This window comes from Cervus elaphus, chromosome 27 (genome assembly GCF_910594005.1).
Source record: "Cervus elaphus chromosome 27, mCerEla1.1, whole genome shotgun sequence".
NCBI lineage: Eukaryota > Metazoa > Chordata > Mammalia > Artiodactyla > Cervidae > Cervus > Cervus elaphus.
The window spans coordinates 36,426,063-36,714,420 of NC_057841.1; the positions used below are offsets into that span (position 1 = coordinate 36,426,063).

General features: G+C 45.0%; 3 protein-coding genes across 15 annotated transcripts; 1 reads left to right on the forward strand and 2 right to left on the reverse strand.

Annotated features, from left to right (window-relative positions):
* Positions 1 to 206: 206 nt before the first annotated feature.
* Positions 207 to 21,083, reverse strand: RIOK3 (RIO kinase 3). Of its 2 annotated transcripts, none has more exons than XM_043889098.1 (13): positions 20,863 to 21,083; positions 14,975 to 15,090; positions 14,202 to 14,347; positions 14,002 to 14,109; positions 13,706 to 13,815; positions 12,368 to 12,511; positions 11,583 to 11,710; positions 6,583 to 6,780; positions 5,161 to 5,320; positions 3,732 to 3,812; positions 3,554 to 3,643; positions 2,572 to 2,679; positions 207 to 1,860 (listed from the first exon to the last, which is right to left on the reverse strand). In XM_043889098.1, the coding sequence occupies exons 1-13, from the start codon at positions 20,923 to 20,925 to the stop codon at positions 1,753 to 1,755; spliced, it is 1,560 nt and encodes a 519-aa protein (XP_043745033.1). In that variant the 5' UTR covers positions 20,926 to 21,083; the 3' UTR covers positions 207 to 1,752. The 2 variants fall into 2 exon arrangements, with proteins under 2 accessions (XP_043745033.1, XP_043745034.1); XM_043889099.1 differs by lacking the exon at positions 20,863 to 21,083 and adding an exon at positions 20,356 to 20,542.
* Positions 21,084 to 24,173: 3,090 nt separating this feature from the next.
* Positions 24,174 to 137,338, forward strand: TMEM241 (transmembrane protein 241). 11 transcript variants are annotated; one of them, XM_043889076.1, is made up of 16 exons: positions 24,174 to 24,339; positions 26,986 to 27,032; positions 40,044 to 40,121; positions 54,297 to 54,378; positions 67,910 to 67,987; positions 71,443 to 71,468; positions 75,808 to 75,859; positions 78,201 to 78,249; positions 78,998 to 79,043; positions 80,819 to 80,854; positions 84,475 to 84,509; positions 90,712 to 90,781; positions 95,885 to 95,978; positions 126,149 to 126,213; positions 126,404 to 126,471; positions 136,970 to 137,338. In XM_043889076.1, the coding sequence occupies exons 1-16, from the start codon at positions 24,268 to 24,270 to the stop codon at positions 137,146 to 137,148; spliced, it is 1,077 nt and encodes a 358-aa protein (XP_043745011.1). In that variant the 5' UTR covers positions 24,174 to 24,267; the 3' UTR covers positions 137,149 to 137,338. The 11 variants fall into 11 exon arrangements, with proteins under 11 accessions (XP_043745011.1, XP_043745013.1, XP_043745012.1 ...); XM_043889078.1 differs by lacking the exon at positions 136,970 to 137,338 and adding an exon at positions 132,651 to 136,947; XM_043889077.1 differs by lacking the exon at positions 136,970 to 137,338 and adding an exon at positions 134,768 to 136,942.
* A 20,918-nt stretch (positions 137,339 to 158,256) lies between these two features.
* CABLES1 (Cdk5 and Abl enzyme substrate 1) lies at positions 158,257 to 259,075 on the reverse strand. Of its 2 annotated transcripts, XM_043889199.1 has the most exons (10): positions 257,011 to 259,075; positions 212,122 to 212,193; positions 204,995 to 205,087; positions 192,123 to 192,200; positions 178,954 to 179,050; positions 176,864 to 177,020; positions 175,584 to 175,687; positions 163,585 to 163,691; positions 161,395 to 161,602; positions 158,257 to 159,366 (listed from the first exon to the last, which is right to left on the reverse strand). In XM_043889199.1, the coding sequence occupies exons 1-10, from the start codon at positions 257,865 to 257,867 to the stop codon at positions 159,226 to 159,228; spliced, it is 1,914 nt and encodes a 637-aa protein (XP_043745134.1). In that variant the 5' UTR covers positions 257,868 to 259,075; the 3' UTR covers positions 158,257 to 159,225. The 2 variants fall into 2 exon arrangements, with proteins under 2 accessions (XP_043745134.1, XP_043745135.1); XM_043889200.1 differs by lacking the exon at positions 192,123 to 192,200 and having other exon boundaries at positions 257,011 to 258,004.
* Between the last annotated feature and the right edge of the window lie 29,283 nt (positions 259,076 to 288,358).

Consider the following 288,358-nt stretch of genomic DNA (forward strand, 5'->3'; position numbering starts at 1 on the left):
AAATTTACTCTCAGCTCTGCATGAGGGGAAAAACCTATTTGTAATGTGAAATAGGTCATTTAAAAGTGAAATCTAAAGATGGGAAGTTGGGGGATGGGACTGCTTACAATAGCACTGCTGAATTTAAACAGGAGGGGTAATGTAACTTAATGCCAGGACCTATGTTAATATAAGCAACAGGAAGAATACACACAAAGAACCAATTCTAAAATGCTCTCTTCATTTTTAATTTCTTAAAAAGCGTGTTCACAGCACACTCCAAGAATGCCACACAGCAGTAATTTGCTGCTACTGTCAAACAGAGTATGTCAGAAAACAAAACAAAACAAAATTTAATGGTTAATGGTTTTTAAAATTAGTTCTTTGAAATTTCTATAAAGTCAATAATTCCCAGTCATTTAAATATTTGTTTCATAGTGGTAAACATTTCATGAAATGCAATGAGTAGCCCCAAATCACACTTCTCTGAAACACAATTAAAAGTTATACAACAGGGGAAAAAATAAAAGTTATACAACAGAAACAAAAATAAATATTTTTCTAGAGAGAACGTATTTGGCATTTTAAAATAATCTTAATGAAGAAGCTTTCAAGTGTAACTAATGTTCAGATTTTTACTTTCTACTATCAGACAGAGAGTTTAGGTCTTCAGTGATCTCAATCTGATTCTAGTAATAGGAGGAACGATTCTGTTGTTCTGAATGAGCTTCAGTCTTAAAAGAGTCAATGTATTTCGCCTGCATTAGGAAGTGGCGCCCCAACAGTACTAAAAATTATTAAAAGCGAGATCAGGCAGTTTAAATTAGTTGGTGATTTGGTACCCAACATGTTTTGTATGTACTTTTCATCCTTTGATGATATAATCTTTCTAGGTAGCCTGCTGTATTTCTTTCAAAAACAGTAAGTATACAGCTTGAGTGATGTGTAAACTGAATTTTGTTTCAATGACTTCATTAAAAATGTTAAACATGGTTGAAGATTCTATTCTGTCCTTCCAGATAATTTACATTTTTATTATAAATGCAGAGCGGCTGCACCATGAGTTATATCCTAACCATTTCACCTAAATGTAGAAAAGCTGGAAGTTAAATTTAAAAACTGTGGATAGTTGAGAAGTACTTATTTATCTCTTTCAGAAACTGATGATGTGTTTCCCTTACATATCAGTGTGGAAAAGAATTAATGATGTACCAATAAAAAGCACTTTACTTCTGTCAGCCATTCTGAAACCAAATTTCCATTTACGTCACCTACTAAAGAGAAGAAATTTTCCTTTAGAATCATGGTCACAATCTGGAAAAAGAATTAAGAAGGGCTAATTTTAGGCCGATCAAATATTTGAGGAAAGATGCAACACAAAAGAGGGAGGTGAGAAAAGCCAAGTGTGTTGTAATAAATGTCTCCTTTGTAAACACATCTGTCCCTTCCTTCCATATTTGGAAATGTTAAAAATTCTCATCAAAACATTTTATGCCACAAATCCTGTAAAATCAGGTTGATTTCAGCTACATAACCTGTAGTTGTTAAGAATTATATTACCCTATTCATATCATGAGAGGTAGTGACATTTTATTCTCTCAATGCTGAGCTAAAAATTCCACCTATCTGGTATATGGGTTACAAGGGAAAAAAACCACAGAAGCACCATTGTACACGCCTCATGTTTTGATATTTCAAGTCACCCATAACTTCATTTGCCATTGGCAGCTGACAATCACCACTGTGTCAACACGAAAGCAGTGGGCATTAGTGCTATTCATCATATGAGACTGGTGGACCTCCATCATCTTTCAAAAATGAAGCAGCTTTCCTTCCATTCTTCTGAACATGATCTTCATTCATTTTCTCCAAAGCTTCTATCTATAAAAGACATACATTGAATCCATTGGTTAAAATGCTACTTCACAGAAATCGTGCTTGAGATTGAACTGGTGTTTTTGTTCTCCTGAAATGACATTCCTAATGACACTGGACTTGAATCAGAGTTACAATGTGTGACACAGATCACAGTGTGATACATACATTATGTTTTTACTTGATTATGTTATCAGGATTGATGCTTAGCGTCTTTATCAAGCTAGCCACTGGCATCAGATAGGTCTTATGATACAATCTATACAGCTTTCAGGAACAAGAAAAAGGAAATCCCAAAGTTGATTCAGCAACAGCAACATCAAGAAACTGTCCTGAACTAAAGGCTAGATGTACCAACTTCCCGTCACTTCTCTTCTGGCCTTAGACTCCAGCATGGCTTGGCCAAACTCAAGTCACAATGGGGCTTTCTGGAACGGATTCTACAATCATTCTCTGCTTTGGTAGGTTGCTGGGAATAATTAGTTGCTATTTCACATGTCGGTTTTTGTTCAGTTTTGAGAGACCTTCCCTGCAGGAAGGTTTTTTTATGGTTCTGTAGATCCACTGTAAGGATCAAAAACATCTCAAGATAAGAAAAATCTCTAATTAATTTTGTTTCTGAGGGGATGAGAGGATAAACTCAGCTCTGGGTTTCATTACCTACTCCATCAAGGTCCCCACTATCAGCGAGGTGAAAAACAGCCTTACCACACTTACCTCAGCTAAGAAATCAGCTTCATTATCTGCCGAGATGTTTAAGCCTGAAACAGCATTGAAGAGTTCTCGCTCACCAAGGGCTTCCTTTACTCCTCCTTTCTGAAAAAACTAGTAAAGAAATATGAGAAAGTCAGCAGAGGTATTAGCAAGGTTCTCTCAGAAACAGGAAATGGTGTACTTGTAAGACACTGGTGAATTCCCTCCATAATTTTTTAGCTACAGATGTTTCCAACTCAAATATAACTGCACTCAGGTTCTACTTGCTTACTGTCCTCTCACACATTCGGGCTGTCTTCTGGATTTAGTAGTAAGTCTGTCATATTGCACCTTCTGTACTTATGAGTGGTATATATAAAATTGCTTGGCATTGCTTTAAGTAGACACAAAATAATCACTAAATTTCATGAATTAAAATTTTCCAGTAAACTCAGACATTATTTCCAAAATGAAGTTGTTCTATCATATTTAGAAAGAACATTCCTATCTGAATCTGTTGCTGACAATTCATTTCCTTTAGAAAATAGTAAACAGATGTGTCTCAACTCTGTGATGACTGAGTTTTACCTTTCCTTGTCTATTCACTCTGCCTCAGAGAAAGACAGTCTAGACTACACCACTAGGAAGACTCTTTTCTTAGTGTAGCAACAATGGCAGGAAGCATGCAGGGTAGCTACAGTTCAGCTTCCCTTAAAGCACCGTGCATGGATTACATGTCTACTTGACGGCTTACATATTTAGAACCAAAATAAAGCTTACTCTCTCAGAAATTTAATTCATTGGCCCAAATGTGAGGCATGCAATCAAATTCTTGCAAAAAATGAAATATGACAAATCAATCTTTGTCTCTCTATCGTGAAAGCAAAGAGGAACTAAACCCTTCCTTTAACTTCTAAGAACAGTGTGTTCTTATTGGTCTTAGGAGCCAGAAAAATATATCAATCTATTACAGCCCACCCATAAAAAAGATAATTTACATGCCCACCTGTGAGACATTCCTACAGTCACGAAACAAGAACTCCAGGCCATGAGGGTGGGTTGGTTCTACAGACTGACTGACATCGATCAACCAGACCTATTTAAATACAGAGCACAGTGATTTCTTTACAGTCAGTCATTTACAACAAGTCAATAAGTCTGAACATGAACAAAATGCTCCTCACCTTTCCAGCATGCCAGAGCATGTTGTACTCACTGAGGTCGGCGTGTACGAGCGTACATTCGTTATATAACTGCTGCATCAACTGTGAGGAGGCAGGACAGACACTTAGGACGTGAGGAATGATTCTAAGTTACCCACAAAACTAAAACATCTATATCAACCAATATTTTCCAGGGTAAAGAACTTATCTGTGCTAGTCAAGGCTGTGCCTTTCTTTTTTACCTCAAGGGAGGATAGGATAACAATGAAACAGTGGAAGAGATAAGTATGTGACACTCTACTTCCCTGCCCATGTGACAATAATGAGATCCAGAGACCAAAGGGCAGACCTGGATCCCCATGCTTGTGAGACAGCTGTGGTCACCTAACCAGGGGACCTAGGCTTACCCTTCATAAAAGGGCAAACGTCTCACTGAGAGTTCTAAGGGGTGCACACAACTCCAAAATAAAAAGTACTTCTTGCCAGACATGTGGAAAAGAAACAGTCTTCTAGATTAAGTGGTATTATATATTATATAATTTTATACATATTATATGACTGGTGGTGATCCCTAGCCTTAGAGAAATCAGCACTAATATTTGCTTCCCAGCTTTAACAGAATCAAATATGAAGTTTATCATTATTTCATCTCTTCCCTAGCCACCCCACAGCCAAAAGAAACCAGAAAGGTAGGCTTGATTTTCATTGAATGTTTTCCTATTAAAGGCAGAGAAAACTGGACTCTCTAGCCATATCTTAAAAAATTAATTTGTGTAACATGTTCATATTCACATCAACTGCTCCATGACATGAGAGCTCCACACAGACACTGTGCTAAAAACATGTTTCTCCGATTCAATTAAAAAAAAGAAAGATAATACAAAACAGAGGAATAACAATATCAGGAGCAGTTTCTTGAGCTAGAAGGATCCCAGACTGAATTTGGTTGCTGTCCCAAAACATAAATAGCTTCCTCAAGACTCCTGACATATGCCTTCCAACTCTAATGCCTGCACAGATGGATAAACCACACCTCACCATCTTCTGATCATCACTTTCTTATACTGAGAGCGAATCTGCTTCCTTCTAAGTTCCCAACACTAATGGTATTTCATTCACTGTTTTAAGAAGGCATACAAACTAACAAGGCACTGTATCTGCTAAATATAGTAACATCAAATTTTATTTAATGAAGTTTTATGAATAATAGCTTCTGGCTTCCATGCCACTAACACTGACCCTTCACTTGCTCCACTGGTCCATGATTTTTGTAAAACTCAAGACACACGCATATTGATAGAAAGGCCACTCTTCAATATTAACATTCCTTCACAAACTTCAGTTTGTCCCCGTTATAACATCTTAAAATAGTACTGTGAGGAATTTTTTTTAGTTTAGAAGAAGTATTTTTAAAAATTGGTATCTGAATGCTCTGTACAGCACAACTTACATGAAGAGTTTGATAGTAGGCGTCTTTCATTTCTTCACTGCTGAGCTTTACTTCTTTCAATTTAGGGGCTGGAACTTGATCATGGCCAATAAAAGACATAACTAAAATGTGTTTCTTGAGTAGTACAACTGTTGGACAAGGAATTCCAGCTCTCTGCATCCTATACAGAAAGAAAGGATCAAGAAGGTAAAGATCAGTAGGATAGAATATTTCATTTATTCAGCAAATATCTAACAAGGTCCTGCAATGAGCTGGCACTGTGCCCCACTCTGGGGAATGCTGGAATGCAAAGGCAGTATGACACAGCCCCTGCCCTCACAGAGCCCGTGGCCTGGTGTAAACAACAGATGAGTGAGGAGATGATGACAGCGCCATGTGGTACGGGCACTGGCAGAGACGTGGGTAGGCGGCATCGAGGAAGAGGCGGGCAGACAGAAACCAGCCAGGTTCAAACTATGGGGAGGTGTGGCGTGGAAGCTGCTGTGAGATGCAGAGGCATCAAGGTGCACCGTCCACGTGGGGGTGTGTGTGTGTGGGGGTGTGTGTGTGTGGGGGTGTGTGTGTGGGGGTGTAAATCAACACAGTTGGATCGTGAGTGGGAGCAAGGACAAGTGGGCCGAGCCCACACAGAACGGCTGGCTCCGCGTCACAAAACAGCTTTGAACTTTACACTAAAGACCACGGGAACTGCGGAAAAATGTTAAGGCAGTGATGAGGTCTTAGTTAATACAGGAAAGAGCTTGTAGGGCAGAAAAGCCTCTTGGGAAATTATCCTAATTAGAAGTCCGACTAAATAGAAGACTGGCAACTAATAAATATGGATAATTATGTTTGAAAGCAAATAACTTTAGGAAAAGCAAACTAAAATTAAAAGCTTTTAATAGTTCAAATACAGGAAGGTTTGTGAATAAGAAAGATTATTACTCAATTTCTTGGTTGACAAAAAAATTTCCTTCATAAATTCTGTTTAGAGTATTGGGCAACAAGTCTAAAAATTAAAGCAAAATGCAATCTGACTGGTAAAACCCTGCCCTTACCAAATTAACAAATATTAGATGGGATAAAACCATTCCTGAACAAAAAAGGAAATTATTATTTATAATATGCCTAACTGGAAGCTGGAAAAGATAGCATTTAGATATATGACAAAATATCTTTAGTAGAAAATGACTTAATTTCCCTCAAACTTTACTGAGGAAAAGAAAAAACAAAATGGATTTTTCACCATATGAGTATGAATTCAGGTTATATGCATGGAAATGCTTTCTTATAGAAGCCCTCCTTAAATACGAGAATTTCAAGGCCTTTCATGCTTTCTACAAATGAACTTAAAAGAAAGCATGGGTGTTTTTGCCAGGCTGGTAGACTTAATACAAAGAGGTGATCACCCAAGATGACTTCCAGCACAATGATTTTCTTTACCTTGTAAGATTGTGCATTTCTTTTTCTGCCCACATGCGGATGATCTTACGCGGATTTAGTTTACTGAAGCGATCTTTAAACCTGAAATCATCTTTAATATATTTGTCACGATTCTTAAACTCATTAAGGGTTGTTTTAAATACCTTGATGGCACATTCTGTAGGTATAACTTTACTATCTTCCTTTCCATCCTCCATGCTAAGTGGAAGAAACAAACATTAAGTCAGTGTAAGCTGCCAGGTAAAAAACAATTTCAAAATAAAAGATTTTATGACATGAAAGTAAATCTATCTTCTCTGAGAATGGAAGCCTTGGGGTGTTTTGCTTTTTTTTAAGCCTCCACGTTTTAGGTCTTAAGAAAACCCTAGCTTTTAGCTTTTTTAATAAGACACACTTTCAAATAAATTGTCAATGGTTTTCAACAACCCATAATATAATCCTCATTTAACGACTATGGAATTAAACTTGAACAGTGAAGACCTATACACTTGCCCAAAGTTTATTCAAATTTCCTTAATGAATTTTTTTTTCCTTTTTTTTTTCACACACTTTAAAATAGGCTGCAGTCTGCCTGGAGTCCCTCTCCCTTCCCACAGCCAACCCCACAGCACAGACTGTCCACTCTCACTTTCCAAACACACACCAGCAGTCTCATATTCTTCATCTTCATCGCCTGTTAGTCTGACTAAAGTCATCTCTCAACTATCGCCACAACTTTCTAACTGATCTGTTTCTTCTCTTGCCTGACTAGAATTCATTTCCCACACAGCAATCTGAGTAATCTTTTGAAAATGAGATTCGAATCTGAGCTTTGGTTCCCACTGCACTGAAAAAACAGACTCCTTACCCTGGCTTACAGAGCGTTGCCTGATCCACCCTTTGCTTCTCCAGCCTTCTGGCTCCTCCTCACACACTACACTCCAGGGACACTGTCTTTCTTAATCTCCCACAGATACCAAGCTTACACCTGTCTGAAGGCATTAGCACTAGCTGTTCTTCAGTCTGGAATAGTCTTCCTTCTGATATGTGATACTGAATCCAGGTGTGTCATTCTAATCCAGGCTTAAATGTCACTTAATCAGAGGTTTCCTAGTCCTACTGATAAAGCAGTCACCCAGTCACTATGACACCACCCTGTTTTATCTATTTGCATGGCACTTATTTGATAATCTTGGGAGGGGTTTGGAGGGAGGGGTGGGAAGGAAGTGGAGTCTATGAAAGCATAGACTTCCCTTTTACCAGTCATTGCTATAGCCCCAGTACACAGAAGATGCCTGGAACATGGTAGCTGCATAAATACTTGGTGAATGAACTAACCAGTTTTCAGAGAGAATAGAGATTCTCTCCAAGCAAGAAATGATAATTTAAAGATGTTATAGACATCTCTGGATTTTGAGATAAGTTCTCTGTCACTGAAATAATTTAACCATAGGTAGATGAGGCCCTATCAAAAATACCACTGAGGAGATTCCTCACTTGGAAGGTCTCCAGGACAGAATCTAATTTACATAATTTATCTTGTCATTCTCCTACTAAAAAAAACTTCCATGTTTCTCAGTAAATTACACAACCCTCTGCCAAGCTCTTACGGTCCTCCTTACCAATTTCTGGTTTGCTTACACAATTTTATATCTTATTACCTCTAAATATGTAACTTCTAATTTTCTCACTGTCTAATCTCATTGTCTAAATTTCAATCCTCCCATTTTCAGCACTCCCGCCTCCACTTTTTTTTTTAAAGAATTAAACTTTACAAATAAAGGTGAAATTTCCTTTGATTACCACCTATGGTAGTTAGTTTCATTCCCCACTTCAACTCTTGAGAGACAATCATGATCATGAATAGTACTTTTCTAATCTTTTAAAAAAGATACATACATATGTATTAAAAAAAACCAACGTATGTGTGTTACATTCTGTATAACTTTTACCAGTTCTTACTTTAATGTCCTCCTCTTGAATATACCATAAGCTCTTTGAGAGAAGAAAATATGTTATATACACTTATTTCCTGAAAAAATCTAGCACATGTTACTATTCAAATAACTGTTGATTACTTGGTCAATCTGAGCATGACAGAACCCAGAAGAGCTCGGTGGCAGGCAGGACCTAAAAGGGTCCCCAAGATCCCAGTCCCTGGTATACACGCCTGTATAAGCCCCTCCCTTGAGTAGATTACACTATAGCAAAAGTGGTAGTACAGTCATTGCCAGGATTATCTTCCATCCTCTAAGACTCAGTCTTAGTAGACCCAAGGCAGAGAGTTTCCTGATTATTCTGAAGATGCAATCTGCTCTACAAAAGGGCTTCATGACTAGGACTTACAGGGGCCTCTAGGAGCTGAGAGCAGTCCCTGGCTGGCAGGCAACCAGAAGGTGGAGACCTCTGTCCTACAGTCACAAGGAACTGAACTGCGCCTAAGGAAGAGGACCTCACACTCCAGAAAGGAACACAGCCCAGCTGACATGCAAGACTGCAGCCCTGGGAGACCCTGAGCAGAGATCCCAGCTAAGCCATGCCTGCCCGAACTTCCGATCAACAGGAACCATAAGATAATACATAGGTGTTGTTTTAAGTTGCTATATCTGTGGTAATTTGTTATGTAGCAGAAGAAACTAACTTATACTTTAAAATATATTTATTCTCAGCTACTGAAAACCAAATGCTCTCTAGCTTTACTAACTTACAAATGCCAAAGTAATACCAATTACTATTGGTATACCAATATTATACCAAATATTATACCAATATAATACCAATTCCACCATAAGGAAAGGGAGCTCACTTGTTCTGTCAAAGGATCATTAAGATGAACAGAAAACGGACAAAGAATAAACAAGGCAAATGACAAGAAACGAAACCCAAGTGGCTAATACATGTGAAAAAAAAAATACAACCTAATCATAACTGAATAAATGTATACCAAAACACTAAAAAGGTACTTTCCATCTTTTACACTGAGAAAAAAATATTAAGTTTGATAAGACTAGGCACTGATGAGGATGAGGCAAACAGGTTCATACTGCTTACTGGTGGTGGCATAAACTGGTTAACCGTCTCACTGGGCAATTTGGCAACACCTACTGACATTCAGAATTATGCAACCTGCAGATCTAACTAGCTCATAGGGAAAAGTGTATTTGCCCCACTATTAAAAAATAAACAAATTTAAGATTTCTGGCCTTTGGTGTGACACATAAGAAGAAAAAGTTTTAAAGAAATTTTAATGAATAACAGAAATCAAGAAACATTGGTTGCTATAATAGCCAGCTCAGTGGCCCAAACAGTGAGCAATATCTGGTACTCTCCCTTCAGTAAGGCCTTTCACTGTTTAACAGCAAGGGGAAAAATGCATGTAGTCTTTGCCCCAGTAATTCCAAGTGTTAGGAATTTAGCTTAAGGATTTATTTGCAAAAGCACACCAAAGCTTATGTACAAAGATATTCCTGTATATTCGTAGAGTGGAATGTTCTACTATAAAAATGGTATGATATAAACCAATAAAATAGAAAGACCTGAGATATATTAATTGAAAAAAAAGATGCTGAATGCAGCATATAAACAAAAATAAGAAATACATGCCTGAAAACTTCTAGAAGACTAGACTAAAAACTATTAATAGTGGTAACCTTTAGAGGAAAAACCTGTGGGGCCACAGCTGGTAAGATGAAGGCTACTTTAATTTTTAATCCTTTTTGTACAGTTCAATTTCTACTATGATGAACTTTTCATTTTAAAATAATTTGTACCATTAAGTTATGTTTGCCTGATCTCAGGGAACCCTCAGTTGAAATTTGGAAAGAAAGCAACAGAGCTTAGAGTTAAAAAAAAAAAAAAAGGTTTATTAAGATTAATTTTTACCAGGTATAATCAAATACAATCTCAATTTCCCCCACTAAAATCCTATGAAGGGAGGGTCAGTTTTCAAATAAGTTTAGTAGACTTCTCCAGATCACATTGCTTAAAAAATGTTGAGTCATTTAAAAAAAAAAAAAGAAAAAAATGTTGAGTCATTTTAGCCTAACATTCATTTTTATCCCTTTCATTTTGGAACTTAGTGTAATTCAATACATGATTATATGTGTATGTCTCATCCAGAAAGGGAAAAAAGTTAAGTAAGAAAACCAAAGACAAGTACTTGAGCAGTAATTGTTTGAATCCCTTTAAGTATATAATAAATACCTTCTAAAGCTAAAAATAACTAGAATAATCTGTAATCTATTTTAACATTTTTGTTTATAAACACTGCTAACATAAAGGATTAGCTGAGCTAATAAGCCTTGCTGAACTAGTAAGACTTCAAAGCTAAGTAACCAGATGACATCATATTCCTGGTTTGCACATTCTCTCAACAGGCTCCACGTTTAAAATGTTTTCTCTTCATGCCATCCTTTACTCGACTAAGCTCTCATAACAAAAGTAAAGTGGGTAAGATCTTAAAAGACAAAAAAGCTTTAAAGACATTTCTTTAAATAATGCAAGCATCATTAAAACGGGGAGGAATCAATAAGTGATCTAAGTATAACCCTCCCAACTTGGTATCAGAGTCCCATAGAGAAAAGAAAAGTTTTGAATCAAACTCAGGTTCAAATTTTGCTATGCCACTACAGCTGCCTGTATGATATAAAACAATTAACAATATATGAAAAATAATACGTTCATAGAAAAAAGACTGGAGGAGTCTACACAAAATTATTACTGGTTCTCTCTTGATGGTAGAATTGGGATGACTGTTTTTGGCCACACGGCGAGGCTTGCAGGAACTCAGTCCCCCAGATCAGGGACTGAACCTAGGCCAGTTAAAGTATCGAATCCCAACCACTAGACCACTAGTGAACTCTTGTGGAACCTAACCACTAGACCCTTGATTGTGTTTTTCTTTTTATGTCCCTACATTGCTGAGACTTCCTAAAATAACACTTTAAACTTTGATTTATGTATATTCAGAACAAGGGACTAAGCTTTGGTTTATATCACGGTATTGTTTTCTGCTCATTTACCTCCCTCCATACGCATGAAAGACAACAGATTCCTTTCCTGTACTAATACAGCCAGTGATTGTCTCCAACATTCCAGAGTTGACCATTTTATACATAAGTAAACGTGTCTTAGGATCAACTGCTTTTTCCTGCAAAAGATAAAGTGCTGTAAGTGAAAATGACTGGTAATCACAAAACATTTTCTGAGCCATTTCTAATATCTAACATTCAAAATATACACTTTTTAAAACTTTTATTGTTCATTTACTTAGATGTATATATAACAGGCTCTTAAAAGAGGACTGTTAAGATACCACCCATTCCTATAACTCTACTGTCTCTGAAAGTGAATATCTAAAAGAACTACTAAAAATCAGACTAGCTTAGTCAAAGTTTTATCTCCAAACTTTAAATAGCTCTCCTGATGTACCTACCATTAGTTTGTTTTTCTAAAAGTTTAAAAATTATTCTCAAGATACTAGACACTAACTTGATTAATATAAAACATTACAAACTATTACATTATTATAAATACGTCATGACAGAAAACAATTTCTCATACGCAATGAAAGCAATATAGTCCAAATTAATTATGACCACTGAAAGGCTAGTCTTGAGTAACTGATTAATAACCATTACATGAAATTTGAAAGTCAAATGGCAAAGCTACTTGGGTTTTATTCACATCTTTGATTTGAAAAGTCAGTCTCATGAAAAAATATCAAACATGAACTTTTGTCTTATTTTTTCCTCCAAATGTGAAGTTTTCCAATATCAATCTTTCCATTAAACGTAAGAATACTTACTGCAGTAGAATGCTCCTTTTTCTCATGGAGACGGGCACTTCGACGTTCTTCTGAGTAGGCATGTTGTTTTAAAGCATTGAAAACATGGTTTGATAGTTTTAAGTCCATTCCAATTCCATCTCCTACCTGAAACCCAGGTGCAAACTGCGAAAATGAAAAAGAAAAATCAGCATCTGAATACTTTAACATGGGACAGGGAAAAACAGTTTTACTTGGATTAGGTTATCTACTCAATAGATGATTACGATATGAAAGCAGAATCCACAGACATTATAGAGGAAAAACCAAAATAACTCACCAGTGAGTGCAACAGAAAGGGAAACAAGGCTTTTTAAAGAAATTTCATCCCAAAGGAAGGGAGGATTTATTTTATGCATAGAAAACATCCAAACACATCTAAAAACTAAGGTATTTTAGCATATGCTCTGAACTTTGCTTTTATATCAAAGGATATATTATATTTTGAAATCACACCAAGTCTTACCAAAAAAAAAAAAACCCAATTTCACAATTATTTTTGAAGAGTGGGGTAAAATAGCAAGCTATGCCCACACTATGACAATTAAGTCCAATATGGAAGCCACATGTGGATATTTAAATTATTAAAATAAAATTAAAAATTCAGTTTCTCAGTTGTACCAAATTTCAAGTACTCAGTTGTCAAATATGGCTACCATATTAGATAGCACTGGTACACACAACATGTATTATCAAAAAAAAATTCTATTGGACAGAGTTGTTCTAGAGTCAGATCTAGATTATTTCTAGAATTTAATAATATGTTTACTTAACAAGTATTTTTGTTCTGAAGTCTAAATGTCTTATATTTACCACAATATTTATGCAGGAGGAAAAAAATGCCATTTTTTTCTATTTTTCAAAAATCACATTTTGTTTCTGATTTTGCAGGGGTAGGCACAAGATAAAAAATTCAAAAATTATAACAGGGTATATAGTAGGAAGTATTTCCACCTCCCACTGTTATCCTCCAATCACAATATCCTAAGGTATTTCATGGAAAACTAAGATACTGAAAAATGTTACTTTCATAAGAACAGTTTCTTATTTTTAGAATCAATGTAAACCAAACTAGCTTTCTTAACATTGTTGGAAAATTTTTTTTTTTTTTTTTTTTGGAAAATTTTATTCTGAGGTACAATATATTCTCATCAGTGGCTGAGTTTCCATGGTGTTGCTGTACTGTCTTCTAAAGTATCTCTAGAAAGGATGAAGAATACTTTTAGAAACTTATAGTGTATTTAGAATCCTATGTTTTTAACTTATCCTAATAAAACTTTAGGATATTTATGATTCAGAGGAATCCTTTCTGTAACTTACATTTTCCATTCTGGCTGTGTTCTTTCTCCCACATACTACTTCATCATGTTTGGTGGTGATGTCTTTTCCTTTTCCAATAAAACCCTTTTTGGGAGTAGGAACTGGTTTTGCTAAAGGTGATTAAGACAAGTCAAGTATGTAAAAATAGCAGAGACTAAATTGCTGCATTCATTACTGTCTGAAAAAGATATCTGAATCTAATAGTAAATTACCAAATGAGAGCCAAAGATGAATATAGAATACTTAGTCCTCCTGTCTCCCCATTCTATGCCCCCAGAAGGTCAAAGCCCTGATACCTGGTCTGTAGGGGTCATCACGAGTGTCCTGCCAGTCAACCTCATCTTCAGAGCTATCACTGTCTTCGTAAGGATGCACTTTTCGATAATTTTCAAAGGAAATGGAAACTTAAAAGGCAAAAACAGTTGAAGATTTATTTAGGGCCCATTACAAGCATTTCCTACCACCCACTGGGATTGTCACAATAAGGTCATAGTACCTTTGCTATCTCCATTGAATTTTTTTTCTTCACGCCTAAGCTGGGCATCATATTCTCTGTCAAACTCCATCTGTAGCATCTGAGCAAGCATTAGGTCGCTGGAAGTATCAATGTTTTCTCCAGTAATAAATGGTCCTTCAGCAACACTATTCAAAATAAGGCAATATAGACTAATATAATGTGCTGGTGTAAATAGATGCTACCAATTATGGGTGAGATGTGCCTTTTCAGTGTTAACACTGTATTGAAGAAACAATGGAAGAACTTTACCAAACCCTTCACCCTCTCCTGCCCAGCTGCCCTCTGACCAACAGCAGGCACCTGTGAGAGCACCGAACAGGATTAAGGGAGCTTTAGGAAACAGAAAGCTAAAGGGCCTATCGTAAGAACAAGAAGACCCCAAATTCATTTGTTTTGTGTTCTGATCAGAGGGGAGATGACGTATATATGGAAAGATAAACTACAAACACTTAATGAAAACTGTTAATCAATCTATTTGATTATTATTTGTTAATCTATTTGATAACAGAGTTCAACTGTTGCAGTAACTAAAACCCAGAGAAACTGAGCGGTTTGTCCAAGATAATACTGAAAACTAGTCACAAAATTGGAACCAAAACCCAAGTATCAGCGAACTCCCAAAATGGCGCTCCTTCTATTGCACTGCTTTTCTGAATCTCTGACTCATTTGTTATGACAATCACTAATCAAATCCTGAGACTTGGCTATGGTCAGTTGCTAGATCAAATAGATTCTTTGTGACTTTTACTTACGCAACTTCAGGAAAAGCGGCAGCTTCTTCTTCTAACTGCAATTCTTTAGCCAACTGCTCACTCATTACATCAGACAAAGAACAAGATATTGTATTTTGAGGGGTGGCCCATGGACACTATTTAAAAAAAAAAAAAGGCAATTCAAAATAATGAAATTAAAGTGACTTCCAAACTTGGAAATAAGGTTATCTTTTGAGAATTAGATGAGTTAAATAAACTCAAAAGGAATGTTTAGTTTTTTGTAGAAATCATCTTGAAGGTAGAAATAGCTCCTAGCTCAAATCTAATCAAAGATACACCTAGACTATGACAGCCAAGAGCACCTTCCAGCCTGCTTGGTGGGAATATCCTTATAGCGGAGGGGAGCACAGGCTACGCCAGCATCACCTGACTAGCCGCTGAGTTCATATGATGCCCCTTGTTCTGATATCATGCTCACCAAGCAACTTACACTTTGCTCACCTTCCACTTATAATTTGGCTTCCTGGGTAGATTCTCTTACAGGAACAGGCTATACCAACTACCACAATTCAAAGCCCACTTAGAAATTATACTTCCTTCTAATTTAAGCAGTAAGTCTTCAACAAGTAAAAAGTGTACGGCAGCCCCTGTCAAGATATCCTGGGATACGCTAAAACAACAACAACAAAAAAAACCCAGCAGTTACAAACAATGAACCCTATACTTCTGAACTTTAGAAGTTGAGAGATGGATTCTTGAAACAATATTACTAGAGCAAAGTAGTATTCTGTGAGACTCTTCAAGAACAACTGGTGGGTCAGCCCTCCTCAATGGCATCACCATCTCAGCCCTCCTGCAATGTGTATAAACCACAGGTTTATTTCACAATTCCTAATTTTTGAGGGGAGAAGCTTCACTGAGCAGCAGCAAATGACTCCACCTGACAGTCCAGTGATTAAGACCATTAATACTAATAAGAGGTCTAAGTATCTCCTGAGCTTGCCCTCTATCCCCTTTCCGAGGAGTCATCGCTGGGTTACTCACCTTAAGAGCCTCCTAACTCTGCCTTCTGTTTGCTTCCACTCGCCACACCACAACACAATGGGTTTTCTAAAATGTAGATTTGACTGGCTCAGTTTCCTTACTAAAGTTCTTTTATTGCTTTAATGTTTCCCACTGCCTTCAAGATAAAGTCCAAACTCATTTCTTAACCACTACCACTCCTGAGAGTCTCATTTAGAATAGCATGTGATGCTAAGTGTTTTAGCCAGAGCCCGGCATAGGGCTCCAGACCTAAAGAGGCATTTACTTCTTTACTAAACAGGCGTCAAAAGGAAACCTGGGGATATGTCACGGAACTGCCACGGTGTCCCTAGGCTGGAGAGGTCTGATTTCTTTCTACACCACTCCTAGGTTAAAGTCCTCCTCTCCACCGTGCTGTCAAGCCCCTCTGCCCACCCACTTCTCAGGCTTCTAGTCTCCAGCTAGCAGTCAACCAATTCTCCTAAGATGTTAAAACATCTGTGGACAATCTCCCAAAGAGAGGTAAATGATGAAAGGCTGTCACTGTATTACTTTGGAGGCAGAGATTTACCGACTTCCAAGACAGACTGAATGGGAAAGGGAAACATGCAGAGACTGAGAGCACCAACAAGACACCAGGCCTGCTCAGTCCTGCTGACCGTGCTCCTGGGAGCCTGAGGCTCTAGAGCCGGACTTCTCTCTACCCCTGCTGGCCAGATCAGCTGGGCCACCTCACATTGAGGTGACTTCCTTGGGTGGGGTAAATACATAAAGATTTCTGAAAGTCTGCCAACTTCCATACTTTGAAATCTCATCTTCAAACCAGTAGCCCAAAATCCCTCCTTAAAACGTTTTGGGCTGTGAGGGACAGCTGCCAGGCATGGTAGCCCTCAACAAGCTCAAGTGGTCCACCATCCCGAGGAGGGCTTAGAAAAGGCCCTCGGGCCCCTCCTCCGAATGGGCACCACTGTGTGAATGGAGGGGAATCTTCTTTTGTCATATTGCAATTCTTCAGGAAGTCGCAGGCTCCCTCTGTCAAATGTTTAAGGAGATAAGAGTAAAAGGCCTTTGTTCTACCCAAGCAATCCGACATCATTTCCCACTACTGCTTTCAACAAATTATAAACTGACCAGGGCATCAAGATCTGATGGGAAACTCCAACCACTTCCAGTTAGTTATTCTGCTTTAAGTGACATATACCAAGCCCATCATTAGCTCCCTGACTCCTGTTCACTGAGGACCCCGGACCTACCCTGTTCTCCTCTCCTGGGAAACTGCAACCACTGAACGCAGCAACGTGGGGTTTTCACAGTTACCATCCTCCCACACCTGGCTGGCTGCAGATGGGAGGGAAATCATTCCCCCTTCCTTCTACTCTTCAAGATGCATCACAAGCTGCCCATCCCGCTTTTTGTTTCTTTTTAAAGATTTTACTGCACACAACTATGGGGAAAGAATCAACTTAAAAACACGAAACTAAAAAAAACAGCAAACACGAAGGAGGTACATAATAACAAAAATTCTGTCCTCAACTTGAAGTCAGTCAAGAAAACTATAACTCTCAGGAAAGTCCCTTTTCTGCTCATGCAGCTGGAAGACATAATCTAGGCAAAATATTTAAGTGGGTAATTTTACTTCTCAAAACAAGGATTTCTACAAAATGTGACCTGAGCCTATACAACAACACTACTTTTTTTTTTTTTTAACTTTCAATTTTAGAGTATTTTTAGAGTAACAACAACAAAAAAATCACAAAGACTGTAGAGTCGCCAGATTCCCTATACCCAGCATCCCCGTGTAGATACTGTACTTATGTCACAATTAATGAGCTCAATCTTTAATTAAAGCCCATACTTCATTCAGATTTCCTTAGCTTCCCCCTAATATCTCTGTTCTGTTCCAGAATACCATCCAAGATACCACATAACATTTAGTCATCATGTCACCTTAGGCTCCTCTTGGCTGTGAGTTTCTCAGACTTTCCTTGTTTTTGGTGACCTTAACAGGTCTGAGGAGTACCACTAACCCACTTGTTACAGCTCTTTCCAACAGAGCTACACACTTCCTCACTTTTGCCTACAGTATGTCCATTCTCCCTTCTTGGAACAGTCCCTAAAATTCATTGCTCATAACAGCAGCTTGGCATTTTGTAACTGAGGACCCCAAGTCCCTTTCGGGGTGTCTAAGATGGGCATGAGTTTGAGTAAACTCCGGGAGTTTGTGATGGACAGGGAGGCCTGGCATGCTGCGATTCATGGGGTGGCAAAGAGTCGGACATGACTGAGCGACTGAACTGAACTGAAGAGGTCAAAATTATTTTCATAATAGTTCTAAAAAAGTTTCACTCTCATTCTCTCAAGAGTGTAGAGTTTTCCAGAGTCTATATCAGATGTGACGGCAGCACTCTGGGGGCTACTAGAATGAGTGCCTGTGTACTGTGTTCTCCAAAAATTTCAAAGGTGGTGGGTTTAGAATATAAATGTGAATTTTAAACTACTATATATAGGATGGACAAACACAGCACAGGGGACTATAGTCAATATCCTGTGATAAACCATAATGGAAAAAAACATAAAAAAGAATGCATGTATATGTATAACTGAATCATTTTGCTGTACAACAGAAATTAAACACAACACTGTAAATCAACTATACTTCAGTAACATTTTTTTAATGTGCATTTAAAAAGATTAACTCAGTTTGTTCCCAGTGTGTCTACCGTGCTCTTATTACCCATCTGCAATTATGCCTGCTAAAATCTATGTATTTGTAAGGATGGATTTTCTTCATATACTTCAACTGATACATACTGCAATGGACTGAAGAAAAACAAGCTATGAAAATCCAGCTGTCTTCTACTAAGTTACTACATTAAAGAGATTTGCAAAAACACAAAATACTACTCCACTAATTTTTCATTTTGGAAAACAGCTTTTTTTGTAAAACATAAAAATATTATTTATATAAACATCATGATGTATATCACTTAATAAAGTTTTTCAATATCTCAGTTTCAATTTCTGATATGACAAACAGCAATAGATATAACCAATATAAACAAAAGTTCTTGGAGTTCTCAATGGTTTTTAAGAGTATAAAGAAGTCCTGATGGAAAAGTTTTGAGAATCATTAGCCTTTAACATTCTTTCCATTTTCCAAGGTTTTCCTCAAATCTCCACTTACTCCACACAGGTTTCTATAATCACTTCCATCTTCCAAGAGGTTAAAGAAGGAAATGATACTTGCAGTGTATTTCTATTGTTTCCCCCATGAAAATGCTGTCTTCTCAACAGAACATCAGTACACCCCAAGATGATCTCTTATTGCAAGATGAAAATGAAATTTTATAGTTCTGATGATGCACACTTAAATGAAAATATGACTGATGTCAAATATTTTATTACTGAATTAGTTTTGGAAGTGAAGTTTGTTCTGAGCTTAGGTATTCTGAGCAAAGTTTGTCTCATCTGACATTTTTACAAGCTTACCTGGAGAAATTTAACATGTATAGTATATATTTATTAGTGTCTTTCTAATGACTTGTTCTTTTACATCTACTGATCTTGATCTTGTAAACAAAGCTTTGACAAGAAAAAAAATAATATAACAGACAGATGTAACCACATTTGCCAATTAAATATCCTAGATTCTCCTTATGGTTGTATGAGAACTTTTATAAAAATTTCCTTTACAGTACTTAATAGCTCATATTTCCCCCACTTTCTGTTAAGACCTGGTATGAAGATCTAATAAGATTAATGAATGACCCTTTAAATGGAACAAATGTTCTGTGTCAACATGTAAAGAAGTCGGTGAAATAGGTAAAGGTGGTCAAAATATAGAAACTTCCAGTTAACAAAATAAATAAGGCATGAGCTGTACTATACAGAATGATAGAGTTAATAATGCTATATTGTATATGTGAAAGTTGCTAACAGAGTAAATCTTAAAAGTTCTCATCTCAAGAAACAAAATGTAATCCTGAATGCTATACTGCGGTGAGCATTTTGCAATATATACATGTATCAAGTCATTATACTGTACATCTTAAATTAACATGTTGTTAAATGTCCATTTTATTTTAAAAAATGAACAATTAGGAAGCTAAAAAAGTTAGATTCCTTCACAACCTTAATTTGAGGAACACAAAATCTCAATTGACCCATTTCTGCTTTCAAGAAAACCCTCCATAAAGCGGCAAAAGAATCTTTTCATCCTTCTGATGAAAGTATCATGAAAAGCAGCAGCCCGAAATAAAAAACCAAACGTTAAATGAGCATTTTAATTGGCCATTACAGGAAAAAGCATAAACGTTAAAACCCAAACATAACCATCTTACAGTTTGTAAACACTTGAGTATTAGCCTGGAGGGGAGGAAGGGTGCGCCTGGACTTACCTCCTAAACTTACTACTTCAAAAACAACAAACTGCCCAAGTAGGATGACCACACTTGACAAGTTAAGGTAACAGCTTCTTCAACCACCTTTCTGTCCGGCTTTCTGTGAGTAATTGGGCTGACTCATTTCGCTGGAGAAAAACAAGTTCGTGCTTGCCTTCCCTCAAACGTCAGCATCTCTAATCAAGTCCCACCCAAATACATGCTGCTGCTGCTGCTGCTAAGTCGCTTCAGTCGTGCTACGGGGGTTCAAAAACCAAGGTGCAGAACTAGACGGAGACTCCGAAGCGGGGTGGCCTTTGGTATCCTGTGCCTCTTCCCTGCCTCTCTCTCCCCGACACCCGCAGCCCCGCCGCCCATCCTCCCTTTCCCAGGCGGTTGGTATTCAGCCCAAAACTTCCTAAGTCGCCTGGGAAGCCGCTTCGGCGCCTGCCATCCTCTCCGGGTCCTCCAAGAGGACCAGTCAAGGAGGCTACGGCAGGTGCGTCAACCCCGACTGCCACTCACCTTGCTGGGTCCCCAGGCCGCTGCTGGCCCGGGCTCAGGGGATGCCACTCTGACCAGATCCATGTAGGGGAAAAAGTCAGCGACGAGAACAGAGCAGAGAGGGGAGCAGCTCCGCCGAGGAGGCAGGCGGCGGGGCCGGGACGGCAGGGTGCTGGTGCCGGAGCTCAGGTGACAGATGGCGGCGGCGGCAGCCGCGTCCGGAACTAGACCGCTTCTCTTCCGCCTTTTACGCCGGTACGCTCGCTTCCGATTGGCCGCCTACCGGGGCTCCGCGTTAGGTCACCTTTCTCCGCCTCAGAGGACCGCACTTCCGGTCGCTGCCCTGGCCGGAGGCTGGTGGTCACTGTCGCTTTTTCCTGGCAGGGGCAGCTGCCGGGTGTGGCTTCCTCTGGCCAGGCTCTACGCTGACCCTGAACCACCTCTTTGGCTGCGCGAGAGGGCAGCTGTATCAAGTTAAACGGAATCAGAGTGCGTGGACTGTAAATAAACAAGCAGAACAGACTCTGTTCATTCATTATTTCCCCGGCTGAATTCTAAACTGGGATGAGATGGGAGACTGAAAATGGCAGGTTTAGAGAAGGGAGATCGAAGGAAACGGTCGGGTTTTGTTTTTATTACAGCTGTCGGTAGGAGGCGGGGCGAGGAGTGTGAAATTTTGTAAACTGTGTTATATAAAATGGAGCAAAAATAGGACTGCGTAATAAACGTTTTGATTCAGCTTTTCGTAACGTGACCGGGAAAATCCGGAATAGGTAAATCTGTGAAGATAAATCAAACTGGTGGTTGCCAGGGAACAGGGTTGGGAGGAGGCAAACGAGGAGTGATTGGTTAATGGGTTTAATAAAGGGTTTTCTTTTGGGTGATGAAGCGGTTTTGGAACTTGTTGATAGTTGGACAGTATTGTGAATCTGTTCAATGCCACTGAATTTTACACTTTGAAAGGGTTACACTTTACCTCAGAGAAAGAGTGTGTGAATGAACCATTTAAGTGTTTTAGGGGTAAAGCACATACTGGCTATTCTCAGATCAAAGGAAACTACAGTGAAGCAATGGTGAGGACGAGGTCAGGAAGCTTAAGGGAGCAGAGTAAAATGCCAAGATGTTAGATGGGTGATCCACGTGGACCTTGAAATTACCCAGCAAGACTGCAGGGCTTGGGGTGGAATGGAAGAGTGTGAGTAGGTGCTGGTCTTCAGAAAATGTGCAGATTGTAACCCAGAAAGGTCGGTAGATGCTCTGCTCCGGAATCTTAGAGACAGGCAGAGATGTCAGAGGATAGCCTTATAGCAGGAGTCACATTTTGGCAGCTGCGCTGGACAAAGCAAGGCGTGCCAGCTGGCTCCCCTGCCTTGCACACCAGACAGAAATGAATAGTCTGAGAGGACACGCAGGCTTTACTTCAGACAAGGAAGAGAGAGGGCAGGCTGTGGGGACAAGGGAAGTTTCTTTATCCTGAGTTGGAATTCCAGGTTAGAACAGAGTTTGTGAGTTAACAATCCTAATGGTTGTGTCTCAACAGTTAAGGTATATACTTTATGTCATCAACTATGTGCTCCTTAAAAGGGAAGATAGAAATTTACAATATTTACAGCTTACATTTACAAATATTATTAACAGGAAAAATGTGGTTTACCAACAACAGCATGTTGTTGTATATTACTTGTTTTTTTTTGTTTAGTCCTATATTATTAAATAGTGAGTTCTTGAATGGGGTAATGGCCATTTTGCTGTGAAGTGGAATAAATACAATGTTTAAAAGATTTAGTTTCAGTTTTTACTCCTATCATCTCTGCTGATAAACTCACTGGTGCTCAGTTGCGATGATCTAGTCTAGAATTTGTACTCCCTAAGCACACGGAATCAGCAGATTCTTCAGTCTCTAAAGGGAACAGAATTAAAATTCTTTACTCTTTCTTATTGAAATTAGTTGTCAATTTTGAAAGTAACTGCTTCAAGCAATCAACAAATATTCAATAACTACTTACAACATTCCTAAAGTCCTGTGGGAGAAGAAGAAAACTATGAGATATCATTGGAGAGATAACATATTCACATAACAAAGTTGAATGACAATACAACACTTCTGTCTCAAAAGAGTGCATGATTAATTGCCACATGACAGCTATAGATAGTGAATGTTTCAGGATTCTTTGCTGGTTGGAGAAATCTGGAAAGGCTGCATGGAGGAGGTGCTACCAAATTAGACAACCAATTTGGAGAGAAGCTATAAAGCTAGTTTAGCTGGAATGAACAGCATAAAACTAGGTATATGGGTAGGAAAGTCTATAATATGTTTAGTGATGACAGAATTTTCCTAAGTTTTCTATAGTGGGGTGTTATGGATATAGGTCGGTTAGGTTCAATTGGGACACAGTGATTTTTGAACCCTATGCAACCCATTGCCATTTTCCTTCTTTCTTTCTTTTTTTGACTGCACCGTGTGACTTGTGGGATCTTAGTTCCCCCAACAGGGACTGAACCTGGGCCACTGGCATTGAAAGCCTGGAGTCCAAACCACTGGACTGCTAGGTAATTGCTGGTTGCCATTTTCTAACAACAAATATTTTGTTTTGTTCCCTTTACAATTATTTTTTAAATTGATATGAAGAGTTGGACACGGATGAACTGAACTGAATGCTCTAACTATAAAAGATAAATGAAGGGAGAATAATTTTTAATAAAATATATATTCTTGATTGCATTCAGATAAGGTATCCCAAGCAGTAGGAAGAAAATAGAATGGTGGTTCCCATTCCCAGGGGCCCCAGGGGAAGCTGTTCCCTGGGTGTAGAGTTTCAGTTTAGCAGGATGCAAAAGTTCTAGAATCTGTTGCACAACAATGTGCATGTAATTAACACTACTATACACTTAAAAATGGTTAAAATGGTTATACAGCAAATTATATGTTGATATTTTTAATGCAATAAAAATGTGAATTTTAATATGTAAATATATCTGAGTGGATTTCTTTTCATTTAGTTTACTCAGGATTCAGTGGGCTAGCTCTGAACATTTTTCTTTCAGTGTTAATAGACTGTTGTGAATTGTTCTGTCAGCTGCTTTTCTCCCCTCTTACACCATTTTCTACCTTTTTACAAGGAGTACCCGCTCTTGCTCTACAGGTGGTCACAGCCCGGCTGCTGCTGCGGCTGCGGCTAAGTCGCTTCGGCCTTAGTGAACCTTATTCCTCCCTCCACATCTTGGGGAGCTGGCCCCGCCCACCGCAAGCCTGGGAGTTCTTGAGGAGGCGCGGCCCCTTTAAGAGGCAGGCACCCGGGGCGGTCGCTGCGCCGATTGGCGGAGCTCGCAGCCACGTGGCGGTCCTGGCAGCAAGGGCTGTGGCCCGGCTCTGGTGGCGGCAGTGGGGCTTCTGGGGGGTCCCTGGGAAGGGGCGCAAGTTAGCAGATGTGCGTGAAGAAGTGTCTGGTCGGCCTCACGTTTTGTACCTGCTACCTGGCTTCTTACCTCACGAACAAGGTGAGGGGGGCGGGGGCGGGGTGGTGATGATTGCCCGTGGGGGATCTGAGTTCCCAAATCGTGTGTGGACCAAATACTGCCTCCCGATTTTTATCTGATTTGTTCCTGATGGTGATGGAGAAGAAAACAACTCTGCACGATGCTCTTTTAGAAGGAAGATTTGTTGGACAGTACTGTCCTCGTTTCTCGTGCTGTCATACATTCTTTACATCTACTGGGAAACTGGATTTTTGACTGGTGAATTCCCAGGAACTTCATTTTTGGATATGTGGACTACTTTTTTGGGAAGGGGAAAGCTGTTGGCCCCTGTTCCCTCTAGGAGGAAGAGTAGGAGAGGAAATCATGCACGTTTTGCTCTCTCTTCTAAACATACCCCTGCCCCAGAACCACCAAGGTTCCTGAAGCCTTTAAATACAAGATATCAGTCCATCTCCATCTCTGCCTCACACCACTGATTCTCAAACCTATTTTTCTTGTGACTCCATCCCAGGCATTTCGAATATATTTAAGAGTTTTTCGTGAAATTATTAAAAAATAAAACGTAAACCTAATTTTGTTTAATGTCATAAAACCCTTTTGATGAAAAGTCAGAAAAGCAGTGGTACCGTGTTTTTGTTTTGTTAGGAGGGAGCCTTGGGTTTGGCACTAGGTAGAGAATTGTTAGATCCCTGTGAGCTAGGGTGGGATATCACCCCTTGTCCTGGACTCTGGGGTAGATGCCAAGGCAAAGTGATGATAGAGGTCTTAGGACCACCTTTCCCCACCGTAGGGTCTCTACTACTCTCTTTCCACTCCCCCTTGTGGGGGGAAAAAAAGCAAACCTAAGACCCTCTTTCTCTAGAAAAGAACTACTAGCAAATAGCAATGAATGAGCATTTATTGTCTTCATGTAGGTTGTTCAGGATGATGCAAGACATGGTCCAGATGCTAACATAATCCTTCCCCTGTCTCAATGTTACAAATAAAATATCAGAGGAAAGTGCAGAGGAACATATTGACTTAATGTGAGTAAATAGGCTTCAAAGAAGAATGAAGGTCCATCTCTAGGATATATACACCAGAGCATAGGCAGGTAACTATACTTGTAATATTTAGAAATTCATACACGGGGAATTACAGGTTGATTAATCCATGGGGGAAAAAAATAGAAATGTAAGCTTGTATAACACCAGTCTATTGCGCTTTTCCGGAGAAGGAGATGGCACCCCACTCCAGTACTCTTGCCTGGAAAATCCCATGGACGAAGGAGCCTGGTGGGCTGCAGTCCATGGGGTCGCTAAGAATTGGACAGGACTGAGCGACTTCACTTTCACTTTTCACTTTCATGCATTAGAGAAGGAAACGGCAACCCACTCCAGTGTTCTTGCCTGGAGAATCCCAGGGATGGGGGAGCCTGGTGGGCTGCCATCTATGGGGTCGCTAAGAGTCAGACATGACTGAAGTAACTTAGCAGCAGCAGCAGCAGCAGCATTGCGCTTTTTAGATCATGTGAAGAATCAGTGGTGTCCTTGCTTAAAGCCATTTAATAGTCTTTAGGCTTTTAAAAAATTCTTTAAGTGTTCCATCATAGAAAAAATAGAAAAAGATACCCAGAAAGAAAGACAAAATACAGTTCTCCTGTTAATAATGTGCTGTAAATTTGGTTAAAAGACATAAGAGAAATACAAGTTGATCTTAGTTGAATTGGCTTAAAAAAAAACAAAACCCTTAAAAAACACACCCAACATGTTAGTTACCTGAGCAGAATTAGTTAGAAAAACAATCCTAAGAATGCAAAACCAAACAAAAGTGGAAAGAAAACAAAGGAAAGAAAGAATAGGATGACAAACACAGAAGGCAGTGAATTTTTAGGTAAACTGGGCAATATATCTAATTTATCAAGTGGATACTCTGAGAAAACCAGCTGTGTCCAGGGGTTTTTCCAGTTTTCTCTGGAGTTACCACAGTTATAGCATGGCACTTGCAAGGTCTGGGAATGCTGAGAGGGATCAGCTGGCCACAGTATCTGGCCCAGCTGTTGTATGTTCCACTTTGTTCCATCCCCAGCTGAGAGGTGGTCAGGCTTCTGGTGACCCTGGGGAAAGCAGCTTCCCTCACCCCCTTTTTAAAAAATTTTACTGGAATATAGTTGTTTGACAATGTTGTATTGGGTTCAATTGTACAGTGAAGTCATTGAATTATACATATGCTCATTTCTTTTTCAGCTTCTTTTTTCGTATAGGTAATCATAGAATACAGAGTAGAGTTCCCTGGGCTCTACAGTAGGTCCTTGCTGGTTGTCTATTTCATGTACATGTATATGTTAATCCCAAGCCCTGATTTATCCCTCTTCCACAGGTTTCTCTTTTCAATATCTGTAAGTCTGTTTCTGTTTTATAGGTTCATTTGTCATTAAAAAAAATACATTCCACATATGAGTGATAGCATGTAATACTTGTCTCTCTGACTTCACTTAGCCCCTCTCTTTAGTATAAATTAGAAGGTCATTGTTTTTCCCCACTGTGTGATTTCTTTGGGGAGGAATAAGAAAGGCCTTTTTGAAACTTGAGTGTATTTATGTTTCTTTAGTAGGGATTTCCTTGATTATATGGTCTATCAATTCTCTATAATTTGAAAATGTCCATTAATTTGATATTTGTTTTTCAGTATGTCCTGTCTGTCTTGAAATTTACCTACCCTACGTTATTCCAAGGGTGAGTATCTTTTATATACATTTGTAGGAAATGTCCAACTAGCATCATTAAAATATTTTTAATGACTGCATAGATTTTTCATTAGATAGACATACTGTAATTTATTTAGTTGTTCTATTCATGGCATTTAAATTGTGCCCCCTTTGGGGGGTATAAATGCAACAATATTTTCAGACTTCTTTTTGCACTTAAATCTGCCAAATTTCTATTTCTTTGGACTAAATTCCTGTATAAGAAATTTAGATTAAAGAACATGAACTTCTTTAGTCATCTGCTTGAATATTAAAAATTTCTTTTTCAGAATTGTTTTATCAATTTACATTGTAACCCAGCCTGTGTGTGAAAGTTTCTATGATATTTTGAGTTGTGCTCAGAGTATGGCTCATTTTTTTCCCCTCTCTGCTAATTTCATGAGCAAAAAGTAATAGCACATTGCTTTGCCTTACCATTTTTTAGATTATTTGTGAAGTTGGATGGTTTTCTTATGTTATCCACTTGTATCTCTTTTTTCAGAATTGTGTTTTTGTGCCTTTTATCTTTTTATTTTTATGATTTATTTATTTTAAATTGAAGGATAATTGCTTTACAATATTGCATTGGTTTCTTATCCTTTTACTACTCTTTTATTTTTACTAGTGTTTTAGTATTTTCTTATTAATTTAATGAATTCTTCATATTTTAAGGATGTTCACAACTTTTTTTGTCATATTTATTGAAATTTCTTTTTTTTCAATTTATTCTTTGGCATTTCATTTTGTTTATAATTATTTTGATTATTTGGGCTTTTTAAGTGACATTATAGACAATTCATTGTTTGAACATAGGAATGAAGCAGCAGAGAAAAACACAGATGAATCCAGAATGTGGTCTTGTAAACTAAGGAACACTGTTAGAAAGAAGACAGAAAATGGTGTAGAGTCAGGTCAGTAGAGTAGATACTGGAGCCACAGCATGGAGTACTCTGGTGCTCACATTTCCCCCTTTTACCTTAACCACCCGCCCCCCAGCTTTTTTTTTTTTTCGCCCCCCAGCTTTTTAAAAAATATTTTATTTTTATATTGATTGTTTCTTTTGTGATAGCTATCATTGCTTTTAGGGGCTTCCCGGGTGGCACTAGTGGTAAAGAACCTGCCAGCCAATGCAGGAGACATAGAGATGTGGGTTTGATCCCTGGGTCAGGAAGATTCCCCTGGAGGAGAGCATAGCAACCTACTCCAGTATTCTTGCCTGGGAAATCCCATGGACAGAGGAGCCTGGTGGGCTACAGTCCATGGGGTCATACAGTGTTGGACATGACTGAAGTGACTTAGCATGCACTATTGCTTTTATACTTATTCTTCTCATCACTATATCATATAAATATTCACCTATATGTCACTAAAACTTTTTTCAATTCTTAATTATTATTTGTTTATTTTAGTGTATGGTTCAATGTGAAGAAATCATTCCCCCCCTCATGGTTTTTATTTATGCTAGCCCCATTTATTATATTTTGTTGTATAATCCTTCATTTTGCTTTTAGGTTGTTAATATCATATGTGAGGTCATTTTCCTAGGGTCTATTTTTGAGTGCTTATTTGTCAGCTTTTACGAAAAGGGACTAGTGCTAAATTGCTTTCATTATTATAGTATTTAAATATGTGGTAGAGCACACCATCCCTCATTCTCCTCTTCCTTTTTTTTTTTTAAAGTATCACAAATGGATACAGAAAAGCAGGGATAGACATCTTAATATCAGTCAAGATTGAATTCAAGACAAAAATCATTAAGTAAACAAAGAAATATGTGTTACAATGCTAAGCAATGCAGTTCAAAATGAAAAGACACGTTGTAACACTAGAGTGTGGAGTTCAAAATGCAAATGAAATAGGGATGAATATCTGTCAGCCAAACAACAGAGCATCATCTTCTGTCAAATAAAAATGGCAAGACTATCAGGGATAAATAGAAACATACCACTAATAGGAGACAAACTTACTACTATTTTTTCCCATGACAGATCAATTCAACAAACAAAAAACTAGAAAAAAATATTTCATAAATAGTGCAATTAATAAATATTAGACTCAGTATCTTGAAAATAGAGATTATGCCCCCTTTTAAAATGCCCATAGAATATCCACCATGAATAAAGCATCAATTATTTCCAAAAGAGTCGCAATTATACAATCCCAGTGCAGTAAAACTAGATCTCTACCTCAAAAACAAAAGTCCTGCCTACAAAGGGCTCTTGAACATATAAAAAGATATTCTTCATTCATGAGAAAATATAATTTTATACTGTGTTGAGATATATTTTTACTAACAAGATTTGAAAAATAAAATTTTAAAATTTGATAATATCGTGTTGATGAGGATGTAGAAAGCAGGTAGGTGCTCTAGGGACTTCCCTGGTGGTTCAGTGGTTAAAACTTTGCCTTCCAATGCAGGAGGTGTGAGTTTGATCCCTGGTTGGGGAGATAAGATTCCACATGCCTCTTGGCCAAAAAGTCAAAACCTGAAAAAACAGGATCAATATTGTAACAAACTTAATAAAGACTTTAAAAATGGTCCACAGCAAAACAAACAATAAAAAAAAGCAGGTACTCTCATGCTGTCATGCATTGATTATAGGTGGAAAACTGTTGATGTTGATAATTGGCACAATGTCGGTGATTGGCATTTTGGTAGAATATAGCAATATGGCAATGGTTTGAATCCTTCAATCCAGCAATTCCACTTCTGGGAATCTACCTGACAGATTTACTTGCATTTATGTAAACAAAATATGTGCAGGGATATACATGTGAAACATTACAGCCCTTTGTGACAAGCATTTTTAATCAGCCTAATTTTCGTCTATATAGAATCAATTAAATAAATTATACTGTATTCCTTGTGGAATACCATTCGAACATTAAAAAGAAGTAAGGAAACTCTTGTGTATTGAAAAGGAGAGATCTTCAAGATCTCTCCAAAAGAGTGTAGTACACTACCAACTTCTAGAAATATGTGTATATTCTCCTCATTTTAAAAAAAAAGATTGGGAATTCCCTGGTGGTCCAGTGGTTAGGATTCAGTGCTTTCACTGCTGTGGCCCGGTGTTCAGTCCCTGGTCTGAAAAATAAGGTCTTAAAGCTGCTTGGTGCAGGAAAAAAAAAAAAAAAACAAAACCATTAGAGGACTTCCCAGTGGTCCAGTGGTTAAGACTGTGTCTGCCAGTGCAAGGGGTGCGGGTTTGATTCCAGGTCATGTGGCTAAGACCCCACATGCTTCCCAGCCAAAACATGAAACAGAGGCAATATTGTAACAAATTCAATAAAGACTTTAAAAATAGTCCACATCAAAAAAATCTTAAAAAGGTGAAGATCCTAGTAAGACTGGTTACCATAGGGAAAGATGGACATGGTGCATATAGCAGACAGGGAAGGGGAGAAGTTTTATCACCACTTACTGTTTTATGCTTTTGAATTTTTTGTTCTTTATAATATTATCACCAATATGTTGTTTCAGGTGAACTTTACAATCACTGTCAAGTTTCTCGCTAATAGTTCATACCAAAATTTTAAAGGATATCATCCATGATTGTGTATATTTTGGTCAATGAAGCTGGGATATTGTTTTCTCCTTTTCTGACCCTGATTGTCCTTTCACTTCTGTCCAGGTTGGGGGACTTAGGGAATTTAGGTGGGAAAGGATGTTGTGGTCACCTGAATTGCTTTTTACCCTCCTCCTCTGTAGGCTTCCCCTGAGGCTCAGTGGTAAAGAATCCACCTGCCAAGTAGGCGACGCAAGTACGAAGGTTTGATCTCTGGGTCAGGAAGATCCCCTGGAGAGGGAAAGGGCAACCCACTCCAGTATTCTTGCCTGGGAAATCCCATGGACAGAGGAGCCTGGCAGGGTACAGTCCATGGGGTGGCATAATAGTTGGACACGACTGAGCAGTTCAACAACAGCAAGAAGCTTTGCTGGAGCCACTCTCTCACCTGTGAGCCATTGTCCATTCTGGGCCTCCTGCTTCAAACAGGCATCTGCTCAGATTTATTGGCTTGGCCAAAACGTCCATTCAGGTTTTCGTACCATTGTATGGGGGAACCCGAATGAAGTTTTTGGCCAACCCAATAGTTTCTCTAGGAAAACTTACCCAGCTCCCTAGACTAGATTAATTGCTCCCTGCTAGGGTGTTTCGTGCTACCTGGTACTCTTCCCCTTAGGACTTTATCACACCTTATTGTATTTACTGGTTCATTCACTTACTTCCCACTACACTAGGGTTCCTGTGCCTCAGCACTATTGACATTTTGATCTGGTTAACTCTTGTGGGAGGCTGTCCAACATGTTACAAGGTGTTTGGCAGCGTCCTGGCTTCTACTTACCAGATGCCAGTAGCAATGCTTCCCCCACCCCCAGCGGTGACAACCATAAATGTCTCCAGATACTGCCAAGTGTCCCCTGGGGGGAAGATCCAAACGATCGAGATCCACTGCTCTAGACCAAGCTGTTGGAGGACACGACTCCATGTATTTCCACGCTGCCTGGTGGAGTCATTGAAGGCTCCACGAGGGAGACATAAAACCTGGATCTTATGGGATGGGCAGGTGTCCACCAACACAGAGGAGATGGGAAGATGTTATGGGTCAAGAGGACCACATGTGCAGACTCTAAGAAGTGTGAAATAACCTGGCACATTGCCGAGGCTGTGGCCAGTTCAGTGGAGCTGGAATGTGGCTGCCACTGGCAGATGAACAGGAGCTGACCCTGGGAGGGGCGGCTGCAGGTCCTGGGAGGCTTGTGTGTCCCATGCAAGTGACTTTGTCCTTTAGGCCAGGGGATCTCCACTGTCATGTCCCAACGCGTGGATGTGTTGTAATCACCTCTGGAGGGGAGGTGTCTCAAGTCATAACTGCAAATAAAAGGTTTTGAAATTTATGAATGACTCACCAAAAATAGAGTAAAAGCAGTTACTGCAGAACAGGATAAAGTTGTGCCTATAGTACCTGTCACTCATTTGGCACTCAGTCACGTCTGACTCTGCGATTCCATGGGCTGTAGCCAGCCAGCCTCCTCTGGCCATGGAATTCTCCAGGCAAGAATACTGGAGTGGATTGCTATTCCCTTCTCCAGGGGATCTTCCCAACCTAGGGATTGAACCTGGGTCTCCAGCATTGCAGGCAGCTTCCTTATTGTCTGAGCCACCAGAAAGAAGACCATATAATACCCATCATTCATTTGGTGTTTTGCTGTGCTGTCTGTACTGGGAGGGGAGGGGTGTTTATTTTGTCACCTGTGCCCCCCGCCTGAACTTTGCACTTGAGGAAATGTGTCTCCTGAGAACTTCATGACCCCAGGTGTGTTGGCTTGGCAAGGAGGCTGAGAGCTGCTGTCTATGGCATCAGGAGGAATCAACTGTTCTTAAAACAAGTGAGGAGCACAATTAGGTTTGCATTTTAGAACAAACCCTTTGGCTGCAGCATGGAAAATAGACAGTGCAGGGCAACCCTGGAGAGGAAAGGGGACCCATTAAGAAACTGATGCCGTGATCTAGATGTGGAATGATGGGAGGCTGAATTAGGCAGAGGGATGGAAGGGAAGGCTTCAGGTTTCAGAGCTGTTATGGGGTAAAGTCAATAGGATTTTGTAAGTAGATGAGGGAGGTGATGGCAGAGGAGGGCTAGGATGACATCTAGGTTTCTGGTTTGGCTGATTAGGAATAATAGGAGGATGACCAGGATGGGAAAGGGGAAATTCCAGGTTATGTTTTTTTTTTTTTTTCTTTTCTTTTTTTTTCCCCATTTATTTTTATTAGTTGGAGGCTAATTACTTTACAGTGTTGTGGTGGTTTTTGCCATACATTGACATGAATCAGCCATGGATTTACATGTATTCCCCATCCCGATCCCCCCTCCCACCTCCCTCTCCACCAAATCCCTCTGGGTCTTCCCAGTGCACCAGCCCTGAGCACTTGTCTCATGCATCCAACCTGGGCTGGTGATCTGTTTCACCCTTGATAATATACATGTTTCAATGCTGTTCTCTTGAAACATCCCACCCTCGCCTTCTCCCACAGAGTCCAAAAGTCTGTTCTGTACATCTGTGTCTCTTTTTCTGTTTTGCACATAGGGTTATCGTTACCATCTTTCTAAATTCCATATATATGCGTTGGTATACTGTATTGGTGTTTATCTTTCTGGCTTACTTCATTCTGTATAATGGGCTCCAGTTTCATCCACCTCATTAGAACTGATTCAAATGAATTCTTTTTAATGGCTGAGTAATATTCCATAGTATATATGTACCACAGCTTCCTTATCCATTCGTCTGCTGATGGGCATCTAGGTTGCTTCCATGTCCTGGCTATTATAACAGTGCTGCAATGAACATTGGGGTTCACGTGTCTCTTTCAGATCTGGTTTCCTCAGTGTGTATGCCCAGAAGTGGGATTGCTGGGTCATATGGCAGTTCTATTTCCAATTTTTTAAGGAATCTCCACCCTGTTCTCCATAGCGGCTGTACTAGTTTGCATTCCCACCAGCAGTGTGAGAGAGTTCCCTTTTCTCCACACCCTCTCCAGCATTTATTGCTTGTAGAATTTTCGATAGCAGCCATCCTGACTGGCGTGTAATGGTACCTCATAGTGGTTTTGATTTGCATTTCTCTGATAATGAGTGATGTTGAGCATCTTTTCATGTGTTTGCTAGCCATCTGTATGTCTTCTCTGGAGAAATGTCTGTTTCGTTTGTTGGCCCATTTTTTGATTGGGTTATTTATTTTTCTGGAATTGAGCTGCAGGAGTTGCTTGTATATTTTTGAGATTAATCGTTTGTTGCTTCATTTGCTATTATTTTCTCCCAATCTGAGGGCTGTCTTTTCACCTTACTTATAGTTTCCTTTGTTGTGCAAAAGCTTTTAAGTTTCATTAGGTCCCATTTGTTTATTTTTGCTCTTATTTCCAATATTCTGGGAGGTGAGTCATAGAGGATCCTGCTGTGATTCATGTTGGAGAGTGTTTTGCCTATGTTCTCCTCTAGGAGTTTTATAGTTTCTGTTCTTACATTTAGGTTTTTAATACATTTTGAGTTTATTTTTGTGTATGGTGTTAGAAAGTGTTCTAGTTTCATTCTTTTACAAGTGGTTGACCAGTTTTCCCAGCACCACTTGTTAAAGAGGTTGTCTTTTTTCCATTGTATATTCTTGCCTCCTTTGTCAAAGATAAGGTGTCCATAGGTTCGTGGATTTAACTCTGGGCTTTCTATTCTGTTCCATTGATCTATATTTCTGTCTTTGTGCCAGTACCATACTGTCTTGATGACTGTGGCTTTGTAGTAGAGTCTGAAGTCAGGCAGGTTGATTCCTCCAGTTCCATTCTTCTTTCTCAAGATTACATTGGCTATTCGAGGTTTTTTGTATTTCCATACAAATTGTGAAATTCTTTGGTCTAGTTCTGTGAAAAATACCGTTGGTAGCTTGATAGGGATTGCATTGAATCTATAGATTGCTTTGGGTAGTATAGTCATTTTGACAATATTGATTCTTCCAATCCATGAACACAGTATATTTCTCCATCTGTTTGTGTCCTCTTTGATTTCTTTCATCAGTGTTTTATAGTTTTCTATGTATAGGTCTTTTGTTTCTTTAGGTAGATATACTCCTAAATATTTTATTCTTGTTGTTGCAATGGTGAATGGTATAGTTTCCTTAATTTCTCTTTCTGTTTTCTCATTGTTAGTGTATAGGAATGCAAGGGATTTCTGTGTGTTAATTTTATATCTTGCAACTTTACCATATTCGTTGATTAGCTCTGGTAATTTTCTGGTAGAGTCTTTAGGGTTTTCTATGTAGAGGATCATGTCATCTGCAAACAGAGAGAGTTTCACTTCTTCTTTTCCTATCTGGATTCCTTTTATTTCTTTTTCTGCTTTGATTGCTGTGGCCAAAACTTCCAAAACTATGTTGAATAGTAGTGGTGAGAGTGGGCACCCTTGTCTTGTTCCTGATTTTAGGAAATTGAAATGCTTTCAATTTTTCACCATTGAGGGTAATGCTTGCTGTGGGTTTGTCATATATAGCTTTTATTATGTTGAGGTATGTTCCTTCTATTCCTGTTTTCTGGAGAGTTTTAATCATAAATGGATGTTGAATTTTGTCAAAGGCTTTTTCTGCATCTATTGAGATAATCATATGGTTTTTATCTTTCCATTTGTTAATGTGGTGTATTACATTGATTGATTTGCAGATATTAAAGAATCCTTGCATTCCTGGGATAAAGCCCACTTGGTCATGATGTATGATTTTTTAAATATGTTGTTGGATTCTGTTTGCTAGAATTTTGTTTAGGATTTTTGCATCTATGTTCATCAGTGATATTGGCCTGTAGTTTTCTTTTTTTTGTGGCATCTTTGTCTGGTTTTGGAATTAGGGTGATGGTGGCCTCATAGAATGAGTTTGGAAGTTTACCTTTTTCTGCAATTTTCTGGAAAAGTTTGAGTAAGATATGTGTTAGCTCTTCTCTAAATTTTTGGTAGAATTCAGCTGTGAAGCCATCTGGTCCTGGGCTTTTGTTTGCTGGAAGATTTCTGATTACAGTTTCGATTTCCTCGCTTCTGATGGGTCTGTTAAGATCTTCTATTTCTTCCTGGTTCAGTTTTGGAAAGTTATACTTTTCTAAGAATTTGTCCATTTCTTCCAAGTTGTCCATTTTATTGGCATAGAGCTGCTGGTAGTAGTCTCTTATGATCCTTTGTATTTCAGTGTTGTCTGTTGTGATCTCTCCATTTTCATTTCTAATTTTGTTAATTTGGTTCTTCTCCCTTTGTTTCTTAATGAGTCTTGCTAATGGTTTGTCAATTTTGTTTATTTTTTCAAACAACCAGCTTTTAGCTTTGTTGATTTTTGCTATGGTCTCTTTAGTTTCTTTCGCATTTATTTCTGCCCTAATTTTTAAGATTTCTTTCCTTCTACTAACCCTGGGGTTCTTCATTTCTTCCTTCTCTAGTTGCTTTAGGTGTAGAGTTAGGTTATTTATTTGACTTTTTTCTTGTTTCTTGATGTAAGCCTGTAATGCTATGAAGCTTCCCCTTAGCACTGCTTTTACAGTGTCCCATAGGTTTTGGGTTGTTGTGTTTTCATTTTCATTCGTTTCTATGCATATTTTGATGTCTTTTTTGATTTCTTCTATGATTTGTTGGTTATTCAGAAGCGTGTTATTTAGCCTCCATATGTTTGAATTTTTAATAATTTTTTTTCCTGTAATTGAGATCTAATCTTACTGCACTGTGGTCAGAAAAGATGACTGGAATGATTTCAATTTTTTTGAATTTCCCAAGGCTAGATTTATGGCCCAGGATGTGATCTATTCTGGAGGAGGTTCCGTGTGCACTTGAGAAAAAGGTGAAATTGATTGTTTTGGGGTGAAATGTCCTATTAGATATCAATGGTCTAGCTGGTCCATTGTGTCATTTAAAGTTTGTGTTTCCTTGTTAATTTTCTGTTTAGTTGATCTATCCATAGTTGTGAGTGGGGTATTAAAGTCTCCCACTATTATTGTGTTGCTATTAATTTCCTCTTTCATACTCGTTAGCGTTTGCCTTACATATTGCAGTGCTCCTATGTTGGGTGCATATATATTTATAATTGTTATATCTTCTTCTTGGATTGATCCTTTGTTCATTATGTAGTGTCCTTCTTTGTCTCTTTTCACAGCCTTTATTTGAAAGTCTATTTTATCTGATATGAGTATTGCGACTCCTGCTTTCTTTTGGTCTCCGTTTGCATGAAATATTTTTTTCCAGCCCTTCACTTTTAGTCTGTATGTGTCCCTTGTTTTGAGGTGGGTCTCTTGCAGACAGCATATATAGGGGTCTTGTTTTTGTATCCATTCATCCAGTCTTTGTCTTTTGGTTGGGGCATTCAACCCATTTACATTTAAGGTAATTATTGATAGGTATGGTCCCGTTGCCATTTACTTTGTTGTTTTGGGTTCATGTTTATACAAGCTTTCTGTGTTTCCTGTCTAGAGAAGATCCTTTAGCATTTGTTGAAGAGCTGGTTTGGTGGTGCTGAATTCTCTCAGCTTTTGCTTGTCTGTAAAGCTTTTGAATTCTCCTTCATATCTGAATGAGATCCTTGCTGGGTACAGTAATCTAGGTTGTAGGTTATTCTCTTTCATTACCTTAAGTATGTCCTGCCATTCCCCTTCTGGCCTGAAGGGTTTCTATTGATAGATCAGCTGTTATCCTTATGGGAATCCCCTTGTGTGTTATTTGTTGTTTCTCCCTTGCTGCTTTTAATATTTGTTCTTTGTGTTTGATCTTTGTTAATTTGATTAATATGTGTCTTGGGGTGTTTTGCCTTGGGTTTATCCTGTTTGGGACTCTCTGGGTTTCTTGGACCTGTGTAACTATTTCCTTCCCCATTTTAGGGAAGTTTTCAGCTATTATCTCCTCGAGTATTTTCTCATGGTCTTTCTTTTTGTCTTCTTCTTCTGGGACTCCTATGATTCAAATGTTGGGGCGTTTCACACTGTCCCAGAGGTCCCTGAGGTTGTCCTCATTTCTTTTGATTCTTTTTTCTTTTTTCCTCTCTGCTTCATTTATTTCCACCATTTTATCTTCTACCTCACTTATCCTATCTTCAGTCTCTGTTATTCTACTGTTGGTTCCCTCCAGAGTGTTTTTGATATCATTTATTGCATTATTCATTTTTAATTGACTCTTATTTCTTCTAGGTCCTTATTAAACATTTCTTGCATCTTCTCAATCTTTGTCTCCAGGCTATTTATCTGTAACTCCATTTTGTTTTCAAGATTTGGGATCATTTTTATTATCATTATCCTAAATTCTTTTTCAGGTAGATTCCCTATCTCCTCCTCTTTTGTTTGACTTGGTGGGCATTTTTCATGTTCCTTTACCTGTTGGGTATTTCTCTGCCTTTTCATCTTGTTTAAATTGCTGTGTCTGGAGTGGGCTTTCTGTGTTCTGGTGGTCTGTGGTTCCTTTTTATTGTGGAGATTTCACCCAGTGGGTGGGGTTGGACAATTGGCTTGTCAAGGTTTCCTGGTTAGGGTAGCTTGCGTCGGTGTTCTGGTGCGTGGAACTGGATTTCTTCACTCTGGAATGCAATGGAGTGTCCAGTAGTGAGTTTTGAGATGGGTGTATGTGTTAGGTGTGACTTTGGCCAGCCTGTATGTTGACGCTCAGGGCTATGTTCCTGCGTTGCTGGAGAATTTGCGTGGTATGTCTTGCTCTGGAACTTATTGGCTCTTGGGTGGTGGTTGGTTTCAGTGTAGGTATGGAGGCTTTTGGATGGTCTCTTATTACTTAATGTTCCCTGTAGTCAGGAGTTTTCTGGTGTTCTCAGGTTTTAGGCTTAAATCTCCTGCCTCTGGATTTCAGTCTTATTCTTCCAGTAGTCTCAAGATTTGTCCAACTATACATCACTGCACTAATAATAAAACTTCTAGGTTAATGGTGAAAAGATTCTCCACCATGAGGGACACCCAGAGAGGTTCACAGAGTTACATGAAGAAGAGGAGAGGGAGGAGGGAGATAGAGATGAGCAGGAGGAGAAAAAGGGGGACTCAAGAGGAGAGAGACAGATCTACGCAGTTCTCTGTTCCCAAAGTGTTCTCTGTAGCCCAGACACTCACAGAGATTCACAATATTGGATTTGGAAGAGAAGGGGGAGGGAGGAAATAGAGGTGATCTGAGGGAGAAAACTGAGAGTCAAAAGTGGGACAGAGTAACCAACACGCTCCTGAGTAAAAATGGGTACTGAATATTGGATTCTTAAATGTCCAATATTGATATCAAATACTGAAAAACAAAGATTAAAAATCTAGAGTAGAGGTTAGACTCTTAAAAATACAATGTGAAAAACAAAAACACAAAAAATTTTAGAAATATATGTGAAGTTCAGTTTAAAAATAGGGCCTCTTCTTATTTTTTTTTTGCAAGGTTATAGTGAAATGAAAATGAAAATTAAGGAGTAATAGAGGACTTTAAAAGAAAATAAGAGAAAAAATAAAAATTTTTTTCTAATTGAGAAAATAGTAAAAATATATGAAAATGAAAATGAAAGTTAAGGAGTAATGGAGGAGTAATAGGGAATTTTAAAAGAAAATAAAAGATAAAAAATTTTAAAAAGAAAAATTTTTAAATTACCTTTTATATATTTTTTTAATTAAAAAAAAAAAAAGTAAAAATATATCTAGGAATTTCTCTGGAGCTGTTGCGGTCAGTGTGGGTTCGGTTCAGTTTCAGATAGCTCCCCGTTCCAGCTTACACTTCTAAATATCTGTAGGCCCCTTCTGGTGTAGTCGGTGTTACCTACAGGGATTTTAATCTGTTGCACCAGTCCCTTCTGAAGCGGTTCCCTTTGTTTATTTGGCTTCTGTTTGCCGGTCTCTTCAGAGCCTCATTTCCGCCCTGACACAGGCGGGCGGAGGTGGGCTCTTGTTCAGGTTCGCTTGTTCAGTCGTGCTGTGGGGAGGGAGGGGCGCTCCTTTTGAAGACGATGGGCTGCTTTTCTGGGCGCCTGATGCCTTCTGCTAGCGGTCAGAAGTTGTCTTGTGAAGTTTGCTCAGCGTTCAAATGTTCTTTCGATGAATTTGTAGGGGAGAAAGTGGTCTCCCCGTCCTATTCCTCCGCCATCTTCTAAAGAATATCCCAGGTTATGTTTTATCATCAGGAGCTTGGGGTAGGTGTCAGGATGGCTGTATCCCGTGAGAAGGGGGGTTTGGGACTCACCAGTGCAAGGTCATGGAGACATGCTGGCTGTGGGTGAGATTGTTCAGGAAAAGTCTAGATAGAATAAGAAGAGGAGAGGGTCAGTGTCAGCAGGGAATGGTGCAGCTGGACTCGGGGCAATAGCGGAGGTTGAGAAGGACAGGTCTAGAGCTGGGGTGATGATTAGGAGAAAGTGGTAGAAAAGAGCTGTAAGAAGGCTCACGTGTGTATTTGCCGGTCAGCACGTCTGCGGGGGTGAACCATGAGACGCGGGCACTCTTAACTTCATCCTGGCCCTCTTCCTTTTCAGGTGGCAGACACTGGTTGCTGGGCTTCTGCTTCACGTGTCATGGAAGCTGGGCTGGGTGGAGATCAACAGACGTTCAAGGTAGAATTGCCTCTTCCGTGCTTCATTCGTGATTCATACCCTGCTTCCTTGTATGTTATTTGTTTTGCATGGTGTTACACTGGGAAATACTCATGTTTATTTGAGTTGTTTGATCTCTTAATTCCGTCCTAATCTTGAGATTCAACGGCTTTATAATCAAGTAGAACTCAAGTCGAGTTTTCCTGGTTAATGCCACTAATGTAATGTTAAAATAAATTGAGATATAAAAATTATAATGCCATATTAATTTGACTTTGTTTTAGATTATAGGCTCACTATGAGTAAGTTATTAAATCAACTTTAAATTTGGGGGATAAATTTTTTATTTTGAAATTCTTTCCTGCTTACAAAACAGTATAAAGAGGTTCCATACTCTTTATTCAGATTTCCCAATTATTGTTTTACCTTGCTTCTATTATCATTTTCTCTTAATATATACATATATATGTATACAGTAATTTTTTCTGAATTATTTTAAAGTAAATAGCAGATTTTCTTTAATTCTAAATTGCTGAGTATATATTTCTTAAGAGCAAGGATTTTCTCTTACATGACTGAAGTAGTTATCAAAATGAGGAAATTAACACTGATACAATACTATTATCTCATCTGTAGACCAATATTTATTTTGCCAGTTTCCTTAATAATATTCTTTATAACCCTGTCCACAAAAATTCTGATCCAGGCTCCAATTCAGTCACACATTGTTGTTACGATTCTATTAAGACCGCTTTTCAATTAGATTTAAAAGAAATGTCAAAGACTATGACATTTTTCAGCTAAAATGATCATCTGAATTGGCTATGTGAATCATAGATAAATGCTCACATAGGTAAATCCTCATGATTCTTTGAGAACATCATGCTTCACCTGAAATGCTGTAGAAAATGGAAAGAAAATGAAGTTAAGATTTACACAAATAAGGTAAACATCCCAGTTGAATCATCAGGCCAAGTCATTTGCCTTGTGTTCTGAGTTATCTGCCCAACTTCTCCATGAAGATAAGCTGCTTCCTTGCTAAGTTACCCCTTGGCTTAGCATACTGGAGAAGCGTTGAGAATGAGACCAGTATAAATATTAATAATTTTGGCTTCTCCTGAAAACATATAATTGGAGAACAAAATACTGTTCTGAAGAGGTTTGACAAGGGTGAGGCCCTGGGAACTTGGGTGTGGATTAATTTCCCTGACCCTATTACATCATAGTTCATGTTCTGAAAGAATATCCCACATGAGATGCTTCACTAATCTGAAGGAATAGTTCATTAAGTCATACTCTTGCATTTCCATGGTAGAGTGTTCTCAACTTGATAAAATACAGAGACTTCTGGGATTTCATAGGTGATATTGAGCACATGTCTTATACTCCATTATTATGGTATATAGTTTAGTGAGAACTGGGTCTCCATTTAAACAAATGTGGGCCCTGAATTCACAAAGCCTGTGATAGTTCTATGATTTAGTTAAATAATAAAGCATTTGGACTCTGAATAGTTGAATGTATTCCTCCACAGAAGCAAGAGAGTTGGCTGTCAGATTTTGGACTAAGGTCTACCAGGGCTGATCAACATGGATCTTCTGCTCTTACAGTGTTCCTGACTGTGATTAGCTTGTAGTTTCTGATGAGAATTATTTACTTGTTCATAATGGTCATTTAAACATTACCTTAGGGATTCCCAGGTGGTGCTAGTGGTAAAGAATCAGACTGCCAGTGCTGGAGACTCAAGAGACATGGGTTCAATCCCTGGATTGGGAAGATCCCCTGGAGAAGGAAATGGTAACCCATTCCAGTATTCTTGTCTGGAGAATCCCATGGACAGAGGAGCCTGGCCGGCTACAGTCCATGGGGTTGCAGAGTCGGATGCTACTGAAAACGTTACCTTACTCATATTTGCTGAAAAGCAATACCATTGTTCATACTTAAACATTTTTGGGTATGTAAAAGATACATAACATAACATTTACTGTTTTAAAATGGTTTTTAAGTATACAGTTCAGTGGCATTTAAGTATGTTCACAATATTGTGCAACCATTACCACCATCCATTTCCAGAACTTTTTATCATTCCAAACAGAAACTCTGTACCCATTAAATGATAGCTCTGGCATTAAAAAAAAAAAAAATCCTAAAAAAATATAGCTACAGGACTTCCCTCGTGATCTGATAATTAAGACTCCATGGTTCCACTGTGGGTGGCATGTTTCCTGGTGAGAAAACTAAGACCCTACATACCTTGAAGACCGGCAAAATAAAAAATAAATAAATAGATGATAGCTCCCCTCTCTCTCTACCACCCCTGCCCCTGGTAAAGCTCTGTTACATTTTCTGTCTCTATGAATTTACCTACTCTGGGTACCTCCTTTAAGTAGAGTTATATAGTATTTGTCCTTTTGTGACTGGTTTACTTCACTTGGCATAATGCCTACAAGCTACATCTATGTTGAAGATTGTGTCAACATTCCCTTCCTTGTTAAGGCTTTTCGTTGTGTACATAGACCACATTTTGGTTATATAGCACATTGTATACTGCATTTGGTGTATCCATTCATCTGTTGATGAATTTCTTCATATTTTTATTGCTTTTTTTTTTGAGGGGGGAAGGGGGAAATGACTCGTAGAACTTGATAAAGCCAAAGATACTCAAGATGCTTTCCTTGAAAGAAGTAGTTCTCAACAGAGAAGTTTGAAACCCACAAGACACCGTTGTCCCTTGAACACACATAAAGATAGATGTTACCCATCTCAGAAGAGCCATCATCATATTTCTTTTTAGTCCCCTTGCTAAAGCTCCCAGAGACTTTTTTTAGTTTTATCCCCTAGACTTCTTTGGTGATTTCACAGCCACATACAAGATATCAGCCCAGTTAAGCTTCTTGGCAAAGATTCTAGCGTCTTAGTTTGTAGTGGGTCTTGTAATTGATATCGGGTGTCACAGCTCAGAATTTCCAGTCACCCCTGGCCCTGGGCAGAGGGGTGTTACCAGGTAGCAAATGGCAGGGACCCAGGCCCAGGGCACCTGCATGGGCTGGGCAGAACTGGGTTTGTGTTTGCTGTGGCTGCTGTTTCCTACCAGGCTTGGCTTTCTGATGATGTCAGTAGAGAACCAAAGTCCAGCTTTGCTGTGTGACTGGACTTGTTCGCTGTGTGACTGTGGACTTATGCAGAGATAGTAGAGGCTGGGCTCTGCTCAGAAAGGAAATGACCCTCGGAAGACAGTTTGGAGTTCCCAGTGACATCATGGACATCCCTGTCACCCATGGAGTGAAAGTGAGAGTCACTCAGTCATGTCCAACTCTTTGTGACCACATGGACTATACCATCCATGGAATTCTCCAGGCCAGAATACTGGAGTGGGTAGCCTTTCTCTTCTCCAGGGATCTTCCCAACCCAGGGATTGAACCCAGGTCTCCCACATTGTGGGCCTCTCAAGGCCTCAAGGCCTCAAGGGAAGCCTCTCACCCATGGAGGGCAGGTCCCAAATTGGTCCTTTTTATTTTTTATTTTTTAATTGGAGGATAATTGCTTTACAATGTTGTGTGGGTTTCTGCTATACAACAATGTGAATCAGCCTTAAGTATACATTATTATCCTCTCCCTCTTGCGCTTGCCTCCCCTGTCTCCTTCCTGCCCCTCTAGGTTGTCATAGAGCACTGGGCTGAACTCCCTGTGTTATATAGCAACTTCCTACTAGCTATCTATTTTACGCATGGTAAGTATATGTATTTATCATGTGTACGGGCTTCCCAGGTGGCACTAGTGGTAAAGAACCTGCCTGCCAATGCAGAAGACATAAAAGACACGGTTTCGATCCCTGGGTCAGGAAGATCCTCTAGAGGAGGGCATGGCAACCCACTCCAGTATTCTTGCCTGGAGAATCCCATGGACGGGGGAGCCTGGTGGTCTACAGTCTACAGGGTCGCAAAGAGACAGACACGACTGAAGTGACTTAGCATGCACTCACCATGTGTATATATTTCAATGCTACTCTCTCAATTCATCCCACCCTCTCCAAATTGGTCTTTAATAGCCTACGCCATTGAGAGTTCATTTAAACTGTCCTGGTAGCCGGGAACACAGGAGAATCCTAGATTCCCTCTCAAACAAGTCACAGAACCTCACACCATGCTTCTTCTATTGCAGAGAGGCCATGACTGCTGTGTGGGTCAGCCTCTGGCCATGTCCTGTACTGACTCCACCAACTGACCCGATGGAATTGTTCTCCTCCCAGGATGTTTGCCCAGCACCCAGTTGTTATTACCGGGTGCTGGATGATACCCTGGGAGGCTCTATCTTGAGAAAGATAGCACTGGTTTTCAGTTACAAGCTTGTTATTCTACAGTGGCTCCTGCTGTTGTCAAACCTTTGCAGAACATTGCAGTGATTTTTCTAGCAGATGTTGGAAGGCCTGAGTGTGAGCTTTCTGTATCTGCAAAATGTGATCCTGAATGAACATTGTGACTTGTTTCAGCTGACAACTGTCGTAGCACAGTGAGGCCATGTCCTTCTGTTAGATTCTAGAACCACTGCTGAGGACAGACTCAGTTGTAAATTCACTGGAGACTTTATTTTATTTAAAAATTATTTATTTATTTTGGCTGTACCTTGGGGCATCCAGAATCTTAGTTCCCTGACCAGGGATTGAACCCATGCCCCCCTGTGATGGACGTGCACTTTCTTAACCACTGGACCATCAGGGAAGTCTCTCCCTGGAGACTTTAGATGTCATCTCCTGGCTCCTGTGTTACCAGGCTGTATGTTTAAGTAAAAGTATTTTAAGAGGAACCTTTAGCCTGCTTGTCACTTTTTGTCCACTATATATATGGGGAAAAAGTTTGACTTTCAAGGTCTTCATTTGAGAAATTCTACATTAGAAAAACAACAACCTGTGTCATAATACCTTTGTGACCAGAGATTTCTAATAGATGAAGAAGCCCCCACCCCTTAATTTTCCACTGAGAGTCTTTGCTGGAGAACCTTAACAAATATCTTTGGTAAAACCTGCAAATTCCTCCAACTAATAAAAAAATTAAAAAAAAAAAAAACCTCCAACTAATAAAAAAATTAAAAAAAAAAAAACAAAAAAAAAACCCCTGCAAATTAACTCAGCCCTGTCCCTAAAGAAATGAACATTGAAAAAAAAAAAAAAAACGAACAACAACAAAAAATAAATTAAAAAAAAAAAAAAAGAAATGAACATTGAGACAGCCAGCTAGGGTTGAGATTGTACTTCTTTTTAATTATTGATTATTTATTGGTTTTTAAGTGAGCTAGTCCGTCTTTGTCAAAGCTACTGGTGGTCCAAATATCCCAAATAGTGTTGTATTGACATTTCATTTTGAGTGACTCATATTTTTCCAAAACGTGATCTTTGCTCACGGAGGAAAGTTAGCACTCAAATTCATGTGATATTCTTCCCTTTTGTTTTTGCTCCAGAGGAATACTTTACACATATGCATATGTTGGAATTACTTTGGGGGAATAATAAAGCCAGCTTTCAAAACTTCCTCAGGAAATATGCTAAGAACCACCAAAAGGATAAAATAGGGAATAAAATCTGATTGGTGTTGGTCTGGTGATTGGGGTAGTACCTGGGGGGAGTCCAGGAGGCCAGTGATAGTAAAAGGACAAGATTTTTTTAAGTGTCAGCTTTTTTGAGGCTGCTTTTGTTCTCCATTAATGCACGTGGGCTTTCTCTAGCTGTGGCACAGGGGCTTCTCATTGTGGTGGCTTCTCTTGTTGCGGAGCACGGGCTCTAGGGCCCTCAGGTTTCAGAGGTTGTGGCACATGGGCTTGGTTGCCCCGCAGCATGTCAAATCTTCCCGGACCAGGGATTGAACCAGCGTCTTCTGCATTGGCAGGTGGATTCTTAACTACTGGACCACCAGGGAAGTCCTCCTGAAGTATCAACTTTTTTTGAAGTATCCTTCACAAATACAATTTAAAGTTATTCAGAGTACACAGTGAAGCTTCTCAGGTGGCCCAGTGAGTTAAGAATTCACCTGAGACACAGGAGACATGGGTTTAGTCCCTAGGTGGGGAACATCCCCTGGAGTAGGAGATGGCAACCTGCTCCAGTATTGTTGCCTGGAGAATCCCATGGACAGAGGAGCCTGGGGCTACAGTCCATGGGGTCGCAAAGAGTTGGACACGACTGAGCAACTGAGCATGCACATGCACAAAGTATACAGTGTGGTGGTGTAATTTTATGTATATATATATACACACATTGTGAAAGATTCCCACCTTGCAGTTAATAAAGGCATCCGTCACCTCAGTTGTTTATTTATTTGGGGAGAACAGTTAAGTTTATTAGCAAATTTCAGTTATAGGGTACAATGTTAGCAATTGTAATCACCGTATGATATATTAGATCCTCATAGAATACATTGTTCATTGTTCGCCAACAATCAATATACATTATTCACCTTGTAGCTGAAATTTTGTGTCCTTTTATCAAACAGAGCTGTTCCCCCCATTCCCTAGCCACTGACAACTACTTTTCTTCTCAGTTGCTATGAAGTTTGACTTTCTAAAAAAAGGTGACCCATATAAGTGATACCATGCAGTACTGGTCTTTCTCTGGATGGGATCTTCTGACCTTTGACACTGCAGGCCTTGCCCAGACCACTCAGTGCCAAGGAATCTGCTGAACTCATTTATGATAGGCTCACCATGTGGCACTGTCACTCCCAGTCCACGTGGCCCTTTCTGACCTCTTAAGTCCCTGGTATGAAATGTAAACATCCCTAACCTGTTAGGTCTTGCACGTTAACTTGCATTTGCAGTCCCCTGGACCCTGTGTATGAGAAACGTGCTTGTTTTCTTTCTCCCGTCTATTAGAGATGAGATATGTACCTCTTCTATCCTGCCTCACTTCATATTCGGGGACTTAACTTGTGCTCAGTCATGTCCAACTCTTTGCAACCCCATGGACTGTAGCCCATCAGGCTCCTCTGTCCATGGAATTCTCCAGGCAATAATACTGGAGTGGGTTGCCGTCTCCTACTTCAGGGGATCGTCCTGATCCAGGGATCGAACCCGAGTCTCCTGCATTGGCAGGCAGATTCTTTACCTCTGAGCCACCAGGGAAGCTCCCTGATCTCTTGTTCATGGGCTGTTTTCAAGTTTGGAAACAGCTTTTGGGTCACTAGGTGTCAGTATAACACAGAGTTTTCAAGAATTCAGCTTAAGGATCCTGCCAGGCTCCCATGAACAGATAAACTGAGTGTTTTCAGAGAGCAGATGTTCCTTCAATAATGCACGCTCTATTTGAAAAACAAGTGATTTAATTTAATTAGCCTTCATCTCAATAACAACAGTTTTAAGATTCATGCCAACAGACTATTGTTAGCTTCTTGCAAAATGCTTTATTCATCAGGGTTCTTAGGGACAGTAGAGTGTGCAGAAGCAGAAAACAAAAAGTACACAATGCAAACGAGATGCAACATTTGTTCTAATAAATCATGTAGGAAAAATTGTATGTCACCACTCTTTTTAAAGCAGACCCCATAGCAAATAGTCCTTCAACAGAGTACAGTCTGCAGTCTCTCTCAAAAAGAGTTGCTATGAGATCCCTCCTACACACACACACACACACACACACACACACACACACATGCACGCATGCACTTGGTTCAACAGCTCCCCAGAGGCCCTCGAACCACAGAGACTTCAGATTCTGTCAGGACCTTCTCAGGATTTAATCCTGTCTTGCCTCCTTTGATAGAACAATGCAAGAGTAAACCATCGTGGGAGGCCCAGATGGTGCCACCTTATGAATTAAAGGTGGAGAAGAGGTGCTCCTTTGTTCCTAATAGACACGCTGTTGAGTGTCTTGGAATCACACAGTGTTGGAGCTGCCAAGGATCATCTCCATCATTTTAGGCTGCCCACAAAAGACTGTGGGCTTAAACAACAGACATTAGACATTTCTCTCTCACAGTTCTGGAGGCTGGGATGTCCAGGATCAAGGTGCCAGTGTGGCTGGGTTCTGGGGAAGGCATCTTCTGGGTTTATAAATGTCTGCTTTCTTGCTGGGCTTCCCTGGTGGCTCAGTGGTAAAGAATCTGCCTGCCAGTTCAGGAGACTCGGGTTCAATCCCTGGGTTGGGAAGATCCCCTGGAGGAGGAATGTCAACCCACTCCAGTATTCTTGCCTGGGAAATCCCATGGACAGAGGAATCTGGCAGGCTCCAGTCCATGGGGTCACAAAGAGTTGGACACAACTTAGCAACTGAGCACACATGTATGCATGAACTCTTTCTTGCTGTGTCTTTACATGGTGGTGGTGTGTGTAGGAAAGAGAAAGAGAGAGAGAGAGATCGATGAAGCAGAGAGAATAGAGGAGGCATGTTCTTGTGTCTCTTCTTACAGGGGCACTAATTCCATCATGAGGGCCACACCCTGATGATCTGATTACCTCCCAAGGGCCCTGCCTCCTCGCATCACATCTGACCCTTAGGTCAGAATTTCAACATATGAATTTTGGGAGGGCATTAACATGCAGTTCATAGCAGAGAGTGAATCAGTATAGGTCCTTGGAAGGCAATTATATAACCAGTTGCAAACTTTAATAGGTGTATCTTTGAATAGCAATTCCCTTCAGGAAATGTATTTTGAATATTGTGAAAACATCATGAATATGAGAGGAGGATATAGTCAAGGATAATCATCACTGCATTAGAATAGTAAAAAGCTAGTGCTCAGTCACTCAGTTGTGTCTGACTCTTTGCAACCCTATAGATTGTAGCCCACCAGCATAGGATATAATTATTAATAAGTTGGGGATGACCTTTTTGACATGGGAAGATGTTAAGCAGGTTATAAAGCAACCTGTATAGTTGCATCCAATTTTTGTTGAAGTGTTTGTATATGTGCATATGGGTACTGTTTGGAAAGAGATGAAACAAGGTATTAACAGTGGTTATCTTTGGGTAGTAGGACTGTAATTATAATGTTTTTCTTGATAATCTGTGTTTTCAAAATTTTCTAACATGCTGCTGCTGCTGCTGCTAAGTCGCTTCAGTCGTGTCCAACTCTGTGCAACCCCATAGATGGCAGCCCACCAGGCTCCTCTGTCCAAGGGATTCTCCAGGCAAGAACACTGGAGTGGGTTGCCATTTCCTTCTCCAATGCGTGAAAGTGAAAAGTGAAAGTGAAGTCGCTCAGTTGTGTCTGACTCTTTGTGGAAGGCACCATTTTTTAATAAGAAAAAGAGATTCAGTTATCATAGGAAACAAAAAACTTTGCCTCTATTCCAAGTTTCTAAATTCTTGTCTATTGAAGAAAAACGTTTGTTTTTTAATGCAGTTAGTTTTTTGTTGTCTCGGTTGTAGGTTACAACGTGATTGTTGTAAATGTTTATTGAATTTGAAATAGTTACAACTCCTCCACTGGGGCCATTTTAAAGAGGCAGATGACAGGATATAGGAATTTTTTGCTTTCATCCCTGTCCTTGGAAACTGAGTAGCTGTAAGCACCCACAGTTCTGTTGGGAACAGTCTCTGAGGGCTTGAGAAAAGCAGAGGAAGAAATGTGAATTAGGGTCATGACTTCAGTTTCCTGATGTATCTTGTTGCTTTGCACTGAATTAGCAAGAGCAGTGAAAACTTTTTTTTTTAAGTTACAAAAATAATTCATGGCGATTCATTCAGCACATATGTGAGCATCTATTGTATAAGCCAGATATTGTTTTAGGTGTATGGGATAAACAAGGAACAGAACAAACCAAAACCCTTGCTATATTCTAATGGAGGTAGACGGACAAGGAACAAATGAAATGTAAATGGATGATGTGATAGGTGTAGAGAAAAGTGGAGCTGGATAAGTGGATGGTGTGTATGTGTGTGCGCCCAAGTGTGAGCCAGTGGATGGGATGATGGTTGTTATTTTGTATGGCATGAGTAAGAAGGATTCAGGGATAACATGACTTTTGAGTAGAGATCTGAGTACATGAAAGAGTGAACCATGCAGGTATCTGGAGGGTGAGGGCTACAGGCTGAAGAATATTTGATGATCAACAGTGAGGTCAATGCAGTTTTATTCCACTTGTCAGTGGAAACATCATCATAGATATCTTTAAGTACTTCCTCAACAGCAATAATAAATAATAAAGTACATAGCCTCCAGAAAAATACCAATTTAGATTCCCTGATGGCTTAGGTGGTAAAGAATCCGCCTGCAGTGTAGGAGACCTGGGTTTAATCCCTGGCTTGGGAAGATCCCCTGCAGAAGGAAATGGCAACCCACTCCAGTGTTACTGCCTGGAGAATCCATCCCATGGATAGAGGAGGCTGGCAGGTTACAGTCCATGGGGTCGCAAAGAGTTGGACATACTGAGCGACTAACACTTACACACATATCCCACAGCAGTATATGAAGGCATTAATTTTATGACCCCCTTTATTACATATCACTTTTTAAAAACTGATAGTTTCTTGGGCAAAACTTGGTATATTATTGTTTTTTTTTAAAGATTGGCTTAGTTTTTAAATTATTTATTTATTTATTTTTAGCTCTGCTGGGTCTCTGTGGCTATGCTTGGGCTTTCTCTTGTTGCAAAGAGCAGATGCTACTCTACTTGCAGTGCCTAGGCTTCTCATCGTAGTGCTTCTCTTGTTGCAGAGAGCACAGGCTCTAACTAGGCGGGCTTCACTAATTGCAGCACATCGACTCAGTAGTTGCGGCACGTGGGCTTAGTTGCTCCTTAAGAACCAGGGATCGAACCCATGTCCCCTGCATTAACAAGCAGATTTCCTGTCCTCTGTATCACCAGGAAAGTCCAGTATATCATTGTTTAATTTTAAAATTCTTGTAGTATAATGGACGTTGAATAATTTTTCATATGTTTATTGGCCATTTGTATTTCTTGTGTGTATATGGGTATGAGAGAGAGACACAAAACCTATTTTTGTCATTTGACTGTTTTTCTTTTTTCTTTTGGGGAATTGGTTCTTCTGTCATTGATTTATAAACACTCATCCTACATCAAGCATATTGAACTCCAACCACTTTTATGTGTTGCCTATATTTTTCCTGGTTTGTTAATCATCTTGTTAGTTCATTTTCTTCATGATATTTTTGGCCATTTTATTTAGGCAGATCTCTCAATCTTTCCTAGTGGCTCCTGTCCTTGGAGTTATGTATGGAAAACCCAGAAGCAGAACATTTATTGAATATTGTTTTTAACGTGCCGTGCACTGCCCCAGATGCTGCTTATTCATTCTCTTAGCTAATCATCTCAGTAGCCTTTTGAACATTATTATCCTTATTTTATAAATGAAAAAAGTGAGCTTTCACTGCAAACTAGCTTTTGAGCTGGGGTAAAAACCAACTGGCTTTAGAGTTGGGATATAGACCTGCTGAGTAGGAAGGTTTGCCTGACCGTATTCTTTCTACTACATACAACCCCCTGCTCTGTATTTGTGCATCCTTCCTGCCCCCACCCCTAGATGACCTTGATGACCCCTAGATAACCCCCACCTAGAAGACAGGGCACAGCCCACCCAGAGATGTGAGTGAAATCTGTCAGTCTCTTAGAGCTGTTGGTTAAAGTTAGCTGACTGCTGGAACAGTCCTTGGAAGTGAAGAGAGCTAATCATAATTTCCGAGACTTGGGCAACCATGTGACTATTACAAGATTATAGTCTCCAGTGCCCAGAACTAGATATGATTTTCATCACTTACTGCTATATCTTCTGAGAAAAGAATCCTCAGTTTTAGCTGAGCTAACTAGGATGTCAAAATTATAGTTTCCTTTCTTCCTGAAGAAAGGATTTTAAAGAACTGCTTTAAGAGATGACAAAAACGCTAAGAAGCACCACCCTCGCAGCTCGTGTCTTCACCTTGTCTCCACACTGCCTGGAAGATCATGGAAAGTTCAATTGTCCTGAATTTTACCTGCCCCAGTAGCTGTTGAAAGGTCTGACCCCTCCATATTGTGAGACCCACTCACAGTTGTGAAAACTCTGGAAGCCAGAGATCCAAATTAGAATTCCTGAAGCAGCCTGTGTATATTTTTTTTCTGGTTGAAGTTCTTTCTTTCTTTTTTTTTTAAAAGTCTTTATTGAATTTCTTACAATATTGTTTCTGTGGTACATTTTTTGGATTTTTGTCCATGAGGCATGTAGGATCTTAGCTCCCCAACCAGGGGTCTAACTGGCACCCCCTGCATTGGATGGCGAAGTCTTAACCACCTGACCACCAGGGAAGTCCCCTTTCTTTTTTTTTAATAACAAAAAGAAACATGTTTTATTGAGGGAAAAAAATTCTACTCTAGTAGTAAGATATGGAGGAAGATTTAGTCAGACCTTATGCCATGCTCCATACTTATAGTACTTACAGAGATAGAATTTTTTTCCACTTAAAAATAACACAAATTTATTATCTTACACTTCTGGAGTCCAGAAGTCTAAGATGGCTTCACTTGGGATGACAAGTCTTTGGTGGTAAAGACTTTGCTACAATTAAGAGATTTTTCCCTCATTTTTTTGTGTTTCAAAACTTTGCATTACAACCTTTTCAGAGGTCCCAGTTGCTTTTCAGAGTCTGCTGACAATTTTCATCCAGAAAAAAAAATGTTTATTTGTACATATCTTCTAATTTTGCCTAAACTTTCTCTTTTTTAAAAAAAATACACATTTTAAAAATGTTGGTGGTATTTTCAAGCTGAACAGTCAATACTGTTTTGTTTTTGTTTATTTATTTTGGCCACACCGCCCAGCATATAGGATCATAATTCCTCAACCAGGGCTTGAACCCACATACCCTGCACTGGAAGGCAGACTCCCGACTGATGGACCTCCAGGGAAGTCCCTGTTGTGCAGATTTTTAAAATGATAACAGCATAGAAAATATTTAGCACCGGGCCTAGTTTGTAGGAAAGGCTCAAACAATGTCAGTGGTGATGCTGGTAATATTAACTCTGCTGTGAGCACCTTGGCAGTTGCTATGAGTTTTGGCTGAATGAATGTGTACAGGAGGTAGGGTTTGAAGGCCTTATTTGAGACTAAAAGCATTTCCATGCTGCATTTTCTGGGAGGTTGTGCAAAAAGCAGGTCTGATGATAGATAAAGTCCCTGCTCATGTTAATCCAATTAACAAAGAACATTTCATGAACAGGCACCATCCGAGGAGAGCAGTTCATTGAGTTACTTGGATTATTATATTATATCCTGCAGGAATGCTTTCATTAATTCATATTTATTATTAGAATGACTCTGGGAACTTGCATTAGCCAACTGAATGCATTTGTAACTAATGGGGAAAGCACACATCAGTAATGTGTGCTCTACGTAAAGCCTGGGATTTTGCTTTTCTTGAGGAGAGCAAGACCCTCAGCTGAGTTGAAAAAGCAGTTCTTGGTGTGGCCACAATGTAATTGAAGAAATGTGCCCTTGAGAAGTCCTTAGAGATTTCTTGAACTGGCATCCCAGGTTAGCTGTTGAGGCTTAGCACATGGCCACCCAGCTCAAGTTCAAGGTCTGGTTTCAATTCCATCCTTTTACACTGTGGCTCCTTTCGTGGTTCGATGGAGCTGTTTGGTACCTTGCTAGGTGTGTGCATGCTTAGTGGCTCAGTCGTGTCTGACACTTGAGACCCCATAGACTGTAGCCTGCCAGGCTTCTTTGTCCATGGGACTTTTCAGCAGGAATACTAGACCGGATTGTCCTTTTCCTCCTCCAGGGGATCTTCCCAACCCAGGGATTGAACCTGCACCTCTTATGTCTCCTGCACTGCAGGCAAATTCTTTACCTGCTGAGCCATTGGGGAAGCCCTTTGCTGGGTAAATAGCTTTTAAAAAAATTTAAAAGGAATTTGGTGTGGCTTCAAAGCATCTGGCTACTTAAATTTCAAAGAATAATGTTCACTGCTCCTTAACAAAAAAAAATCAGGTCTGTTCTGTCTCCCAACCTGCAGGAAGTCTTTTTCTGTCTCTAGCTCGTCTGTGGCTGATTGTGGGGCCAGTAACACCACATCATTGGCTGAGTGATGGGCTGTAGGCAGAATGTTTTGGTCAGCCTTCATCCCGCTTGATGATACAGACTGTGTCAGGCTTCACCAGTCACCTGGGGATGCTTAGACAACCACGGGTGCTGTATTTGGTGTATAGGAGGGTCATATCTTCCAGGGAGGTCTTTTGGACAGAAATATTATGGCCTCTTTCCCTCTTTTTCAGATCTGATGTTTTGACATGGCTTCCTGCTTCAGTGCTATTTGTGGGTATCATCTATGCTGGTTCCAGAGCACTGTCCAGACTGGTAAGTGTGAGAGCCTTTGAGGTGGGACAGTCCTTTTCTCATCTTCCTCTCTGCCTTTTAACTGGTTGCACCTCGGATCAATAGTGTACAGAGCATCAGCTTTAACGATGGTACAGCTAGATTGGAGAACTAGTCTTCGGGCTGAGGCCAATGTGGAGCCTTTTACCCCCTCCTCCTGAATTGAAGGGAACCACGTAACAGGGAAGGGACTTCCCTATAGCTCAGATGGTAAAGAATCTGCCTGCAATGCAGGAGACCTGGGTTCGATCCCTGAATCAGGAAGATCTCCTGGAGAAGGAAATGGCTACCCGCTCCAGTATTCCTGCCTGAGAAATCCCATGGGCAGAGGAGCCTGGTGGGCTATAGTCCATGGGATCGCAAAGAGTCAGACACAACTGAGTGACTAATACACACACGTAACAGGGAAGGACAGACTTGTATTATGAAATAGAGAGACACAGGTGGAGACTCAGAAAGACAGAGTAGGGATATTTGTGGAGCCTGCTCTGTGTGAATGCAGCCTGTCCTTGGGAGCAGGGAGGGCGGGCTCAGTCTGCTCTTTACTTCCGGGGACCGTGACCCCACCCATCAGTAACGCTGCCTGAGAGCGCTGGGCTTACTTGTGGGTGCACATGCCTGGCCTGAAATTGATGCCCATGACACGTGCACCCTAGTGAAACAAGTGTTCATTCTGTCCTCCCACCCAGCCCCCAGAATTGAGCTCCTCAAAGGAGGCTACTGTGAGGAACAGATTCCTTCCAGTTACATTATATAGTATGTGGAACTCCAGAAATTTATTTTGCCACCAAAAGAGAGCCCTCAAATATCACTATTGACCAGAGTCAGAATGTGGCTTAAAAATCAGGAACGGTGTTAAGACCTCTTCCCTTTTAAAATCCCCTAATTACTACTTTTATCTATCAGAAAATGATTGTATTCTGATGTTGGAAAAATGCAAACTTTTCACACAATTTAGTTTTCTGTTTTAAATGCATACTTCTCCAACTGATTTATTTCGGTAAAGGAATAGATTTTCAGGAGAAAAAACATGGGGCAGAGAGGTATGGAATAGAAAATAAGTACAGATGTAAGCTATTTTGCTAGTTGCAGTATAACCACAACAAACTAGTACAGAAAATGTTCTGGGCAAAACAACACAATAAAGGTTCAGAGATCAAGGTGTTCCCTTAAGCAAGACTGAAGATTTCAGTCTCTGGTATTTGGAATTTAGGCTGCAGTCCTTGTTTTTGGATGGATCACTTGGTATGTGGCCCAGTCCATGCTTTAAACCAGATTTGAACCAGAAAATGGCCCCTTGGCCCAGGTAGAAGTCGATGAAGTGTTTGGTTTCATGTGTCACGTAACCGGCAAAGTTCCTCCCCATGATGCTCTGCCGGGTGGGGTGTACTTCTTGTCAGACACCTTCTTGATGTGGGCAGCAATGTCCTTCTCTGATTATATGTCTCCAATGCCTGAGTAGCACACTCCACCAAGTCCTGTTGCATCTCCTCTGGCATATCAGCATTTAAAAAATTATTATTTTTAAAAAATATTTATTTATTTATTTATTTGGCTGTTCAGGGTCTTAGTTTCAGCATGTGGGATCTTTAGTTGCGTTATTCGAACTCTTAGGGCTTCCCTGGTGGTTCATTCAGTAAAGAATCTGCCTGCAATGCAGGAGACTCGAGTTCAGTCCCTGGGTCAGGAAGATCCCCTGGAGAAGAAAATGGCAACCCACTCCAGTATTCTTGCCTGGAGAATCCCATGAACAGAGCCTGTTGGGCTACACCTCATGGGGTTGCAAGAGCCAGACACCACTTAGCAACTAAATCACCATCATGTGAACTCTTAGGTTTGGCATGTGCAATCTAGCTCCCTGATCCTGGGCCCCCTGCATTGGGAATGTGGAGTCTTAGCCACTGGACCACCAGGGAAGTCCGCATATTGGCATTTTTGATCATGGCCTTTTGGTCACACGTGGTTACCAAGGAGCAGTGTGTGTGCTTAGTCGCTCAGTTGTGTCCAACTCTTTTCAACCCTATGGACTGTAGCCCACAAGGCTCCTCTGTCCATGGGGATTCTCCAGGCAAGAATACTGGAGTAGGTTGCTATGCCCTCCTCCAAGGGATCTTCCCAACCCAGGGATCGAACCTTGGGCTTCCCTCATGGTTCAGCTGGTAAAGAATCTGTCTGCAATGCAGGAGACCTGGGTTTGATCCCTGGGTTGGGAAGATCCCCTGGAGAAGGGAACAGCTACCTACTCCAGAATTCTGGCCTGGAGAATTCCATGGACTGTATAGTCCATGGAGTCACAAAGAGTTGGATATGACTAAGCGACTTTCACTTTCTTTACCATCTAAACCACCAGCTACTAGGGAAGCCCAAGAATACTGGAGTGGGTAGCCTATCCTGTCTCCAGGGCATCTTCCCAACTCAGGAATTGAACCAGAATCTCCTGCATTGCAGGCAGATTCTTTACCAGCTAAGCTACCAGGGAAGCCTGCCAAGGATCAGAGGGTTGGCCAACTGCGATGGTCTCCTGGGGGAGAGGCTGAAGAGGTTCAGACTTGTTGGGAGCGGTCATCGCTACCTAAGCCATGATGTTTCTCCAAATAATTTAGTTTTTTTTTTTTTTGGCCATGATGCATGGCATGTGGGATCTTAGTCCTCCTCCAGGAGTTGAATCTGCACCCCCCTGTATTGGAAGCATGGAGTCTTAACCACTAGACTGCCAGGGAAGTTCCAAAACAATATTGTTTTTTAACATAAAGTTTATTGTGTGCTGGCTCCTTAGAAGTCAGATATGAAAACGTGTTATGGTAGCTGTTCTCAAAAACAAACAAAATCTGCCTCTCTGGATAATGATAGCGTTGTTAAGGACAACTCCGAGGTTGCAAAATAGCGGTTGAGAATTAGTACTGGTAATTTCTAAATGAAATCATCATTTTTCTTTCGTGATTCATAAGCTTGAGTAAGTGGGATGTTGTGTGTGATGGGGGAGAGAACAGCCTGACTGACCTAAGAGGTGAGCCGCCACACCGCGTTGGTGGGTACTGATCCTGGAATAGGGGCCAGGCTGGCTCACCACTGCCCATCTTGATGCGGTCGGGCTCCTTGGGTCTGCGGCCTCACTTTATGCCCTCTGGCCTGTAGGGGGAGCTGCTTCTCCAACCATAGAGTATAGGATTTGTTTGGGGAAAAAAAAATCTATAGTTGTACAAAAGCTTGTAAAATTTTTTGTATGCTCTGGATAGTTATGGATCCCACAATTTTTTAGTTTGAATAAGCAAGGTGTCATGTTAATAATGATGATGATTTTTTGCTTGTATGGTGCTTTTTCATATGTTTCTGGAGTGATTTCCTTTGTATCTCTCCGTGGGGTTCTTCCAGTCACCTGACAGAGGAAGGAACTTAGGTGTGGCAAGTTACCAAGACTTTCTGCACCTAATGGAAAGCTCTTCTGACTCCCCACCTTTCACCTTTTCTGATTTGTCTTTTTAGGGTCAGTGTATGTGGATTTTCAAATGAGCCCTGGGTATAATAGTCTTGCATAGACTTGAGACTCTTATGGTTGCAAGTGCTAGAAAGCTCACCAACTGTTCTGAGCAAAGGCGAAATCTCCTGGTTTACATTAATGAAAAGTCATCCGTTAGAAACTGCTTTAGGCATGGCTTGATTGAGAGATTTGAACTGTGGTGTTGGAGAAGACTCTTGAGAGTCTCTTGGACTGGGAGGAGATCCAACCAGTCTATCCTAAAGGAGATCAGTCCTGGGTGTTCACTGGAAGGACTGATGTTGAAGCTGAAACTCCAATACTTTGGCCACCTCATGCGAAGAACTGACTCATTGGAAAAGACCCTGATGCTGGGAAAGATTGAGGGCAGGAGGAGAAGAGGACGACAGAGGATGAGATGGTTGGATGGCATCACCGACTCTATGGACATGGGTTTGGGTGGACTCTGGGAGTTGGTGATGGACAGGGAGGCCTGGTGTGCTGCGGTTCATGAGGTCGCAAAGAGTCAGACACGACTGAGCGACTGAACTGAACTGTTAGAGAGATTCCAGAGACCTACTCAGAATCCAGATGCTATCTGTCTGTCAGTTCTGCTCTGTCTTTGCTTCATCTCACAGTTCAGCTTTCCCCTCATGAGTCTTGTTGATTCCAGGCTCACATCCTTACAACTTCAAGTCTAATGGAAAAAGACTGTCTTCTTTGCAGCTTCTGCATAATTTCCAGGATTCACTCTGATTGCATCAGTTAGGGCCACTGCCCATCCCAGGTCTAAAAACTAAAAACTAACCAGGATGGAGTTATGCTGATTGGCCGGCCCTGGATCATGTCCTCCCTGAACCATTCACCGTGACTGGAAAGACCGAGAACACTATTTGGCCAGCCCTGGTCACACAGGATCCCCACCCACACCCATAGACTGATAAAGAAGGAGGCACATCCTCGATATTGGGGTGTTTCATCAAAGAAAGGGATCAGGAGATGAGGTAGCCAATAAACCCTCAAAAGTCCATTGTAAATGTCAGTCCTGTATGTCTCAGGCACATGGAGAGCTCTCTAACCTGGAGCAGTGCCTCTTCAAGTGTAGTCCACAGGCGGTGACAGCCTATGAGCTCTTGTTCAGTTCAGTTCAGTTGCTCAGTTGTGTCCAACTCTTTGCAACCCCATGCACTGCAGCACGCCAGGCCTCCCTATCCATCACCAACTCCCAGAGTCTACCCAAACTCATGTCCATTGTGTCAGTGATGCCATCCAACCATCTCATCCTCTGTCTTCCCCTTCTCCTCCTGCCTTCAATCTTTCCCAGCATCAGAGTCTTTTCCAATGAGTCAGTTCTTCACATCAGGTGGCCAAAGTATTGGAGTTTCAGCTTCAACGTCAGTCCTTCCAGTGAACACTCAGGATTGATCTCCTTTAGGATGGACTGGTTGGATCTCCTTGCAGTCCAAGGGACTCTCAAGAATCTTCTCCAACACCACAGTTCAAAAGCATCAATTCTTCCGTGCTCAGCTTTCTTCACAGTCCAACTCTCACATCCATACATGACTACTGGAAAAACCATAGCCTTGACTAGACGGACCTTTGTTGGCAAAGTAATGTCTCTGCTTTTTAATATGCTGTCTAGGTTGGTCATAACTTTTCTTCCAAGGAGTAAGCATCTTTTAATTTCATGGCTGCAGTCACAATCTGCAGTGATTTTGGAGCCCCCCAAAAATAAAGTCTGCCACTGTTTCCACTATTTCCACATCTATTTGCCATGAAGTGATGGGACTGGATGCCATGATCTTAGTTTTCTGAATGTTGATCTTTAAGTCAACTTTTTCACTCTCCTCTTTCACTTTCATCAAGAGCTCTTGTTACCTGGCCCTAAGCAGACTGTGCCAGAGTGAACATCAAGCTTGGCGCTAAACACATTGTTTAGTTGAGCTGGCTTTTTTTTTTTTCACAGCCATACTTTTTGAAGAAGGAAGCAGTGCACCGACTTACATTCTGTGTGTGAGCTCCTTATTGTCTTTTTTTAAAAAAAATTTAATTTATTTATTTGGCTGCTCTGGGTCTTAGTTTGAAAGTGAGAGATCTTCGATCTTAAATGCAGCAGGCTGGATCTATTTCCCTGATCTGGGCCCCCTGCATTGGGAGAGCGGAGTCTTTAGTCACTGGACCACCAGGGAAGTCCCTGGAGCTCCTTTTCGTCTGAGGGGACTGCAATTTTAATGGCCCTGACCTAGAACACAGATTTTTTTCATGGGCAGAAAGAAGTTGCTGCATTTCAAACACCAAGCAAAGCGAAACAACCCCAAACCAAATACACCTGGCTAGAGGAGGAAGAAGACAGAAAGGAGACACTTATTTTTTTCTTTTTTAGTGAAATAACTCAACCCAGCATCTTTTCTTTGTTTTCTGAGTTTTTTTGTTTTTACATAGTTGCTTAAAAATCTACAACAGAGTGGATGAAACATGAGGTACTTGTACAGCTTGTCTTAGATGGAAAACAGGTATCAACATGCTGGTGCCAAGCTGTCAGTTTCATGGATCCACGAGGAACTGGGGGAGAAAGCACTCAGTTAAAATCCGTGGGCGTGTTGTTATGCAAAACACTTATGGAGGTGCTTTGCTCCATAAAGGCCTCCTTTATCCAACAAGACTTTGAAGCCTTTCTTCTGATGTGTACCTCCTGAGAGGAAGCTGACTTAACTCTGCAAAGGCAAGGTGGGGACATTCTTTATTGATTTTTCCACCTTAAACTCACAACCAAATGATAGAATTAAGGCAAGATTATTTTTGGGGCTCTCTATTCAGCAAATATTTTATTGGGGAGTCTACTACTGGGGGCTTAACAAGGAAGAAGACCCAATCAAAAAGTGGGCCAAAGAACTAAACAGACATTTCTCCAAAGAAGACATACAGATGGCTAGCAAACACATGAAAAGATGCTCAACATCACTCATTATCAGAGAAATGCAAATCAAAACCACTATGAGGTACCATTACACGCCAGTCAGGATGGCTGCTATCCAAAAGTCTACAAGCAATAAATGCTGGAGAGGGTGTGGAGAAAAGGGAACCCTCTTACACTGTTGGTGGGAATGCAAACTAGTACAGCCGCTGTGGAGAACAGGGTGGAGATTCCTTAAACAACTGGAAATAGAACTGCCATATGACCCAGCAATCCCACTTCTGGGCATACACACTGAGGAAACCAGATCTGAAAGAGACACGTGCACCCCAATGTTCATCGCAGCACTGTTTGTAATAGCCAGGACATGGAAGCAACCTAGATGCCCATCAGCAGATGAATGGATAAGAAAGCTGTGGTACATATACACAATGGAATATTACTCAGCCATTAAAAAGAATTCATTTGAGTCAATTCTAATGAGATGGATGAAACTGGAGCCCATTATACAGAGTGAAGTAAGCCAGAAAGAAAAACACCAATACAGTATACTAACCCATATATATGGAATTTAGAAAGGTGGTAACGATAACCCTGTATGCGAGACAGCAAAAGAGACACAGATGTATTGAACAGTCTTTTGGACTCTGTGGGAGAGGACGAGGGCGGGATGATATGGGAGAATGGCATTGAAACATGTAAATTATCATATGTGAAACGAATTGCCAGTTCAGGTTCAATGCATGAGACAGGGTGCTCGGGGCTGGTGCACTGGGATGAACCAGAGGGATGGGATGGGGAGGAAGTTGGGAGGGGAGTTCAGGATGGGGAACACATGTACACCCATGGAGGATTCAAGTCAATGTATGGCAAAACCAATACAATATTATAAAGTAAAATAAATAAACAAATAATAAACAAATAAAATCTTAAAATGGAAAAAATAAAAGAAATCTAGGTCAAGGGAAATAGAAGAAGGCCACAGAGAGACTTAGTACATAGAAATTTATGCTATAGCATCTTATGAAACAAATATAATTGGGCGTTGGTTTCAGCTCTTTATCTTTTTGCAGTGAAGTAAAGAAGTTACAAGACTCTGCATGCTTGTAAGATAAATGCAAGCTTTTGCTGAAGAAACGCAGTGTCCTTCTTTGCTCTCAGTTCCTTCTGTATGCTCTGTGCTCAGTTGTGTCCAACTCTTTGCGACCCAGTGGACTTTATAACCCACCAGGCTCCTCTGTCCCTGGCACTTCCCAGGCAAAAATACTGAAGTGGCTTGCCATTTCTTCCCCAGGGACTCTTCCCAACCCAGGGATCAAACCCGCATCTCCTGTGTCTCCTGCATCATAGGCAGATTCTTTACCCATGGGACTCTCAGTTACTTAGTCCTCATTATGGGTAGGATTGGCCACATAGGGTCTTTGGTCTCATTCTTATAACAAACCCAATGGTAACCTAGTTTCTGGGATTCCTAGTCCGTTTGGTAGCATGATGACAGCATGGTTCAGTAGGAACAGTTCTCTGGGGTTAAAACTGCTGCTCTGCAATTATCTCACTCCTTTCCTTTAGGAACATTTATTTCTGCAGGCATGATTTTGATAAAAAACTAGGCAGACAAGTGTTCAAAGGTATATTCTTTGGCAAGAACCTGGCAATGAATTATTCTATAATATATTGTAGATTGAAGTCACACACATCCAAATTGAAGGTAGGATTGATGTTCTACAAAACTAAGAAGCCAACCCACAGCTTGGCTAAGCGAGCCATCCACACTCCTGCAGAGGGACCCGAGGCCGTGCCTGTGGTCAGAGCCAGAGCTTTCCATAGAAAACTGTTTTAAGTCAGTCCCAACACCTGAACAAACAACAATCAAGGCTTGAAAATTCCACGCTGGGAAGCATGGGAATAATGAGAAATTTGAAGTAAAAGTTACTGATTTCTTTTTACAGCCAGAGAAAAATTTCCAACGGTGCATGGACAAAATGTTGAATTTTAAGTGAATGGACTCCAAGAATAAATTAGTTGCAAATTATGCCCCTGAGTCATGAAATGAATTGGACTGCAGTGTAGTTGAACTTGGTCAATTATGTTTTATGTCAAAAATGATGATTTGGGTTTCATGGTAGTTGATCTTGGGCCATTTTTCCTAATGAAAGATGGTGGGACCTTTTGTTATTGAGGCCATTCCTAGCGCCTTGACAGTGTGGAAGAACAGACTTGATTTTCTGTTCTCTTTAGCAGCAAGCTAGTATCTAGGTTGTCTAAAAGTGGTTTCAGATTATTAAGAGGCAGGTTTAAAAAGAGAATCAAGGTATATTCCCTCCCTTTTCTCATCTGTATAATAGGAAAGTTATTTTAGTGTTTCTCTCAAAGGGTTATTATGATGATTCAACATGTAAAAGCAGTTAGGATGGAGTCTGGCACATAGGAAGCATTCAGGGTATCTCGACTGTTACTATTGTTATTATCATTTCTCAGAACTTTTTTTTTTTTTGGCCATACCATGTATCTTGTGGGACCTTAATTCCCCAACCAGGAATCAAACCCATGCCCCCTGCAGTGGAAGTGAGGAGTCTTAACCCCTAGACAGCCAGGGAAGTCCTCATTTCTCACAACTTTTGTCTGATTTCACAGAAGTAGGTCTACTGAACTTCAGTCTGTAAAGGGCAGGTTTTCTGAAATAATTGGTCACTGGCGTCTCTTGAACTAATCGCATAGTTCAGATTAAGGCTTGGTACACAGAGGTGGAGGCCAAGGGAAAGTCAGTAATTATAAGTTGCAGATTGCCTTAGTATTGTTCTTGATAAATCTCTTTGGAGGCCTATAAAAGTCAATGGTAGAGTTACTGTTTCTAAAGTCTGCTAGCTCCTTAGTCAAGAAAAATGGCTTGAGAAATTCAGATTAGACCATTTTAAAGTAGAAATGGATGATGTCCCTTTAAACATGGAGTTTACGCTAAGGTCATCCGTTTTAGATCACACCAGTTTTATCACTGGAGGACGAAGACTGGCAGATTTTGGAACAATACACAGTTGTGATGGACTTTGTACAGGTGTGGATCCAGGAAGCTTCCACTGGGAGCTTGCCATAACCTGGATCCTACAACTTCGAGGATGGGGCTTCCCTGGTGGCTCAGTAGTGAAGAACCCGCCTGCCAATGTAGGAGACATGGATTCTCTCCCTGGGTTGGGAAGATCCCCTGGAGAAGGAAATGACTACTCACTCCAATATTCTTGCCCGGGAAATCCCATGGACAGAGGAGCCTGGTGGGCTACAGTCCATGGTATCACAGAAGAGTCAGATGTGACTTAGCGACTAAACAACAACAAACATCAGGTCTGGGAGTGTGGGCTTTGCTGTTACTCAGTTGGAATCCTGGAGTCCCACCCTGAACCAGCTGTGAGCTCACCAACAAGCTGCCCCATCACCCTGAGCTTCAGTTTCCTTGTTCGTAAATCAGGGTAACAGCATCTATGGATACAGTTGTTGAGAGATGATTTAAATAAGAGAATGCAATTAAAATAATTAGCACTGTGCTGGACACATTGTTGGTACCTATTATTAGTGAACTTTAAGGTCAGTTCTATATGTACAGATAGATCCTTTTACAGAATCTGCTCAGATTCTGCTAGGGCGATGGAGGAACCTATTGACGGTTTATAAAATTGAGAAAATAAAACCTCTTTGAGGTCAAGAGTTAGAGTCTAGTGAAAGTGAAAGTCGCTCAGTCGTGTCCTACTCTTTGAGTCAATCCTAAATCTCATCTCCTTTCTGGTTTTATAGTCAAGGAGGCAAAAACATGTAAAATCAGGTCTTCTTGTTGTGTGCTCAGTCGCTCAGTCTTATCTAACTCTTTGTGACCCCATGGACTGTAGCCTGCCTGCCAGGCTCCTCTGTCCATGGGATTTCCCAGGCAAGAATACTGGAGTGGGATCCAGTTTGTTTTTCCAGGGGATCTTCCTGACCCAGGGATCAGGTCTTAATTTTAAATAAATATGATCTAGGTGGGCCTTTTATTTTCACTGTCATGTACTGCAGGATTAACCTAAAGATTTTCTGTTCTGTCTTCTTAGGCTCAGACCTGGAAGGCCAGGGCCCAAGTTTTCCCAACATGAACCTAATGGATGAGGCCAGTTAAAAAAATCTCTAGTAATCTTAAAATACATAAAACATAATAGGAAACATAAAAGCTTAAGAGGAATAAAAAGAGGCACAAAAGATGAAAAACATAGGAAATAATTATGATTTTAAAGGGAAAAAAAGAGTTGAGTTGAACTTTCAACGAAAAAGAGTAGAAAACATTAAAAAAAAAGGAAGAAAAATGTAAGGTAAGAGCTCAGAATGAAATGAAACAGTGTGAGTTAGAACAAAATACTAAAATAGGGCAGAGCTATAAAATTATAAAAGTCTTAATGACAAGGTAAAAATATATCCTCCCCAAAGTTAAGAATAAATCCACCTGGAAGTGATAGGACAGTAGCATCTGCTTAAAGACCCACTTAAGGGTCCTCGAAGCAGGAACAATTTCTCAGCTCAGATGGCCCTTTTATTTTCACTGTCATGTACCACAGGATTAACCTATAGATTTTCTGTTCTGTCTTCTTAGCTGTCCTCAATCGACACCACTGAGTGGAGGCTTAGTACCCGTTAACACTGACAGCCTTCATGCAGGGCTCCTGCATGGTTTCCACCTTCCTCCCAATAGCTTCAGGTTGTAGGTATTGTTATCCTCATACTACAGAGGAGCAAACTGTTTGGATGAGTGCCCTGCTCCATGAGCAGATGGTGGAGCTGGAGCCTGAAACCCAGGCTGATGCCAAAACCCATGCATATTCTTGATTTTCTTCTGCTTTCCAGGAAACATCACCAGTGGCAACAACAAAGATAATAGCAAATATCCCTTGCCCTTCAATCCCTCCCTTGGCCTTGTCAAGATCATCTGTCAAATTAGGAAAGACTGCTGTTCTTAGCAAACAGCCCGGCAATAGTCAGTGTGCAGTGGGTACTCTGTGTATCTTGACAGCCCACTGCTTGTTGTCCAGTCTTTAAGTTGTGTCCAACTCTTTGCAACCCCATGGACTGCAGCATGCCAGTTTCCCCCATCCTTCACCATCTCCCAGAGTTTGCTCAAGTTCACGTCTGTTGAGTCAGTGAGGCTATCTAACCATCTCATCCTCTGTTGCCCCTTTCTCCTTTTGCCTTCAATCTTTCCCATCATCAGGGTCTTTTCCAATGAGTCAGCTCTTCACATCAGGTGGCCAAAGTGTTGGAGCTTCAGCTTCAGCATTGGTCCTTCCAATGAATATTCAGGACTGATTGCCTTTAGGATCAACTGGTTTGATCTCCTTGCTGTCCAAGAGACTCTCAAGAGTCTTCTCCAGCACCACAATTTGAAAGCATCAGTTCTTTGGTGCTCGGCCTTCTTTATGGTCCAACTCTCACATCCATACATGACTACTGGAAAAACCCTAGCTTTGACTATATGGAACTCTGTCGGTAAAGTGATATCTCTGCTTTTTAATATGCAACCTAGGTTTGTCCCACTGGAGTGTAACATTTTAAAAATATTTTCTCCTTCTCCCCCTTTTTTGGGGGTTACAGTGTTGATCCCAGTTATTCCACCATTGACTTTAGTCTCCTAAATGTTTCCCTCCTGTGTCCACTTTTCTTCATCTCCACAGCCACTACCAGGTTCAGGCCGCCGTCTGGGGATTCCTTCTGTTAGTTTCCTGTAGCTACTGTGACAAATTACTACATCCCTGGGTGACTTAAAACAACAGAAACTTATTCTCTCCCAGTTCTGGAGGCCAGGGTTCTGAAACGGCTGTGCTCCCTCCAGAGGCTCTTGGGGAGAATCCGGGCCTCGCCTCTTCCAATTTCTGGGGGCTGCTGACATGCCTTGGCTTGTGGCTGCATCCCTCTGTCTCTGCCTCTGGGGTCACATTGCCTATTCTCTATGTGTGTCACATCTCTGCTTCTCTCTTAGGAGGATACATGTATTTGCATTTGGGACCCACCTAGATCATCCAGGGTATTCGCTCCATCTCCAGATTCTCGATTTAATTATATTTGCAAAGGCCCTTTTTTACTGTATGAGGTGACTTTAACAAATCCGAGGGATTAGGACTTGGGCATAGTTTTTATTTTTAACACTTATTTTCATGTGTTTATATGTATTTGTGTGTATTTATATGTATTAGTATGCATGCAGCTGTGCTGGGTCTTGGTTGCAGCGCTCAGCCTCCTCAATCTTTGTTGCGATATGCAGGATCCTTAGTTGTGCCATTTGGGATCTGATTCTCTGACCAGGGATTGAACCCAGGCCCCCTGCTTTGGGAGCACAGAGTCTTAGCCACTGGACCACCAGGGAAGTCCTGCGGCTAGAGTTTTGAGGGTTTTCAATTTTCAATCTGCCACACCGCTAAACTTCTGTAATCATCTCTGTCTCTTCTGCACCCAGCAGCCCAAGTTCCTATAAACATGCAGATGTAGTCATGTCACTTGGACTTTAAACTCTTCAGCATCTCCTATGGCCCTTTGGATGGTCCTGACTGCTTGATATGGTTACCTCCTCACCTTCCCCTCGCCCACCTTCCCCTTCCACACTATTTCCACCCCACTCAGATCCTCTGGGCTTTCGTGTGCTCTTCTGTCTCCAGCCTTCTCCCACCTTATCTCTTTTTGCTGTGCTCATTCTAGCTCATCATTCGGTTCCTGTTTAGACTTTGGGCTTCACTTCCTCCGAGAAGGCGTGCTCTGCCCACGCTGGGTTAGTTTTGCCTTTCTGTGCATCTGGTCAGAGCTCTCACCTCTAGAGAGACAGCCTATCTGTCACGTGTGCAGCTGTTCATGGGATGTGTCCCCTACACCTGGCACAGTCCCCAACACACAGTAGGTGCTTAATAAGTGGTGAGAAAACCCATAAGAAGGGAGTCCCTACACCTACCAAGCATCATGCCAGCAGCGAGAACGCTGATCCACGCAGAAGGGTTTTTGCTGGAGAGGAGTAGCTATGTGAATGCCAACAGTTCCCACAGATCTTTTATTTTGAAGCAGACATCAAGAATTATGTAATTATGAGATCAAAGAAATATTTTCATGCTTATTCCTTTGTTTTCTTTCAGGCCATTCCTGTGTTTCTCACTTTGCATAATGCAGCCGAAGTTATCATCTGTGGGCACCAGAAGTGTTTTCGGAAAGAGGTAAATGATTACGCAAAAGGCTAGTTTCACTTCCCTTGCTTGAAATTTCAAAGACATGCTTTTTATGTACGGCCCAGGTTAGTGCCTGCCTTTTTCCTGCCATCTGTTTCCAGTCAAGGCTGCCTGACGGTGGTCATTAATTATTTTCAAGGACCACAGTTTCGACATCCCTTTCGGTTACCCAGCATACGCTTATGGGTCTGAACAGAACTCACCTCCAGGCCAGTAATGAACCAGGGGCTGAGGGGGGGCTGAGGAAGAGATGCCTGTGGGCCTGGGGGCTGTGGGGGAGTGGGCATTACCCCACCGCATCCCAGCACCACGAGGAAATTGATGGCAAGCTTCCCATAGGGTGCTGGGAGCTTTAGCCCACCCCAGGGAAAACTTCTTTTCTTCCCCACCCCAGCTCTGCCTTCCACCACCTGGAACAGCTTCCCTCACCTTCTGGGCCTCCATCTGTGCAACGGGGAGAGAAATGTCACCCACCCAAGAGTCGTAGGAAGACCCTATCAACTACTTGGTGCTCCCAACACTTTCTGGCACATAGTAGGTGCTTTGTACTCATGAGCTATGATTTTTAATCTTATGAGTGGTAGATTTTTTTGTATATTGTAGTGGTTTTTTGCCATACATTGACATGAATCAGCCATGGAGGGTAGTTTTATTTTTTAATAATTTTATTTATTTATGTTTTATCTTTGGCTGTGCTGGTCTTTGTTTCTGTGCAAGCTTTTCTCTAGTTGCGGTGCCCAGGCTTCTCACTGCGGTGACTTCTCCTGTGGCAGGGCACAGGCCCTAGGGCTTCAGTAGCTGTGGCTCCCAGGCTCTAGAGGACAGGCTCATTAGTTGTGGAGTGTGGGCTCAGTTGCTCCACGTGATCTTCCCGGATCAGGGCTTGAATCTCTGTCTCCTGCACTGACAGGCAGATTCTTTACTACTGAGCCGCCAGGGATGCCCATTGGTGCTTTTAGTTTGGTACCTCTTTTGAGAGTTCCTTTTTTCTAATATCTGCCTATTTCAGATGACTTCCATCAAAAATTTGGAACTCTTAAACTCGAGAGAGGCTAGTGGGTCATTCAGGCAACACATTTTTTATAGGCGTGCCGGGAAGATAGGTGGCCTTCCTGTGGCCAAGGCCACTCCACTCACTCCAAGGGACCAAGGGACTTTTCTGACACACAGATCTGATCATGTTCCCCCACATACAGCTCTTCAGGACTGCCCAGAACCTACCTGGAGGCACGCAAAGCCCTTCACCACCTGGGCCCCGTCCATCTGTCTGGCTGTAGAAATTCCAGCCATAGCCAAACTTCTGTCTTTTCCTAGACCATGTCTTGATGTTTCTCTCCTCTGATCTGTCCAGAAACTTCTTCTCGCACCCCCACCCCCATTCACTCTGTGAATATTTCTGCATCCCTGGGTGTGTGGCTGCCCTGCCAGGCCCTGGGTCTACAGTCATGAACAAGAAGCGTAGTTTCTGCTCTTAAGGACATGACCGAGCCACTGACATTCACGTGGGCACACGCCGCTGCATTGGAAGCTCAGAGTCTTAACCGTTGGACCGCCAGGGAAGTCCTGAGCATCCCTTTCGTTCTCATCTTCATTTCTACTCTTCCTCCAAACTCTGGAGATGTTGGCTGTGTTTAGCTCAGAATCTGTTAGTGACACGTTTTCCCAAGTTGGGGGCAGTTATCCAGGTGGCAGGCCAGGTCACCTCTGGTGACCCAGGTGTCATCCTTCTGGGACCGAAGGGATTCGAATCTCCACCAGGGGGCAGGGGAGTCAAGGTCCGCTTTGCCTTTTGGACTGTTGAGGCGGGTTCCACGAAGATGAGAGAGAACATAGGAGAGGTAACAAAGGCTCTAAAGACGGGAACCATGGCTCTGTTCACAGACGCCTCGTGTTCATTAAACCAGTACCAACCGGATGATTTAGTCACATGTGAAAACTTAAGAGAGCCTTCACAGCAAACCACACAATTCTCTTGCCAGTGCTTTACCTTCTTAAAAAAAAAAAAATTGAGATATACTTGAAAGATAAAATTATATTCATTTCAGGTGTTCTGTATAATGATTCAGTGTGTATATTTCGAAATGATCACCACAGTGACTCCAGTTAACATCCATCACCATGCATAGTTACAACATTTTTTTTTCTTGTGATGAGAATTTTAAGATCTATTCTCTTAACAACTTCCAAAACATGCAGTAGACTGTTGTTAACTATAGGCACTGTGCTGTACATTATCACATCATCAGCACTTGCTCATTTTATAATAAATGGGAGTTCGTACCTTTTAAGTGTGTCACTTTTATAGTATTATTTATTTATTTCATTTTTAGCTGTGCTGGATCTTTCTTGCTCCACGACCTTTTCTCTAGTTGTGGAGAGCGAGGGCTACTCTCTAGTTACAGTGCACGGGCTTCTCATTGCAGTTCCTTCTCTTGTTGGGAAGCACAGGTCCTGGGATTCGAGGGCTTCACTAGTTGCAGCTCCCAGGCTCTAAAGCACAAACTCAGTAGTTAGTTCCTCGCCTGTATGCTGGATCTTCCCAGATCAGGGATTGAACTCCTGTCTCCTGCACTGGCAGGAGATGGATTCTTTACCTCTGAGCCACCAGGGAAGCCCAGTGCTTCACTTTTAAATAATATGGTCGTACTTCACACTTTGAGCCAGAGGAAGGAAAAAACCCCAAAACTGTAGTTTGTCCTCAACTAGCAAAATAATCCTTCTGAAATGTACCTGGCCATTTTCCTTATCAAATGTAGAAAAATCTATGCTTCTCCCTGCTAGAGATTTCTTCCCAAGTGCCAAGGCCTAATTCCCTTAAAGTAATAAAAAAGGAAGTAATAAAGGTGGAGTCTGTGTTAAAATTTCTTTGTTTCTTCATTTCAGGGAGCTTTAAACGCCAAGTTCCGATTTCCCCAATCTGCCCTTTTTTCCTTCTCTCTAGGGGTGGAATCAAATGTCCCTGGTCCTTTTTTTTTCTGTTTCCTAATTTACACATCATACCAGAGAATTTATAGCGCTGCTCAGAGTCAGAGCTGGATTAATGAAAGGAAAATTTAAAGAGACAGAGTGGAATAGAAGTTGAACCAGAGCCTGATTTCTTTTCCTGCACAGGATACATCAATTTCTGTCTCCTTTTCATGGCGCATGAGATATTTGAAGGCATGGGCGTGGTGGCATTGTGCTTTTTTGTGGGTAAACAGAGTTCTAATGGTGAGAGTGGTAAAACTTCTCATCCAGAAGTGACTCACCTCTGGACCTCTGAGTCATCCTTCATTTGGTCCAAGCAGAAAAAGCCTCAATAAAAACTGAAGTGCAGCAACTTGTTAAGACCCCAATAAACTTACTCATAATTTATGTGCTTCTTGATCTAAATATTTTCTTTTAAGGAGAACAAAAAAAAAATTTTTTTATGACTAATGCTAAGTCTTTTTATTTTCATACAGAAAACTTCTCCTGCAAAGATTTGTAGGTAAGTTTAAAAAAAAAAAAAACCAACTCCACAAACCTCTAAAATAGAAGATTTAACCTGATTTTAAACTCTGATAAGAAACCGTCTGTTGATGATTCATTCTTGAGAGTTGACAGAGGAATTTCTTACAAACACTCGTATATCCCTGTTTCATGTCTTATTCAAAAATTTACTTCCTTTTTTTTCCCTGAAATATTTTATTTCTAAGGGGAAAACAACCCGTGCTAGGTTTCAACCACTGATGCCCAGAATTTCGCTGAGTTGCGCAATACTGATGAAGAATGAAAATGGAAAAATGGAAACGACTTAAAGTTTTAAAAATAAGGTTTGCAGTTTACTGAGTTTTTAAGAATTCCCACGGTGGAAAAAGGTGCATCCAGGGATCTGAGTCGTGGTTTTGGGCCACATGGCACCATGGCCGTGGACAGACTGCACACCCCTCTGTTTCTCAGTGTCCCCAGTTAAAACATGAGCAGTGACCCGCCTCCCCCCACAACCCATCCCTGTGCCCCCTTTTGTGCAAATTCTGATCCGAGTGCCTCATTCTCTGATGACTTCCTGTCTCCTCCGCAGTAGCTGCGAAGCTCAGTCCTGTAGATAGAAAATCAGCAGAAATGCTTTGATGCATGGATTTGGGCCTTTTTGTTTCAGCTATTTCTGGGCTTTTATCCAATCTCCTTTTTTTTTCGGCCTGTATTACAGGCTGCTACTTGAAGAAGAAAAAAAACCCCACAGTCAGGACTCATCCTCTTGTTTAAGAGATTAGCAGGTGTTAAAGAGAGGCATTAAAACCCATTCATGCCATGCCTGGTGGAATCAGGTGTTGCTCAAGGGCAAGTTTGGTGGGAACCTGGGCTCTCCCACACCTGGCTGACCCCCTTCTCCCCTCAGTCCCAAGGGCCTGTCTGTCTGAGGGCTCTCACACTCATGGCCTGTGGATGGTGAAGTGTCCTATGTCTGAAGCAGGGGTCCCCAACCTCCAGGATCTAATGCCTGATGATCTGAGGTGGGACCGATGTAATAATAATAGCAATAAAGCGCACAGTAACTGTAATGTGCCAGAATCATCCCCAAACCATCCCCCTACCCTGGTCCATGGAAAAAAATTGTCTTCCATGAAACCGGCCCGTTGTGCCAAAAAGGATGGGGACCGGAGCTCCAAAGCCTTCTGTCCACTGCAGGCAGACACTGAAGCCATGCGGGTCCTCCTCTCCCCACACGTGCAGCCTGTCTATTCATGTGCAGTTGCAGGAACCCTCGCTGTGAGCCTCCCTCCCATCGTCTTACCCTGGCCTCTGAGTTGCTCTGCAATTGGGTGCCAGGGAGTCTTCTTGAGGCCATTTGTGTGTGTGCCTTGAAAGTTGGCAAGACTGCAGGAGTGGGTGGGCTGGAGTGGAGAACCTCTGCCTGTCATCCTGCCCCTCCCAAGGCCCTGAGGCCCCAGCTCCAAGGCTTCCCCCGTGCCCGTCCTGTTCCGGGCTGGGCTAGCCAGGCCAGTCTGTCAGGTACATGTGTGTGTCATGATAACATTGAGGACTTGGGGGGACGGTGTGTGGACAGAACTGATTAGCATCACTATTGCCAGTGTACTTAAGTTATGAAGAGCCTGTTGTCATGTATTACATATATATGTAAGTAATACAGAATTCAATACGTAAATAGAATATATGGCTTCCCAGGTGCGCAGTGGGTAAAGAATTTGCCTGCAATGCAAGCAGACGCAGGAGATGCGGGTTCAATCCCTGGGTCGGGAAATCTCCTGGAGGAGGGCATGGCAACCCATTCCAGTATTCTTACCTGGAGAATCCCATGGACAGAGGATCCTGGTGGGTTACAGCCCACGGGGTCGCAAAGAGTTGGACACGACTGAAGCGACTGAGTACGCATAGAATATATATGGGTGTGAGATGTCCCACGATAAAATCCTCTAATGGTGAAAATGCTGTATTCACTGTCCCTGTTCATGTCCTTGATCCTTTGCTGTTTGCTGCCTGATGCAATGGTCAGAAGGGACCCAATCCTAAGTATGTTGCTGCCTCATAAATGGAAAAAAGGGAAAAGAGCATGTGATCATGTGGGTGTTGTGTTTTCTGCTGCCTTCCTTTAGGAAGAGAGAATGACTGGGACAAGATAGAGGGCAAGGTATGTTGGTATAGGAAACCCAAATACCATATAAAAACCATTTATTTCTAAGTCAAAAAATAACTCCAAATAGACTTTCTCATGAATGAGAAAATTTGAAAATACCTATGATTGGCAATGTTACTTTTTTGTGCAAGAATTTTTTTAAAAAAGCCTTTTATGATGGCAATTTCTAAATATATATATAAAAAATAAAAAGAATAGTAAAATGAGCGTCTGTAGATTCATCACTGAGATTCAACAATTTGCAACTTAAGCCTGCACCCAGCACCTCATTTCAGCAAATCCCAGGCTCTGTAGGATTTCATCCATAAATATTTTTGTATGTATAAGAGATTTTTTTCCTAATGAAATTTTTAATTATTATTACTATTTGGCTGTGCCAGTGACTTGCAGGATCTTACTTTCCTGACCAAGGATTGAACCTGGGCCCTTGGCAGTAAAAATGGTCAGAGTCATAACCACTGACCACCAAGGAATTCTCTTATTTGGGAAAAAAGTTTAAACTGGTAGAAAAGTTGCAGGCATATTACAATGAACTCCCATATACCTTTTATTTAGTGTCACTCATTGATAACAGTTTTTGTATTTGCTTTCTTTCTCTCTCCATATATATACACACACACACATATACACATGGTGGCCCAGCAGTAAAGCGCCTCAGCCGATGCAGGAGATGCGGGTTTGATCCCTGGGTCAGGAAAATCCTCTGGAAAAGGAAATGGCTACCCACTCCAGTATTCTTGCCTGGAGAATTCCATGGACAGAGGAGCTTGGCAGGCTACAGTCCATGGGATCGCAAAAGAGTTGGACACAAGTTAGTGATTAAACAACAACAACATATGTGTCACACAAAATATATATCAGAATATATATAATTATTCTTACTCATATTTTTTCTGGACCATTTGAGAATATGTTGCAGGGATTATGACTATACCCCTAAATACTTCAAAGTGTGTCTCCTAAAGATAATAATCTTTTGTGTAACCACAGTGCAATGATTATGTTTAGAAAATTAACATCTCATACAGTACTGTTATGTAATATTGAGTCGATGTTCAAATTTGGTCAATTATCCTGTTATTTTCTTTTGTAGTATTCACCTCCCCCAAAGATGCTGTGTCTCTTCCTAACCTTTATTTTTTTTTATATAACCTTTAATCTGGAACAGTTCCTTGGTATTTTATTGCCTTTCATTGCCTTCAGATTTTTGAATAGTATAAGCCCATTGTTTTGTGGACTGTCCCTGAGTTTGGGTTTGTCTCAGCGTTTCCCTGAGATTCAGTCTAGGTTGTGCATACTAACACATGAGTGGCACTGTACCCTTCTCAGTACATCATATCAGGAGGCACATGATATTGATCTGTCCCACTACTGGAGATGTTAAGTTTGATTATTTGAGTGAGTTGTTAAGATTGTAATATGCTTTCCACAATGTTTTCTTATTGGTAAGCAGCAAAACTGTAGTCTGCTTGGCCACATTTCCCACTTCCCTAGTGGTTCAGATGTTAAAGAATCTGCCTGTAATGTGGGAGACCTGAGTTCAATCCCTGGGTTGGGAAGATCCCCTGGAGGAGGGCATGACAACCCACTCCAGTGTGCTTGAGAATCCCTTGGACAGAGGAGCCTGGTCGGCTGTAGTCCCTCGGACAGAGGAGCTTGGTGGGCTGTAGTCCATGGGGTTGCAAAGAGGTGGACACGACTGAGCGACTGACACTTTCACTGGCCAGTTTTCCGCTAGTGTATTTGTTGGGATCGGTAGTTTTAAAAAATCTCCTTTTATGTACACTTTTTTTTTTTTTTTAACCTCGACATGTGGCATGTGGGATCTTAGTTCCTCAACCGGCCATCCAACCCATGCTCCCTGCATTGGAAGCACAGACTCTTAGCCACTGGACCACCAGGGAAGTTCCTATATATACTGTTGTTCTTGAGTGAGCCAGCTGTGGTTTTATACATGTCCTGCAAATGCCTCTTTCTGGGAAGATGGCTCACTGAGCCCCAGAGAAGGAACTGTTTGGTGTCAGCAGAGCACGTAACTGAAAACTAGACGGATAATGTGGTGCTCAGAGGATGAACAGGGCAGCTGGGTGTGGTCTTTCGGGATCTCTGCCTCACCGGAGCTCCAGTTCACCCTCTTCGGGACGCCCTTCATTTGAATAATAAAGCTGTGTCTTTTACCTCCTCTCCACAGTGCCCTCTTCCTCCTGGCCGCCGCCGGGTGCCTGCCCTTCAATGACTCCCAGGTAAGTTCAGGTAGACTCACTTTGCGAACTTCCAGGCAGGGCCTAGGGGATCCGTCGGCCAGGCCAGCACCTCCCCTCGGGTCTTTGCCTTCTGTCTGTGTGTGGCAGGGTGGCCCGCAGAGCTCAGACCTCTGGGTGCTGTGATGGGGGTAGTCCACCCTCTGTACCAGCTCGGAGGACCTGCGAGCCCAAATGACCCACACACCGAGGCAAAATTGATTTTCCACTCTCATCCCAAGGGGGCTTCCCAATGGCTTAGCGGATAAAGAGTCTGCCTGCAATGCAGGAGACACAGGAGACGTGGGTTTGATCCTTTGGTTAAAATGATCCCCTTGAGGAGGCAATGGCAGCCTATTCCAGTATTCTTGCCTGGAAAAATCCCAGGGGCAGAGGAGCTTGATGAGCTGTTGTCCATGGGGTCGCTAAGAGTCGGACATGACTGACCAACTACCATTTTCACTTTCACATCCCAAGGGCCTCACCTACACAGTGATTTTCACTCTGTTTTCCTGAGTTTTTCTTTCTTAGGCACTGAGGGCCCACCCCCACCTCCAGGAATCATCTCTTGCCTGGGTCTTTTTTCCCTTCTTTCCTTCCCCAGCATTGATTAAAATCCCCATCAAGTGTCAGGCACCAAGCCAGGCTCTGGGGGCACAAAGAGAAATTGCCTTCGTCCGGGCAGAAGCTGGAGTCTAGTCAGAGCAAAGAGGAGGGGGCAGACAACGAACAGATAATTATAACCCGGGGAGGCCAGGGCTCTGTCCGGGGCGGGGTGGGATCCTGCCAGGCGCCTGGGAAGAGTTGGAGGCTCAGAGGAGGAAGAGCTGATGATTATATTGAGCTTGCTGGGTGCCAGGCTCTGGGCCAATGCTTTAGTGCCTTATTTTATTTAATCTCACAACAATTCCACAAGGGTAGCGGCTATTATTGTCTCTATTTTGTAGTTAAAGAATAGTGAGGCCCAAAAGGTCACCAGCTAACAAGTAAGTGGAGATTTTAGAATTTAACCCAGATCTTTCTGATGCTGGAGCCAGGCTCTGTTTACTGGACCTAAATCTTTCTTTATTTGGCTGTTCTTCATGGCAGCGCACGGGGCTTCTCTGTGGTTGTGGCTCATGGAGTTCTCTCTCTAGTTATGGTGTGGGCTCTAGCAGCTTAGTAGCTTGAGTTTAGTGGCCCCGTGGCATGTGGGATCTTAGTTCCCTGACCAGAGATCGAGCCCACATCCCCTGCATGGGGAGGTAGATTCTTAACCACTGGCCACCAGGCAAGTCCCTGGACCTAAATCTTGAAGGGTGAGGAGGAGTGAGCCAGGAGAAGAAGGCAGGGGCGGACAGAGTCGTGGAGGTCTCCTAAGTGCTCTGTGACTCAGCCTCATGGATCACCTACCGTGTGTGTGCCCCTGGGCTAATTCCTGCCCTCTTGGAATTGACCATCTCATGGAGGGTGAAGACAGAGACAGATCATAAGCTAAATGGAATGTGTCAGGTGAGATAAATGAAAAAAATAAGGGAGGGAGGGAGAGGAGGGAGTGCCCCTTGGCCAAGTTGGCTGGGGAAGTGCAAGTTCTCTTTCTCTGAAGAGGGGATGGGCAGTGGATGGGACTGGTTGGGTTGACAGGGGCTTATCACGGGGGTTCTTGGGTGCCTTGTGTTCGGATTTCATCCTGAAGCCACTGGGGGACTGTTGGATGATTTTAAGCAATAGGTGACACCATCTGATCTGCCTTTTTTTAAAGGCGATGATTCTTTTATTTATTTTGTTTGGCTGTGCTGGATTTTTGTTGCTGCCTGGGTTTGCCCTTATCATGGAGAGCAGGGGCTACTCTCTATTTGTGGTGCGTGGGCTTCTCACTACCATGGCTTCTTTGTAGTGGAGCACGGCTTAGGGTGCCCAGGGGGCTTCAGTAGTTTCGACACATCTTCTTAGTAGTTGCAGCTCTTGAGCTCTAGAGCACAGGCTTAATAGTTATGCATAGGGGCTTAGTTGCTCTGTGGCATGTGGGATCTTCCCAGACCAGGTATCGAACCCGTGTCTCCTGCAGTGGCAGGCAGATTTTTTTTATCACTGAGTCACCAGGGAAGCCCCTTGGATCTGCCTTTTAAAGATGTGGTGCTGGGGTGTGTTGGGGGTAGGGAAAGAGATGCTGGAGGCAGAGAGCCCAGTTAGGGAGATGTCGCGTAGGCCAGCTGGGTGAGGAATAAGGAGTGGCTGGCCCAAGGTCCCAGAGTCCTGTCTGGCACCGTGCCTGGCGCTGTGTGTTGGCATTTAAAATTGCCACGCTGGATCCTGTTTGTCTGTACTTACAGCCTTTTCTTTTTTTTAAAACCCTGTGTTACAGTTTGATCCAGATGGATATTTCTGGGCTGTAATTCACTTACTCTGTATAGGTAAGTTTTTAAAGAATTCTTACTTAAACAATTGAGACTTATTATTTAGACCTCATCATGTATCCACTTTTTAGTGATCCCAGACAATAGGAAGATTAAATCCAAGATGTCAAGGTTAAAATTAAATGGACATTTTTTTCTGGTTTGATTTTCCTATTTTGGAGTTTTCCCAAAATGGTTCCAGTCCCCATAGAGTCTCCTCTTTCTCATGAAAAAATGTTAACTAACGCACCAGGGCCTAGGTTCCGTTTGCCCAGATCCACTTGTGCAGTGCTAGCTGGTCTTCTTTAAAAAATGGTGGGAAGAATTCCATATCCAGAAGTTTGTGTCCATAAAAACTCTCTTTCAGCAGTACGCTTAAAAAAAAAAAAATAGTGGGTGAAGTAAAAGGACCGTCTACTTTATTTCAAACCAGTGTTTCCTCTCTTAGAGGGAAAGCAGTGCCCTGACTTTGTGACACACACAGTTCAGAAATCCAGTGATGTTTCTCATGGCACCCTCAGAGGAAACCCAGCCTCCTGTTGACTGTGTCCTTCTGTGGACCATGAACCTCATGGGCCCAGCCCTTTTTATGAACTGCATCATCTGGGGGATTATCAGATGCGCATGCTTAAAGTCCTCTAGAGTGCCGTGGGTCACCCTCTGTGGGCTGCGGGGGACCCTTGTGGGGAAGAGGGGCCCTTCTCCCCAAGGAGTTCGTGTCCTCTGCAGAATTCCCTGTCAGTGACTCCTGTTGCTTCTTCTCCAGGGGCTTATAAGATACTACAGAAATCCCAGAAACCCAACAAGTTAAGGTAAACGTTTAAAAAAATACATGTATTATTTTGTATGGAGCTTCCCTGGTGGCTCAAATGGTAAAGAATCTGCCTGCAACGCAGGAGACCCAGGTTTGATCCCTGGATTGGGAAGATCCCCTGGAGAAGGGAATGGCCAGTATTCTTGCCTGGAGAATCCCATGGACAGAGGAGCCCAGCGGGCTACAGTCCATAGGGTTGCAGAATTGGACATGACTGAGTGACTTGCACACATATATTTTATAATTAATTAATTAAAAATTTTTGTTTGCAATGGGATTTGGTTACTACTCACCAGCTTTCTCTAGTTTCGGCAAGCAGGGACTCTTCATTGCAGTGCACGGGCTTCTCATTGCCGTGGCTCCTCGTGTTGAGGAGCATGGGCTGTAGGCACACGGGCTTCAGTAGTTGCAGCGCTCGGGCTCAGTAGTTGTGGCTCAAGGGCTTAGTTGCTCTGTGGCATGTAGAATCTTCCAAGACCAGGGATTGAACCCATGTCCGCTGCTTTGGCAGGCAAATTCTTATTCACTCTGCCACCAGGGAACTTTTGAAGTCTGGTAAGTCAATGTTTCGCTAAAGTAAAGGGGGAGACCCATGGGGTTGTGAGCTTCTTCCATCAGAGAGACTCTTGAGAGTCCAGGGTGTGGGGAGGGCAGCAGTCTGGGTCCTCCAGGAGCTGAAATGTGCCAGCTGCCAGCCATGTGCGAAGAGCCTGGAAGTCTCTCCTCTTCCCTCAGGGCAGCCATTTAGATGACATTTTGACAAAAATTATGTGACTGGCCTCCTTGGGCCCCAGTTCATTTCTTGCAGCTCAGAAGCACAAGTCTTTTTTCTTGTTTCTCCAGCCCCTTCCAAACTAGACCCAGAAGTCCCTCCCATCTCTAGCTCTGTTCTGAGGTAAAATGAAGCCTTTGTTGAAGGCAGTCAGGGGCGCAGTTGCTGAATGTAAATGAAAAAGATGAGAATTCAGGCCTCGGTCAGGCTGGAGCTGCCAGGTCAAAGCCCCCTAGTGATCAGCTGGGTTTTGGGGCCAGGTGAGGCCCACAGAGAAAGGTCTGAAGGGACTGACTCCTGGGAGAAGGCAGTATATACTCTGACGGTGTGTGATGGGTCCTAAGGCATCATATTTTCTTTGAATAAAGTGTTTTTGCAGCAAGAAGTTGGTAGAGTTGTTAAGATAATATACAGGATACCCAGTTAAATTTGAATTTCAGTGAATGATTTTTTTAGTTGAAGTATGTTTCATGCAATATTTGGAACACATTTATACTAAAGCATTATTCTTTACCCGAAATTCAGATTTATTTGGGTGTGCTGTATTTTTACTTGTCAAATATGGTAGCCTTAGAAGCCAGTCCAATGGCCTGAGAGAGCTGACACTCCTTTTATTTTTTATTTTTTGACCAAGCCTGGTGGCATGTGGGATCTTAGTTCCCTGACAAGGGATCAAACCCTCGCCCCCTGCACTGGAAGGGTGGAGTCTTAACCACTGCACCACCACAGAAGTCCCAACACAGCTTTTAAAACTGCAGATGTACCCAAAGGAAATAATAGACCAAAGTGAAAATGCATTTGATGGTACTAACTTAGGAAATGGTTTTCGAAATTGAACCAGGAATTGGTTTTGAATATGAAGTACACTTTGTGTTGTTTCTTGATAATTTATAAATGTAACTTGTACATAGGTACAATTTATTAATAGAGGAAAATTATTATTCTGTATATGTAAAACATCTATTATTTCATCTTTTATCTTTTTTTTTCTTATTCCTTAGTGACATTGACCAGCAGTACTTAAACTATCTATTCAGGTAAAATATAATTTAAAATTTCAAAAAATAATTCATATTCTTCTAGAACTAATAGATTTTTATTTTCAATAATATCTTGATTAGGGAGATCTGAGCCAGTGTGCCTGCCATCAAGGCAACCTAAATAATTGGGGAGATGATCAGAATTGAGGAAACTAAATAGTAGTCCTATCCTCAGGCCAGACTAGCAGGGCTTCCACCCAGCCCAGACTTCAGAGGGCTATGCCTCTCCCTAGGGATTTTGGAGTCTGTAAGACTAATAAGAACCCACACCTTTTCTTCTAAACTGGGCCCTGAAATTTCCTACCCAAGTGGATTCCAAGTTTGTCTTTTTAACTCATTCCCAGACCCAGTGGATGTCCAAGGAAAGGATTTTAGTGGGAAGGTTGTGGGTGGAGGATGGACTTGCAGGCTGAGATGTCCACACACAACACACATGTCTGAGGTCCTTTGGGTGCAGAATGGAGCCTGGTTTGGGGAGACAAGAGGGTGCTTTGGGGGTCGGGAGCCAGAGGCTGGACTTTCCCCACACCACCACCTTCTGACATGAAGCTCCAGGGACTCAGAATTCTGCTTTAATCTGGACTTCCAGGTTGTTTTGAAGGTGTTTTTGTTAAGGTAAGATGAAGTTTGAGGCTTGGTTTATGACATTTAAGTGTAATTGAATAGATTACACTTAAATGTTATAAATCAAGCATAACATTGAGTATATGGGCTTTCTTGGTAGCTCAGTGGTAGAGAATCTGCCTGCACTGCGGGAGCTGTAGGAGACCAGGGTTCAATTCCTGGGTTGGGAAGATTCCCTGGAAAAGGAAATGGCTACCCACTCCAGTATTCTTTCGTGGAGAATCCCATGGACAGAGGAGCCTGGTGGCTACAGTCCATGGGGTCACAGAGTTGGACAAGACTAAAGCGACTTAGCATGCATGCATGCATTGAATATGTGCATCCTTTTGTACCCTTGCCCCAAAACAGGCATAGAATAGGGTTTAGCCACTCAGTAGAATAGCCTGGGAGCATTCTTGAATCCTGAGAGCCCCCGGGGCACCCTGCGGGACCTAACTGAGAAACAGCGAGGTTTGTGTCCGAAGCTCAAGTTTGCCTAATGCAATGGCATTCTGTCCAGAGGACTGAGTTCACGGAGGTGCCTTTCAACATTTGGTGGTTTAGTCGCTAAGTCGTGTCCTACTCTTGCAATCCCATGGACTGTAATCCACTACACTCCTCTGTCCATGGGATTCTCCAGGCAAGAATACTGGAGTGGGTTGCTGTTTCCTTCTCCAGAGGATCTTCCCGACCCAGGAATTGAACCCAGGTCTCCTGTATTGCAGGCAGATTCTTTACCAACTGAACTATGAGGGAAGCCCCTATCAGTTTTGGCCTCATGGATTTCTGGAGGAAGTTACTCAGCTTAAAATGTTCGACATGAGCTGTATTCTCCACCTACAGATAAAGTTCCTGAATATCTGAGTATTTATGAAAATGCCATTTTGAAGGCAAGATTCAACCCAAACATAGCTGTGGCCTCTTTTGTACTCAGCTGAAAACAGTCATTAGTTCCACTCTGCCCAGACCCATCAGCTGCCTTTTCAAGAGATGTTTCTGAAAATGCAGAAAGACTCTTGGTGTTTGAAATGTTTCCATGACATCGCACCACTTTAGACAATTCTCTGCACCCCCCCCCCCGAAATTATAGCCAAGTTGAGCAGCAGCAGAGGGTTAAGGGGATGGAAAATCAAACTGCTGTGACCACCCCCACCTGCTAGTTCTTCTGCCTGTCCCCCTGTGTGAGGGTTTCACTGCCGAGGAGCCTGATGCTCAAGGCTTCCTGCCTTAGACTGCTGATTCTGTTTCTAAGTCTTTTCAGTACAAGTGAAGAAGGTGAACCAGGGCTGAGATTCGATTTGCCACGGGCCCTGAGCATCCAAACCCAAAGATCTGCAGTTGGTCAGATCTGTCTGGACCTCTGCCTGCTGGTTTGATCTCTCTACTGGTTTGAAAACACAGAGAGAACCTGCTGTGTATCTGACCCTGCTAAATACTTGAGATCGAAAGATGAATAAAATATGGCTTTTGCTCCCAAGGCCATCATTGTAGGAATTAGGAAGGTGTGACATTATATTTACAAATTTTCAGATGTAGACTAGAGAACCAACTCTTTTATTTAATGATTTATTTTTACCCCCTAGTCTTTTCTTTTAGAGTCACCCTTTGGGGTGATCCTGATGATGGCATTTGGAATGCCATGACAGGCCCTGGGAGATATTTTGGGATGGAAAAGGGGTCCCTTACATCCTACCATAAAAGCAATAACTTCCACTGCTGAAGTTATAAGTGGAAGGGGATCCAGTGAGCTAAAATAATGGAGTATGTAGAGGGTATGTGCTTTCTGGAGAAAGAAGAGACAGCAAGCAGACAGCCTGTGTGAAGGATAGAAAAGCTCATTTTGTTTGTGGTGTGTATGTTTTTTACAGCTGCATGTAAACACTTATCTTACAAACCTACAACTTCTGAATGGCCAGAATGTGGCTATTCTCCTTGGCCTTTGTCCTGACCCTCCTCTCTTCTCACCTCTTTCTGTGATGCCGCTCCTCTGGGAGCTGTCAGAAAATCAGAAATGGTGCTGGGAGGTAACTCAAGAGCAGGGCAGGGCAGGGCTGATGAACTCACATTGGTTTCCCTGTAAAACTGGCCTCTTCTACTTCTCTGTAATGTCACCAACTGCAGATCTGAGGCAGTGGTTCTCAGCCCTGGTACTTTAGAGCTTCCAGGAGCCATGGCAAAGTAAAACCATGGATGCCCAGACTATTCCCTTAGAGATTCTAGCCAGGATACTGGGCTATTCAGATGTGTTTGCAGGGTTAAGAATCAGAGTGAGGCCATCCAACATTAAAACAAACAAACAAACATTCTTTCTTCTATTTGAATACAAGGTTTTATTCCTACCTCCAATTAAACCAGCTGCCTGGTAGCATGAGTTTTGATAGAAGAGGGTATGGAAGGTGGGCTTAGGGCCACACGAAGGTGCTTGTAGACAGGCACTGGGAGATGGGACAGGTTTCCAGAGAGGAAGATGGGAGAGAGCCAAACAGATATGACCTGCATCGTCCCTTACAGCATCAACTACAGATTGGTCCAGGTAGTTTTCAGGCACAGGGTGGATGGCATGGACCATGTTGTGGATTAGTTTCTTGGAAATCTAACACTCCTTTTGTAGTTAATTTTGTGATTTAGCTCACAAGTTGATTTAGCTTACATTCAACAGCTAGCTTTTAGGCTGCAGCCTGTTTGTAATTTAAAGTCTGTTCTGTTTCGCTGACAAGGACTCTCTTTAGATGAGCTGGCTATGATGATCATTTGTGGTACAGCTGATGCTCAAAGAAAAGTGTGGACCCTCAGAATCATCACAGGAGATCCAACCCTTTTGCCAAAACTCGAGGCATTTCAGGAGATTCTCACTCTCTTCCTGATGAGTTAGATTTCATCAGAATGAGAACACACAGTGTAGATAATTTGCTTTTAGGCAAATCTCACTATTTCCAAGTATAATGGGTGGAAATGGATGTTGTTTTCTCAGTGCTGGGGAAGCGTTCTTTACCAGTCTGCTGTTTCTTTTTCAGCGTGGTGCTCCTGACTTTAGCAGCTCACCCCACAGGTAAGATTTTGTTTATTTGTTTGTCTTACATTCCCCACTTGACCCAGTGCTCTGACCCTGCTTGTATCTCTGAGGGAAATTTTGTAAGGGAAAGTGGCTGCCTTCCAGGGTGTCACACTCGGGTCAGGAATGGCCACATACTTGAAACTGCTCTTAGTGTTCCATCGCGGAATTCCCTGTCCATGTGCACGTGTGGAAGCCCTCAGTCACTCAGTGGTGTCCAGCGCTTTGCGACCCCATGGACTGTATTCCCCACCAGGCTCCTCTGTCCATGAGATTCTTCAGGCAGGGATACTGGAGTGGATTGCCATTTCCTCCTACTTTTATGTGAATTGGCAACAAATAAAACTGTGGTCTATATAAACAGAGCAGTTGTTTGGAACGAAGTTGTATAATACATAACTTTGTGCCGCACAAACAGCAGCCCATTGCTTCAAAAAGCACACAGGTTTGTCAGAGTAGGTAGTTAAGGCCGGTAGATATTAAGGTAGGAATTTGGTATGTGAGATTACAGAAGCTCTGAATCTAGAAGATCCCTTGGAGATCAGTTTTTCCCATTTTATAAAGCCAGGTCACTTGACCTAAACCCTCTGATGGGTCCTGGTGATGTTTTCTCATAGGACCATAAGGTTGATAACAAAATGTAAGCAGCTAAAACAGCGGAGGAAACTCCCTCTCCTCCAGAAGTGTCCAAGGACTACCCTGATTATGCGGCTCTAATTCCTGCCAATGTGTTAGCTTTCTCATAACACCCAGCCCTCTGGGTAGTTTAGCCCATTTTTAAGACACAAGGACACTTCATTCTTTCCCGCTTGCTTATTACACTTTCCATGTGAAATGTCCACCTCACAGAATGGGTGTGGGTCAGCCAGAGTGCTTTCAAGACTCCTTATATCTGCACCAATTAAGACACAGTAAGAATCAGGACCCATGGGTGCAGTCTTTTTCTTTTTTTTTTTCTTAAGGCTCTGTTAATTTCCTTCTTTTTTTCTTTTGGCCATTTTGTACCACTTGTGGCATCTTAGTTCCCTAACCAGGAATTGAACCTGGGAAGTTCAGAGTCCTAACCACTGGACTGCCAGGGAATACCTTCTGTTAATTTCTGACATTTTAAAACAGGGCTTTATCCTTTTTGGTTTTGTCTTACCTCTTCTTCTTCTTTTTTTTTTTTACTTGTGTCTTCATTATTTAGTAGTACTTTGAAAACATTTTAAAATTGAAATATGATTTACACAAAGGAAATGCATATTCTTAAATGTACAGTTTGATCAATTTTGACAAAGGTACACACCCATGTAACTCACACCTCTATCAAGATATAGAAAACTTCTGTCACTCCAGAAAGTCTTCTTGTGTCCCTTCGTAGTCATTCCCTCCTTACCAACCACCAGAAGCCCCTATTGATCTGATTTCTGTTACCATACAAAAGTTCTGTCTATTCTAGAGTCTCATACAAATGGAAACACATAGGAAGTATTCTTCTGTGTCAGGCTCTTGCATTCAGCGGAGTGTTGAGGTTCATCCAGGTTGTCGTGTGTCTCTCTAGTCTGTTCCCTTTATTGCTGATGAGTGTGCCAGTGTATGAACCTTTTGTTTACCATTCACCTTATGAATGGTAAACACATTAATGGTGCACATTAATTGTTCCAGATTAGGGCTGGTTTGAATAAAGTTGCCATCAACATTCTCATAAAAGACTTTTTGTAGACTTGTTTTCAGCCCTCTTGGATAAATACCTAGGAGTAGAATTTCTGGGTCTTAGAGTAGGCATATGTTTACCCTTGAAATAAAGTGCCAGTTTTCTAAAGCATTTGTATTGTTTTACTTCCCACCCAACTGCTAGTGGTAAAGAACCCACCTGCCAACGCAGGAGACAGATGCAGGTTCAATCCCTGAGGTGGGAAGATCCCCTGGAAGAGGGGCATGGAAACCCTCTCCAGTATTCTTGCTTGGAGAATCGCTAGGACAGAGGAACCTAGTGGGCTACAGTCCATAGGGTTCCAAAGAGTCAGACATGACTGAAGTGTCTTAGCATGGAAGCACGCACAGTAATGCATGAGGCTCCGATTACTCCATGTCTTCACCAGCCTTTGGTGTTGTCTGTCTTATGTTAGCTGCTCTCCTAGGTGGGTGATGGTCTCTCAGTAGTGCTTTTGACTGAGCTGCGCTTCTCACTCATTCCTGAGTAGCTAGAAAGATAAGCTTTCCTGTGATGCAGATGGTGTGGCTTTGACACCCACCTTTGGGATGCGCTGGGACATGGTGTTAGGTAGGGACCAGGTAGACAGTTCGCTGTGTCCTGGGTGCAGACCCTGATACTTCTCCCCTTTCAGGCATTTGGTTTCCTTCTTGGTGAGTGGGGTCTACAACTCCATCTAATCTTGCAAAGCCACAGTTCATGCAGAAGCTCCAAGAATCTTGGAACCTTGCTTTCCCTGAGACTATTTTAGGTAAGAGTAGGGAAAAGAAATTCTTCCTTTGTTTGAAAGGTTGCATTTCCTCTTTGTGTGAGGGCCCTCTGCGGTGGCATTTTCAAGAGAGAACATTTCATAGAACCAGAAGGGCAGGAGGACTCGCAGGAATCTGACCAGAAATGACCTTGTCACCTGGTATCTATTGCTAGTACTGAGATAAAGCCAACAGTACTCACTACATCTTGGAAATGACCTTCTGCTTTCCCACTGATTCTGAGGACTAAAATGTGGCGAGAGGAAATTTTCCTGCTGTTCAAATATCAATTGTTCTTGGATGTAATAAGATCATTGCCACACTTTTCACTGTGGCAATTTCATGCTCCATTATCTTCAGAGAGATGGGATTCACTCCCTCAGAGAGTCAGCAGAATTTTAACCGTGGAGTATGAGAATGAAGGCTTAACTCAGACCTTGGTGTATAAGCTGCGTGTTGATACCACCAGACATGTTTACAACGCTTAGACCACTTACTTGTGCTTAAAGTGGGCATTCTGCTCTTGCGGTGCAGGAGTGTTGTCTTTTGAGCATCTTTACACCATTTTTTAGGCTCCTGGGTTTAGTTCCTACGTGGTTGGGTCCAGCCAGCCACATACTGCAAGATCTTCAGGGCTAATTTTGTAGCACAGTTGAGAAGCTGGTGTGTACCCTCTCTGTTAAAGTAAAAAAAGAGGCCAGCTAAAGTCATCAGAGGGGAAGCATTGGGGGTCGATTTGAGATTGATTGGGCTTCCCTGGTGGCTCAGACCATAAAGAATCTGCCTGCAATGCAGGATGCCCAGATTTCATCCCTGGAAGATCCCCTGGAGAAGGAAATGGCAACCCACTCCAGTATTCTTTCCTGAAGACTCCCACGGACAGAGGAGCCTGGTGGGCTACAGTCCATGGGGTCACAAAGAGTTGGACATAACTGAGCGACTAACATAAAACTTGAGATTGAAGACCAGCAGAGCCAAGTGGAAAGTATTTGGAACATTCTCTGTAGGGAAAGCAGGAGGTGTTGAGGTCTCCTGGATACCCTTGGTTCACTAGCACTTGTTATTTGTCAGAGATGGCCCTAACACAGTGGATACAAGTGATGAATAATCATAGAATCATTGCAGTTAAGAATGGGATGGTTCTAGAAGAGACTGTCATGGGATCAACTCCATGACAAATGTGTGGAGGTTTTAGAAATGGCTCAAAGAGAAGAGCCAGCTGTGCTGTCTCTTGCTCTCAATAATATGCAATCAATTTTTCAGATTTGGGCGAGGATTATCATGTAACTGGTCAATCCCTTAGGATGGTGATTTTTTTTTGCTTTATCTTCCTCCCTCTCTATCTACTCAGGACCACTCTACTGCCCTTCAGATCCCTCCACAGCTTGGGCTGGGCTGTCAAGACTGCCCCTTGCCCCCTCCTCGCTGTTCTGGGCACCAGGAAGGAGCCCAGTTCACCTCCCCTGAGTGAGGGGGTAGCACCCAAGGAAACATGAGGTCGTGTATTTAATGTATGCCTCTCTGCCTAGTTCTCCTGATCACACTGACTGCACTGCAGTCTCCCTTACTCTGAAAGGGAGGTTGGGAAAAAGCCAAGAACCAACAGCCGCTAAAGATACAGAACAAAGCCTCGGAGAGAACAGCTTTCCACCCTCCCAGCAGGGGGTCGGAGCTGCCCGCTAGGATCCGGGTGCTCAAGGTTACCCTGGCTGTTGCTTCTGGAAAGAAAGGGACTTCAGAAGCAGTGGAGCTCTTCATGCACTTTACACGTCTGGGCCTGATGTTAGTTACAAAGTCCCTCACTCAAATAAGTCTCGAGTAGACAACAGAGGTGTTCAGTGGGGCCAAATATAAAGAGAACCAAAACTCTTAGCCTTTTGCTGGGCTGTGAGAAAACCAGATCCTTGAAGACCCTCTCACTTTAAACACAGGTACATATGCACCAACCAAACCAAACAAAGTCACAATAGTTACGGTAGAAAAAAAGCTACCCTCCAGAGAAATGGAATTCACACCTTTCTTTCCCAGTTGATGGTGGAATCATTTGAGATCATTTTTTAAAAATTTAATTTTTTTTAACACCAAAATCATTTTGTATTGGGGTATAGCCAATTAACAATGTTGTGATAGTTTCAAATGAATAGTGAAGGATTCATTTGAGATCATTTAAGGCTGAGGAAGTATAGCATGCCCTGTGTCTTTAGTTCTGAAACTCTTGATTAATAAGCTTAGTGATCTAATTTTACATATGGTAATATATATGACTCAATGCTACTCTCTCAATTCATCCCACCCTCTCCTTCACCCACCCCCTGTCCACAAGTCTGTTCTCTATGTCTGCCTCTCCATTGCTGTCTTGCAAATAGGTTCATTAGTACCAGCCAGTGGAAATTCACTGGGAACTCAAATCTGGTACTCTTCTCCCAACCTAGAGAGGTGGGATGGGGTGGGAGGTAGGAGGAGGTTCAGGAGGGAGGGCTGTATACCTATGGCTGATTCATGTTGGTGTATGGCAGAAACCGATACAGCAATTGTAAAGCAATTATCCTCTGATTAAAAAATAAAAAAAAAGAAAAAGTGATGAAGAACGTTCCACTGCCCCTACCGTGCTGTGAATACTCAGAAAAATCAGCCTTTCTGGCTCCAGACCATCCAGAACTGAGAGACAGACCCAGGCCTGGGGGTCTTAAAGGCCTGGCGCCTCCAGAATCTCAGAAATTCGAGATTTGGATGGATTAGGCTCTCTGCCGTGGAAATGCTTAATTCCTTTTCTCTGGACATTTTTGGAAGGCTTTCTGCTTTTTTAATCTCCTGACTTCTTGTTTGTGACCAAGTTCAAATTCCAGAGAGGGAAGCAGCCAATATGTGTGATTTTCCTCTTACACCAAGTGGAACTAAAAGAATGAACTTACTTCACTAGAAATAAATGTACCCTTTGGACCTTAAACTAAAATGAGTATGCATGGCTGTTGGCCCCTGCTCTCTTTGTGTGGTAATTAAAACACAAAAATGAGAAAAGATGTCTGAGGCATGCACTCATGATCCTTTTTTAGATATAAGAAAAAAAATAATAGAAAAATCTTTTAAAAAAAAAAAAAAGAAAAAAGATTCTTTTTGTCCTGTCCTCTGGCTGAGGCAGAGGTGGCTGCCTGGTGAAGAGCAAAAATCTTAGGGTTTGGAGTGACCAGGGCCCGTGTTCTGGCTCCAGAGTTCAAGAGTTGTGTAATCTGAGACACTTCACTTCTCTGAGCTCCAGTTGAAATGGGGACAAGAAAGCCTCACAGATTGTTACAAGGATTGGAAAAAAAACGATGTACGGAACGCTTTTAGCCCAGGGTCCTGCTCAGGGCAGACTCTCACTAAATGGGTGATAACTGTCGTCATGCTTGGGCTTCCCAGGTGGTTCTAGTGGTAAAGAACCTGCCTGCCAGTGCAGGAGACACAAGAGACGCAGGTTTGATGCCTGGGTTGGGAAGATCCCCTGGGGGAGGGCATGGCAACCCACTCCAGTATTCTTGCCTGAATCCCATGGACAGAGGAGCCTGGTGGGCTACAGTCCATGGGGTTGCAAAGAGTCAGACACGACCAAAGTGACTTAGCATAGCACATCATACTACTTTTAATATATTAAGACAGTGCTAATGACATAGAGACCCTCGAATGCTGGAGTGAATTCGCTGATACAGTGTGTTTCTGGGCAGCGGTGGGCAGGGGGCTCTCGGGCATGGCGTCTCACTCTTGCTGTTCCCACCAGGTGACCTCCTCAGCGTCCTGGACTTTCCGTTGCTGTATTTCTACGGATTCCACGGCAGCTGTTGTGCCAGGTAATCCCGGCTCGTAAGGCCCCTCACACGGTGGATCCGTATGCTTCTGTCCTACCACGTGTGTCTTTGTGAAGCCCAGGCTCACTGCCCGTTGTCTGAATGTGCCGCAGAAGAAAGTGGTGCCCAGTGCCAATGAGGACGGTCTCCCCCTCTGCCATCAGGGGCTTGTTAAAGGACATTCTTGGATGCTCAGAGCTGGCCTGGGACCTGCGAGGTCCCCTGTCCTGAATAATTTTCTTGGCCAGAGCAGTGGTTTTCAGAATTGCAGGAGAGAGAGAATTCTCCCACTTTTTTTTTCCTCGACAAGCAGTTCTTAAACAGAACTTCAGTATGTAAAAATGATGAAACTGATTCAGTTCAAGGTAAGATTCTGGTGCAGATTCACACCCTGTCAGCTTCTGCCTTGACTTCTCCCTTGTTTCTAAGGGGTGACCTCCAAAAAACCTTGACTGAACCCCAAGACTCTTAGATTTTGAAACCAACAGCTAGGAGCTATCTAGACCACAAGGTGATCCCTAATATTTGGCTTTGGGAAGTATCAGAGATGTGGACCAATTAGATGGATACATTTATGGTGCTACTAATAAAGAATTCGCCTGCCAGTGCAGGAAATGCAGGAGACACGGGTTCAATCCTTGGATCAAGAAGATACCCTGGAGGAGGGCATGGCAACCCACTCCAATATTCTGGCCTAGAGAATCCCATGGACCAAAGAACCGGGTTGGCTGCAGTCCATGGGGTTGCAAAGAGTTGGACACACCTGAATGTCTGAGCATCACAGATAACCAAAAGTTCATCCCATTCTACCCACCCTCTTTCCTGCATGACCCCCACTTCACCTGACTTTCTTGTGCTGAGAAATGGAAAGGCTTCTGTGGATAACCTCAAAGGATGGATTCTTTATTTTTTTTTATCATTATTTTTTAAAACATTTTTATGTATTTATTTGGCAGCACTGGGTCTTAGTTGCAGCATGTGGGATCTAGTTCCCTGACCAAGGAGCAAAGCCAGGCTGCCTGCATTGGGAGTGCAAAGTCTTAGCCTCTGGACCACCAGGGAAGTCTCAGAAACATGGATTCTGATATATTTGAAAGATTACACTTGGGTTGAATTCTAGCCTTGCTGTTTGCTCCTTTGTGTCTTTGGGCAAGTTATCCTAGTTCTCTCAAACTTTAGTTTAGTTTTCTCATCTGTAAAATGGAAAGATCATACCAATACAGGGTGACTGTGTGTATTAAATAAGGTACATAAAGTTCTAAGCATCTTGCCCAGCCCAGCAATGGTGAGCATTATTATTATCTGTAAATAGAATGTCAACAGACCAGGAGCAATTGCTGCATGAAAGCCAGATCACTTGTTCCCACACAAAAGAGATTGTGCTTGTGAAGCAGTGATTCTTCACAGAGTCAAAAAACTGATATGTAGGCTAGGTGCTGTTTCTGATGGGGGTGTGTTAGCACACACACACACACACACACACACTCAATATTATAGAGTATGCTTCTGCATTTGGGGCTTCCCTGGTGGCTCAGATGGTAAAGAATCTGCCTGCAATGCAGGAGTTGCAAGAGACCAAGTTTCGATCCCTGGGTGGGGAAGATCCCCTGGAAAAGGGAATGGCTCCCCACTCCAGTATTCTTGCCTGGAGAATCCCATGGACAGAGGTGCCTGGTGGGCTACAGTCCATGGGATCACGAAAGAGTCGGACACGACTGAGTGCCAACACTTTTCTGCATTTGAGCCTCAGAATGATTAAAAAAATAAAAAAATCATCCTCAGAGAAGTTTCAGGAAAGCACTGACAGAATTCATCTTCTCTGTTCCTGTCTCTTTGGTCAGGCCTTGTCACTTGCCTGTTAGCTAGGATTTGTGGTGTGAGTGTCCATGGGCTTGCTTCCCTTTGAGCCTGGTTATTTGACTGCCTTGGGTGACCAGGGTGCGGAGGGAGGGCACCAGGCTTGGTTAATTTGATCAGAGCAACAGAGTTCACGGCCCATGGGTGATGGCTTTGTGGGGTAATCTTCTGCCTCCATTTGTGTCCCTTTTAATCTGTCTCATAACCCAACATGAAAAATCAGGTTTTTTCATTTAAAAGATTTGGAAATCTTTACTTGAGTTAGTTTAACTCTCCATTACATTCTACCTCTCGCTTCAGCACACAGAGCTTACCCTCTTCTAAGAATGTGTCAGGACCTCCCTGGTGGTCCAGTGGTTAAGAATCCACCTGCCAAGGCAGGGCACATGGGTTCAATCCCTGGTCCGGGAAGATTCCACATGCCACAGAGCAACTAAGCCTGTATGCCCTATAGCCCATGCTCTGCAAGTAGAGTAGCCTCCCTAACCCCTGCCACTCGCTGCAACTAGAGAAAGCCTGTGTGCAACAACAAAGACCCAGCACGGCCAAAAATTTTAAAAAATTGTAAAATTTTAAAAAAGGAATGTCTCAGTTTTCCCCACATCCTCTCATGGCTCCCCCATAACTGTATCTCAGACTACAAGTTGTCACCTTCAGAGGTACTGAATGGCTTCCCTTGTGGCTCAGATGGTAAAGCATCTGCCTACAATGCGGGAGACCCAGGTTGGATTCCTGGGTTGGGAAGATCCCCTGGAGGAGGAAATGGCAACCCACTCCAGTACTCTTGCCTGGAAAATCCCATGGACGGAGGAGCCCAGTAGGCTACAGTCCATGGGGTCTCAAAGAGTCAGACACGACTGAGCAACTTCACTTCACTTCAAAGGTACTGGGGGAGCTCAGGAGGGGTCATGGAGGCCTGAGGGATCAGAGACCCCATTAACAGGGAGCCCCAGGCTCCCTCACTCCTGGGGTCCACCCAGTGCTTTTTAAGACCTACCTCCACATTGAGAGGTAGGCGAGCTGGAAGTGGAAGAGCTGGATGAGAGCAGGACCCACAAATCATTTAGAAACGATTAACCGACATGGAAGTCAGGTGATGGGAAGGGCTCATGGGTACTTTCAGGAGTTTGTTGGTCGCAGACCAGGGGTAGCTCAGTCCTCGTAGAGTCTGTGCTAAGGGGAAAGGTCGACATGGAACCGTGCCCTCAGGAGAGGACAGGAGGAACCCCGAGTGGACCGAGGTATGGCAGGTGAGAGCCAGGCACCTGTGATGTTGGGGCTGTGGGGCATGGATGCCACCAAGGGGAACCCTGGAGGGCCGGCCAGCCTCACAGTCACAGGCACCCAGAGCGTCTCACTCCGTCTCTCCGGCGGAGAGCACATTTCCACAGCGAGTTCTGAAGGGCCGCGGAGAGCTTTGGAAGAGCCAGGAAACCTGGACCCCAATTGTGTCTCTGTCTTAGTTTGCTTGTTAATAAAATGAGACTTGGGGCTGGGGAGCCTTTCTCTTTTGAAGATCTGATTCCCTTCAGGTGGGATGAAATGACTATCCTTATTCCTACTTTGAGAACACAGAACCGAACCTGGGGCAAGAAAAAAAAAGGGGAAGAAAACTGGGGATTTGGTCAAGGTTACACGGGTCAGTGAGCACAGCCAGGAACAGAATCGCAGGTCACTGGATTCCCAGCCTCCTGCTTCCCCAGAGGGACTCCTGTGGGGGCGACTCAACGCCTTAATCCAGAGCGGGCCAGGCTTCCATGCCTGCAGAGGCAGACCTGTGCAAACTTTGCAGGTTGTTAGGCCAAACGGGCTGGATTGCACACAGAGGAAACCTAATCCCCGTCTCTGGTTCTGCCCCAAGAATGTGAGCTCATCGAATCTAATGAAGTGAAGGCGCGCATTTCTGTGAAATCTGGCCTTAGGTGTGTTTAGTCAGTTCAACCCGCTTCTAAGTACACCTGTCAAGACACTTACGTAATGCCTGCTGAGACCAAGGCACCTTGTTTGAGTCTGTTGGGGAAATACAGAGACGCCCAACATGGGACCCCTCCCTCTCAGGGCTCATGAGCTGGGTGGGAGCCACACCCAAGCGCCTATAATAGAGATCAGATGGCAGGATGGCACCCGACACCCCTGAAAGTACCAAGGAGGAGGTACATAGAGGCCAAACCCCTGGGAGGCCAGCCTCAGGTCCCCTTGGGAAGCGAAGGCTCTTTCAGGCATTATTCCCAATGCATCTCTTCTGTGTAGATCCCCTTGTTTTGGGGGACTTCTATTACGTAGCCTTCTGCTTGGACAGCAAGGAGATCAAACCAGTTGATCCTAAAAGAAATCAACCCTGAATATTCATTTGAAAGGACTGATGCTGAAGCTGAAGCTGTAATACTTTGGCCACCTGATGTGAAGAGCCGACTTATTGGAAAAGACCCTGATGCTGGGAAAGATTGAAGGCGGGAGGAGAAGGGGATGACAGAGGATGAGATGGTTGGATTGGGATCATCAACTCAATGGATATGAGTGTGAGCAAATTCCAGGAGATAGTGAAGGACAGGGAGGCCTGGGGTGCTGCAGTTCGACTTAGCAACTGAACAACAACAACCCCTTTAGATTCTTTTTTGTTTAAACTTCTTGTTTTACATTGAAGTATAGCTTACTAACAATATTGTAATTGTTTCAGGTGGACAGCAAAGGGACTCAGCCATACATTTATCCATTTTCCCCCAAATATCCCTCCTATCTAGGCTGCCAGTTAACATTGAGCAGAGTTCCCTTGGTTCTTACCTTGAACGTAGGGGCCAGTCCACACCCTCTGACTTCATATGATGAGTGTTTTCTTGGAAGTCTTTTCCTAACAGTTTGTTCTGTTTGAAAAAAAGAAAAAGTTGAAGCACTGCCTTGGCAAACACCACGCTCCAGAAGTATTATAGGAGGGAGCAGGAGATACTGTCCTCCAGATTTTTTTTTCTTTCATGATTTACCCAGAGATCTTCCAGATTTCTATACCCACTCCCCACCTCCAGGGAAATGATCTCATCATAGCTCCTTGGCATAGTAGAGCTTAATGGTTTTTTTTTTTTAACTTTTGATGTTTTTATCCAGAGATCACTAGAAAACAGAGGTGAGATAGAGCTGCTGTAATAACTAAAAGTTGACTAATGTTTGTACAGGTAACTAAAAAATGTCACAGAAAATAGCTACTGGCTACAGGAAGATAAGTCTCACTTAAAAAAATCTATTTTCTCCTTGCAGCGGATTTTTAGGATTCTTTCTCATGTTCAGCACCATGAAACTAAAAAGCCTTATGGCCCCGGGGCAGTGCGCAGCCTGGATTTTCTTTGCTAAGGTAAGAGGGAGGGGGAGGGTGGGGAACCCATCTCAGGGTGGGGAGGGTGGGGAACCCATCTCAGGAGCTCCCGTGTCCAGTCTTCTCAGAGTCCATGTGCTTCAGCTTGGTCTTTAGGGACTCATCTCTAGTTACTGACCCTGAATCTCGTCCTTCACTTGTTTGGGTAACAATTTCCAAGGGCTTCTGCCTAATTTTAGGCTTCCCCTGTGGCTCAGACGGTAAAGAATCCTGCCAGTAGACACAGGTTTGGTCCCTGGGTCGGGAAGATCCCCTGGAGGAGGACATGGCAGCTCACTCCAGTATTCTTGCCTGGAGAATCCCATGGACAGAGGAGCCTGGCGGTCTACAGTCCATGGGGTTGCAAAGAGTCAGACAAGGCTCACGCAACTTAGTAGGCATGCACGCATGGTTGATTTACAACTTGTGTTAGTTTTTGGTGTACAGCAAAGTGAGTTAGTTTTACATATATCCACCCATTGTTAGATTATTTTCCCATATAGGTCATTACAGAGTATTGAGTAGAGTTCTCAATGCATGCTATGTAGTAGGTTCTCACTAGTTATCTATTTTGTATATAGTAATGTGTATGTGTCAATTCCAATCTTCCAGTTTATCCTTCCCTCCCCTTTCCCCCCTCAGTAATCATAATGTTTTCTATGCCTGTGAGTCTGTTTTGTATATAGATTCAGTTCAGTTCAGTTCAGTTCAGCTGCTCAGTCGTGTCCGACTCTTTGTGACCCCGTGAACCACAGCATGCCAGGCCTACCTGTCCATCACCAACTCCCAGAGTCCACCCAAACCCATGTCCATCGAGTCGGCAATGCCATCCAACCATCTCATCCTCTGTCATCCCCTTCTCCTCTTGCCCTCGATCTTTCCCAGCATCAGGGTCTTTTCCAATGAGTCAGCTCTTCACATCAGTGGCCAAAGTATTGGAGTTTCAGCTTCAACATCAGTCCTTCCAATGAACACCCAGGACTGATCTCCTTTGGATGGACTGGTTGGATCTCCTTACAGCCCAAGGGACTCTCAAGAGTCTTCTCCAACACCGCAGTTCAAAAGCATCAATTCTTTGGTGCTCAGCTTTCTTTAGAGTCCAACTCTCACATCCATACATGATCACTGGGAAATATAGATTCATCTGTATTATTTTTTAGATTACACATACAGGTGATATATAATATTTGTCTTTCTCCATCTGACTTATATCACTTAGTATGACAGTCTCTAGGTCTGTCCATGTTGCTGCAAATGGCATTATTTCCCTTTTTTTATGGCTGTGTACTATTCTGTTGTTGGTATGCATCTCATCTTTATCCATCCTCTGTCTATGGACATTTAGGTTGCTTCCATGTCTTGGTTATTGTAAATAGTGCTGCAGTGACTCATTTGAGAAGACCTTGATGCTGGGAAAGATTGAGGGCAGGAGGAGAAGGGGACGACAGAGGATGAGATGGTTGGATGGCATCACCAACTCAATGGACATGGGTTTGGGTAGACTCTGGCAGTTGGTGATGGATAGGGAAGCCTGGCGTGCTATGGTTCATGGGGTTGCAAAGAGTTGGATACGACTGAACACTGAACTGAACTGAACTGAACATTGGTGTGCATGTATGGGAAGAAATACATTTAACTAGATTGGGAGGAACTTCGGGGGAGTAGGAGAAAATTGGGCACAGAAGAGTCAGATTATAGGAGTCCCTAAAAGCCAAGCCATAGAGAGCATTGTGAACTTTTGAATGAGACTGACCATGGGTAATTTTTTTCTTTTTTCCTGTATCTTATGGCTTGTGGGATCTCAGTTTCCTGACCAGGGATTGAGCCTGAGTCCTGGCAGTGAAACCCTGGAATCCTAACCACTAGGCCACCAGGGAGGTCCCCCGAGGGTAATGTTTTAAGCAGATTAATAAGGTGACAGTGCTTAAGACAGATTGGAAATGACTTCCAAGCATTTAGAAGAGAGGTGAATCAAGGTAGAGATGGCAGGAAGAAAGGTGAAAGGTCATACTTGTCTTACAATTTGATCCCGATCCAGGGATGGAACCTGAGTGTCCTGCATCTCCTGCATTGTCAGGCGGATTCTTTACCACTCAGCCGCCTGGGAAGCCTGACTTATAATTAGAAGGAAAATAAATTTTAATTATACTATTTGTCCTATAGCTGTTACGTGATGTGATAAAATTAGCTAACAAAGACTCAGATCATTTTAGAACAGATTTTGGGGATAGTTTGGACAAAGGAATGATGAATATTGTTTGTTATTGTTTAGTTTGCTAAGTCGTGTCCAACTCTTTGTGATCCCATTGACTGTAGCCCACCAGGCTCCTATGTCCATGGGACTTCCCAGATGAGAATACTAGAGTGGGGTGCCATTTCCTTCTCTAGGGGATCTTCCCAACCCAGGGATAGGACCTGCATCTCCTGCACTGATTGGTGGGTTCTTTGCCACTGAGCCACCGGAGAAGCCCAGTGATGAATATGGACGGTGACAAGTGACTCCAAGGTTTTTGCTAGAGACAAGTGAGATCTGTGGCCTTAACAAACAGAAATGAGGGTGATTATGAAAGAACATCCTTTAGGACAAAGCTGGCGATATACATTTTAGACAGATGTGTATAGTGATAAAACATCTGCATGGAGCTCTTTTGTGTTGGAAACATGGGGTGAAATGTAGGTAAGTGTTCAGGGATTTGTCCATTTGGGCTTCGCCTGTAGAAAGATGCAGTTGAAATCAAGAAAACCTATCCATCAAGGAGCTCACTAAGAGAGTGAAAGGATTTGGGGAGAGCAGAGCAGAATCTTAGGACTTAGCCTGGGAGAAACTTAGATGCCAGGGGCCAATAATGAGCAGGAAAGCAAAGTCATAACTGGAAGGTAGAGGGAATCAGAGAAGTTCAGAGCAGGGAAGTCTAAAGGAGAACTGTAAGGAGTAAAGGAGAATACTACCCAAAGGTCAAAGTGATCACACTGAGAAGAGTCTAGAGCAGGCATTTTGCTAAGCTTTGAGGAAACAGTTTAAGGAAAAGGGCAGGAGTGGGAGTGGGCAGGGGGGATCATAAACACTCAACAATACCTAAGATGTGGAGAGAAGATTGTGACTGGTGGTGGGCAGAGTTAATGAAGATAACTTCTTTTGTAGGAAAAGAGGGACTTGGGTGAGCTTGAAAGTAGAAAAGGAGACACCCTGATACAGAGATTTCATGATGCTAGAGAATGAGGAGAACATTTGGAAAATAAGTTGCAAAGGAAAGTGGAAGGAGTGTGTGTGTGTGGGCGGGGGAGGGGGCGGTGGGGGGAGGAATGTAAAACCTTTTCCCTGGGCTTTACTTGAAGGTAAAGGGCTTCCCAGGTAGCTCAGTGGTAAAGAATCTGCCTGCCAGTGCAGGAGATGCTATAGATGCAGGATCAATCCCTGGGTTGGGAAGATCCCTGTAGGAGGAAATGACAAATCAAACCAGTATTCTTGTCTGGGAAATCCCATGGACAGAGGAACCTGGTGGGCTACAGTCCATGGGGTTGCAAAGAGCCAGACATGGCTGAGCACACATGCACTCATGGGAAGGTAAACAGGCTGTTCTCTGAGTCACGTGGCAGAGAAACTGGGATTCCTGGGAATTCAGGGAAGGGGAGACTGACTTTGATCACGACGCATTGAACCCCTTTAGTCCTTAGTTTTTTTGTCCATAAAGCAAGGGATCTATCTGGACCAGAAGACAGAGAGATAGTTAAAAAATATGATTCTGACAGGGAATGTTTCATACTTGGGACTAAACGCTGATGGCATCTATATCCAATTGTAGGATTATCTATTATGAAGATCTGCTGGGAACCATATCATTGATTGTCAGTGCCTACTTAGTAAAACGTGTGCCAGATTTTAAAAGTCTTTCATAGAACTGATCAGAATAAAGTAGGAAACCACGTAGCCATCGGACTTTCTTTCATATCTATTATCAAATTCCATCTTCTCCTGGGGAAGATTATGTATAAAGGCCAATGTATGGCCTTTATGTATAAAGGCCATTAGATATGTATAAAGATTATACCAGAATGTTCATCTGTGTTCTTATTTAGAGTCTTTGTTATTGTTTTTTTTGTTGTTGCATGCATGCTCAGTCATGTCCAGCTGTTTGTGACCCCATGGATTTGTAGCCCACCAGGCTCCTCTGTCCATGGGATTCTTCAGGCAAGAATACTGGAGTGGGTTGCCATGCTCTCCTCCAGGGGATCCTCCCAACCCTGGGATCAAACCTGTGTCTCTAGCATCTCCTGCATTGGAAGGCAGGTTATTTACCACTAGTACCACCTGAGAAGCCCCTGTGAGATAATGTATGTAAGGATAAACCACAGAGTGCTATGCAAACACAGCATGGTGTAGAATCACTTAAACCCTGACCAAGATTGAATTTATGAACTGGGTCTGAGTCCTAGCTCGGCCACACTTTCTAGGTGTGCGCTTTGTTTTCTCATCTGTAAACAAATATAATAATGTCTACTTTCAGAGAGGGTTGAATAATATTTAGATAGCCCTGGAATAGTGAGTGTCGGGCAGCTGACAGGCCCTCCTTGGCCCTGTCGACCCCTGGTTTAATTCTTCCACCAGATTAACCGGTGATTTCCTGAGTCTGTATTTTCCATTTGTATTTGCTGGTTCTAGATTGTGAATTCAGTTGGGAACTGCCTGCTCCAGACTCTGCTCAGAGATCTAAGCTCAGGAGAATAGACCCTCTCACAGCGTATTTCATGAGAACACTGCCTAACAAAAGATGCAATTGATGTACCATTCACAATGTTTTTCTGCCTATATAAAGAGTCATTGATTCAGAGCAGTTGCTGTGCCTGTGAAAACGTGTGTTTGTTGGTCTCCGTGGAGACCACCTCTGGCTGTTCCGTGACCACCAGACTTAATTATACACTGAGGTTGCCAAGGGAGCCTGCAGAGCTGTCTCCATAACAACACATCCTTGTGTAGTAAAAGGACCGCAGTCCTGAACTGTTTTCCATTTAGGAGTTTCTCTTAAAAGAGTTGAGAAGGTTGTGCTGGGAAGTAGCAGCCTTCTTTTGATTTATCCTTAGGAAGAACTCTTGAGTGGATAGGAATTGCTCTGAGTTTTGACCTCCTCTTCCTCGGGTTGTTCGGCCAGGTCTTGGGAGCATGACCTGGCATCTTCTTTTTTTCCAGTGGACATGTTGACATTTCTCTTGACCTATTGCCAAGATATTGAACTGAGAAGGAAGCTTGGCTAAGTGAGTTTCAACGTGTTTTAAGTATAGGATGAACTTGTGAAAATGTCCTCAACAGATGCTGTGATGGTTTGGTGTTTGGAATTTTCAAATGTCTCCCAAGACCATCGGGGAAACGCTTGCTGTTTCTGGTGGAACTGCAACAAAGAAAAAAAAGAGGCAGGCTAGTGTCTTTTATAATGGAATCACACAGATTTCAAAACTTCTAAATAACATAATTTTTTCCCATCAAATTTTTTTTCTGATGTATTTGTAGGAAAGTTTCAGAGCTTAACATAAAGCCATACCTTGAACTTCTGAGAAAGTGACAAGTAAATAAATCCTTCAGGTTCTGGAATAGATGTAGATTCAGTTTCTGGTGCATACATGCTTGTTTGTGCATGCGTGCATGCACACACACACACACACACACAGACATTGTAGAAAGATCCTGGAAGTACAGCTGTGATCCCCATCACGCTTTGCTCTCTCTAGTTCTAGTCTACACTGAACAGAGTGTTAGTTCTCCTCTGTCTTCTATTTCCTACTCTGTTACAACTCTTACTTTTTTTTTTTCCAGTTTCATACAAATATAACTGTCACATAGCATGGTATTAAGATGTGCAACATATTGACTTGATATTCGTATATACAGATGATCACCACAATATATTTAGTTAACATCCCTCACCTCCCATAGTTACAAAAAATATAGATTTGCTTTGTGAATTTGCGTGTCATCCTTATCCATGTGATTCTGGTTTAGTATACGTGCTGCTGAAACAAGCACAGTTACTTCATTTTCTTTATCATCATCATCATCCCCATCATCTTCATCACCATCTGTTGGGTGTGGAGAGCCTGTTGCTGTCTTTCCTTGCTTCCTGGGTGGTAAAAGGTAATCCCCAAAGAGAAGGTTACACCCCTCAGTTTATTATTGGTGTGGTGTGCTCAGTCATGTCTGACTCTTTGCGACCCATGGACTGTAGCCCACCAGGCTCCTCTGTCCATGGGATTCTCCAGGCAAGAATACTGGAATGGGCTGCCATTTCCTAGTCCAGGGGATCTTCACGACCCAGGGATCGAACCTGAGTCTCCTGTGTCTCCTGCATTGGCAGGCAGATTCTTTAACCATTGTGCCACCTAGGAAGCCCTTCCCCTCACTTTGGTATTTGCATTTCTTCCTATTTTCTCAGCTTTTTTAGACTCATCACTCGTTCTTCCTGTCACATTTAAAATCTCATTTGAACAGATTACTTTCTGGGTGGCAGTTTCGTATTTCTTTATTTTCTTCCTCAAGCTGTTATTCAGCACCTTGATGTGTTCTGGAATGGTCTGATGAAAAGAACTGATTCAACCCAATGTAGCTGTAGCTTTTTTTAAAAAAATTTTTCTTTTTAGCTTTAATTTTTATGTTGAAAGAATGTGCCTACAAAATCTAATTATGACTGTTTCCTAATTAAATCATTTTTCTTTATCACAGTCTAAGTGGCTAGGGCAATGAGAAAAAATTTTTCATGGAAAATGGAAACTTAGAGGCAGCAGCATAATTTCCTTTACAGTCTCTAACTGGGCAATAATAACATGTCTATGTCTTTCCATGACATCACCGCTGAGGCGACGGGAGCATGAAATAGCAAGTTCAGAAGCTGCTCTCTGTTTGTTGAACTATATGGAAACAGTCAGCAAGAAGCTGGTTATCTGGGAATTGCTCGTTTATAAGCAAGGTTTTCCCAGAGGACATGTGAGAGGGGAAATACAGTTTTGGACTGAGGGGGGAAAATTAAATTCCATTTCCTTTTGTCAAAATAATTCCTAGGGAAGTGAGTGATGTTAATGGACATTTTGCTATTTTGGATAAGGCTGTTGTTTTTTCTTGTTTCTGATTATGAACTCCTGATTTTTTTCTGGGCTATTTTTAGTGCCATTGATCATCACAGTGTTTTCTGCTGCAAAAATGTGATAACGATTCTGGACTTCTCAACTTTTGACCTGAATGAATTTGCTTTAAAGGAAATACCCGGAATTTCTGCTCATGTTCTGACTGCAAGGTTTATAGGAATTCTGTCAGTATCCAAGATAATTTATAATACCTAAATTAAAGTTATTGGCAATACAAAGAGCAGTTAATTGGGAAAGTTTACAAGGCCTCCACTGTAGGGATGAATTGATGTTTCCTTGGTTCATTGTGGATACAATAAATGATGGCTGAGTGAATGTTTATTTTATGCATCTTTGCAGGCTTGTGCACTCAGATCAGAAATAAAGGTACAATTCTGCACATATCTTGTAAAGTCCCTTCCACTGCCTCCAGTTATGCTCTTATAATGTATGTGCCTCTGTCTTTAGCTGTGCCATGAATCCTGTTTGAGTCACTTTTCCTTATGAAGATCTTTTGTCCCAATCATTAGATCCAAGTTCCCCAGGGTGTGGCTGGACACAAGGTAATTAGCAGGGTGCACTTCACCATCTGTATGTGCCCAAACCAGAGGGCAAGCTTCAGGCCTGTGTCATTGGAGAATGAGTTGGCAGTCAGAGCTAATAAAATGAAGCAGTATTTGGGAAATCAGAAGGAGCAAACTTTCATTATGAGAAAGCTTAAGTTTTTTGTTGTTGTTTTGTTTTTTAAATTTATTTGGCTGTGCCAGGTCTTACTTGTGACCAGGGATGGAACCCAGGCCCACTGCATTGGGTGCTCAGAGTCCTAACCAATGGGCCACTAGGGAAGTCCTGGGAAAGCTCAGTTTTGACACATGATAATATAAAAGAATGACATGTGGATCTGAAAAACTTAGTAGACATCTACTTGGTGCCATTTTGGGCAAATAACTTCTCTCTCCCACAGTGCCTTAGAGACATCTTGGTGACCTGGCCCCCCAGGGGCCCCAAGTACCCCACTGGATCTTGCCCCATACCTGTTCTCCTGTTTTATCCCCCAAAGTGGAATTTGCTTAAAATTCCAGTGGTTCAGATGATAAAGAATCTGCCTGCAATGCGGGAGACCCAGATTCGATCTCCAGGTCAAGGAAGATCCCCTGGAGAAGGGAAAGGCAACCCACTCCAGTATTCTTTCCTGGAGAACTTCATGGACAGAGAAGCATGACGGGTTACAGTCCATGGGGTCACAAAGAGCAGCTAACATCGCAGAGATAGTCATTTGCTCATTTTTTTCTTTTGAAAATGCCCTCCCTTACAAAAAGTAGTCCAAACTTGCTCCCCTCCCCCCCGCCCCCCCACCCCGACTCCCCATCGGCACTTTAAAATGACCCAGTGGCTCTTTAGGTTAAGATTTCTGATGTTGTTTTTGTTTTTCTCTAAGTAGACTGCGTCAGACTGTAAGGCCAGGCAGTTCAGTATTGAACACAAGCTGTTATGTGACACCAAAACAGCCAGTTCATTAGTCAAATGTGTGGTAGAAAAGGCTTTTTACAATCAACAGTTAATTGCCTGATATTATGTAAGATGTACTAAGTTGCTTCATTTGTGTCTGATTCTTTGCAACACTATGGTCTGTAGCCTGCCAGGCTCCTCTGTCCATGGGATTCTCCAGACTAGAATACTGGAGTGGGTTGCCATGCCCTCCTTCAGGGGATCTTCCTGACCCAGGGATTGAACCTGAGTCTCCTGCATTAGCGGTTGGGTTCTTTATCACTGGCGCCATCTGGGAAGCAGATATTATATAAGCTAGACCACATTTGACCACGTGTTAGAACACATGTGTAATTGTATTTGATTGTTTCTGTGCACACCTGGGGGTTTGGGGTAGTAGATTATGAGAGGAACAGGCTGTCTCTGGCTACATTTCCACATCTGTCTTCTTGTCATGTGACTTCTGGGGGTGTTGCAGGGGATACAAGGAGACACCCTTCCTTCAGTTATTTGAAATGAACTTCTTTTATAATGTCTTGAGTGTTCTAGCTATCTGTGAAGGACAGAACATATCAAGCATATTCCAACAAAAAGGGAAATGGAATAATTGCTAAAACGTTCCCTCTCAAAGTGTTGAGCTCCCAAATCCTAACAATCCTGTATTGTTTATCTTTAAAACAATTTTTTTTTAAATTAGAGTATGGTTGATTTAAGGCTTCCCAAGTGGCACTGGTGGTAAAGAATGTGTCTGCCAGTGCAGGAGATGCAAGAGAAATAGGTTTGATCCCTGGGTCAGGAAGATCCCCTACAGGAGGGCACGGCAACCCACTCCAGTATTCTTGCCTGGAGAATCCCATTGACAGAGGAGCCTGGAGGGCTACAGTCCATGGGGTCTCAAAGAGTCAGACACTACTTAGCATGCACCCGCAGATATGGTTGGTTTTTGGTGTTGTGTTAGTTTCTGCTGTATAGCAAAGTGAATCAGTTGTGCCTGTATTAACACATGTATCCACTCTCTCTTAGATTCTTTTCCCATAGGCCCTTACAGAGTTTTTTTCATTTTTTATTTTTTATTGACATATAATTGCTTTACAATGTTGCATTAGTTTCTGGTATACAACAAAACAAATCAGCTCTATGTATATATATATATATTCCCTCTCTCTTGAACCTCCCTCCCACGAAATCCTAACATTTTCAGGGTGCACAGAGAGAAGTAAAAAACTCTGGCATGGTCAGGTGGGAGCATACATTTGGCAGTTTGGAACAGGAGTGCCGACACCACTTACAGCAGGGTTTATAAGATGGGAATGCAAGCCTTGAGGTGGTGAGCATGTCTCTGACTCTCACTTGAAGGGAAAAACCAGCCCAGTTCTGAGCCCAGGGAAATGGTGCTTTTTCTACTGGTGTATCCCTGCTCTGACATCTGAGCTGAGCTTCACCACGTGAACCACTCAGATCCCATCAAGTCCTGACGCATCTTTTGTGAAGCCAGTCATGCTTATTCTTATTTTCAAGTTATGCTCAGACAGTTGACTGTTCACTCTAAGAATTATATAATCATGACTCCATTTCAATACTCACACCTCCTATGAGGGTTTTCTTTTCCCTGAAAAAAAATGTTTCAAGTTGTTCTGTGGGAAGTTGATGTATTCAACAGAGATTCATAGAGTGACCTGTCACAGTCCAGGCTGAGAAGATGAGACAGCAAGGGGAAGTGACAAAGAGTCCTGCATTTTGGAGACAGAGGATTGGATAAAAATCCCACTCTCCAACAGTGTAACTTTGAAAAGATTCCTCATCAGGAATGTATCAGTTTTCTCATCTGTAAAATGGGAATAATTGTATAACTTTCGCAGAAATATTACAGGGATTATTTGAAATAATGTACTGTTGTTGTTGCCCAGTTGCTTAGTCCTGTCTGATTCTTTGCGACCCCATGGACTGCAGCACGCCCGGCTTTCCTGTCCTTCACTCTCTCCCAAAATTTGCACAAACTCATATCCATAGAGTCAGTGATGCCATCCCACCATCTCACCCTCTATTGTCCCTGTCTCCTCCCGCCCTTAATCTTCCTCAGCATCAGGGTATTTTCCAATGAGTCGGCTCTTCGCATTAGGTGGCCAAAGTATTACAGCTTCAGCTTCAGCATCAGTCCTTCCAATGAATATTCAGGGTTGATTTTCTTTATGGTTGACTGGTTTGATCTCCTTGCTGTCCAAGGGACTCTCAAGAGTCTTCTCTAGCACCATGATTTGAAAGCATCAGTTCTTTGGTGCTCAGCCTTCTTTTTGGTCCAACTCTCATATCAGTATATGACTACTGGAAAAACCATAGGTCTGACTACAGGGACCTTTGTTGGAAATAATGTATGTTGAGCGGTTAAAGTTTGCTCATACTAATTGAAAAGAATAAGCTTTTCCCTTGCAGATGGAGAAATGTTTGAAGTACTCTTTGTATTTTGGATTTGGCTATAATTTGAGAGCTGCTGACTTGTATCATTAGAAAACCTTCGCTTCTGCTTTGTTCCAATTTGACAATCTAGTGTCAAGAGGGATTTAAAATGACCAGATTCAAGTGGCATCCTACGTTTTAAAGTTCTTTTTTCAAGTAACTCAGGGAACCTAATTTATCATTTGATCTAACATTTTGGAAGTCACAGATGTCTATTCTAAAAAAGAAAGGGAAAGAGGAAGCAGCAGTCCTAAGGTTGATGGATGAGCCTTCAGTAGGGAAATGCAGCTTTCAGTCTGTGCTAGTTTGGTTGTCAGAGAATGGGGGTTTGAGACAGAAGTGGTTTTAAATCTGACATAGAACCACACACCCACCAGAATGACTAAAATTAAAGAGACTGACAATACCAAGTGTGGGTGAGGATTTGAAATAATGCCTGGTTTAGAAAACACTGAAGCTAAACAAGATTTGTTATGACTAGGCAGCCTTGCTGTTGGTTTATACCCACAAGAAATGAAGACATATACCCGCAGCAAGGCATGTTCGGTGGTAGGGAATTAGAGGTGATGGTCCCACGACTCTGTGAATAGAGTAAGAATTTTTTTTTTTTTTTTTTTGCCACACCATGCAGCTTGTGGAATCTTAGTTCCCCAGTCAGGGACTGAACGCATGCCATGGCAGTGAAAGTACCAAGTCCTAACCATTGGACCTCCACGGAATTTCCCATACTAAACAACTATTGAATGGTACACTTTTAACAGGGTGAATTTTATAATATGTACATTCTATGTCAGTAAGACTTATTTTTTAAAAAATCCATAATAGGAATATCCACAGTAGTTTTACTCATAACAGCCTCAACCTGGAGGAAGTAGTCCATATGTCGGTCAAGGAGAAATAAATTTTGGCCTAGCCATACAATGGACCAGTACACTGCGATAAAAGAGCCTATAGCCACAAAAGTGATTTGGATGTATTGATTGGGAAAGAACCTTGTGAGATGCTGAAAGGGTTTGTTTTCTTTCTGGCGGTGGTTACATGGGTACTTAAAGATGTAAACATTCAACAAACCCCACACTTAAAATTTAAGCTTGTCATGCACTTTACTGTATTTGTGTTATAATTCGATTTTTACAAGTCTAATGCGGGTACTGCAAGGGTGCGGTCCTCAGAAAACACAGCTGAGCCGCCTCTCCAGCTGGTCCCTCGGAAGCCCAGGTGTTGGGGCCGGCAGACCCTCCCGGCTCTGACCTTGACCCTGTCTTTGCACTGCAGATGGCCTGGGTTTTCACTTACTGGAGAAAGAGAAGAGCCCACAGGCTGGAGCCTTGCTGATCTGGGCCCTGGCCATCAGTTCTCTTGAATATCATGGTTGGAGAGGATTTCTAATCAATATTCAGCTCAGTGCCAAGGCAAAGAAAGTGAGACCAGGCTTCCTGGTAGCATTGCAGAAGTACTTATTGTTCTGCCTCTGTTCCACAGGCTTCAGTGTTTCTTCAGTAAGTAGTAGCCTCCGCTGAACCCTCTCTCCTTGACAGAGGGGGCATTCGATAGGCTCCTGGCTGCACCCGGAGGAGGGTGGGTCCACAATCGCTCCCTGCACTCAGGCTTCCTGGTTTCTTTGATGGCACCCAGGCAGGACCACAGTGCATATTGCTCTGTTCTTAGCTTTCTAAATTATTCAGGGGATACTCCTTGTAAATTGCACGGGGACTGCCTCACTCTAGCCAGCTGCCCAGGTTTTCTAAGTTAACTGAGCTCTGATTTTGGGGGGGGGGAAAAAGTGTTTATACACACACGCATATATGTATATATATATGAATGTATGTAACTGTGTTTACAGTTTAAACTTCGGAGACAGGCTAACATTAGGGATATTTTGTTGTTCTTCAGTCGCCAAGTCATGTCCAACTCTTCGTGACCCCATGGACTGCAGCACGCCAGCCCTCCCTGTCCATCACCAACTCCTGGAGCTTGCTCAAACTCATGCCCATTGAGTCAGTGATGCCATCCAACCATCTCATCCTCTGTCATCCCCTTCTCCTCCTGCCTTCACTCTTGCCCAGCATCAGGGTCTTCCAATGAGTCAGTTCTTTACATCAGGTGGCCAGAGTATTGGAGTTTTAGCTTCAGCAGCTGTCTTTCCAGTGAATATTCTGGGTTGATTTCCTTTATGATATATCCCTGGTTAGGGATATTACTCAGCCTTAAAAAAGAGCGAAACTGGATCATTTGTAGAGATGTAGATGGCTTAAAGCTCAACATTCAGAAAACTAAGATCATGGCATCTGGTCCCATTACTTCATGGGAAATAGATGGGGAAACAGTGGAAACAGTGTCAGACTTTATTTTTTTGGGCTCCAAAATCACTGCAGATGGTGACTGCAGCCATGAAATTAAAAGACGCTTACTCCTTGGAAGGAAAGTTATGACCAACCTGGATAGCATATTAAAAAGCAGAGACATTACTTTGCCAACAAAGGTCCATCTAGTCAAGGCTATGGTTTTTCCAGTGGTCATGTATGGATGTGAGAGTTGGACTGTGAAGAAAACTGAACGCTGAAGAACTGATGCTTTTGAACTGTGGTGTTGGAGAAGACTCTTGAGAGTTCCTTGGACTGCAAGGAGATCCAACCAGTCCACCCTAAAGGAGATCAGTCCTGGGTGTTCATTGGAAGGACTGATGCTGAAGCTGAAACTCCAGTACTTTGGCCACCTCATGCGAAGAGTTGACTTATTGGAAAAGACCCTGATGCTGGGAGGGATTGGGGTCAGGAGGAGAAGGGGACGACAGAGGATGAGATGGCTAGATGGTATCACCGACTCGAGGGACATGAGTTTGAGTGAACTCCGGGAGTTGGTGATGGACAGGGAGGCCTGGCGTGCTGCGATTCATGGGGTCGCAAAGAGACGGACACGACTGAGCGACTGAACTGACTAACTAACTAGATGGACCCACAGAGTGTCATACACAGTAAAGTAGGTCAGAAAGAGAAAAACAAATACCGTCTATTAACTCATGTGTGTGAAGTCTAGAAAAATGGGACAGATGGACCTATCTGCCGGGCAGGAATAGAGATGCTGATGTAGGGAATGGATGTGTGGTCACGGGGCAGGGAGATGGCCTGGGGGATTGGGATTGACTTGTGTGCACTGCCGTGTGTGAAATAGATGGCTCGTGGGGACCTGAGGGCAGAGAGCTCAGCTCGGTGCTCTGCAGTGACTTAGATAGGTGGGGTGGAGGGTGGGGAGTGAGGTCCAGAAGGGAGGGGATGCATGTATGCGTATGTATGCATGTAGCTGATTCACTTCATTGTACAGCAGAAACTAACACAGCATTGTAAAGTAACTATACTCCAATTACAAAAAAAAAAAAAAGCTGACTAACATTGAGTGGTTTCTCCCACGAAGTCGTTCTGCCTGCCTCTTGGGGACACATGTTGTGTGTCTGATCATGGACCTTCTTGGCTTTGGCTGCAGTGAAACTCCTGAGCCGCCGCCGCCTCAGCTGTGTGCCCCCTCCCCACCACAAAGGTAGATGTATCTGGCATGGATTTGGCGTAATAGCCTCATCTCTGCTTCCCTATCTTTGTTTTCCTGCTCCCTTTATCTCTCTTATCTACTTCCTACAGACATGTTGAGTCTGTAACACTGTCTTTTTAAGCTTCTTGAAAATTCTCACTGGAACAAGTCAAGGAGTAAATCAAATTCCCCCTGTCCCTTTCAAAAAAAAGTTGTAAGTGAAAGAGTAAAATGCAGTCCCTGAGAAATGCTTTATAGGTGATTCCTTTGTCTTAGGGATGGGGAAACTGAAATCCAGAGAGGGGAATGGCCGGCCTGAGGTTAGTCAGTGAGTTTGTGGTTCAACAAGGGGACACTGGAGACTCTCGGAGTCCCGAGGCTGTCTCATAGATGTGGCACAAGAACAGATTAAGGTGAGCTCTTCTGAAGTCCAAGTTCAGACATCTGATGAAACTACACACCCCGTTGTCCTGGCCCTGGCTGCCCATGGTTTAGGGGATTTTTTGTGTGTTTTTGGCCACACTGTGCAGCTTGTGGGATCCTAGTTCCCTGACTAGGGGTCAAACCCTCACCCCTACATTGGAAGTGTGGAGTCCTAACCACTGAACCGCTAGGGAGGTTCCTGCCCATGGTCTTTAAGCGAATAGGATTCCCATGGGATTTTTGTTTTCAATACCTTGCAAGGAAAAAGAGTTTTCCAGCCATTGGTTTTTTCCTCTCTCTTCAGGTTTTCTTTGGCTTTAATGGTGGCCTCCACCCACCTCACACTTTCCATTTCCGTTAATACTAATACCCAGTGGCTTAGAGTTTGTGAGCTTGTTCATACTGTTCCTTCTATGTAGAAAGCCCTTTCCACCTTTCCTCACCTGGTAATTCTTAGCTGTCTTTCAGCATCAGCTCAGGAATAATCTCAGTGTGGGACTTGTTCCCATAATTGGGTACACCCATGTCTTGGCGTGTGTGTGTGCTCAGTCACTCAGTTGTATCCAACTCTTTGTGACTGTAGTCCTCCAGACTCCTCAGTCTGTGGGATTTCTGAGGCAAGAACACTGGAGTGGGTTGCCATTTCCTCCTCCAGGGGATCTTCCCGACCCAGGGATCAAACCCCTGCCTCCTGCATGGGCAGGCAGATTCTTTACCACTGCACCACCTGGGAATCCCATACCCACGTCTTAGCACTTGTCATAGGATATAGAAAGCATTTTCTTAGTAACCTCTGGAAATGGCTAACCTAGAATAAGGGTGCTAGGGGCAGTTTCTTACCTTTCCTTTTTATCTCTTTAGTTCCTAGCCAAGGGAATTTGACCTTAGCTTCATTCCAGCAATAATTCAAAGCCCTTTTCCTCTTTCCTTTCTAGTTCAGTGAAAGCTTCTTCTGAAGCAGTTCGTTGTTTTTTTAGCTTTCCTTTTTTAAACTCTCCAAAAGAGCAAGGAATAATGCCTTAGCTCTGGCTGCCATAACAAAATGTCATAGACTGGGAGGCTTGAACAGCAGACGTTTATTTCTCACAGTTTGGGAGGCTGAGAAGTCCAAGATCAAGGTGCCAGCAGGGTCGGCCTCTGGTGGGAGCTCTCTCCGCGGGTCGCAGGTGGTGGTCTTCTGTCTACATCTTCACATGGCAGAGAGAGGGCATGAGCTCTCTGATCTTTTCTTATGAGTTCACTAAACCCATCACATGAGCTCGTCTAACCCTAATTACCTTCCAAGGGCCCCATCTCCAAATACCATAATGTTGGAAGGTAGGGTTTCAACATGAATTTAGGGTGGAGGACAGGCACACAGTTTAATTCATAGGCAAAAAGTGCACGGGTGACCCACTGACATTTTGCAGTGAGTGCCAAGAGTGCACGGGTGACCCACTGACATTTTGCAGTGAGTGCCGAGAGTGCACGGGTGACCCACTGACATTTTGCAGTGAGTGCCGAGAGTGCACGGGTGACCCACTGACAATTTGCAGTGAGTGCCGAGAGTGCACGGGTGACCCACTGACAATTTGCAGTGAGTGCCGAGAGTGCACGGGTGACCCACTGACATTTTGCAGTGAGTGCCGAGAGTGCACGGGTGACCCACTGACATTTTGCAGTGAGTGCCGAGTTGGGAGGCAAGAGCTAGAAAGCCTTCATGGTTTACAGAAATCCCTCAGGTGGAACTGAGCTGGTGGAGTGAGTCTTGTGCAAGCTTTGTCTGTTTCTAAGGCGTTCTCACTCTGGTCATGTGAAACTGGGTGTGATCAGACCTGGATCTGACATACAGCCCTTGACATCATGGATTCCCTTCTCCCAACTGATCCTCCTTCAGGAATTGTTGGGATTAAGTAAAGAAGCAGGTTAAAAGTAGCAAAAAGGTTTTTTCACCAAATGAGTACCACATTTCCTATCTTGAAACATTGCAAGCAGATTTTTTCTCTTTTTTTCCTTTCTCTCTCTCTCTCTCTTTTTGGCTGCACTGCCTGGCATGTGAGAGCTTAGTTCCCCAACCAGGGATTGAACCCATGCCCCTTGCAGTGGAACCATGGAGTCTTAACCACTGGACTGCCAGGGAATTCCCTGCAAGCAGGTCTTGCTGCGTATCTTTTGGTAAATCTATTCTTTCACTTCCATTATTTCCAAGTATAACAATATGAAAGTGAAAGTCACTCAGTCATGTCCGACTCTTTGCGACCCCATAGACTATGCAGCCCATGGAATTCTCCAGGCCAGAATACTGGAGTGGGTAGCCTTTCCCTTTTCCAGGGGATCTTCCCAACCCAGGGATTGAACCCAGGTCTCCCACATTGCAGGCAGATTCTTTACCAGCTGAGTCACAAGGGAAGCCCAAGTATTAAGTATAACAATAATGTAAAGTTACTGTTAAATCAAATGGAGATTGAAAAAAAATCCTCATGGCCTTGGAGTAAGTATAATTATGGTGCTTTTATTTAAAGCTCATTTGAGCTTAAATTCATTTTATTGCTAAAATTTGATGGCAGTGATTAGATCCATTCTGTGAGTGAATCAAAATAACTTAGAAAATAAAAACACTTGGGTCCTCTTCTTTCCAGAAGCACAGAGTAACTGCTTAGCTGGGAGACCGAACAACATTTTAATCAATAGGACAAAAGTTTGAAAAATAACTTTGGCAGAAATCCATCTTTACAAAAGTAAGTCTTTCAGTAGATGAGTGCATTTACTGAATAGAGTGGGCTTCCCTGGTGGCTCAGATGGTAGAGAATCTGCCTGTAATGCAGGAGACCTGGGTTCAATCCTTGGGTCAGGAAGATCCCCTGGAGAAGGGAATGGCAACCCACTCTGGTATTCTTGCCTGGAGAATTCCATTAACAGAGGAGCCTGGTGGGCTGCAGTCCGTGGGCTTGCAAAGAGTCCTAGATGACAGAGTGACTAACACCCTGAATAGAATGAGACTGAAAAAGTTGAAAAAAAGTACTAGAATGAAGAATCTATCGAGTCTATACCAGGCTGTCACTGAATTGAATTTGAAGGAAAATTAGAGTAGTCTCAAATTCTTCTTTTGTCTTCAACAATTGGATGTTCTGATTATATAATTTAGCCCTTTATACTTCTTGCAAAGAAACAATACTTGGGGGAAAAAAAAAGAAGCAATACTTGGCAAATTGTAGCCCCTTTATTTATTTATTTTTTAGATTTTTTTTTTTTTTATGTGGGCCATTTTTAGTGTTTATTGAATTTGTTACAGTACTGCTTCTGTTTAATGTTTTTGATTTTTGGCCCTGAGTGATGTGGGATCTTAGCTTCCTGACCAGGGACTGAACTTGCACCCCCTGCACTGGAAGGCGAAATCTTAACCACTGGATCCCCAGGGAAGTCCCAATAGCCCTTTTATTTAAAGAATTATAGTATGTTATAGAAAACAAAACAACCAACAAAATTAGATAATTTAGGATGAGCAGAAGTGGAATGCCCACAGAGATAGATGAAAGGCACCACCCCACAGGTGCCAAGGAACACCGCTTCAGCGGACATGATATTAATACAGCCTCTTGAGAAATGTTTGAGTACTCAAGAGAAAAGTCTCCCAGCTCTCAGGGAGAACCAATACTTTCTGGCACTACTGATCCAGGAAGATTGTGGGTCCCAGATAGAAGGTCCAAAGGTCCACAGGTTTCTAAAAGTGAAACCAAAGGACCAGTGCCAAATGGTATAAAAAGTCACAGGTCTTTTCAGCACACAGCATGTGTTAAAGATATCAGAGTTTTGCTATTTGAATTCTTCTGTCCATTTATCCTCCCTTCTTGGGATGTAGACTAAGAGAACATATGAGACTTCCTGGTGGCTCAGTGGTAAAGAATCCACCTGCCAACGCAGGAGACACGGGTTTGACCCCTGATCCAGGAAGATCCCACATGCCTCGGAGCATCTAAGCCCATGTGCCACAACTACTGAGCCGGTGCTCTAGAGCCTGGGAGCTGAAATGACAGAGCCCATGTGCTGTAACTACTGAAGCCTGTGCACCTAAAGCCTATGGTCTGCAACAAGAGAAGCCACTGCAGTGGGAAGCCTGCGTACCACCACTAGAACGTAGCGTCTGTTCTCTGAAACTATAGAAAGCCCATGCACAGCAACGAAGACCCTACACAGCCAAAAATAAATAAATAAATTGTATTAATAAAAAAGAAAGAGAACATATGGACAAGGCAAGTGGGAAACAAATTGGAATTGAAAAACTCAGCGTTGGTTTAGAGACATAACGCTTTCTGTTCCTTGTAGGAGGCATGCCTTCCTCTCTACCCTCCACTCCCATCCCAACAGGTGGAGACAGAGGGTAAAGAGAATTTTATTGCATGGATTCCAAAGAAGAAATAAACCATGTGGAGTTTGGATTCTTGCCTTTAAAGCACTGGAGTCCCACTAACTAGCGTAATGAGCCTCATCAAGTGTACAATCAGATGAATAATTTTTTCCACTAGAGTGATCTTGGAAGAGATTGAAAGGATGAAAGGCAGAAGGTTTTCCTCCACCTAGGCAGAGAGAATCATGAAGAAAGAAAACTGTGTGTTCCTCTCACCTCCAGTTTGCCCGATTAATCATCATCAATTGCATCATATCTGACTCTGTGTCTGAAGAGAAGGAGACTGGGCCTTTGAGAAAGTCCTGTTGCTGCTGGCCGTTACATACAAGATCCTAAACTATAATAAAAAGACAAAGCCAATTAAAATTGTGATGATGAGTTAATATGATTGTTACTGATCAGGAAGGTGTTCAGAACAAATCAAATAAAACCCCACCTTGCTAGAGAATCCATCTGCCAGTGCAGGAGACAGGGGTTTGATGCCTGATCAGGGAAGACCCCATATGCCGAGGAGCACCCAAGTCCATGCACCTCAACTACTGAAACTGTGCTTTAGAGCCCAGGAAGCTGCAACTACTGAGCCCACTTGTCGTGACTGTTGAAGCCCACATGCCCTGGAGCCTGTGCTTCGCAACAAGAGAAGCCACTACAGTGAGAAGTCCACATACTTCAACTAAAGAGTAGCCCCTGCTCACCACAACTAGAGAAAAGCCTGAGCAGCAATGAAGACCCAGCATAGCCATAAATAAATGAATAAACAAAATTATTTCTTAAGAACAACCCCCCCCACCCCGCCCCACCATGACATCCTAGGTGGCTCTAGGGAAATTGTGGTCAGCCAAACCTGGTTTGAAAAGCAATGCCTTACCATCTCTCTGCGTCTTAGCTTTCTCATCTGTGTAACAAGGGGAAATCCTCTGCTTCCGAGTAGAATGTTGTGCATTGTGACAGGCCAACATTCAACTGAAACAACTGGGAGAAAAACAAATCAATTGCAAAATATCATATTTTTAAAGTAATCCAAGATCTATGAAGGCAATGAGAACCAAATTAGATATATTTCCAGAGAAGGAAGAACCCTGCCTAGGTATACTAAGTAACACAGGTTATTGTTTTTCCCAGAGTGGGGTTGGAGGATGAAGGATAATTGTTGATTCTGGGTGTGGCCTAAGGATCTGACTTAGTCCAAGAAGAGGAAATATTCTGTGGGAAGGAGAAACTAGCAGATCTTTTTGGCAGTCGTGTGGAACTGGCTTGATGGGTTGGAAAGAAGAGGAGCCCCAAAGGCAAGTCCAGTGTTCCCACGAGACATTTGCTGAGCTCTGAAGCAGTTCTGGGGGATGCAGGCTCGCCCAGGAAGGCAAAGCAAAAGCTCATAATATTGGGGGTACTAGGAAACAAATTCTGTTTTTGGTGTTTTTTTTGTAGCAGCATTCGAACTTTTTTAGTTCTTTATTTTATATTGGTGTATAGCCAGTTAACAATGTTGTGATAGTTTCAGGTGGACAACAGAGGAACTCAGCCATACACCTACATGTATCCATTCTTCCCCAAACTCCCCTCCCATCCAGGCTGTCACATCACATTGGGCAGAGTTCCCTGTGCTATCCAGAGGTCCCTGATGGTTATTCATTTTAAATATAACAGTGTGTACATGTTCATCCCAAACTCCCTAACTGTTCCTTCCCCTCATCCCTGGCAACCATAAGTTCCTTCTCTGAGAGACAAAATCTTGCTAGAAAGAGGACCCTGAAGCAAATATATGATGAGTCTTCACCTAAAGACTGTTGCCAAATTTTGAATCTGTATGGGATGAGAAGCTAAGAAGCTAAGGTCAAAATTTTTGAAAGGCAGAACTTACAGGAATGAGAAGACAGATCAAGCTCTTAAGCATAAGTCTCGGAGGGCCACACCTGAAGGGCTAGGTAAAGAAGAGGTGAATTGAGCCTTACTAGAGCTGCAGCCCCGGAGAAGGCAATGGCAACCCACTCCAGTACTCTCGCCTGGAGAATCCCATGGACGGAGGAGCCTGGTAGGCTGCAGTCCATAGGGTCGCTGAGAGTTGGACACAACTGAGTGACTTCACTTTCACTTTTCACTTTCATGCATTGGAGAAGGAAATGGCAACCCACTCCAGTGTTCTTGCCTAGAGAATCCCAGGGACGGGGGAGCCTGGTGGGCTGCCATCTATGGGGTCGCACAGAGTCAGACACGACTGAAGCGACTTAGCAGCAGCAGCAGCAGCAGAGCTACAGCCCATCAGATTCACTCAATCCTTGATTATAGTTCCTTTATATACAGTGTTCGATATATAAAGTTGTAGAGGACTTCTGTGATGATCCAGTGGTTAAGACACTATGCTTCCACTGCAAGGGCACAGGTTTGATCCCCAGTCAGAGAAGCTCTGGATGCCGCTTGGTATGGTCAAAAAATAAATACATAAAAACTCAAAGTTGTAGATATGTGAAGAGTCAGGAACACTGACTGATAAGTAAAAAAAATACTGAGAATGTAAACACAAAGGATCTGGATTTTTAGAGCTAGTGATAACTTAAAGTGACTATGAAGAATATGTTAAAGAAAATTGAGGAAAATATGAGTTAAATGATAGAATTTCATTGCAAAATTGGAATCTGTAAAAAAAAACAAAGTTATTACTGAACTGAAAAACTATATGTCAAATTAATAACTTAGTGGATGGGTCTAAGAACAGACTGGACTTAGTGTTACAGAATTAGTGAAGTACAGAGAGAAAAAATTCAGAAGTACAGAAAAAAGCGTGAGAGACATGGAGGAAATTCTCAAAGTCTAATATATAGGTAACTGAAGTTCTAGAAGGTGAAGAGAGAAGCAATGTATGAAGGAATAATAGCTGTGAATTTTCTAACAATGCTGAAAGGCATCAACCCACAGCTTCAAGAATCTCACCAAACCCCAAACAAAAAATACAAAGAAAAGTAAGTGTCAGGGCTTCCCTGATGGTCCAGTGGCTAAAACTCCACATTCCCAATGCAGGGGGACTGGGTTTGATCCCTGGTCAGGGAACTAGATCCCACATGTAGCTACTAAGACCCGACACAACCAAATATATAAATAAATATTTAGGAGAAAAGAAAAGTAAGTATCTTTAGGCATATCCTAGTTAAACTGTTGGAAGTCAAAGATAGAGAAAATCTTAAAATCAACCAGAGGAAAAAGACACCTCAAATTTAAAAAGTAATTGACTTTTCAGTTGAAACTATGAATACCAACAGATAGGGAATGACATCTTTAAAGTGTTGAAATTTAAGGGAGAAATTAGATAGTCTGAACACGCTATTCCTTTATTCTTACTTTATTTTTGGGGGGGGGGGATTTTTAGTTCTTTTTTTTTTTTTAATTTTTTTTTTTTTATTAGTTGGAGGCTAATTACTTCACAACATTTCAGTGGGTTTTGTCATACATTGACATGTTATTCTTACTTTATATTTGTTCATTTTTATTTACTTGGCTGCTCTGGCTTTTAGTTGCAGTATGTGGGATCTAATTCCCTGACAAGGGATCGAACCTGGGCCCCCTGCACTGGGAGCTCAGAGTCTTAGCCACTGAACCACCAGGGAAATCCCAGTGTTGTTTTTTAATACCTGGAAAAATAATGGTGAATTGTATATTTTAATGAGGTGATACCAGACATTGTTAGTGGCTGTGCCTGGAGTTTAGCATGATTTGTCTGTCATTAATAATTACACTGATCCTGGAATAAATCACAGGATTGATATTAAATTAATTCAGTATTTTAAAAACAATGAGCAGAGTTGTCAGCTTTAGCTGTGGTTTCTGTCTAATGGATTTGGAATAGTTTCTTTAGTCCTAGGTGAAAAAGAGAGCCTGCTCTCAGATTATACATTTTTGTTAGATTTACCCCTGAACCTAAAAGACAGGCGCCGCTGGTAACATTCACATGTGAATCTGTGACACAGATGGACTCCAGGACGGTCTGACACATGTGTCTACAGCGTGTGAGAAAGCTGGAGTCCACCCATCTCTGGAGATGGGACAGCACCATCTGGACAGTGTTGGAGCTGAACAGTATGAAGCAGAATTCCTCACATTTTAGCGTGCATGCATCTCACCAGGGGAGGAAGGGCTATTCCCTTGTAGATGGTGCTCAGGCAGTCTGGGGTGGAGCCCGAGATCCAGCCTTTCCTCCAGTCCTCCAGGCTCCCAGATGGTGTTGATGCTAAGGGTATAGAAGACAGCTGCCCTTCTTTCTGCCCAGCACTTTCCCTTCCTTCCTCCATTCCCACCGTGAAGTTCAAGGGTGAGCTTCCATGTTCTTACCTTACTCTGTTTCCCAGACCATAGTCAGGTGGTTCGGGGACCAATCAGAATCTTCTCTGACATTTTTAAACTTGGAGCCAGAGAACCAGCCTCAGATCTTCTCAGTGGAGATAATTGGTCAAAGAAACACAGATGAGGGACCAAGGGTTTATCTTTATGGTTCTCAGGTCTGGGTTCCAATGGTCCCTAATATATGAAAATTGATTTGAAAATCAACAACATCATGACCTTTGGGGTTATGTTAGCAGCTCTGATGACTGAGTGTATTTGCATAAAACGTTTCAGACACTTACCATAGGCAAGTCTCTGTTGCTGTGCCCTGAACATAAGAAGATGAATAGCTCACATCCTGGTTGGGGAGACTACCATTTCAGTAGAATTTGGCATGTACAATGATAAGGGTTTATGGAAGCCCCTAGAAGATCCTGATCCACTTGGATCTGTGAATGGCGGTCAGGGTCAGGAAAAGATTTCTAGAAATGTATTTTCAAAACGTGAGTAGGAATTGTTTGAGCCTATGAAACTATTACAAGTGGAGAGAACTTGCTGGGCAAAGGCAAGAGATGGGATGCAACAGTGTTTGGAAAAACTATAACCTGTTTACGTGGGAGGTGCCTGGCTGAAACTGGGGCAGTTATGGTGAAGGGCCTCATACATGTGCTGACTTGGTCACATTTTCCTTAAGTCACATGTATTTCAACAGACAACAACAACATCAAAACAATAATAAACAATAAAGCTAAATTTCTGATTCTCTTCCAAATCCTTGACTCTGGCAGGTTCCCACTAACAACTGCTCCTCTTTATTTTCCTTTAAACAAACAGGAAATTTGTCTCAGGATCGAAATGAATGTTTAAAAAACAAACCTGATCTGCTTTAAATACCAAAATCTGTTTAAAGAACACAGAGGTTGTGACATCCGTTGACAAAGCCAGGAAGTTCAAAGCCCCGCCGTTGACACAATGTATTGAGTTCTGCTGTTGTTGGCAGCCCAGACTGTGGCAGGTCCTGGTGTTTGTCATCCAGGTCTGCGTGTGCGCAAGGGAGACATTCCTGAGACCACAGGACTCTTTCTTCTTTGGGGAAACATTTGTATTTTTAAAAATGCTGTTCGAACGCAAGAACAATAATTGGCAGTAATGGCTGCTACTCCCATCTCTTGAATGGCAAGTCCCAAGAGTAACTTGGAGTCTTTCTCATGAGCAGATTTTAGCCATTTTAAAGGTTAAAAAAAAAAGTTTATGCTTTTACTGACATCCATCTCCAGAATTTTTTCATCAACCTAAATTGAAACTCTGTACTCATTAAATGCTAACTTCCCACTCCTGTCCTTCTCAGACCCTGGTAAAATTCATTCTGCTTTCTACCTCTATGAGATGGGCTGTTCTAAGTACCTTATATAAGTGGAATCATACAGTCCTTATCTGTGTCTGGTTGATTTCACTGAGTTTAATGTCTTCCAGGTTCACCCATGTTGTAGCATATGTCAAAATTTCCTTTCTCTTTAAGGCTGAAAAATATTCCATGGTATGCATATACTGTGTTTAGCTTATTCATTCATCCCTTGATGGACACTTGGGTTGCTTCCAGATTTTAGCTATCGTGAATAATGCTGCTGCAAACATGGGTTTGCAGATATTTGAGTCCTGGCCTTTAGTGGATTCTTATTGTCAAAAAGGCTATATGGAGCTCCTTTGGGTCCTCTCTGGCTATGAGAGGAAGCTGACCTGGGAGTCAGAGCCGGGGCTCCATGGCTCCCTGGCATGAAGTTGCCAGGCCCTGGAGTCAAGTCACACACCGTCTCTGGGTCACAGTTTCCCCACCTCTGAGCTTAGGGAGTCGATTGCACCTCTCAAGTTCTGCGCTCAGTTGCCTGTGAGAGAGACATTCAGTACCCAGACCTGCATAGTCAGCTATTCCTGGCTTCTGTTTGTTCCTCAGTGGATTTAGAAGTGAAGTGGACTCTTGGCACAAGCAGGTTTATCATTCACACTTTGAAGTGTTTTCAAGCAGCCCTGAAGGCCCATGGCATACGGAAATCTGTCGATTTGCTGAGGCATGAATTTGAAGTTCTTACAGGGTGAGGTCGGTGTGTGGGTACGTTGGGCTGGCCGCCCGCCCAGTGTCCGCCCCTCAGTGAAGTGTGACCGGCTGCTATTCATCCCTTATACAGTGACTTTTGTGAAGTGGTCGAAATTTGGTGACTGTGTGTGTAATACACACATACACACACACACACACACACACACACACACACGCACATGGGATGGGGCAGGGGGTGAGGGGCAGGGGGAATGAGAAATGCTTTTAAAAAGAGAGCTGATGGCTGGGGATGGTGATGGAAGTAAAGAAAGCAGAGAAGGGATCTCCCTGGCTGTCCAATGGTTAAGACTTCACCTTCCAATGCAGGGGGTAGGGGTTCAATCCCTGGTTGAGGAGCTAAGATCCCACATGCGTCATGGCCAATAAAATAAAACATAAAAAACAGAAGCAATATTGTCACAGATTCAATGCATGTGAGAACGTTGTCGCTTCAGTCGTGTCCAACTCTTTGCAGCCCTGTGGACTGTAGCCCGCCAGGCTCCTCTGTCCATGGGATTCTCCTGGCAAGAATACTGGAGTGGGTTGCCATGCCCTCCTCCAAGGGATCTTCCTGACCCAGGGATCGAACCCATGTCTCTTATATCTCCTGTATTGACAGGTGGGTTCTTTATCACTAGCGCCACCTGGGAAGCCCACAGAGTCAATAAAGACTTTTAAAAAAATGGTTCACATCAAAAAAAAAAAAAAACAACCAAAAGCAGAGAAACCTAAGGAACTAAGGGTCCTTCTGGAAATAGATTAAAAAGTGGCCCATCTAACTCCGCAGGAGCGTTACAGAGCAAACAAGGTCACTATAAATTCCCTACAGAAATAAGACAGATCCCTTTGTGAGATTTCACTGAGTGTCTCAGCCAGCAGAAAATTTGCTCCACGAGAGGGGAAAATATAGACATGTTTGAAAGAGGGGCCCAGGAGAAAGGCAGGGGACCATGCAAACGTTTCCAGGAAGCGGCAGATGGAAAGGCACCAGTCTGGCTACTAAACCAACCTTATTTTCAAGTCAGGGCTGGTTTGAAAATTTTCAGAGGTGTTTTTCTTGGCAAAAGGTGTGGTTAATAGGAACAAGCAGGCCAGCTGTCTATCTCACAGCAGACGAGATTCCTTCTGAGCTGAAAGAAACCTGCAGAGGGCTGGAGACGTAAGTGGCTGTGACTTTTGCAGGGTATGTGGGAGGTGACAGTGTCACAGAGGAGACTGAAAGTTGTATGGAAAAAGCCACCAGAAAAACTTCCCTGGTGGTCCATCGGCTAAGACTCCAAGCTCCCAAGGCAGGGGGCCCCGGTTCCATCATTGGTCAGGGAACTAGATCTGACATGCCACAACTAGGACCTGGCACCATCAAATAAATAAAAATATTTTTTAAAAAGCCATTAGATATCCACTACAATATTGTAAAGTAATTAGCCTCCAACTAATAAAAATAAATGGGAAAAAAAGCCATTAGAGAAGCCAGTCAGAGAAGGCCATGTATATATATGTGTATCCAGTCATGGTGTACAATTGAAATATATACAGTTACATTTGCCAACTTTATTCCTCAATAAAGTTGGCAAAAAAACAAGAGCTGGTAAAAAGGGTAAAGGAGATGAAGATAATGGTGAAGAGTTAAGAAAGTCTTCAGAAATTTCATGAGTTGTTCCATTAATGCCAAGCTGCCATCTCTAACCTCCCTCAGTACAAGAGAGGCTTTTTCAGCAATCCCAAGAAATAAATCTCTGTTGGCACTCTCCCATGAAATGTGCAGGAAGTTGCAAAAGTAAAGAGGGATTAATGAGATTAAGATTAACTTTGGTTGAGACTAAAGAAGGAAAGAGAAAAAAAAGTATGAGAAAATGATAATAAAAGTAAGAATAGGTACTCTTTTGCCCCCTTCTGATGCCTATGTCAGAAGCTTTCTCTATACTTTAATAAAACTTTATTACACAAAAAAAAAAAAAAAAAAAGTAAGAATAAAAGGGAAGATGATAAAAATGGGCACAAATGAGATAGAATAATGTTTCTACAAACTGCTGAATGTTAATGAATGGAAAACCTAGATGAAAAATATTTTTGGAAAAAAATGAAAATAACAAACTTGAATCCAGGAGAAAGAGAGGATTTGATTAGGACAGTGGCCATTAAAGGCCACCCCAATTAGGGCTTCCCGGTGACTCAGATGTAAAGAATCTGCCTGCAATGCAGGAGACCTGGGTTTGATCACTGGATCGGGAAGATCCCCTGGAGAAGGAAATGGCAACCCGCTCCAGTATTATTCCTGGGAAATCCCATTGACAGAGGAGCCTGGTGGGCTACATCCATGGGGTCACGAAGAGTCAGATGCAACTGAGTGACTAACACTTTCACTTTTCACTTTCAACTAGAACCGCCAGGTCCAGGGGCAGTCAGGTCAGAGTGGAGACCCCAGTAAAGACCATCTTTATCCTTTACAGAAAAAGAAGCAGGGAGGCTGATGTATTAACTTATGTGATTTGTATAACCTTGTTTCCAAAACTAGACAATCGCATTGCAAGATAATAAAATTTTAGGCCCACTTCATTTATGACTGTAGATGCAAAAGTCCTAAATAAAATGTCAAACAAGAAGAGGGGAGGATGGGGGAAGAAGAGCTACTCATTGAGATAAAAGCTCTTTAAGATAAAAACCAGCACTCTGTTTTCATTTTGAGAAATATTTCCTCTTGTCCTTTGTGTTCTGCTTTGCAACTGTTTCTCTGACTTTGTTGTCACTTCTTTTTTGTTCCTGAAGACACCACAGGTTCTTTTTTGTTGTCAAGGTTTTTAGCTGCAAATTGATACAGGGGAGCAAATAGAAAGTGACCTTAAATGAAAAAGCTATTACAAAGGTTCTAAGATCTCACAAGGTCTCTATACTGAGAGTTCCAGGTTTATATTTCCAGGCTTCTTTTTGAGATGGTAAATGAGTGAAGATGAGACTCATCAAACATACTGCCTCCTTCTTATTTTTTAAATTGTTTAAAAACATGTTTGGCTGCACTGAGTCTTCTTTGCAGTGTGGTCTTTCTCTAGTCATGGTGCACAGGCTCATTCGTTGTGGTTGCATGGGCTTAGTTGCTCCACAACACATGGAACCTTCGTTCCCTGACCAGGTATTGAACCCATGTCCCCTGAATTGGAAGATGGATTCTTAAACACTGGACCGCCATACTCCATACTCCCTTCTTCTGACCATCTGCTTGCTGCCTTGTTCCCATCTTGGGACCTGAAGAGGCCTCCAAGACAGGACATGACATCCCTTTGAGTGATATGGCAGTTGATATCTCTGAGGACACTCAGCCTGAGTGACCTGTCCTGATACAGCCTGCATTTTACTTCTTCTCATTGCAGAGAAGCAAGTTCTTAGGGTAACTTTCCTCACAGAAGCTGCTTTGCATTCCAGAGTACAGAATCCTGGGAGAGGGGAAAAAAAAAATTTTTTTTTACCTGAGCCGGCTGGTTCTCCAAACTTTTTGTGTTGACTTTTTAGAGGCATCTCGGGAGTCTGAGTCCCATTACTGCCACTTCTAAGAGGTTTTTTTGAATTTCTAGCTCTGACAAATGTGGAGTAACTCTTTTCTCTCCTTTGCCTCCTGTGTTCTGCTCAGTCACTGATTCAGTCAGGTCTGACTGTATGTGACCCCATGGATCATAGCCCGTCAGGCTCCTCTGTCCATGGGATTTTCCAGCAAGAACACTGGAGTGGGTTGCCATGTCCTTCTCCAGGGGATCTTCTCGACCCAGGGATCAAACCCTCATCTCTTTTGCCTCCTGTGTTGCTGGTGGGTTCTTTAGTGCTGAGCCACCAGGGAAACCCATTTACTGCCTCCTAGATGTTTGCAAATAATTAATGATTTCATTGCTCCCTCTCTTAGCAAGAACCTGGTTTCTCAGAATGTGAGCATTGGGCCAGAAAGACAGAGACATTAGGACAGGGCGAGAGACAGTGCTGTTGGCAAAGGTGGGTCAGCACCTCGGCTTTTAGCTGGAGGATCTGGGAATGGGTGAATGGATACTTCTGACCCTGGGGGTTCTTGTTGTGCAGCTGAGATAAGATGGAAACAGGTATTCTTGCTCTGCTGTTGCCCTGGAGAGAGAGGAGTACGATCTTAGCTGTGTGCCTCCTCTTTTGAAAAATTTGGAAATTAAATGCTTCTTTGAAGATTCTCATCTCAAAATAGATGAGGACTTAGCATTTTCCGTGAAACACTGGGGACTAGGAAGTGTGGGGGGATGGGAAAGACACAGAGTGGGAAGACATAGGTGATGTCTGGGATCTGAACTGCCACCAACTAAATGTGTGAAAAAATGGCTTTGGAGAAGGTCACCAGGGTCCTGCTGCTCTGATGACCTTTTGCTGAAATTGTTTCTGCAGATGATCACGTCTGGCTTATCGATGTTGCTGTTTGATATAATTCTGACCAAGGAAACCATGGGATGGTAAGTCTTTAGCAGAGAGAGGAGAGGAAAATAAGTTCTTTGGGTTTCCTTGGGATACTAATATTTGCTCTCAAATGTTAGTGTGCATGTTTGGGGTATATGTCTTATGGACATATAAATAAACATACATTCAGAAGAGTGCTTATATCATGAATATTTTCACAAACTGAATATATTATATCTGGTACAGCCAGCATTCAGGAAGCAGAACCTCACCAGGACACCTTTCAGCCACTCATCCACACAAGAGTAACCACGGTGGGTGAACCACTAATTATGTGTGTATATAGAACTATAAGTGTAACTATAAATATGTAACTATAACTTTAACTGTGACTATGTTTGTGTTTCTTCCTTTGATCCTTCAATTCATTTTTCTCTTAGACAAGCTCCAAACCATCCTTGTTTAGAATGCACTCACCCACTCACCCATTTGCTTAAAGACAGCACTGCCTCTCCCTCCCATATTTGAGCACAGACCTGAAGAAGTGGGGGAGTGAGCCCTGGGGACACTGGGAGGTAACAGAAATTGCAAAGGCCCTGACGTGGGAGGGTGCTTGGTTTGCTCAAGGAGCAATGTGACCAGAGCAGGTTGCTGGGTGAGAGTGGTAGGAGATGAGGGCTGGAGAGGTAGTAGGTGGTTGACCATGTGGGTTCTTAAAGGCCATTATAAGGGCTTGGCTTTACCGTGAGTGGAGGCGGGGAGGAGTGACCCAAGGATTTTTGAGCAGAGCTGCCACACACTCCTACTTTAAAATCATGTTCCTTGGTCTGCTGTGTGGAAGTAAGGTGTTAGGGGTCTGCCCCTGAACCCTGGACACAGACTGCTGATCGGTGACTGACCACATTAAGACTTCGATCTACTCCAGCTTATTAACATTCAAACCAGCTTACATGATGATCACCAAGGGTTGTGGTTGTCATCTTCAGGGAGGGTAAAGGTGAGATGGGGAATGATGCTGAGTTTAAACTGTTAGGACTGCTGTTGCTCCCCTCAATCAGTAGGGAAATCAAGCTATTTTGGGGGGTATGTACTTCAGTAGGGCTTCCCAGGTGGCACTAGTGGTAAAGAACACACCTGCCAAATGCAGGAGACATTAGAGACATAGGTTCGATCCCCGGGTTGGGAAGATCCCCTGGAGAAGGGAACGGCTACCCACTCCAGTATTCTTGCTTGAAGAATCCCATGGACAGAGAAGCCTGGTGGGCTGTCTTCCATAAGATTGCAAAGAGTTGGACACGACTGAAGCGACTTGGCATGCATGCTTATACTTAGGTATTTTATTTTATAATTTTTGGCTATGCTGGGTCTTGGTTGCTGTATGCAGGCTTAGTTGCCCCATGGCATGTGGGATCTTAGTTCCAGGACCAGGGATCAAACCCACGTCTCCTGTATTGGAAGGTGGTTTCTTAACCTCCAGACCAACAGGGAAGTCCCGATACTTATGTATTTTAAATCTATATAGTAATGTATGCTATTTGCACCATAAGCAAGGTAGTCAAAACTGCCATAATAGGCAGCAAAATTGGAAGGCAGTCAGTGTAGGGTTGACTTAGGACAAGGATGGAGAGTCATCTAGACTGTTGCTTAACAAGTTATAATAGAAATATATCAAAAATGGATAAGCAGAAGGCAGAGGTCATTTACCTAATTTAAAGTGACGATCCTTGGCCAGTTTCCAAACCTGAGTCAATTCTCAGAATCAGAATCTATCAACTGAAGGAGAGATAAGTTCCTAATGGATAAAGATTCAGTAGGAGACATTTACGACAATACAGAAATGCATCCAGTAAAAAGTATAGATCCTCTGTTTCCATGGTCTCCACTTGCCAGAAGTCACACGAGTTTGGCCTGATGGTGAGGACAATGCACTGTTTGACCAGGGAAGTCTGTGTGGAGGGAGGCGGGCTCTATTGTCTATAAAGCGAAACCACGCTGAGTGGTGCTTGTCGAGCCGAGCCTGATGAGCCTCTCAACGACCTGGGCATGGGTCAGTCCTTCCCAAGTCTTCACCCAGCTTCCAGCTGCTGGCCTGGTGACCCACAGCTTTCCTTTCCTGTGACCACGGCTGCCTGCTATATGGCCTGAATCACTAATGCAGCACCTTAAGGAGGATAATTTGTGTTGGTTCTTGCTACTCACTGTCTCTTATCCTCTGTTTTAAAAAGAAAAACAAGCCTAGGGCCACTTGAAGTTATATAATGCTTATTTCCATTCCAGTTTGAATATATTGTTTGGCAATACCCACCCCCACTCCCAGCACCAAGAATGGCACTCCAGAACTGAATTGCAGACAAGTTTTGGAGGTTTTTACATTTCTTTACCAGCATGATGGAAAGAAAAGCATTTTATTTAGTTTGCTGAAATAAGTCATAGTCCTAGAAAATCCATATTTTTTCCTCATGCTTGTTGTTGTTTAATTGCTAAGTCATGTCTGACTCTTTTGCAACCCCGTGGACTATAGCCTCCCAGGCTCCTCTGTCCCTGGAATTCTCCAGGCAAGAATACTGGAATGGGTTTCCATTTTCTTCTCCAGGGGATCTTTCTGACCCAGGGGTCGAACCTGTGTCTCCTGCATTGGCCGGCTATTCTTTACCACAGAGCTAGCAGGGAAGCGCCTCGCTTGGTATGAGAGTAATCCTAAGGGTTGGCTTCCTCCACCTCCTCCCCCAGTTTTTGCACTGGTTTTCACATTGGACCTGCAGAACTGTCACCTTTGGCTCCAAGGCCACAGTGCAGGTTGGTGGGGGCCAGCACTAGGCCCCATGTGTCCAGGGCAGCCTCCTGTCTCCCAGGACAACTTGTAAATAACCCCCCATCTTGTGCTGTCATAGCCCCCTCTCACCCCAACTCTCTCTCTCTCTCTCACACACACACACACACACACGGTGTCAAGTTTAACTTGTAAATAACCCCCCATCTTGTGCTGTCATAGCCCCCTCCCACCCCAACTCACACACACACACACACACACACACAAATGGTGTCAAGTTTAAACATCAGTATCACACACACACACACACACACACACAAATGGTGTCAAGTTTAAACATCAGTATGCGGTTTCTGCAGGATGAATGTGAAAGGCAGGACCAGGCTCCAGGAATGCCATGATGAGGAAGTCCAAGAGGCAACTTTGCATCTCCTGTGGCTTTGGGCTGGAAGGGGCTTGTTCAGTAAACAAATATTTCCTGGGACCCAGTATGTGCCAGGGCCAACTCTTGGATAAAAGTGAAAAGTCACTGCCCCTGGGATGTCAGTAGTTACTTATCTTCCTGCATGGTGTTAGTTGCTCAGTCATGTCTGACTCAATGAGACCCCAAGGACTATAGCCCACCAGGCGCCTCTGTCTACGGGATTCTCCAGGCAAGAATACTGGAGTGGGTTGCCATCCCCTTCTCTTCTCCAGGGAGCAGGTCTGTATCTAAACCATGCACACTGACAGAAATGAATCTTTTTGCTCATGGCATTCTGCAAAAGTGGTTTTTAGCCTCTCTCAAGAGCCCCTAATGGGGCACTTCCTGCCCTAAGAAGGAAAATGGAAGGAAAAGAAAAATTAAGAAATACTTCTACGCCATCCTCTTCCTCCTCCTCCTAATCTCTTCTCTTCATTTACATAACTAACCATTTATTGAGCAACTACTATATTTCAGACATTTTCATATTAATATTATATATCTCATTAACTTTCGCAGCAACCTTCCAATTTAGCCCCCATTTTAATTTTTAAAAAAATTTTTGGCTGTGCTGCATGGCATGTGGGGTCTCTGTTCCCTGACCAGGGATCAAACCCGCACCCCCTGCATTTGAAGTACCTCCTGCTTGAAGCACCTCCTGCAAGGAGTCTTAACCACTGGACTGCCAGGGAAGTTCCCTAGTCCTGTATTAAAGATGGAGAAGCTGAGATTCAGACATTTAACTGTTTTTTCCCCCAAGATTTTAGAGCTACTATGTGACTGGAAGAAAGGAAACGAAGTATTAGTTGCTCAGTCATGTCTGACTCTTTGCGACCCCATGGACTGTAACCCATTAGGCTTCTTTGTCCACGGGAGTCACCAAGCAAGAATACTGGAGTGAATAGCCATTTCCTCCTCCAGGGGATCTTCGCAACCCAGGGGTCGAACCCAGGTCTCTTGCATTGTAGGTGGATTCTTTACCATCTGAGGCAACCTCTAATGTTTCTCTTCCCACCAGTCTGATCATTTATAAGGAGTATCTGGATGATTCGGCAGCAATACAGAAGGAGCGTTACCCAAGACACATCGGCCCTATTTCTTATTCAGAGACTGACACAGTGAACTAGGAATGTCCAGTGGAACATTTTTAGGAAAAGAATCTCACTGCCTTAGATTTTTAATACTATAAGTTATATTTCTGTGAATTAACAAAAAATATGTATTGAGTGACTGGTGTATGCAGAGCATGTGGAAGTCGTTAAGGAACATAAGACATCATCCAGCCCTTGAGGAGTTTTCAGGAGAAGAAGTCATAAAGATAATTTCTGAGGTAGGATAGTAACTGTTTTTTTTTTCAAATATATATATATATATATATATATATATATATATGTTTTTGGCCGTGCCACTAGCACACAGCATGTGTGATCTTTCCCAACCAGGGGTCAGACCTGTGCTCCCTACATTGGGAGTGTGGAGTTTTTGTTGGTGGTGGTGGTTTTGTTTTTTGTTTTTAAGCCATTGGACCACCAGGGAAGTCTTGGATAGTATTTGTAAACACAGTGGGTGTGAAGAACAGAGGAGAGAGAGAGGCTGGGGTGATAGGGAGGGGCTTGAAACTGGACCTGATGCAGAAGGGAGAGGCTTAGCCAGGCTGTGGGTGGAGGAGGATTTGGTCCCTCTGGCCCCGGGAAGACAGGGAAGAACAGAGGGGCAGGAGGTGCCCCTTGGTGAGACTTAGCCATTTGGAACTAGAGCTGGGGCAGGAGCTGACCCTCCAGTCCCTCCTCCTTCCCCTCACCTGTCCTCCTGGGAAGGTGGGACACAGATGGTGGACAGGTTGATGTCCAGAAACCCAACCGCCAAGGTATCCTGGTGCACCCTTGAGACTGTTCCCGCAGTTTCTATATCTTAACCTTCATCTAATATCATGGCATCTGGTAGCGTCACTTTATGGCAAATAGATGGGGAAAAAATAGAGTGACAGACTTTATCTTCTTGGGCTCCAAAATCACTGTGCCTGGTGACAGCAGCCATGAAATTAAAAGACACTTGCTCCTTGGAAGAGAAGCTATGACCAACCTAGATAGCATGTTAAAAAGAAGAGACATTACTTTGCCAACAAAGGTCCATATCGTCAAAGCTATGGTTTTTCCAGTGGTCATGTATGGGTGTGAGAGTTGGACCGTGAAGAAGGCTGAGTGCCAAAGAATTGATGCTTTCGAACTGTGGTGCTGGTGAAGACTCTTGAGAGTCCCTAGGACAGCAAGGACATCAAACCAGTCAATCCTAAAGGAAATCAACCCTGAATATTCCTTGGAAGGACCGATGATGCTGAAACTGAAGCTCTAATACTTTGGCCACCTGATGCGAAGAGCTGACAGATTGGAAAAGACCCTGGGAAAGACTGAGGGCAGGAGGAGAAGAGGACAACAGAGGAATGAGATGGTTGGATGGCATCACCGATTCAGTGGACATGAGTTTGAGCAAACCCTGGGAGATAGCGAAGGACAGGGAAGCTTGGTGTGCAGCAGTCCATGGGGCCACAAAGAGTCGAACACAGCTGAGTGACTGAACAACAACAGCAACCTGTATAGTGACTATCTCAATTCTTGATGGCAGTTTTTCCCAAATAATTCTCATTGACTATATTTTGTACATAATTTCAGAATGAACGAAAAAAAACAACGAAAACCCAGGTGTTGAACTGAGTGTAAGAAATAAGCGTGAGATGCTCTGCAGGGGGGAGGACGTGCTTAGTCTGAAGGTTCCCACAGCCGTCTGTGGGAGCCGTGCCTACAGGCTGTCCCACATCCTGTGGACTTCATGGTATGCCCTGAACACGATGGAAAGAAGGGCTGTGTGTACCCAAGTCAAGGAAACAGCATGTGCGATCATTGCAAAAGGAACCTTGACTTTGGAATTTCCTGATTCTTGAGAACTTTTGAGTTTAAGGATGGTGTGTTTTCAGCCTCAAAGAATTTTCCGACCACAAAGTGAACCACCAGAAGAGGAGTGTCAGACTGTGTTTCAGATTTCCTGTCTTTTGCACAGAGCTGGTCTGCATTGTCCGTAGACTGGGTGTGTTCAGGCTATGACTGGGTGACCGGCTAATCGGATCCTGGGCAGGAATCCATGGCCCATCTCTGCCCTGTGGGAGCCTAGACTGATCAGAAGTCACAAAAGGCTGTTTGGTTTGGACCGACTGTGTTTGTCTGCATAGTTATCGTTTCTTTTTTTTTTTTCCCTTTGATTTTCAGATTTCAAATTATTCAACATTTAGAAATCAGGTGGTTTCCCTGTACAAGTCCAAATCTCCAGATTCTTTCAAAAATATGGAGCAGCTGATAAGTTGGGCCTGCACGTCCAAACGGCAGCAGTTGCTGGAGTGGGTGGAGGTGGGTAGAAGCTGCACAGCCACCCCCCTGCAGCCCGGCTGAGGCTGAGGACCCTGTAACCACTGACACCCTCACCTCCATTGCTTGTATGTTCATTCATTCTACCAGAAGTGCTTACTGGGTTCTGTAGACAGAGTTCAAGACCCCAGCGAGGTCACCATCCAGGAAACCAGGGTACACGTCATTGTCCGTCTCCTTGGATGGGCAGCAGCTTAGACGCACAAAATAGCTCATTGTCTAAAGAAGGTTTTTCGCCCTCAGTGCTGTAGACCTCTTTGCTGTGAGGGGCTGTCCTGCACCACATGGAATTTTCAGCAGCAAGCCCAAGTCCCACCTCACCAGGGGCCAGCAACACTCCCTTAATTTCAGCAACCAGAAAACATGTCCAGGCTCTGCCAAAGCTCCTCTCGTTGGCAGAATCACCACAGTTGGGAATCGCGGATCTAAAGGTTTGTGGTGGTGCGTGGAGGAAACACCATTTGAAATTTCAGCAAGATCTTAAAAGAACTTATCTCCGCACTAGAGATTTGGATCAGCTCCAGGCTCAGGTCCTTGGCAGCCCTGCCACCCTCACTGTGTGCCTCCATCAGCAGGTACCACAGGAGGTGACAGGTGTCCACTTCCTGCCTACCTGCTGGCTGAAGATCCTCCAGGAAGGGGTTGTTTCATTCACCTTTCTGTCTCTCTGTCTGGCACTGTTAGCTCAGTCAGTGGGTCCTGTACTCAAGAAAAATGATAAACCCACACCCCCAATGTCGGTCAACTTTTAAAGCCTTTAATTAAAAGCAACTGCTCTTGTCCAGCTATCATATCTTCTTTTTAACAATAAAAGCCCAGCATTTTAATATCTGTTGCAAGTTCAGCAATCTAAATATCCAGATTCATACTTAGTTATTTGTTTTTAAATTAACAACTTTCTAGATTATGTATCAATATGAATTCCCAGTATTCCAAAATTTTGGCAAAGGGCAAAATTTTGGCAAAAAATTTTGGCAAAACTCAACACATTAAAAAAAAAATAACTCTGAAGTGTGAGCGGTGTTTCTGTCGAGTAGAATTATTAATAGTTGTCTGTGCTTCCTCTTTGAATGCTCTTTAGATGAGGAGAGTCGCTTTTCCCTGTGAAATCGTTTAAGTACAAGGAGAGAAAGGAATCACCAAAACACAGCCTCTTTGTTTGTAGGATTTGGTGATCAACTTTTCATTTTTACCCATCATTCACTGGGCTTGCCATTGACCCTGGGTTACAAACATGATGGTCACTTCAACTTGATCCCAGTCTCAACCTCACCTTTAGAGAATGGTCTTATATCATCTCTGAGTAAAGATGTCTTTGCCTTTAGTTTTAGGGGAATGCTTAGAGACTGCTGAAGTCTATTTGTAGAGAGAGTGAATTTCGGAGTAAAGAAAGAACTTCCTCCAACATACCCCAAAGTGCAGCTAGGATCACAGTGTCTGCAGTTTTTCAGCTGAATTAAGAATCTGAAACCTCTTCTTTAAAATGCTGAGAAAGACCTTCTGAATAACTACACTCATTACCTTTCCACACAGAGTAATTAATCAGATTGTAAATCGTCACTCAGCAAGCCCCCAAGGGAGTGGTGCATTCATTTTGGTGAGGAAAGAGAGAAAAAAATAGTTTGGAATCCAGATGGAAAAGTGGGGAGCAGGTATAAGAATTCCATCACTCATTGAGCAAATATTTATTGGGTGTTGTGTTAAGTGCTAGGCCTACAGCTGAAAAAAGGATACAGTCTCTGTCCTCAGTCTGGAAAGTTCCATAGGAATTCATTGAATCACCACAATAATAAATGTAAGTTCGAGATGGGGCCTTTGGCTCCTGATAAGAGAGAAGAGAAAGAGTGGAGAGACGTTGAAAATAAATAACCCCCTGGAAGAGAATTGTGTGATGACTATTTCTGGCTGGCTCTGCAATCTGAATGTTTATGCCTTCGTTACATGAAGTTTGTTCATTTCAGGAATGATGGGGATTACAAGATTTGCAAACAGTTCAGTAAAGCTCTGACTTAAACAGCTGTAATGCTATTAAGATTCCTGCACCCCGTGTCAGCGTCTCCCGCTGTTTAGAAAACAGCATCAAAGCTCACCTCCCTGGCGCTCTTAACGGTAAACGGAACCAGGTTTGTTTTCATGTCAGCATTCTCTAAAGCCACTCGGTGTTTCATTAAATCACTAAACCAAGGGGATGCAATGCAAGGTTATTACGCTGTAGCATTGTTCTAAGGCTGGGGGAGGGAGGGTGGCAAAGAGCCAGCCGAAACCCTGTTCTCCCCGGTGATTAAGGAAGATTAGTGGAAATGACTGACCCCCTGTTACATTTGCAGAAATAAAACTTCCCAAGTCAAAGTTCTGTACTGATCTCGCATCAGGTCACGGTGACTCTGTGCTCATCCAGGGATTTAAGAAGACGGTGTGTGTGTTCTTGAAGGAATGCAGAAGGAAACAGCAGATCGGCTTAGAAGGCAAAAGTGGGTCTTTAGAAATGAGCCTGTGTACAGAACAGGCTTCCCAGGTGCCTCAGTGGTAAAGAATCTGCCTGTCAATGCAGGAGACACAAGAGACGCAAGTTCGATCTCTGGATTAGGAAGATCTTCCCTGGCGGAGGAAATGGCAATTTTGCCATTTCATTTCATTTTCAGTATTCTTGCCTGGAAAATTCCATGGACAGAGAGCCTGGTGGGCTACAGTCCACAGGGTGGCAAAGAGTTCAGACACGACGGCACACACTCATTGTGTACAGAACAAATGGCTTCCCCTTCCTGGGTCCTTCTTCATCCAAAAAGAAGAGGTGATAGAACCCACCAGCATCTAGGTCTGCCCCCAAACTAGACCAGGGACAAGCCCAGTGGAGTCGTGTTAAAAAATAGTCTTTTGGAATTTGGTCCCCAGTTTCTCCCAGAAGCAATGCTATAAATGACGAGTATATATCTAGGAAAGTCCTCTGAAATTTGTTTTGTTTGTAACAAACTTCAGCTACATTATTCTGAATTCAGTGTGTGTTAGAGAGAATTTGTTGACTTATTGTCACTATTTGTAATACTTCTGATTGGGGAACTAAGATCCCACATGCCATGTGGTGCAGCCAAAAAGAAAACCCCCAAAAACCAAGAAACACCTGAGCACAGTTTGAACTCAGCTTATTGTTTTCCTGTTCCCACTTAGTTCACTCCTTTATTGGAAGTGGTTCATGGTAGATGTTATCTTTAGGTCATAGTCACCCCCATAGGTGACTTTTTTTCACTGAGAACAGAATATACACGGCCTAAGTGTATCTCATACATTTGATGCCTTAGACATATGTTAGGACCATGGAGGCGCCACTACCCAAGTATGAGTGTGTTGTGCGTGGGTATGTATGATGAGTAGGTATATAGGAAGAGTGGGATGCTGGGGGGTAAATGGAGAAAAAAGGAAGAAGAAGGTGGCATCGAAAGGGCTGTTGGCACCTCTGAACAAGAGCACTTCATCCTCAGAAACCCCCTTCACAAGCCTTTACTCTAGGCCCAGCCTGGGCCTCAGAGGTGCTTTGGGGGAAGAATGATGGGGGCTTCAGACAGATACCGAGTGTCTACTGAGAAGTTTAAAATAGAAAATGTGCAAACCTTTGAATGTGTTACATTTTAGGCATGTGAAATCCACCTCTTTCTCACAGTCTTATGTTCTGCTGTTTTTCATTTTCATTTTCACTGACCGTAGATCTTTCTGCTGTGGTGGGAAATTCATGCGTCCCCATTTGTATTTTGTCTTTAAATGTTCTGTTAGTCTAAATGAAATAAAAGGGTTCAGAGACTGTCAATAATCATAGGATTATGGATACATGCATGGTTTCCTATCCATCACTGTAGCAAAATGTACCAGTGGGAAGCCCTCCTCCTATGTTTGTGCCAGAGAGCAGTAAGGAAGTGCAGTCACCATCACCTGGTCAGGATGGTTGGGACACGTCACCTTTCTCCCTGAGGGACAGCTGAGGTTTACCCTGGACGACTGGGCAGTCCAGGACCTGACTTGAAGTCAGGCAGTGTGGGCAGGGGACAGGATGCTCAGCTGCATGATGAGGAAGCATCACTTGCCCTGCGGTAGGTGGACACCAGGCAACTTCACACGTCCACAGCCTCTAGGTTCCCAAGAGGGCAAAGCTGACCTCTTGCTGTTTCTCGCAGCCTCCTGCTCGGCGGATTTGGAGAGGCCTTGCTGGTTTTCTCAGAGCGGAAGGGCCCCTAAACCCGGGGAAAGTGGACTCCCAGGCTGTAGTGGAGAACACCGCGCTGTCCAGGTGATAGAAAGCAAGGACGGTGAGGTACCACTGCTCGCTGCAGCAAGAACTATCTGGGGTCTCTAGGATGCTTCAGGGAATGGACTGTGTCGAGAGGCTCCCCAGGTCCAGCTGACTGTGTCCCGCGCCCAGATGTGCAGAAAGAGACGCAGGGTTTCACCTGCGTGGGGATGGCTCCGCCCACCTGGATTGCCGCGCCTGCTCCGTATTAAACACCCTTCAGCGAGCAAGCCTTCACTGCCGGGTAGTGGAGGTATTGTGTCGTGGTTTTGGTTTTGTGTTGTGATTTCACAACCTTGAAGGCGTCTCTGACAACCTTGCTGTCAGGTTGGCTTGCCTCGAATCCACACTCACTCACTTAGGGGCACACCTAGAATTCCATGAGGGGGCTTCCCCCGGGGGCCCAGTGGGGGCGCAAATGGGAGTCCTGCGCCAAGTAAGACGCCAGCAAGGACACTGTTTCTCTCGAGCACTGAAGACTTTCTGTGGTTGTGTGTTGTGTTGAATTCTGAACACGCTTTTGGGCCCACCATCAGGTTAAATTGGTACTGTTGATTACCCAAGGGTAATGATTACCACTGATGAAAAAGCCCTGATGGTGAAACAAATATAAGCATGTAAACACACACATATTTTTATTCATAACCCATGTGATTCCCTTATATCTCAGAAGAGGTTTCAAATCATTGGAACCTGAAATACATTTTTCAGGCCAGATTAAAAATTTAAAACTCTAAATCTTGCCTTTATGGGAGTCTGAAGAAATGAATTTGCATGGAATGGTCATTTGATTCTGAACCTTGACGATGGTTTAAGAAAATAATGTCTAACTGTAAATATTCCTGCTCATAAGAGGTTTTCTGAATACATTATACTCTGCTAGGAGTCAGTTTTGGTCATTTTGAGATGTCAAAGGTAGTGAAGTCCAGAGAGTCCTGTCCAGGCAGGATCCAGGCCTTGCCGGATTGGATGTTCATGTCAGTAACGAAGGACCATCTCCAGTATCTGGGAAACAAGCCTTGTCCATTCTTGGCCTTGTGAAGACTAAGGTCAGCTGAGTCAGGACATTCTTCCCACGTTTTCTCCAGGCTGTTGCAAAAAGCAGCAGAAGATGAAACAAATAGGAATAGATTAGTGTTTGTGGACCTTGAGTACCTTACATTCATTTCCTTGTCTTTTCCCGCTCTCTGCTTGCCATTTAAGGTAAAGATGTTCAGAGTGACCTTTACACATATATAGTTGCACTTTGCTTTTTGTTCCTAATCTGTGATGTCAGACTTGCTACTCAGGATCAAATAGAAAATCTGGGTTTAGAATTTTCCTTGTTCTTTTGCTCCTGTAATGGAGAAGGCAATGGCAACCCACTCCAGTACTCTTGCCTGGAAAATTCCATGGATGGAGGAGCCTGGTAGGCTGCAGTCTATGGGATTGCTAAGAGTCGGACATGATTGAACAACTTCACTTTCACTTTTCACTTTGATGCATTGGAGAAGGATATGGCAACCCACTCCAGTGCTCTTGCCTGGAGAATCCCAGGGATGGGGGAACCTGGTGGGCTGCTGTCTCTGGGGTCACACAGAGTCGGACACAACTGAAGCGACTTAGCAGCAGCAGCAGCAGCAGTTTGCTCCTGTAAAACCCTCTCTGTACTGCTGAGGCTGGTTCCCTGTTTGCAGAAAGTGACATCTGTCCAAATGTCATCTTATGTCTGTCCTTCCAAGTGTCATTTGAGCAAATGATATTCCTAAGGCTGGAAAGAGCTGTGCATGGTTAACAAGCCCCCTCCCCTGTTCTAGCGGAACTAACTTCAAAAACTTTTGCAGCAAGTTTTTGTTTTGTTTTTTTAAAGAATCTTTATAAAGGAATTTTGTGTGATTTTTTAAAAAACTGCGTTCGAGAATTCCATTGTTTTTAAAATCTCAGGTCTTTTCTTAGTTTGACACCAGCAAGAGGCAGAGGATAGGTGTTACCTCAGTATATTTTTCTGTTTCCTTTAGCTTCCATTTCTTCATGGGCTTTTTTCTTCAAGCTTTAACCACCATCTTTTATGCGCAAGTGCACATGCTCAGCTCTGATATGAGGGTGAGCCTGTTGTTATTCAATCGCTAAGTCGTGTCCAACTCTTTGAGACCCATGGACTGCAGCACACCAGGCTTCCCTGTCCTTCACCATCTCCCAGAGCTTGCTCAGACTAACGTCTATTGAGTCAGTGATGTCACCCAACCACCTCATCCTCTGTCGTCCCCTTCTCCTCCTGCCTTCAATCTTTCCCAGCATCAGGGTCTTTTCTAATGAATCGGCTCTTTGCATCAGGCAGCCAAAGTATTGGAGCTTCAGCTTCAGCATCAGTCCTTCCAGTGAGTATTCAGGACTGATTTCCTTTAGGAGAATGAGCCTAGAGCTCTGTAAATCAAGGAACTTCTGTCTCTTTAGCTCTTATTCTTTGAGGCTCTCTGGGTCCTTGGGCCCCCAGGCAAGGAATCCACAGATAACCCCAGCACTCCCTTTTACCTGAAATGATCCACTTGGTCAAGACCTATCTGGGGCATGTCCTTGCTGGCTGCAGGTCAAAGCCAGGGTATTTTTAGTTTTTTGTTTTTTTTTTTAAATTTTTCCTAATAATGAATATGATTTCTGTCAAGAGAGGCACGGTTCTGTCTGGTGGTATATTATTACAAATCTGCTGTGGATATAAAGAAAAATAAACCATTTATTTTCTTGGTAATTTGCCTTTCTCTTCAATGTTGACAGGAGAGTAGAGTACAAAAAAAATGTTGTTATCCTGGGGGAATGAGTTCTTACATTTTAAACACAGGCCTCAGGACTTCTCTGGTGGTCCTGTGGTTAAGACTCTGCACTGCCACTGCAGGGGGCATGGGTGTGATCCCTCTTTGGGGGAACTAAGATCCTGCATGCCCTACAGCCAAAAAGAAAGAAAGAAATCCAAATACACCAGTAATAATAATAATAAAGCCAAAACACAGGCCCAGACTTCTACCAGCATCTAGGCCACTTATCTCTGCAGAGTGAGTTCCACCCCGCTCCTCCTGTAGACCGCCTGCCCTGTCCCGTAGGGTAACCACCAGTCAGGTGAGGTTGCTGAGCACTGTGATGGTGCCCCCCCCCCCCGCCCCATCCCCCGATGGTATTTATACACCTTGCAGTTCCTGTCTCTTCCTCTTGAGTCTGGGCTGGCTCTGACATTCTGGCTGCCAGTAGGAGGTGATAGAAGCAATGCTGCCAGATGTCCAAGGCAGAGTCGAAAGCAGCCTAGATCTTCTTGAGCAGCCTCTGGGGAGTCCTGAGCTGCCGTTTAGAGGTCTGACTCCCCTGAGGTGGCTGTGCTGGAGAGACCAGTGACAGGAGCCCCATAGACAGTCCTGCTGCACCCAGCCTTCTAACCGTCCCCCGCCAGGCTCCCGGACGTGTGACGGGAGCTGCCCTGAACCCTCTGGGCCCAGCCAATCTACCAGCCGAATGCCATCAAGTGACCTCAGTCAGTGCCACGTGGTGCGGAAACATCAGAGCCTGCATGAATGCCTGACCACAAAATCATGAGATACGGCAGAGTTGTTTCAAGCCACTAAGTTTTGGGGAAACATCGCATAATAGGGGCTTCCCAGGTGGCCCTAGTGGTAAAGAACTGGCCTGCCAATGCCAGAGACATGAGATGTGGGTTTGATCCCTAGGTTGGGAAGATCCCCTGGAGAAGGGCATGGCAACCCACTCCAGCATTCTTGACCAGAGAATCTCATGGACAGAGGAGCTTGGCAGTCTACACCCATGGGCTCGCCAAGAGTCAGACATGACTGAAGCAACTTAGCATGCACACACTCATGCATCACACAGTTGAGAGCCTTGCATTCTCCTCCTCTCGAGTGGATCCAATCTGAGCACTCTCAGTCCCTCCCCTGAATGGACTGTTGCTGCAGAATAACCAGCGTCCACTCCAGGTGCCCTCCACCCCAGAGCTGCCCTGAGGAGGGGGCCCCGCTGACTGTCCAGGGCTTGCCCAGATACCCATTACAGAGCAGGATCTGTGCCTTTGGGTCAAAGAACCTCACGTCCATTCATTCAAAAGCTACGAAGAACCCACTATGTGCTGGACTCTGTTTTGGGGCTTGCGGATACAACTGTGAATAAGACGAGTGCCTTGAAGCTTACTTTCTAGTGGTAGAGACAAGAAAGAAGTAAATAATGAAATTTCAGAGAGACTTAAGTGCTTTGAAGAAATAAAGTCCAGATGGGAAGCACAGTCTTCTGAAAATCTGATGAAAAGTAAAGGATGTCTCTTCCAAAATGTGCAGCCTCATACCTGTGTGCACACACAGACACGCACACACATATATACGCGTGCACACTGACGCACACACACAATTAAGCATGTAGTCAGGGGACTTATTCTCCCTGAAGTCCATCTGTTGGGCCTCTGTTGGACTCCGGTTAAGAACAAAGGAGTGAGAACCTCTTTGGGGGACATAGGGTATAGTCGATTGTCCCCATAGTGGAATGTCCACCACTGGTCTGAGTGGAGGCCAGATCACTGGTACCAGATGGGCCTTGTGCAGACAGTGGTGCCGTGGAAGGCTCAGCCCTGCCTCGGAGTTGCTCTCAGCTGGTGTGGGAGACATGTGCAGACCTGAAGATGGATCTTGTGGTCAATTTCAAGGACATGACTCACGTGGTATGAGCCCGAGGAAAGGATGGGAGGAGACGTCCGGCTGTGAAGCTCAGCATCGAAACTCACTGTGGGCCTCGCAGAGTGTTGCCCAAAGGCCTTCACTCCTGCAGCCTCTCACCTAACCCTCACAAGGAGCTGCTGGCGGAGGAGCTGCCGCTGTCCTCGTTTCTCAGAGGAGAAGGTAAGTCGCCTCCCTGTGGGGGATCAGGGCGAGGGGATTGGAGGGGCCTGTGTGACCTCGCAGCCCTGCCTCTCAGCATCCACGGTATCTGCCCTCCCCTTGAGGGTGACAAGGGGCTGGAGGGAGCAGAGATGGACCTGGGAAGTCTGGCCACGCTCAGGGAGTGACCTCCAGTGCATCAAGACTCAAGAGGCCAGGTGGTGGGTTGGGCCAAGGCCGGGGTGTTTTGAAGGCCTGGCTGGGAAGTCACGTTTGTGAGCTCCGTGATGCTCTGGATGGGGTGCAGGTGCTCCCCCACATTATATCGCCTGCTCTTCATACCCCTGGACTTAAAGATGACACCTCTGAGAGCCTGACAGGGCAGGAAAACAGCCTGCTCACCGCTCCTGAGCCGAGATTCCAAGGCGGCTTTCATGACCCTTCTGCCCTGGCCCCTCCCTTGTTACAGGTGGTCTATGGGCTCTGCCCACCTCAGCCACTGGGATCTGAACAAACCAGAGGAGCCAAGCCCCCTCACGGGCGGCCCTTCTGCAGGGCTGAGGGGAGTGCTGTGCCCCGGGGCGTCCGCCACGCAGGCGGTCTTTCCGGCAGCTCCCAGGTCCTCTGACTCGGGCAGTGGACCACGGGAAGGCCGAGCCCATAGTGGAGCTCGCATGAAGCTCCCTGTGTTCTGGAGACTTTCAGAGACTCAGCCATCCTGTGTTCCCAGTGAAATGAGGGATCCTTTGCCCCCGCTGCGAGCTGGTTTTTTTCAGTGGTCTGACCAGCAGTGGCTTGCCCTTGGCAAAGCAAACATCTGCATACAGGCCTTCATCCAGTTCCATCCAGGACACACTGGGCCGGGGTCTGAAGGAACGGTGCCCGGCTCCACCCCCAGCTCCCCTTCCCTTGGCCATGGAGGGTGGAATTCCATTTAAACAACCGCCTGAGCCAAAAGGAGCATCTGAGTCATTTATTTCGATGACTGTGTGAAGAGGCCGAGGGCTGGGGCATGCAAGGCCGCTGTGCCCAATTTTGTCTTCACACCTGTCACTCTGAGGGAGCCCCTGGGAGAGCAGTGGAGACCTTGGAGACGTGGGGATTCAATCCAGGCACCGTTCCCTGGGTCCATGGTTCTTCATGGCGGATTAAAGGGAGCTGTTATTGAAAAGGGCTGTCAGTGGGGGACAGACCCCTAGGTTCTGTCCATATTCTCTCACCACCCCAGCAAGTGATGTCGATCATTCTTTATTGATCGCCTCTTCTCTTCGTTCATCACATACCATCGAATGCCCACTGGCCGCTCGTCTCTGCTATCTGCAGGTGTCTCCAGAACGCTCCATGTCCTCCAGCAGAGCTGACCTACCATCTCTGTTGCTGCAGGTGAGGCCTGGCGCTTCCCACAGGTGAGGCCGTGGGTGGTCAGCCTCCCACGGGGGTAGCTGTAAGTTGTCCTGGAGGCAGGAGCTCCCTTGTCCTGGTGGGAAGTGCTCTGGTGACCTTCTGTGTGACTATAAGCTACAGCAGATACACCCTCCCCGTTCTCAGGGATGCCCTGAGTCTCCAAGAAGACCCTAAGACTGAGATTTTTATTAAAAATTTAAATTTTTAAAAATGTAAAAATTTTGTAAATTCTATTTATTTAATTTAAAAAAACAGCTTTATTGAGATATAGTTGACATGCCCTAAAATGTACTCATTTAAAGTGTACAGTTCAGTGGTTTTTAATATAGGCACAGAATTCTGCAACCATCACCACTATCTAATTTTATTTCTATTTTTTAAAATATTTATTTGTTCGATCCCTGGGTCAGGAATCTCCTGGATCCCCTGGAGGAGGAAATGGCAACCCACTCCAGTGTTCTTGCCTAGGAAAACTCCCATGGACAGAGGAGCTTGGCCAGCTACAGTCCATGGGGCCACAAAGACACAGCACGAACAAAAACAGTGATTGGTTTATTTACGTGGCTGCAGTGGGTCTTAGTTGCAGCACGTGGGATCTAGTTCCCTGACTAGGGATTTTACCTGAGCCCCCTGCACTGGGAACATAGTGTCTTAGCCACTGGACCACCAGGGAAGTCCCACCACTATCTAATTTTAGAACATTTCCATCAGCCCCAAAAGAAACCCTGTACCCATAGTGACTCCTTCCTCCCTCCCCCACTCCTGCTGACCCAGGTAATCCACTTTCTAGCTCTACAGATCTACCTCTTCTGGAGATTCTGTATGTACAGGAATTATGCAGTAGGTGGCCTTTTGTGTTAGAATCAGGTTTGTGAGTAGTTCCTGTCCTTCTATCAAAGCTGCCCTCCCTGCTAGCTATGCATCTGCCTGGAGGGGTGGGGCAGGTGTCCTGAACATGGAGAAAAGCTGAGGGTGGGAAAAAGGCTGCCCAGGCGTCTGCAGGTGGATGAGGGAGCTCCATAGAGGTGGCAGGAGAGAAGTGGTCCACACTCTTGCAGAGCCCAGTGGCCACATCTAAGGTTCATTTTTTAGCCAATGCCCTTTATGGTTCTCAGGCCTTCAGTAAAGTCTGTTTCGCATCCCAGCCTGCTATTGGCTGTCCTCTGGGGAATAAAGGGCCGGGGTCTCCCATTTGTGGTGAAGCTGGGCAGGGTAGAGGAGGAGAGGTCATCACTGTCCAGCTGGTGGCTCCACTTTCAAAAGCTTTCAGCTCCCCAAACTTGTCCTCCTCTCTCCAGAGGTCTTGAAGGTACAGTAGAGTCAAACTCGTCATTATACTTGTGTGTGTTGCCTACTTATCACGAGTTCTTTAAGTAGAGTGCTCTCTCCCGGGAGGAAGGAGAACACCAACATGGCCATTTGAGGGTTCACTTCTTACAGAACAGATTCATGCCCACAGGTGACAGAGGACAGGGACCAAGAAGGTCTTCCATGAAGAAAGGAGGAAAGATGGCCCCAGCGTCCCACTTTTCCAAGAGCCCAGGCCATTTGCAATGTGATGGAGCCAATTCCCCACTGCTCAGATCTGAGTCAGCCTTGTGACTTGTTCTGGATGATAAATGCAGTGAAAGTGACCCTACGCATTTTGAATCAATGCCTTACTGGAAGTCTTGGACACTTCCACTTGTATTCTTGGACTTCTCCTCTGAACCTTCTTCTTGACCAGTTCAGCAAGAATCCTGCCAAGCCAGTTTAGCAAGAATGCCCCCTCCCTCCACTTGCTACCTGCCCGAGTTTCCTCTTGGTATTTTTCCATCCACTGACTCCCTTGCCCTGCCCACTGGCTGTAAATCCCCAGCTGCTTCCATTGTATACTGAGTTGCATTCAGTCTTTATCTCCTGTTATCTCAAGTTGTCTTGACTCATATTGCAATAGTCTTAAATTAAGTTTTTCTTGCCTGTTTAACTCTCCCCATGCATATTTTCATTGACTACTTCCACTGTGAGAATTAGTCCGGACAACCTGTTGGAGAATGAGAGACCATGTGGTACAGAAGTAAGTCCTCCCAGCTGAGGCCATTCTAGAGCACCCACCCTCAGGTAACTGCAGTCACATTAACAAGCCAGGTCAAGATCAGATGGACCCCAAGTCTCTTGAGAAAGAGTAAATGTCCCATAGTTCACTCCACAATGATTTATAGTGAATTGATTTGCAGCAATATGGCTCAGATGATAAAGAATCTGCCTGTAATGCAGGAAAATTGGGTTTGATCCCTGGGATCAGGAAGATTCCCTGGAGAAGGAAATGGCAATCCATTCCAGTATTCTTGCTTGGAGAATTCCATGGACAGAAGAGGAGCCTGGCAGGCTACATTCCATGAAGTTGCAAAGAGTCTGACATGACTGAGTGACTAACACTTTCACAGAGAAGAAAAGCAGAGCAGAAGGACTTTTAAAAAGAGCCTCTGCCCTGAGCACCATGGGTCCTGCAGGGTGTTATGGCTCCCGTGGCATTAGTGAGGGGGCAAACCTGTGTTTTTGGCCACAGTTCCGGGAAAGGAGGAATAGAGCTGCAGCTGACTGCGTGGGTGTTGCAGCCACTGGGCAACAATAGAGAGGGAAGGGAGGGAGGTGCCTCGGGCAGGAAGGGACCGGCTTGCGCTAGGGCTGCTCTCCTGGGATGTGCCAGCTGGGAAGCAATCAAGCTCTATATTTCAAATCCCTTCAAGTGAAGGCACTGGGACTGAGTTGTTGATAGCAGGTGAAGAAGTCTGCATTATTAGCAGCAGAGCCTCAGGTTGGTGTCACCCCTTGAATGTTCTCCTCCCAGTCTGCCCCTCCCCGCGCCTGGACCTACTGTTCTCCACACAGCTTCTCTTACCTCCTCAGCCCTTTCTTCTTTTTTATTTTGGCCGAACATGGTAAAAGATACATAAGATAAAATCCATCATTTTAACCGTTTGTAAGTGTACAATTAGGTACATTCACAGTGTTCAAAAAATGAAGATCATGGCATCCGGTCCCATCATTTCATGGCAAATAGATGGGGAAACAATGGAAACAGTGACAGACTTTATTTTCTTGGGCTCCAAAAATCACTGCAGGTGGTGAGTGCAGCCATGAAATTAAAAGATGCTTGCTCCTTGGAAGAAAAGCCATGACCAATCTAGATAGCATATTAAAAAGCAGAGACATTACTTTGCCGACAAAGGCCCATCTAGTCAAAGCTATGGATTTTCCCAGCAGTCACGTATGGATGTGAGAGTTGGACCATAAAGAAAGCTGAGTGCCAAAGAATTGCCACAGTCAAAGCTTTTGAACTGTGGAGAACACTCTTGAGAGTCCCTTGGGCTTCAAGGAGATCAAACCAGTCAATCCTAAAATAAATCAATCCTAAATATTCATTGAAAGGCCTAATGCAGAAGCTGAAGCTCCAATACTTTGGCCATCTGATGTGAAGAGCTGACTCTTTGGAAAAGATCATGATGCTGGAAAAGATTGAAGGCAGGAGGAGAAGGGGGTGACAGAGGATAAGATGGTTGGATCACTGATTCGATGGACGTGAGTTTGAGCAAGCTCCAGGAGTTGGTGATAGACAGGGAAGCCTGGCGTACTGTAGTCCATGGGGTTGCAGAGAGTCAGACATAACTGAGCGACTGAACTGAACTGAATAGGATTGTACAATCATCACTGATGTCCATTTCCAGAATTTTTTTTTATTATCTCAAGTAGAAATTCAGTACCCATTAGATAATAACTCCCCATTCCCTCTATTCCTTCCCTGTCTCCTAGCTCCCAGCAACCCCCTCTGTAACCTCTGTGCAACCTTCTATGTCTATGGATTTGCCTATTCTAGGTATGTCATGTGAGTGGAATTATATATTTGTCCTTTTGCGTCTCCCCAGTACTTTATTCTTTTTTAAAATGTTTAATACAAGGATTAATTGATTTATAATATTGTGCTGGTTTGTGCCATACATCAACATGAATCAGCCACATGTTACAGCATGTGGGATCTAGTTCCCTGACCAGGGATCCTGACATGGGAGCCCGGCATTGCGATTGCAGAGTCTTAGCCACTGGACCACCAGGCAAGTTCTTGCACTTTCTTTAATACCCAACCCCTTCCTTTGGCCTGCAAGAGTTGGGTTGCATGACTTTGGCCTTGGGGTGTCCCTGTTCCCATCAAATCCCCAAACAAAACTAACAAGTCACTCTTCCTGGTCATGCTGAGCAGGGCTGGGAGGACACCCTGCCCTGCATTTTCCTCTCTGCCTTTGAGTCCAGCTGTTCTCACCCATGCCCTCTGCAGCCCTGGCTGCTCTTGCTCCAGGTGGCGGGGAGCATAGAGGGCGCCATGAGCCTCAAGTTTGTCTCAGCAACCCCCAGAGAGTAGGGTCCACATTCCTTGAGCAGCTCCAAGGGGCCCACCCAGTGTGAGGTCAAAAGCTTAATGAGCAAGTTGAGGTTCAGTAGCAGAAGCCCTGACTTGAGGTGAGTTGGAATCAGACCAGCCCTGTGGGACCGGAACAACCTGATGGAACCTGAGGCCTGTAGGCACCTTGTCTGTCCAAGTGGGTGAAGTCAAGGAGATGCTGGGGAAGATGCAAAATGTTGCTAAGTTTCCACCCTCTGCTTCTCCTCCCTCATCCTAACACACACAGAAACACACACACTTGCTCACACACAGACACTCATGCACACCTGCCTCAGGGACTTATGTTTTTAAGGCCTGAGGTGAGAGGTTTACTCCAGCTATTAATCAAAAATGTGTTCTAGAAGACCCTGGGGGCTGTGAACAGTGGGATCAAAGGTGGCCCCGAGAGGGAGAGAGGGATTTTTTCCCCAACTTCCTAGAGGGGACAGCGCTGCTCTGGCCCTTCAGCACACTGGGGACAGTCCCCGGAGGCCTGTGGGCAAGGGCTGCGGTGGCCCTTGAGGTGGGGAGCCTTGAGGGCCTGTGCTTCCCTGAGGGGGTGCGGGGGAAGGGAAGAGCGGGGGAGAGGAAGGACTGGCAGCTTGTTGTTGCATGACCGCCCCCCCCAACCCCGCCCCGGGGACTCTTCGGTGGCCTTCCATCAACTTTGCCCTCAGTGGGAGACCAGACAGTAAATCCGCTTTGTCCTCAGACGCAGAATTTATTTTCTTTCTTCACTTTCATTCTGAAGCTGATTTTTCAATATTGAGAATTCTCTACCTGCCTTTCCTCCAGCCCCCTTGGTTAGGGGAGTGCACAGCTGCCTCTGTTGGGCAGGGGGTTCCGGGCAGGAGTGGAGGAGCCCCATGGAGTCCCAGTTCTTTAAAACTGGAGGGATAAACGAGTCTCCTCATGGGTTTGTGGAAATACTTAAATGGGAAAAAGTTATATGTGCGTGTATGATAAGTATGTGTAAACATACATTCACCACATATGTATGTATGTGTATGTACGTGTACCATGTATAGACCATCTGTGAATGTTTGAGGCTTAGCATGGCACCCAGCATATCATAAGCCCTAAATGTTACTATTGAACTTTATCATCACCTGGGACTTTCCCTAATGGTTGGAGTTCTGTGCAGGGTGTCCGAGTAAATGGAGTGTGACAACGAGATAAAGTGACTTTAAAATCTCTTAGCACTCACATATCCAAGTGAGTGTGGAGCAGGCAGTTACCTAGAAACCTTCATTCATTCATTCATTCCTTCAGGAAGTCATAGAACAGGGTGGATTACATTCTCTACACGTTCACAAGCACCAATCTCAGATGGCTGTCTGCACCATGGAAACCATGGTTGCTCAGGCTGATTCATGTTTCCAACTTTTGCAAACACTTTCACTCTTTCGGGCTTCCCTGGTGGCTCAGATGGTAAAGAATCTGCCCGCAAATGCAGGAGACCTGGGTTCAATCCCTGGGTCGGGAAGATGTCCTGAAGAAGGAAATGGCAGCCCACTCCAGTATCCAGTATTCTTGCCTGGAGAATCCCATGGACAGAGGAGTCTGGCAGGCTACAGCCCATGGGGTCGCAAAGAGTTGGACACGCCTGAGAGACTTCACACAACACCCACCTCTTACTTAAAGGGAAAGCGGAAGCTCTCCGATGAGAACTGTCACCTTCCCAGTCTCTTCCGGACAAACCTGCTCCCCTGAGCTCGCCTCACCCCTGCTTTTCCCTGTGGAGAAGTCCCTCCCCGCTGCTCATTTTGTTTCCAGCCCAGGAAGCCAAGCTGCCCTCTCTTGGTTATTTAAACTTTCCCCGACAACTGGCTTTAAACACCCTCAAGTCTTTCAACACAACAACAGAAAAGAACAAAAAAAGTGCTGAACCTGACTTCTTTCTTTAACTCACTGTCACCAGCACGCTCCCCAGGTATCACCAACACACCCAACTGATGAGACAGCCTCTACCCTGGTCGGGAGGGGAGAAAAACAATGCCTGGAGTTCAAAGCCAGGAAGACAAGGTCAGAGCTTGCCAAGAATTCAAGTTTGGTTTGATGAGGGTATCTCAGGTGGGGAGTGGAATCAGGTTATGACAGATCAGTTCAAAGAGCTGGACACGACTGAGCCACTGAACAACAATGTTGGATCAGAATCCCACAGTCCAGGCTGGGTGGAGATGGCAAGGTGAGGGGACCGAAAAATCTTTAGGGACAAACGGGTGATGCTTTTCACAAAACAGCTGTCTTGCGGGGGAGGTTTCCGTAGGAAACACTTTGCTTGGGAGGACAGTCGCCTGAGAGTAAAGAAATGCCAAGATAGACAGTGAAAGGGCCCCGTCTTGTGACTTGTGACTTCAGGCAGTAAGGTGTAGTTTCACTTCCCTCTGTCCAAGCTGAGTGCGGGTAGAAGGTTTGGTTCTCAGCCTCAAACTTCTGCCCTAGCTCCTTCCTCCTATTCAGGACTCCACTTCTCAAAAAAAACAAAAACAAAAAAAAAACAAACAAGAAACAAACAAAAATCTCTTCTCTGCCTGCTGATGCCCCTTCCTCCCCTCCTACTCATTCCTGCAACCTGCCTTGGGAAGCAGGACTCACTGAGTCAAGCCTGGATGCCACAGAGGCCTCATTATCTCCCCATCCAGTACTGGAGGTCAGTGCTTGGGGATAATTTGGGTTTAAAGAAGCAGCAAGGCACCCAGTGCCCATCTGCCACCTCTCCCAGATCTTGGGTCCCCAAAGGGCAGCCAGCACCAGTGTCTGCCCAGCAGTGGGGACAAGAAAGGAGCGACTCCCTGGGGGTGAGTGGGGGAGAGTCAGTGAGTGAAATGCCAAGGGAATCAGGAGGACACTTCCGGCTGGAACAAAACAGACGGGCTGGGAGCATGAAATGGAATCAGCACACGCTGCAGTGTTGCAAAAGACACTTTCTTGTCATCTCTCCGAGTCTCCTGAGATCTGAACTCATGGCTAAGGTCCATCGTGGGCAAGAGCAGGCGGTCTCATCCCTTGCCTCTTACTCCAAGCTCCGCAGCCCAGGGCCTGGCTGGTCTGACTCAGGCCAAGCTGGTAAGTGAGCCTGGAACGCCGCGTGAAAGTGACCCAGCGGCCAAGCGCAGTGCAGGCTTTGCTTCGGGGGTTCAGTGAGCAGAAGGCCCTTCCTTGACAATATCCATGCCCCCACCTCAGTCTCAGGGGGTAAAGTGCTGGCTTCAGGTCTTCTTTATTTTTCCCTCTTTAGCCTTTAGGAAAGTGACCTTGTGCAGGAAGGGGGAGGTGCTAGGAGAGCATCTGAAAGTCAGGGTGAAACAGGACTCCCAGGTGTCACTGGGCTTCTCCAAACTCTTTCTAAGAGGTGACTGACCCCCTTCCAAGAGGTGACCACCTGCTCGGCCTCCACCAGGTAAAGATTTTCAAGAGCTGGGCCCTGTACCCCACCGCACTCCTTCATATCCACCTTGCTCTGGCCTCCACCACCATCCTCTTCTCCCCCCGGCTGGTGGCCGAGGCAGGTGGCTCCTTACTGTGTCTCTGCTCTGCAGCCCCAGCCCGCCCCTACTCGCCTTGCTCAGAGCTGTTCCATTTCCCCTGGATTTCTAGGGAGCTCATCCACGCTCTACACCCCTGACCTTAGATAGCATGGCCTCCTGGTCCTCTGAGGGACCATGTAACCCAGCTGCACCCCAGGGCTCTAGCAGCCAGCTGCCCCATGGGATGGGGCTCGTCTCATTGGACTCACAGGGCCTCTGGTGATCCCTCCACCTCCACCCTCTGCCCGCTGCCCTCCCATCACCCAGCTCCTCTGAAGGGTCAGGAGCAGACCTGCCTTTACCCAGCTGCCTGAGCACAACAGTCAGAGAGGTGTCCTTCCTCCACACTTGTGCCTTGGACACAATTTGGTGAGTGAAACTGTGGCTGAATCCCAGCCTCCCAGCACCTCCTCAGCTGGGCACCTGGGCAGGGTACAGCCACACAGCTGTGCCCTCCATGGAGACGCCAGGTCACCTACCCTGGGGACCCAAATGAGTCGGTGTACCTTCTTTCTCTGGCCCTAGATGTCATATCTTTGCTCCAATAGCTTCCCCTACAGAGCAGGACTTTTTATTTTTTGCTAACTCAGTTCAGTTATAAAACTGATGATGGCCATTTATGGAGCACCTACAGGTGTTTCTTGTAGCATCTCATTTGATCCTCCCGAACCCCTCTGATGGGAGGTATTAAGGCCCCCTAGCAGGCCAGCACCCTTCAGTGGCTGGCTGGAGGTCCCCTGGTTTGCTGGCCCCAGAGTCTCCTTTGCTCCTTTGCTTTCCTCTCCCAGGGTTGCCCCCTCTGGACTTTCAACTGGCTGCTGCTGCTGCAAGTCATCCTTTCTGATCTGGGCCCTCCTGTTTCTGGCTGCTGCTCTTCCCAGAAAAATCTCTCTTGCCTATTGTCTCCCCTAGAAAACTGCTCCTGCCTCTTTCTAATGGGCTTCCCTGGTGGTTCAGACGGTAAAGCATCTGCCTGCAATGCAGGAGACCCAGGTTCCATCCCTGGGTTGGGAAGATCCCCTGGAGAAGGGAACAGCTACCCACTCTGGTATTCTGGCCTGGAGAATTCCATGGACAGAGGAGCCTGGGGGAGCTACAGTCCTTGGGGTCGCAATGAGTTGGACACAACTGAGCGAGCATGTGTCAAGCATCATCACATGCTGAGAACAACCTGCCTGGAGGGTGACTCTTTCGTGATGGTTTATTTGATGCAACCAATGTTTACGTGGCAAACTGCACATGCCAGGTGCTCTGCTGGGTGCGTAGGGGTATGGCCGCAGATACCGTTCCCTCATGATCCCTGTGGTCTAGAGTGACAGTTAATGACCATGAAAGGGCCTCTCTGCACCTCTGATGAGGGCTCAAGTGCTGTAAATGACGCTTGGGGGCTGAGGCACGAATTGTCTCCAACAGCTCGAAGCCCCTAAGCCATTCCTTGGCTCTACCTTGTGAAGTGGGTCTCGCCGCCAGCTGATAGCCTGCCCGAGGTGAACTTGGCTGCGCCTCAGAGCAAAACAAATGTGCATTTCCTAGCCACACACTGACCGGAGCGACAGCAGCTAAGGAACATGTGGAGCAGAGGGGCAAAGAGAATTTGTGTTAATTGTACCGCCTTGTGGAAAAGCCACACACATGTGCACAATGAGAAGCTGATGGATTGAACGCTGGCGGACACTCACCCAGACCATATTACCCTCACTGTGATCTTCTTACTTTTCTTTTCTTGATTGTTTTTTATGCGGGCCATTTTTAAAGTCTTTATTGAATTTCTCACAATATTGTTTCTGTTTTGGTTTTGGTTTATTGGCCACGAGGCACGTGGGATCCTAGCTCCCCAACTCGGGATGGAACCCGTACTACCTACATTGGAAAGTCGTCTTAACCATTGGACCACTGAGGGAGCCCCCTTAATTCTTAAATTTTTTTGGCCCTGGTCATGTTACTGCAGGAGACACAGTTTCAATCCCTGGGTTGGGAAGATCCCCTGGAGATGGGAATGGCTCCCCACTCCAGTATCCTTACCTGGTGAAATCCATGGACAGAGGATCCTGGTAACTACAGTCCATGGGGTTGCAAAGAGGTGGACATAACTGAGCAACTAACACACAGACACACAGACATACACACACACGTTACCCTCACTGTGGTTGTCAGCTTACTTTTTTTTGGCTGTGCCACACCGCATGTGAGATCCTAGTTCCTGATCAGGGATCAAACCTGTGCCCCCTCCATTGGAAGCATGGAGTTTTAGCCACTGGACCACCCGGGAAATCGGGAAGTTCCCTCTTCTGCTTACATTTCAAAGCCTCTTAGCTCACCTGTTGCAGAAGCACATTTCCGCAAAAGCCCACAGTCCCCCAGAGCCCAGAACTCTGTCTCATGTCAGCTATGAAGGCTGCTCACACCCGAGATGGTGGCGGTCTGCACTTTGGGACTCCAGATTCATTGTCCCAGCTGCACAGAAGGGACAGTGGCCACTGGGGGGAGTGTGGAAAGACCCCACCTCAACTGAGAGGCCTCAAGTACAGCAGGTCTGGAGTGACACCTGAAGTCACCTGGCTCTGGCCTCTCCACTTTCTCAGCTTCTCTGTTTTGATCCCTGCTTGAGACAGCACACAGCTGGTTGGGCTTGCGATTTGGACAGACCTGGCTAGGAAACCTCCTGTCTTGGCCACTTCATGGCTGGGTGACTGGGGGAAAGTAAAGTCACCTTTCAGAACCTCAGTTTCCTCATCTCTGAAACAGGTGCACGACACCTGCTTTTTAGAGTTTGTCTGTTAAGGGTTAAATAAGAACATGGACTTTTAAGTGCCAAGCACAGGGCTGGCAGGGGCTGTGTGCTTGGTGAATATTCAGTCCCTTTGACAAACATTGTGTCCAAGGGATTAGCTGTGTCTGGTGGCTCAGATGGTAAAGAATCTGCCTGCAATGCAGGAGACCTGTGCTGGGAAGATCCCCTGGGGAAGGGAATGGCTGGCTACCCACCCCAGTATTTTTGCCTGGAGAATCCCATGGACAGAGGAGCCTGGTGGACTACAGTCCATGGGGTCTCAATAAGTTGGACACGACTGAACGAATGTAGTAGAAGTTCTGGCTTCTCACCAAGCTGTCCAGGTGCCCCGGTAAGGAGTCCTCGATTTCATCCTGTCTTCTTGATCTTCACTCATTAAACCAAACAAAGGCTCTAACTTGCCCACCTTGTCCCCTGTGTGCCAGGCTGATTTCTGAGTGGCAATTTCTGACCCTGTGGTCTTGGGCATTCCAGGTCCCTCCCGGGCTGTCCCGCGTCTGGAGCAGCCGTATTGTTGGGGCAGTCCCTGCAGAGAACAGTCTCATGGCACCTGGAGAGGTTGCCTTCAACTTGCCCCCAGTGGTCCAGCCTCTGGGAACCTCTCAGGGGCAAGCCCTGGGGTCCCTGCTGTCACCTGAGTTTCTGAACCCGGAGTAAGACACATCTTATAAGATGCTACATGGATCTCAAAAATGAAGGTCAGTCTGGAAGCAAAATGGAGATCTATTCATCATAACGTCCCGAGGCCATGACCGTACAGCTCCCCCACTCTGGTAAGAGGGATCCATGCTCCAGCACCCTCAGCGACCCTGACCCTCCACCATTGCAATGTCCCACCCGTGCATGGACCCAAGAACCTGAGATACAGACCTCACCTCCGTGTAGCGGCCCTAGTCAACACCCAATACAGCGATGCCTGTAAGCCGGCTCTGCGCTTGAGACCTACAATCAGTTTAATGGTAGCTTCATCCACTTAAACATCTCTGGCCACACGTATCCCCAGAAAGGTAAGATGAAGCATAAAGGTAAACAGGTGTCAAAACTAACTCTCAGTGAGAGACTGGCACTGTTCCTTTTGGTGTTCAAAACCATCTATATTACCTCTGTTTTAGACAACCCTGTACATGAGTAGTATCTTATTTTCAGGCAGAAAAAATTTATTCCCTATGCTTGTATTAGGGCTTCCCCAGTGGCTCAGCTGGTAAAGAATCTGCCTGCAATGCGGGAGACCTGGGTTCCGTCTCTGGGTTGGGAATAACCCCTGGAGAAGAGAACAGCTACCCACTCCAGTATTCTGGCCTGGAGAATTCCATGGACTATAGTCCATGGGTTCGCAAAGAGTCGGACATGACTGAGCAACTTTCACACACATGCTTATCTGGAGGAATTGTACCTCTCAGATTTTAATGCATACAAATGTCCATGGAACCTTGTTGAGATGCAGACTCTGCATGTGTCACAAGGCCCCAGGGGATGCTGACGATGCTGGTCCTCAGACCACACTTTGAATAGCAAGATGGAACTAGGAGATGATACACAGTACCATCCTCACCCAGTGTGTCTTCAAGGTTCAGCCAGCCCTGTGTTTGCAGACTTTCTAGAATATCTATTTAGAAGTCTTGATGCAGTGTGGGTTGTCAGAGCTAGCACTCCCTGCTTGGGCAGTAAGAGGACCATGCCCTTCAATTATTATTTTCTTACAGCTTTTTGGCTCATCTCTTGCCTTGAACTTGCCCTCCTGGAAGCCACGTTTACATTAGTGTTGACAATATGTGACCCAGACTTATTGTGTGGATGTTTCTTCCCCCATTGGGCCCTCAGCAGGGACCTGGCCAGCAACTGTCCCGACAGCCCCCAGATGAACTCAGGCTGCCTCTGGAGGAGGGGAGACCCTGGGCTGCTCCCCCAGAAACCCTTCTCTTCAAAGAACTCCTTCTATTGCTGGACAGATACTGCAATTAATGGGTAACGAAACTACTTGGCTCAAACCTGCTCTGTCCCAGCCCGCCCCGCCTCCTCACGTGCAGATTGCAAGGGAGAAGAGTAGGCTTCAGGGAAAATGAGATAGAGGCAGCCAGGGTGTGGGGGGTGAGGGCTGGCCATTCAGCACTGCACCGGAAATGTCTGGGAGACAGTTCAGCAGTGAGGGCAGTAAACAGAACTATGTGCTGCTGGGGTGTGCAGGGGACTGGCACCTTCTGCCACCCCTGTGCCCGCATCAGCAAAGCAGGGTCGTGCTATGGAGGAGTTTGTGTAGGGTAAGGGGTGGCCCCAAATGGGCCTGCTGGGTGGACCAGAAAGAGCAGAGGAGTTTCTGATCAGGAAAAAAAGCCAAGGAAAATAAACAGCTTTGTGTTGTGTGTGGGTTGCATCTTCGAGGGTAGGTTTGACTGAGGAGGGGGGCTGCGGGTACAAGGGAAAGGAAGGACCCTGCTAAGTGTCACTGGGCTGAGGTTCCAAGGCTTTTAGGGGGCAGAAGACTGGCTTAGGGATAGGCCAGCTGCTTTGCTGGCTTCCGGCTCTAACAAGATTTCACAGTCAGGCCATCAGAAGAGAGGCACCCCGGGTCCACCAGGCCAGGCTGGGGAAACTAAGTCAGGTAGAGCAGCTTCCTGCTGTCCTGAGGGGTACGTGGCTGTGGTGGGCTTCCCCACACATATGGCCTTGGGGAGAACTGCAGGGGCTTCAGGCAGCCCTTCAGGGAGCAGGGCCTGCAAGGGGCCTGAACTTGCCCCTGTGGTGGAGGATGGAAGGGGGCAGAGCCTCAGGATCTTCTAGAATAGTCTGCCTTCTCTCCACACAGCTCAGGCTGCCCCCACGACTCTGCACCAAAGGCCGAGGATGGGAAGTGACTGAAAGGCACCAAGTCACAGGGAGGCTCCAGCAGTGACCCTGGTTCTCCTTTCCCTTCAGAAAACTCATGAAATGGACAAGAAAAAAAAAGGGAGCTCTGGAGAACATCTTTCATTCTAAGCCTCCCTCCCAACTAAATTAAAACCAATAAACTCCTCACTTAACAGATCCACAGGTCAAAATAAACTTTTAAATAATCTTAAAAAAAATAGACACACAACTTCGTAAGTCTACCTCCTAAATGCCAAAATCCAAACTGCCCCAAACCGAAGAATGTTATCCTGACTTTAAGACAGGGGGAGGACACAGGGTGTAGCCCAACACACATCTGGGTTGGTGGCCCATGTCACCCACTGGACATCCCCCCAAGCTTGGCAGGAGACTCAAGATGGATGGATAGCAGGGAGCCACCTGCAGGCAATTTCTAGATGCTAGTGACCTGGCTTCTAAGTAAGGCCTTTCACCAGCAGGCCCTCACTGCAGAATTTCCCTGGTGACTCAGATGATAAAGAATCCACCTGCAATGCAGGAGACCTGGGTTCAATCCCTAGGTCAGGAAGATCCCCTGGAGAAGGGAATGGTTACCCACTCTAGTATACTTGGCTGGAGAATTCCATGGACAGAGGAGCCTGGCGGGCTACAGTTCATGAGATTGCAGAGTCAGACATGACTAAGTGACTAACACTTTCAACTAGTATTTGACAAATCGGACCAAAAAGGTCATGTTCATCGTACCTCCCGACAAAATCATCTCACAACTGAACGCAGTTAAGGAAATCTGTTTGCAAAATATTCAGGACTAAACTTGGTTACATGTCCTGTTTGCTCTCTCCCCCGCCACTCCTTGAATTCCTCCAACCTGTGACTGTCAGATTCTTTCAAACCCTACTAAGTAAAGCTGGGTACACTCTGTTCCCCCATCATCCCTTCACTGGGATGAGAAGCTCCGAATCTGTGTGTGGGATTGAGGTGGAGCTGGTGGCAGATGCATCCATAATGCATGGTGAGGGGTGACTGCTGAGACTTACGTGTCTATACATACACGGGTATAGAAATCATAAAATATTTTAATTCTCTTTTTACAGGGCCACAGGCTTCCTTGTGTCAGGTGAATCCCAGCAGGCACCTCTCTCTAGCAGCTACGAGGTGATGACGTGTTGAGAGGCCTCCGTACAGGTTGCCCCAGTAAATCGGTACAAGTTGCAATGAAACCTCTGCACCAACAGCCCTGGGGACATGGTGATGCTAAGAGTTGCTGCCTCTTTGATCGACTCAACCTCAGTTCAAGACGCAGTTTGTCCCAGCTGTCAAAAAGTCTCAAAACACCAATCATGCATCTTACCCCTATTCTGGATTTTATAAAACACTTTATATATATATATATATATATATACATATAGATATAGATAGATAGCACAAGAAATGTGCCTGCGATGCACTCTAACATAGAGCACAGGAATACACACCACGGAGCCCAGCCCCAGCCTGTCCACAGGAGAAAAGTGCAAAGGTTCGATGCACACACAAGGTGTGACAGTGGAAAGGTACCCAGTGCCGCACACCAAACCTTTCCACGCAGCCCGTCTGACAGTCGCCTCTGTCCCGTTAGTGGTAATGGGAGCAGGAACAGAAACTATATGATTTTCTATGGGCAGAGGATATCCATCTGGTATGGAGAGAGTGATGGTTATCCAGAGATTAATCTAGAAATAACTGCCGAAGGTCAATATGACTCCAGGCTGGGGTCCGCAGGTGGGGCTGGCTTTGCAGGTGGAGGCTGATTCGGCATCTCTCAAACACACAGACTCTCACACTTCTCCAAACACTCCTCCAAGGGAAAGTGCACTTCCAACAGCAGCTACAAAAATAGATTGGCACGCTCTTTCGATACAGTGAGGGAATCTTCTAGAAGCTTTCCCCCTACTTCCACGAATTCTCTTCCCCGATCTGCTCTAGGACTTCGCACTCTGAGTTGGAACGGGTCTGGAGAGAAGGCCCTGGACCACGCCTGCAAGGGCTGGGTGTGGCTGCGAGGGAGTCCCAGAAGGGCCTCATGCTCCTGCTGGGGGGAGCCATCTTCTGAACGGGTCTCCCCTTCCTGGTTGAGCAGTAATCAGCTCACTGCCCATCTCGTCTGGCCAGACGGAAGACTCCCTGAAAAGTTCCCGGTACGGCTTCTGTACAGAAACAAATGTTGACAGGAAAAAAAGTTTGCTATGTCGAGTTCTAGTTTTGCATTTCCAGTAGTATGATGCTACCACTCGGGGCTCAGAAGAAATGGTCCCTGGCCCTCCCAGGAGGCCTGTGCTAGGAGCTCTGGACCAGGCGTCTGTAGTGAGGCATAACTTCGTGCTCTGGGAGGTGAAGGGCAAACTCCAAGGCCACCAGCACTGGGAACTCAAAGGCGATCAGTTCTCGTCGATTCAGCCGGAACTTCTCTTCCAGTTTCTGCAACAAAATGTAAGAAAACCAAAAGCCTTTTAGCCTTGAAATAAAAATCCTAGGTTTTCTCCATGTGTAGCCTCTGTATCCATCAGCCAGCATTTATAGAGAAACCTGTTATGGGCAAGACCATGGAGGAAGAAAGGGAGGCGTCAGCTGTGTTTCCTGCTCGCAGTCCTAGGTCAGAAGGACTCATACCTCCTGAGGATCCACAGGCTGCCGGGAGTCTGGCATACATCCCACAACTTCATTTAATCCCTCAATAATCTTACGATGTCAGTGGTTTTTAAAATTATTTATTTATTTATCTGGCTGCCCCAGGTCTTAGTTGCAGCATGTGGGATCTAGTTTCCTGGCCAGGGATGGAACCACAGCCCCTTGCTGTGGGAACATGGAGTCTTAGCCACTGGACCACCAGGGAAGTCCCTGAATAAACTGAATTTTAAAATAGGCATTCGTATAACTGTCCAAGAAGATCAGTGTTTCCTTGCTTTGATGACATTCTACTTTAAAAGCAAGGACATCAAAAAGTCTACAAACAATAAATGCTGGAGAGAGTGTGGAGAAAAGGGAAAGTTCCTACACTGTTGGTGGGAATGTAAACTGGTACAACCACTATGGTGAACAGAACGGAGGTTCTTTAAAAAACTAAAAACAGAGCTACCATTAGACCCAGCAATCCCATTCCTGGGCATATACCCAGAGGAAACCATAATTCCAAAAGATAGATGCATCCCAGTGTTCACTGCAGTGCTGTTTACAATAGCTAAGACATGGAAGCAACCTAAATGTCCATCAGCAGAGGAATGGATAAAGAATTGGTACACATATTCAATGGAATATTACTTAGCCATAAACAGAAGGAAATAATGCCATTTGCAGCAACATGGGTGGGCCTAGAGATTGTCTTATTGAGTGAAGTTGGACAGAGAAAGACAAGTAACACATGATATTGCTTGTACGTGGAATCTAAAAAAAAATGGTACAAATGAACATAAGTTCATTTGTACAAAATGTACATTATGTACAAAACAGAAATAGAGTCACAGGTGTAGAAAACAAACCTATAATTGCTGGGGGAGAAAGGAAGGGAGTCATACAGTGGGAGATTTTGATTGACATATACACACTACTGCGTATAACAGATAAATTACAAGGACCTACTGTATAGCACAGGGAACTCTGCTCACTGATTCTATAATGGCCTGTATGCAAAAAGAATCTAAAAAAAGAGTGGATACTATATATGTGGGGGCTTCTTAGGTGGCGCTAGTGGTAAAGAACCCGCCTGCCAATGCAGAAGACATGAGCGATGCAGGTTTGATCCCTGGGTCGGGAAGATCCCCTGGAGGACAAAATGGCAACCCACTCCAGTACTCTTGCCTGGAAAATCCCATGGACAGAGGAGCCCGGTGGGCTACAGTTCACAGGGCTGCTAAGAGTCAGATATGACTAAAATGACTTAGCATGCACACATGCACAAACTATGAATATGTATAACTGATTCACTTCACTGTACATCTGAAACTAACACAACATTGTAGGTCAACTATACCCAAATAAAAATTTTTTTAAAAGTAGAAGAAAGATATTACCACTCAGTCAAGCCCACGCCCTTCCCCAAAAAGGAGGTGGCTGAGGTCACAGGAGGCCAAGGTGTGTTGAGCCAATGTGACTGATGGACACTGTTGGTCACCATGCCCACAAGACCCCTGGCCATCATAGTGGCTTCTGTGGCTTTTGAGAATAACCTCATCCCTCTTGGTGCCTGAGTATGGATTTTTATGGCCAGACCCAATACTAGGGATCTTCAGTCTTATCAAAGGGACCCATCTCTCTGTTCTAAGACAGCCCAAGATGTGGGGTCTGACATTTGCTTCTGCAGAAGGGCCGACATCATGGTCCTGGTCCCTCAGCTGGTACTAAGGATCAGAATTCTCCCAGGCAGGGTCACCAGTCAGGCTTTTCTGAGAGACCAATGCTGGCCTGGAGCACATGCTCCCACTCCAGCCAATCAGGACTCAGGCGACTTACGTCAATTAAATGCTTGACTTCAAGCTTTTTGAGGTCACTTCCGATTTTGGCCGCTAAGAGCACGCAAGCGCCGGCACAAAGCTTCCGGTTCTGTTTGTTCAGTTTTCCCTTAAGGGCGAGCTTCTCAAAGTAGACAAAGGCCATGGCCACCGTGGGCTCCTCGAGGCCACAGTCCTCCTGGGCGAGCTTCCGCATCTCTCGTTTCAGGCTACAGAAAGGTGGGAAAGAGGGAAGAGTCTTGTTAGAATGTGGAGTTTCAGGGGACTGTAAAGAAAAAGACTATCCTGTTTCGAAAGCATCTCCTCTTTCTCAATCACAAAAGGGTTATGTGGAATGGGAGTCGATCTCTATAAGCAAGATAGTTATATGTTGCCAACACACTTAAGAGATCAAACCAGTCAATCCTAAAGGAAATCAACCCTGAATATTCATTGGAAGGACTGATGCTGAAGCTGAAGCTACAATAGTTCGGCCACCTAATGCAAAGAGCCAACTCATTGGAAAAGACCCTGATGCTGGGAAAGATTGAGGGCAGGAGGAGAAGGGGGCGACAGAGGACGAGATGATTGGATGGCATCAATGACTCAAGGGACATGAGTCTGAGCAAACTCTGTGAGATAGTGGAAGACAGGGAAGCCTGGTGTGCTGCAGTCATGGGGTTGCAAGGAGTCGGACACGACTTAGTGACTGAACAACAAGAGACTTAAGTTGCTGGGACTTTGAACCCTTCTGTGTTGGTCAGGCTGTATAGACCATGTCAGGTCTGGACCATGGTGAACTCAAGTGGATGGCTGAGGGTGTCGAAATGGAATAGAGTCCGTTCACAGTGACAGGAGGAAACAAAGGTCATTCCAGAGAGATAGTCACTGAGATAAACTAGGTACTTGGTATCAGGTCTGCTGAAGATCACTTATGGCCACTAACTATGGCAGAAGAGGGGTTCAACTAAGAGTGCAGCAACCAGGAGAGGGAGGCCCACAAGGTAAGGGACATATGTATACCTATGACTGACTCATACTGGTGTATGGCAGAAACCAACACAAGATTGTAAAGCAATTATCCTCTAATTTGTTCTTGTTCAGTTGCTCGGTCATGTCCGACTCTTTGCGACCCCACAGATTGCAGCATGCCAGGCTTCCCTGTCCTTCACCATCTCCCGGAACTTGCTCAAACTCATGTCCATTGAGTCGGTGATGCCATTCAACCATCTCATCCCCTGTCGCTCCCTTCTTTCCTACCATCAGGGTCTTTTCCAATGAGTCAGCTCTTCTCATCAGATAGCCAATATTAAAAATAAATAAATTTTTAAAAAAAGAGTGCAGCAACCAATCTTCTTAGGAGAGTTGCCCGGCCAGCAGACCAAGTATGAATACTTAATTTTTCTCACTTCTTGGCTCGGAACATGCCAGAATCAAATCAGTATTAGGATATGTACTCACATGTACATTGGCACATGTTCCAACACTGTATTTGTGTATAGTTTAGCCTCCATTACCATACACACACACACACACACACACACACACTGAAATCTTGCTGTCCTGGCACACAGTCACCACAACACAGGTTAGCTTCTCTCCAGCCCAGCAAGACCCACAAATGTGGGTCACCGCAAGGCCGATCCAATCTGCTGCAGGGGAAACTGGGGCCTGATTTTGCTTTGGCTTTTTTTGCTGATGAATTATAGATAGGGCTTGGCTGTCATCGCTGGGAGGATGACTGTGGGTAGAGGGTTATCTCAAACCCTGTGATGCCAGCTCTTTTCTGTTTTGCCTGCATTTAAGGAAGCTGGGGACCGAACGTTTCCTATTCTGAGTTTTCCATAACATAAATCTTACTGAACTGTGAGCCAGAGAGCGTATGAAATGATTCCTTCATGAGCAACCTCCTCCCCCATGCCCAGATCCTTGTCAGCTCGTGTCCAGCCTCCCTCGGCTCTCACACTTCCGGGCGCTGGTCAGCCAACTTCGGACGAGCCTCTTTAATTAGAGCTGAACATGACCTGTTTCACTTCCCCAGAACAACAGGAGAGCCAGCATACAAAGCATGACCTCATGGTATGCTGGGGGAGGGGCCTGGGGGAAGTCCAGGTGGGGGCCCAGCCCCAGAGTGTGTGTCCGACTCTTTGCGACCCTCTGGACTGCAGCCGGCCAGGCTCCTCTGTTCGTGGGATTTTCCGTCCCCACCTACCTCCGAATTTTGCTGAGTGTTAACTTAATGTGAGGGAACTTCTCCTTGAAGGTCTCGTTCATGTCCTTCTTGAGATCGGAGGGCTTCACGTAGTCAATCACTGTGGTCTGAAACAGATCGGGTCACATGAGTCACTACTTAAAATATGGGTCATGGGTCATAATCACATGCAAGTCACAGCCAACTTCTAACACCCTCACCACCAGCAACGGGGAACCCAGGCCTGAGCCACCTTGAGGGCTCTGCCAGACGCAGGAGCCCGTCAGGGCAGGACCCCTTCAGGTGGATGGAAACGAAAGCCCAGACATCAGCAGGACCCGGCGACATTTAGAAACCCTGGCCGCCAGAGTCACTGCCTGGCAGGCAGTCACGAGGTTTGTGATGATGTGAGCAGGTTCAAGCAAAGAATCTCCATCTTTCATTGGGTGCCAAAGCCAGGTGAGCTCCCAGCGAGGATTCTCCAGGGGCTGGAGGTGGGATGGGGGATGACTGGATCTCACCCAGTGGCAACCACAGCAGCTCTGCTGTTTTCTGTCTTATATGTAGATATGTGCAATGCTCCTTTCCACGTTTTTTTTTGGTATGTGGGATACTAGTTCCCTGATCAGGGATGGAAATTGGGCCCCCTGCTGTGGAAGCAAGGAGTTTTAACCACTTGAACTGCCAGGGAAGTCCCAGCACAACACTTCTCTTGAAAGAAGCCTCCCACTGCCTAAAGAAGTTTGCAAGTGCCTTCCAGCCACCCTAACCTTATGGAGGGGGAAACAGAGGGTCAGAGAGGTGACCAGGCTTGTCCCCACTGAGGAAAGGCGCACTGCTTTCCTGTTCTGAATCAGACTGAAAGAGCAGTGGTTAGTAGCAGCCGGGAGCAGCTTCAGGCTGCTGAAGGTGGGAAGGGTTGGGGACAGAGGCTGGAGGCTCCACATCCAGCGAGTCAGGCAACTTGCAAAAAGTGGCTTAACCTCCCTGAGCCTCGCCCTCCTTTTTGCTGCACAAGATAAGAATACCTGTCGGGCTGCTTCACAGGTTTCTCTCAAAGATCAAACGAAGAGAATCCAATGTATCTAATGCACACTGGAGAATTCTATCGAGGCGACAGTGGGGAGACAGCAGCCAGCTGGGCTGTGCTCCTGTTCCACTGAGTCAGTGTCTAAGGGTGGGCTTGCTCTCAGCACTGTGATCTTGTCCAGGTGGTTTTTATGCAAATCAGATCCTCCTTTGCCTCGCCTTCAATGTTACTTCTGCAGGATCATCTTCCCTAAGTCTCCTGGTGGACTTGCCTAAATTCCAGCCATCACCCTTTGCTATACACTATGGCTCAGATAGCCAATCTCCTTCCAGACGCCACACTGTCCTTCCCGATTCCTTTGCAGCTAGGATTCCACACACAATTCCAGGTCCTCTGGGGGTGACGCACTGGTGTCAGAAAGCAGAGTGCAAGCAGAGGCTGGGCGTCTGTTCTCTCTGCTGCCAAGAGGAGTGATGGTAGAAGCCCTGGAGTCCCAGTTTCCATTTAGTGGGTGTGGACCACAGCAGGGCCGCATGGATCCAGAGTGGGCAGCAGCGGCAGCATCCTGACCGTGGAGGTGGCAGAACTGTCATCTCTGGAGCTGACGGCCGGTGCACATTCCCCTGGTCACCTGGTTCTGCAGTACGGTTTGGGGATCATTCCTGAAATCCCAACTCAGGCTGTTCCATCAGCCTCCCCAGTGATGACAGGCTGTTTAGTACCCTGTAAAACATGCTTTTCTTCTTAAACTAGCTTGAGTGGATGCTGTGCTTCATAACCGAACCAGCAGACCCTGTCTTTGTTGATGGCATTTACCCCTGTTGTAACGGGACATCTTTGGGGGGGGGACATGGGATGACAGTAGAGCTGTTTCCCCTAAAGGCACTAATGTCATCTCTTCACCGCAGCGCTGGGGGCCTCCCATGCCACTTCCTGACCAGCCCTAGCTTTAAAACAACCCAGCGAACAGCAACAACCCAGCCCAGCTTGCAGCCTTAAAGGTGGGGCCAGGAGGGCTCAGGCCATCCCAAGCCTGGACCTCCAGGAGAGGTCCTTTATTTTTATACACAGCCTCACTCTAGCTCTTGGGGGTCCAGAACTAGGGGCTTATTTTTCCCAGCAGCAGGATGAGTGGACATGTATATTTGTTTCCATGCTGGACGCTTGAGAGGAGGGTAGAGGGTAGGCCAGTGAGCTGATGCTATGAGACCCTTGGCTCAGCACTTGGACCCCAGTGAGGACTGCACACGATCAAGCCCTCAAATTCATTTTCTCGGTGGCAGAATTCTGAATCCCAGCTCTGCCACCCGGAGTTGCAGAGGTGGCCTTCTCTGCTGCCTTCTGGGGGAGGTTTCCAGCCACTCGACATCTGGGCACTAGTGCAGGCAGTTTCAGCTCTCTGTGCCTGTTTCTTCCTCTGGCTTCTCTGTCACGTGCTTTATGTTGATGGTTGTAGGGCACCAGGTGTGCAAGCTGCTTGCGATCAGGTGCTTGGGGCACGCAATCGTGGTGGCTGAGTGGGCGGTCCCCAAACCGACAGTCTGCTCCCAGGCCCTTGCTCAGACAGGACCTTGCACACTCAGTGTGCCTATGGTCCACTGTTCCAGACCGGCCGGGCGCCAAGTATGGGAAGACTTGCTCAGAGCCCAGGAAGACCCTGCAGTCAGATTTCAGAGGACGACCGGGGCTCACTGTCCTCAACTCTGGTTCCCTCGAGGGAACACTTTCTGGGAACATAGCAGCTATGGCTCCTCTGCGTGGTCCAGTGTGTCTTGAGGGAGCCGACGACATCCTCTAGAGGCTGACCTCCCCACATTCCCTCCCCTTCCCGAGAGACAGCTGTCTTCTTCCCAGTGATGGGGGTGAGCGAGGGGGCAGTACTCAAGGCTGAGTTGCAGTGTGACCCCAGCCACTCACTTGTTCTGGCTCGTGTGTGTATGGTGTGTGTGTGTGTGCACACACTCAGTCATGTCCAACTTTGCGACCCCATGGACTGTAGACCGTCAGGCTCCTCTGTCCATGGAATTTTCCAGGCAAGAATACTGGAGTGGATTGCCATTGTCTTCTTCAGATCTTCCCGATCTGATTCAGGGATCGAACCCTTGTCTCTTACATTTTCTGCATTGGTAGGCGAGGTCTTGACCACTAGCATCACCTGTGAAGCCCAAGGCTCAAGAGAGAATGAATTAACCAGGAGGCCCACACTTTGTTCCAAGTCTCCTCTCCCTCTAATTGCATGGTTTATGAAGACTCGCACTGTCTGGGTTTTGCCACTGCACATGTGTTCCTAGGAATCAAAGTGCTAGTAAATGGGCTGTGGGCCCCTCCTGGCCTGGGACAGAGCTGGTGGCCACTGCATTCAGTGCCACCAAATTCCTGGCCAGGGGATTGGCCAAGTGCAGGGGTCCTTGTGGCCCCAGCAATGGCCAACAGCTGGGCCAGGCAGGCTACGTGAGGGACAGGCAGTTCCATCCTTGGTGCCCGCAATTTGCAGAGGAGGGGTGAGAGATGGCTTCCATGTGCTTTCTCACAGCTGCCTGGCTGCAGGGATGCTGTGTGTGCACAGATGCAGAAAGAAGAGGGGACGTCAGCTGGGAGGAGGCTACCATCCCAAATGCAGAAGGTCCAGGGGGATGCAATTCGGAAAGGAGCCCTGCTGGGCCTGCCCTGCCGGGGACAGTGGCAGAGTTAGGGGGCCAGCCTGGAGGCTGATGCCTGCACCCCTTCTGAGATAGCAGACAACAGCAGTTAGGCCACAACCTAGTGGCCTAACCTAGCTAGAAGCATCTACCACATCTACCGGAGATGCTGAGACACCTTTGCTTTATTCAGAAACAAAGACTTGACTCATCCTGAGAGAAGGGAGGGAGCCTCCACGGAGGAGCTGAAAGTGGGCCTGGTTCTGGCCCACGGCAGCTACCATGATGCCCCAAGGTGGAGGCCTCTCGGGGTTGGGGTAGGGGGCAAGCAGGGGGGAAAGCGAGGCAGCAGGAGTGTGTCAAGGAGGGCACGTGTGCCCCAGTAGCAGTGCTGGAATGAGGGGCTTGGAGCTGACAGGTTGCTGGTCTGATTCCCAGAGAAACAATAGAAAATGTGCTTCCACCCGGGGCCTGGGAGGGTTCTCCTTCCTTCTGCCTGCATTTCCGAGCCTCACATCTCCCTGGGAATTCTTAAGGCAGTTCTGCAAGACGTGAGCTTGCAGTCGACTTTGCTAGTGCTCACCTTTGGGTCGGAGGAGCCCCTGGGGGCAGGAACATTCCAAAGGAGCCAGGTTCCAGCCGCAGGGCTGCCTGTCACCCGGGAGACATGGGGAGCCTGGGGAGCCGTGTAGCCACCCCTTCACCCTGAACCTCGCTTTCCAGGGCCTGTGACACAGAGGATACAGGCAGTGATGGGTGCAACTCCTTCGACACCTAGAGCCACAGCCTCCACGGCACTCGCCCGCAGTCCACCAGGCTCCGAGCCCAGCTGGGCATCGGAAAGCAGACGTGACGTGCTCGCTAAGGAAAGCGGAGTCCCAGCCCTCCATGAAATCTCTAAAACCACACACGGCCAGGCATTCCAGCTGTTCCCTGCTTACTCCTCTCCCCTGTGCTGTATGCTCTGTGCTCGGCCCCGTCTGACTCTCTGACTCCATGGACTGTAGCCCATCAGGCCCCTTTGTCCATGGGATTCTCCAGGCAAAAATACTAGAGTGGGTTACCATTTCCTCCTCCAGAGGATCTTCTCTGACCCAGGGATCGAACCCACATCTCCTGCATTGGGAGGCAGGTTCTCTTCCATTGTGCCACGAAGGGAGAGGAAAGCAAGTCACAAAGAAACTTCGGGAATGAGTGCACGGACAACACGGCCTGGGGCTGCATTTGTTGCTATTTCTACCCACCGATTCCAAACACAGGATCCTGGATCTAACCTCTGTCCCATCCCCTAAGGTGAGCAGCTCTTCAGGTTCTCTCACTGAAATGAAATGCGTTGCTTCGAGGAGAGCCACACAGGGCAAGCTGCCTTTGTCAGAGTTACACCATCACGTGGACTGGGCAGGTGTGCAAAGCATGTCCGCAGTCGCAGATATGTGACGGGCATTCATGTGGTACCACAGAAACTTCTAGAGTCCTGTCTCCACCCACCTGAGCTGCCACTGGGGAGGTGTGGCCCCTGAGGTCACACATAGCCAGCTCGCATTTGGATGTACTTCTAAACACTCAGTTCTTAAGATGGTGGTTAAAGAGCAGGAGCTGATCCCGTGTGCGCGGCATCACGTTCAAACTCATAGTGTGATAATCGAAAATCTGAGACAAATACAGAGAAGGGGAGCAGATGCTACAACACCTTGGGTGAAACGTAAAACAATGCTTCACAAAAAAACAAAAACAAAAACAATGCTTCACATTAGTTTTACAAGAAAAAGCAGATAAAAAAACCCAAACCACAATACCGATGCAAGCCACCACACAGATAACCCTTGAAAACATAAGTGAGAGAGGCCAGAGGCAAACGACCACATAGTGCATGATTCCACCTTCATGAAATGTCCACCATAGGCAAGTCTATGGAGACAGAAAGTACATTATTGGTTGCCTGGGGCTTAGAGGATGGGGGCGGCTGTTTAGGGCTATGGGGAGCTTTTTTGGGGGATGATGAAAATGTTCTGAAACTGACTGTGGTGATGGTTGCACAGTTTTGTGAGTATACTAAAAACCACTAAATTGTACACTTTAAAGAACTGAGTTGTACAATACATGAATTACTATATAACTAATAAAGCTCTGGGGCTTCCCAGGTGGCTCGGGGGTAATGAATCCGCCTGCCAATGCAGGAGACACAGGAGACTTGAGTTTGATCCCTGGGTCGGAAAGATCACCTGCAGGAGAAAATGATAACCCACTGCAAAATTCTTGCCTGGAGAATCTCATGAACAGAGGAGCCTGGCAGGCTACAGTCTGTGGGGGTCGCAAAGAGTTGAACATGACTGAGAAGCTGAGCAAAGCAAAAGAAAAAAAAAACAAATAAAGCTCTTACCAAAAAAAAAAAAGAAAAAACCCAAACCCAAAGTGGAAAACAAAACCCACTGTGACGCAATAAGGCATTTTAACACTTACACCAAAAGCCAGCAGGCCTCAAAGCCCTACTGCTCAGCATCTATGCAGGTGACTGGCGGGGAAGTTCCAGGGCCCCTTCCAGTCTCCAGAGAGGCCCAGCAATGGTGTGTTGGTGACGCTCAACTACTTGTCTTAGAGAGGGTCTCCCAAATAAGCTCCAGGCACTCTGAAACCTGGGGGCCTGGACAGAGCCTTGCAAGGGAGGGGCCCTTGGACTCAAAACTGCTTAGCTTCTCAATAAATCCACCTGCAGACAGGAAAGTAAGTGCCCACATCACCCAGACAGCTTTCAACGAAAAGGAAATAAGGAGGGAAAGCAGAATCCAATCTCACGGAAGGCTGGGTTAATCTTCCTTTTATTGCTTTCTATTCCCTCCTGTTCAGCATCTCACACTGGCCTGAAACATTAAGTTCTAAGATATATTCCCGTAAACCTGGGGAGATGCTGAGATGGGAGGAGGGGCTTTTCTGGGAGTCTTTAGAATGTAATATAAGAACAGGCACTTTATCACAGAGGTCAAGCCAAGGGATGTGCTCTTGAGATGCAAATATGCTAAGTCACTCAGTCATGTCCAATTTTGCGACCCTGTGGACTGTAGCCCGCCAGGCTCCTCTGTCCATGGGATTCTCCAGGCAGAAATACTGGAGTGGGTTGCCATTTCTTCCACCAGGGGGGATCTTCCCAATTCACGAATCGAACCCGCGTCTCTTGCATCTCCTGCATCGGCAGGCGGATTCTTTACCACTAGTGCCACCTGGGAAGCTCCTGAGATGTAAATACCTACAGATATCATAAAGGTTGTGAGTCGGCATTCTTTCTGATGTCAAAACAGTTCGTGAGAGCTACCTTCCTGAGAGACAAGAATCCAGAAGTCCATTCACAGAACATTAATTTTGTTGGCTTTATCTCAGTCAGCTCTTTCACTCACTTTCTCCTCTCAACTGCTCTCCACACCCATAAAGAGGAAAAAAAAAAAAAGCCCACTACCAACTTGGCTGCCAGGTTCTAATGATAAATAACCGTTGTCAAGTGAAATGTAAATTATAGGCCAGGAGGCGCATAGGGCAGGAAGCACCGGTTTGGGGAGCCGAGGTGGAGGGCTCTGGCCCTCCCTCTCCTCGTTGAGAAACCACCACGAAGCTCAGGCCCTACAGGAACCTGCTTGTAGCCAGCAGACTCCACGGGCTTGCTTGCTTTCTTTTTTTATAAACAAACTTTATTTTATATTGGAGTACAGCCAAATAAAAATACTGTGATAGTTTCAGGTGAGGACAAACAGACTCAGCCATCATGTACACATATCCATTCTCCTTCAACAGATTTTCATGTTCTGGCGTCACCTTCTAGAAACTTTAAGGCCAACACCCAGGGACAGCTGCAATCTGACTTCCATACCTGCCCCAGGAAATTTTTTTTTTTTTTGGTTCAAACTTCTTCGCCCTTTCACAGTGGCAGGTACTGGGAGTGACTTGCTTGGGTCAAAGTTAAAAAATACAACTATAACTAGGAATGCAAGGCTGGCTTCAAAGGATTCCTCTTAAACTTTGTAAATAACAGCCTTCTTTCTCAGCCTCAGGGAATGTTCATCTCTGGAACCCTCCCACTTTGAGGGATGTCCCACTGGTGGTGATGAGTGGCCCTTTTATCATCTATGGAGAACAAATGTGAACCTTCAACTACACCCTGGTTGGTAGACATTACCTCCACTGACTCAGAAAGCCCACTCCCAGGTATTTATGCAAGAGAAATGAAAATGTACATCCACAGAAAGGCTTGTATGGGAATGTTCATAGTAGCAAGATTCATAATATCCCTAAATGTAAATAATGCAAGTGTCCATCAAAAGCAGAATGGACAAATAAGTGATGGTCTATCCATACAATGGAACCCTACTCAGCAATTAAAGAAAAACAAACTGCTTATTCATGAAACATGAGTGAATCTTACAGATATTAAGTTGTGTGAATGAAGATAGATTTTTTAAAAAGCACATATTGATAGGACACGATTTCGTTCCTATGAAGTTCTAGTAGAGGCAAAACCAACTTTGGTGACAGAAGTCAGAATGACAGTTGTCTTTGTTGGGAGCAGGCATGATGCAGAATAGGATGGAAAGGAGAGAACTTTCTTTTTTAAAAAATTTAATTAAAATTTAAAACATTTTTCGGCCACACTGCATAGCTGGATCTTAGTTCCCTGACCGGGGGTTAAACCCATGTCCCCTGCATTGGAAGCACAGAGTCTTAACCACTGGGCCACCAGGGAAATCCTGAGGGAACTTTCTAAATGGACAGATGTGGTCAGAGTGGAGGATGGAAAATTCATGGAACTATACACTTTCAATGGATACATTTGATTAAAATTATATCTTAATATGAAGAGAAAAACAATGCTGCAGGATTTCATGGGGTAAAAGGGCTAGCTCGTCACTATAAAGGTGGCTTGATTCTGTAGAGGCCACACCAACACCTCAGACCCTGAAATTCCACAGGTATAGGACCACCTCAAAACCCGGAACAGTCCCTGTTTCCTAAACCTGGGCCCCTGTTGAGCTGACTAAACTTAAACTGCCCTGGGGGCCTAGCGGGGACAGGCCTAGGGTGGCAGGACTGCAGAGGCCTTGGAGGCTGATTATTTAGGGAAGTGGGTGGTTTTGCTCAGACTGTGAGGGACTTGCTAGTCCCTTCCCCAAACTCCACAGCTGGGAGCCAGGGAGCGGGGCAGAGGGGCTGGGCTCACAGGACTTACGTCTGCCTGCAGGGGGCACCCTGCCAATCACTAGGGGTCACTTGGCGGCAGGAATCACTTGGGGTGTCAGTTCTTCCCGCCCACCTACAGACAGGGGCCCCACACCCTCAAAGAGGGCCCTCAGCAGCCTGGATCAGGTGACCCTGTAGCTCCTTCTGTCCTCCTTGGTGCCGATGTGCTCAGCTGCTTCAGTCATGTTCAATTCTTTGCGACTCCATGGACTGTAGCCCGCCAGGCTCCTCTGTCCATGGGAATCTCCAGGCAAGAATACTGGAGGGGGTTGCCGTTTCCTCCTCCAGGGATCTTCCGGACTCAGAGATCGAACTTGCATCTCTCACGTCTCCTGCATTGGCAGGCGGGTTCTTTACCTCTAGCGCCACCATCCACATAGTTAATAATAGTCGGCGCCTATTAACCAGCACAGTTCTCTGTGTATGGGATCAAGTTAGTGGAGTGAATTTGTCAGGATCATCAGTCTATTGACTTCCCCGCGTGTGCGCCTGTGGGTGTGCACGTGTGTGTTAAGGGTGGCAACTGGTACTGTCCAAAATACCCATTTGACACAAGGTCAACCTCTCGCACACCTCAGGCTGTGGCATGTGGGGCCTCCCTCCCAAGGCCCAGCAGACCGGCTCCTTCTCTCACCTCAGCGTTCATTTTTGATCCACTTCCTCAGGGCAGCCTTCCTGGAAGCCTACGTTCAAGCCCTGACTTGCCCTGTCAGTCATTTCCCACCACTTTTCTAAGATGATTCTCTCCTCGCCCTCCTCACTACAGTGACTTGTCTGACTTCTCCATTCACTCTAAGGTCAAGGAGAATGGGGGCAGTGGCTGGACACATTCTATACCTGTTACCCAACACATAAAATAAAACGAGCAAACCGAAGTCCAACCTCCACCCTACTCCTTCTCCTGCAAGTTCAATGTAAAAATTCTGAGTCTAGCAAACCTAGAATCCATGTCTACGAGAGGAAGTCTCTCGGGAGCCAGGCTGAGGTTCTTTATAACCCTCCACATGCACGTCAGGGTACAAAGTAGATGTGCCATATTTTATTAAAGATATTATCAATATCTGTGGCCAGATCAGAAAGACATATAGGTCTTATGAAGCTGACCAGGCAAGTGCAGCTCACAAACAATTTCATTCCCTAAAAAAATGGACAGTTACAGGAAGCACAGGCTACAGACTCAATGTGGTGAACTGAAAAATGACCCACTTGGGATCATAAAACGAGGGAAGGACATATTAATATATGCTGACCTGGCAGGTCATCTAAAACACTGTCCAGGAGAGGGGAAATGATCTGTGTGCACAGGAGTGCCCGCATAGACTGTAGCCCAGAACCTCAAAGCTCACAATTAAATCATTTAAAGAAAAACAAAAAATCAGAACCACACTGGCCAGACACCAGACCTATAAAAGTAAAATTCGCTCAGTTGTGACCAACTCTTTGGGACCCCATAGACTGTAGCCCACTAGGCTCCTTTGTCCATGGGAATCTCCAGGCAAGAATACTGGAGTGGGCTGCTATTTCCTTCTCCAGGGGATCTTCCTGACCCAGGAATTAAACCCAGGTCTCCTGTACTGCAGAAAGATTCTTTACCATCTGGGCTTTACAGGGAAGCCCAGACCTATAAAAGGAGTGAAAGTCACCCAGTCGTGTCCTGCTGTTTGTGATCCCATGGACTATACAGTCCATGGAATTCTCCAGGCCAGAATACTGAAGTGGGTTGCCATTCCTTTCTCCAGGGATCTTCCCAACTCAGGGATGGAACCCGGGTTTCTTGCATGCAATTTCTTTACTGTCTAAGCCAACAGGTCATATGAAAAAAATAATCATACATGGCCCTGGTTTTGCCTTTTGTGTTAAGAGTTGGAGAATAAGGATGGGAGAGAGGAGCCGGGGTAATTTTAAACAAGATGCCTTTGGCAACTCATCCTGGCTCAGTGTAGCATTTTAGAATGATCTCTGAGCTATTTGCCAAATTATTAATACAAGAGAATCTATGTTGAAAGTATCAATGCGGGCTTGAGTTCTGCCTGGTACTTTTCTGACATCAGCTACTTGCCAGATGCTGGCCAGATGGACAGGCTGGGGATGGGGGCTTCCGCTACTAACGATAAGCTTAACAGCGAGTGCATGGGCTGGGGTCTGACTCTGGCCTCTGCAGACATAACAGCCTAGAACAGAGAAAGGATCCTCTGCCCGCTCCTGGGGCCAGGGCTTCTGACATCAGGCTGGGCTGGGGGTGGAGAAGGGAACCAGAGCTGGATGTTTTTAGCTGTACCTGCCCATCTGAGCCTGGCAGGGGGTGGCGGGGGTATCCTGGGTCTGTGCGCTCTACCTGGAGGTGCATGTGGCAGGCCTGGCATGGGCAAAGGTTCCCACAAAGCCCGGCTCCCCTCCTCCTGCAATACCCTGGGCTCTGCCCACCTCTGAGTCAGGGCAAGTCTGCCCACTGAAAGCACACAGGACCCCGTCAGGCCCCACGGGTGTCTGGAGACCCAGCGGCCGCAGTGGGGGGAAACAGTGGTCAGCCAGGAACAGAAAGCGAATCACCCAAAGGGAAAAACAGGAAGAGCCCATGAAACAAAAACAGCAAGGAAAGGTTTTGCATTTAACACCCACATTGTCCTACTTTCACTTTCCCAGGAGATGATTCTGTCATCCGGAGTCCGGTGCCAAATGTTTGCTCAGAGCTCGGACAGTGGCCCACGGTCACCAAGGAACCCCAGTGAGCTGAACTTGAACTCAGCGCTGCTAGTGATGGGCGGGACTGGTTGCCCCCTACCCACTGGGGTCCATGGACATGCAACCTCAGAGGTGCGGTTCCACCGTGAGCTGGCAGCGTTCACACACACGGGCCACTCAGCCATCTCACACCCTCTGAAGTGCTGTACCTGGGCCAGGTGGATGGAAGAATCCTGGATATGACGCATGTGCTGGTCCTTCCCTGAGGGACCCCCCCGGGCATGCCAGGGCAGGGGGTGTCGTCGAGAAGAACCAGGTGGAGCAGTGTTTGAAAGCCCCAACCCCAGGAAGAACCACCACCACCGTCCACAGGGACAGCACGGCACCTCCGAGTTCCCCGAAGAGGCTGAGGGGCTCAGCGCCCTGACCATCCCTCCACCACCACTCACCATGTACGAAGGGAAGATGAGAACTCGCTTGTGCTTGCCGCAAGGCCACTGGGGGTCATCCAGGAGATTCGGGTCATAGTCCATAAAGTCTCCCAGGTCACTACCTGAGGATCAACGCAAAGTGATAATTAGGGCCCTGACCTCATGAAGCAGAAGTGGCTGGGCGAATGCCTGGTCCAGAGTTCGATGGTAGAAAGGCTGGTTTCAGGTTTCTGAGCCCAGTCACATCGCTCACTGTGACCATCAGTAGATGTCTCTGCATGCCAATGAAGTGTGTCCCACCCGTGTGCCCACCGCCCCTCCCTGCCCTGGGCAAAGGAGTTCGTCAAACACTTTACATTCTGACATTATTTCCATTAAAAAAAATACTTATTAATCTCCCTGACCTGGCAGAGCACAAAACCTCATAAGCATGAACATTGCTGTGAACACTCACAGACTACAAAACAAGGCACGGAAAAGGCTCACTTTCTAAACATACAGATCGAATGAGCCTCAAGTTGTTGCATGTGAGTAGCACGTTCGGTGTGAATAATTGTGGGCAGGCTCTGGGGGTCTGAATGCACACAAACCAGATCAGATACCAGTGCAAACAGCAGTCAGTGACTGGAGGAGGCCGAACAGCACCTGGACGGGCCTGAGGAACTTCACGCTCACCTGGAATTTCTCTGAGAGTGGAAAGAATCCTGCCTCATAAAGCATTTTTCTCCCTGTGTCAATTCCCACAAAGGCTTGTACAGGAGAAGTGGAGGCTTCTGTCAGCGGCTGAGTAAGTTCATCTGCTGTGAGAGTCACTAAGGGAGTTTTCACACCTGCCTGTTCATTTATGGCCCAATTATTTGAAAAAAGCTAACTTAAAAAAAAAACACATTTATTTGGCTGCACCAGGTCTTAGTTGCGACTTACAGGATCTTTAAGTTGCAGCATGTGGGATCTAGTTCCCTGACCAAGGATCAAACCTGGGAGGGCAGAGTCTTAGCCACTGGACCACCAGGAAAGGCCTGAATGGCCAAACTTGAGCACTAGGAGAATGTAGGTAAGAAGCAGGTAAGCGGAGAGATGAGGAGCTGAGAGGCAGAAAGAAGCCAGGGAGTCAAGCCTCTCTGCAAGGTGGTCTGGGCATGTCTCCTCGTGGAAGCTTAGGGGCTGGCGACTAAGGCCTCTCATTAGAGAACCTGCCCTGTGGCCTGGTCATGAGCCTGCCCATCCACCAATGCACACAAGGAGACCCAATCCATGCTGTCCACTGAGGCACCTCCTGCAGCCAGACCCCAGCTTACCTGTGTCGAGGCTCCCCTGGGTGCTGCTCGCCCGGCCAATGGAGAGGCTGCGGTGGCTCAGGGTACGGAGCTGGGAGAATGAGGACGTGGAGTCTAAGGTGTTTCTCCGTGTTCCGAAGGCATTCGTGGGCAACAGAAACTGGGTGTAAGAAACAGTCTAAAAGATGAAGACAAAAACAGGCAGTGATTAACCCCCGGCAATGAAGGAGACGACAGATGAGATGGTTGGATGGCATCACTGACTCGATGGACATGAGTTTGAGCAAGCTCCAGGAGTTGGTGATGGACAGAAGCCTGGCGTGCTGCAGTCCATGGGGTTGCAAAGAGTCGGACATGACTGACTGAACTGAACTGAGTGTGAGGTTTGCATTCTGACCAAGCTGTGTTGCCACGCCAAGTTCAGGTCAACATTCTCATAGCTGGGCAATTCTAAAATCCAAGATCTGAAAAATGAAATTTGTTTTTGCACATGTTTGTGCCAAAACCTAAACTGGACTGACTTGAGGCCATCCTAGTTTTAATTTATCCCACTCAGCGTGAATATTCATGTGATATTCGTGTGTCTGAGAGATACTCCTGTGTCTGGTCGCAAGGGACCATCTCCAAAGCTGCTGGGATGTTTTCTAACTCAGAAGGCATATGTCGCAGTGCTTTGTTTAATCCACCACGGGTAGAATTCCAGAAGATCAGGCCCCAAGAGTCTCTGATGAGGGCTCTGCCCTCCCCCGTTCCCCTGGCAGATGCTGTATCTATGGTGCTCATCTCACTCCACCCTCCCTCCTTCCCCTGTGAACACTCAGTCTTCAGGAATGAAGCTGCAACACGTGTTTTTCTTTTCACCTGCTTGGCAGAGACGTGGCTCATGATGCCAGTCCGATGCAGCGCGCACGTGTGTGTTAAGTCGTTTCAGTTGTGTCTGACTCTTTGTGACCCAACAGACTGTAGCCCGCCAGGCTCCTCTGTCCATGGGATTCTCCAGGCAAGAATACTGGAGTGGGTTGCCATGCCCTCCCCCAGGGGATCTTCCCCACCCAGGGATCGAACTCACGTTTCCTTCATTACAGGCAGACTCTTTACCACTCAGTCACTGGGGAAGCCTGGAAAGCCCCTAAACACTGTCTAGTAGTATTGCTACTCACCACAGTTAATACATGTTCAAACCACCCGCCACTCCATCCAGGCACACGCATGTGTGTGTATGCGAGATAAAGCAGTTTCCCCTCACTCAGTTTGTTACGCATGGCCCAAAAAGACTACAGGGAAAATTCTAGGATAATTCCTCAGCTTTAAATTGTGAGTCAGTCAGAGCAGTATGATGAAATCTAGCACCATCCTGCCCAGCACATGAACCATCCCTTTGTCCGGCGATCCCACCCCTTAGTCATGGAGTAGCCATTTGGTTATCAGATGGATTATTGTGGTATCACGGGGCTTGTGCTCGAGTATTATTTTACTTACTAATGGCCCCAAAGCACAAAGTAGTGACAGAGTACAATTCGGATAGTCTCTTACTGTGCCTAATTTTAAAAGTAAACTTTATTAGCGGTATGTACATATAAGTAAAAGCATAGCATATATAGGGTTCTGCCCTACCCAAGGTTTTAGGCATCCACTGGGGGTTCTTGGAACATATCCCCCGAGGATAAGAGTGGGTAACTGGACTAGTCAGGATGGGCATTCACGGAGAAACAGTTGGGCAGCTATGTAACCCATCTGCATACCTGGACAGGGGGCTTCCCCGGTGGCTCAGCCGGTAAAGAATCTGCCTGCAATGCGGGAGACCCAGGTTCGATCCCTGGGTCAGGAAGATACCTTGGAGAAGGGCACGGCAATCCACTCCAGTAGTCTGGCCTGGAGAATCCCATGGACAGAGGAGCCTGGTGGGCTACAGTCCATGGGGGTCACAAAGAGTCGGACAGGACTGAGGGACTAACTCTTCCTTCTGGACTGGTGTCACTCATGCACCCAGGTTGTGCCCCACGTCAGGTTTTCCAGCCTAAGGGTGGTTCGTGGTCCATCATGGCCTCAGCTTCCTGGCCTTTGCGGTGTCTGTCGCACAAGCCGGAGGTCTGGGAGCCATGTGGCCTTACCTTCCCGTCAGCACCCAGCTCCACGCCTTCCAGGCCGATGATCTCTTTCAGGCTCACGGCTCCCGCTGATTGTCTCCCTCCATCCAGCTTCAAATCTCTGCAGGGACAAGCCAAGGATAAAGATGCTTCTGTTTGCACCCAAAGGAGCCACGGAGATGTTTACTGTTGGGACACCAGAGTCACTCTCACAATAATGATGGAGGAGGTCCCACCGTGCCTGACGGGATCTTCTCTTTGTCCTTCTTTCGGGGCTTCTTGGTAGTTCCACCCACTTTGATATAATGAAATTCAACTGAACAGAGAGCCTGAAGATGAGAGGCAGGCTCAGTAGCCAGTGGATTACCAAAGTCCCTTCCCTCTCAGCAAGGCCGTTGGCTCTTAAATGGCCAGACTAACAGGAAGCCAGGGGAGGTCACGTCTCCTTGCCACCCCCTTATTAGACAGGAGGAAGAAATTCTTACCCAAACAGTTCTCAGCTTTATTACTAGTAATGAAGGAACTAATGCCACAACAGCCACCCCAGCTACCTTACTGGGCCACTCAGACAATGACTATCTCTATAAAAGAATAATGTCCATTACTACCAGCAGGGTCTTCCGTGTTGCTCAAACAGTAAAGAATCTGCTTGCAACACAAGAGGCCCGGGTTCGATTCCTGGGTCAGGAAGATCCTCTGGAGAAGGGAATGGCAGTCCAATTCAGCATTCTTGCCTGGAGAATCCCAAGGACAGAGGAGCCTGGCAGCCTACAGTCCATAGGATCGCAAAGAGTCGGATATGACTGAGCGACTAACATTACTACCACTACTACCAGCAAGCACTTCCTAATTTACTTTCACACATCCTCCTTTTCATTCTTTAAGATCACCTTATTGGACATGCGTTGCTATTGTCCCATTTTACAGATGAGAAAAATGAGGTCCAGTGCAAGTAACCGGCTCGCCAAGGTCCCCACTGACAGTGGGCTGTAGACCCTGGTGTTGTATCCAGTGCAGCATTTCGTGCAGCATTCTTCCCTGGGTCTGGCTGTGGCTCTGCTCGCGGGTAACTATTCACATTTTCAAGGCCAATCCCCCTCCTTACAGGAGCTCTAAGACTTTCACTGCGTATTAGAATCGCCTGGGATCTTTGACAAACTACAGGCACATCTCAGAGATTCTGCAGGTTCAGTTCCAGATGACCCCAACAACACAAATATTGCAACAAAGCAAGTCACACAAATTGTTCGGTCTCCCAGTGCTATAAAAGTTATGTTTGCACTTTAGTCTATGAAGTTTGCAATAGCATTATGTCTAAAAAAAAAATGTACAAGCCTTAATTAAAAAAATACTACTAACAAATGCTAACCATCATCTGACAATGCAGACTGCCACGAACCTTCAATCCATAAAAGGAAAAAAAAGAAAAAAGCAGTGTCTGTGAAGCACAATAAAGCGAGGTGTGCCTGTATGGTGTCTGGCCCGCGTCCCCAGATGTTCATTCTGATTCAGTTGAATGGGGCGTAACCTGGTCGGCTTGAGTTTTAAATACTCCCAGGTGATTCGGATTGGAACTAAGTTTGGAAGCTCCCTCTTCCAGCTGGGCTCCACACGCAGCCTTGTTAGTCTAAGCTGCCCCAGGCCAGCAGCATACGTGCCTTATGGCCCGGAGGGAACTGCCACACTCTGAGACGTCTCCTACAACCTAAGCAAGAATAAACACCATGTAAAGGCCAGACTCTCTAGGCCAAAGGTGACAGAATCATGGGAGGAGAGAACGAGAGCCCGGTGTGTGGTGAGGAAGAAAGACAAGAGGCCGTCCCTCCCACCTTCCAGGAGGGAAAAAAAAGTATCTTTTCACTGTGTTAAGCAATCATCCTTGTCTATGGGCGTTCCAGGCATGGACTGGCACCCTAATCCTATCTGATTGATGACAGTTTTCAAAAGAAACACCCAAGACCTGTACCTAGGAAGTACTGCACTTTCTAAGGTAGTCTCCTTGGGAGGCCATGGTTCTGCCCAGATCAAAAGGTCTCTGCAGCCCCTTTTGGAATTAACACTAACATCATGCAGAAAGAAAAAAACAACCAACCCATCCCAGTCTTCAAACTTTATACTTATATATATAGTGCATGTGTATGTATGGTGCGTGCATATATATATGTTAGTGTTAGTTGCTCAGTTATGTCCAACTCTGCGACCCCATGGACTGTAGCCCATCAGGCTCCTCTGCCCATGGAATTGTCTAGGCAAGAATACTGGAGTGGGTTGCCATTTCCTTCTCCAGGGGATCTTCTCGATCCAGGGATAGAACTCAGGTCTCCTGCATTGCAGGCAGATTCTTTACTGTCTGAACCTCCAGGAGGGAAGCCCACTGAAAGACCCCCAAATATTCTGAGTCATAGAAGTGCTCTGGGGAAGTGTCTGAGTCCACCTCGGGTGCCTCCTCTGCTGAGGACCACACTCCCTGAGGGCTCTGAGGGCCCAGCTGATTTAAGTCACATCACCTTATGAACATGCCACGCCAACAGAGAGCCCCGCTTCCCAGTTATTGACCTCAAATCCAAGGCGGGAAGGACCAGGTGGGCTGGAGCAGAGCAGGGCTCAGCAAGACCACGAGAACCTCAGGTTCCCCGGAGACTAAGTGCGCGGTTGCCTCGCCTCCTACGTGAGCCACCGGGGGCGACTCTCAGAAAATTTCCTCAAGCAATTAAGGACAAAGACGATGACTGAATAAGGGCCCTAAAAAGGGAAATGCCTTCAGAGCAAGCACCAGAACAAGAGGCAAAAATAGCTGTGGTGGGAAAGGATGGAGTGGCCCAGCGGTGGAAGACCAGGAGGTGAGCTGGCACAAAGAAGCAGAACCCGTATTTTGTTAAAGGACCCACAACACGCTTCCTCAGACTTACTGCTTTCCCAAAGTCTAACCCAGAAAGCATGTGCCTCAAATTCCAGCTCCTAGACAACTGCCTCCTTGTTTCCACTTCACTCAGATAGAGAATGTTTCTTAGGACTGAAACGAATACAAAAGCAGGAAATATTTTTATGGGATGAGAAGATTAAAAGAACTAAGGCGTATTCAGATAGGTCCCTATTAAGAGTGCTCCTGGACACAGACACAGAGAATAGACATATGGACACGGTGGTGGGGGTGGGGAGGAAGGAGCGGGTGGGATGATGGAGAGAGGAGCAAGGAAACATACATTACCATATGTAAAATAGGCAGCCAATAAGAATGTGCTATATGACTCAGGGAACTCAAACTGGGCTCTGTAAAGACCTAAAGGGTTGAGGTGGGGAGGGAGGTGGGAGGGAGATTCAAGAGAGAGGGGATATATGCATATCTACAGCTGATTCATGTTGATGTTTGGCAGAAACCAATACAATACTGTAATGCAATCATCCTTCAATTAAAAATAAATCTTAAAAACTTAAAAGAATTTTAAGTTAAAAAAAAAAAGAAGAGTGCTCCTACATGGAGAGCTGGCTGTAGGCAGGAACAGAGTCTCAGTCCACATCTGTATTTCGTCCACCTAGCGTCTGAGGTGTAAAGATGCTTAAAGAAGTGTTTGCTGAGCGGAGGTCAACTGACTCCTTGTTGGTTCATAAAGATGGCACAGATGGTGGGTGTTTTTCCATTGTGCCCCTTTCCATCTGTCTCAATTTGCTCCCAGGCTCAGTGTTTCCCCGGGGCAGCCCTGCCTTTGCCAACTGGCCCCTTGATGCTAGAAGCACAGATCCCAGTTTGCAGAACCAAACCAGCCACTTTTACTCCACACTCCCCTTCTTCTTTTTAAAAAAATTTTGGCAGCACCTAGCGGTATGTGGGATCCTAGCTCCCCGACCAGGGATCAAACCCATGTCCCCTGCATTGGAAGGTAAAGTCTTAACCACTGGACCGCCAGGAAAGTCCCTCCATGCTTCCACACACTCCCATTCTCGACTCCTCCCTTGTGAGAAATGGAGCCATAACAAAAATACTTTATGTGCACATGAAATGCAAGACTCTTCTCCATGAGATAAACCCAAGCCCTGCTTAAAAGGAACAGGGAGGACTTCCCTGGTGGTACAGTGGATAAGAATTCACTTGCCACTGCAGGGGTACACGGGTTCGATCGCTGGCCCGGGAAGATTTCATATGCTGTGGGTCAACTGAGCCTGTGCGCCACAACTTCAGAGTCTGTGCTCTGGAGCCCGCGAGCCACAACTCCTGAGCCCATGTGCTGCAACTGCTGAAGCCCGTATGCCCTAGAGCCTGTGCTCCACAAGGAGAAGCCACCGCAATGAGAAGCCCGTCATCGCAACGAAGAGTGGCCCCCACTCACCGCAACTAGAGAAAGCCGGCGAGCACCAACAAAGACCCAGCACGACCACAAATAAATGAATAAAATTATTAAAAAATTTAAAGGAACAGGGGTTCTTAGCCTATCCAAGTGCCTCACGGACACTTTGGACCACATGGAAGAGAGAGCTCTATGGGCAAAACTCCAGCACCCCTGACCACAGGAACCCATCTCTGGAGAATTACTGTGCCCCCTGCATACATCACAGCCACCACTTTGCACCCTCGGAGCTTAACCTGTATCATTCTACTTTCTAAATAACTACGGCACGCTGAGAATGAAAGTGAGACAGGAAAAGAGTGCGTCCACCCTTGACGGCTACTGAGAAAACACACACTGCTCATTACAGTCCAACAGAATCTCCCTCAGCGATGGATGGTGCTCCTTCTGAGCCGTCCCGCGGGGCAGGCATGAGCCACCCATGGCAATGCAGCACTTGCAGTGTGACCAGTCGACCGAAGAACTGAATTCTTACTTTTGGTTAATTTTAGTTAAAATTTAAATAGCCACGTGCGGCTACTGTACGGGATTAGTAAGTCGGCTTTCCCGAGGTGGCCTGGCCACTTTCTGCCCATTGTCTCCAGGGATGTCTCCGACCTAGGCCCCAGCTCAGGGAAGAGTCCTTGTTAGGAGCCCCGGAGTGAATGGGAGAGAGGCAGGACCCCGTGGATGGAGCCAGTGCAGCAGGTCTACCCTCCGTGGGGAGGAAATGAGGACTGTGATGCCCACGGTAACAGGGGACCCATGCCCTGCACCCCATCAGCACCCCAGGAACACAGCTCCCAGCTGAGATAAAAATTCACATCCTATACAAGGCACAGAGTGGCACATTCTTTTGCTCTGAGGGGCTGTTTAGATGGGGGGCACGGCAGTGGGGGTTTTGGTGATGCTGGAGCACACAAAGGACAGTGAGCAACAGTGCTCCCCAAGTTCACAGCATCCCAGGCCCTTCGTGCCTCCTGGAGAGAAGGGTGGTGCCCAGTGATAATCAAGTCTGAATTCCCTGCCGGTTTTGTAGAAGGGAGTTTACATTATGTCTATTAACTAAAAAGATATTTCCTGCAGACTGAAGCTGCTGCACCAATATTGGCTATATTCACATTTCAGAAACTTCACTGACATGGTTATAAATATCACGACTGCTCTAGAAAAACTGACTGCTTCGTGGTGGCGGCCAAGGGCACACTTGTTCATTTTTCTCTGCCTCATTTTCAGGAAGAGGTTGTCACTAACTTCAGGGCTGCTGTTTTGGTGAGACTGAATTAAGAGCGCCCACGTATACACATCCATTTACACAGCCACATGTGCACGGAAAATGAAACATATCTCATCTACATCAATAATGTCATCTCTTTAACAGCTTTTGAATTTGTTCATATTGAGACTCTTGGGATCTTAAACATTTTTCATAGAGAAGCTGACAAACTTCTCGAGGTGCCTTAGCTAAGTGCTCTTATAAGAGTTGCCGAAACCATATACAGTCAACCCTCCATATTTCAGGTTCTGCATCCATGGTTTCAACCAACCTTGGATCAAAAATATTTGGAAAAAAATCCAACAAGTTCCAAAAAGCAAAACTTGAATTTGCTGCGTGCTGGCAACTATTTACATAGCATTTACATTGTACTAGGTATTATAAGCAACCTAGAGATGATTCAAGGGGCTTTCCAGGCAATGCTAGTGGTAAAGAACCCACCTGCTAGTACTGGAGATGCTGGAGACAAGGGTTCGATCCCTGAGTCAGGAAGATCCCCTGGTGAAGGGCATGGAAACCCACTCCAGTATTCTTGCCTGGAGAACCCCATGGACAGAAGAAGCTGGTGGGTTACAGTCCATAGTGTTGCAAAGAGTCAGACACGACTACAGCGACTTAGCACGCACATACACAGAAACGATTCAAAGTACACAGGAGGATGTGTGTAGGTTATACACAAATACGCCATTTTACATACGGAACTTAAGCTTCTATGGATTTCAATATCCACCAGGGATCCTCAAACCAGTCCCCTGTGGATACCGTGGGATGACTACATTAACAGGAACCATATGAAATTGCTGTTGTCTGTCTGACTCACATAAACAGCAACTTCATATCGTGGCTCCTAACTTATAGACGCAGCAACTGCTCGGGGCTTACATGTGAGTGTAAAGCAAGCAAGAGACCCGTGGCCCTTGATGCCCTGCTGTTTTGGGATTCAAGGGTTGAAGCTAACCTTAGAAAGGAGTTCTGAATGATGTTACTGGTTTACCCAAAGACAGTCCTCTAGAAACAACAGTGGAAAAGAATTAAGCAGAAGTCCCAGAGGAGCAGTGATAAAATCTTGATGTTTTCTTTCTAAGATCATCCTTCTGAATTCTCATCAAAATGCCATATGAAAACAGAAATATCTTTTCAGCTCAAATGCCAGCATTAACCCTCCAGTACCAGGAGACTGAGCTGGATAACAAAACTGTAGTGGAAAGTAATTAAAAGCAAACTGAAGCTGGACATTTCTATTTTTCTGAAAAGCCTAGGAGATTATTTTTTCCCCAGGTATCTCGAGAGTTCAAATGTCAATTTATTTATGTTCTACCTGCTTCTGAAAACGGAATGAGGCAGGTTCAAAAATACCAGATGTGGATATTGTCCAAAATTGTATGCATTAAGGTTGAAATGCTATTGTGTGCACTCAGAGACAAACAGGGCCAATCAGATTACAGAAGAAAACCTTATTTGGGCAGATGTGCCGACAGAAACCACTAGTTAAGAAACTGCGGACAATGCAAAGGTCTGATTCCTTCTCTTTCACAGGCCTGGGGGATGCTACAGCTCGGACTTATTTTGCTACGAGAGCTCATTTCTCATTCAAGTTTGTTAACTTTTGCAGAAGCTATAGGCATGAAACATGCTTTGAAAACTCAGCACAGACTTTTTAATACAATGTGTGGCCAATGGGGATGGGGAGTGGATGCTGTCAATTCAAGGAGGGGGGATGGGGAAGGGGGGAGGCTAAAACAGAAGATGAAAATGCACTGGGGGATGCATCCAATCAGCAGTTGTACCCTTAAACAAGGAGCAGAAATATAGGCTGGTTCTTTTGGGGGGTGTAAACCTCTCCTTCACAGGATAGCACTGGAAGTCATTCAATGTAGCTCTCCCGAAAGCTCCACACTGGAAACCCCCTGGACCTCTGTCTTAGTTTTGGCTCCCACGGCATAAAGTGAATGCACAGTTGTGAAGTCAACCGACCAGAGCAGATGGCCAATCTAGATATTCTGATGCCCAAAGGGGGTTACCCAGGTTGCTATTAACCACACAATGGCCAACTCTTGATTTCACCTTATGTAATAGGCAAAATGATCTTTTGTTTCCTTTTTAAAAGCTCACTGAGCCATAGTACATGAAGCTGATCAAACAAGATTCCCTACTAGATAACAAGAAATTCAAGTGAAGACCCTTTCCTTAGGGAGCATATGAACTAATATTCCTCTTACTTTTAAAATAAAAGGCTTTAACTACTTAATACCTGGGAAATAGAGGGAAAAATTGTGTGTGTGGGCAGTTAACTTTTCCATGGCTTTCTGCTTCCAAAGTGGGGATGGCCTTTTATCCCTAGTCATTCCTCTCATGGTGTTCTAAACTCGAGACCTTGGAATGCCAGCCTGGAGCTCCACTGGGCACTTGCTCTTTAAAGGATCACAATAGGTTGAACATTGATGTGTAAATAATTTAAAAGCCTATTAAATATTAACAGGATTTCCAGATCCTGCAAAAACAAGAGAGCTTTGTGGTGCACAAAGCAAAGCTTAAAAAGCTGGATTAGGAAAGAAAATGCCACTTGTGGGCTCATTTTAATTAAGAGCTCATACATCCACTGGAACTCAGCCACACAGCATTTATCATCGTCTAAGAGGTCCTATGTGTCACTTCGTCAGATATGGAACAGCCGCCATCTTGGATTGGGCCTGCTCCCTTCTGTCAGAGCAGAACACTGTTAACTCATGGCTTAGTTGATGGAATAATGCCCAGGACTGACAGGAAAAAGTGAAATCAAAGCAGCTTTTAGTCCAGAAGTCCAGCCTCTTTCACACTCAGCACTTCATTGATAAACCACCCCTCCTCCCCACTTGGGTAACTGGCAGACAATGAAGGGACCTTACCACAGCTTACACCAAAATCTTTGTCTAAAGGCAGTGCCTATAAACAACGGGGTAATAGCATGATTCATCCATGAGATCATTCCTGAATCTGTCTCTGTGTGGAAATATGCTTGGTGTGAGGAAAGAAACACAATTTGTGAATGTGCAATTTTCCACAATGAAGAGAGATGTTTTTGGCGAAAATGGGTGGGGAGGAAGGGGGGATGGGCCGGGAGCAAGGCAGGCAGCACTTAGGCTTGGAGGCCCTCTCTAAGAATAGAAGAAGCTGTCCTCTGTGTCACAAAATGATCAACTCAGGAAATGGACCCAAGAGGATGACCTCATCTCAAATTCCCCAATGCCAAGAAGCGAAGCACATAAACACCATGTGGAAGCTGCTATGTTATATCACGCCCCCCAGAGGTAACCTGTGCTCCACTGGGAAGCCATTTTCTTCATCATATGGTTTCTGATACATTTGTTATTTTCTAAAAAATCTTTATTGAATTTGTTACAATATTGCTTCCTTGTGCTGGTTTTCTGGCCAAGAGGCATGTGAGATCTTAGTTCCCCGACCAGGGATAGAACCTGAATTGGGAGGCAAAGTCTTAACTACTGAACCACCAGGGATGTCCCTCTGATACATTTATCATAAAATTAACCCAGTGACTATCATTCAATCTGGTATGGTTATCTGAATGAGTCTGTACCCACACACGTCTCAGAAACTGGTTTCTGCTGGAATCACTAGTTTGGTCATCTTCTTACATAGCTCTGAATCACAAGTTAATTGGATTCATTCCTACTTCGTTTTGGTTGGATCCATACATATGAAAGCTTCCCAGGTGGCTCAATGGTAAAGAATCTGCCTGTCAATGAAGGAGACACCCGTTCGATCCCCGGATCAGGAAGATTCCATGGTGAAGAAAGTAGCAACCCACTCCAATATTCTTACTTGGGAAACCACATGGACAGAGGAGACTGGCAGGCTATAGTCCATGGGGTCATAAAGACTCAGACACAACTGCGTGCACACACACACACATATCATACATACAGAAATACCTATGGATGTCCACATGTTTCAGGAAGTAAGAGTATGTGGGCACCCACATCACTCCCCTTATGCACAGGGACAATCCCTGGGCTGGTCCCCAACACAATGCCTGCATGTCTCACTCACCAGCGGGTTGTTATCCAAAAGCTTTCGAGTCAGCCCTCTGGACTCAGAACGCATTCTCTACTGATGCAGTGTTATAAATGGCAATTAGCCCACACAGTGCCCTTTTGGCCTGCAGCGTGGCTCAACTAGCCAACAGTACCAGCAAGAGATACGGTTGCAAGAGCAACAGCTCAGAGGGTGAAAGATGGTGAAGACATAAGATGAAGCTGGGTTTCTCTTGTGGTTTCCTGGTTTGGGGCTAACCCTCCATAATATTTTAAAAGAGGTCAAGTTTGCATTATTTCCACCTCCCTCTCTGAATTTGCTTTTTCTCCTCAGGACTGCAGGAGCCTTTCTCCCAAGCTGTTTCTCCATTTCACAATTTCCTCTCTCTCTAATTCTGAACTCATAGATGCCTTTACAGCTCCCAGATTTTCCACTCCAGCTCCCATGGTGATGGCACACCAGCCCAGAGGATGGGGTGTGAGCTGAGAAGCAGGAGGAGGGGCAATGGTTTTAGAAGTGTGGATGAGCTGTTTATCAAGTAGGATCTGCCTACTCAGGAAAGTTGGGCATCCTGCTTACGATTCACTTTATAAGCGGAGGGTCGCCAAGCCAAACCACAAATCCATGCTAGAAAGAGAAGGCAATGAGTAATGTGGATAAAAAGCAACAAGACTCAGTCGGGGCTTGGCAACTGGTTGAGAGAAGGGGAGCTGGTTTAAGGCTGGGACTCTTCCCAGAAAATGGCATAATTTACAAGCTTAATCTGAGAAGAGTGTTTACAGCTATGGGAAGGTTTGATGTTTCAGTTATAGTGAAAAAGACAGGCAACATCTGTTCCTCTTCTCAGCAATCAGCTTCCAATAGCTTGTTTTGAAAGGTGGGATCTGGCAGAGCCTCTTACCACCAGCAAGAAAGATCAAAACAGAACAATCATCTTGTCATATTCCATACAAGCACATGTTCCAATGGAGGAAAAAAAAAAGACTGAAAGGAAATATACCAAAATATCCATGATGGCTTTGAGGTGAGGCTCAGTAATTTTCATCTTCCTTCTGTTTTTATGTACTTTCCAGATTTTTTTTTTTCTTTTTGAAGTGTGTTATTTGCTCAGTTCTGTCCCATTCTTTGCGACCCCATGAACTGTAGCCCGCCAGGCTCCTCTGTCCATGGGATTCTCCAAGCAAGAATACTGGAGTGGGTCGTCATTCCCTTCTCCAGGGGATCTTCCTGACCCAGGGATCAAACCCGGATCTCCTGCGTTGCAGGCAGATTCTTTACCAACTGAGCCACCAGGGTCCTTTTAATAGTTACTTATTTGGCTTCACTGGGGCTTAGTGGCCCTGAGGCATGTGGGATCTTCCCTGACCACAGATTGAACCTGCATCCCCTGCATTGGAAAGCGGATTGGATTCTTAAAACCACTGGACCATCAGGGAAGTCCCCAATTTTTAAAAATAATGATGTATCACTGAGGAAAACAAAGACCAAGTCCAGGAGCAGATGAATCCCTTGGGTTTGTGTTTGTAGGCACCGGCTAACTCCCCATGAAGAGGAGTGAGAACGCCATATAGGGGCAGATCTAGAAAGGGTGATGAAGTAGCTCTGTGACCAACAAACACATTCCCAAAGTTAACATTTAATGAGTATCTACTGTAGCCTGGCAGGGTACGCAGAGTGTTCATATGTTAATCTTCCACTTAATGTTCTCAAAACTCTGAGGTTGACATTATAGCTGATTTTACAGACAAGTAAGCCTGGGCCTAGAAAGGCTGGTTATTAATTTGCTAGGACTGAGGATCCAGCCTGAGCCAGCTCTCTCCCATGCACTTGACGACTCCCTGGCTTGAGGGATGGATAAAGACTGTGGTTTCCCTAATGGGGCCACAAGGGACAGAGTGGACATGAGTGGGCGTCTCATCCTCACTCCCACTTTGCTGGGTTAACTCTGCTGTTAGGGATTTTATTTACTGGTACTTTGTGTAAACTTGCATTGGAAGAATGGCTTCTTCAGCTAAAAAAGAAAAAGCCTGCAAACCACAGGACTAGACAGTCTCCAAGTTCCTTCTGGCTCTAAAAGTCTATCTTGGGAGCTGAAGAGCGGTCCCTGTCACTGAGCTCACGTGAGCTGGTGTGAGCTGGCGCATTGTCCACGCCAGATGACCTTTAATGAATTAGCTGGGGGATACCTGAGGAGAAATCTCAATGCCTTATGTACAGGAAGAAATGATGCTTTTGAACTGTGGTGTTGGAGAAGATTCTTGAGAGTCCCTTGGACAGCAAGGAGATCAAACCAGTCAATTCTAAAGGAAATCAGTCCTGACTATTCACTGGCAGGACTGATGCTCAAGCTCCAATACTTCGGTCACCTGATTCGAAGAGCTGACTCAATGGAAAAGATCCTGATACTGGGAATGATTGAGGCAGGAGGAGAATGGGGACAACAGAGGATGAGATTGTTGGATGGCCTCATCGGCTCAATGGACATGAGTTTGAGCAAATTCTGGGAGATAGAGAAAGACAGGGAAGCCTGGCATGCTACAGTCCATGGCGTCACAAAGAGTCGGACATGACTGAAAGCGACTTAGCACTAATAATAGTCAGTATTCCATGAATAAGATGCATGATGGAGGTTTTGGTGTAGAGTAAGAATAAAGATCAGAGTGAGTTTAACAGGCTGGAAGTCTGACAGGTCTGTAGGGGGGTGGGTGGGGAGGGGAAGGGAAGGTCACGGTGAATGCAGAATGACCAGGCAGAGCCCACGGGAGCGGGTGGGAGAGGAGTGAATGGTCAGGGGCATAATGCCCTCTGAACGGGCAACAGTCAGGTGTCACTGTGACCAGAGGGCAACACCAGATCTGGTCTGCAGAAACCAGACCTGCCATCTCACGGTGCTCCTGTCATCCTCCACAGGGACCTGTCCTGCCCTAAATAATACCAACAGCTCCCTGATGACAAATAGTGGACGCAGTGAACAGGTGAGTGGGCGAAGGAGTCAGACGCAGGGTGAGGGGTGGAGAGGCGAAACAACACAGAGTTCCGGGATGCAGAATGAGGAGGCGGGGCTTTGCCATGTCAGAGCATCACTTAGTTCTTTTTAGAGCAAGGGAGGGGCTTGTTGATCGAGAGGTGCGTGCATTCCTCCATCTGAATCACACAGGTCTCTTCCAATACTGCTTTGCCTTAATATTTGCTGCAGCTCACTGGTCACTGTCCAGCCCCCGGTTCAAGGGCAAGGATGCAGGAATGCCACCCGTTTGTCTGATTTCTTTCTTGACCTACCTTGACGAGGCCCTGCAGGACGGGTGGGCCGCAGATTGCTCTTGCCTTATAGTATTTCAAGAGGTTTAGAAACTGCAGGCAACGTGGTAAGACACACACACACAAATAGCAACAACAAGGAAGCTTCTTGGCTGAAAAGAAAGTGAAACTTTTTCTTTCTTTCAAATTTACAAACACTGAATTGGCAAGGCAAGCTCTTTGAAATGTAAAGCATGGCCACATCACACAGAGGGTGTCAGAAGTTTTCGCCCATAGGGCTACAAAGCAAGCATGCATATACATACCCAACTTGGGTACTGTCCCGATACGGCAGCACTGAAAATATACTACAGAAGGATCTTCTGCCACTGATAAGGACTATTCTAAAAAATAAAAATAAAAAACACAAACACAAATAAACAAACTAAATGCAAAGCGTCTTAAATTAAAAAAAAAAAAAAATTCTATAGCAATTCAGCATTCATGGAATTCACAGCAGTATCTGCACCCTCCCGCCACCTCCTCTGACAGATGGTACTCTGTTCTGCTTGCAAAAATGCAACCTCAGGGCAGCAGAAGTACACCGCCACTCCTCATTTCAGTGTTAACACAGTGAGACCCCGGGGAGGGTCTCTAAGGAACACATGTGCATGAATCCATTTTCTGGTGGGAGGGGCTGGCTGTGGGCAGCCCGGGGCAATGGAGCTATGAGTCCAGGGTGCCCTATGCTGGGTGAACAGTCCTGCCACATTTAAACCACCAATTTCTACTTTGCAGTGAGCAATGCAAAAGCAACGGTGCCAGAAACCGTGAGCAGGAAAGACACTCAGATGCCATTGTGATCATCAGGGCTTTTCATATGCTGGCGGCGTGTTAGGTTCTGAGAATAAATTGAGGGAACAATTACATAATCAGTCTTAGCCTCCATTCCTGCTAAAAAGATACTACTGGAAACAGTTCTACATGACGCTCTTATGCAATCAAAGGCACTTAAAAAAAAAATTAAAAAAAAACCAAAAAACCTCCCCAAAGTACTTATCTTGGCATCTGAGAATAACTTTTGCCAAAGAGGATTGCTGATGAAAAAACGGAGAAATGGTGGGAGAGATTAAAAACCAACATTCTTCAGCATGATGGTAACACACATCAGATATGGAGCTTACTGAGTTTGATTATCTTTTCCTTCAATAATCACTATCAGGGAATAAAGCAGTAGTACTCAAGGTTTGGGTATTTTGACCTTGTTTTAAAACTATGATATTCAATTGCCTACATGCCCAGAATTAAGTCAGGTTCCCTGGCATGGGGTTTCCCTGGTGGCTTAGATGGTAAAGAATCTGCCTGCAATGCAAGAGACCCAGGTTCAATCCCTGGGTCAAGAAGATCCTCTGGAGAACAGAATGGCAACCCACTCTAGTATTCTTGTCTGGAGAATCCCATGGACAGAGGAGCTTCGTGGGTTACAGTCCACAGGGTCGCAAAGAGTCCGACATGACTGAGTGACTAACACTTTGATACTTTTCCTGGCAAGGCAGGTTCCCAGGCCCTTTGTTTTCTGGCTCTTTCTGCCTCTCTGGTCTCAACACACACAATATTTTCCCCTGCACTTTACCACTCATCCATGATAGAAGCACTTGCAGTACACTCGCTGTTTTGCATGCATGTGGGTGGGATCTTAGTTCCCCAACCAGGGATTGAACCTGTGCCCTCTGCACTGGAAGTACTGAGTCTTAACCACTGGTCTGTCAGGGAAGTCCCACCTTCATCTTTTAAAAAATCCCTGCTGTTTCATATCTCCATCCTTTGCATGCTATTTCTTCTGACTGTTGTGTCTTACTAAGTACTCTGGGCGACTCCTATTTAGTCTTCAAAACCCAGTTCACAAGTAACCTCCCCAGGAAGAATTTCCTCCCCTTTCACTGAGTTACTCTTTCCCTTTATGGTGCGGCCCCCACTCTTGCTTTTATTTCCAGGAACATCCTGATCGCAAAGTGCTGCTAAACATTTGCTGCCCGCTTCTTCTCCATACATGACAGTTGCTCCAGAAACACAGCCTGGGCAAGGCGGTACTTCAGAGCAGCCCCTGAGTGCCCATCACTGGGAAGGCAGGACCAAAGCTCCAACCTCAGCCTCAAATGCCAGCTCTGTCACCTTCCTGCGACCTCAGGCAGCTCACTCATTCTATAGTTTCCTCATCCAAAACCATGGAACAAAAATCAGTAGCCATCTCACTGGAATGGTGTAAAGAGTAAATGAGTTCCCATATTGTAAAGCCTATAGAACAGGGCCAGACAAGTAACACGAGCTCAATAAATACTCACTATTTTTACCAGGAGCTGCCTTCTTGGGTTGAGGTAAGTTTTCTCAACAGTCTGCGGATTCAGACCCTAAAATAATACAGGCCTGCTAAAGGCAAAAGGTCGAGAAAGGACAGCTGAAGGCCAACACACGCAGCCTCACAAAGGTGAACAGGGACACAGAGGTCCGTCTCTCCTCTCTCCAGGGAGATGTTTCTCATCAGATATCACAGACTCAAAGCCTAGCTTCAGCTCCGAGAACAGAGCCCAGAAAGCTTACTCAGGCAGACTGAATGCACACCTATTAAGTGTCAATTAGGTGCCTGCATGCTGAGTCGCTCAGTCATGTCTGACTCTTTGCGACCCCATGGACTGCAGCTCACCAGGCTCCTCTGTCCATGGGATTCTCCAGGCAAGAATACTGGAGTGGGTTTGCTGTGCCCTCCTCCAGGGGATCTTCCTGGTTCAGGGGTTGAACCTGCATATCCTGCATCGGCAAGCGGATTCTTTACCACTAGTGCCACCTGGAAAGCCTGTCAATTAGGTGGTGGTGATTTAGTCGCTAAGTCGTGTCCCACTCTTATGACCCCATAGACTGTAGCCTGCCAGGATCCTCTGTCTATGGGCATTCTCCAGGCAAGAACACTGGAGTGGGTTGCCATTTCCTTCTCCAGGGGGTCTTCCCGACCCAAGAATCAAACCTGGGTCTCCTGCACTGCAGGCAGATTCTCTACTGACTGAGCTATGAGGGAAGTCAATTAGGTATCAGATCCTAAATGCTTTAACTGATGAGGAATGAATGAGTCAGTGACAGAACCAATGCATTAGCTTGTGTGACTGGGGATTTGAACCATGCACTTTATCATCCCGGGCCTCAATGCCTTGCTCTTCTCTAAGACTTACTAGAAAAATCTGCTCCTGCGGGTTTGACCAGGCACCCACGGATGCTTTCATCAAAGATGTTCTAGGGCAGCTTTCCAGACTGGCCCTCAGGTCACCAGGAGGAGTGTGGGGTGGGGCCAGAGGGTGAGCGATCACAACAGCCCTGATCACAACCGCACAGGAGGAGCAGGAGCCCCAGGCGGCTCCTGCCCCCACTCCCCTCAGCCTGGGCCCCTTTCTCGATGGAAGGATAGGGGTTCTCCACACACCGCCAGTGGGGGTATGCACCCAGGCAGGGGGAAAGCCCGAGTCCCTTGTGACCCTTCCACATACGGAGGAAAGCATGTGTTGCACAAACTCAACAGGCTTAGTCAGTGGTCCTGCACTTCCTTCATTACTCACTACTGATGTGGCCTTTCTTCCCACACACAGAGACTGCTTGGACATTTTTTGAAAATTCATTTGTAACTGAAGGATAACCGCTTTACCACGTTGTGTTGGTTTCTGCCAAACATCAGCATGAATCAACCACAGGTATACGCATGTCCCTGATGTGTCCATCTGAGGCGAAGAACTGATGCATTTGAAAAGACCCTGATGCTGGGAAAGATTGAAGGTGGGAGGAGAAGCAGACAACAGAAGATGGTTGGATAGCATCACTGACTGGATGGACATGAGTTTGAGTAAGCTCCGGGAGTTGCTGATGGACAGGGAAGCCTGGGGGGCTGCAGTCCACGGGTTCCCAAAGAGTCAAACACAACTGAGCGGCTGAACTGAACTGATACACATGTCCCCTCCCCCTTGAAGCTCCCTCCCACCTCCACTGCATCCCAACCCTCCAGGTCATCACGAAGCACCGGGCTGAGCTCCCTGCACCACACAGCAGCTTCCCACTAGCTAGTTATTTTATACACGGAAGCTACTCTCTCAATTCGTCCCATCCTCTCCTTACCCTGCAGTGTCCATAGGTCTGTTCTCTATGTCTGCATCTCTATTCCTGCCCTGCAAATAAGTCCATCAGTACCATTTTTCTAGAATTTTTGGACATTTTTAATAGAATAAGAAAATGTGCTTAGTCGCTCAGTCATGCCTGACTCTTTGCAACCCCATGGACTGCAGCCTGCCAGGCTTCTCTGTCCATGGGATTCACTAGGCAAGAATACTGGAGTGGGTTGCCATGCCCTCCTCCAGGGGATCTTCCCAAACCAAGAATCGAACCCAGTCTCCTGCAGATTCTTTACTGTCTCAACAACCAGGGAAGCCTGAACAAGAAAATCAGAGACTATAAATGTAAACCTTCTTTCCAAAGTTTCAACCGGGATGTGCCCATAGCTAAATGGAACATTAATTCAATCTCACACTACTGCTGTGTGATCCTCACTTCGAGGTGCAGGAGAGGCTGGCAGTATGGATCCCATTCAGAAAAAAACTATTATTCTAATGCCCTGGTCTAGTCTAGCTCCTACAAGGTGATTGTTTCACATCAATTACAGGAGGGTTGGTCCTCCTCTGGTTGGCCATTCTTGAGCAGCTGGAGGAGAGGGCAGGAAGGAAGGAAAGAAAGAAGACAACATCTTGGGGCACCTTCTTTCCATTCTTGGGTCCAACTACCCCTAGATGGCCACTCTTGGCAGGGACCAGAGGAGAAATCCAGAGTAGAGACCTGCACGGCACCCTGCAACAGCTCTGCAACTCTTCACGCCCTGGAGAGCTGAAAGGAGCAGGTAGAGCTCCCAAGAACACATCCTACGTGTTTCCCAAAACATCTTTGGAGTCAAGGCGGGACTTGAGGTCTTCGCCAGAGCACACAAGTATCAACAAGTGGCCAGCTCTTGACAGTTTCTTGCTCTAGTGACTTCAAATGGCATGGGTCTCAAGATGGGTCCCATGTGACCAACTGCTGTATCTAGAACCTGGAGGGCTCACATGAATTTGCAGCTTTGTTCTTTACAAGCATCAGGGCAATGTCCATCATAACTGAGATGCTCACAAAGAAAGTCAGATTTGTTTGCCTCCTTTGAGTGCATTTGTGAAAAAATTAAATCACATGCCAGTTGTCTGGAATGATGTTAAGACAGCCAAACTCCATTTCCAACGGGCTTTGGAAATTCACCATGTTTTCCCCTCCACCACTACAGTTATCTTCTTTTGGGCCCAAATGTCATGCAACAAGCCCACAGAATTTTCCATCTGTAACATATAACACTTGGAGTCAGGATGACCAAAAAGCATTACACAAAAGATTAGGACTTCAAAAGAGGGATTAACTCTGGGGAGATGGGTCTTTAAGGAATTAAAGATCACATTTCCATACAAACATCTGCTGGAGGGGAAAAAAAATAGCAAGCGGAAAAGTTCCCCAGGGCTGCAGCTCATGCGGGCAGAGTTCCCTCTGGACAAACCATGTTTTCTGAGCCCTTAGGAAACATTGCGTGTGCTCGGCTGCTGGAACACCGTCTGATCTTCTTCTTTATGTAGCTCTATTTCCGGGCTTAGGAAAGTGTTTCTGGTATGAGGGAATTTACAGCTTCAGACCACAAAGCTTCCAAAGGCATGTTTTGCCTGTGAGATGCTGGAGCCCTCAGAAACAGCATGGAGATGCATCAGGGTCACCACAGCTGATCCAGGACTGTAGACCACTTTCGCTGCATCTGCTTTCAAAGTGTCTGACCAGGCAACGTCTAACTCCACCCAAGATCCTTAAGTGTTCTCTCGTATGCCAAAAACTGGCTTCTTGTTCTATTTCCAGCCCCCTGGGGAGTCTCTGTTGGCTGTGAGAAGTTTTGATCTCTTCCAGGTGGAATATTCCATGATAGCAATGGTATTCACTTAAGGACATTAAAAACAGGCAACCAACTTTGAAAGTTTAAAGCAAAGAAAATCACGTTTGCAACAGCGGTGGGTGAGCACAGTGATACATGAACACAGCCCGGGGTGCCCACTGCCCAGGGGTCCATGGTGGGTACTGGACACCGTGTAGAAGCACATGCTCAAATTCTGTATTTCACTCTCTACAGGCCAAGGAAGCAACAGAGAACACACTTAAAAATGCTGGTGTTGTGGACTGAACCGCGTTCCCCCAAAAGACATATTCAGGTCTTAATCCCTGCGGCTGTGGCTTTATTTGGAAAAGGTCTCTGCAGACGTGATCAGTTGGTATGAGGTCATACTGGATTGCACTTCTCGGGTAATGTCAGTGGTAAAGAATCCGCCCACCAGTGTAGGAGATGCAAGAGATTCGGGTTAGAACCCTGGTTGGGAAGATCCCCTGGGGGAGGAAATGGCAACCCATCTGGGTTCTTGCTGAGAAATCCTATGACAGTGGAGCCTGGTGGGCTTCAGTCCATGGTGTTGCAGATCAGACACTACTGATGGATTGAGCAGACACACAAGGCTGAGAGGAGGAGCAGAAGACCCAGTGGAGGAACAAAATGTGCAGTGAAACTCTCTTCACTGACTTCCCTTGCTTGCTGCACCATGGTCTCCAACTCCCCGCTGTAAATCACTTTAACCAATGACCACGGCACGCCCAAAGCTCAGGCTGGTAGGCTGCTCTCTAGAGCACTGTGTGAACAGTGATAGCGTGAGGTCAATGTCACCCCTCACTCTGCTCAGGAGCCTCAACGCACAGAAGGACCTGGCATCACACACCTGTGGAATGGCTGATCGCCAACGTGCCTGAAATGAAATCCGAGGTATTTAAACCATTTAAGTTAGGACTTCCCTGGTGGTCCAGTGGTTAAGGCTCTGAGCTTCCAAGGCAGGGGAAATTGGTTTGATCCCTGATCAGGGAACTAAGATCTCACATACTTGTGTGGCCAAAAGTGAAAACTACGTACGTCATTTTGTGAGTATTTTTGCCCACTGTTTACTGACCTCTTCCCCTTAACCAAGCAGTTACTGTGAATAATTTAGCAGAGCTGGACCTGGGGCTCAGGGGGGCCTGGGGCAGTTACGACGGCGATGGTGACTGAGCCGTGGCTGGGTGAGCACCCCCAGGGCTGGGAATGCAGTGAGGAGAGGGGATGGGAGAGAGGAAGTGACAGAGCCCGTGAGACTGCAGCGAGACTAAGGGAGCGTGTGAGTCCGCCGAGGCTGCTGTAACAAGCAGCCCGTGTGCCCTGCTCCTTGGCTGTGGCTGAAATCAATCATCTCATGGCTGTGGAGACCAAGGCTCCCCTGAGGGCAGGATCTGTCCCAGCTTCTGAGAGCTCCTTGTCTTGGGGCAGCAGGACAGGAGCCCTCACAAGGCCGCGTGTGCAAGTGTGTCCCCAAGGGTCCCCCTTTAATAAGGACACCAGTCATTAGACGAGGGGCCCACCTTCCCCCAGCACAGTCTCTTCTTAACTCATTACATCTGCCACGACTCTATTTCCAAATAAGGTCGAATTCTGAGGTACAGAGGGTTGGGGCTCAGCATAAGAATTTTGGGGGGACATCATCCAGCCCAAGAGAATGATAGGAGGAAGGCCAGCTGAGTGCGGTGGTACAGAAGTCCCCTCTGGGGCCTTCTCATCCTTGCTCTTCCAGGACAGCACTGGCATCCAAATCCTGGGTGTGGTTTGGGCCTCCCACCAGCCCTAATGATGGTTTCCCTTTCAGACGGCCGGGTACCACTGGTGGAGACCAAGGTCTGGTCTCTCCCAGGTTCCCAGGCCCTCTCATCAAGCAATGTTGAGACAGAATTACCAAGAGAAGACCCTTTGCAACCCCTTACACTGTTTTTTTTTCTGTGACTCACTTTATTTCCTGTAAATCAAACTGGTTAGAAAGAAGCAACAAGCATTGTCAGGCTGAGCACTTTTCAGCAAGGTATTAATACATCTGCTCAGGAGAACCACGGTTGCTTACATTTGAAAATCATTTTCTCAAAAGCCTCAGGCAGAGTCACAGAAAAAGCCAGCATACCTGCTGTGCTTCTTAAAGAGGTATGGATAGGGACTTCCCTGGCGGTCCAGTGGTTAAGACTCTTGGGCTTCCAATGCAGGGGGCACGGGTTTGATCCCTGGTCAGGGAACTAAGAGCCCACATGCTTCAAGGCATGGCCAGAAAACAAAACAAAACACTTAATTAATGAAACAAACAAACAAGAAATATGGATAATAAGACTGTAATAAACCCTGCATGCAGTGCTGAGCCAGTGCCAGCCCCAGCTGGTCCCTGGTGGCTATGGTCCGGCTTCTCCTTCCTCCAGTGGCTCAGAGAACCAGGGAAGAAGCAGAGGAAAATCAATGGATCAGTTTGAGAGCAGCTCTGGGAGACACTGGTGGCAGAAGAGGCTCGGCCCAGGAAGTCTCAGTGAGGTCTGGAGGTTACTAAAGGCTTCCTCAGGGCTTCCCTGGCAGCTCAGTGGTAAAGAATCTGCCTGCAATGCAGGAGACCTGGGTTCGATCCCTGGGTCAGGAAGGTCCCCTGGGGAGGGCATGGCAACCCACTTCAGTATTCTTGCCTGGAGAATCCCATGGACAGAGGAGCCTCGAGGGCTACAGTCCATTGGGTTGCAAAGAGTCAGACATGACTGAGTGACTAACCCTTGCTTCCACTTCCTTCAAGTCTATCCACTCAATGTCCTTTAGGTCTGAGGTTTTGCTGACAATTGGTTATAAACACAGATGACGACACTGATAAAGATGCTTCTCTTCCAGCCTACTGCTGCCGGGGGATGGAGGGGTCTAGTCTTTTAATAAAAAACAAAAGTTTTGGGAGGAGAAAAGCGTGCTAGGGAAGAAGCAGACATTTCACGGAGTCTCACAAAAGATGCCATGCATCTATCGAATCAGAAGGCTTTGTTTCAGGGAGAAAAGGCGATGATGACATATTTCTGCTTTCTAGAAGGCCCGTTCAGAGCTGGTGACTAGCTGTTTTGTTTTTTGAAATGTGCTACTTCCTCCAACACATCTTTCAAACTAAACGAAGCTGACAGATCGGAACTGATGAGATGACAAACAAGGTTTTAATTTAGTTATTACCCATTCGCCTAGTTTCCTCCACAATTTTCAGTATAAAATGAGAAGTGACAACTTGACTTCACTTACTGCACTTTTTTTTTTTTAACATCTTACTTTACAAAGCAGATGAAAGGTGTTGGAATCTTTCATATTTTTGTTTTTCCTACTGAGTTCGCACTTTAGAGAGACTACCCTCTGGCACACATCTCTGTCCACTATCTCAAATCTTTTTAAGTCTCTTGAAAATTTCTGTCAACGGACGAGACAGACCAGTCCATGCACTGCAAAAAAGTATTTCTTTGCCTGTGCAGAAGGCAATGATTCCCACGGCAGACCCAGGAAGGAAGCACTTCCAGTGCATGTGGCAGCCATCGACTGTGTTCAAGGCAGACATTAAAAAACCAGGTGACTTCAAAAGGATGTGAAATGATGTTTGGGGGAGGGTGATGCCCACTTGAAGCCATGGCTCTTGTCTCCCATGGCTCTCAAACATTTTGAGTCCTGAGACTGGAAGCACCCAGAGGAGAGGTCCTGTCCTAACAGGACCATGAGGGTCACTGGACAGGAACGTGTCTTTGGCCGGTGGCTGGTCATCAGTCTTCATGCTCACCTTCCATTCTGATGACCCAGCTCCACCTGGCCAGCAGTCAGCTCCCTGTTGGCACCCGCTGGCCTCATAATGTCTGTCATTTTCAAGGGTGTCTCCTCCTGGAGGGCCGAGCTCTGTCTTCACTTCCAGTTAACGTCCTCATGCAGATGACAGTGGATACTGACTGGCTCTTCTCTACTAACTAAACGGCAGCTCCCAGTCCCCACTGACCATCCTCAGAATGTTCAAGGGTCCCCTCCAGACGCCAGGACACAAGGCCCTGGACTCCTTTCTACCACAACAAATAGTTTGCTCACACATGTGTGAACAGTTTCTTTGAAGACTTCATGTCATTGCTGGAGAAGGACATGCCAACCCACTCCAGAATTCTTGCCCAGAAAGTCCCATGGACAGAGGAGCCTGGTGGGCTACAGCTCATGGGGTTGCAGGGCTGGGCACAGCTGAGCACACATGCGCTGTGCAGACGTGGGATCTTAGTTTCCCAGCCAGGGATCGAACCCTCGTCTTTTGCATTGGAAGCATGGAGTCTTAATCACTGGACCCTCGGGCAAGTCTCCCTTTGAGTTCTTTAATGACCATCTCCAGGCTTCTCAGCAAAGCCTCCTTCCTCCCAACATGGCAGGAACTTGAGTCGAGGGGCTTTCAACACTGGGCTGCAAGAAGCAGTACGTGTGGTGTTGTGTGTGTGCCCTGCACGCCTGAGGTGGGGGATCAGAGACCCCCCCCCACCCCAGCCATCTTCCAGTCCCTCTCTCCTTAGAGCACACCCAGGCCCCCTGGTACCCAGCACCGCTGCCCTGAGCTCAGCCCTGCCCCCAGCCGCCTTCAGCAGGACGTGCTCTGCCTGCTGCCCGGCTGTGGTGGGGACCTCTCTTCGCCCTTCTCAAAAGGCTGGGTCTTCTCCTCCCACTCATCAGCTCTTGACCACAATTTCCTTCTGTCACCTCTGAAATTCTAGGCTCTTCCTGGTGTCCTCCTGAGTTCTTCCTTTCATCTATCTAAGAATGGTCCATCCCTGCTAAAGGATCTATCTCCAGCCCTTTTATCTTCGCTGGCACATAAAAAGCAGTTCTCACCTGGACAGGCAGGACTGGCTGTCATCACAGCCTATAGCCAGTGCTGAGGGCTCGATTTTCTGCCCGAAATTCCAGTTCTTAGATCTTCAGATGAGCTAAAAGTCCTTCCTGGTTCTGTCTGAAAATTCCCCAGTGAGACTACCAGCAACTGCATGCTTTCTGGGCTATTTCTGTTGTTCCTGGGTCGAAAGTGTGCCAGGAAAGGCATCTTCCGAATACACTAGACACTGGTGATCCCATTAGTCCAAATCTTTTAACTACATCCCTTCACTGCTTCCCTGGTGGCTCAGACAGTAAAGAATCTGCCTGCAGTGCCGCAGACCCAGGTTCGATCCTTGGGTTGGGAAGACCCCTTGGAGAAGGGAATGGCTACCCACTCCAATATTCTTGCTTGGAGAATTCCATGACAGAGGAGCCTGGTGGGCTACAGTCCATGGGGTTGCAAAGAGTCAGACACAACTGAGCAACTAATACAACACTCACTGCAAACCATGCCAGGTGATTATCTGACTCTGTATCCTCAACAGCATTGAAAAGTGGGGAATACTATCAATTTGGCCCACTTTTTGGCTTTGTCATTGATTTTATTTAGGAACTCATGGTTTTATATGTTTGTTTATGGTTCAAGAGATTATGAACAAAAACACCAACATAAATTAATGATGAGTAATTTATACTAAAAACGGTAAAAGTAAGGTTCGGATTCAGTAAGTAAAAGACACAATAGAAAAGAAAAACACGGTGGTTAAATGCATAAGGCACAGTAATTGTGACGGTGACAGTCAGGGTGAGAGAAAGAAACCCAGAGTGTATTCTATTTCACAGACGACAGTTGGGTTCATTTTAACTAAAAGCTTTGTACTTAAAATAGGAATACATACTGACTACTTAAAAATTATTTGACGGGAGAATTCAATCGTGCCATTCTGAAATTGTTGAATAGCTATAAAATTATGTTCTCTATTCAAGAGAGGTTTAAAAACTTCAAGAAAAGAAGTCTTTACAAACTGTAATTGTTAGTGTTAGTTATTCAGGTTGTACAGTGTATTTTACACTAAATTATAGTGATGCTGGGCCTTAATCATGCCATGAGTCTAAGCTTTTAGCAATTTTCATTTGTTATAGATTAGAAAAAATTAGTGGGGCCCATATGAGCTTCTGAATATCAGGAGATTAAATGAAATGGTCTTGTGGCAGGAACTCCACTCTGGGACGTGTCTCTAGCTTCGATCTAGGTCACAGATCAGAGAGGAGGAGCCACCCCCAGGGAACAGAGCTGCAGGGATCCCAAGAGGTCTTAGAGCCCTATTCCCAGCACTACCGTGAGGCTACCATTAATGAGCTTCACCATTCAATCATAATCAATGCTGGCAACAAGGATTCATGTCCACTTGTCACCAGGACAGTTTTAATACCAAGATCATATTGCAAATTCTTTCGATTGCAAGGAGATCAAACCGGTCAATCCTAAAGGAAACCAACCCTGAATATTCATTGGAAGGACTGATGCTGAAACTGAAGTTCCAATACTCTGGCCACCTGATGCAAAGAGCTGACTCATTAGAAAAGGGCCTGATGCTAGGAAAGATTGAAGGCAGGAGTAGAAGGGGATGACAGAGGATAAGACAGTTGGATGGCATCACTAACTCAATGGACGTGAGTTTGAGGAACCTCCGGGAAATGTTAAAGGACAGGGAAACCCAGAGTGCTACAGTCCATGGGGTCGCAAAGAGTCGGACACGACCGAGCGACTGAACAACAACATATACATATTAACCATAATTTTCATTTAATAGCGCTTTCCCAAAAAGCAACTCTTTGCTGGAGAAACACATGCTCCCAGACGTCAGCTGGCCCAGGAGTCTGAACTGGCGCCCGGGACGAATCTGCTGGCAAAATCAGGATCCTCCTCTCTTAATGAACATCATCAGAGACAGAGAGCCAAACCCGACTTTAGGCCCAAGATCTAGCAGGATGTTTACTGACCAGAGCACAGAGCCTTGGTGAAAGTAGAAAACAAAACCCAACAAAGCAGAAAAAGAAATGCCGACAAATCCTTACAAAAAAAACTCAACTGTTTTTCTGTTCAAAGTTTCCTAATAAAAATATATTTCAGTACTATTGAAAATTCAGTTTTAGTCTAAAAAAACCAAGCCTTGGGTTACCATTAGAGACCAGCATTTTCTACAGACTTCTTTGCATGATTCTGGTGGGAGAGGGGTGGAAAGAATCGTCTGTTTGGGAAGGTTACATGACATCATGTTCATTTTTACAGTCACTCCGTGAGGTTTGGCCATGCAAAACATCCCGCCTTTTCTTCCCTAAGGGACCAGCCCCCTCCCAAAGCTTCTGTTAGTACGGTACCTGCCATTCCTGGTATCATGCTGCCGCATATTCTTGATAAAATGAATCTTCTTAAAGTTCTTTGGTCTGGGCGAACCTGAGAGAGTCCGACATCTGAAAAATAGAGCCATTTCAAAAACACAGTCAGTTGGTCTCGGATAGCTGAGACATTTCCACACAAAGATAGGAAGGAAAGACCAGACAAATGGTTTGAGTCACCCCAAGGATAACGAGGACCTTGTGGCTGGAAGCGAGGAAGCTTAAAAAAACAAACAAACAAAAAAAAACCACCCAACAGACAGACAACTTCCTTGATAATACTGATAAGAATTTATATGGCTCTGAAGAGCCAGCTAATGAAAACTATTGTCCTCAATTGCAATAACATAACCTACATGGATTCCAAAGATATTATTCATTCCTGTCATCTTAAAAAAGAATCTTCCCGTATCAACACGGGTATCGGGAACGGAAAACTGCAAATTCAACAAATTCAGAGGCAGGAAAAAACACTGGCAAATTCAGTTTAAAAACAACCCTGAATCATTTTTCTTCTATAGCAGGACTCTGGCTTGAATCACCTGGACTATTGCCTCAACACTCAACTTGGCTATGCTTGGAAGTCACAGCTTTACTTTGAATGAGAATCAGAGACCTGGCTAGTGGCTGTTTGTTTTTGTTTTTTTAGATAAATTTTAAATAAATATTTGTTGAACAAATTGACTTGGATTCTAATTAATTTTCCCTAGAATATATGACATGTGCGTGCACTGCAGGAATAAGAGAACAGAAAGGTTTTATTTGTGTATATTTTTTCAAAGTTACCTGGCAAAACTCTAAGACACATAACTGCAACAACAGCTAGGATAAAAAGCAAAATCCCAACAAATGAGAATCTGAAGTTTGGACTTGTCTTGAGAAAGGGAGCAACGTCCTCTCTAGTTGGATTTTTGCTGCCAAAATTTTTTGTTTACTTAAACCTTTCTGACCATGGACCCCGAAGGCTGGTTTCTGGGATCACGTCAGATGTGGGTCCCAAGAAGTGGTGCCCAGGTTCTCAAAGCCACAGTGAATGTCTGAGCTGGGCTGTAACCTGAGTTCAGTCAATTCTGAACCTGGAGGCTTCAGGTAAGAGAGCAGCAAGGTGACCCAAGGAGGAGGTAAAGCTGAGGGCAGTGGGGTGTGAGGGCCCTTTGTGGGGCAGAGGATTAAGGAATGTTCAGAGTCACACACCTGCCCCTCAGCTCTGATCTCTACTCTCCCCCAGGGGCCTGAAGGGGCTTCTCAAGTGGCACTAATGGTAAAGAACCCTCCTGTCAATACAGGAGACATTAAGAGACGTGGGTTCGATCCCTGGGTTGGGAAGATCCCCTGGAGAAGGGAATGGCTACCCACTCCAGTATTCTTGCCTGGAGAATTCCAGGGACAGAGGATCCTGGCAGGCTACAGCCCAGGGGGTCGCAAAGAGTTGGACACGACAGAAGCGACATGGCACGCACGCAGGTAGGGGCCTGAAGGGAAATTAGGGGACGGCCCTGGTCTAGACCTCGGGGTGTACATTCCCCTGAAACCCCCTTATCCGCCCTCCAGTAAGGGCCAGTCTTCCTAGAAGCCCCTTCTTAGGGAGCACTGAAAATTACTTATTTTTTCCTCATAGAAAACAGCACCTTAAAATAGAATTTATCTTGAAAAAAATACAGTGAAGTGAATGAGTGGTCAAAGCAATGACATGGTAGCAGGTATCTGGTGACTTTCATTAGGAAAGGGGGTTTCCTGGGCATTGGGTCTAGAGGCAGGAAGACCCCTGCCAGTCATGTCCACGTCACCGGAGTGAAGTATCCACAGCTCATGGCCACACCTCGAGTGGCCCTGCCAGCATCCACTCCAACTCACTACCAATCCTAGTGACCTATCAGTAGTAATATTCCCTGGAGCTCTTGTGAGAATTACATGTGAAGATTTCTGTCAGAGCTTCATACACTGTCAAGTGACATGTTCGAATACACAAGTTCATGTCCAAACATATGTGTGTGTATGTTAGTCGTTCAGTTGTGTCTGACTCTTTGGAATCCCCATGAACTGTAGCCCACCAGGCTCTTCTGTCTATGGAAATCTCCAGGCAAAATACTGGAGTGGGTAGCCATTCCCTTCTCTAGAGGATCTTCCCAACCCAGGGCTTGAACCCGGGTCTTTGCAATTGAAGGTGAACTCCTCATAGTCTCAGCAATCAGGGAAACCCACTCTGTGGGACCCCGTGGACTATAGCCTGTCAGGCTCCTCTGTCCACAGAATTCTCTAGTCAAGACTACTCAAGTGGGTAACCATTCCCTGCTCCAGGGGATCTTCTTGACCCAGGGATTGAACCCAGGTCTCCTGCATTGTAGGTGGATTCTTTACTGTCTGAGCTACCAGGGAAGGCCCATATGTACACACATGTAAATATTCATATACACATTTCAAGTGTTGTGATTATTATTAAAACTTTTACCTACAAAGGGTGCATATTTTGTTACTATTTGCCTCCTATATTCTTAAACTGCAGCCCTGGGACTGCCCTGGTGGTCCAGTGATTAAGGCTCTGAGCTTCCAATGCATGAGGTGTGGGGGATCTGATCCCTGCTTGGGGAACTAAGATCCCACCTGCTGTGTGATGTGGCCAAAAAAGTATTAAAAAAAAAAAAAAAGAAAAAAGAAAACCTGCGGCCTTGGTTAAGGGTCCTGATTTCTTGGTTTTAAATAGATTCTTGTAAAGACAGCAGTGCCCTGCCTGAGGGCATTCTATAGATGCTTCCTGTGGACCTCAGGAAGGGTTTGAATCAGGAAAGACACTCATGTCCCCCTCCCCACTCTGAGCTTCCAAACCCAGATCCAGCCTTCCTGGGGTCCAAGGAGCTACAGCCTCACTCTGCCTTCTTGAGGCTGCACTCAGAAGCAGACCCAACACCTTGAAGGGTCTCAGTTCTACCCCTAGAATGACTGTTAGAGTCTGCAGGCCACTTAAGGTCCACCACTGTCTCTCTAACACATGGCAGAAAGTTCTAGAAATATGTAGTCACTGGAGAGAGGAGGATCCTTGAAGGCATAAATGCGTGCTTCCACTGGTTTCTGGACAGGAGTTCAGGAGCATCCTTACATGCTTACCTTGTGCCCCCCCGCCACTGCCCCCAACCAAATGCAGAGTTTCCAGGCCCCCAGGTCTAGATGAGGGCAGTGGGCTGAGAGCTGGACTGTGACGACGCCCTCCTATGACTCCGAGCTGCTCCCAGTCTCCATGCCTGCTGAAAGAGGTGCTATTACCCTCTTTCAGCCTTCAGCTGGAGCCAGAAGTTGGCAAAAGGGCACAGGTGTGTGTCGGCACTGGTAATTACTGAATGGTACAGCAGACGGCACCTCTCAACCCAGACAGGCTGGAGACCAGGGCCGGGGGTGATGGCTGCCACACCTGCGGTAGCCGAACAAAGGTTTTACTGGACACCTAACAGACAGCCTAGGTTCTTATTTCTGGGAGACCAAGTAACCACCAGACAATGTGGAAAACCCCCATCTAAAGGCTCTCACGGTTAAGGCTCAAGTCTTGGAGTTCAAGGTGGATACGAGAAACTAACTTGTGATGTGCAAGAGAAAAGCAGAACTTTTAAAAAGATAACTGCTTGCCAAGTCGCTTCAGTCGTGTCCGACTCTTTGTGACCCTATGGACTGTAGCTCGCCAGGCTCCTCTGTCCATGGGATTCTCCAGGCAAGAATATTGGAGGAGGGTGCCATTTCCTACTCCAGGGGAGCTTCCCAACCCAGGGATCGAAACTGCGTTTTTGTATTGGCAGGTGGGTTCTTTACCATTAGCTCCACCTGGGAAAGGCCCCAAAAGATAACTGAAGAGGTGCTTTATTTCTATATTAGCATACAATTCTAACTGCAAAGGGCTTCCCTGGTGGCTCAGCGGTAAAGAATCTGCCTGCCAATGCGGATTAGATCCCTGGGTCAGGAAAATCCCTCTGGAGAAGAAAATGGCAACCTGCTCCAGTATTCTTGCCCGGGAAATTCCGTGGACACTTCGAAGGAGCCTGGCTCACTGCAGTCCATGGGATCACAAAAGAGCTGGACACTTGAGTGACTACACAACAACAACAATGCTACTGATCTAGCCCTTGGATCAGCAAGCTGTTTGATGTCTTGTGTGTGTGTGTTTTTAAAGCATTCAGCTATCACCACCCCCGACCTAAGAAACACTTTAAGAGAACTGTGGCGTTGGCAACAATTGCCAAGGAAACCGGAAGACTGAGCACTCAGGTTAAGCACGGAAGAAACTAATTTCAAAACCACCTGCATTAATGTGTAAATACCCATTTAAAACCATACATTTTAAGTGACACAAAATTAAATTAGGATGGAATTAAATTAAAAACTAATTTAATGAAAGATTAGCTCTTTCTTGTTAGCACTGATTACAGGATACACCTAATTATGCAAAAGATTTTTAATAGATGCCTTGGAGCAGTTTGTTCTGAGTGCTGACTTTAAAAGCAAGTTGGGCTAATAGCCTTCCGCCCCCGCAGTTCCCAAAAACACTTTGGCGTCATTACTGGTACTTTCATTTCACAGAATGGAAGGGCTGGTAAGGACCTCAGAGATCAGTCAGTTTGTTCCTTCCATTTTACAGGTGGGAAAACGGAGGCCTCCGCATAAGTAAATGAATTTCCAAAGCCATGCAGGCAGTTAGTATAAGAATGGGGCCAAAAATTCAAATCCCCTGACTCCCAAACTGTTGCCCCTTTTGCGATTTTTATTTCTTAGGAACAAGTTTCTAAGTACATATCAGAATTTTTTTTATCAAAGTGTAGTTGATTTACAACTTTGTGTTAGTTTCTGGTATATGGCAAAGTGATTCACATATATATCTGTGTGTGTGTATTTATTCTTTTCCATTATGGCTTATTACGGAATACTGACTACAGTTCCCTGTGCTCTACAATAGGATCTTGTTGACTTTGTACATAGTTGTTTGTATCTGCTAATCCCAAATTCCTAATTTATCCCTACCCTACCCACTTTGGGGCTTCCTTGCTGGCTCGGTAGTAAAGAATCTGCCTGCCAATGGGTTCAATCCTTGGGTCAGGAAGATCCCCTGGAGCTGGAAATGGCAACCCACTCCAGCATTCTTGCCTGGGAAATCCCATGGACAGAGGAGCCTGGCAGCTAAAGTCAAAAGAGCTGGACATGACTTGGCATGTCCAACAACAAGACAACCACCTTCAATAACCATGAGTTTGATTTCTCTATCTGTTTCAATGGTAAACATCAGAAATTTTTTAATTAAAGAAAGTCCACTAGGGAAAATCTAGACTTCTTAAACTGCCCAACTCCCTTGATTTTGACTTATTTTTTAAACTTTTTATTTACACAAGATTTGTGGGAAATTAAGTACAACACTCTGTAAGTAGAGGCTGGATGAATTTACAGTTAAGGCAAATCAGCCATTCCATTTTTACTCTGAGCGTTTGTGCCATCATAGGCCTGAGAGCCAGAGGACAGAGGACCAGCCTGGGCGATGCTGAGAGAGGGTTCCTGACCAGGAACAGCGTCCGGCTCCTCCTCTGCCCCCTCTTTACCAGAGGAATCCCAGAGGAGGTGACATTTAGAGCCTGAGAATTTTTTTTTTTAACCTGGTTGCCTTGGTCACAGCTACCACATTGCTTGAATGACCGTGCTCCCTACAGCCTCTCCAAACTCCAGGGCCTTTGCAGTTCTGTTCGTTGATTGGCATCAATTGTGCTCATATGCCGAAGCCACTCAGTGCCACCTGAGGACGTTTCTCCCCCGCATTCGCTGATTGACTTGGGCCACTTAATAGAGATGGACAGAAGAACACTTGCCCCTGGGCCATGTGGATCACAGCCACACGCCATCAGCCTAATGTGGTCCCAGAAGTTATGAACATTTTCTTTTTTTCAATATTTATTTTATTTACTATTTGTTTGGCAGTGCCAGGTCTTGGTTGTGTAATCAAACCTGGGCCCCCCTGCATCGGGAGCATGGAATCTTAGCCAAAGAACCATGAGGGAAGTCCCTCGGATGTTTTCAAAAAGCCCTCAAAAGTGGAAATCAGACTGTCTGGCCCTGACTTTCTCTTTAGAATGATGTCGGTGATGAGACTCACAGTCACGGATGCTTTGGAGCAGGTCCCAGGCCTGTCTATGCTCCATGCTTTATGCAGGTGGTCCGTGGACATGACCTGTGGCCTGGGAATGAGGCTCTGTGCAGGGAAGGGGCCAGCTCCAGGGGGAGACCCTCCCTCCATCTCAGCACCCTCCAGGCTCAAAGGGAGGAGCCAGGGACTTCCGAGTCCTGGCTAGAGGTCAAAGCAGGACGGGTGAAAATGTGGGTTCCCGGAGGAGCTGTGTGAGGGCATGAGAGCACACGCCCCCTCACAGCCTGCCAGCATCCCCGTAAATCCGCAGCATCCCATCCAACTCGCCCCCCACCCCGGCCCCCTGTGCTGACCCCGTCTTCCCTCAGCCGCGCCTCCACCGGCCAGCCCAGTTGGGGCTGCAGTGGGGACTGAGGGGGACGTGGTGTGGTCCCCTGCACTCCGGGAGGGCCAGGGGGACCCAGCACAGATGAGAGGAAGGAGAGCTGCCAGTCAGAAGCCAGGCGCAGCTCCGCAACTGCTGTCACCCCCGCCCCCTACCCCCGCCAAAAAAAAAGATGCCTTGAAAGCACTTTTCTAATCTGGAGGAAGAAACGGAAGGCTTTCAGCCCTGAGGGAGCACTCACAGATGTCTTCAGCACCTGACCGTGGAGGAGCGTAGCCCCCCTGTTAACCAAGTCTGAGACTGCAATGCCTGTGTCCCCTCTGGGAAAGCCAGAGCAGGGGTGCATTCTTCTCCATCAAGCAACAATTTTCAAAAAGAAAGGGTCACAGCACCCGAATTCACATGCAGACTGGGCTATTCTGGTACATGGTTGGGATTTCACAGTGTTCTCCGTCTAATATTCCAAAGGGTTGGGGTTTCCAACTGAGTCTGGGGATCGGATTGTCATTTTTAGAATTTAATTCTGTAAATCAAGAACTGGAAAAGAAGAGCAAACTTTGGCCTCCTTCTTGTATTGCAGGCCATCCACGTCCACATAAATGCAACCACAAAACTGACCTCCGTAGAGGGGCATTCTCCTCAATGTCTTCCAGGGTCTCCAAGGACGATCGCTGGGAGATGAGGCGACGTCTGAAGAGAGAGGGAAAAAAATTTAGGTGTTAAAATTGCGTCATGAAATGAATCAGGAATTTCCGTAAAGCTAAAACTGTTCTAAAAAATAAAGTCTGTTAAAAAAAAAAATCAGACAAAAGGTGTCTTTAAGAGGCTGTCATATTCCCAGACTATACTCTGAATGCCAAGCCCATCTTGCCTTGCTGAATCCTGACGTTCTCCCTGGGAAGAAACAAGACGTGATGGAGACGTTTTATGCTGCCAAATAACAAAACCAGACAAGGTGCCTCTTATTGCATATAAGTTTGGTACTCTGTGTGTGTGTGTGTGTGCGTGTGTGTTCAGTCGCTAAGTCGTGTCCCACTCTTTTGAGACCCTATGGACTGTAGCCCGCCAGGCTTTTCTGTCCATGGGATTCTCCAGGCAAGAATACTGGAGTGGGTTGCCATTTCCTCCTCCAGAGGCTCTTCCTGACTCAGGGATCGAACTCACATCTCCTGCATTGATTCTTTACCACTGAGCCACCTGGGAAGCCCATTGGTACTGCGTGCACATTTTCTAAAGCATTAGACATGTTTTTACTATTAAAATACTATTAAATATTGAAATATCAGTGATCTGAACCAGCTTTAGCTGATAAATATTAAATTTTAAAACCATACTAAATAAAATATCAAAATCATTAGGAGGCAATAAATAAAACTTATGGTCTCAGGGACTTCCCTGGTGGTCGAGTAGGTAAGACTCCATGCTGCCAATGCAGGGGACTCAGGTTCCATCCCTGTTTGGGAAGCTAAGGTCCCACATGCCTTGCGGCACAGCCAAAAGATGAAAAACAAAAACAAACAAAACTTATGGTCTCTGGACGGCCATGATTTCAAAAGCAACTAGAAACACAGACGACATCATTCCCCTGGGCGAATTTCTCAGTGACCATTAAGAAAATGTATCAGGATGTAACTAGGCAAAATACAAATGCTTTCTAGATGCTAAAGAACTGAAAACCACATGCCCAAACCTCCTTGATCTACTTTTGACCAATGGAAATAAGAATGGGTCCTAGATAACTCAGAATATCTGACACAGGGACCAGGTTGGGTGATGGTTGGCAATTTCACAGTAAATCCATTTGAACAAAGACATCACTTCATAGTACAATAGGTGATTTGGCTGATGATGGGGGGTGGTGGAGATCAGAAAAAAATCTGATTCAGTCTTTACCTTGGAAAGGACTAAAATTAGAAGGATAAGTCTATTTTGTATCACTTGACAACATTTAGGTTAAGAACATGTAATTATAACCAAGGTCTAATTTCTCATAAAGAAAAAAATGAAATGCTTTTTGCTTTGTTCTGTGTGTATTGTTCCTGACCAACCATGTGGCTACCTTTTTGTTTCACGTTTTATTTTTAATAAGACAATCAGAAAGGTCATTTTTGCAAACCGTTTGAGGGCTTCATCGATTTTCTCAGAGCCTGTCTTCATCTTTTAAAAAAACATTTACTTATTTATTTGGCTATGTCGGGTCTTAGTTGCAGCATATGGGATCTCTGATCTTTGAGGCGGCATTCAGGATCTAGTTCCCTGACCAGGGATCGAACCCAGGCCCCCTGCATTGGGAGTGTGGAGTCTTAGCCACTGGACCACCAGGCAAGTCCCATCTTCATATTTTGACATCAAGGCCTTTCTAAAACATTCAGCACGTTCTCCCTGCTTTTCTCTTCAGTGACCCTTGTCCGTCCACATGTGAGAACCAGCAGCACTCCCACATCACCTTCAGTGTCTTCATGACATGATGACCTTTTGTAAGATATGCAGTTTTACTCCGCAGTTAACTTACACTGAATTTCCATTTCTCTAATGTTGCCAGATTTCCAACAGTCAGCCAGACTGGAGGCAATGGCCTTGGGGAGACGCTGGTCTTAACTGAGGGGCTGGGGAACTGATTTTATAGGTGGGGATTTGAAAGGAAGCCAATTCTTGAGCAAGCAGAACCTCTCTTTGCAGCCCCATGGGTCTGGGGACTCGGCTCACCAGCACCCCTGTGCCCCTGTGGTTGAAGGAAGGGTCCACTTCATCCACTGAGATGCTGCTCCTCCGGGTGCCAGGCCTGGCTGGAATGTACTCACAGGCTGGGATGGGGGCTTTGTTAGTCCCACTCCTATCCACCAGAGCTCTCAAGAGATAGGTGTCACCCTGCTCCCCACCCAAGGGATGGTGTGATGCTACAAGGAGCATGTGTGCTGGGGCAGACAGACTCAGATTTCAATCCTGGAGTCTGGAAGCTTTGGGACCTTAGAAAACTCCTTAATCCTTGAGTCTCAGTCTCCTCATCTATGAAATGGGGAGATGAGAAAAACCAAGAAAGAGAGAGACATAAAGTCCTTGGTTCAGGACAGTTCGTGACCAGGAGCTCCTGGGTTTTCATTATCACTCCAGTTCCTGCCACTGGGGCTGCACCCTGACCCATCTCCCTCCCCACTCAGTTGACTGGGGTCAGCTTGGCTCTCTTAGCTCTGGCAGCTCCTCCAACCCCAGCCAGTGGTGAGGTCACTCCAAACACCCTATGCCTGAGTCAACCGGTGACACGTGCTCCCTCCACTCCTACCCCTCCTTCTAAGCAGAACTAACTTGGTGTCACATGTACCTATAAAATTAGTGTCCCCACCCTTCTGTGTGCTGCTTCTCACTTAATACCAACATCTCCTCCATGGTTGTGATTAAAATGGTAATTTACTCTGTCTACTTCTGGATAATGTTCTGAGTTTTTAAATCAAAAGTGAAATATTATTTTAGGTATGCACCTCTAGATTGTCATTAGACAACCTATTCACAGGCAGAAATAAGTGTATGGGTTTCGGATCCTCAAAATCCCAACAAATTCCATCAAACTCCAAGCCTTCCTTTCTAGAATAGCATCATCAGGTGACAGGTAAACAGCTATTTGATGTTTGGCTCAACCTGCAACCGGGGTGACTGCCATGACTACAGCTTCAAGCTTTCCCTTCCTTCAATCACCCTGACAGAGGTCAACCAGGAAGCCCTGTGGTCAACCCTGGGCAGCAAAGATACAACCGAGGTTGCAGCAAAGGCCAGGCAAGTGCATTCTGTCCACCCTCCTGACCACACCAACAGCGAGCCTGGCCGGTTGGGACCACAAAGCTGACCCCAGCTTGACTCCTGTCCTCAAGGAGCTCATATTCAAGGGGGAATCCGTGGGACCCCCAGCAGGGAATTCCATTAACAATCCCTCAAGCCCCTCTGGCATCTGGGGCTGCCCCTCCTCCCACCTCAAAAATGGTGAGGCCAGTCCTCCAGTTGCAAAAGACAAGTGAACCCACAGGGGACACATGAAGCCCCCCGGGGCACCCTGGGGCTCAGAGGCTCCCGTCCAGCATTCAGACCTGGGTTTCACCCTAGAAAACTAGGTCCATTCCCACAAGCACACATCTGACAATTTCCTAATCTAAAAGCCACACCCAGCACGCTCTTTGAAAAATAATCAAATTAGGATACATCTTTCTACGTATTTATAAGGATTTGTTTTCTAAAAGCTATTAAATCAGATATTCTCTTCATGAGTTGAACAGCTATAAATTCTCCCTTTCTCTCTTACACACACACAGAGGTACTCTTAAGGTCTGGATTCCTTAACGGGAAAAAAATCCAAAACTCAAATGCCCAACTGTTCCTTTAAATTCAGCAAACGTGCCTCCCGTCTTCATGAAGAGAACCAAGCTATATACTCTTTGAGATGCATATATAGAGCTTGGAAGGAACTACCACAGATCCTTATAAAGAAACCATCATATGCATGTACACACTGCTATATTTAAAATGGATAACCAACAAGGATCCGCAAAATAGCACAGGGAACTCGGCTCAGTGTTACGTGGCAGCCTGGATGGGAGCGGGGTTTGGGAGAGAGCGGATACGTGTATATGTATGGTTGAGACCCATACATACGTGTATATGTATGACCGGTGGATATGCTGTCCACCGGGATATCACAGTGTTAATCAGCTATACTCCAATATAAAATAAAAAGTTAAAAAAAAAGAAAAGAAACTGTCATACGGCACCAGGAAAACAAAGACGTGATCCCTTCCCTTCCTGCCACAAAGGGCTGTGGTGGTTGCTCATCTCTGCCCCCTACCACCCGGCTACATCCTTCCAGGCTGTGTAAGAACCTCTTCCCTTGCCTTCTATCCTCAGCCCCAAATAGGAGGGAAGGCTAAGAACAGGTGGCCAGCCTTCACCAGGCACTTTTCACACTGCAGTCTGCCTCATAAACCAAGTCCATGACTGTGCAGACTCCTAACCATTGGGCACAGTTAACAAGCAGAGGTCTTTGCATATTTTAATGACTGATGAGGAATACTTAACCTTGGACCAAAACAGCATGCCCCCTTATTAACCAAGCAGACATTCAATAACAGCTCAAGCATTCTGCGTTGACATCACTACATGGATGGTTGAGTGCTCAGAATTCAGGGTCCCCTGTGTTGTCTGACAACTATTATCTGGGTCCCTCCACACTGACCACCAACACTTTTGAGGCCGATGTGGTTCACATTCAACACTCATAGATGAGTCAGCCTCCCTAAAGCCCCCAGGCTCACTTTAGAATATTATCCTTTGAAGGCTGGACTCTGCTGGGGCAAGGAAATGCCAATCCATGATGCATTTGTCTATCTAGACATACCTATGTGGACAGAATAATTCACTTCTCGTTAGGGCTAATGGTTGACAGGGGTGCAAGTCACCTAGGACCCAGGGCTGGTCACAGTGGGAGTCCAGGCAATGGCGCTTCATCAAAGCGGACGCTGGACTCACTGATGTCCCTGCTGACCAGTGAGGCCAGGGCAGGGTCATCCTGGGTCCCGCTGGCCCAGAGTAATTCCCTCATGGGGTGACCCAGGGCAGCGGCTCGGCCCCAAATCCAGTGTCAGGGAGTGGGCTCCACCCGGGACAGCAACGGCCATTGATTTAGGACCAACAGGGGATAAGGAAGGTGACCCCTGGTCTAATAAGTAAGTCAGGTTGGATCAAAGCTCTCCACCCTGGCTGCACCCAGGGAACACTCACAATCTCTAGGAGAAAAACTCCAGCTTTGAGAGAAAGAAGGGACCCTGACCACCTGGGCCAACACATCGCTATCTTGTGTGGCTCTGGTTCTCCCCATGTAAGGAACCCCCTTCCCGGCTATAAGACAGGCCGCTGGACAGCACAACTATGAGGAGTATGAGGGCCCCACGGATCGCTCAGCTACACAGGGGATGTGCCAGCTGAGGTCATAATTACTTCAAATCCATCTAGACAGTTATCATGATCAAAAAACCCCAAACAAAACCTCCAACCACAGAAAGAACTTTTTCCCCTAGTCACCAGACACCCACACACTTGTAATTTATTTGCTTTGTTACTTGTGATCTTCTCACACTGACCACCTCCTTCCCGTTGGAAAAATAGTGACCACTCCAAGGGACTTCCCCAGTGGTCCAGTGGTTAGGACTCCACGGTCCCACTGCAGGGGGGCCCGGGTTTGATCGCTGGTCGGGGAATCGTGATCCTGCATATGTTACAGTGTGACCAAAAAAGAAAAATTAAAAAACCAAAACAAGTACCGAGAGAATAACATGGAAACATACACATTACCGTATGTAAAATAGATAGCCAACAGGAATTTGCTATATGTCAGGGAACTTTGTGACAACGTAGAGGGGGTGGGAGGAGGTGGGAGGTGGGAGGGAGGGGACATGTGTATACCTATGGCTGATTCATGTTGATGCATGGCAGAAAGCAACACAATAATGTAAAGCATTGATCCTTCAGTTAAAAATAAATAAACTTAATTATTAAAATAAAAAACAAAATGGCCCCTCCCTCCAGTGAGCTGCTCAGGGAAGCACTCGCTCCCCTCACCTGTGCAGGCTCAGGGGTGGAGTGTACTTAGCCAACAGCAGGGACTCGATCAAGGCCAGCTGAATAAACTCGTGGAGTGTGGACTCAGCAGGTGGGTGTTTGGGGAATCTTCCCAGACAGCGTTTTCCTGGCCTTCCACTCAAGGCTTCTCTATACACAGTTATTACTGGGTCTTCTCTGTTCAATCCACCAGATCCCAGTCTGATCACTAGAGCCCAGAAATCATCCTCAGAAAGCATCCCATAGCCTCACTACAGCAAGAGGCAGTAGATGGCAGAAGACTCTCCCCCTGCAGGAGGTGGGGAGAAGGTTCAGTGCCCCTAGCACAGCCCAGCAGTGTGCAGGTAGAAGGCCTGATCTGTTTAATATGGAATTCTTCTGAATTTATTAAACATTCATTTCCCTCCTGCTTTTTGACTGTAAGAGTAATACGTTTCATTGTTAAAAAAAATTCGAATCAGGAGATGAAGTAGAAACTGAGGAAATGACCTGCAAACTCCAGGGGCCAGAGAGCACCCTCTAAGAGTCTGGTGTGTGTCCTTTCAGACTTGTTCCTCGTTTCACATATACTTATAAACGTAAATATATATATATATACGTATACACAGTATACATATGTATACACAGTATATATATATATATATGTATACACAGTCTCCTCTGTCCATGGGATTCTCCAGGCAAGAATACTGGAGTGGGTTGCCATGCTCTCCTCCAGGGGATCTTCCTAACCCATGGATCGAACCCACGTCTCTTACATCTACCTGCATTGGCAGGTGGGTTCTTAACCACTAAGCCACCTGGGAAGCCCTTTCAGACATATACTTTTTATTTATCTGGCTGCATCGGATCTTAGCTGCAGCACATGGGCTTCCCTAGCTTTGGTGCATGGGCTTCTCTCTAGCTGTGGCACACAGGTTCAGTAGTTGTAGCATGTGAGATCAGTTGTAAGGCATGTGGGCTCTTAGTTCCCTGATCAACGATCGAATCCAAGTCCTCTGCATTAGAAGGCGGATTCTTAACCACTGGACCTCAGAGAAGTCCCAGAGATGGACTTTTTAGCAGGTAGAGAATCCCTTTGCAAAATGTCATAAGATCCCATCCCTTGGTCAACATATCTCACCTACCAGAGAGGGCTTATTACTTCATCAAGCCATAAAGAGAAGAACCCCTATGAATCCAAGAATCATACTTTCATTGATACAGCTTTTGTGAAAATGCTGGCTTTCAAATACCAGGCTCTCAAGGTCAAGTGCTAATGTTCCACTGCTCTTTCCTTCATTTCCCTCACACGGCTTCTGATTGTCGGGGTCATAGCACCAGGAGCTCAAGCTCCAGACTCAGCATCTAAACTGGGATGACTTTGGTCGTGATTTGGCAAATTTTAAAGCCAAGATCCCAGATGCTCCTGTAGCAGAAGTTGTCAGATTGTGCTCCTTGAAGCAGCAAACTGTTTTGCACCAGTACATATGTGTTCACAGATGAAGGCAGAGAAGTCAGCTGCCACCTCTCAACAGAAGCTAGAGAGCCTTAGAGCAAAACGGCCCTGGCTTCAGCCTGAAGACGTGCCCGTGTTCGTTAGACGCATGCTCAGTTCTGCTTTCCACGGATCTAAAGCGATCTGTCTCGCAGCAAAGGTGCTGATGAAACTGAGGCCCTAGCTTGCTCATGTGGCAACGTCTGCTTGTCAAACTGTGGAAGAAACTCCAGAGGAGAGCTGGGGACTCTGACATCACAGTCTGGCTGGGCCAGGCCACTAGGCTGGGGTGACTGCAGAACCCCTGGCCTGGACCACTTAGGCCCTGCAGGGGTATTAGGCAAAGAGCGCATGGCTGGTTTGCTTGAGCAGGGAAAAAAACCCTCTCCCCTGTGGCAGCATAATGCATGTATAGCCAGATCCACCCTCAGAATACTGATGGACACAGTTCACACCCCCAGAGGATCATGGGAGGTTTCCTTGCAAAGGAAGAAAATAGATCATCTTTAATAAAAGAAGAGCTGTGTGGATCCAGAAACAGACCCCCCCCCCCAAAAAAAAGGCTAGGAAACTGATTTTGAATCTGAGTACATTTTAAGAGCCTCTAGTTGATGAGCTGGGCAAAGAATCACATTGAAATCAATATGCTGAGATGCCAATCAGCTTGTTCAATTAAGATCTGTTTCTATGTTTAAAAAATTCAGCCATTTATTTCCTATTTTTGCAAACATTTATTTATTAATGGAATATCAAATAGCAAGCAGCAAGCTGGATGCTGAGAGACAGCAGTGTATAAATACTGTCCCCTCCCTCATGGAGCTTACATTTACGATCAGGAAGACAGACAAGAAACAAGTGAAATAATCCTAGTTGTGAAAGAGATTAACACAAAGGGGGAAGAAAACAAATGACCTAATAATACTGTGGGGCTACTAGCAAAATGGACTTCCCAGGTGGCTCAGTGGTAAAGAATCCGCCTGCCAAAAAAGGTGCTGCAGCAGACACAGGTTCAGTTCCTGGGTCAGGAAGATCCCCTGGAGAAGAAAATGGCAACCCACTCCAGTATTCTTGCCTGGAGAATCCCATGGACAGAGGAGCCTGGTGGGCTACAGTCCATGGGGTTGCAAAGAGTCAGATGTGACTGAGCAACTGAGCGTACACACACTCTCAGGATACATTTAAGTCACCTGTAAATGTATTTAGTTCTTGTTGCCACATTTTTATACTCCTGTCAACAAAGCAACTCCAAGTGTTTACAGGGAATACGGAGGCACTCGGCTTGTCCGAGTCTACTTTTGTTTCAAGGTTCTCATCAGACTCACCAAAACCTGGAAAACCAAGGTGTGAGGTCATCTTGGCATGGAGGGCTATGCACAGACAGACTTGTGGGCAGGGTTTAATAACTGGCCAGGTATTTACACCTCAGATTCCCAGTTCACCCTACCCACTGGGCCCTGCTGATCTTACAAAATCCCCTTTCCATCATGTCATTCCCTAATTTGAAGATCCACAATGATTCTCTCTGGGAACAAGTTCAAACTCCTCTTAAAAAGGGACTAAGACCTCTGACCAGAGGTCAGAGCAAACACAGCACAAGGGGCCATCCTGAAAGCAGGTCTCCTGGGGGCATTCCTGGGGTCCCAGGGAATTGGGGTGGGGGGCGTGGCCAGGGTCAGGAGCTGACAGGGCCACATTCTAATTCCCCTTCCACCCCGTCCTGGAGGGAAGGGCCTGGCCCTGCAGCTGGAGGGAGCAAGTTGGCCAAATGTACAGAACAGGAACCAAGAGCAGGTGTTTTTGTTTTTTCAGGACCCAGAAAGGTTTTGGGCTTTGTGTGACTGATGAGATAAACAACAGTGCCCTTCAAAAGAACATGCCAGATACCCATGGAGGGTGAACAGGGGGGCCCAAGCCAAGACAGGGTGAGAATGGAAAGGAGACATGAGCCATAAAAAGACCACTCAAAATTTAAAAAATCAGCTTCATACGAGAAAGGAAAGAGGCCTGTCGATTGAAAAGAATCAGTTCAAGGAGTCTGGGGCCAACTCACGTTTGTTCTGGGTAGGAACCAGAATCTAAAGAATCAAATCCAGGTATTTCTGTGAAAAGGGTGCCCTGAGCCAGGCGCGGAGCGTGTGGGAGGCAGGGGAGGGCACTAGTGAGCTCAGACAAAAGCCAGGATTTCACTGGGAGAGGACCTCCTGGAGAAGGAGCAGCTGGTCTAGCACAGGAGATTCAAGGGTAAACTCAGGAAGGATGGACACACATGCCTCACGGGAGCTGGACAGGACAGAACACCAGGTTTTACAAGACATAGAGGCATTCCCTGAGGCAACGTCAGGGAAGAAGTCTAACAGAAGTCAGGAGCCAGACAGGCCCCAGTCAGATGGTGGTTCCGGGAGGAGCTGGTGAGACCCCAAAAGTCAAGTGAACATGCAGGTGGGTGGGCTGGGAGCTGCACTGCAGCACGATGAAACAGACATGTGCATCCAGAAGCATGCGTGCACTTGTGTGTGCATTTACATGGTTGTTGTTGTTCAAGTTGCTAAGTCATGTCTGACTCTGTGACTCCATGGACTGCAGCACGCCAGGCTTCCCTGTCCTTCACTATCTCCTGGAGCTTGCTCAAACTCATGTCCATTGAGTCGGTGAAGCCATCCAACCATCTCATGCTTTGTTGCCCTCTTCTCCTTTTGCCTTCGATCGTCAAACATTTATATGGTGTTTCCTTCTAGAGCAGAGCAACAAAGGAGGGGCAGGAACACCTGCAGGACAGGTGTGGGGGAGTGAGGTGGAGGCAGTAGGTTGGAGATGCTCCCTTAGACCGAGGCTGATTGTAACCTGTTCTGAGCCTTCTGAAGGCCTGCAGGCACCCAAGTGCTGTTGGATGGGCCCTTGGCCTTCACTCCCCTCCAGCCTCTTCAGGAAGCGTGTCATCCTGGATCCTCTTTTTGGTAGTACTCAGCATGGGGTCTTCTCATAAACAGCTCACCCTGACAATAGCCCCAGCATCAGCGACCTCACCTTTCTTTCCCAGTCTTTAGGACGACTTAACTGTTGCTTTGCAAGGAAGCCTTTACATGCTAAAAACCTTCTGGGACTTCCCTCACGGTCCAGCGGTTAAGACTCTGAACTTACAACACAGGAGGCAGAGGTTCTATCCCTGGTTAGGGAACTAGGATCCTGCATGCTATGCAGCCAAAACAACAAATAAATAAGAAGGCCTTCTAAGCCATTAAGACAGAATGGGGGCCCTCTATGCCCAGCGCTATGGGGTCTGCAGCACAAAGACTGGAGGCAGACAGGAGGAAGTTAAGCCCCACCCCAGGAGGTGAAGTCTGCTCCCTGACTCTCCGTTTGAAGAGCTGAGATGTCAGTGGAAGCTGATTTAATTAGAACCAGCAGAGACAGGCGGGGCGGGTGACTTCCATGCTGGTATTTCACAGAACCTTTCGAGGCCGCCTTCTAGCATAATCGTTCCCCTGAGTTTCTCCTTTGGTTTCCAGCTTGACCTTTCTCTGCTCCGAAGGGCCTTCAGTAGAAATGGATTCTGACAGCTCGGAAACAGCAGGCAATTATTTATAGCAAATTTGGGATGGATGGGGTTTCATCAATCTTTATTTTCTGGTTTTCCCGATTAACCACGGCCTGCACTCAGTCACAGCGTACAGAAACGAAGACAGATGTGCCCTTGTCTTTCCAGCTTCAAGCATCAGCCTCCTCTTGCCCACTGAGGGACTCAAATGATCTCATTTGTCTCTGGAAGCCTTTTAAAAAATCCCTTGTTTCTCCTTGGCCGCTGAGGTTTAGTCTCTTTATTGAAAGCTGATGGGGACTGGGCACAATGGAATTGCTGGGCTCATAAGGGGCTTATGGGGTAAGGAATGCGCCATGGTGACCACACCTTAATTCAAAAGAAAACTCAGAATCTGTTTCACCTGCTCTTTATCTGAATCCTACCATCCTCCTAAGGCACAGCGCCGTGTCACCTGCTCTGCCAAGGTGTCTCTGACATTTTCTGAGCTCTTACAACATTTCTGAATTCTTACAGCCATAGTACAAGGAAATATTGATATCTAGATACTTGTGGAATGACTGATTTTATTCTTATTACGCCCTGTATCTCCATGATGCATGCAAGCTTAGTTGCTCAGTCGTGTTTGATTCTTTGCGACCCCATGGACTATAGCCCTTCAGACTCCTCTGTCCATGGAATTTTCCAGGCAAGAATACTGCAATGGGTTGCCACTTCCTTCTCCAGGGGATCTTCCAAACACAGGGATTGAACCTGTGTTTCCTGTGTCTCCTGCATTGCAGGGGAATTCTTTACCTGCTGAGCTATCAGGGAAGTCCCCGTATCTCCAACCTGACTACAAATACCTGGAAAAGATAATTATGTCTTCCCTTCTTTATTTTTTATTTTTCTGGCTGCACTGGGTCTTTGCTGTGGCATATGGGTTGTTCATTGCTGTGTGCAGGCTTTGCCTACTTGCAGCCTGTGGGCTTAGTTGTTCTGTAGCATGTGGAATCTTAGTTCCCCAAGTAGGGATTGAACCTGTGTTCCCAGCATTGGAAGGACCACTGGACCACGAGGGAAGATCCTGTCTTCCCTTCTTTGAAACCTCCTTAATGACTAGCACAAAGCCTTGTCGTAACAGTTGTCTGCAGCTACATCAGGCTCACAAGAAGCAAGCATAGATCTTAACTGCTCCAAGGAGTCAGATGAACACTGCTCAGGGGGACTCTTCTGAGTCCTCTCAAAAAACCAGCAGAGGCCCAAACCGTATCATGAATGAGGTCCAAATGAAAGCTGGGACCGCAGAGATCATCAGTGGTCAAACTTCTTCTGAGCAGCAGATTTTTTTTTCTTCAAACTAAATGTTAAATCAAGTCCCAAGATATAAAACAGATTAGAGTAATGATAAGTTTTACAAGTAATTTTTTTACATTCAAATGTATAACTCTATCACTATTAGAGCAGTGAAGCTATTTTGATGCACAAGCAAATCTGATATTTGCGGAGGATGTTTCTAACCTGAGGTCAATGTCAGCATCTAGTTTATGTCTTTTTAATCTTGGTTGTACAGTATGGAGATAATCCCAGTTGATACACATAAGTAGGTACCTCTGGTAACCATTTTCAAACATCTCAAGACTCACTTCAATTAAATAGATGTGGCCAGCTAAACTTAGTTGCACAAAATCGACCTACTCTGGCAGCATACTTAATGCAAAATTAATGTACAGGCGGTCACCAGCATGATATAGGATTTGCTATAGAAAGCTACTGATTTTGTATTTTTCAGGAGTTTTTTAAAAACACTTTATATATATGTATACATTATACATGTATAACATTATACCTCAAAATGTTAAACACACAATTACCCCATATAAGTGGCAATTCCATTCCTAGACATAATCCAAGAGACATGAAAGTTGTATTCCCACAAAAAGTTGTATGTGAATGTTCTCAGCAGCATTATTTATAACAGCCAAGATGTGAAAACAACCTAAATTCCATCTGACTGATGAATGGATGAATAAAATGTAATATTCGTCAGCCATAGAAAAGAATGAAGTACTGATAGAGGCTACAAAACGAACAGACCTTGAAAACACGATGCAAAGTGAAAGGAGACCGCTGTAAAAGACCACATAGTGTATGATTCCAATTAAACAAACTCCATAGAGGCAGAAAGCGGATTAGAGGTTGTCTAGGGCTGGGTGTGGGAAGCAGAAGGAATGGGAAATGACTGCTGATGGCCACAGGGCTTCTTTTTAGGGTGACGAAAATGCTCTAAATTAGAGCGTGGTTGCACAACTCTGTGAATATACTAAAACCCATGAATTGTTGTTTGTTGTTCAGTCACTAAGTTGTCTTCGACTCTTTGTGACACTGTGGACTGTAATCCTCTAGGCTCCCTGGTCCTTCACTGTCTCTTAGAGTTTGCTCAAATTCACGTCCATCGAGCCAGTGATGCCATCCAATCATCTCCTCCTCTGTCGCCCCCTTCTTCTTTTGCCTTAATCTTTCCCAGCACAGGGTCTTTTCCAATGAGTTGGCTCATCCTGTTTTCTAGAAAGGACAGAGCCTGGGGGCAACTTCCAAGAAGAAGAAAGACAAAACACTCTCTGAGGTGCTTCTCTCAGTGTCTGGGGAAGTAGTTTAATTTTTTAACAGCTTATTTGGAACCCTTTGAAAATACATTATTAGCACATCGGTCTCACTGTCTACCTAATTAGCAACTGCAGCTCTAATTACCAGGCTGTTCAGGAAAGGTTTCCAAAGTGAATGTGCAGTCAGAGAGCTGTGTCGAAAACCTCATGGACATTCACTTAAGTGTCCTGTGGATCCAACTGCTTATTGGATGCTCTGGCAAAAGTCCAACCCAGAGGTCTGAGCAGCTCTTCATGCCAGCGTTTTGGTGTGATACTCTGTGGTTATTATGGAAAATAATCTATTTTTATTAAACATTTGCATTGAGGGCTTCCCAGGGGGCACAGTGGTGAAGAACCCGCCTGCCAATGTAGGAGATGCAAGAGATGCAGGCTCAATCCCTGAGTTGGGAAGATCCCCTGGAGTAGCAAACGGCAACCCACTTCAGTATTCTTGCCTGGGAAATTCCATGGACAGAGGAACCTGGTGGGCTACAGACCATGGGGTCACAAGAGTCCGACAGGACTGAGCACGTGCATGCACACACACATAGTTGAGTTATTATATTAGTTTCAGGTGTACAACATAGTAATTTAACACTTTTGTAGGTTATACTTCATTTAAAGTTATTATTAAAATATTGGCTATATTCCCTGTGATGTACAATATATCCCTGTAACTTATTTATTTCATACACAGTAGTTTGTGTCTTTTAATTCTCCTACCCTTATCATGCCTCTCCTCTCTTGCCTCTCTCCACTGGAAACCACTTGTTTGCCCTCTATACCTGTGAGTCTGTTTCTGTTTTGTTATAATTCATGTGTTTATTTTTTTAGATTCACATATAAGTGATCACACATAGTATTTGTCTTTCTCTGACTTATTTCACTAAGCGCAACACCCTCCAGGTCCATCCATGTTGCTGCAAATGGCAAAATTTTTCTTCTTTATGGCTGAGTGGTAGTCCACTGTGTTCATGTGTGTGATATATCACAAATAATATATTCTTCACAACCTCCAAGGTGAGGGATATACTGTTTTCAACTAATGTTTCCAGAAAGCAATGGGCTAAAATAAATGCAACCAGTTGCCATTTTATCTTCCTAAGGATGTTCGCTGGTGTTGTTGAGGGCAGGATCCTTATACAGGATCTCTGGGATCTCCTAGGGGGTCTGCGTACATACCCTTAAAATCAGTTGTAAGGCACGGAGGCACATGTGTGTGCCCACACTCTCTCTTCTAAAAGAGAATCTATGAGATCCCAAGAAAAGATTAGAACCCACTGTTATCAGGCAAAGAAGGATGCCAGCAGGGGTGACAGGGCAGAGTCCCAGATCCAGTTTTGTCCCTATTATGTAACCTGAAGCAAGATATCATTGTCACCATTATCAATGTCGTCAGTACATACACACAAATATTCAGTCTTAGGTGGTGGAGATACAGAGAAAAGCAAAGAAATGTAAGACCTGGTTCCTGTTCTGGGTGGTTCATGACTATTACGGAGACAGGGCAAACACAGCTCTGAAGCTTGGAGAATTTGATCAAGTACTCACAAGCCAGAGCATGAAATGCAGGTGAGCTCGAGCCAGGCCCACTTGGCAGGGAGGCAAGGCTGACGGGCTTGCAGGGAACCAGAGTTAAACTGAAGATGCGTGGGGAGGGTGACTCTCTGCAGAGCCTTTGGCTCTGCTTGATGAGGGAGGCGTGGAGCCCAGGTGGCTAGGGTTTCACTAGATGGCAAGAATCTTGGAAAAAGCTGAGGGATGATGGTCAAAGCAGAGATGAGGGTAGACTGTGAAAGCTGGGTAGACTCTAAAGATCTCAGGAGAAATAATAACACTTTGATCTAGTGAAAGGAGAGTAATAAAAACAGAAGGATTTTGTAAAATGTTACCAAGAAAGGGATGCTCAGGACTTCCCTGATGGTCTAGTGGCTAAGACTCCACGCTCCCAATGCAGGGGTCTGGGTTTGATCTCTGATCAATGTCAACTACAAACTGGCACTTGCCAAAAGCATTGCCAGTGACTGAACAACAAGGGCATTTGCCATCTGCCTCTGCGGAAATTGAACCCTATGTTGCTGCAGCTGTTGACCTTCAACACCTGCCTGGGAGTTCAGGGTGGAGTGAGGCACTCTGTGCTCCAGGCAATCTGGTGGGACAGATCTTTAGATAGCTAGATATCTTCAGGGACTGATTTCATAATCCCAATCTTTGCATCTCCTCTTATCTAGAAAAGCATTAAATCCATCCACGATGACAAGCTCCTCATGACAAGCAGAAAACCTTTCATAAAATGAGTACTTAATTGCATTGAACTCCTCCTTCACCAAAATCTTATATATTGACATTCCCCTAGTGCCTCTCTGGAGCAGTCTCTCAGAGCTATCTGAGGTGCTGCCTCCCGGGCTGCAGTCCTCATGTGGCCCCAACTAAAACTTAACTCCCAACTCTCGTGTGGTGCATCTTTTTTAGTCGACATCAGGGACCTAGATCCCACATGTCACAACTAAAGATCCTGCAGGTTGCAACTAACACCCGGTGCAGCCAAAAAAAAAAAAAAAAAGAAATGGAGGTATGAATCAAAACATGCAGAGCAGACAAGAAGCGTGCATGTATACGATGGGGAGTTTCCACACACATGAACCTACTCCTCCATCACCTGGACAAAGCTCACTTGAATTATAAACTATTACTCATTCGCGTATTCAAACGTCCATCCAGCATTTACTAAGTACCCACAACAGGAGCTGGGGGATCAAGGATGAACTGAGCACAACACCCGCCTCCAAGGACAACCTGATGGGGAGACACCTTAAGAACGATTAGGGACATCCCTGGTGGTCCAGTGGTTAAGATTCTGAGATTCCACTGCAGGGGGCTCGGGCTCCATCCCTGGCTGGGGAAATTTCATATGACACGAGATGTGCCCGAACAAAAAGAAAAAAAAAGAGAGATTATAAAAAGGGAGAGGATGTGTTGTGGGGGCAAGGGGGAGGGGGAACCCCAGGGCAGGGCCAGGAGGGAGACCTGGGAAGGCTTCCTGGGTGTCAGTGCTTGGACGGAACCTGCAGATCACTCATCCAGGTGAGGAGACCACGCACGGTCGGGTGGCAAGAGTCACATGATAGCAAAGCCCCAGGAGGAGCTCTCAAGGATTTACCACACCACCCGGTCATCTCCAGAGGGAGCAGCAACTCTGCCCTTCTCTGCAGCCAGCATGTACGAAGGTTAAGGTGATCTTAACTGTTTCTCCGCAATGCAAAGCATCCCCTCAAACTGCCCCCCACTCAGTCTGGGAGATTTTGTGTCTGGATTTCAACCTGTGTCCTTTAAAACGGAAGCCTGTCAGGCATCAGGACACGTGAGGCTCACCCCGAGGCTGGACTGTGCCTATTAAATTGGCGCCAAGGTTTAATACCTTATAATCATCAGGAGCCCACTTTCCCAGGTTCGTAAACCCAGCAGCAGTCCGGCTTCTGAGTTTAGACTAATAAAACGCACGAGGCATAAAGGGACCCGAGGCCTGGCCACAGGCAGCCCAAGAAGCTTGGGGTGTGTGGTCCTGGAAACCAGAAATACCCCTACCACCCACACTGCCAGAGGCCAGAGAGAAGGTGTGAAGAAAGCATTCCTTCTGTATCGCTGGGATGGTCCCTCCGACAGCAACCAGGCTCTCAGCAAAGATGTCAGACCAGTCCAAAAGCCTGGCAGGCCCTTGTTACAGGAATATCACATCCTAAGTGCTCCAAGGGCTTTATAGAAATCCTCTATCCATGGGATTCTCCAGGCGAAAATACTGGAGTGGGTAGCCATTCCCTTCTCCAGGGGATCTTCCTGACTTTGGGATTGAACCAGGGTCTCCCTCACTGCATTCTTTACCATCTAAGCAACCACGAAAGCCCTTAGAGACATCTCTGCATTTAATTCTCAGTTTCTCTATAAGGCAGGTACTGTTCTGACTCCCATTTCACAGATGGAGAAACTGAGGCTCCTACATGGTATGCAACTTGCCCATGGTCCCAGAGCTGGGAGGTGGTACTGACAGATAATAAACTTTCATACTGAACACTCTGAGGTGGCACTTTGCAAAGGAGATTGATTCCTGGATCTCTTCCAGAAGGAGCAGCTCACAGCCTGACGGAGGAAGGAATGGCTGTCTTCCAGAGGGGAGTCGGGAGGGATGGAGGGCTGCCCAGTGGTCCCCCACCCCATGGGACTGGCAGCTCATCACCGTCACTGCCAAGCCCGGCCAGGAGCCACCGCCCTGAGGTCTCCCATGATCCCACGGGGCTGGCTTCAATCTGGGGGAACCCCCAGGTTTCAAAGGAGTCTGGGAGAGCCTCTGCAGGTCACATGTGGCTTTAAACCCCCTCATGTACTTATCTGAACACTAGGACATCTGCCCCACGGTCCTTTCAAATTTTGATGCATTCTCCAGATGCTTGTTTCAAAAGAAGTGAAGTTCTAACAGTCTCTGCTAGGTTTGAAAGAAAGCTCTTTTACTTCAAAGTTTATTTCAAATGAAAGCTATGTTGTCTAAGAAATAAGACAGCTTTACCAAACCAGGTATGAATAGTGGTTTCAAAAAAAAAAAAATTCACTTCGGAACCTTGATTGGGCATAGGAGAGCTTCACTCTTGGAACTCCAAGGCTCAGTTCACATTAGGAATAACTGAGTTTACCTCATAGATTAGGCTTTTTTTTTTTTTGGTCGCCTGGGTTGTGGGATCTTAGTTGCTGATGAGGGATGGAACCTGGGTCCCCTGTAGTGGAAGCGTGGGGTCTTAACCACTGGAGAAGTCCCTCACAGGCCAGGCTTAATGTGTTTAATCATTAGATCAACACATCAACAGATCAATCATTAGACTTCAGAGGCTGGAGTCTGGTGGAGATCCTGTATTGTGGGCACCTGGGAGGGGAGCCCCCGTGCAGGTCTGAGCACTTGTCTCCTGCTCTGAGGACCTCATCACGGTGGGGGCAGGGCTCTTCTTCCGGGCTAAACTGTCAGCCCCAGCCTGGGGCTCAGCTTTGCTCTGTGTCCTGGTTTTTCCCCACTGAAAAAATTTTTTTATTGTGGTAATAAACAGGACTTCCCTGGTGGCTCAGACGGTAAAGAAGCAATGCGGGAGACCTGAGTTCAATCCCTGGATCGGGAAGATCCCCTGGAGAAGAGAATGGCAACCTACGCCAGTATTCTTGCCTAGAGAATCCCATGGACAGAGGAGCCTGGTGGGTATAGTCCATGCGGTCGTGTATACACAACCTAAAATTTAGCACGTTAACCATTTTTAAGCATACAGTTTAGTGGCATTAAACACATTCACATTGTTGTAAAACCATTACTATCCTCCAGCCTAAACTCCGGAGAAGGCAATGGCAATCCACTCCAGTACTCTTGCCTGGAAAATCCCATGGGCAGAGGAGCCTGGTGGGCTGCAGTCCATGGGGTCGTGAAGAGTCAGACACGACTGAATAGACTTAGCAGCAGCAGCAGCCTAAACTCTGTAGTCATTAAAGCTAACTCTCCACTCCCCCCAACCCCACCCCAGAAACCACCATTCTCCTTTCTGTCTCTGTGGATGTGACTATTCCAGGTCCTTCATCTAAGTGGAATCATACAGTATTTGCCCTATTTCACTTGGCATAATTCATCCAAGTTGCATGTGCCAGAATCTCCTCCCTTTGAAAGCTGAATAGTAATACAGATCACATTTTGTTGAGTTTTCATCCATTATAGGGCTTCTCCGATGGCGCACATAAAGAATCCACCAGCAAGGCAGGAGACGAGGGTTCGATTCCTGCGTCAGGAAGATACCCTGGAGGAAGCAATGGCTACCCACTCCAGTATTCTTGCCTGGAGTATCCCATGGACAGAGGAGCCTGGAGGGCTATAGTCCATAGGGTTGCAAAGAGACACAACTGAGCCACTGAGCACACACACACACATCCATTGATGGATACCTGAATCGCTTCCGAGACTTCTGGCTATCGTGAATAACGCTGCTCTGAACATGGGTGGGCAAATACCTGTTCCAGTTCCGTGCCTGGCCTTTTTGTTGTTTGAAATCTGAAAAGGCAAACTGGCATCAGTCCTATCAAATGCCCTGGGGTTGCCCCTGGCTGGCCCGGAGGGACCTCAGGGGTGAAAGGAAGGGAGGCAGTCCCCAAGGGGTTGCCCACACAGACACAGGTGTCTCCCAGAGAGCCACCAGTGCTGCTCCGGTATGCATGGGAGCCGGCCTGGTGCTTTCAAGTGTGGGAATGAGCAGAAAGGCACAAGCCCCTGCATGCCCATCTCCTTCCCTGCCCCAAACACAGCCTTCCCTCCAAGAAGGGAAAGCTGCCCACTGAGCCCCCAGGGCACATGTGGGCGGCTGGAGCCCTGGTGTGGAGCATCTCCATCCTCCCTCCTTACCCCTCGTCCCTTCTGCAGGCAGAGCGCCCTCCTAGCTCCCGTGACATCCTGGACACGGCTCTGTCACGGCAGCCCTGCCCCGTCCTGGTGGATTTCCCATCTGGCTCTCTTAGGTGACTCAGGACTTCCTAAATCCAGGACTAACGCATATTACCAAAGGTGGTGGCTGCTGCTGCTGCTAAGTCACTTCAGTCGTGTCCGACTCTGTGCGACCCCATAGACGGCAGCCCACCAGGCTCCCCTGTCCCTGGGATTCTCCAGGCAAGAACACTGGAGTGGGTTGCCATTTCCTTCTCCAATGCATGAAAGTGAAAAGTGAAAGTGAAGTGGCTCAGTCGTGTCCGACTCTTAGCGACCCCATGGACTGCAGCCCACCAGGCTCTCCCGTCCCTGGGATTCTCTAGGCAAGAACACTGGAGTGGGTTGCCATTTCCTTCTCCAATGCATGAAAGTGAAAAGTGAAAGTGAAGTGGCTCAGTCGTGTCCGACTCTTAGCGACCCCATGGACTGCAGCCTACCAGGCTCCTCCGTCCATGGGATTTTCCAGGCGAGAGTGCTGGAGTGGGGCACCATTGCCTTCTCCAAAGGTGGTGGCTCAGATGGTAAGGAATATGCCTGCAATGCGAGTGATCCGGGTTCCACCCCTGGGTTGAGAAGGTCTCCTGGAGAAGGGAATGGCAACCCACTCCAGTATTCTTGCCTGGACAATTCCGTGGACAGAGGAGCCTGGTGGGCTACAGTCCATGGGGTGGCAAAGAGTCTGACATGACTGAGCAACTAACACCAATGCATATTAGGTGCACAATAAATATCCATTGAAATGTTAGGTGCTCAGTCGTGACTGACTCTTTGCGATCCCATGGACTATAGTGCACCAGGCTTCTCTGTCCATGGAATTCTCCAGGCAATGTTGAATGATGGAACAAGGTAAAATAATTGGTTCCTCAAAACTCCCCAAACAACCCCAAATGAACACCACATAAATTATCACTGACAGAATCAACCCAATACATGTTTCCTAAGGATGGCACCTTGCTAGCCTTTTCAAGTATATTTTGAATGAGCTAACACAACTGCAAAAAAAGGGGCATCTGGCAAGTAACACGGACCCTGAATTTCCAAATAACTTTTTGAAAAAAATTAGTCTGCAGCTGGACCATCTGGAGCTGAAAGATTGTTGGTGGGGGTGGGGGTGGTAGGGTCCCAGGCTCTGTCTGTTCTGAGTCTCCGTTTCCTGACATGTGAGGGGAAAAATCCAGGAAGTCTCCCAAAGAAGCCTGGAAAGTTTTTGTTTTTTTTTTTAAGTGGAAAAAAAAATAGACGCGTAATTGAAATTACCATTAAGCAAACATGAAAATATGAAAGCACACTCCCAGGAGAATAGGGAAAATAATTTCCGCTGATAGTGATCTTGAGGTCAGTTTTATGGAGTGAATCAGGCACCAGGCAGAGAGCAAGGGATCGGCTTTCTGTTCCCAGCTTCCCGCGCCCTGGTTCAGTCATTCAGAAATAACTCCTACTCCTTGCTTTTTCTACTTTACAACGAGGGAACTGCCGCCCTTCCTCCTCCATTAAGACTGTCAGCAGAGAGATCGTGCCCGACACAGAACCTGGAGGATGCCCTGACTTCTGACGGCACAGAGAGAATTCCATGAGCGCCCACAAACACAGCCACCAACAGACACGTGCAAGATGCAACCTCATAACAAGAGGAGGTGTTCATAATGTGATACTTAGTGAAGAAAGGAAACTTGCAAGATGGTATGTGCAGTTTGGTCTCTATTAAAAGAGAGAGAATATATACACACACCACAACCAATTGACAGACTGTAAAGCACCCAACTCTGTGGATTCCAGCATGCTCAGTCGTGTCCGACTCTCTGCAACCCCGTGGACTTGGAGCACGCCAGGCTCCTCTGTCCATGGGATTTTTCTAGGCAAGAATACTGGAGTGGATTACCAGTTCCTCCACCAAGGGATCTTTCTGATTCAGGGATCAAACCTGCGTCTCTTGTGTCTCCTGCATTATAGGCAGATTCTTTACCACTTGAGCCACCTGGGAAGCCCCAGGCCCTACAGCAAAAACAGTAACTGGTCATTTCTGGCTAATAATAGACTTATGGATAATTTGAATTTCTGGCTTTTTTCTAAATGCTTCACACAGGTATTCCTTTCTGTTATCAGGGGGAAAAATACAGTTTTTAAAAAGATGTACAATTACACAGAGACATAAATATATACTATATGTGAGTGTGTGCATGTGCACACGCGTGCGTGTGCACTGTGGTTGTATTCTGGGTGATAGAGAAGAGTCAACTGGTGCCATTATTGAAGAAAATAGGTGGAAAGGCAAGAAATTAAAGGTTGATAAGACAACCCTTATGATTAAGTGATTTCTTGGCCAGTGGCTCACACGCACATCAAAAAAAATCCCTAGAATTGCTTCTTTCCAGCAGACAGGAAATCACTCATTTCCCCTGAATTGTGAACTTTCAGGCACCAAGTCTGATGAGGAATCACTGCATTCAAACCAACCTTCCTTTTCCTTCTGAAAATCACCTCTAAGTGAGAGCTTGCTTCTAGACAGTTTGGGAAAAAACAGCAAAATCTTTAGTTGTGTCCACCCAGGTTCACAGCAGTATGAGTCCCAATAGCCAAAAGGTGTAAACAACCCAAGTGTCCATCAACCGATGAATGGGTAAACAAAGTGTGATATATACACAATGGAATATTATCCAGCCTTAAAAAGGAAGGAGATTCTGACACATGGTACCACATGGATGAACCTTAATTGCTAAGGGAAATAAGCCAGTTATAAAAGCACAAGACACTACACAATTCCACTTATGTGGGGCTCCTAGAGCAGTCAAGTTCACAAAGACGCGAAGTAGAATTCTGGTGTCCAGGAGCTGGGAGAGGGAGGCAGAGGAAGTTGTTGTTTAATGGGTACAGAGTTACAGTTTTGCAAAACGAAGAATGTTCTGGAGATCAACTGCAAAACATTGTGAATGTTGAATACTACTGAACTGTACAATTAAAAATGGCTAAGAGGGTTGTGTTGCGTGCGTGCTAAGTCACTTCAGTCGTGTCTGACTCTCTGTGACCCCACAGACTTGTAGTCTACTAGGGTTCTCTGTCCATGAGGACTCTCCAGGCAAGGACAGTGCAGTGGGTTGCCGTGCCCTCCCCTAGGGGATCTTCCTGACCCAGGGACTGAACCTGAATCTCATGTTTCCTGCATTGGCAGGTGGGTTCTTTACCACTAGTGCCTCTTGGAAAGTCCTAATGTAAAACTTGAATCAGAAAAAGCAAGAGAGTTCCAAAAAAACATCTACTTCTGCTTTATTGATTATGCCAAGGCCACTGTGTGGATCATAACAAACTGCAGAAAATTCTTAAAGAGATGGGAATGCCAGACCACCTAACCTGCCTCCTGAGAAATCTGTATGCAGGTCAAGAACCAACAGTTAGAACCAGACATGGAACAATGGACTGGTTCCAAATAGGAAAAGGAGTACGTCAAGGCTGTATATTGTCACCCTACTTATTTAACTTCTATGCAGAGTACATCATGTGAAATGCTGGGCTGGATGAAGCACAAGCTGGAATCAAGATTGCCAGGAGAAATATCAACAACCTCAGATATGCTGATGACACCACCCTTATGGCAGAAAGTGAAGAGGAACTAAAGGGCCTCTTGATGAAAGTGAAAGAGAACAGTGGAAAAGCTGGCTTAAAATTCAACATTCAAAAAACTAAGATCATGGCATCTGGTCCCATCACTTCAGGTATATAGATGGGGAAACAATGGAAACAGTGACAGACTTTATTTTTGGGGGCTCCAAAATCACTGCAGATTGTGACTGCAGTCATGAAATTAAAAGACACTTGCTGCTTGGGAAAAAAGCTATGACCAACCTAGATAGCATATTAAAAATCAGAACAGTACTTTGCCGACAAAGGTCTGTCTGGTCAAAGCTACGGTTTTTCCAGTAGTCACATATGGATGTGAGAGTTGGACCATAAAGAAAGCTGAGTGCTGAAGAATTGATGCTTTTGAACTGTGGTGTTGGAGAAGACTCTTGAGAGTCCCTTGGACTGCAAGGAGATCCAACCAGTCCATCCTAAAGGAGATCAGTCCTGGGTGTTCATTGGAAGGGCTGATGCTGAAGCTGAAGCTCCAATACTTTGGCCACCTGATGCAAAGAGCATACTCATTGGAAAAGACTCTGATGGTGGGAAAGATTGAGGGCAGGAGGAGAAGGGGATGACAGAGGATGAGATGGTTGGACGGCATCATCAACTCAATGGACATGAATTTGAGCAAACTCCGGGAGATAATGAAAGACGGGGAGCCTGGCGTGCTGCAGTTCATGGGGCCAAAAAGGGCTGGACACAACTTGGCAACTGAACAAGAAAGAGACGAGTAGCCACAGACAAGTATTACTTGATCAATTCTCCGGAGACAAGAAAGAAATCTAGCTCCCGGTGAGGCTATCTTAATGGTGTAACTTGACAATGAGTTTTTAAAAAAACAGTCAAACCTTTATCATGTTCTCTACCTAGATTTTTAGGATGAGATAAAAAATAGGAAAAAAATCATAAATTCTCTTAAGAAAAATATAAACAGTCTTTGGAATAGCAGACTAATTTTAATCTTGCTAGGAGCAACCAACTTTTTGTCTGTGCATGTGTTTTAATTATTTATTTTTAAACTTCAACAGATGTCTTTTATAAGCTCACACAGCCAGGATCATCTGACTGGAATCTATTTAGCAGCATATCTCGCACTGACGCCTTGGGCTGAATAAACACTGACATGGAAGAAAGAATCACTGTTCACTGATAAAAGTGTACACAGTAGAAAAAAACCATCGAGGGGAAAAGGTCTACTTGAAATGTGTCACAAAATACTTGCTTATAGGAAAAGTGTCCTTTCCCCTTAAGAAAACAGGAGTTTTCTTTCTTTTTAAAAAATTTTTACTGAAGTACAGTTGATTTACAGTGTTGTTAATTTTTGCTGTATAGCCAAGTGATTCAGTTTTTACATTTTCTTTTTCATATGCTTTTCCATTGTGGTTTATCATGGGATACTGAATGTAGCTAGTTCCCTGTACCATACAAAAGGACTCTGTTGTCCATCCATCCTATATATTACTAGTTTGCATCTGCTAATCCCAAACGTCCGATCCTTTCCCTCCCTTGGGCAACCACGAGTCTGTTCCCTATGTCTGTGAGTTGGTTAGTTTCGTCCATACATTCATTTGGGTCATATTTTAGATTGCACATGCAGTGACACCATATGGTATTTGTCTTCCTCTTTCTGATTTACTTTGCCTAGTATGATAATCTCTAGGTCCACCCATGTAGCTGCAAATAGCATTATTTCATTATTTTTAATGGCTGAGTAGTAGTCCAGTGTGTGTGTGTGTGTGTGTGTGTGTGTGTGTGTGTGGTGTCACACCTTCTTTATCCATCATCTGTCAGTGGACATTTAGGCTGTTTCTTTATCTTGGCTATTGTAAATAGCACTGCTATGAACAGAGGGTGCGTGGATCTTTTTGAGTCCCAGTTTTGTCTGGGTATATGCCCAGGAGTGGGATTGCTGGATTACATGGCAACTTTATTTTTAGTTTTTTGAGGAACCTGAAAATAGGAGTTTTCTAGCAAGAGAACGCTGGCAAGCTTATGTTACGAAGGCAAGCAGGTTAGACCAAGTTTAATATTCCATGCAAATACATATATGAATTTAGGGCTGCAATTTTTTATAGGCAAATAACAGAAAGCCCCACCCCAACCCCTCAGGACTGAAAACTTCCAAACTCTGCTTCGAGAAAGCAAACAGGAGTTTCCTGCATTGCTCTCACAGTCAGCTGCTGTCTGTCCTTGGGCCGAAACCCCGCCCCCCGCCCAAAAGATTAATTTTGTACCACTCAGCTGTGAAGTCCAGGTCTGCGGAGGGAGGGAAGAAATGCAGAAAGTAACTTGACTGCCCAAGAGCTGAGATGCTGGAGAAGGAAAAAAATCAGTTTTCCAAATCACTACCATATCATAATTACACAGATGTGGAAATGAAGCTACATCCTTTGTTTTTATCTTCTGCTGGTGACATGAAACGCATTACCAAGGAAACAGGCAGGGTCTGCCCGGGGTCTGCTTAGAAAGGTGCATGTGTGATGGGTCCTGAGATGACTCCAGGTTGGGGGTCCCCATAAGATCTGGTCTCCCCCTCCCCGTGGGACACAGGATTGCTTTTGACTAACATCTGTACCAGATGCTGAGTTGCAGATGGAAGGGAAAGAAAACTGGTGGTTTTAAGTACACTTGAGTAGCTATAAAGATGGAGGTTTGGGGGTGACATGGAAATCTGCTGTTTACATGCCTTAATTATGCTCTCCCCATGTGACATCTCATATTCTTGTCCTCTGCCACTTGAATGTTCACAGACAGGGACTATCAAAGCCAGCAGGGTGCCTGGAACCCAGCAGGTGCCTGCTAATATTTGCTCATCTGATTAGCTGTCCACTCATCAAAAATGGTGGGGACTTGACAAAAGTCTGTTTAATCTGCTGACTGCTGACAGTCAAACTGGATAAATAAAGCTCTAAAACAGATTTTCTAGGTCCAAACTACATAACCCAAATGGATCAAAAGGACTGGAAAATTGCAAAATCTCCTTTTGGCTCTGGGCCGTGCAATTACAAGCAGACTTTACCATTTGCCTAATTTAAGAGCCATCGTTGATGACCGGACACTCATTTCCTGAGCACCTGTCAGCTCGATAATCATCACGGCTAATGCACAAAGGGTCTAAGGCAGGCGCAGGTCTAAGAACTGACTGTGAATGAATTCACAGAATTCTCACATTAACCACACACACTGGGTGTTCATCCTATATTCGTTTTACAGAAGAGGAAACCAAAAGCCAGAAAAGGTTTTACTCTATTTAAGAAATTGCCCAAAGTCATGCAGGTAGGGAATAGCATAACCAGGATCTAGTTTTTAGGCTCCAGAATTTATGTTCTTAGCCACAGTGCTACACTGCCATTATGCACTTAAATCACAGAAAAATCATTAGGAAGATAACTTTTTCAACAGTATTAAACTATGATGTCAGCATTTCAACTCCATTGTTTAAAGCACTCTTGCCCTGGTGAAGGAAATGGCAACCCACTCCAGTATTCTTGCCTGGAAAATCCCAGGGACAGAGGAGCCTGGCAGACTATAGTCCATGGGGTCGCAGAGTCAGACACAACTGAGCGACTAAACAACAAACATAGGTGCTAATCTCTTCTCTTTTTACTTTTATGTGTTTTAGAATTTTCTATAATAAAAACTTTAAGAGGGGGGAAAAAAAAAAAGCACTCTTATAACTGTGCCTGCCCTGCAGAGTGGGAAGAAAATGGCCAGAAAGTCAGGCTTCAATTCCGGGGGACATCCAAGTCCTGTCTGCTCTGTGGTTCCTGGCTTCCTCATCAATAAAGGGAACCCAGTAACTCCAGCCCTTCCCCACTCAATGGTATTATCGGGAATAAATATGAGATGGATGGGGCAGGTGTCTGGAAAAGAGCAAACAGAAAAACTCCCCCCTACCCGCCCCCTCCCAAGACAGACCAGCCGTGGGAAGCCCCCAGCACACAGCATCTACCTATACCTGAATTAAGTATAGGCAAATCTCATTATTCATAGATTTTGCAGCTGTGCATTCATCTCCTTGCTAACATTTATTTGTATACCTGTTAATATTTATTTGCAGCCCCAGATCAATACTCACAGGACTTTCACCATCATTCATGGACATGTGCACATGCAGAGCAGGGAAAATTTTGAACAGCTGAGGTGAAAAGGAGCGCTGGCCTGCCTGTTTTCAGCTCTCAGACCACAAACGAGTAACTCAAGGTACTTTGAGTGCCTCACTTTTTGTACTTTTGCGCTTGCTGTTGGTGATTTCATCATTTAAAACGGTGTCCAGGCCAAGTGGCCAACGGGGCAAATTTGTGAGTGAGAAGTTTTGTCCAGGAATGAGTTACTGCTGGCTGTGAGTTCAATGCTAATGAATTAACACCATGTATTAACTATGATATCTTCCCTTCCCAGGGCTTCCCAGGTGGTACAGTGATAAAAGAATCCATCTGCTAAGGCAGGAGACACAAGAGACTGGGGTTTGATCCCTGGGCTGGGAAGATGGCCTGCAGAAGGAAATGGCAACCCACTCCAGTATTCTTGCCTGAAAAATTCCACGGACAGAGGTGCCTGGTGGGCTACAGTCCATGGGGTCACAAAGAGTCGGACAAGACTGAGCATGCAATCCAATACACACCCAAGGCATCTTCAAGCAGAGACACATGTAAAACCAGGTTATGTATTGACTGGATGATGAAAATATGACAAGAGACTGGCAGGTGCCCCCCACCCTGTATTTCCCTGGGAACAATGGTCCAGTGATCAGTGCTTGCAGCTGATTCGGGGTTCACGGCCACTTGACAAAACATAACTTTGTACCACCATATCAGTTCAAAGTTTTATATTAATAATATAAATAATACAAATTGACTCCCTTGGAGTAGAGGCAGCTGACACAGGACGACAAAGTTGAGTTCTAAAGAGTTAAGACTTAAGTACTTGGAGCTCAGTCTCGGCCCCTCCCGAGTCTCCATCCACAGTCCAGGAGCCTCTGGCCAACATTAGCCTCAGCGAGCAGGGTTGAGGGCTCTCATCCTTTCATTCCACGGTAACCTTACCACTCTGGGCCTCTTCAAGGTCCCTTCTCGTCCATCTGAAAGTCTAGGGCCCGGCTGCTGTAGGAAACCCCAAGGCCTGGGCAGCATGGAGCCCCTCTGCTCTAGGTGACCCCCCTCCACTCCACTCCTGAGAACCCCCAAGCCACTGGGCTCTGACAGTTCTCTCTTCCAGGCTGAGAAGGATTCTCACCCAAGTCTGCCGGCGTCCAGGTTGAGGACCCAGAATCAGACTCGGCCTTCCCGGTCATCTGGGAGATTCTCCAACACCTCGAATGGGAAAGTCAGCAAACATCCTTACACAGAGGCACCTTTAAGAAAGCACTCAAGGAATGCAGCAGAGGTGTCAGGCTACTCAAGACTCTATGAGTCATTCCCAGGCCAGCGCCAGGGAGAAAAACTGCCTGGAGGAGAAGGGATCACTGTTGAGACCCAAGTAAGACTCAAAACAAAAAGCCACTTTTTTAAGCCACTGGGGGGAGGGGTGGAGGGAATGTACAAGTCACCCCATGAGCCTGGGGTCCTGCAGAGACCACACCATGCCAGCCGCCCTGGACACAGTGCTCTTGTGTTCTTCCTCCGACCCGAGGTTGAAGTAGGACGGGAATGAAGCTCCCAGCTCTGGCCGTGGCTACACAAGGCTGAACTAGCTCCCAGGGCAAGCAGGAGATGCCAATACTAATAAAATGTCACTTCGATTACGTCTGCCAGCGTTATAAGAAGAAACTGGAGACTTCCTCCCTTGGGCATCCTCTGTTAATTGCCATTTATAAAAGTTCTGTTTGCCGGGTCTGGAATATGCATTATTTTCCCTTTGAAAACAAAAGGAAACTTCTAAAATATCAATTGGCATTCCAAATGGCAAAGCGATTTGTTTTCCAACTGACACTCTGAGATCAGCTTGGGAGTCTGTCTGGAAGGCAGGCATCTGGTATCAATTTGCGACAATATAAAATCAAAGCTGAACTCCCATGTAAATACACTTAAAAAAAAAATTCCACAAGTCCCTTCCCTACATCTATGTCTCCATTTCTTCCCTGCAAATAAGTTCATTAATATCATTTTTTCAGATTTCATATATATGCATTAAATACAATATATGGCTGTTTCTCATTGTAGTATGACTCAAACCAACACAACATTGTAAAGCAATTTTCCTCTAGTTAAAATAAATTAATTTAAAAAATAAATTTAAAAAAGATTTTAAAAATTTCATATTTCACCAGCCAGCATGTATCTTATCCATTTCCTTATATTTCAGTCTTGACTTCTTTTTTTCTGGCTCCAAAGAACTAAAGTTACAGATAACAAATGTTGCACCTCTTAATAAAGATCTACTGGCTAAATCCTTTCTAGCTCTGTGAAATACAGCTTAGAGGGAACATGTATCTAGATGAGTGACTGGATTGAAATATTCCCTTACCATCTCCTCCAATCTGCTTGCTTGTGTTTGGAGCAAACAGGGTCAGATAAAAAATCTGGTTGAGTCACTCTACATATCCAGGGCAGCTCCCCACAGACACATCCAGTCAAACATGGGCTGGATATGTACGTGACAAAGACCTGCACATATTCTTGGACAGTTCAAGTGTCCAGAAAACAATCTGGACCCTAAAGCAAAACCCGTTTTGCTCAGGAAGGTCACAAAACTTGTCTGAATGAACTTTTAACACATGACAAAGGCAATCAAGCTCAGCGGCAGGAGTATGGTTCAGGATTAGACAGGATCCTGGCTCTGCGAACTCCATTGTGCATTGGAGAGAAAAGTAAGCTCCACGGAGTTCAATTCCCTCATATACATAGTAATGTTAGCCTCTATGAAAGCGCATTAGCAGAGGTGTTGGGATATAATAATCACATTGAATAGTTACTGAGAACTATGGTTTTTCCAGTAGTCATGTACAGATGTGGGAGTTGAAACATAAACAAGGCTGAGTGCCGAAGAATTGATGCTTTCGAACTGTGGTTCTGGAGAAGACTCGTGAATGTCCCTTGGAGAGCAAGGAGATCAAACCAGTCAACCCTAAAGGAAATAAACCCTGAATATTCATTGGAAGGACTGATGCTGAAGCTGAAGCTCCAATACTTTGGTCACCTGATGCAAAGAGCTGACTCATTGGAAAAGACCCTGATGCTGGGAGAGATTGAAGGCAGGAAGAGAAGCAGGTGACAGAGGACGAGATGGTTGGATGGCATCACCGACTCAATGGACATGCGTTTGCACAAACTCTGGGAGATGGTGAAGGACAGGGAAGCCTGGCGTGCTGCAGTCCACGGGGCCACAAAGAGTCAGAGATGACTAAGAAACTGAACAACAACAATGTATGTACCTAGCATTGTGCAAAGTGCCTCAGAGAAATCAGATTTAATCCTGGCTGTTATGCCATGAGTCTGCTGTTGTTTAGTCACTGAATTGTGGCTGACTCTTTGCGACCTCATGAACTGTAGTCTGCCAGGCTCCTCTGTCCATGGGATTTGCCAGGCAAGAATACTGGAATGGGGTATATGATTATTAATATGTCCCACTCTTACAGAGATTCTGGAATCTGCCTATGGGCACACCCGGGAAATGGCAGATCTGAGATGGGAAGCTATTTCCACATGGCTCTGCAGCTCATAACATTAGTGTGTAATAAGTACACCATGATTATGAAAAACCACCCGTAAAACAAGAAAAAGATGCGATTATTGCTGGAATGTTAAGACTCCATCCTGGGACTTCCCTGGTGGTCCAGTGGCTATGACGCCGTGCTCCCAATGCAGCAGATCCAGGTTTGATCTCTGGTCAGAGAACTAGATCCCACATGCCACAACTAAGATCCGGCACAGCCAAATAAATAAATAACTTTTTTTTTTTTTAAAGACCGCATCCTGGCCTTACTTTGAATAACAGAGCAAGTACAAAATCACTAGACACTGGGTGCTTGTTTAGTTACTGCAGCAGACTATTATGCAGCTTTGCAAAGGCATGTTTTCCTTCTCTTGAGAACATATCTTTATCCTCCACACTCGAGATCACTCAGACTTCAACACCTGGTAATTAGTTGCAAACATGCACAAGCTGAACCCAGGAATTGTTTGAAAAAAAATCTCATGATCTTGCTCAAGGGTCCTTTTTTCTTTAATAAAAAGAAATTATATGTCTTAACTGAAATTAAATGCACAAAATTTGACTTTTTTTTTTAATTGACATGCTCAGCATTTACCTTAAAAGGTAACATTAGAATTTTTAGACCAGAAGACCAATGAGCATAAAACTTGGTTTTTCTTGAAGCTGAAAATGTATACGTCCTCAACCAAAACGTTATTTATGACCCCATATACATCACCTCGAGCTATGTGGAGAGTAAAGGCACAATGTTATGAGAAACAAGACAATGAGAAGAAACAGGGTCAGAACTTTCTTGGTGGTCCGGGGGCTAAGACTCTGAGCTCCCAATGGAGGGGGCCTGGGTTTGATCCCTGGTCAGGGAACTAGATCCCACATGCCACAACAAAGAGTTTGCATGCCGCAAGTAAAGATCTTGCACGCTTCAACTAAGACCTGGCACAGCCAAATAAACAAATATTAAATAAAAAAAGAGGGTCATCTTTAGGTCTCTTAATTTTTTCTTCTAGAGAATATTTCTTAAACGCACAGCATTGGACTGTGCTCACACCCATCCTCTCTGTCACTGAGATGGCTCTGCTGTCCTGTCAGTCCACACACTGGAAACCGGGTGGGGGGGTCTCCCTTGATGCCTCTGTTCCCCGCCCTCCACAGCCAGTCCATCTCCAAGTTCATCCCACTGCACCCTAAATCTCTGTGAGATCCACCCCCTTCCCCTCACCCCCATCACTGCCACTCCAGCCCAGTCGCCACCATCCTCAGCCAGGACACTGGCTATTCTGGTTTCCTCCCATCTGTGGCTTCGCTCATCCACCTGTCTTTCCACGCTGCCGCCGGCCCAATCATTTCAAAACACAGGTTTCACTCTGGTTCCACCTGGCTGGTGACGTCACATTGCTCTGCTGATAAACATCAAAATCCTCCCCGTGGTCCTCACTTCACTCTGGGGTCCAAACACACTGCCTGCCCTTCGTCTACTTCCTTCACATCTTCCTGCTTCTTCCCACCAGAGACCCTGCCCAGGCTGGTCCTGTGGTCTACACACTCCTCCCAGCCGTGTTCACCCTTTAGACACCTCCAGAAGCCAGCCCTCCCCACCATAAGCAGGTCAAACCCACTGTGGTGCTCATCGCAGGCCCTGACAGGACCAAGGCCCTCCCCTCTGTCCACGCACCACAGTCACAGCCCTACACCTGCGGGTGATTATTTAAGAGTCTCTAACTAGACACAAGCTGGCAGTGACCACCCAAGTCATGCATGTGTGTGCATGTGCAGTTGTGTCCGACTCTTTGCGACCCCATAGACTGTAGCCCATCAGGCTACTCTGTCCATGGGATTCTCCAGGCAAGAATATTGGAGTGGGTTGCCATGCCCTCCTCCGGGGGATCTTCCCCACCCAGGGACTGAACTCATGTCTCTTATGTCTCCTGCACTGGCAGGCAGATCCTTTACCAGAACTGGCGCCTGTCAATTCTATCCCATTTTTGAGTCAGTCATCCCCTCACTGTCTCCACTCTAGTCTCGAATTGAACCTGCAGTATCTCCGAGGTGCACCCATATTTCCAAATAAGGTCACATTCTGAGGTTCCAGGTGGGAACCCCATACCCACAAGAGCTGCAGAGATGGGTGACCCGGAGGACTTCAGGGCACATAGGCAGTGCCCCAAATCCATGTGGTCGCCGAGCATCACAGTGACAAGTTAGTGCTGGGGGTTAGTGACGTCAGAGGCCTCCGGTCTCTACTTCTCTCTGGGGCTCCGAACACCAGCTTCCTCGCTGGTCTCCCTCCCTCCAGGAGAAATTTCCAAGTGTCCATGAACCTCCTGAAATTCTTTCTAAAATTCTCTCTGTATAAAAATAGATGAAACCCCAGAACAGAAAATTTTTCATGGGCACGAGTTCCTCTTTCCGAAGTGACAACTAAGATGCCAAAAGGGTTAAAAACAAAAGGCACTGCTCTCCTTCCTCCAGCCAACCCGCCTCCAGCTTTTCATCCCCTGCTCTGTTTACACCTGTCCTTGCTCACAGGCCTCCCTCCTTCCTCCGAAATGAAGTTCACCTCCATCACCAGGCACTGAGCACTGGGCCGCCAGTCCCTGCAGGCTCAGCTCCAAGGCCACCTCCAGGACAACCGCCCGCTCCAGAAGGGGACCAGGGAGCCCCGCTGCCTCGGTCCGTAATTCTCCTCTCTTCTGGAAGGCAGGTGCTGGCCCACTCATACCTGAACCACCAAAGGACCTGATGGTTCACACACAGGCGTATGAACAACCTAGCACAGGGACGGGTTGCTGCTGACCCCACGCCACATGGGTTACACCCCGAACCCGGACAAGCCCCACCTCTGTCTTCTCAGAGGGGTCAAAGAGCAAAGGCAACGGCCAGGTGCCGAGAGACCTGCGAGCAGGGAGGGGATGCCAAGTCCATCACCAAAGTAGCATTCACCCGACTCCGTGGTCATGGCCACAGGGACCTTTGAGGGTGCCCCAAGAGCCCTCACACTCCAGGGGTGTCCTGCCTAGAGAAGGCGGCTGAGCAGGCAGACCATAGGAGGAGGGCCAAGGCTTCTGCAGGGGAGGGAGCAGAGACGCATCTTCCAGAATTGTCTTGGCAGGTAGCACTCCCCTCCTGCAGCCCCGATGGGCAAGGCAGGGTCTTGCATGCCTGGGTGTGGACCGAACCGGCTCTTGCTCTTGACCGCACCCCTGTGCTGCTCTAAGCAGATGACACCGAACATGTGATTCACCCCTTCTTGCTGCCCTGTCCTCGAGACTGTTATTTTCCAGTGTACAAAAGGACACAAACGCTAAGGGAGGGGGTGGAGGTGTCCTCAGCTGCTCTTGTCTTATTTTACTAGTAGAAATTGAACCAATTTACTACTAGAAATTGAACCAATGCGGTAAATCATCTGGAAGCAAAAAGCTCCACTCTGGATGATCTAAGCAGACCCTGTCAGATTTCTCAACTGCTTTTTGACTGATGGTGTAGGCAGAGCAGGGCAACTGTGCACAAAACAGCTACGGTCTTACTGGTCAACCACCAAGGACCAAACCTCTGCTAGGTGCAACACCTAGGGCGGGAAGTTTTTAAAAATTTATTTTATTTCTATATTCAACTGCACTGGGTCTTAGTTGCAGCATGTGAACTCGTAGCTGTGGCATGTGGGATCTAGTTCCCTGACCAAGGATCGAACTCCGGGGTCCCCTGCATTGGGAGAGGGGAGTTTCAGCCACTGGAAGTCCCCAGGCAGGGATTATTATCCCCCAGCCTGCAGGTGAGGATATTGACGCTCAGAGGGGTTACAAGAGTTTCCTCAAAAGGTGTCGCTATGTGGCAGAGTTGTCTGACTCCAAGTTTGGTCCATCCACTCCTGAATATATTCACTCAATTTTCTGGGAAGGAGGCAGAGCAGCAGGGGTGTGGGAAAGCAGGAACCGACACCAAACTACTGTTTGGAGAGAGCTGTTGTTATTGGGAAAATTTTCCACGACTCGGGCTCCAAACCAGGGTTCTCTGTTGGCCTGTCCCTCGAGGTTATCATATGAAAGTCAGAATCCTTGCTTGATGAGAAAGCGTTGCTGGCCAAAAATACTGTACAATATTTCTTTGTACTTGAACATCCTGACTTTGGTTGACTCTAGCCTATAGGTCTGAAATACATGAGGCCCTAGCATTTTTGTTCTCTGGAGGTTAACCAATATACAAGTGGAAGTTGCAGGCAGGAAGAAGAATAAAACTCTACAGCATTTAATAGAGTTCTTTGTTTTTCTTAAGTGAAACAACTACATTAGAGTTTGTGGTTTATTTTTAAAACTCTTGGCTTGGAACCAGAAAACCCAGGTTTCAAAATTCCAGCTCTGCCATGTATGGGGTACGTGACCATGGACATGACCACTTTCTTCTTTGTGGTCTCAACTTTCTAGTCTATAAAACAGCTACCACATTGCCTTTCTGAAAACGATTTAGCATATACGAAAGCGCTTTGTAAATTATAAAGCCCCAAACAAGTAAGCAGAACTTAATAATCAGAAGCTTGTCTGGTGGTGGATAAACTGAATCCTCAAGGACTTACACAATCACCTTTGTAATTTGTAATCTCATCTTCCTTCCTCACAACTCCCTCTTTAATAGCAAACTTTATTCAATTCAATAAAACATAAAAAACTTCATCAAGAACCACTTTTCCAAATCAGATCAACCATTTATCTCCTAACATCCCAATTTTTAAAATTATTTTTGATTGAAATCTAGTTGACATACACTATTACATTAGTTTCAGGGGTACAACCTAGTGGTTCGGCATTTAAAAACATGGATACGTGCAACTCTTAATTCTTTCACCTATTTTGCCCATCCCCACTCCCCATGCCAACATGCCAATTCTAGTCCTCAAGCAAAACATTAGACTTTGGCTGTTCTCCCGTCTCTTACAACCCCCTATCCCCTTCCTAAGATGATCAAAGTAGACACTTTGCTTAATAAATCATTGGGTCAATGAGTAAAACGCTTTAAAAATAAAAATCAGTGTGCTAGACACACAAACCTTTGGCATTCTCGAATATTTTGTTAGTCTCTTCCTGAATGGCTTGCTATCTATTTGTCATGGGTTAAACTTAGATTTGCCAACAAAGGTCCATCTGGTCAAGGCTATGGTTTCTCCAGTGGTCATGTATGGATGTGAGAGTTGGACTGTGAAGAAAGCTGAGTGCTGAAAAATTGATGCTTTTGAACTGTGGTGTTGGAGAAGACTCTTGAGAGTCCCTTGGACTGCAAGGAGATCCAGCCAGTCCATCCTAAAGGAGATCAGTCCTGGGTGTTCATTGGAAGGACTGATGCTGAAGCTGAAACTCCAGTACTTTGGCCACCTCATGCGAACAGTTGACTCATTGGAAAAGACCCTGATGCTGGGAAAGACTGAGGGCAGGAGGAGAAGGGGACGACAGAGGATGAGATGGCTGGATGGCATCACCAACTCAATGGACATGAGTTTGAGTAAAGTCCAGGAGTTTGTGATGGACAGGGAGGCCTGGTGTGCTGCGATTCATGGGGTCGCAAAGAGTCGGACACAACTGAGTGACTGAACGGACTGAAACTTAGATTTAAGTACATTCCTACCCTTTAAATTGGGGATAAGATTTTATCCTTTCACACACACACACATTATTACAATATTCCAAGTCCTAAACATCTAGTATTCGCAAGCTCTGTTTTATAAGCTTTTGTCTTTGTGACCAAATGTTCAGCAATAAACTCCACACCACATTAATAATAATCCCATTAAACATAAACTAGTGTGCAATTATCCAAACTGCTAACACAAACAAAAAGGGGAAAAAAACCAGGAAACCTTGGTTGATTATCTTAGAGACTTTTAAAAACCTAACAAAAATAAAAATGCATCACACAGTTTGTAAAGGAGAGTAACAGGTAATGACTTTATGATTCCTACAGATAATACTAAGCAATCTGTTCGAGACTTCATGTCTGAAAGTTTAGTTTTTAAATTGCACGCAGGTTGAAACTTGAGGTGGGGGGTTGTTAGATTTTTTTTTTGAGGTGTAAAATGGTGGTGGTGGTGACCCTTTGAGAAATTCACAGAATCATGTCAAGTAACAGATTCTGATAAAAATGTTTGGTTTTTCACTCTTCCTCTGATGACCACATTTTGCACAGCTCCCCAGGGGAGAATGGAACCAAGAGACATATGGTGAGGGCCTGGCACACGGGCTGACAAACCAGCTCTCTCAAAGGGAAAAAGCAAAACCCTGGCTTGTAATAACCACTGGCTGATTCCTGTGGTGTAAATGCTCCCACTATGACTGATTTCAGTTACCAATCAGCTCAGATTCCTTGGTCGTCCTGTCCCTACGGAGTCAGTCCAGTATATTCTCAGCTCTGGCAGAAACCCAGATCAGAAACCAGACAGACCAGGGCTCAAATTCTAACTCTAGATTCCAGCTATCAGGCCTCTGGCAAGCTTCCTTAAGCCCTCCAAGCCTCATTGTCCACAGCTCTAAAACGGGTATAAGCACTATGTCTTAGAATTGCCACACAAATAAAACAAAAGAATGCATATGAGGGGCTTCCCTGGTGGCTCAGTGGTAAAGAACCCACCTGCCAATACAGGGGACTCGGGTTCAATTCCTGGATCGGGAAGATCCCCGAAGGAAGAAATGGCAACCCACTCCAGTATTCTTGCCTGGGAAATCCCATGGACAGAGGAGCCCGGTGGGCTACAATTCATGGGGTCGCAGAGAGTCGGACACAGCTTAGGGACTAAACAACGAATGCATATGAAGCCCACTGCACGCAGGAAGGTGCTGCTTCCCCTCCCTGCAGAGCGGGGAGAAGCCACTGTGGGTGGGGTGGGGTTGGTGGATGGGTGGATGATGCAGGGGGAGAGGAGAGACATTCAAGGAGAGAGATTTGGAGCTGCAGGACTGAGGGAGGAGGTGGTAGAGTGGCTAATTTACCAAATAGAATGTTGAGAGTGAATTCTGGTTAAAAATAAAAGACCTAGCAAGTTGGGGGGAGGGGGGGACACTCCCAGGCCTGTCACCAGCAAGTCCCCTAACCACCAAAGAGTTGGGGACAGGTACACTCAGACCCACAGAGAAGGAAGAAAGTCATCCCTAGGAGGGCGTGCTCAGCGCCATACCTGGGGTCTCTGCAGGGTGATGGGTCTGAAACGGAAGAAGGGGTGTCTGGTGGGGAAGCATCCCACGGAGAGGTCGGTGGGTGCCAGAACCTAGGTGCCCTTTGTGAAGCCAGCGCAGAAGACAGGCGTGCAGGGGAGCAGGAGCGTGCTGGCCACACATGGAAGAAAAGGAGTTTAAGACTTCCGGGACCTGATGTGGGCCTCAGAAAGGTCCCTCTGCCAGCTGGGAAGAAGGGATGGCGGGTCCAAACAGAAGACAGGCGCTTCCAGGAGACAAGGATAGGGGAGCAGCCCTCATCTCGGGGGACAGAGCCCTGGGCGGGGGCAGAGGTCTCGCCCATTTCTGTAAGGAGTCAGGGAACAAACAGTTTAGGCTCTGCGGGCCATGTGGTCTCTGCCACAACTCCTCTACTCTGCCTGTAGCACAAGGGCTGCCCGAGACAGTAGAGAGATGAACAGGAGGGGGTATTTCCCAGAAAATCTTATTTATAAACAGCCCGTGGGCTTGAGTGTGCTGACCCCTGGGCTGGGGGAAAGGGGTGATGCTGAGAAGACACTCAGGGTCCAAAAAAGGAAACACACCCAGGAGGGAGGTGGTATTATTATCATTCCCATTTGACGGGTGAGAACCTCAGCACTAAGGAAGTGGGAGAACTACCGCTATACACCCAATTCCTGGGGGCGCCAGGCTCCTGATTCTCCTCTACCTCCCTGTGAACCACGGAAGGCAGGTGGACTAAACAGGTAATGAAGGTGACGGGAATTCAGGTGTGGCCGAGAACCGGGGGCGTGGTGGGGAGCAGGCAGGCACCGGGCAGGACTGGATCCCGTAGACACGGACAGAGGAAACCGCAGGGCCAGCACCGCTCTTAGAGGTCACGGAGGCCACGTTCACCCCCGTCCAGCTGAGGTCAGTCGAACAAGCATTTAGGAGCCTGACTCAAACCACAGCAGAGCAGAGACAAGTGCGTTCGGACACATATCCTGGAGCCAGACTGCCCACAAGCAGGCTGAGGAATCCTGGGTCAGTAACTTAACATCTCCGTGCTTCAGAATAGGGGTGATGCTGTGTATGACCTGTTATAAATGTGAACCGGCTTATGCGTTGTTCCCTTAGAACCACACCTGGGACATGGTAGTTAAATATAAATACTGCATCAAGGCACTGAGCCAGGGCCCATGGTGGGCACATTAAGTGCCTCTGCCCTGGTGGGGCTCAGACAACAGGCCCAACTCTAACCAAGCTCTCATCACTGGAAAAACCAGCCTGTTGATGTGTGCCTCCCAACAGACAAGGACCATGTTCACGTCTGTAGCTCCCAAAACTGGTACCTCTTACTTGATATTCATCATGTTCATGTTTGTTGAATAAATCATACAAGGCATTAGGTCCCCAAACTAGAATTTCCTCCATGACATAAAACACAGCTCCTAGGGTCACCCTCTGCTCACTCTGTGACCCTGAATTCCTGCTCCTCCACATGGTCGGGACCTGAAATCAACATCTACTAAAGCACTGTGTAAACATGATGGCCTTTTGGTCCACCTTCCCCAGAGGAGGGGACCACGGATCACTTCCGTGACGGGGCTCGTCGAGGCGGGGCTGGACCGCCTCAGTGGCTGTGGCTTCCAGCCTGGATGGAGCGGGCAGGCCAGCTGTGACACCTCTGCAGCCAGAGGAGCACAGCTGACCCTCCCTGCCACCCGGGGAAACCCATTCCTGCATCCATTAGCACACGTCCTGCCAACCGGAGCCACCGGGATAAACTTAGCTCCACCTCTTCATCTGACGCTGAGGTTCAGTTATTCACTTGGCCCCAGGCATTATGCCCGGCCTCCGAGGCAGGTCACAGGGCGCTAGCCTGGAAAAGCACACCACTCCACTGTCCCAGCGCTTTTATCCCAGAAGAAAACTGAGGCGGGGAGGTGAAGCCACCTGCCCGTGGTTACCAGCCAGGGCAGGGACTGGCTCTGAGCCCAGGGGGGCAGGGTACCGGCGTGGCATTCCTGATCGACACGCTGTCACCTCATCCAGCCTCACCTACCGCTCCTTCCCAGTGTGTTCAAAGGCCACCTGCCCTTCGCCCTATCCCTACCTAATAACTCTCCTTCCCGGGGAAAAACGTCCAGGCAGGTGGGGCTCCCCAGGGTGGCTATGGGGACACGGTGCATAGCCAGGCTGTGGCTTCCCCACCCTCCCTGGAGGACAAAGGATCACACTTGAACTTGCTGCCTCCCTGAGCACTTGTCAGCAGTGGGCAGGCTTCCAAAGCACTTCCCCTTCCGAATTCACTCACAACCTGACAACCTGCTGAGTGTAAGGAAGAGGACGGCAGGTGAACCTTGGGCTCTTGTTTCAGGCCCTGGGAGGAGGCACAAGGGAGCATCCTGACCAAGGCCTGGACCAGCCCGGGGCTGTACCCTTGGCATCCACAATGCACATTGCTGGAAAGATGGCTCAACAATAACTCGGGTTCACTTATTGCTAAAATCCAGAAAGGTCAGTGGCTTACAGCTAAAACAGTGTCACAAAGTCATAATGCAGGGAGGTGACGAAGTGGGGGGATTGGAATCCAAGGCTTGGGGCTCTTCTGCACCACGGGCTCCTTCCATCTAAGACCGGAGTCTCCACAAGGCAACTGCTAACAGAGGTGCTCTAAGAAGCAAAACCCCCACCTTGTTTGAAGTGAATACCCTGGTTCCCATGCACCCCTTCATCAGGCCCCATGGTGCACACGTGTTCACCTGGGCCCCATTCTGCAATTCAGCAGCACCAGGAAGTGGAAGAACCCAGGACTGCTGCCAGCTTCTTCTACCCAAGGGGAAACTTTTAAAGTGAAAGAAAGCCTTGAAACACACTCCCTTTCACCTATTAACGCCTTCCTTGGGCAGAGAACACAACAGGGTGTCAAGCTAGAAGGCATTTTTCTGGCTTCCCCCTTCTGACACCTAGCCACAGAGCAAACCCAGCATAAACCCCAGCGCACTGGCTTCCCATCCCTGGAGCCCCATCCATGTGGCCTGTGGTCCTGGGGTTCTCTACGCACTTCAGTGGAGACTGGCAAGGAGCAGTAAAGCCGGGGACCCCGAACAGCAAGACTAAATGTGGGGAGGATGACTCGGAGAGGGTGTACAGAATCACAGAAGCACCCCTGGCCTGCTGTGTGTCCTGGACAAACATCTGGTAGGGTCCATAGCTCCCAAATTCTCCTTGGGAGAATCTCCACGGATCAGCACAGTGATCCGTGCAGGGGCAGAGGAAAGGCATCAAGTTCAGGACTTCCCTGGTGGTCCAGTGGCTGAGACTCTGCACTCCCAAAGCAGGAGGCCTGGTTCAATCCCTGGTCAGGGAACTAGATCCCGCCTGCCGCAGCTAAGAGTTCACATGCCGCAACTACAGATTCCACATGCTGGAATTAAAAGGATTCTGCATGCTGCAACAAAGATCGAGGGTCCTGCATGCCATAGCTGGGACCCAGTGCAGGCAAATAAATATATATTAAAAAAAAAAAAAAAAACAAGAAGAAAGAAAGAGAGATGTCAGGTTTGGATCTCAAAGATGTGGGGTCCTATCTTGGCCAACACTGGGTCTGAGAAAGAATCTACACATAGGGAAGCTGTGAGAATTCACTGTGATAAATATCAACTCTCCAGCCCAGAGTACAGAGATCGGTGTCATCAATCCATCAACACATCTGTGCCGAGGTCTGGGCACACACATTTTCCTGCCATATTTCAAGATTTGGAAATACAAGTCATAAATGTGATTAGTTTTACAAGCGTCCAGATGAAAGTAACAAAAAAAATAAGACTTCGGATCAGGAGAGTCTGATTTTTATATACCCATAACAAACTGAATGTGTGAAATTCCAAGTTCATGGGGAAAAAAAGAGGCAGATCTCAGATGAACTATGGCAGCTTTTCCCAAATTTTCACTTGTATATGAATCATCTGGGGATCTTGTTAAAATGCAAATTTGTACTCAAGTAATCCAGAATGGGACCTGAGGGTTTGTGAAGGTCCAAGAACTCACTTTTGAGCAGCAAGGTTATTTGGAATTCTTTAAGAAACAAATCCAAGGAAAATATATGATTTAAAAATGACACCCCAGGAGAACATCCGTGAAATAGTATATGGAACCACCCATGCAAGCACTGTTTCTTAAAGCGAGGCACACCAGGAAAGTAAATGACATTCTTTAAACTGCCCCGAGTTCTTCAAGTTGGCCCTGGGTCTGATTCAAATGAGTCTATACTCCACATCACAATTCATCTAAGCATGTGAAAGTTCTCTCTAGCAATCAGAAAAACAACACATTTCTGACAAAACTCCTATAAGCAGTGCAGTGTAGGAAACAAAGTGTCCTAGGAGATTCCAAGTTTCTGGCCATGAGAAGTGGCCATGCTCGCTCTTCAAGGCCTTTCTTCAATCTCAGTCTCACTGATTTATTTCCTCTCTGCACATTACATTTGACACGGTTTCTGTTGACAGCTGTAATTTTTTAAAAAGCCTGTCAAGTTGCCAGATACGGATAATTCCAAAGTCATAAGATGAATGCGACTGTCAAGTAAGGAAGCATCACACTGACTCACTCATCTTAAAGTGTGTGTTGGGGGAGGGGATCAATAAAACATCCATGGGGTTCATCTTTATAGGATCAGCGGTTAAATCGGGCTATTTGGAGGATCAGAAATATTAACACACAAGATTGTCTAAAGGAGATTCTTAGAGACGAAGTGTGAGGTCATTTGATCTCCAGCTGTTGCGAGCAGGGGAACACATCTGTCAAGCATGAGACACAGGCTAGTCTGGCACATGGCTTAGAATAACACCTATGTTTATTACCACTCCTGCCCTGACCCACTGGACAAGCTGGGCTCAGGCTCAAACTACAGAGTCATTAGGAGCCAGTGCATGATGTTAAGACGCTGGGAAACTGCTGAGTCTGAGCCACTCGCCCAGAAAGGAAGGGATCCCCCTCCCCTCCCGCCCACTGGCCTGCTATGCTATGGGGAGACGTGAGCCCTGACAAGAAACTCAGGCCCAGATGGTCACCTGTGCCCAGCATCACTAATCACCCGGGGAAATCACAAGGCTGTCTGACAGGTACACACCCCTGTTCGCAGACGTGTGCACTCAACTAGGATGCTGCACACCAAACAGGGTCCTGATTTCAACACTTGGGAGGAAAGAGACTCTGGACAAAATTCTGAAGGAGCCTGGTCCATTCATCACCATCTGTCCATTGGGAGAGGAAGTTAAGTTTTCCAACAGACCACCTTCTTAATAGACCAGAAAAAGCCTAAGTGTTCAGAGAAGCATCACAGGAGAGAGGCTGTAACAGAAAAGGTTCTCCTTCCTCATCTCCAGGCCTGCAACAGGCTGGCAAGTTCCCATCCCAGAAGGGGAAACTGAGGCCCCAGGGAGCTGACATAACTGAGCCATAGGAGGCCTTCCTAACTAACTATTCTGGACGTTCCCTCCCAGGAATCAGGCCTGCACTTCCTCCCGGTTGCTCACTCCTGTTCTACCCCCATCCCACCCGCCTGATGCAGACAGAACTGCCCAGGGTGCCTGGAACAAGCTCTAGCCATTTCCTGAATGGGCGAGTGTCCAGCATTTCATGGTTTTGCTAAGATGCTTGAGACCTGGAGATGACTTAAGCTACCAAACACAACCTTTTGAAAGATGAAAAACTTTTCACTCATTTCAGGGAATTCACGTTGGGATGGAAAAAAGAATCCTCAAGCCCTACTTCCTCTCTGTCTCCCACCCTCAAGGCCTTCAAGGGCACATAAGAAGGGCTTTCCTTTTCTTAGGAAAGCAAAAGGAAAATGCCAAGTGCTCCTGGGACACTGGAATACTTGGAGCGCAAACAGAACTTCTCAGAAGGCATTTGCGGCGGCGTGTCTGCGACAAGTTAAGGCTCACACGCGCCTCTCGGCCGGCTGCCGGACCCACTGCTGGACTCTACGTCCCGCCTAGTCTTGCCGGGCGCGAGGAGAGCGCTTCTCCGGGTCCGGCCCGGGTTTCTGAAAGCTCGTGCTCTCTTCCTTGCAATGAGAGGTTTTGACGCCACTTTTTTTGGTGGGCTCCCGCAACCTCTAACTCCAACCCCACTTGCATGAGCACGGTGCTTCTTCTCGGTGAGTGCCGGGCTTGTGCACACACGTGTGAACACACACACACGCTCCTCAGAGACCTTCCTTCTTCCGCGTGCCCTGGCGGTTTGGAATTCGCGCCAGAAGCCCAGGGATCCGGCAGGGCGCGGGAAGTGGGAGCGCCCGGTGTCCCGCAGCAGAGCGCCGGCCGGGCGGGGTTAGGAGAGGCGCGCGTCGCGTCCTGGCTACTCACCGGGACCTCTGCAGCTGCTCGAAGGCGCTGGAGCCGCTCCCCGGGCCCGCCTGCTCCAGCGAACAGTAGTTCTGCGAGGTCTGCCTGGAGAAGGCGATGGGCAGGATTCCCTGAGTGAACGAGTTGAGGCGGCCCCGACTGCCGCTCCCGCCCCCGGGGGTCCCGCAGCTCAGGAAGGCGGCCGCCGGCACGTGCACTCCGGTAAAGGCATCGTCCTCCTCCAGCTCCTCCGGCCCGGCGTCCCCGGGCCCGTCTGGCGGCTGCGGCTGAACGCCGGCGGCGAAAGGCGCGGGCCGGAGCGGCTGCCACTGCTCCCCCGACGCCCGGCCGGCGCCCAGGGGGCTCGCGAACCCCCGGGCAGCCCCAGGGCCGAGCACGGTCGCGTGGCCGCCGGGGACGAGCGGCGGTAGCGGCGAAGGCGGCGGGAGGCAGGGGCCCGATCCAGCCGCCAACGCCGCCGCCGCCGCGCCCGCCGCGGAGAGCGCGCCGCAGCCGCCCCGCTCGGCGGCGGCGAGCAGGCTGAGCCGAGTCCTCGCGCCGCAGCCGCTGCTGGGCTTGGCCGCGCTGCTGTCCTCGCCGCCGGCCCACTCCTCGTCCTGCAGCGGCGGCCGGCCGTCCAGCGAGATGTTGGTGAGGAAGGAGAGGGCAGCCTGGCGGCGCCGCGGGTCCATGCGCGGCTTCCTGGGGGGGTCGGGCGGCGGCAGCGGCGGCTGGGCCGGCGCTGCGGCCGCGGGCCGGGGCTGCGGCGGCGGCTGCAATCTGCCGGTGCCCGCGGCGTCGGTGCCGGCGCTGCTGGTGCTGCTGCTGCGGACGGCCGTGCCGGCGGTGGCGGCCGTGGTGGCGGCAGTCGCCGCCATTGTGTCCGTCTGCGGCGAGATTTCCGCGATGCCCCCGGAGAAGCGAGCGGCGCCCGAGTGCTAAGCGGCGGGCGCGAGCGCCGGTGACCCGGGCTGGGCAGGGCGCGGGGCGCGGGCGGCGTGCGCGGCGGCCCGGCCCCCCAGCGGGCGGGCCATGCTCGCCCCTCGGTGCTCGGGCGGGGGGCGCCGCCGCCCCGGCCCACGCGCGCGGCTGCTGGCTGGCTCGCTGGCCGTCTGCCCGCCCGCCTGCGGGATCGGTGCTGGGCCCTCCGGGACCCCGCGATCTCCGGCTCCCCGGCCCCCGGGTCGGTATTTATAGGTGCGCGCGCCCCGCGCTCGCTCTGCGAAACGCTCTGTGCAAAAAAAAAAAAACACAGTATCACGTGTGGGGGGTGAAACCTGGGAGGAAAACAAAGCCGCAGGCGGCAGCCGCGCAGGCAGGCGGCGGGAGGCGGGGGGCCAGCGGAGGAGGAAGAGGAGGAGGAAGGGAAAACCGAGCGGGTGGCGGGGCGGGGATCTCCCTGACGGTCCAGGTAGTCCGAGCTGACTGCGGGGAGAGTTGGTGGCTCCCTGCCGGGGCGCGCGCCCAAGTGCGGGAGGCGAGCACGCTTCCCCTTCGCGCTTGGACTGGGAATTGCGGGGAGCGAGCAGAGCCCCGAGTCACGCGTGAGGATGTGGTCCCGGGAGGGTTGTGGGTCTGCGGGACGAGTCACTGGAATTGAAGCGATTTGGCCCGCGAACTTGTTAACTGGATCCCGCGCTGCCCTTGTTGGGCCCCGAGAAATAAGTCCTTATTAATAGTTACACGAGTAGGGCCACACCCCTTTATGTGGACAGTCCCACCAGCAAGCGGTCACTGACCGTTGAGTTTGAGTCTCATTCATTTGCAGGCGGAGGACGCAGCTCCTGTTATAAATACACACCCCGGGGTGCACAAGAACCCCAAACAGATGTTTAGAGCTTCCAGTGTCTTCTATTAAATAAGTACCTGTACAAGGATGCCATGACCCTTCCAGAGCTGCAACGACGGATCTGGGAGGGGTCGCAGTATGCTGTACCCCAGCCCCACCGCCAACAACCGTCTGCTCTGGGGTGAGGGGGCTTTACCGTGAACCATCTGAAAATGCCTGCAGATTTCCCTCTGCGGTTTGGGTGACTTATCAAAGGCAGTAGGAACAGTTGTCACACTGACTTGAGTTCTCTGACATCTAAGAAACCTCTCTACACTTTCCTGAGGGAGAAGCAAAGTGTTTAAGATCAAGTGATTAATTTAATTAAAGGTTTAAATTTAGCCTTGAAGCTAATGGGTAACTCTACATTGAAATTCCACTCCATTTCAAGTTCAGGAGAGTAAATTGAGTAATGCAGAGCAAATACACCCTTCCAGAGACATGCAGCCAGCCTGGAGGAGGAGATATGGGAGGAGGAGGAGTTAAGGTTACAGTGGCTTAGGCCAAACTTGGCACATGGCCCTTTACATGAACAATTGTTCATTTTTAATTTTATGCCATTTTTAGGCCTTTTGAAAAAGTGGAACCAAGAGTTTAGAGCAGCCTTATTGCAGCTAAGTGACCAGCTCTGTGTAATTCCATTAGGATTTTAATTACTCTGTTTAACTTCTTGAAACTCCCAAGTTACTCTATTACAACTAACTTAATTTACTTGACCACTGTTCTGGTTGTGCTGGCAAGCAATGTTTAAAAAAACCACCTTCACTGCACATATAAAAGAAATACTTTTTTAATCACAAAAGTGATATATATTAATTGCAGAACATTTACAGAATAAGATAAGCAAAGAAAAGTAGGGGGGGAAAAGCGTCATTAACAATCTCATCTCATATGGAAATAACCATTACAATTTTGGTTTCTGTCCTGTGTTTATTAAACAAGTTAAAGCCGGCTGTTTGTGTCTTGTGATCTTTTCTTGATGTGTTTCAATTATCCTCCTTTTTAGAATATTTTTCTATAGCATCACTTTATTTATTTTTTTAATATAGCATCATTTTAGTAACTGCACAGTGTTCAATTTGATGGAGAAACTATAATTATTAAGCCTATGCCCTACATTGAATATTTAGGTTGTTTCCCTTTTGCTGTTATAAAGATTGATGACGACATCCTCTATTTTTCTAAATCTTGCTACTTATCCAGTATTATTTTCTTAGGATAAATAGATGCTGGGGCAAGGGCCAGATCATGTTTTAAGGCTTTCTATCCAGAAAAATTGCTACAACCTGCTTCCTCACTCTTGCCAGCATTGGGTATTAAATTTTTTCACCAATATTCATTTATTTGCCCATTTAGGCTTTTTTAAGGATTAAATATGCAAACTAATATCAATTATTTAGTAGGCATCAAACAAGAATTAACTGGTTCTGTGATCTTATGGCGATCAGGAGAGATACAATTTATTGTTCACCTACTGTGTGCTGGGCTTCCCTGGTGGCTCAGATGGTTAAGAATCTGCCTGCAATGTGAGAGACCGGGGTTCAATCCCTGGGTCAGGAGGACCCCTGGAAAATGGAATGGTTACCCACTCCAGTATTCTTGCGTGGAGAATCCCAGGGAGAGAGGAGCCTGGTGGGCTACAGTTCATGGGGTCGCAAGGAGATGGACGTGACTGGGCAACTAACACTTACTTACTTTACTATTGCTAGCCACAGAATATTTCTAATTCATATGCTTATGACCATGCTGCAATGGGGGGAGAGGGGTTATCATCAATAGTTTGCAAATGAGGCTCAAAAAAATTAAACGATTAGCCCAAGGTCAGTAGCTCTTAAAGAGCCCAGAGGAACTGGGTGGAGAGGGAGGTGGGAGGGAGGATGGGGATGGGGAATACATGTAAATCCATGGCTGATTCATGTCAATGTATGACAAAAACCACTACAATATTGTAAAGTAATTAGCCTCCAACTAATAAAAATAAATGAAAAAAAAAAAAAAAAAAAGAGGCTGGGCCAGGATGCCAATTTTACTCCAAGACCCATGCATATTCTTACGCCCTCTGCTGGTGAGCATGTTTTCTAGGGGGGGGTGCTGTCTGCATATTTAATTTCATTTTCTTACTGAAGGTCAACTATAATGGCACTAAAACAAGCTTCCTTCCCCGGAGGAAGGAAGGGTGTCAAGAGCAAGTCTCTAATCAACTTCTATGTGCACAGCACCGTCCTGCTACAAAAGGGATAAAAAGAAGTATAGCTTTTAACCCTTGTGCCCTTGACACTGGAAGTAGTGAAAACCAAAAGCTCAGGACACATTGAAGTAAAATTGTAAGATGGACTCTGGTTAAGTGATCAAATGAGCAATCTGACTGGACTGTCTATACATGTTATCATATTGTGAAGAAGTAGTTTTTACTTGAGGGGAGGCCTCAGGTAAGAGCCAGGATTTAAGCTGACCTGGGAAATGAAGGAAGGAAGGAGAAGTTCAGTTCAGGAAGAGAAAATTCTGCAAATTCCTCGTAGATTGCAAGCACAAAAAACTAGAACTTGAAGTCTAATTCTTTCTGGTTTGCCAAGGTTTTTTTTTTTCATTTACTTTCATGTTGCCCCTTCCAAGCACCCATTCTGAAAACTGTAATTGCATGCACAAAGTGTTTTGATTGACATATATGGGAGTCAATTAAAAAAGAAAGGAACCTATTAATACAAGTAATCACTGACCCTTTTAAAAAAATAATCCAGCAGACCAGAAAGTCTGAAAATTTGCTTTGAGATGACTGTGTTAAGAAAATACATTTCAGATGCTTCCCCGAGGTGTCCTCAGTCTTCCAAAAGGAGATTGTTTATGCCCATTTTGCTACTTACAGTTGCAGAATTTTTATGATATTGGCATTTTAAAAAAATCAATGAATTTTCTTTGTATTACTTTGATACTTGAATTATAGCAAACTTGATTTTATTTTGTTTGAAATTAACCTGTTTTTTAAAAAATTATACTGATTATGCATGGAATAAGCATGTCATGTACAAAGAAGGGGCTTCCTCAGTGGCTCACGGGTAAAGAATCCGCCTGCAATGCAGGAGATGCAGGAGACAATCCCTTGGTGGGGAAGATCCCCTGGAGGACAGCGATGGCAACCCACTCTGTTATTCTTGCCTGGAGAATCCCGTGGACAGAGGAGCCTGATGGGCTACAATCCATTGGGTCGCAAACAGTTGGACATGACTGGGGTGACCGAGCATGCACACATGTGCAAAGAAAGCACTTCTCATGTAATTATAACTCCTGAACATGCAAATTACATATGGTGCCAGCTTCTAGATGAAGTCTCCTCTAGACTGCGCACAGAACAACAGGCCTAGAAGGCTCTGTGTCTCCCAGGATAAAAGCATTATTTTACAGCATTTGTGTTCGCTCAGGTCACTCTCACATCAGAGTGGGGTGAATGTGGCCAGATTCTGAGGGAAACATCACCTCTTTGCTGCTGGGAAGATCAGCTGGGCTAATTAGTGGTCCATTGTAACCTTCACTGATAGGTGGGCAAACTACATGAAGAGATGGCTCAGAGCAACTGAAATGCAAATGCCTACCAAGCATTTGAAAGAAGAAGAAATGAGTGATGGACATTCTTATTGGAACAACCTTTCTGGAAAGTCATTTGGTAAAGGTATCATGAGCCTTAAGAAAATCATGCTTGAGAGCTTGGGCTTGGGAGTCTCACTGCCTGGGTTAAATCTGGGGCCCACTATCACAGTTTTGAGAACATCAAGTATACTATGCTTTGTGCTTCAGTTCCATCACCCGTGAAATGGGAATGGTAATATCTACTTTGTATATTGATAGCATTGTTACCAGGATTCAGTGCAGTAATGGTGCAGTTAATGCATGGAAAAGGTAACCACTCAAGAAATGTAGTTACTATAATAATTCTCAGGAGCTATTGTGAAACAAGGTCAAACATGTATGCACAAAAATATTCATCACAGCATTGTTTAAAGAAAACTTGGAAAAAGGAAACCCTAAATGTGGAGCAATGGAAAAACTAAGTAAAAAATGGTTTTCTCAAACAATGGGATATTGTGCTTCTATTTTTTTTTTTAATTATCTTTACCAAGCTTTCTTAATGACATGAAAAATGTTTTTTTGAAACAATGCTAACACAAACAGAATAGAATAGAAACTAGACAGACCACAATATCTCAACTTTGTGAAAAAATAGAATCATTTAAAATATTAATATGTGCCTAAAGGGTACATGTGACCAAAAGGTTAAATAATTGGCTTAGACAGTAGGATTTATGGTGATTTTTATTTGCTTCTTTTTGCTTATATAAATAGAAATAAGTGTGGTCATTATAGAAGCTGCTTTCCAATGAATACTTTTTAAAATATTTTTTAAATGACTGGAAATAAAGCTTGAAGGAAAATATGGCCAAATGTTAACTGGTGGAATTATTGGGGAACTTTTCTCAGTCTCTTTAGGGATATTAGGAAGCAACTAGCTTTCTTTGCTACAGATGGATAGGAGGTGGTTAGCCAGAGAGAAGGAAATTCTTTTAGGAAGGAAACCAAGTATGAATGAAGGTGCTGAGCCAGGGATAAGAAAGGAAAGGACTTTTTGGAACTGGCTGGCAATGAACAGACCTCCCAGAACAGTGACACTGAGAGGACTGTAGCAGGGACTTCTCTGGCGGTCCGATGGTTAAGATACTGTGATTCCCATGCAGTGGGGGCAGGTTCAGACCCTGGTCAGGAAACTAAGATCCCACATGACTCGTGACAAAAAAAACACACAAAAACCTGCAGTAGTGAATAATGGGAAATAACACCAAAAAACAGTATTTAGGGCCAGATCATGAGGAATCTGTAATCTAAAGGGAGAAATTTGAACCTATGTGTACTGGAGACCGGTACTGGAGACCCATAGGTGATTTTTTTTTTAACAAGAAGTGACACGTGTGTTGAGAGCCAAGCTGAAGGACTATAAGAAGGGCTATTAATTTGGCAAGTGTGTACATGGAGTTGAACAGAGAGTCAAGAATGGGAAGGGTTTTTTCCTTCAATCTTCCATTGTGTTTATTCACTCAGCATGCTTTGAGCTCCTGCTTTATGCCATGCTCTCTGCCAGGCACCTAGTAACACAAGGTTCCAGGTTTCAAGGAGTTAGCAGTCTGGTGAAAAAACTGGGGAAAGACAGCAAAGAGAATGAGAATGGGTTCCCTTTTAGGTGCAAGTCCCGAGACGGTCATTTCTACTCAATAGTTTGACTGGATTCTCGTCAAAGCCCTTCTGTTGATTCTATCGAATATATACAGAAATAGAGTCTCAGACAAGTTAAGCCTCTGGGGTTGTGCTTACCTGGATAATTAAGCTGGTCCCTGGATAATTTTTTCCTTAATGTCTTAGGGTGCAGGTCCATGTCACAGGGAGCGACTGAATCCTAGAGGTCAGAGAGGCCCCATGGGGAAGGTGGTATTTGAACTTGGACTTTAGTGTACATGTGAGACAGGGCATTTCAGGTCACGCAAAGGCACAAGGACAATAATGTTAGGACTCTGTTACAACAATTTGGGCCCGAGGCAGTAGCACTTGGAATTGGCAGTGAGAATGGAAAAGAAGGGTCAAGGGCATGAGGCATTGAGGAGAAGCTGGCTTCCAGATTTCCAACCTGGGGGGGCAGCTGTAATTCCTGAAACAGGCAACAATACCCTGGGAAGGGGAGCCCAGATGAGAGGGGAAGATGCTGGCTGCATTCTGGTAGGAGTTCCCGGTCTACACTCTCATACAGGGGCCCAGGGAAAGGTAGGAAGGTCTCATTTTACTAAATCATGACTTAATTAGATGGAATGAGAAGAAGGCTTTGTGTTTGCATGGTCACAACCCCCTAATCTGATTACAGATAGGTTTGCAGGGAGAATGGCAGAGGACAGTGGTCTCTGGAGCCCCTATGCTGGCCATAATCACTCACTCATTTGCCCTTTGAGACTCAGTTCAGAGTCAAAACAGGATCCTGGCCCCCTTTTGTGATGTACCCGAGAGAAAGGTGTTAGAAACAAGCCATTCTAGAACTGGGCTCATTTCAGCCACATTCAAGGATCCCTTTGATCACAGGTGACTGAAACTCAAGTCAAAGTGGCTTAAGGAGAATTTATTATATTTATAGTATCTAGAGGTATAGGAAGGTCTCTGGACTTCCCTCACAGTCCAGTGATTAAGCCTTCACCTTGCAACTCAGGGGGAGTTGGAAAGGGGTGTGGGTTCAGTCCTAGGTTGGCAAGCTAAGATCGCATACCTCTCGTCAAACAAACAAGCCATAAAAACAGAAACAACAAAAAAAAAATTAAAAAAAAAAACAAACAGAAACAATATTGTAAAAACATTCAATGAAGACTTTGAAAATGGTTCATATAAAAAAATCTTTAAAAAATAAAATAAGGATATACGAAGGTCTCAAGGAACACAGAAATAGGAATACAGCTGCAGCCCAGGCAGAGAGTACGTGGATTTGAACACTTGGGAGCCTGCCTTTTCTTGCCCCCTTAACCCTTTCTAGCTCCTGGTTCACACACTCCCTCTGCAGATTCTGTTCCTTTAGTCCACTGGGCAATAAACGGGGCCCTGGACAGATTCTCACCTTTATAACCTACAGAGTCTAGAGCCTCTGGGTTTCCATCTCAAATTTACAAAGGAAGACTGATTGGCAGAGCTTGTGTGGAGCAGGCCCTGGGCTTCTCATCTTGGCTAACAGGCAGGCATTCACTCCAGAGGCAGATGGATGGTAACAGGGGGAGGGGCATCCCTAGAAGAAAGGAAGTGCGGGGCAGGTAAAACAGTAAAGTCCAGCCTCCTGGGACACTTTTCTAACTTCTCTAGGTCTAATTTCCTTGCTTGGAAAATGGAGATGCACGCTCTATCTTGGAGGTTACTACTACAAAGAGTAAAGAGGATGGGACTTCCCTGATGGCCCAGTTGTTTATAATCCGCCTGCCAATGCTAGGGACATGGGTTCGATCCCCAGTCCAGGAAGATTCCACATGCTGTGGAGCAGCTAAGTCCATCCCCCACAACTACTGAGCCTGTGCACCTAGAGCCCATGTTCCGCAACAAGAGAAGTCACCGTAATGAGAAGCCCTCGTACCGCAAAGAAGAGTAATCCCCACTCAGCACAAATAGAGAAAGCCCTGGGCAGCAAGGAAGACCCAGCAAAGGAAAAAAAAAATCTTTAAAAAGAGTAAAGAAGATGAAAAGGCTTCCCTGGTGGTTCAGATAGTAAAGAATTCCGCACCACATACCCCACCCACCCACCCACACACACACACACAATGCAAGAGACCCGGTTTCAATCCCTGGGTCAGGAAGATCCCCTGGAGAAGGAGGGGATGGCTACTCACTCCAGTATTCTTGCCTGGGAAATCCCATGGACAGAGGCCCTGGCAGGCTACAGTCCATTGGGTCACAAAGAGTCAGAAACAACTGAGTGACTAACACTTTCACTTTCAGAGAGGATGAAAAGATATTGCTGGTACTCAGGCTTCCCACCAAGTGCTCCTACAGGCAAAAAAGAGACTAGGACTTCCCTGGTGGTTCAGTGGTTAAGACTTGGTGCTTCCACTTTAAGGACGCAGATTCAATCCCTGGTGGGGGTGCTAAGATCGCACATGTTGCACCATGATGTCAAAAAATAAAATAAATAAATAAGTTAGAAAAGAGAAAACAGACAGCTTGAGGGGTCTGTTGGTGAAGCTGAAAGCAGAACATTTATTTGAGGTCTTTTTAGCATAAAAATGTGTGAGCTAGGGGAATTTAGCATATGATAACTGACATCTCAAATTAGTAAAGATAAGATAAATTATTTAGTCAGTGATGTCAAGATTGACTGGGTTGCCAGTTGGGGAAAAAAAAGTAGATCCCTCACAGTTTATACCAGGTTAAATTCCCAATGGAAGAAAGATTTAAATGCAAAAAAATGAAATCATGTAAGTAGTTAGGAAAAGTGCCAAAGACCTTAGCAAAAGAGCTCAGAACCAGTACTCATGGTTTGCCTTGTTCAGCACCAAAACTCCAGCCCCTAAAGCAGGGCTTGGAACAGAGTCAGAACTCAATAAATTTTTTGTGAAAAGAATTAATGAGAGAATATTATAAAAAATCAGCTCAGATAGGGGAGAAGCCTTTGTAAGTATGACATAAAACCCAAGAGCAATGAAAGCAAAGGTAGATTGGGACTTCCTTGGTGGTCCAGTGATTTAGACTCTGTGCTGCCAATGCAGGGGGTACAGGTTCAATCGGTGGTAGAGGAACTATTATAGAATCCCACATACCATGTGACTTGGCAAAGATTATTTTAAAAAGATTTTAAAATAATAGAAACAAAATGGGTAGGGAATTCCCTGACAGTCCAGTGGTTAGGACTTGGCGCTCTCATTTTGGTGGCCTGGGATCAGTCCCTGGCCTGGAAACTAAGATTCCACAAGTGATGCATTGCATCCAAAACAATAATAAATATTGCTTTTAAAAAGGCAAAGGAAAATTTAGCTACTATATACATATGTATAAAGCAAATTAGGTGGGGGGAGGGGTAAGGGAAGCAGACTAATCAAAAGACAACTATACTGGAGGAAAATATTTACAATTCACTTTACAAAAGGGACCTTTCTTTAATATTTAAAGAACTCTTAAATGTCAATTAAAGAAAAGCCAACAATCCAGGAGAAACATGGGCAGATGATATGAAGAAATAGCTCCCAGAATAAGAAATACAAGTGGGTTTTGCACATTCAGAAAATAAAAGGCTACTCCTCCTTCTGCATAATTAAAAAAAAAAAAAAAATGAAAACTCTAACAGGATACAAGTGTCACCAGTCAGACTGGCCAAGGTCAGAAAGGTTGAAAGCATATTGTCTGTTGTGCCTTGGTTAAGGGATCAGAAACAGATACTCTGATGAAGTGTAGACTGGGAGCAGTCTTCAGAGAGCATGTGGACCATGCACTCTGCCCCGTGACCTACTTCCAGGAATCTGCCCTACAGATATATTAACACATGTACAAATGAAGAATATTCAGGATTATATTTTTTGGAATGTTTCTTGTAATAGGAAACTATTGGAAATAACCATCACAGGGCTGGGTAACAAATTTTGGCACATCCACATAATGAAAAATTGTGCAGCTGTTGAAAGAATGAAATAACTCATTATGAATATTTATGAAAAAGTCTCCAAGATGTAGTGTTATCTGAAAAAAAGAAAGCTGCAGGGGCAATGCGTATTTTATGCTCCTTATACTAAATAACAAATAACAACCCACATACATACTTTCTTGTACTGTGTAGAGATGATTTCTTGGAGAATTCCCAAGAATATGGGAATGGTGGTTGCTTCCTGGGAATGAAGCCAGTTGGTTGGAGAACAGAGGGGTAACTTTTCATTCTCAACTCTTTGATACCTTTTGAATTTTGCTTCAGGACATGTATTATCTCTTCAAATAGTAAATTAAGAACAATGCGGGTTAACTGAGCACTCTACCCGGAAGTATATCCACGATTGATTTAATGTGAAAAGGTTTTAACTGACTTAGGTTATGCTAATGAACTCCCCCTCCCAAATCTCTGAAATTAAAATTCAGGAAAAGACGCAGCACTTTTATCCTGGGACTTGGTCTGCCGGGCACACCAGCAGTGGCCCCTTTCGGAAGAGAACAGAACTTTGCAGGGTGTTTGGCACATCACGAAGCTGCCCTACAAATGTGAGTTGTTGTCTGTGGGAAAGGAAATGCTCTGGGAGAGGAGCTGGAGGGAACCTCCGCTCCCCTGGCAAGGACAACGGGCTGATGAATGGCTGGTGCTGGGAGCAGCGCCTTGGGAGACCAGGAAATCCAAGGTCATATAGGGTCCGGATTCTTCAACCTAGCACAGTCCCCTGCACACAGTAAACACTCAAAAAAAAAAGCATTCCCATTTCCAGAGTGAATGAAAGTACCAAGTTACCTGGATCTTGCCTAAGGGTGGTGTCAAATGCTGTTTTAAGTCCCATAAATAGATGACATTTAGCCTGGGGCTTTAAGGAGGAATTCCCCCAGACTTCCCTGATGGTCCAGGGCTTAAGACTCTGTGCTTGCAATGCAAGGGGCATGAGTTCTATCCTTGGTTGGGGAACTAAGGTAGACCAGAAATTTAAAACAAACAAACAAAAAAAACACCTGGCGGACAAGGGGGATAAAACGGGATTTTAGGCAGAAAGAACACCTTACCTTTGGACAGAAGAGTGGAGGGAGAGGAGCTCACAGAACACCTATCTGTCCTGCTTAGCGGGCTCAGTCGCTTAGTGCTGTCCGACTCTTAGCCACCCCATGGACCATAGCTCACCAAGCTCCTCTGTTTGTGGGATTTCCCAAAGCAAGAACTCTGGAGTGGGTTGCCATTTCCGTCTCCAGGAGATCTTCCCAATCCAAGGATCGAACCCGACTTCCCTGCATTGGCAGACAGATTCTTTAGCGCTGAGCCCCCAGGGAAGCCCCCTGTCCTGCTTGGAGCAGCCGTCATGTGATCAGTTACCGCTGGGGGCATGGTGTGTGTTGGCAGCTACCTGACAAAGTGAGCTCAAAAAGGTCCAAAACTGACGGACAGGAGAGAGAACAACCAGGTCCCATTCACTTGAACAGAGAAGGGAGGCTTCAGGAAGGGAAGGCCTCACTTGGAGCCCATCCCCACCTCAAAGGCTAACTGTGAGATGTGGACGGAGCCAAGCTCGCAGCCTATCAGATCCAGTTCCTCCTTGGTAAACTGCCCCCTTCATTATAAATATTATCTCTGAGAGCCACAGATAATGGAGGGCCATGATCCGTAAATGCTTTCAAAATCCTAAATTGGTTTTTAAATTTTTGTCAACAAAACCCACCCTGAGCTGATCTGAAGCTACTCATAGACTTAACTGATGGCACTCCGTGCGTCTGTATAGACATTCTGCTGTGGCAATACGTGTGATTGATTATAGGATGCTATTCTAGACACTGCTGAGAGGTTCTATAACCTATCGTCGGTGCACCATGCTGCTTTTCTAAAATTTGGAAAATTCTGAGTTCTGAAACACATTAAGCCCCAAGAGTTTTGCCAGGATTTGTGATCTAAGAGACCAATACAGGTAATGTTTAAAATAAAAATAGTATAATGCCCTGGGTATAAAAGAAGAAGAAATCAAAGAATAGAAATGTATAAAAACAAGATGTATATTTCATTATGTAAACGCTAGGGCAGGACTACACCAGAAGACTTAACACAAACTGGGGAGAGTGGTAGACACCCCTCCTGTGGGGTGGGGGTGGCCCTAAAGTGGACTTCCTTTTTTTTTTTTAATAGTAGCTTGTTTGTGTGCTTTTATTATTTATCCATTTATTTATTTGGCTATGGTCTTAGTTGTGGCATGCAGAATCTTTAATTGAGGCATGTGGGATCTAGTTCCCTGACCCAGGCCCCCTGCACTGGGAGCACAAAGCTGAGCCACCAGAGAAGTCTCAAAGTAGACTTTTGAAGGTGGCAATTCAAATGAAACTGATAAAGTCGTATATACCTTTTTGCAACTCAAATACTAGGCATGACATTGCCGTAATTTTCCAAAATGGTGAGTAACTATAGGTGAAGTTCTGATTACAAAAAATAAAAAAAAAATACAGTCTCCCTCAATTTACTCAATAGCTGCATTCCTGGAAAATTTAGTGCATATAAAAACCATGCAAAATTACTTTCTGTTCCTTTGTAAAACAGAATTAGGTTTTAGGCCCGGATGATTATAATGAGGTTTTTTTGTTTACTTACAATATATGTTTTAATGACAGGTTAGGAAGTAATTCAGGATGCAAGACAAGTCTTTGTCCTGGGCGACTGCCTCACACACGGCAGGCACCTCTCGTCCCTGGCCCCACATGTTAAATGTCAGTAGTGTTCCCCATTCAGATCATTATGACAACTAGAAATCCCCCTCCCATTTCTAAAACCTTTAGGATGGTAACCTCGAGGGCAAACACTGCTCATCTGCAGCCACCCTCAGAACCACCAAGTGGAAGGCAAGGCTTGGTGGATGAACAATGAAGTCCCAGGGCATGCATAGTCTGGCTGGGGAATCCTGCAGTCAGGTCTCGACCGAGCAGTTTGGAATCAAAGAACCTTGATTTTCCCAGCAACAAAGGTTCAGGAAACACATAGGCATTGAGTACCTAAGTTCCTCATCAGGTGTGCCAGCATGGCACTGTGGCTCTCCAATTGATGGCCGAATTGCAGGAGGTTTTGGCCTTCGACATCACTCTCCTCCGCCCCCTCCGCCCCATCGGTGAGGTAGCACCTTCTCCAAGGGCCGATGGGCCACGTGGTACTTGGCTGATCTGCCCAGGTTGGGGCATGTCAAGCAGTCCATGGCTGCTCACCTTTCTGTAAAACTCACTCTCCAAGTCTCAATATATCTTAAGTGTGAGGAGTTAAACATAGCAGTCTGTTCACCATAGCCAAAAGGTAGAGGCAAACCAAGTGTCCTTCCATGGATGAATGGGCCCAAAAATGTGGTCCATACATATAGTGGAATATTAGTCAGTCTTAGGAAGGAAGGGGATTCTGGCACATGCGACAACGTGTGAATGAAACTTGAAGAAATCATGCTAAGTGAAACAAGCCAGTCACAAAAAGACAGATACTGCTGGATTCCAGTCTCTAGAGCAGTCAAATTCAGAGAGACAGGAAGTGGAATGGTGGTTGCCAGAGGCTAGGGAGAAGGGAATGGGGAGTTATTTTTGAATGGGGACAGAGTTGCAGTTTTGCAAGATAAAGAGAGTGCTAGAGACAGATGGTGGCCTTGACTGCACAACACCGTGAAAGGTACTTCATGCCATTGTACTGCACTCTACTGCACTTAATGCCACTTAAGAATGGTTAAAATGGTAGATTTCATGTCAAGTGTATTTTAGCACAAATAAAAATTTAAAAACAAAGAATGAAGGCACTGATGGAAAGACTGGGAAGCAAATATGAACTCTGCTATTGACCAGGTTGTTGTGGATCTTGGCCAGGTTAACCTCTCTGGGTCTTAGTCTCCATATCTGTGAAACAGGGATAGCAACGTACTCTTCTTGGGGTGGGAAGTGCATTACCAGATTCACCCAGGAGCATGTGTGTAAGCCGCGGGCATGCTGTTTGCACTCAGGAAACTTGGTTGTTATTATGCCTGCACGTTTCACTTACTGCTCCTGAAAGCAATCTTTTTCCCTCAGACACTCACATAGAAGCATTTGGGGGATCAGCCCAACAGCAAGGTTAGATGGACATTAACAGAGAAGAATGACTGGAGACCCAGGGAAGTGTGAGTATAAGTTACCTTGGTCTTCCTGCCTGGAGATCAGCATCCTTCTCACCCACAGCGAACCATCTCAGAAGTGTTTTAGGCAACTTCGCTGTATCTAGAGAAAGCGCTTCCTAACCAAACCCCCCTCCCAGAAGAACACTTCTCCTTAAGTGTAAAACCTTCACTATTCCCATTTAGACTCTCAGGGAGAGTTGATAATTGTTGTTGACAGCAGCAAGTGTTCATTTTCTTTTGTTTTGGTTAAACAATAATTTGATTGGAAAAATGCTTCCTGGTGCAGTAATTAATGATCGGCTGGAGCTAATAACACCAGAGGTAAAGCAAAAGGCACTTAACCCAGCTAGTCATTAGCTACCAGGAAAAATGTTAGACCTGGAGGGCAATCTGTGCTGGTACAAACTCTAAGATTGGTAGGAAGAAAGGGGAGGGGGGGAAACCAAGCAATTTCTTTTTGTGAAATGAAAAGTTTAAAAATGGAGAGTTTTGTTGCCATAGACACCATTCCTGGCTCTGGGCTGTCCTCCACGCCTGAATCCAGCCACACAGCAATTAGACCGTTTTCAGCAGGGCAGCAGAGCCTCCCAAGTACCTATAATGAATATCTGCAGCTCCAGGCTTCCGCGGAAATCCTCAAGCCTTCACTTGCCACCGTAATTTCCTTGGGAAGTGTTTCTAATTACACATTTCTTGCTGCCTGCTCCAGGTCAAGTCTTCTTGTGTACAATATACCAATTACATAAAACCTCAAAACAGTGAGGGGGACCCTGGAGTGATCCAAAGTGCTCTGTAGTTGTTTTTTAACTTAGTAGTTAAGCATTACTGGGTGTAACAGGGCATCATTTGCATGAGCAAAAATAATGTTTAAGGAACAGCACGTGCCTTGTTCTTTATAAATCTCTGTAGAGGTCAGACCCATTTCAGCAAGACATTTATATAGTAACAGAATCTCCATCACCAACACATGGTCTGTTTCTTTTAAGTGTTATAGCAGGGTCCCTGTGAAGAGGAACTTCATTCTTTCGTATTATCTCCTGGGACCCGCCACTTAGGGGACTCCTGGCAGTTAAGTTTCCTGGAGGTGGACTCTTAGTTTTAGTAATTCTCCAAGATGTCAATCTTCGCCCACTATTCTTAGAGAAAATTGAAGTCAAATTAAATCTCAATCCAGATGCTACTGTATGGACAGTAAATTTTCTTTGGATTTGAATAAATTGGAGGATATTCTAGCTCTTGAAGAAGAGGCAAAAATAGGTTTTCTAAAACGGTGGGTTTGCTTGGACTGGGGGTTCCCTTCCTTACAGGGGTGCTCTAAGTTCCACTAACCTCTCTAACTTGCCTTGTGTCATGAAAGATTAAGAGTACTGGGTCAGTGCTCACAGGTAGGGACTCTCTAATCACCTTGGTGGGGCTGAGGAGTTGGGCTCAGTAGAGCCCCCAGGCAGTGTCCACTTGGGGAGGGCTGGTCCTGGCCTCAGCTTGCAACTGATCCTGATGCAAGACCATTCTCTGACCCTGGTCCCTAAGGAGTCTCAGCGGAAAGTGGCAGCTGCTGCAAGATATGGCATTTGCTTCAGGCTTGCTTCTGCCCACTGGCCCCTCCTCCCAATCTCTAAATGTTGATACCTAGGGGTCAATCCAGGACCTCTTATCTCTGCCTACACTCAATTCCTAAGTGACCTCATCCAGTGACAAGGCCCTAAATCAATACTGTCTGTAGAAGATTGTGTTTTCCAGAGTTGGCCCCAACAGTGATGTCTCCATCCTCTATGCTCATCTACAATGTGGTCTTCACACTCTTTCCATGGAGAGAAGGGATCTCTATCGACCACCCTCTCATCCCACCTTGAATCCTGGCAGTCTCTAACTCTCTGGTAGCCCAGAAAATGAGGTGGGAGTGTTTTCCGAGGCTAAGTTAGGAAATATCTTGTTTACTGATATTCTCACCTTTTGAAGCCCTGAGCTGCCATGTAAATAGTCCAACTACCTAAAGACTGCCATGGTATAAGGAGCTCAAGCCACATGGAAAAGCCATATTAAGTGTTCCAGTTGACAGCCCCTGCTGAGGTCCCAGTGATTAGCCAGCGTCAACTGCCAGATTTATAAATGAGGACATTTCCAGGTGGTTCCAGCCCCAGCCAGTGTGTTGCTGCCAACCCTTGAGTCTTCCAAGCTCAGACCCAAAAATTGTAAAGTAGGAACTAAACTTTCCTGCTATATGCTGCCTCTGAATTTCTAACCCCAAAATTGATGGGTAGATGAAATAGATTTTTTAAGCTATGTTTTGGGGCCATTTCTTCTTTAAAAAAATATTTATTTACTTGGCTGCACTGGATCTTAGTTGCAGCATGTGAGATCTTTAGTTGAAGCATGTGGGATCTAGTTCTCTGACCAGAATTCTCTGACAGGTTCTCTGAACCTGTGCCCCCTGCAGTGGAAGCATGGTGTCCTAACCACTGGAACTCTTTTAAATCTTGCTTCTCTTTAATCCCTCAAGTATATTTATATATACTTTTGAGAATATATGGAGTTGCCCAACTCTCTCTCTATGTATATGGAGTCCAGTGACTATAAATTTCTCAAGGAACAGGACTTTTTCCTTGATTCATCACTGTTGATTTTTGGCCCTGGTCTTTGCACTATTCACGTGTGTTCATTACACAGTGTGTGCTGGTGGAATTCATGAAGAAGCAATTGTGTCCAGTGTGTGTTTTATCTATATTTAATAACCCCGGAATGTAGTAGCTGCTCAATTAATGCATGTGCTTAGGGACTGGATCATGATCTACTAACTGCAGGACATGTAAGGGGGAAGTAAGCATAAGAGCTGGTCTTGGCCTTCAGTTACTGTTTATGCCTTGCCCAACAATGAAAGAGCTATCACAAGGCAGTATGTGATTATGATTTGTTGACAAAAGTTTGTGGGATATAGAGAAAGCTTTTCTAAGCCTATATAACCAAAGTCATAAATATAAAGGAGAAGACTGTTTGTACTGTATAAAAATGAAACACTTCTGCACATTAAAAAAAAATCATAAATATGTTTTTAAGGCAAATGGAAAGCCAGGAAAAACTTGTCGACATATTAGCAGAGATATAAAATATCTTTGATATTTCAAGAGATATTCTATGTCAATAAGAAAAAGATGAATAGTTTTCAGTTAGGGAAACAATATAAACACTCAAAACAAACAAAAAATATAAATAGTGAACAAAAGGGAAAAAACCCTCAACCTCATTAGCAATCATAGAAATTCATAGTAAAACCACACTAAAATAACATTTTTCTTTTATCAAATTGGCAAAGTATTTTCCTTAAGATAATCTGCAATGTTTGACAAGATTAAGAAGGCTGAAAATTGATGTTTAAAGTTGCACATCAAAAACCTTTCAAATGCGCATGCATTTGAACATTCAGCATTTCAACATCCCCAAATTTATGCCTAAGAATTTATTGCTGAAGTTTGCCAAGAGCTGTACACAAAGATACTTCATGAAGTACTGATCTTAATAGCAGAAAATTGGGATTAATGTCCAGCCATTGGGATTTAATTGGTTAAATAAATCATAACACCACCCTGTAATATAGCATTATATCATCATTTCAAATGCTGATCTGAAATAATATTTAGTGAAGTGGGAACATATTCATGTTATACAGTTAAAGATTCAAGTATCAAGCAAATGTAGAGTCATGTTCTTTTTCATCATGTATATATTTCCATCATCAAAAAGATGCATAGAAGAAGCCTAGAAAGATTTACACCAAAATTTTTAGGATTCTTTGATTTTACTTTTTCTTACCATTTTTGTGTTTTTAAGTTTTCTACACTAATACTCTTTTATATTCAGGAAAAAAAAATACCATTATTTCTTTTAAGCTGTATAGAAGATTGCCCCTGCAGGGAAGGTGGAAATGCCAGTTCTGATTGCTTCCTTTGAAAATCTCTCAAGGCGCCACGGGCACACATTTATAAGAGTCCGTTCTGTCCTGAGAATAGAGTGGGTGTGGGAGGAATTTGGGTGAATGTTTTGTACTTACAGCTCAACCTGTAGTAAATCTTCAAGACTGTGGGAATAGGTGCTTTGCATTCTGTAGAGCTGGCGAATGTAGGTCAGGTTTCCTCTGCGTCCGTCTTCATCATGTGAAAAGATCTTTGAATGGAGGGCTTCGTTAGTCTCAATGCATCTCCAACCCCATCAGGAGCTTTTCAGTTTCATAGGCAAGTGATTTGCTTTTTTTTTTTTAATAGAAATAAAAGATTGATACAATTAGTTGTGTGTACCGCACTTAGGGTGGAGCTGCAGTGAATTCCAACATTCTGCAGCAAAGTAAAAATGAGATAGGGGTGAGAAGTGGGACAGTCACAGGGAAGCAAAGCTGACTGATTTTCCCCTTCATCTGGCCCTTAGTTTTACAAGGACACACAAAAATCATACAAAGAAATCTGATGGGAATAGTCTCTAAAACTAAAAAGTAACATCACCAGTGGTTCAGCCTTCATGAATTCCTCTGACAATATTTCCAAATGTAAATCCCTGTATGTAAAACCTATATTAAAACCTCCCTGTATAAGACCATCCCTTTTCACTTTGGGGACCACTAACACAAGTGACTATTATAGGACAGAAAAAAGGAAAAGGTTTTTAAAATGTGTGTGTTTAGATGCTCACATCAAATGTGAAAACCCATCTATTCACAAGGCAGAATGCCACCTGCGTATAGATACCAACAAAAGCATTTCCTTTGCTCCAAGGGATCTTTTCTCCATTTTATTATTACTAGCATAAAAGATCCCTGGGTTGGGAAGATCCCCTGGAGGAGGAAACGGCAACCCGCTCCAGTGTTCTTGCCTGTAACATTCCATGAACACAAAGAGTCGGACACAACCGAGCGACTGAGCATACTATAAAAGTTCAGGAAATGTCTTAAAACGCACGAGTGGCTTTGCTGACTTTTTGTGAGATTTCTTTTGGATTCAGGAAGCTTTGAATGACTCTGTACAGATGTTTCTAGAAGGTTTATGGCTCTTCTTCGAGGTTCCCAGAGAGTGGTCAGCTCCACATCACACCTCATGGGACCCAAGGCCCAAGACAATGAAATCAAAGGAGGCTTTCTCTCAACCTTCTTTGGGCTTGAAAACTGGAAACACCACTGAAGACAATAAATTCAATGACACATCAGACTGGTGTCTTCCCTGTGCCAGCAACCACACCCACAAGCTGTCATGGTGTGGTATGTTACAGCCTTTGACCTGCTGGAGTTTATAGTTGGGGGTGAGGATGGAGCCAGGGAGGGGACATTCATTTTAATAGGCTTCTGGGTGTTTCCATTCCTATTTCAGAAGAAGGAAATGGTTTTCAACAACCTCTGTGATAAAACTATTTGCTTATTCAACTCAGCTCTAAAAATGCTAAAGGACAATTTAATGGTCACACAAAGTCCCCCAACTCTCTCTCTCTAAATATAGTTCACCTATATGAGGCAGGAATCTCTCTCCTGCTTTCCTCCACACTCTCCCCAATTTCCCCCCAGCCTGGCCTACATTGGCTCTTTTCTTCTCTCTCCTTTTTCTCATCCTTTTCCAATGGATTTTTCCTTCTTCCTCTGGCAACTCTCTGCTCTTCCTGTATAAATCAAATCAGCCTACCTTGGCCTTTCTCAATTTCCTCCTTTACCCTAACACCACACATAAAGCCCAGTACCTACCAGGAAAGATGAAATTCTCTTACTGGGCGTGGTAACTCCAAGTATTAGATATTGTTAGCTCACTGGACAGATGAGAAACCTGGAGATAGAGAGGCCAAGTTCACACAGCCCACAAGCAGCAGAACCAGTCTTCAAAATTCCTCATTCCAAGGACTTCCCTGGCAGTCCAGTGGCTGAGACTCTGTTTCCAATGCAGGGGGCTGAGTTCAATCCCTAGTCTGGGAACTAGATCCCACATGTGGCAACTAAGAGTTCACATGTCACAACAGATGATCCTGCTTGCCACAACTAAGACGCAGTGCAAGAAAAGAAAAACTATCAGTTCAGTTCAGTGATTCAGTCATATCCAACTCTTTGTGAACCCATGGACTGTAGCACCCCAGTCTTCCCTATCTATCACCAACTCCTGGAGCTTGCTCAAATTCATGTCCATAGAGTTGGTGATGCCATCCAACCATCTCATCCTCTCTCACCCCCTTCTCCTCCTGCCTTCAATCTTTCCCAGCATCAGGGTCTTTTCAAATGTGTCTGTTCTTCCCATCAGGGGGCCTAAGTAGTGGAGCTTCAGCTTCAGCATCAGTCCTTCCAATGAATATTCAGGATTGATTTCTTTAGGATTGACTGGTTTGATCTCCTTGTAGTCCAAGGCACTCTCAAGAGTCTTCTCCAACACCACAGTTCAAAAGCATCAATTCTTTGGTGCTCAGCCGTCTTTATAGTCCAACTCTCACATCCATACATGGCTACTGGAAAAACCATAGCTTTGACTATGGTTTGCCAACAAAAGACCTTTGTTAGCAAAGTAATCTCTGGTTTTTAATATGCTGTGTAGTTTGGTCATAGCTTTTCTTCAAAGGAGCAAATGTCTTTTAATTTCATGGCTTCAGTCACCATCTGCAGTGATTTTGGAGCCCAAAAACATAAAGTCTATCACTGTTTCCGTTGTTTCCCCATCTATGTGCCATGAAGTGAAGGGACTGGATGCCATGATCTTAGTTTTCTGAATGTTGAGTTTTAAGCCAGCTTTTTCACTCTCCTCTTTCACTTTCATCAAAAGGCTCTTTAGTTCCTATTCACTTTCTGCCATAAGGGTGATGTCATCTGCATATGTGAGGTTATTGATATTTCTCCCGGCAATCTTGATTCCAGCTTGTGCTTCATCCAGTCCAACATTTCTCATGATGTACTCTCTATAGAAGTTAAATAAGCAGGGTGACAATATACAACCTTGACGTACTCCTTTCCCAGTCTGGAACCAGACTGTTGTTCTATGTCGAGTTCTAACTGTTGCTTCTTTACCTGCATACAGATTTCTCAGGAGACAGGTCAGGTGGTCTGGTATTCCCATCTCTTTCAGAAATTTCCACAGTTTGCTGTGATCTACCTCGTCAAAGGCTTAGTCAATAAAGCAGAAGTAGATGTTTTTCTGGAACTCTCTTGCTTTTTCTATGATCCAATGGATGTTGGCAATTTGATCTCTGGTTCCTCTGCCTGTTCTAAATCCGGCTTGAACATCTGGAAGTTCATGGTTCACGTACTGTTGAAACCTGGCTTGGAGAATTTTGAGCATTACTTTGCTAGCGTGTGAGATGAGTGCAGTTGTGTGGTAGTTTAAACATTTTTTGGCATTGCCCTTCTTAGGGATTGGAATGAAAACTGACCTTTTCCGGTGCTGTGGCCACTGCTGAGTTTTCCAAATTTGCTGGTATATTAAGTGCAGCATTTTCACAGCATCATCTTTCAGGATTTGAAATAGCTCAACTGGAATTCCATCACCTCCACTATCTTTGCAGTGATGCTTCCTAAGACCCACTGGACTTCGCATTCCAGGATGTCTGGCTCTAGGTGAGTGATCACACCATTGTGCTTATCTGGGTCATGAAGATCTTTTTCGTATAGTTCTTCTGTGTATTCTTGTCGCCTCTTCTTAATATCTTCTGCTTCTGTTAGGTCCACACCACTTCTGTTCTTTATTGTGCCCATCTTTGCATGAAATGTTCCCTTGGTAGCTCTAATTCTCTTGAAGAGATCTCTAGTCTTTCCCATTCTATTGTTTTCCTCTTATTTCTTTGCACTGATCACTGATGAAGGCTTTCTTATCTCTCCATGCTATTCTTTGGAACTCTGCATTCAAATGGGTATCTTTCCTTTTCTCCTTCGCCTTTGACTTCTCTTCTCATAGAACAACTATGACCCGGTGCAAATAAAAAAAAAAAAAAATCCTCATTCCAATGCTTGGACTATTTCCAAGGTGCAAGGGGAGGGCTTCAGGGAGGGCTCTAGGGGGCGGGGGTGGTGAGGGACAGAACTAAGTCATATTTACCGACAGCCACATCCTCTCAGCTTTGCCAGGCGACTTCTACGCCCCGGACAGGAAACAGCCCTTCTCCCAGGAAGCTCCCTGTGGTGTTTGTCTCAGGCAACACAGACACTGTGGAAAAAAACAGTTTTTTGTTCTCAGAGGTCTGTATCTGCCTAGTTCCAGGGGGACACTCACATTGTTTTCCCATGAATGGTGCCCCCTTGAGTTGTGTGAGGGCTCAGCCTTGTCTTCACGGTCACTTTATTTCTCATGGTGCTTTTTTTGGGAGATCTTTAGAGGAGGACTGTGACATCTGCTCTTGGAATGTTTTCAGCCCTGCTGAGGTTCAAAGCCCACATCTGTTCTGGGGTCTTTATGTTTTAAATTTTTGTTAATTTTTGGCAGCACTATGTAGCATGTGGGATCTTTGTTCACCATCTAGGGATTGAACCTGTGCCCCCTGCAGTGGAATCTCATAGTCTTAACCACTGGACTGCCAGAGAAGTCCCACGTTCTGGGGTCTTTTGCTTTTGGATCTTCCCAGTTCTCACTGACACTTTGGGCAGGGACCAATAACCTAAGCTTAAAACTCACATTGTCTTAAGAACCTAGAGGCAATCCCTCCTGTAGCACAAAGTATTTCAAAGGCTCTGAGAAAAAGAAATCCCAAAGTGTATGTGTGAATATATGACCAGATCCTCTAGAGGTTACTGTCGTATAAAATTCAGAAATGACCACTTTCAGGTGAGAATCTGTGAGTCATTTTGGTGAATGTTGGTGGTGGGGCTGGGAAGAGCAGGAAGAGAGGAGATATCAAAGTTTCGGTAGAAATAATTCGAGGGAGAAAGGGCATCTTTTTGACTTTTGTCCCTCTTAGGTAGGTCGCCTGACTTTGCTGGGCCCATGAGAGTCTAAATGCCACTTTCCTGGGGCTGAAGGGCCATGGCAGTTTTCTAGTCGAACGACTTGGGAGCTGGTGACCAATGGGAAGACCAGCATCAGTGAAAAAAGCAGTCTTGATCTGTGGATGAAGGGTGGCTTTAAATGAGCGAAACTCCCCATACTTGGGGTTTGAATAAGCCTGGGCACCCTAACCATTTTTAGTACTCATTTTTGATCTGCTTTTAACATGATGACCAATCAAGAGACAATTGACTCACAGGAGCCAGAAGGGAAGAGAACCTGAAGGAGTTTTCTAGAAACCATTTCTCTGGGCCAACTTTCATCTGCCAGCCAGCTTTCCAAGTGAGATTAGAAGTATTGAAGCAAGAAGGGAATTATGGGTTTTGTTCCTGTGTGAGTGTGTGTGTGTGAGTGTGTGTGTGTGAGTGTGTGTGAGTGAGTGTGTGTGAGTCACTGTGTGAGAGTGTGTGTGTGAGTGTGTGTGAGTGTGTGAGTATGTGAGAGTGTGTGTGTGTGAGTATGTGAGTGTGTGAGTATGTGAGTGTGTGAGTGTGTGTGTGTGTGTGAGAGTGTGTGTGTGTGTGTGTGAGTGTGTGTGTGAGTGTGTGTGAGTGTGTGAGAGTGTGTGTGAGTGTGTGAGTATGTGAGAGTGTGTGTGAGAGTGTGTGAGTGTATGAGAGAGAGTATGTGTGTGAGTGTGTATGTGAGTGTGTGTGAGAGAGTGTGTGTGTGTGTGTGAGTGTGTGAGAGTGTGTGTGAGTGTGAGTGTAAGTTGCTTCAGTCGTGTCCGACTCTTTGCGACCCCATGGACTGTAGTCCACCAGGCTCCTCTGTCCATGGGATTCTCCAGGCAAGAATACTGGAGTGGGTTGCCATGCCCTCCTCCAGGGGATCTTTGTGACCCAGGGGTCGAATCCAGGTCTCTTAAGTCTCTTACCTTGCAGCCGGGTTCTTTACCAGTAGAACCACCTGGGAAGCCCTGTAAACCTGTGGGGTCTGCACTAATTCAGTGTGGTTCGTGTCAGAACTGAATGGGATGAAGTTGCAGGACACCCAGTTGGTGCGAGAACAGCTGGAAAATTGGTTGGTGCAGAGTTAAGTGAAAAAAAAACCTCATTTAGTGTCAGATGTGGTATGAATGGAAACTGTACACCTCATTGCAAGTGTTCTCTTTTTTTTTTTTTTGACAAATATCATATGATATTGCTTACATGTGGAATCTAAAAAACAGGCTACAAATGAACTTATCTAAAAAACAGAAGTAGAGTTACAGATGTAAAAAATAAATTTATGGTTAACAAGGGTAAGAGGGGGAGGAATAAATTGGGAGATTGGGATTGACATAGACATAGTACTGTATGTAAAATAGATAACTAATAAGGACCCAGTGCGTAGCCAAGGGAGTGCTACTCTGTACTCTATAATGGGCTATAGGGGAAAGAATCTTAAAAAGAATGACTATATGTATATGTATAACAGATTCACTTTGCTATCCACCTGAAACTAACACAACATTGTAAATCAACTGTATTCCAGTAACAATTTTTTAAAAAAGTTTAACAGGAGTCCTCTTTTGAGGACAGAAAATTCTGGAACCTTGAAGCAATAAGCACTGGGGTTTTGAATAAAGCAGGTGGGGACAATTATTAGCCTTTTGGCTCTTTCTGTTCTTTCACGCTTGGACAAGCAGATAAAGGAAGATGGTTTTAAACAGCCGGTTTGATAAGACTATCAGTTTGTTTGAGGTTTAAGGGGGGTGGTTTTATTTTTTTAAAGATAAAATAACTGTTAACTCCTACACCATGATGTTGTGGGGGTCATGCTGGCTGTGTTGTCCTGGCTTGGTCAACAGTGGGAGACACTCTGCAGCCTGGGATCCAGAAGTGACCTGCTGGCTACGTTGATGCCGCTGGACGAACAGCTGGGCTGTAGACCACAGGCTTGAGGAATGTTTTCCCAGCCGGGCCAAGGGAGGCTACGCACTGCTGTGGTTTGTTCATCTGTTTTCTTCATCCTGTGCAGAAAAGGCAAGCCCAGCAGAGGCTGTTGTCACAAATCCGTAATATGTACCTAACATTCAAAGTTCCTCACATACCTTTATGCCATATAAAAATAACATTCTATTTGTAATTTATGTTTCTTAGAATCTAAGTATGTTCACTATGCAAAGATGAGTTCATAACATACTCTCTAATCATAGCTGAAGAATGTTTAAGAAACCAGAACAAGATTTTAGACTCAAAGCACACTTGCTTTCTCAATGAGTAAAACTCCATGTGCTTGGGGTTTGAATGAGCCTGAACTTCATAACTCATTTTAATATTTGTCTTTGATCTGTTTTTTGCCTAATGATCAATCAACAGACTTCTGAGTGACTACTTGAAGAAACTTTGATGTCAAAAATGCTAGGCTAGAATCATTACCTCGTGTCCTGTTGGGACTCTGTGGAAAAGTATTCTTTCTAGTTTCATGTTCAGGAAAAATCCCTTCATCAATTTGAGTCAGTATTAGCAATTTAGAATCTACTAAAATATGGAACAGAATAAACTTGAAAGAGCTGAGGATGGTCTTTCTAAAAACTCATCAGCCCTTTAAAGTGACGTGTCCAAGATGTGATCCTCCCAGAAACTGCCTACAAAACTGTCTTCATAGAAACTCTCTAGTTTCCCCCTCCCAGAGTGGTTTTTTTTTTTTTTTTCTCTCAATGATAGTACACAAACAGCATCAACTGATTTGAGTTGCCAGTTGTTTTTGCCAAGGGAAACATGCTGTTGTTATCAAGTATCTATGTTGTGAAATGTTCATAGCTTTTCCAAGTCTCTTCATTAAGAGAAATGTGCTCCAGGGCTTCCCTGGGTGGCTCAGTGGTAAAGAATCCTCCTGCCAATGCAGGAGACACAGGTTCGGTCCCTGATCTGGGAAGATTTCACATGCTGCAAAGCAACTAAGCCTGTGTGCCCCAACTATTGAGCCTGTGCTCCAGAGCCCAGGAGCGGCAACTCCTGAGCCCATGTGCTACAGTGACTGACACCTAGGCGCCCAAGGGCCTGTGCTCCTCCACAAGAGAAGCCACTGCAGTGAGACGCCTACACAATGCAGCTAGAGAGGAGCCCCCACTCACCGCAACTAGAAAAGAGAAAAGCCAGTGCAGCAACAAAGACCCAGCACAGCCAAAAATAAACAAACAAAATTACTTTTTAAAAAAGAGAAATGTGCTCCAGCAGGCACAACAATAATAGCTCATCCACACACACACACACACACATCTCAGAACTCAAAACTCAGAACATTCATGCCTGTATCAACATGATTTCAGATAAATACCAACCCACGAACCCAAACATCATGTTGGCAGAGCCAGTAAACAAAGGAAAAGCGCAGTGTTCAGCTTGCCCTCACCTCATCCGCCTCCACGGGCACTATATTTTAATGCATTTTTGTTAGGTGGCCAACCCTGTCATAATTTGTGTCTACTTGGGTGTTTTACTAGGAAGTACAGTTCTGATTTTTAGAAAAAAAATGTTCTTTTTTTGCAGAGCTGTGAATGGCCGTAACTTATGGCAAAAAAAGATGTATGATATGTAGTTTTTTACAATCACATTTAGGGACCTCCTGGCTATCCAATGGTTAAGAATCTGTGCTTCCATTGCAGAGGGCACAGGTTTGATCACTGTTGGGGTGGGGCTGGGAAACTAAGATCCCATAGGCTGTGTGGAAAGGTCAAAAAATAAATTAAAAATCATGTTTAGAAGAAACACAGTAATTTATTTCAGGCCGTCATGAGTATTACAGCCCCAATATATACATGAATCACACAACAGGGTCTTTTTGGTTACAATTTGCATCATGACCCATTTAGATTTATTAACTCTTGGTGGAGCTGATGTATCAATGCTTTAAAAAAAAGATAAATTGAACATTTATTTAAGTTCTAAAATACTGGATATAAATAGCACTTTCCATGACTAAAGTCCCCCAACTCCCACTTAAAAGCATGCATAATATTTTCTCCATGTACATGGATTGACTTTTTGTCTGGACTGTAAGCTTCTTTTTTTAAGTGAAGTATAGGTGCTATGCAACATTAAATTATATTCTGAAACTAATTACTGTATTAGTTTCAGAATCTGAAGCTAATTATTACATTAGTTTCAGATGTACATCTTAGTGTTTCACCATTTATGTACATTATGACTTGATCATCACAATAAGTATAGTAATGGTCCATCACCAGAGAAAGTTATTCACAATATTATTGACTACATCCCTATGCTGTACATTTTATCCATGTGACTTATAAATCACATCTTTCTTTTCTAGTTGTCTGTTGATGGACACTTAGCTTGTGTTTGTATCTTGTCTATTGTCAATCAACTTAGGCGTAGGTGTGCAAATTAGTGTTTCTTCATTCAATCACCCTATGTCTTTTGATTGGAAGGCTTTAGTCCATTTGCAAAGTAATTATTATTAGGGATATTATGTATTGACATTTTAATTGTCTTCTGATTGTTTTTGCAGTGCTTCTCTATTCCTTACCTCTTCTCCTGTCCTCTTCCCTTGTGATTTGATGACTTTCCTTAGTGTTACGTTTGTATTCCTGTCTCTTTATTTTTTGTATCTGTTATAGATTTTTGGTTTGCAATTACCATGAGGTTCATATAAAACAGCCTATGTATTAATGTATAGCAATCTGCTTTAAGTTGATGGTCCCTTAGTTTTGAGCACTTTCTAAAGGCACTACATTTTTACACCCCCTCCCACATTTGTTTTTGACATCGTATTTTACACCTTTTAATTTTGTCTATCACTTAACTAATCACTTTAATCTGAGCATTTTTAATATTTATTTTTATTTATTTATTTGGCTGTACCAGGTCTTAGTTGCAGCATACAGAAGGTTTGGTTGCCACATATAAGCTCTAGCTCCCTGCCCAGGGATGGAACCCAGGGCCCCTGCATTGGAAGAATGGAGTCTTAGCCACTGGACCACCAGGGAAGTTCCCAATTATTTTAAATGTAGAGAATTTTACTACTTTTGTCTTTTAACGTTCATACTACCTCTACTATGTGTTTGCCTTTACCAGGGAGATTTTTTTCTTTCAGAATTTTCTTGTTTTGAGTTATGGCCTTTTCTTTTCTGTTTAAAGTTCCTTTAACTTTGCTTGTAAGGCCAGTTTAGTGGTGATGAACTCCTTTGGCTTTTGCTTGTCTGGGGAACTATCTCTTCTTCAATTCTAAATTATAACCTTGTCAGGTAGAGTTTTCTTGGCTGTGAGTAGTTTCCTTTCAGGACTTTTAATAAATGGTGGCCGTCATTTCTGATCTGTAAAGTTTCTGCTGAAAAATCAGCTGATAGCTCCTTGGGGGGTTCACTTGTATGTAGCTAGTTATTTTTCTCTTGCTGTTTTTAAGACTGTCTCTTTAATGTTTGACATTTTAATAATAATTATTTAATATTAATTACTTAAATATATTTAACAATAATTATAATTTATCTTGGTGTTGATCTTTTTGAGTTCCTTTTGCTCGGGACTTTCTGTGATTCCTGAATTTGGGTGTCTGTTTCCTTCACCAGGTTAGGGAAGCTTTTAGCCATATTTCTTCAGATAGGTTTTCTATCCCTTTCTCTCCTCCTTCTGGGACCTGATAATATGAATGTTAGTACACTTGATGCTCTCCCACAGGTCTCTTAAACTATCTTAACTTTAAAAAATTCTCTTTCTTTTTGCTGATTTCCATTTCCATGTTTTCCAGTTCACTGATATGTTCTGCATCCTCTAATCTGCTATTGATTCTCTCTAGTACGCTAGTAAAGTAATGCTCAAAATTCTCCAAGCCAGGCTTCAGTAATACGTGAACCATGAACTTCCAGATGTTCAAGCTGGTTTTAGAAAAGGCAGAGGAACCAGATGTCAAATTGCCAGTATCCGCTGGATCATCAAAAAAGCAAGAGAATTCCAGAAAAACATCTATTTCTGCTTTATTGACTATGCCAAAGCCTTCAACTGTGTGGATCACAATAAACTGTGGAAAATTCTGAAAGAGATAGGAATACCAGACCACCTGACCTGCCTCTTGAGAAATCTGTATGCAGTTCAGGAAGCAACAGTTAGGACTGGACATGGAACAACAGACTGGTTCCAAATAGGAAAAGGAGTACGTCAAGGCTATATATTTTCACCCTGCTTATTTAACTTATATGCAGAGTACATCATGAGAAACGCTGGGCTGGAAGAAGCACAAGCTGGAATCAAGATTGCGGGGAGAAATCTCAATAACCTCAGATATGCAGATGACACCACCCTTATGGCAGAAAGTGAAGAGGAACTAAAAAGCCTCTTGATCAAAGTGAAAGAGGAGAGTGAAAAAGTTGGCTTAAAGCTTAACATTCAGAAAACTAAGATCATGGCATCTGGTCCCATCACCCCATGGGAAATAGATAGGGAGACAGTGGAAACAGTGTCAGACTTTATTTTTTTTGGGCTCCAAAATCACTGCAGATGGTGACTGCAGCCATGAAATTAAAAGACGCTTACTCCTTGGAAGGAAAGTTATGACCAACCTAGATAGCATATTAAAAAGCAGAGACATTACTTTGCCAACAAACGTCCGTATGGTCAAGGCTATGGTTTTTCCAGTGGTCATGTATGGATGTGAGAGTTGGACTGTGAAGAAGACTGAGCACCGAAAAATTGATGCTTTTGAACTGTGGTGTTGGAGAAGACTCTTGAGAGTGCCTTGGACTGCAAGGAGATCCAACCAGTCCATCCTAAAGGAAATCAGTCCTGGGTGTTCATTGGAAGGACTGATGCTGAGGCTGAAACTCCAGTACTTTGGCCACCTAATGTAAAGAGCTGACTCATTGGAAAAGACTCTGATGCTGGGAGGGATTGGGGGTGGGAGGAGAAGGGGATGACAGAGGATGAGATGGCTGGATGTCATCATTGACTCGATGGGCATGAGTTTGAGTAAACTCCGGGAGTTGGTGATGGACAGGGAGGCCTGGCCTGCTGCGATTCATGGGGTCGCAAAGAGTTGGACATGACTGAGTGACTGAACTGACTGTGTATTTCAAGTCAGTTATTGTATTCTTCAGTTCTGACTGGTTCTTTTTCCTGCTTTCTATCTCTTTGTTGAAGTTCTCACTGAGTTCATCCATTTTTCTCCAGGTGAGCATTTTTTTTTTTTCTGTTGAACAATTCTCTATTCATATTTCTTTATTTTTAGATTGGATCCAGTTCTTATTAAGTCATCCACACAACTATTAACATATTTCTTTTCATGTACCGCTA

Bases quoted from the DNA above. Each gene is read 5' to 3' on its own strand.
- RIOK3 (XM_043889098.1), bottom strand. From the start codon at position 20,925: ATGGATCTGGTCAGAGTGGCATCCCCTGAGCCCGGGCCAGCAGCGGCC. The intron at 11,711-12,367 runs GTAAGTATTCTT...TATCTTTTGCAG, and splicing joins AAAAGGAGCATTCTACTGCA to GAAAAAGCAGTTGATCCTAA. The intron at 1,861-2,571 runs GTAAGTGTGGTA...TGTCTTTTATAG, and splicing joins AAGCTGATTTCTTAGCTGAG to ATAGAAGCTTTGGAGAAAAT.
- TMEM241 (XM_043889076.1), top strand. From the start codon at position 24,268: ATGTGCGTGAAGAAGTGTCTGGTCGGCCTCACGTTTTGTACCTGCTAC. The intron at 80,855-84,474 runs GTAAAATATAAT...TTTCTTTTTCAG, and splicing joins TACTTAAACTATCTATTCAG to CGTGGTGCTCCTGACTTTAG. The intron at 90,782-95,884 runs GTAATCCCGGCT...TTCTCCTTGCAG, and splicing joins CACGGCAGCTGTTGTGCCAG to CGGATTTTTAGGATTCTTTC.
- CABLES1 (XM_043889199.1), bottom strand. From the start codon at position 257,867: ATGGCGGCGACTGCCGCCACCACGGCCGCCACCGCCGGCACGGCCGTC. The intron at 212,194-257,010 runs GTGAGTAGCCAG...CTCTCTCTTCAG, and splicing joins GAGCAGCTGCAGAGGTCCCG to ACGTCGCCTCATCTCCCAGC. The intron at 161,603-163,584 runs GTAGGTGGGGAC...ACCTTTCTGTAG, and splicing joins ACACTCAGCAAAATTCGGAG to CCTGAAACGAGAGATGCGGA.